This window comes from Lontra canadensis, unplaced genomic scaffold (assembly GCF_010015895.1).
Source record: "Lontra canadensis isolate GAN:19392208 unplaced genomic scaffold, GSC_riverotter_1.0 scaffold47, whole genome shotgun sequence".
Classification (NCBI taxonomy): domain Eukaryota; kingdom Metazoa; phylum Chordata; class Mammalia; order Carnivora; family Mustelidae; genus Lontra; species Lontra canadensis.
In genome coordinates this window covers 7,312,086-7,527,923 of record NW_022631041.1, presented here as the reverse complement: position 1 = coordinate 7,527,923, position 215,838 = coordinate 7,312,086, and the positions used below count along the sequence as shown (strand labels likewise).

The window sequence follows — 215,838 nt, the reverse complement described above, 5'->3', positions numbered from 1 at the left end:
AATTTTTGAGACTCTCCATGTATCTCTGTTATATTGTGAACCCCACAAGAATGTTATCACATTAAGTGTTGAATATGAACCACTTAAAAGCCTTCCTTTAGAGGAGGAGTTTGCAGGTAATTGGTAATCTGAGGAGAATTCCAAGTCTTGTGATAGGTATGCAGTGTTGCTTCTGAATCTAGAACACTCAGTATCACAGAATATAGCACAAGAACTTAAGTCTTCCCTTGCCTTCAGCCAGCCTTTCAGGGACACACGTTCTTGTCTTTGAAGGTCCCACACCATCCCTCAGATTCTATTCCATTATTTAGTATCAGTGACTTAAGACTGATTTTGTTTGTTAAACGGACCGTCATAGTGAAACTGAATCCTTTGTGCTGCAGCTCATGTATGCAGCTCCTGTTTTTGCAAACTAGAAATAAAGTTTAGCCTCCTTTATCTGTATAATGATCCTTTGTGTAGGTGTCTATTGTTAGGAAATTGTTCAGTTAACTTTGTCTTTCTTCCTAGCAAATAACCCACCCCTTCAGTCTTAAGGGTCTTCCTCCAAAGCCCTTTGGTATCTTTGTGTCTCCTGGAAACCTGTTCTTATTTATACTCCACACCCCTGATACCAAGGACCGATTTTGTATGTGTGAGATCTTTTCAGATCTGTGATTTGTATCCCAGCACAATTATAATCAGTGACCCTTCCATTGCCTTATGGAGCAAATATATGTGCCCAAATTTCCTTAGAAATCCAGCTTCTCCTCCCTTTATTAACAGTTTATTTAGAGTATGTCTATGGAGATCACCTGTGTTTAGTTTCTTGGAAGACCATTTAGTTTGTATTTGCCACATCCCTAAGTCTGTACTCAGAACTAACAAAGGCATGTTATGCCCTTCTGTTTCCCAGCTTCCTATAATAAAGCAAGTGCTGCATCCAGTGATTTTTACCAGACTCTTCATAAAAATTTCCACTGACTAAGATGAGAGCATTATTACCTGTTGATTTTGTTGAAAATATTTCCCTTCGGCTGTCACAAAAAGATGTCTTTGGTAAATGCAAACCTGTGCTTAAGAAAACAATGTATTTTAGTGCCTGATCTGGCTTTATTGTATCAGAATGTTTATCAGTGGTTAGTTATTAAACTATTAAGCATCATTGTGGAATGTTGTATTTACTTAAAACTTCCTCAGTGCATCTCACTTTTTAAGTCTCTAATCGATAATCAGGTTATTGCTCTTACTCTGCAAGTGACCATTCTACCCTGCTTCCCACATAATTGCTTACCAGCATGATATGCTACAAATAAATACATAGCACTTCTGTCTTCCTATTAAGTTGCTAAGAACGACTCAGATAAGCAGACATCTAATTTACGCAGTAAGTTCTTTTAAAGGGATGATCATTTTTACTCACCATCTTTCTCTATGCATTTGGCAAAAGATGAGCAAGTTTCCTTCTTAAATGGTTTTAGTCTTTCAAGTATTAAGATGAAGATCTTTACTAAATAAACCACTTTACAATTCTTTTCTTTCTTCATTTCTTCCACCGGTCCTTCCTTCCTATCTCTTCTGTTTTCCCTCAGTTTTGAGACTGTATGTCTCTGTATCAGAAAAGTAGTTTATATATAAAAGGTACTTAGCATACCCCTACCTAAACACTCCTAACCTGGACTCAGCGGTCTCCTGAGGGCGTGGGGGGCGGGGAAGAGACGCCTCGGATGAGCTTTAGAGGGCAACCCCCCCTCTCCTAATTATACAGTCTGCAGCTCCCTAGAGAGTACACTGCCCCTTATCACAGCCCGAACTAATGACATGACCCATATAAACAAAAGCCCTAAGGCCCTCAATAATCTTGATGTATATGCAAAGCCATGAGATGAAAAAGTTGGAGAACAACTACAATAGCTTATTTTTGAAGTATCTTCAGTTAAATACTTGTTCATTAAGATCAAGGGAGGAGGGACGCCCGGGTGGCTCCGTGAGTCATGATCCCAGGATCCTGGGATCGAGCCCCACATCAGACTCTGCTCAGCGGGGAGCAGCCTGCCTCTCTGCCTACTTGTGATCTCTCTCTGTCAAATAAATTAAAAAAAAAAAAAAAAAAAAGATCAAGGGAGGAAATGGCAAAAATTTTCTAGCCATGCTTGTAAGTTTTCTATATGTACGTTTTTATTGATCACAGTCCAAAGTTTCTGGTAAAAAATCTACACAACAGCAGCAATATATACAAGTTTGGTGGATCTTGAATATAACGAGTTCCACTTAATTTTGCATCATGCACTGTTTAAAAAAAAAATGGTTGAGGTGCATATAGCAGCTGACTTTTTAAACCAAAAGCTCTCTCCATATGAATATAAAATGAAACTGATATTCATTCTGTGATTACTCTGTGACCGTGGAGATAATTAATTCTCATCTGTGATGTTGAGTTGTGTAAGTTACCTCTGTTAGACTACAGTCTTAGTCATTCTGTCAAATATTAATCTATGTGGTGTTGTGAAAGTGGTTGTGTGTGTGTGTGTGTGTGTGTGTGAAAGTGTTTTTTGGGTATGATTAAAATCCATAGTTAGCCAAGTTAAAGGAGATTATTCTAGATGACCTGAATGGACTTGATTCAATCAACAAAAAGGCATTAGGAGCAGAAGTGAAACTTCCAGAAGAAAGTCCACCTGTGGACAGCAGCTTCCACTCCTGCCTTCTTGAGAGTTCCTGCCTGCCCTATGACTTTGGACTTGCCAAACCAATCTCCACGATCACAAGCAATAAATCCTTTAATATAGCTCTCTTGCTGCTTTTGTGTCTCTGATCGAACCCTGATACATACACCACCCTTGGATGCCACTTTTAAATAGCATTGTAGTATTTCTTGGAAAATATATCCAAAAATGTTTAAACATGTCCTAACTGTTTATATGAATGAAGAATGAAGGTTGCGGGGGTAGGGGGAGAAAGCCTTTTAAAATGAGTACCACTGGCGTCCATCATGCCCTCTAGTGTGGCACTGACACATTCAAGGAACAGGCAAGGAGATCCATTAAGGTAAGGAAAGAACTTATATTGAATGGGAGGATTATTTATAAAAAGAGAAATTAAGCTTCCTTTTATTTAATACGCAGACCGTTAGTGACACCCTCATTCCCATCCACATATATGGCAGTCACATGTCACCTATGTAAGTGAAGATTGGAGCTCTCATACATCAGGCAAGGAAGGGTGAAGAGTTTCATTTCTGGATCAAGGTGGTAGGGAGAAGCTTTGCTACTAAATGCAGAGGAGAGATGTATGGCATCCAATATGATTTTGAAAGAAAGGAAGTTTAGAACACAAAATAGGTACTCGAAGGAGATAGTGAAATTGTTCCTGAAAGATTTTAAGAAAAGGCTAGGATTTTTATCTAACTACAAGTGAACTCTAAGGTTCTTTTAAGTCCTTTAGTTAAATAATTGTAGTATTTTCTATTTTAGGTTTTTATTTTCTCTCTCCCAAAGTGCATGGTGTTAAATTCCAGAATCTCTTTACCCAAGTGAATAATACCATTAAGGGGCACTGCTATTTCCTTTTCTAAAAAGTTAACAGAAAATGCAACTATTTTTTAAAATTTTATCAAGAATGCAATGATTTCAGTAGAAAAGGCATCACCTTCCATTGGGTGTGTGGTAAATAGGGGGCGGGATGTTGTTGAATTATAATTCATTGGAATAACTGATGAACATGGTTCACATCAGAGCAGAGTTGTGAGGGCTACTGAAACATTTGCAAAAATCCTGTTCACTAAGGAGACCTGGCTAATAGACCCTGAGAAATCATTTCACACTTCTCCTAACTATACTATTCCTGTGTGTTCCGTATTTGATAGTAAGTGCTGTTTGATTCTTATTCTTTGATTTTGATATCAGTAACTGTTACACAAACTAACTTTTATCTCTATGATTTATTTAATGTTGTGTTGAGCTGTTTGGGTTTCTTGGATTTGCCCTGAAGTCACAAGTCAACTACATCGTTTGAGCATCGCAGATACAAAGGGACAGAGGATCTGTTGAAGAGGCCACCTTCCAGCATAATCAAGTCTTATTGGGTTTCTTTCACACTAGTGTCAGGAAGCAAGAATTTCATGTTCCCTTCAAGGTCTTTCTAGACGGACTAAGAAACTGACATGAGACAAATGAACTGGAGAAAGTCAAATTTATTTATTCTTTTTAAGATTTTATTTATTTGAAAGAGAGAGTGTGCACAACGTTCAAGGAGGGAGAAGGAGAATCAGGCTCCCCACTGAGCAGGGAGCTCAAGGTGGGGTTAGATCCCAGGACCCTGAGACGTTGACCTGAGCCAAAGACAGACACTTAACCAACTGAGCCACCCAGCGCCCTGAGAAAGTCAAATTTAATTTTGAATGAATGGAGAATCCACCCAGACATGGAAATTTCAAGACAGTCAAAATGAGGTATACATGTCATTCTGAACTAAGGAGAGGGGGGCTGGGGTCCGGGATGTCACAGGGATGAAATGCAGTTCACAGGAAGATGAAAAAGTAAATGTTTGCTGGGCTACTGAGAAACAGTGGGACACAGAGGACTTTGACCAAACAGGCCTTAGCCAGTTCCTAGGATAATGTAGTTAGCTATGATGATCGCTCTCTCTTCAGCAGAGCCTCTATCCAAATTCTTTCAGACAGTAGTGAGGGGGAGGTAAAGAGCTCTTCCAGAATCTGCTGAAGTTTGATTACTGTTTAACTCAATAATCCTCATGCCAAAATGACCCATCTTAGGGCAGCCTGCCCTGGGCCCCTAAACTAGACAAAATCATGGATTGTTTTCCTCTCCAGTTGGAAGCAAACCTTAAAAAGCACTGATATTCAACAATAAAAAGGTAACCCGGTTTAAAAGTGGGCAAAGCATTTGCATGTTTTTAGTAGACACATTTTTATTTCAAAATGAAGACATTGAAAGCATAAGAAATCTAAAAGGTCTATAAAATTGCTTCAGAAATATCTGGAGTATTTTGTATTGCCACAATATAGCGACACTAAATGTGTGGCCTCAAAAATGATTATCAGGTAATCAGTACAAATAGTAGCATTTTAACTTTGCAGGGTTTTTTCCTCAGCTTTAGCAAGAGGAATAACTGACAAATATAATTGTATGTCTATTTAAAGAGTACAATTTGATGTACATACACACTGTGAAATGATTATGAAGATAAAAACACCCCACCACCTCACATATTAATCATCTTTTTGAGAGTGTAGTAAGAAAGCTTAAGATCTATTGTCAGCAAGTTAAAAGTATACAATACTGTATTGTTAACTGTACTCACCGTGCTGTGCTTCAGAGTCTCAGAACTTACTTACCTTGTAACTGAAAGTCTGTACCTGTATCTCCCTTCCTTGCAAACAAAGGTATATAAGTGTCAACAAGCACGTGAGAAGACAAGTCTGGAACCCAGTCCCACATCAGGCTCTTTGCTCAGCGGGGAACGTGCTTCTCCCTGTGCCTGCTGCTCCCCCTGCTTGTGCTCGTTCACTCTCTCTCTCTCTCTCTCTGACAAATAAATAGAAACAGAGATAGAAAGGAAGGAAGGAAGGAAGGAGGGAGGAAACAAGGAAAGAAGGAAGGAAGGAAATGAAAGAGAGGGAGAGAGAGAAAGAAAGAAAAAGAGAAAGAAAGAAAGAAAGAAAGGGAGAGAGAGAAAGAAAGAAAAAGAGAAAGAAAGAGAGGGAGAGAGAGAAAGAAAGAAAAAGAGAAAGAAAGAAGGAAAGAGGGAGAGAGAGAAAGAAAGAAAAAAAAAGAAAGAAAGAAAGAAAGAAAGAAAGAAAGAAAGAGAAAGAAAGAAAGAGAAAGAAAAAAGAAAGAAAGAAAAAGAAAGAAAAAGAAAAAAGATAACAGTATTAGGGTAAATGCAAATCAAAACCATAATGAGGAGTTGCAGGAGAGGAAGAGAGGGATGAATAAGCAAGGCACAGGATTTTTAGGGCAGTGAAACTATTCTGTATGATACTACGATGGTGGCTATGTTACTGTATATACATATACCCATAGAGAGCACACCGCCAAGAGTGAACCCTAAGTGAAATAAATCAGACTCAGAAAGATAAATATATTGAAGCAAGGCTGCCGAGAAGACCCCATGAAAAATTGCTTTATTCGCTCCCTTTCCTGCTTTCATTCTCCCCAAGACCTACGCTGTTGGCTTACCACACGCTTTACTGAACAGAGTATGTCTTCCTCGTAAAGATCAAGGATTTACTGATTTCTTTGGAGTCTTTCAGCACTATAGATAACATCTTTGGGGTCACCAGGGAGGGTCGTCAGGTTTTCCAAGACCACTGATTCACCAAGATCCCTGATCCGGAGCCTTCCTATACTGCTGGTGGGAATGAAAAATGGTACAGCCATTTTGGAAAATAGTTGGTTCATTCCTTTAAAAGTTAAACATTCACATACCAGCGATGCCACTCCTATATATTTACTTAAAAGGAAAGAAAACATATATCCATACAAGGACTCGTATGTGAATAGTCCGACGGTCCTGCAAGTTAAACACAGAGCTACCCTAAGACCCCGCAGTTCTGCTACCAGGCATACACCTCTGGTCCATTGCTACAGCTGCCAGAATAAAATACCAGAGACTGACGGGCTTCCGCAGAGAAATGTGTTTCTCACAGCTCTAGAGGCTGGAATTGGAAAGATCAGGGTGTTGGTAGATCCGATTTCTTCTGAGGGTTCCCTTTGGCATGCAGACAGATTCTTTTTCCCTTGCCCCTCAGGTGGTGTCTCTTCTGAGGGCCCGCACCCCTGATGTCTCTCTTCTTCTCAGGAAACCACTCATATTGGATTCCAGCCCCATCCTAAAACTTGTTGTCACCTACATTCTTTACAGTAGGCAAAGGTGGAAAAAATCCAAATGTCCATCAAATGACAGATGGATAGACAAAGCGTATACACTTATAATGGAATATTATTTGGACATTAAAAAAGATGAAGCACAGATACGTCCTACAAAAGAATGAATCTTTCTTTTTTTTTTAGATTTTATTTATTTATTTGACAGAGAGAGATCATGAGTAGGCAGAGAGGCAGTCAGAGAGAGAGGGGGAAGCAGGCTCTATCCCAGGACCCTGGGATCATGACCTGAGCTGAAGGCAGAGGCTCTAACCCACTGAGCCACCCAGGCGCCCCCAAAAGAATGAATCTTGAAAACATTATGTGAAGTGAAAGAACCAGTAATAAAATCGGGTATGCCTCTGTAGGAGATATTGAGAGTAGTCAAATCTATAGAGTCAGAAAGTACATTTGTGGTTGCCTAGGCCTAAGAGAGGGGCTGGGGTACGTGTAATAGTCACATGGAGTGACTATTAATGGGCATAAAATTTCTTTACAGGATGATGAAAATGTTCTAAACTTAGGTCTTAGAGATAGTTGCACAACTCTGAATATACTGAAGAAACACTGAATTCTATAAATTAAGGCTGGATTTTGTGGTATGTGAATTATATCCAAATAAATAAATATATATATATATATATATATATATATATACATATATATATATTCTTATGTCACTTGTCATTACTTTCTCATTTATTTCTCTTTTTTAACTAACAGATAAGGTATTATTTGCCCCAGGTGTACAGGTCTGTGAATCATCAGGCTTACACATTTCACAGCACTCACCATAGCACGTACCCTCCCCAATGTCCATCACCCAGCCACCCTATGCCTACTAAATAAAATATTTTAAAACATTTTTTAACATTGCAGAAAGGTTTGTTTTTTTTTTTCCTAAGTCACTTGGCATGCAAAAGCTTTGGCAGAGCCCATTCTAGATTAAAATAAAATAGACGTTCTTCAAAATATCACACCCACATTATAGAGAATATCGCGCCCTGGGCCTGTGTATCTCATTGATACCTGGAAGCTACAATTTAAATGTGGAAGCGTCTAGAATTACTGGTTGTAGTTGTCATTCGTCTGAATAAATAGCCATGGAAATGGAATGACCAAACAAGTGTAAATAGATCAGGTTCTTAGAAATAAAACAAAGGTGCCTATTATCTTTCAAAAATTCGCTAATTTTTGGGCACCTGGGTGGCTCAGTGGGTTAAAGCCTCCGCCTTCGGCTCAGGTCATGATCTCAGGGTCCTGGGATAGAGCCCCACATTGGGCTTTCTGCTCCACGGAGAGCTTGCTTCCCCCTCTCTCTCTGCCTTCCTCTCTACGTACTTGTGATCTCTGTCAAATAAATAAATAAAATCTTTAAAAAAAAATTCACTAACCTTGACAGTACTCTTGTGAAAAGCCTTCAGACTGGCACACTTGCCAGTTTCTAATAAGGAATCCTATGGCCTTTCAACTCAAGGAATGAAGAACCAATAATCATGTAAACTGAAAGTGATGTGTTTGTCCCATCCTAGAAATACATCATAGTCCCAATCTACCTTTTGCACTCAGATATTGACTTGAACAGTTGAACTGTGAGGCTCATTTAAAGGAATGGGATTGTGATATGAGCTGTAGAAGAAACTGTGAGCAGTGGCATGTATCAGGGATTCCTAACCTCAGCACTACTGACATCGTGGGCCAGATCACTCTTGTGGGGACTGTCCTGGGCATTAGTAAGATCTTTTAACAGTATCCCTCACCGCTGCCCCCTAGATGCCAGTAGCACATCCTAACCTCCAAGTTATGACAAACAAAAATGTTTCCAGACATTATCATATATTTCCTAGAGGGCAAAATTGAGAACCACTGCCGTAAGTCAAGGACCAAAAGAAAAAATTCATGTTTGATTTCTACTTTACTTGTATAAGCTCATTGATTTGAAATATCCAGAATATTGTATAAAAATCAGTTTCGTTGATCTTACTAAATTTAGGTGGCCATATTCTTTTCCAATTTTATTTGGAAGATTATCATATTATGATCTAAAATTTGAATCCAATGCTGAAATGCCAGCTTGGAGCCATAGAAGGAATGAATGTTTGTATTATAGCAAAAGACTGTCCTTGGACACTCATAAATGGAAACATTAAAAAAAAATCAGGAATGTAATTTTATGAGTTTTACTGTAAGGACCTATTTAGAAACGGTCCCTGCTCCCCTTCCGCCAGGGGCTTCTTGTATCTACAACATGCCAAGAGGCCCCCTCAGAGCCTTGAAGTGGCTTTTCCCTCTGCCTATAATGATCTTCCTCCAGATATTCGTATGACCCCCTGCCTCACTTCTTGTGAACCTCGGCTCCAAATGCCAGTTTATCGGTGAAGACTTCTCGAGCATTCTACACAAAATTGCACCTTTCCTATCCACACCATCATTCTATCCCCCTTATTCGTTTTCTCAAGCTCTTATCACCATCTGACATATATTCTTTTATCTATTTTTTTCTGTCTTCTCAATAGAAAATAAACTCCCTAAAAGCCGAAATTTTATTTTATTTACTGTTATAGCCCAGCACCGGATAAACAGTAGGAGCTCAATAGCTACTTGTTGGAAAAATGAATGAATAAGATCTTGTCTTACCATATTATAGATGGCGTTAGGATTAGTACTGTTATAAAGACTAACTCCCAGGGTCCTGGGATAGAGCCTGCTTCCCTAGATCCCAGGACCCTGAGATCATGACCCGAGCTGAAGGCAGCAGCTTAACCCACTGAGCCACCCAGGTGCCCCTATTAATAGCAGCTTTATTCATAATTGCCAAAACTTAGATGCAAACAAAGATGTCCTTTAGTATGTGAATGGATAAATAGAACTGCGGTATATCCAGACAGTGAAATATTAGTGCAAAAAAGAATGAGCAATAAAACTATGCAAACTTAGTAAGTGAAAGAAGTGAATCTGAAAACACTACGTGCTGTATGATCCCGACTCTACAATATTCTGGGAAAGGTAAAATTATGGAGACAGTAGAAAGATCACTGGTTACCAGGACTGGGGGGAGGAAGGGATGTATAGAGAGAGCATAAGGATTTCTAGGGCAGTGAAACTACTCTATGATACTATAATGGTAGAGCCATATCATCACAAGTTTGTCCAAACACATAGAATGTATGACTCCAAGAGGGACCCCTTGTGTCAATGTGGTCCATTGATTGCAACAAGTTACCTCTCTAGTGGGGGACATTGATATGGGAAAGGTTATACACACGTGGGGGCAAGATGTATATGTGAAATCTCTGGACCTTCTGTGTCCTAAAATTGCTCTAAAGATAAAGTTTATTAGGAAATAAAAATATTAAATCTATTTAAAAGCACAAATATAGATAATAGTTGATAGAGATAGTTGGTAGTTAGGTGATGATAGATAGATAGATAGATAGATAGATAGATAGATAGATAGATAGATAGATATCCTTACATACTTCAGAACCCAGCTCAAATGCCTTCCCATTTTTTTATACCCCTCCCCAAGCCACTGCTTCCCCAACCCAAGCAAAAATTATAGCTACCTTTATGTTTTTCCATGTTCTTTGATTTTTCCTTTTAGATGGAGCTATATGTTGAAACTCTTTAGCTGCTTCTCCCAAGAGATCATTATTTTTAATCCTCAAGGCAATAGCACTGACTTTTTACACAGTAAAAAAATTAGCACAATTCAATAATACTTACTATGGGTCTTACTGCAACATTTAACAGTTTGCTAATTTAATTTTGGGTTTTTTTGAATCTTCAGATGTTTGGTTAGGTAAAGAATAACACGTCACTTAACTGGCATCTGATCTCAAAGGCAGATATGAGGGTCTCTTTCAGTTTCTCCCGGTGGCAAAATTTGGAGATTTTTGAGGACTTTCTATAGTGCATCTTTCCCAGATTCCTGTTAAAGAATTTCTCTAAAAATACTCCCCTTACCAGATCATCTTCTCATTTCAAGTCCTTTATTTAAATTTGTTTCAGCTATAAAGCAACATAATTTTATCATCAACAGATTCCTATTCTAAGAAGAAATCAAGAAGGTAATCAAGAAGAATGTCAATGTCAATCATAGCTTCTCCCCCACCCCCTTTTGTTTTACCTATAATTGCATCAGGCCTAAGAGGGGCTTAATATCTTGATAAGTCTTATCTTTTGGATAGGAATGTATGGTGTCATTGGTTCTCAAACTATAGCAATGTAGCCTGCTTCAGAATCCTCTGGGGGGCTTGCTAGAACACAGATTGGGGGGCCTGCCCCCAGAGTTTCTAATGCAGGAGGTCTGAGTGAGGACTGATTATTTCTAACAAGTTCCCAGATAATGCTGATCTCCTGGTCCAGAGACCATACTCTGAGAAACTCCTCCTCTATGTATGCAGTACCTGCAGAGAAACGCTGTCATGGTGCATCTCCTTCATAACTGTGAAGACCATGGGTTGGTCGGAAATGCGATGTGTCAACATCCCAGTACTTTATGATGTTCTATGATATTGAAATAGACAAACAAGCCACAGGGTGCTTGAGTGGCTCTGTTGGTAGATGTCTGCCTTCACCACAGATCATGATCCTTGGGTCGTGGGATCGAGTGCCACATCGGGCTCCCTGCTCATTGGGGAGTGTGCTTCTTCCTCTCCCCCTACCCCTCCCTCTGCCCCTTCCTCTGCCTGCTTGGGCTAGCTCTTTTGCTCTCACTCACTCTCTCAAATAAATAAATAAAATCTTAAAAAAAGAAAAGAAAGAAAACAAGCTGCATTTATCTGCCATCCGCTTAAAAGGATCAATGCATTGCTCTGTCATCCTCACTAAATGAAATAAGTACAATTTACCAGTGTCCGAGGAACCAACTTTAAATAGTGTGTAAAAAGAAGAGTAAGACAACTGTTGTAAACTTCCAGGGCAAATGTTTGCACTTTAAGTGAAGGCATTCCCGGAGAAACAGAGTATGAATACGTATTAGTCCACATAGGTCAGAGAGCCCCCACACCAGTTCTTTCCCAGTTCAAGAAAAAGGAGGGTGAATTGAATCTCTAGACATGGAGGAAAGCTAGAAGAGAAGCTATGCCCTAATAATTTTGTATAAAGATTTCTCTTAAGATTAGCACACATTACTAGTAGGTTGTGTTTTGACCAACAACATCAAATCTCAGGCAGAAATCAGTGAAATCTTTTGTTCCAAAGATTTAATCATGTGGAAATCCAAGCAGTTTTGTTATCACTGTTTTGGTTTGTACCAAGAATTTCCAGCCTTATTAATATAGGTTTATTTCAAATACCTAAATGTAGGGTTTTTCCTCCTATAGATATTCTGGACTGGAAGGGCAATCTTTCTCTCCCCAGGTGGTAGAGGTTACCACTCTAACAGGTGGAAACAAGTCAGTCTCCGAAAGGTTCAAAGCTGTTATGGTCAACTAATTATACATACCATGAATTTTTAAAACTTCTTTCAAGTCAGCTAATGGCTTGGAAAGCAGATAATAGATACATTTACTGTCTATACATGAATCTATTCATCATTAGTCTTCTTGTTTGGAAGTTAGAACTAACCCCTGGAAAATAAAGAAAGTGAGGGGAACAGTTTATCCTCTTTTTGAGTACTTTTTGGGTGTTACAATTACCTGGAAGTCCTCTTTTCACATAATTAAACAACATTAAAAAGCTCAATTCTCTGGCTAGCAGTTCACGTGCGTTTGAAAGAGTCTGATCAGGATGCCTGGGTGGCTCAGTCGGTCAAGTGTCTGCTTTTGGCTCAGGTTATGATCCCAGGGTCCTGGGATTGAGTTTCACATCAGGCTCCTTGCTCAGTGGGGAGCCCCCTTCTCCCACTGACTGCTGCTGGCCCTGCTTGTGCTCTCTCTTTCTCTCTGACAAGTAAATAAATAAAAATGTTAAAAAAGGAAAGAAAAGAAAAGGAAAAAGAAAAAAAAAAAGAGTCTGATCATGTAATCATCTCTGTACCTCTTTGGAAATACCAGACTTGTCAAAGAATGACACTATATACCAACAATTGCTGTTGAAACACTGTCTGGAGGAAAAGATCGATTTTCTAGTTCTTTCATAACATTTAACATAAAATAATCATGTAACCAACAGAAAACACAAAGCTATTATGAAATTGGTGGTTAGAAGATACTTGAATTCTCTCTTCCAGAATGATACTTGTGATTGTATCCAGGGCCCACCAGGTTAATACAGATAATCTCCACTTGTTAAGCTCTTGTACTCAATCACTTTATAAAGACATGTTTCTCCATAAAATAATGGTTCCAGATCCCAGGGATAGGACATGCTATCTTCATGAGCTCTTGTGCAGCCTGTGACTGTATCTAAAAGGACATCTTCAGATTCTCCCTGGGTGAATGCAAGTTGCCTTCCTGGGAACCTCCAGTATTAGTAATGTTTCATAAGCAAGGGGTTCAGTGGACCTGTTAATTTTGAGGTCAGGGAGAAAGAGTGGGAAATGGAAGCTAAGAATGCCGGGACTGTTAAAAACTGGTACAGAACATTTCTGTAGGGACCTCCATTTTGAGCTTCAGCTTCCTATTCGGAAGTTTTATATGTCCTATTTTGGAACTGGAATAAGTTAAATTGAATGAAAAAAAAAAAAGTAGGATACAGAGCTAGCCAATAAGTGTTGGCAATCGTTAAGTATTTTGACAAATCTTTACATTCACTGTGGGATTTTGTATTCTGGAAGTCCTGCTCTGTATCCGCCCACCTCAGCCAGCGCAGCTAAAGACCAGGAGAGGTGGCAAGTAATTGTGTCTGGACCAGCTGTGTCTTAGACCAGCGGATGTTTCGGTGGAGAATGCACTTTTGACCTCTGAACCCCTAGTGGCAAAGGGCCCAGAAAGTCGCCTTTAACGCCTCTTCACTGGAATCGGAAACCATCATGTCCCCATTTGTCCAGCACGTGAGCGTTCTACCTCTGACTCTGGACACCACCTAAAGTGAATTCTGGCCACTTTCGAAATGAGATCAGAGGTTGCCGGCTCCTGCACTGCTGATCATGTCTGCTAAGAACAAAATACCTCCTATTAGTCTCGTATTTTACATTAAAAAGCACTTTGGTACAGATTCTCTTTCCCATATACTAGGAATGTAAAAGAAGATAACATACATTTTCAGCTCTTAAGTATTATTTCAACCTAGGTAATTATAATTCAGTGAATTCCAAAAACTCCGGAAGGAACATGAAGGAGGTATTATTATGCTCATCTCCAAACGAGGAAGTTGAGTTTTAAAAAGCTACTTGCCAAAAAAAAAAAAAAAAAAGTGACTTTCATACAGATTGAGAAAAATGGACGTTCACTAAAAATTTCGTTAAACTCATTTGATGAGAGAACCAGGCAGACAGTACAGCCGGTTCAAAAAAGAAGTCAAGGGGCACCTGGGTGACTCAGTCGGTTGGGCATCTGCCTTCAGCTCAAGTCATGATCCCAGGGTCCTGGGATCGAGCCCCTAGTGGGGCTCCCTGCTCAGCATGGGGGCCTGCTTCTCCCTCTCCCTCCGTGCTCCCCTGCTTGTGCGCTCTCTCTCTCTCTGTCAAATAAATAAATAAAATCATTTAAAAAAAAAGTCAGGAAGCACACATTTTATGGAATAAAGAAAGCTTGAAGTTAATTGTGAATGAAAGCAAAATTGTTGTCCATCCCACAAGAGGCAGAGGGAGACAGAGGTCAATAAAATTCGTACCAGAGAGGCCAGAATCTGTATGTCTGTTACTGATCATGTACAGGATTATAAAATAACTCCCATGGCATCAAAATCAAGGAACTTGAAGAAGGATGTGTAGGCAATACATAGGGTTTCCCAATTAGAAGGTGAGTGTGAATCTTAGACTCTCTAGCGCCAAACACAGAGTTCGTTCCACCACCCCACTCCCCCACATGGTCTCAGCTTTTGAGAAAGGGATTCCTTTGTCTCCTTCATTAGGTGGAATAAAGATGCCTCCAAATTTTGCAAGTAGGTCAAAGAGAGCATAAAAGATCAACTAGTTAGAGACTTCCTGTATCCACAGTCAGCCCTGCTGTGTCTTGAAATGCTTACTGAAGCAGCCAATAGACCAAGATGCCGTGAAACCCAGCTCTTGGGGGGACCACCCAGACCTCTCCTCCGACCAGAACAAACTCTTGAAAGGGGTCCAGCTTCGGAATTTGCTAAATGCATACAAACATCCCATGGCAGTTGGAATAGCAACTTGAATTGGAATGAAAAGTTACTGTCTGCTTCCTTCCAAATTCAGATGGAAATTGTCTAAGAGCAGTCAAAAGTGCCAATATGTTGAACGCAAACAGGTGCTTAAGTCAGAGACCTGGCTTGTTCACAGCTACAGGGAAGAAAATCTTCAGCCCAGAATAATAAAACTATAGCAGTTTATGGAAATGTGACAGCTTATTGTTCTGACTGTTCCATACTAGAAATAAATAGAAAAGCATCAGTCTCAAATTATGTGTTTGTATTTTAAATTGGTATCTAGTGCTTTACACTTATTGAGCTAAAAAAAGCTAGTAGTATTAATGACTTTGCCTACCACCAATGACCTAAAAAAAAAAAAATGTGGCAACTCAAAAAGAAACAAATAATCATTTCAGTGCAGACTGTCCCTGAAATCTAGGACATCAACTAAAGCTTGCGGTCCCTTTGGGCTTTTCACTTGGAAAGAATTGCTGTGCCTTTTTCTTTTTTTTTTTTCTTCTTGCCTTTATGCTTGAAACTTTAAAAATCTTGTTCGTAAGCTAAATGACTTAGAAACAAAAAAGGAACAAAAATCTTAACACCAATTAGCAAAACATTGCTTCTTTACAAGAAACATTATCATTCGTTCTGTTTTTTATTTTAATTTTCTTCTTGTTGTTGTTTTCACTTAAACATGTTTTATATTATTTTTTCAAGGATCTTTTTCAGCTTAAAGATATTTGGCATGAGTAAAATAGTAGGGGCTGCTCTGTAATAAATGTCCTTAAGGAATAATGTGAAGACTTCCAAATTAAAGTCCAAAGCAAGGAAATGTAAAAAGTGAAGAGAATAATGAAACAAGGAGATAAGACTTTCAGTGATAGCCTGTGGGATTTGTCTGAAATTAAAGCCACACCACAAGGAGAGGAGAAAGGATCTAATTTGTCCACAAGATGGGAGAATAAACCGCTGACATGAAGAAATGCTTTGAAGGTTCATGGAAACACCGCCAGACACTTTTGATACAAATTACATGGATAGGGACGCCTGGGTGGCTCAGTTGGTTAAGCGGCTGCCTTCGGCTCAGGTCATGATCCCGACGTCCTGGGATCGAGTCCCACATCGGGCTCCTTGCTCGGCGGGGAGCCTGCTTCTCCCTCTGCCTCTGTCTGCCTGCGCTCGCTCGCTCTCTCTCTCCCTCTGTCTCTGACAAATAAATAAATAAAATCTTAAAAAAAAAAAAAATTACATGGATAAAAAATAGGTAAAAAAGATGATCACAAAAGGTATTAACACAACCTGTTCAGTAATAATTTCCCAATGATACATCATGAATAAGGTAATTCTTCAATTACCTTGTATCCTACTGGGTGTAGGTCCTGACTCCTGACAGCCGGCCGCTGAAGGAGTCGCTAAAAGCAGCGGAAGCAGGAGCCAGAAGATGCTGCTTATCAAAGGTACGTTTTGAAAAATACTTCAATCATGTCGCTTCCCTTCTTAAAAATTTTACTGGCTCCTTATTGACATTGGAAGTGTCCCAAACTCTGGCATGGGGTACAGATTGTCCTCTACTAGTGGGCCAAGCCCTCCATGTCTAGTCCCTTCTCAGCCACTTCTATGAACTGCATTGTGTCCCCCCAGATTCACACTTTGGGCTCTATCCCCAAGAGTGATGGTATTTGGAGACGAAGCCTTTGAGACATAATTAGAGTTACAATAGGTCATGAGGTTGGGGCCCTCATGATGGGATTAATAGACTTATAAGAAGAGACACCAGAGCCCTTGCTCCCCCGTAAGCCTAAGCATGCACCTAGGAAAGGCCGTGTGAGGACACAGTGACAAGGCTGCTGTCGGCAAGCCAGAAACAGAGCCTTGACCAGAAAATGAACCAGCTGGCACCTTGATCTTGGACTTCCCAGACTCCGGAACTGGGAGAAATAAATTTCTGTTATTTAAACCTCCAGTCTATGGTACTATGTTAAGGCAGCTGAAGCAGATTAAAATAGCCACTGTTTCCGAACAATACTCTAATCCCACTAAACTCCCATCCCCTCCACACCTGAGTAGAGTGCCTTTTCATGTGGTATTTCTCTACCCAGAACGCTCTCCTTCTCTCTTCCCTGTGTTTTTAACAACAGAGGTTATGGCAAAACAGCGAACTGCTGCTGTCAGTTTCGTCCTTAAAGCATGTTGTTGCTTAAAATACTTGCTTCTTATTGAAGGAGCTATACAACTTCAACTTGAGAGACATTGCAACATACTTATCCATGCACTTATTCATGCATTTCTTTGGAAACTTGGTCTTACCTACATCTGCTTTTTTTTATGGCTAGTCTTGATTGTGTTAAACACATTATTGAGAAGAATTCTTGGTTAACTTTAATCAAAACTGCACTTTTTCTTATTTTCCTGTCCCAACACAAGTAGCACTTCTATGAAAAACTTCACCTCTGTCCCTGTGCCTCCATAGCTCTTCTTTCATACTTTACCTACGGTGCTTAGACCGTGGCATTATATTAGATGTGTTTGCCTATCTACCTACTTCAGACTAGGTGTGGCTGCTGTAGGCACCTGTGTCCTCAGCACTAAAGCAGAGACACATGCTTGTCACTCAACACCTGCTATTACTTAGGGTCAAATGCCAGTTTAATGAGATTTAACACTACATACAGCTCAGTCTCTTTCACTTATTCATTCATCCAACCAAAATTAACTGAACCCCTACTATGTGCCAGGTCCTTATAACATGCCAGATCCTGGGAATGCAGAGATTAATAAAACATGCTTCCTGCCTCGGGCTATAATCCAGGAAAAAAGGGAATAATCTCACTCTGTTTGCATATGAGAGAGGGTTTCCTAAGACATTCATGGAAATAGTTGGTTAGAAAAAACAGAAAAATAAAAGCAAAATGTTCTCTACTTCTTCATTACTCTTACACAGACAAAAACAGACTGTTTCAGGGAGAAATGCAGTGCCTTATACATTTGGGACACAGGGTTCAAGACTTGAAACACAAAAACAATTGTTCAACACACTCTCTGTGACCGGTAAACTCTGCGCTGGGGGCTGGGAATACAGAATACTTGTCCTCCATTAAGTAAACTTTTCATTCATCAATGATGAATGCCTGTTCGAGAAATAATTTTAACAGTGTAGGGGTATATTAACATACAATTTAAATTTAGGTTGTAAAAAGTCTAAATGTTGTTTAAAGATTAACAATAAATAGGGGTTCCCCGGGTGGCTCAGGTGGTTGAGTGGCTCTTGGTTTCCGCTCAAGTCATTGTTGTGAGATCAAGCCCACATGCGTCAGGCTCCAGGCTCAGCGTGGAGTCTGTTTGGGACACTCCCTTCCTCTCCCTTGGCTTCTCCATCACCCTGCGTGGTCTCTCTCTCTCTCAAGTAAATAAATCTTAAAAAAAAAAAAAAAAAGATTAACAATTGTTAAGCAAAAGTCTACCTTTGATACTGTTAATATACCTTCAATGTATGCTCATTTCTACTACTTAGAAAGAACAGAATCCAACTTAAGATTCAAAACCAGTTTCTCCTCCTCTTGCCTTTCCGACACCTGCTGCTGCATGTCCCCATGGTGGTATTCATAGCCAGCAAACTCGGCCATTGCCAACCAAACTTCCTCAATGTTTTATATTGCTTTGGACTCAGAATCATCACGTGAAAGCAAATTCTGTAACTGTATATTATCATATTCTCATTCTAACTGGAATCCTCCTTCTGGTTAAGCTGTGACCTTTACTATGGTTGACCTTTGGTTTCTTTGTTTCTTTTTTTTTTTTTTTGTATTGCAAATGTCTTCTACTATTTGAAACCAAAGGCACTCCAACATTGCCTTTTGGAACACAGACAATTTTGTTTCTAGATTGCTTTTACTATTGCCAACCATTGATTTGACTACATGATCATTTATTCTGAACATGGTGATTATAGATAATTTAAGATATAAGTAGACCCTATGTTCATAGCAAAGAATATTCCATTAAAAAAAAAAACACATTAAAGGGGCACCTGGGTGGCTCAGTGGGTTAAAGCCTCTGCCTTCAGCTCAGGTCATGATCCCAGGGTCCTGCGATGGAGCCCCGATTCAGCCTCTGTGCTCAGCGGGGAGCCTGCTTCCTCCTCTCTCTCTCTGCCTGCCTCTCTGCCTACTAGTGATCTCTGTCTGTCAAATAAATAAATAAAATTTAAAAAAAATTTCCCTCTCTCCATCTCTAAAAAGAAAAAAAAAAACACATTACATTGCAAGGTTGAAAATTTATTCTGATTTTTCCATAGATGCAATGTTATCATAGAGTCCCTAACCAAAGCCTTTGCCCAAATTCTGTAAATGATGCCACACACCATATTAAACAAACATGAGTTGTATATCTATCATTTGAACAGTGTAATACTTTCTAAAGTATACATAGATCAATTAGGAAAATACAATAACTAAACATCAGAAGAAAACTATTTAACATGACAGGCTGATTAGATGAGATCAGATTGTGAGTCCTTTGCTGAGCTCAAAGTTGGGATTCAATTCTTCAAAAGTGGTTGGACTTGCCCTTCATGTATGTCTGAACTTCAACTAGTACATATATGTACAAAAACCACCTAAGCAAAAGTTCTGTGTTGCTTTTTACACTTCTGAAGATGCCCACATTATATTTCTCATACTACCAAGAACATGTGGTCCATGATAATCACAAGCACACGTGTTAGTATTGGATTTACTTGCCATTATGCTATGAATTATATAGAAATACAGGCAAATGAGGAGAACAAGGTCAGGGCCACCACAAGCAAGTCTGTTTCTGTAAGCGCCTCATGAGGATGAGGAGATCCAAACTGCACAGCGCTGCATTCTCTGTGATGGTTGTAGGTGGGCTGGGTCACACTGTCACCCAGCACTAGCATTTTCAATCTTTAGACTATCTCTTAGAATATATGCTTTCCATCTATCCAAACAAAAATTCAGAGGGGGGATAAAGGTATTCTGGAATTGGTCCTTTAGCAGAACGGTTTATGATCTCTTTAAGCTTAGACTTAAGATCGTAAGAATAACCTTAAATTCATTTTCTAATGCAGAATGCTCTTGATTATTTTGTTTATTGTAGAAACAACTGAAACATTCCACTATTCAAAATGTCACTTTGTAACATAACTAAAACTCAATAAAATCAGACCATACTGTGAAAATTTAGATCATATTTGCTGATAAAGCATAATGCTTTGAACACATTACAACACTTATATAGCAAAATGAGATCTCTTCACTTATAAAAAATATCAGATATTGACCTAAACTTGTTGGAACTCCTCTTTTGAAAGCGACTTTAGAGATTAGTTTTGAAGCCACCATCAACACCAACTTCATAGTTTTATAGGCATTTCTTAGCACTTTTTGGAAAAAGTTGAAAACAGAGTTACTCACATTGACCACATACTAGCCCCAAATTACTCTTAGTTTATTTTTTAAAGTGAAATCATTTTTCAAAGAACAAATATAAATCATACTTATTCTTCCTGCTCTTGAGAAGCTGTATAAATACTGTCAGGTCACACAGTCTTGGGAATGATGAGCTAGAAGCAGTTTCCTTGATGACATAATGTCCCATGAGTTGATTGGATCAAGTGATGAAAGACAAAAGCCAAAGTAAGGGCTGGGGAAAGATCCCAGGACACCTGGATGCTAAACCTGCCTCCACCAAGTCTTGGAGGAGCCCTCTGGTCTCTCTGGGCCTCAGATTTTTCACCTGTATTGTGAGAAAGCAGGCGCCAAGGATGTTCAAGCTCTACTCCTATATTAGCAAAGCCATTTTCCTCTTCCATTGTATAAGAAGAGGTAAAAATAAGTATTTCCAAGGTGTAAAGTTGGAGCATAAAGGAAAACCCAATTGTTTTTTTCTTCCATATTCATACAGAAGGTTAATTTACAGAAAATTAACAGTCAAGTGCAAACAAAATGTGTTTAAGTCCTGCAAATATAGTTGGAGTTCCAGGAGAAAAAGGACAAAAAAAAAAATAGTGGAATTCTTTGGGCCATTTTCAATCTTATATCTACCCTTTAACACATCAGGTGCAAGGCCTTCCCCACAGGGGTCATTAAACCTTCTGAATCACAATGAAAACCTTCTTGGTTTCCCCATCTCTCCCCTAACACACTTTAAAAAATCTTTTCAATTAATTAACATATAGTATATTATTAGTTTCAGAGGTAGAGGTCAGTGATTCATTGGTCTTGTATAATGCTCAGTGCTCATTACATCAAGTGCCCTCCTTAATGTCCATCACCCAGTTACCCCATCCTCCCCTACCTCCTCTCCAGCAACCCTGTGTGTTTCCTATGATTAAGAGTCTCGAGGGGTACCTGGGTAGCTCAGTGGGTTGAGCTTCTGCTTTCAGCTTGGGTCATGATCTCAGGGTCCTGGGATCAAGCCCCGCACTGGGTTCTCTGCACAGCAGGGAGCCTGCTTCCCCTTATCTCTCTGCCTGCCTCTCTGCCTACTTGTGATCTCTCTCTCTCTCTGTGTCAAAGAACTAAATAAAAATCTTTAAAAAAAAATTTTTAAAGGAGTCTCGTGATTTGTCTCCCTCTCCGATTTCATCTTGTTTTATTTTTCCCTCCTTTCCCCTATGATCCTGTTTTGATTCTTAAATTCCACATGTGATGAGATCATATGATAATTCTTTCTCTAACTGACTTCTCTCAGCATAATACCCTCTAGTTCCATCCACATCATTGCAAATGGCAAGATTTCTCTTTTTAATGGTGAGTAATATTCCATTGTATATATACAACACATCTCCTTTATCCATTTATCTGTTGATGGACATCTGATCTCTTTCCATAGATTAAGAAAGTAAGATATGAACTGGAACCTGAAGGATGAATGGGGATTAGCCGGATTTGGGCAGGGGTTGGGGGAAAGAGAAAATTGCTGGGATAGAAGGAATAGTATTTACTTATATGTAAATAATTTCCATAGTTTGGCTATTGTGGGTATCGCTGCTATAAACATTGGTGTGAGGGGATCACCACATTTGTATCTTTAGGGTAAATACACAGTAATGCAATTGCAGTCTTGTAGGGTAGCTCTATTTTTGGTTTTCTGAGGGAGCTCAGTACTGTTTTCCAGAGTGGCTATATCAGCTTCCATTCCTACCAACAGTATAAGAGGGTTCCCTTTTCTCTGAATCCTCACCAACATTTGTCATTTCCTGACTTGTTCATTTGAGACATTTTGACAGGTATGAGGTGGTATCTCATTGTGGTTTTGATTTGTATTTCTCTGATGCCAAGTGATGTTGAATATTTTTTCATGTGTCTGTTGGCCCCCAACACACTTCCATGCACATGCTGATCAAATCATTTTAGTCCATTTGACTCAATAGAATTATTATCTTCTCAGACATTGTTTTAAACAGATAAAGTAGACACTTCCAGTTTTCAAGACCCTCTACAAAAATGTTCCCTTTCTAATCTAGAAAGACACATCCCTCACATAGTAAATATGGCATCTATTCATTTACATTCCTTATTTTCAAGTTAAATCGTTCATCTGGGTTCAGATCATTACACAAGAAAGAGTGGAGGTCACGGGACATCATTTATGAAAAACTCAACATTAAACTTTACAGGCCATATTCTTTCATTTATTTTAGTCATGCTTTAGACCTATAATTATCCAAATTGAAAATTGTTGAAGTAACTTTCACATATTACCAAGTTTGATATTTGCAAAACCTTGCTAGGGAAGATGACAAATACAAAAATGGTCAAGTACCATTAGTGCCCACGGTTTCTGGTCACGCCCCTTCAAAGAATGAAGAGGAAGACCAGACGAAGAGGGGTGGGCAGCACAGCAAAGTTTATGGAGCAACACTACAAAGCTCTCAGAGAGGGAGGGGACCCAAGAGGGTTGCCACTGGAGTTTCTAAGGTTAGAGCTTTTTATGCACTCCTTTGTGGGACTATCTTAAGCGATCAGAGTGTGCTCGTCATGCCCCTCAGGGCTTTGGTCACATATCTGCCTACCTACTAGGTTAATGTCATCAAGCTGATGGTCTTTTTTGCTGACATCTGGGTGTTTATGTCTTAACTGCCCCTTCCCTGTGAGAGTAACAGATGTTTTGTGGTTAAATGTCTTCTTTTAGGACATTTTGCAGAAGTCATTTCTGCAAAGGCTGCAAAGCAGAATGCTAGTGTGCTTATGTCTAAGATGCAAAACAGGATGTCAATGCTGTTCTGTCTTAGCTGTCCTGACTCCATATTTTCTCGTTGGGGACCCCAGCCTTGACTACTGAACCGTCCAACTCACTCCTAACAGTACCACATGATACAAGAAGCTCTGTAATCGAATACATAAAACCAGTTTGGGGAGATTAAGAAAGTAAGATATGAACTGGAACCTGAAGGATGAATGGGGATTAGCTGGATTTGGGCAGGGGTTGGGGGAAAGAGAAAATTGCTGGGATAGAAGGAATAGTATTTACTTATATGTAAAATTTAGACCAAAATACTGTGAAGGCATCAGCAACAATGACATCTTAATAACTAATAAAATGAGGCATACCAGAATCTACAATTTAATTTTTAAAAGAAGTCCCTTCAAATTGAGAAAATATGCAAAGATAATTTTTGGTTTGCTCCAGGATAGTGGAAGGTATCAGAATTTTTTGGAAGCCAGGCATCAGGGATGCTTGACATCCTGTGCTATTATGGAGAATACTGCATAATACTTATTGTCTCACGATCCTGAGATCACAACCCAAGCCAAAACCAAGAGTCAGACATTTAACCCACTTAAACACCCAGGTACCCCAGTAATGTCCATTTTTATTTTTGTTTTAATTTCTTAATACAAACTGAAACCCTTTCTTCCAAGTACTTATTTTTATCTTAGAAGACTCTGATTTCATATGTGTTTTCACTACAGTCCTGAAAATAGAGATATTAGTGTTCATTCTTGAGAGGAAATTGATGTGTCCAGTGAGCAAGACAGTATGTTCTAGGTTCAGAATTCTGAATGCTTGGCTTGGAATCCTAATTCCACCACTCATGTGCTCTAAAGTCTTAAGTGAACCACTGACCTTTCTAGATCCTCTTCCCTCATCTGTAAAACTGAAGGTTATATTAAGGAACATATCCTTTGGGTTGGTTGGAGCAGTAGAGGAAATAATGTATGTCACATATTTTACACTGTATCTACAACAAAGAGAGTACTTCATAAAAAAACAGAAGCAAGAGAGATCAGACAGATTTAGGATTAAGTATAGAGCTTGGAGGGATGAGAGCAGATAATAGTGAAAGGTAAGACGGGACAGGCAAGTAGGACCAGATAATGTATGAGCATGTTTGGTGAGCATTAATTTCTAAACACTGCCTACATTTATATATTGAATCTTCATTTATTATTCACAACAAACATGCTCAGAAAGTGAACTGTCCTGTCTGGGACAGCTGGCTGGCTCAGTCATTGGAGCTTGTGACTCTTGATCTCAGGGTTGTGCATTTGAGCCCCACGAGCCCCAATAGGAGATTATTTAAAAAAGAAAATCTTAGGGGCACACAGGTGGTTCAGTCAGTTAAGCGTCCAAATCCTGATTTCAGCTCAGGTCACGATCTCAGGATCATGAGCTCAAGCCCGGTGTATGTCAGGATCCCAGCTCAAGAGGGAGTTTGCTTAAGGTTCTCTCCCTCTTCCTCTTCCCCTCCCCACTCTCACTCACACTCTATAAATATATACATACCCACATACATAAAATCTTTTTTAAAAAAGAAAGTGAATTGTCATTTCTATAAAAGAGAAATTAAGGTTCAGAGAAGAGTGATTTGCTGGAATTTATTTAATAAATGTTCTATATTCATTCATGAGATTGTCCCCTTGATGCTAAAATATTAGGTGGTTGGGGGAGGAATTTTAATAGCAGGTGTTCTTTTGCTTTTCATTCCTAAGCCACAGCTTCCACACCCTTCTGCATAACCCATTAGGAGAGACATCCGTGACTCTTGCAGGAATTAACCTTAGGCTAATTCCCTAAGGGGTCTTTGGCAGAAATAAAAAGTGACTCATTGGACAGAATTAGGATCCTGAGATTCTTGCTTCTATTTTTAAAGGTATTTGGTCTGGAAAATTCAAGTTATAATGGCAAAACTACATGGGTAAGTTAACTGAGAAAGAATGACAAACCTAATTTTCCCAGGAGTGCAAGTTGCATAGTTACAACTACTTGGCAAGGTTAGGACCAAATCTTGTACAACAGCTGCGTAATGCGGTTACTTGGCTGTCCTCTCTGTACGAGGGACTAGCCACCAGGTGTGACATATAGAAAACTAAACCCAGATAAAAGAGGCTTTTAAGTTATAGAAAATTAACATGAACTCTGTTTGGTCTTTGCATTTATTGCTCCTTTATTCAAGGGTCCTTGAACAAAATGATGCCTAAGACACTATAAGTTAGTACGTGGCAACAGCAGGATTCCTGGTGTTTGATCAAGTATAATCCATGGCTTTATATCTTCTTAATTATCCCTAGGTGTTCTCAAGTTGGAAAGGACAAAACGCTATTGGAAATAATGAATTTAAAAAAAAAAAACCCTAGAAAATAAATCCAGATACCTAGGTTCATTGAAGTTTTTTTTTTTTCGAGGAAAGCAAAATTTTATTTGAAACACCTTTATAGAAAATATAGAAATTATTATATAAAAATATTGATTGGAGTTGAATCCTCCTCATTCTTTTTTTCTTTTTCTTTTTGTTTCTGTCTGGTTTATCTCAAACAACCTGCTTAACATCGTTGCAAGTCTCCTCAAAGTACAGTAATAGTTACAACCTTTCTAGTATATACAGAGCCATTTTTTCCTTTTTTTATTTTTATTTTTTTAAATAGTGATCTCTTTCTCCTCCATGTTATAGACCAAATATACCACAGCTCTGCTATTAGCAAACTGGTAAGCTTCCCATCCAGGAAAGGTTTGGGGTTGGAGATGTAAAAATAAATAAAAATCATATTCTGTCTTAGAACAAATATGATCATGTGACACTGCATTTCAATTAAAAAACAATGGGCACGTTGGAACTTTCTCAAAGTTAGGCTAGACATTGATCTTAAACCATGTTAAGGCAAAACAAAAAAAAAAAAGGAATAAAGTCTTAAATAACTGGACAGGTCATTGCAAGACAGCTGTGAACAGTGTCAGAAGACCACACTGGCAGGCTCTTTTCTCTCTTTTCTCTATCTTTGGCTGTTCTTTCCTCTATTGTCCCTGTTCTTAGGCTCTTTCTAAGTGCAGGAAAGATGGCCCCTGGCCACTCACGGCTCCATTAGCCCCATGGCTGCAGATCCCAGTAAAAAGGAGCACCTCTCTGCTTGACAGTTAGAATTGCAATCAATAAACTAGCTAGAATTACCTGTCATCCTGACATTTGGGGGACTGACTAAATTAACAGGCTAAGTGTCTATTTCTGACGCATATACATAGTGCTGTATGACCAAAACCCATTGCTGAAAATTCATAGGATCATTTGAAACTTTCTTTACATAAGGTACTTCGAATAAAATATTGACAAGTATTTATAATTGAAGAGGGAAAACCGTTTAATTTATAGATAGGTGTTTACTCAATCTACTGTTCTTTGTAGCCAACTTCAGGGGTGGAAGCAGGGGAGACACGGGGGTGGTGGGAAGGGTCGAAGGGCTGCAAAGACAGAGAAGAGTCAGTTTTTCGTGTTTGTTGTGAGAGAGGGTGTAAAGAGAAAGAAACATTGAAAGCAACCAAGAAAGAAAAGAGAAAGAAGGGAATTTGTGAAAGCTGGAACAGTATTAGACCATAAACAAAATGCCTTCCAGAACAGATTGTATAAAAGGCATTTCACAAGATAAACAATCCCTTAACTGTCAAGGGTGTGAAACAGACCAGAGACTCCGAAAAGAGGCTCTCTCTCCTTTCTGTATTGGTTCAAGCAGAAATTCCTCAGATCTTTCTTTGTTTTGTTTTCACTGCAAAGAGTATGAAAATAGATAGACATTTAAATTTAAATTAACTAAGTCCATTTGAATTTTTTTTTTATTTACAGCGGACTAGGAAAATTTATTTTTGTGACTTTAAACCTCTTTGTTGGTAGAATGGAGAGACGATCCTTTTTGCTTCTAAATAGCATTATAATGTGTTCTTCAAATACATGGAAGGTATTGTGAAAAATTATTTTCTAAAGACGCTTATAGATTTTAGCTGTTGATACCTGGCATCACTCCTTGAGGCTATTCTGATTTCACTGACCAAATAAGATAAAATGTCAAACCTGCTTCAGGTTTGACTGAGACTATCTTTAGTCTCAGTCAATATGGAAGATATAATCTTTCTAAAGGTCTACTGTATTTCCAGCACTAGAAATGGCCTTCCAACTCCCACTTACTGTATCTTGACACTGCACTGGGGCTTTACATGTGTTTTCTCTAACAGCTTTATGGGGTACATACTATTGATCTTCCCTAAGTTACCTAAGAGGGACTTGAGAGAACCCGGGGAACTGGGCCAAGTTGTAAACCTAAGACATGGAGCCAGGTCTCCCTGACCTAAAGTCCATCTTCTTTTCACTTTACCTACCCCAGAATGTACAATTCTGTTGATGTGATATAGAGACAGAAGTAAAACAATCTGGAAAATGCTAGTTATTATGTCCCTACATCTGTAGGAACCATTGTTTAAGTCCAAATTTTGACACAATCAGAAGAGCAAACAATTTTGAGTTTGAGTTTGCTGGAAGTACCTGCAATACTGGTATCTTGCAGAAGAAAACACAAATATTTTTTACACCAGATCTAGAAGAGGCATTGCTGAATTTCTTTTAAACAAAAATTAAAGGAAAAAGAAAAAAAGAAAAAGAAAAAGAAAGAAAAAAGTAGTAAAGAAAAGAAAATTATAGCCAGCTATACCCTTTGCAAAATGAAGATTAAGTCACATCTTTGTGCAAAGGTAGGCTGTGGGGCTTACTAGGATTAGGGCCAAAGCTTTTCTGTGCAATCAGGTTGGTGCTACAAACTCCACACAACAAAGCTTGGAAGCAACATATATCAGCAAGGACTCTTGCTTGAAAGTGAGAGAAATCCACTTTGAACCAACATAGAAAAAAAGAAAAAGAACTAGTTATCTTACAAAATGTAAAGAAGGCGTGAACATCCAAACCACATGAAAAGCAAAGATTCAGTTGGGTCTCAGGACAAGATAGAACCAGGAATCAGTTGGGTATCAGGAAAGGAGAGAACCAGGAATTTGAACGTTGCCAGCTCTCTCCTATCTCTCACTTATTTTCTCTTTCTCATGCTGTCTCTGCTTTGTGCAAATTTTTTCACACACCGAGCTAGGCTTTCTCTGGAAATGTGGAAGGCAGGAAATGTGATCACTCTCAGCACCCAAGTTTTCTCTCAATTCCATCATAGGACAGGTCTGCCTCTCCCGTAATACATCCCTGTCCCCAAGAAACAACTGAAAAGATGCCTGAGTAGAACGGTTTGGTGTAGTAGCCCATCCCTGGAATGCCCAACACTTTCTAGGAGGCATAGTTGGTCAGAGGACAGCATGATTGAGGTGGAAAGAGAAGCAGTTTCCAGAAGATAGAGTTGCTTTTTTCCAGAAGAAGGCAGTAGGTTTTTGGTAGAACAATAAGCAAGTAGACTCCACAAGATTGTTTTGTCTCAGTGGCTTTTAAAACCAGAGATTATGACTGTCAAATTCTCCTATACAATAAATTTAATCTTTAATGTAATTGATGGATTAAATATTTTATTTGCTGATACCCGATTTTATTGTAAAGGATATGTAAAGTATATAATAAACTAACAATTAAATATGCCAACAAATCATAAACCACAAATTATATGAGGATGAAAAAGGAAAAACAAATGGGGCAGAAAATAGAAGTAGAAATGAATTAATTGAAAAATGCAATCAGGGGCGCCTGGGTGGCTCAGTGTGTTAAGCCTCTGCCTTCGGCTCAGGTCATGGTCCCAGGGTCCTGGGATGGAGCCCCGCATTGGGCTCTCTGCTCAGCATGGAGCCCACGTCCCTTCCTCTCTCTCTCTGCCTGCCTCTCTGCCTACTTGTGATCTCTGTCTGTCAAATAAATAAATAAAATCTTTTTTAAAAAATGCAATCATGTGGCAATTTGAGCTACAGATTTTTCTTGATGGCAGGGAATTGGGAAAAGGGAACCTGACTGGTAACAGAATTCATGATATGCATAAAATAAAGCAAATCAAATTCTAAAGATGAACAAGACTATTTGTTATACTAGGAGCAGAAAAATAAATGTTCTAAGGTTTTTCATAAAGTAGAGAGTGTGTATACTGATAACATGAGTTCCACAGGAGGACTGATAGAGACATTCTCAGTATAATCCCAGAGCATCGTACAAAATACAATTGAGGAATAATTTTGGAGGGGATAAAACAATATATTCTGTTAGCAAATATTTTGAAATACCTACTATTTGTCTGACATAAATATTAGGAATACAGAGGGGACAAAATATAAAGGAATAAATGAAATGTGTATCTTTCCAAAATCATCCATGGACATTGTTTCTCTTAGTTGAGCTTTTAATAGATACTTGAGTAACAAAGAATTCAAGAAAGAATCTCTGGCAAGTAACTAGCAACTCTTCTCTGTTGCCAATTAAGGACACATTCATATGGCTCCTAAGGGAAAGAGCTAGGGTTAGAATGGATAACTTGGGAAAAACAAAGACCTTAATGACTTTTTCCTGAAGCCATTCCACTTCCTCTTGGAGGTGAAGAAGGGAATTTCCATAGGCCCAACCAAGATCATCCTTAGAAAATAAAGAATGTTAAAAAGCCCCAAATTTCTCTTCCAGATAACTTGACAGTTAGTTGACAAAAATTATAAATCAGTATATCTGAATGCTGATCCCAACATTGTAAGATTCCTAGGATACACTCAGGAACACCAAGTTTTGACCTAGGGTCCACACGAGATTACTTGTCAAATGTACATTTACATCAGTAGACAGGATGTCATGTTACATTGATTCCTAATAATAACTTAAAGACAGAGTTATCAACCAAAACTGACTTTGAGGTAGTTATCCTTTTTGTTGTTTTTTCTTTGAGGAGGCAATAGTTAATAAAACAAATTGTTAAATATCCTACGATATGTTTTACAAAATTGTATCATGTGTATCTATAAAAGTAGTTTCCAAAGACTATATGCAGGCCTGTGGAGTAGTTCCTTTTTAGCACACTGTATCCCAATGGGCCCACCTGGAACAGAAGTATCCCACAGTAGAAGTACCCCAGAGAACTCAGTGTGGTGCTAATGTGAAATTCATTCATCCCAATGGAGTTATGTAGCATCGACTGTACACCAAATGACAGTTTGGGTTTGGGTATCATTGATATTGATCAAAGGATATATTATTATTATTCATTTTACTGTCACCAGTCAAAAACTTAAGCTGATCTATGAAACCATTCCTGTAATTTATATAAGGATGTATCCATTATAATTTGCTTTGTCAGGAGAGCATGCATCTTATTAATATACCAGTTTATTAATTGCTCTGATTTACTGACTCCATTCAGGAATGAAATTAACCTATCAGTTCCTTTTAACTCTTATTTTTGTATGTAGTTTTGTGATAAGCTCTCTACATCCACATAGAAAACCTGCTATTTGTATCAAAATGATAACACTTTAACATTTAGGATGTCTATAGATCTCTGTTAAGTCAATAGATAATAATAAATCAGAAATGATGCAGAAATTCTTGGCTTATTTCTACCCTTTATTTTTCGTCAGATACATGAAAAAGAATATAGGAATGATCCATTAATTGATCAATTTTACCTAATGCTTGTCTACTCCTCATAAAGGAATAGCCATGGTCTGGTACATAGGATGCACTCAGTAAATGCCTGTTAAATGAACTCCAACAAGCAGATGACTCTATAATTTAAGAAGACAGAGGGTTTCCTTCTTGTAAATAGGTAGGCTATTTTTTCACTCTTTGTGCCAAAATTGAGGTGAGTTAATTCAGGTGATTTTGACTTTAAATTGAGAGTGTCTCCAATCATCTGTGTCAATGTAATTGATTAATCAGATGCCCTAAATGGTATTGTTAGTTCTGCTTAGAGAAAATTCTATTATAAATTTCCAGTTAAAATGTGACTCTCCAGAAACCTCTGTGAATTAAATATTCTAAAAAGTTAAGCAATAAAAGTCACTAAGTGTTATTCTTTTCAGCTTGAAAATCATTTGGCTGTGCTGTTTTGTTTTGTTTTAACCACATAAAACAGAAATTTTGATAAATACACATGTTCAAATCCTGACATGTCCACTTTTTCTTATGTGCTACAAAGTGTTATTATAAACACCAGTTACAACACTGTCCTCAGGACCGAGTAAAGTGTGCAGTCCCAAGACAGACTTTTTTTTTCCTGTCTGGAAAGTACTATCAACTGTAGGCACGATGTTCCATAGCAGATTTTTAGAGCTTATTCATCTTGTATACCTATAACTTTATACTGTTTGAATAGCAGCTCCCTCTCTCCCCCTCCCCTAGCCCCTGATGACCACTTTTAGGTATATGTACAAAAGAAAAGAAATCAGGATATTAAAATCATATCTACCTTTTCATGTTCATTACAGCATTTTTCATAATAGCCAAGGTATAGAAACAACCTAAATGTTCGCTGATGGATGAATAGATAAAGAAAATGTGGGTGCCTGGGTAGCTCAGTTGGTTGAGTCTGCTTCCACTAGGGTCATGATCCTGGGGTCCTGGGATTAAGCCCCACATTGGGGTCCCTGCTCAGCATGGAGCCTGCTTCTCCTTCTCCCTTTCCCTCTGCTTCTCCCCACCATTCTTGCTGTCTCTTGCTCTCTCTCTCTCTCTCAAATAAATAAATTAATTAACTTAAAAAATCTTTAAAAATGTGGCAGATACATACAATAGAATATTATTCAGCATTAAAAAAGAAAGAAATCCTGCCATTTGGAACAACAGGGAAGAACCTGGAGGGTGTGGTGCTAAATGAAAGAAACCAGTTGCAGGACAAATATTGCATGATTCCCCTTACATGAGATATCTAAGATAGTGAGACTTAAAAGAAATACAACAATTTAAAGAAAAAAAATTGAACGTCTCATTCTATGAAAAAATGAAAAAAAAAAGGCAGAAAAAAAAATCTTTGTCAGAGAAACCACGGCAAATATGGAAACTCAGCATGAGTTGCTTTTTAAATTCCCAGATGGTTCTGAGCACACTCGCTTACATCTTAATTGGAAATCCATCGTGTCTGGTATCCGTTCGTGTTTTCAGACACTTGCTTCATCGCTAAGCTAGTTCTAGCCTGATAGTCAGATATGAAGGTCTGAGCTTCTGGGCTATTATTAACACAGAATCACCACTTACACTATCCTTACACTAACCTTAAAAAGTTAACATGTGTGGTAGAAACCACAACCTCTGTCAGTTTCTGCCATTTATCTGTTATTAGAAATGCTCATTGCCTTCCAGGTTTAGAGTTTTTTTCTCTTCTATTTAGTATGACTATACCTACTGGGTTTTATTTCATGTACTCTTGCTTTAAACTCTGGGAAATGCAAATTTTCTTTCCTTTTTTTTTTTAAGATTTTATTTATTTATTTATTGATTGATTGATTTGATAGAGCAAGAACACAAAGAGGCCCTTTCTTTATTTGACAGAGAGAGAGAGAGAGAGAGAGGCAGAGTGGTAGACAGAAAGAGAGAGAGGAGCAGGCTCCCCACTGAGGAGGGAACACAACAGGGGCCTCCATCCCAGGATGCCAGGGTCATGACCTGAGCTGAAGGCAGGCGCTTAACTGACTGAGCCACCCAGGTGCCCCTGGAAAATGCAGATTTTCATAAGGGAAAATAGTAGATAGATATATAGGATCTTAGGACAGAACACTTAATAATTTTATGATACAGGGTTCTTTATGATGGAGTCACTTTTATTAATTTTAAAAAAGAAATCCTCCCAGTGTATACTTGTTAAAAAAAAAAAGCCTTCAGGCTTTTAGTATGCCTCTGCTTTTCATTCCCAAGAGAGTCAGGGAGGACAAGATGCTGAGAGAGACAGAGCCAGGGCCCCAGGCAGGGGGACACCACCATGCTAGTGGGCCAGGACCAGCCTGGCTCAAGGCAGAGCAGGAGGCAGCCAGCAGAAGCCACGCCAGAAAGAGCTGGCAAGGGAGCCTGGGGCATGCAGCCAGAGACAGCCAGGTCAGGGGAGGTCAAAGCAGGGGGCGGCCTATCAGAGTTCTCAGGACAGAAGGCTCGGCCCTGGCCCTGCCTTCCCTTGTGACCAGACATTCTGCAAGTGGTTGTACTTCAGGTGCTGATTCCAGTTACATTGCTTCCCCTCCCCCACCCCAGAGCTTCTGAATGACAGTAAATTCCTTAGTGTCTGACCCTTTAGAAGCTCATTCTGAGTCTCAAGTTGATACTAATCACATATTTAACCAATGTCAATCAGGGCAAATTGCAGAAACACAATCAATAAACCATTTTGGACTGACTTTTTAAGAGATTTCATTTATTTATTTATTTGACAGAACCTGTGAGAGCATGAGCATTGGTGGGGAGCAGAGGGAGAAGGAGGAGCAGGCTCCTTGCCGAGCAGGGAGCCAGACTTGGGACTCGATCCCAGGACCCCAGGATCACGACCTGAGCCAAAGGCACACACTGAACCAACTGAGCCACCCAGGCGCCCCTGGACTGACTGGCTTCTATGAGAGATGTGGTTTTTTTTTTTTTTCTTTCTTTTAGAGTTAAACACTTTATTTCCAAACATAATCTCAAGACTTTTTTCATGTATTCAAAAATAGTAAGTAACATTTCTTTCCTGTGTAGTTTATAGTAGAATCCTTTTATGGCATGCTTTATTATTTAAATGGACTTGTGAATGAAATGGGACACATAGTCATTCTGTTCTATGTCACACATACAGCAACATTTTACTACAATATAGATGACTCTGGGGTGCCTGGGTGGCTCAGTCAGCTAAATGTCTGCCTTCTACTCAGGTCGTGATCCCAGGGTCCTGGGATCGATGCCCGTGTCCGCTCCCTGCTCAGCAGGGAACCTGTTTCTCTCTCTGTCAAATAAATAAATAAAATCTTAAAAAAAAAAATCCCAACAACAGTATAGATGACTTTTTGAGATGCCTTGCAATCTAATGTTAGAAACAAACTATCTTTTTAATCCCTACTGCCCGTAGGATGGCTTCAGGATCTAGCTGCTACTATTTTCATCACCCAAATCCTCAATTATCTATCTCCTTTTCTCTTCTCTCCATGTACACAGACACTCAGTTTTAAACAATTTCCTTGCCACCCTCACAAGTTATGATTTCATGTGCAAGCAACAAAACTTGATCTTTCGTTAGCCTATATGTAATGTGTACCAACTGCAGAAATAGGGCACACTGGGCCACCTCATTTAGAATTGGTAATTGTGAGCAGCATGACTCCAGAAAACCAATACTTGGAAATACTCTGAAAAAGGAGGTATCAGTTCCCCCACAGCAGTGTTGCTCTTTTTGTATTTTTTTTTGTTTTGTTTTGTTTTTTAAGAGAGGGCTAGCGAGTGGTGAGTTGGTGGGGGTTGGGGGAGGACAGAGGGAGAAAGAATCCCAAGTAAGCTTCACACCCAGAGCAGAGCCTGACATGGGTCTCAAACTCATGACCCTGAGATTGTGACCTGAGCTGAAATCAAGAGTCAGACGCTCAACCAACTGAGCCAGGCAGGTGGTCCCAGGTTGCTCTTTTTAAAGCAAGGTGCTGCTCAAAGTAGTGTGGGTGCCAGACAGTAGGTTTACTGAGTCCACTTGTTCTGACTGCAATGATTAGCACTGGCCTTGCACAGCATTTAGTGTCTGCACTGATGTCTTTTTTTCTAAAATGATGGGTTAATTATCTCTAAGGTCTAATGTATTTGCTCATCTTGTTCCTGCAAGAGGGTGAACACAGAATCAGGGGATCTCAGCTCTACTCCCAGTCCTGTGTTGAAAGACCTGAAGGTAGAACTTGCTTAAATGTTCTTTGTTCCTGCTTCCCCAAATGCTAAGTAGGGATAACTTGAATAACACAAAAGTAATAGCAAAGTTACAATAATTGGATTATGATTTATTTAAAATATTTTAAAAAGGGATGCCTGGGGGTGCCTGGGTGGCTCAGTCGTTAAGCCTCTGCTTTCAGCTCAGGCCATGATCCCAGGGTACTGGGATCAAGTCCTGCATCAGGCTCCTTGCTTAGCCGGGAGCCTGCTTCTTCCTCTGCCTGCTTCTTCCTCTGCCTGCTTCTCTCTCTGCCTGCTGCTCCCCCCGCTTGTGCTCTCTGATAAATAAATAAGTAAAAATCTCTTAAAAAATTTAAAAAATAAAATAACTTAAAATGTATTATACAACTTTAAGGGGCTTTTCACCTAAAATTGGTTAGTTCAATTGTATTTATCAAGATGGATTTATCGGACTTTTGGAGCAGGAGAACTTGCCTTTGCTAATGAAAACAGCACAGCAGGACAATGGTGTCCAAGCCAGGACTTCAAGGGCTGAGGCAAGAACAGAGGGTCGAAAGGGAGAATATTTTTCGTGACCTGGTGTGTGGGCCAATCTCATCCATTCTGGCCCGGGGCACCTGCCTTTACTAAAGCGAAGTCTGACTGAGGCTGTAAGCTATTGTAGTAATCTAGACTCACATATGTCTCGGGGGCTCTTAGGGAATAAAGATGTCCTTGACCAGCTCCCCGTCTCAGGGATTCTTTTACTTACACCTCATCCCTGATCCTGAGATCTCTATGTTTTCAGACATCTTAGGTGAACTCAAGGATGATTTTCATTTGTTTGTTTGTTTGTTTTGTTTAAGGATGCTTTGATGCTGCTGTTCACATAATGCCAAGTCAGGGCCGTCTTAGCCATGAGTTTGTACAACCATTAGATGAAGTACTTTGATGTACTTCGCATTAAGGCCAGCCCCGAATGGTACTATTTTCCTTCTGTCTCTTTCCAAAGTCTGCTTTCTCGTATTTCATAAATGTTTATCTTCTTTAATAAACATTAAAAGCTTTTAACCAAATGTGGGAAGCAGCTGAGAGTTATTCTAGTGCTGAGGCATCCATCAGTTCTATTTCTCCAAAGAACATTGTTACGTGACTTCACTAAGGAAGGGAAGGAATAGAAGCGTATGTTGTTTATCATGTTTCTCTGCATGCGATAAGCAGAGAGAGTGTGGAGGAGCAGAATTAGGGTGTGGCCAGCTCTTTGGGCTCTGAAATGTCTGAGAGAGACTTGGGTACCTTTCTGATACCCAAAGAAGATGATGAGGTATTTGCGTTGTATTGACATTGGTTTTAATGAATGACCTATACAGGCTTGCATTGGATCCTTCCAAATCACATTGGAAATGAAATTAAGCATCTGATAAGTGACCTGTAAGTCAATTTAGAGTTAATTTAGTTTTTGTGTGAGTTGTGTTTGTTTTCCATGTATTCTTAATTAAATCACAGTGTGTGGGAGTCAGGTCCTAGACTTGGGCCCTGGCTCAGAAATTGATTTTACTGTTCTTCCTACTTACAAAATATGGGTGATATGAATAGTCAAAATGCCCTGGGGAACATAAAATGCCAGTGACACTAGCTCCAGGAATTCTGTGAGAAGGATATCAGGGGCAATTAACTTTGGTTCTTCCTTTGTGTCCAAGAAACTCAATAAAACATCTACACAGAACAAAATTTGCCCAGGAAGGTCCAGACAAATTTGGCATGCTGATGTCAGAATTGTATCCTATGCCAGTTCTGGTTATATCAGAATTAGTGTACAATTCACATGAAAAAAAAAAAAAAAGAAACAGATACAAATTTAGGGGGTTTGGGTGGAAGGTTTAGCTTCTGGCCCAAGTCCATAGGGGAACAGAGAGGAGGTGAAATTTCAGAGCTCAATTTGGAGGCCTCCATCTCCCCATTTGGTCCCTGTCACCATCTTTTGGCACAGAGAATCTCCCATTCCCACGCTTCAGATCCGCTGCTGCTGCCAAATGTCCATAATCCTTAATAAAGTACTGCCTAGCCCATGGTTATCGGTTTTTTATTAGGTTATTCTAGAAGACCTCATAATCATCAAAGGAACACATTGACAATTTTGTGTCCCACTCGACTTTCACATAGCTGGTTGTACACCTCAGACTTCCCAATCTTGAGGGAGAGGACAAGACACATACGTCTCAGGTTTTGTTTTCCTCAAGGGGGAGTCCGTCCAGGTATGAGCCAGTGGGCCCTTTGCCAGATATTAGCTTCAGCTTTCTATACTGATAGAAACGGAGACCACTTTTACCTTTCAATCATTTTTATACTGGAAAGAGAATTAAAAGGCCCATTTTTGCTTTCTAGGTCTTTCTGTTCTCTCCTCCATGCTCTAAAAGACATGTAATTCTTCTAATGAGAAAACTCCCCGAAGTTTTCATTTTTACTTTTGAGACTTAAATGATAGAGGTTTTCCTACTAGAGTGACTTAACCTGCCTTGAGTGATCATTAGTATCACCTCCTAATTATTGATTTGCTTACACACTTTTTTTCACCAGTCCCATCATCCACACTTTGAACACATCAATTGTTTCTATAACTAAAGAGAAATGAAAGTGATGTTGGTTAAGTTATTTATTAAGGAAATTTTCTATTCTAGCGAGATAAATTAACTTTGGCAAGCCTAAGATATTGACCTGGAGTGGAAAAGCAAACACCCTGAGGACCAGCTTGTCTTTGTTCCCAGAAATGTGTCTCACCTGTGGGCAGGTGAGGTTCTGAGCCAATATTATTACACATCCTCTTTCTTTCACTGTCAGTTATAAGGTCAGGCGAGAGAAAGTCTGTGAAAACTGTACTGTCATTTGAAAGTAGGAAGTAATAATAATTCATAAATATCGGAGTAATACCCGTGTCATTGAGCAAATACCTATTTAACATCACATATGTCATCCTCCCCTGGGTTGGGGATACGGGTATGCACAAGACAGACAACAGACCCTGCTTCTAGGCCACTTGGGGTTACCTGACTGAAACTATAAGACCTAATGGAAGGATTCAGCTACAAATCTTAATGGTAGGGCATACTGCCCTTCAGAGGCGTGTCTCATAGGCTGGTTTAGATGTTTCTGGGTTTTCCCAGGGGGGTTGTCCCATGCGCTCAAAAATAAATCCACTGATGATCTTCTGTGTGGGATCTTCCTCATTGGCCATTGGCTTGAGGGAAAGGCTGAGTCTCTGCTGTCTCTTCTGTGAGAGCTTGGCTCCCTGGCTTCCACAGGTAGGCCGACAACTCTGTTAGGCTCCGTGGCAAAGTTGCCCTTGGTGGTACACAAGTGGGAACAAATTTCCCTCTGCCCAACACTGTGTCAGAATTTGTCACTGGGGTTTGAAGCAGCACTGACACAGCTCTCTCAGCTTCTGTCCACTATACATTCCTTGCTCAGATGCCTGACGTCACGTCTAAGATCTGCCTGAGGAAAAGCAAACAACATTTCAGAGTGCTCATATGCACTGGGCACTGTTCTAAGTACTTTCCTTAGAATGGACGAACTCATTTAAGCTGCACAATAGCCTCTGTTGGGTGTGGGTGGGCAGTACTTTATCTTTTCCATTTTAGAGATGAGAAAGCTAAGGCATGGTATATTAGTTATCTATTGCTATACAACAAATGACCACAAATGTAGTGGCTTAAGACAACAAACACTATATCACATTTTCTATGGGTCAGAGCATAGCTTAATGGGGGCCTCTATTCAAGGTCTCTTACAAGAATGCAACCAAGGCATTGGCTAGGGCTCTGATCTCAGGCTGAAGGACTGACTGAGAAAGGATCTGTTTCCAATCTCATGCACATGGTTGTTGGCAAGATTCCCGTGGCACATTGAATTGAGGTTCTTGGTTGCTAGCTGGGTATTGTCCAGCAGATGCCCTCAGTTTCATGTCACGTGGGTCCCTCCAGCATGGTGACCTGTTTCATCAAAGCCAGTAAGAGGAGAGTCTGCCAGTGAGACAAAAGTCACAGTCTTTTGTAAGTGATAGCCCAATGCCTTTGAAATCTTCTACAGCTTAGAAGCAAGTCACAGTTCCTGCCGGCACTCAAGGTGTAGAAGATTACACAAAAATGTGCATACTAGGAGATAGGGGTTATTTGGGGCCATCTCAGAGTCTGTGTGTCACAGGAGAGGTTAACTAACTTACTTAGTCTTAACCCTTTTGGGCTACTGTAAAAAAATACCAGACTGAGTGACTTAGAAACAGTACATATTTTTTCCCCCCCTCACAGTTCTAGAGGCTGAGAAGAGCAAGATCTTGTCCCTGGCAGACTTAGTGTCTGGTGAGACTTCAATTCACAGTCATCTCACGTAGCAGAAGGGGCCCAGGAACCTTGCGGGGTCTATTTCATAAAAACACTAATCTCATTCTTGAGGCCTCTGCCCTCATGAGCTAATCACCTCCTAAAGGCCTCACTTCCTAATTCTATCCCCTTGGAGATTGGGCTGCAACGTATGAATTTTAGGCGGGGACACAAATTTTCAATCTATAACACTTGCCCCAGGATTAGCCACTAATAGACAAGCTAGCATTTGTGCACAAGAAGTCTAGCTCCAGAGGGAAGTAAGACAATTTGGAGACTGGCTGCCCACAGAAGTAAGTCTGTTTTTCTTTTGTGTCATCTTTTGTGTGAGTTAGGAAAACAAGAGTTGCTGATGATGCAGGTTCTTTTGCGGTTGGTCTTTTTCCCCCAGACAGGTTTTCAAAAAAATTTATAAACAACATGAGGTGGTTTTGACACAATTTATCTAAATTTCCAGGAACTTCTACAAAAATCATCCAAAGGTACCTGACGACCTCCTTCCATTTTCAGGCAACAGCAGCTCTGGGCTAGAACTAAGTAAGAACTTTGCAACAATGTGCTTCTCAGATTCCAACAACTCCCTTCAAACCCACTTCCTGTTCCTAGCATGCCATTGAGCTTCAGGCATGCAACTTTGCTACCTCTGCAATTGAACAGAGAAGACATTATCAGCACTGCATAGTGAGCTCATTTATTAGGTAAATTAAAAACGTTTTCTCCCAGATACCTTACCTACATAAAATTTCTTTGACTAATGTGAAATTTATACATAGAATTTAAATATTACCCCCAAATGTGCTGTTAGCTTAACAAAGTTACATTCACATTTGTAGAGAATTGATTAAGACTGCTTCTTTATTACCCCCACCTGACAGGCTACCTGCTTACCTGCTCCTACACGATCTAGTTCCCCCTAGTGGTAGCTACCTGAAATGTAAATACAACAACTTGGCGCTCAGGCTTTCTGAGGATAAAATTATTCATGTGTTCCTTTATGCAGTCAACGGGCATATATTCTGTAAGCTAGGAACTATAGTAATAAATCTAATTATAATAACTGAAATTATGAATGAAATTCACGTGATAAATAATTTCAACAATGTCTTAGAGGAGTCTGTGGTATACAAGAACAATACCTGGGTTTTCTACTTTTTTCAACATTCCATGCTTCCTTGGCTCAAATTCCCCTGATTATTTACATAAAACTGCAAGGTTGAGTTGGGGCTATGAATATGATCCTTGGCAGGTTCTTTCTAAATTACCATATAATTGTATGTTAATTGTCATATTCTGCATACTTCAAAGAAACTTGTATAGAAAATATAATTACAGCTATTAGATTCTAAACTCTGGCAATTAGGTGATCAAAGTGGCTCTTTCTCTCTTGTAATTCTTTATGAGCATATCACAAAAGAGGAATGGTATTTCCCACCGCAGTCCCAGCTGGGAATTCCGATTGTCCCATGATTTCACAGCTGCAAATCAGCCCCCACCCTCTCACACTTGTCTCTGGCCAATGATGCTTTCCTTAATTAGTACATGACTTATACTTCAGTCCAGACTTGGTCCCTGGGCCTTGGTCCCTGGGCTACCTGAGCGTTGGCTGGTCTACGCAGGAAAGAAAATCTTGTACATGGATGTTATTTGCCTGACATTTAACAAAGGGAAGATGAATTCGTTTGGCTGTTAAATTTGCTTTATCAACTGAATTTTCATTCTTTGGCAACTTTTCTCTCTACAGTCTAGTCTGGTGGTTAGGTTTTGTCTTTCTATTTGTGGTGTTATTATATTCTTATGGTTTTTATACCCTCCCCATCTTGAGAATGGCCTCTAGGAAAAAACAAAACAAAACAAAACAAAACAAAAACACTAGGAGCTATGCCTCATCTAAACCAGTGTGAGACAACCTGTATAGAGTGTTGTAAGGAGCTGTGAGGTCCTCCTTTTTTTTTTTTTTTTTAAGGCAGTAGTTAGGTCTACTCCTTATTGTGAAACTCATTTGTGAAACATTAAAATGCACACGATTGACAATTTCAACAATGTCCTATAGCAATCCCTTTTTTTTTTTTACTTTAAATTTCCAGGGTCCCTTTCACTCCTCTGGGTGATTAAGCCACACAGATGATAGCTTTGCTCTGGAAGTCGACTCCATGTATACTAGAGAAGAGAACATTTTTGAGGAAACCTGTGATTCCTGGCATTCTCTTTGCTGGCCACTGAAGTTTAAGATTTATTTCCTTGATAGGGAACTAAAAGAAGTCTATCTGAGGAGTTAGAACACAGGACAGAAAATGAAAATGGGGATAGGATGAAATGAGAGGAGTATACGTTTTGTTTATGAAGTAACAAGTATTCATTAAGTATCTATAATATCTAGTATCTATAATAGGATACTAGAGACTGAGAGGAGATACAAAACAATGCCAAACATGCTTCTAGGGGGTTGAGATCATCTTTAAGCTCACATATGTTTGAAAAACAGGTAATAGAGTCCTGGGCACAGGTCAAAGTGCTGAAAATAAATAGTATGAGCTAGAGAAACCTCTCACAAGAGGACATGGGGTTAGAGCTTAAGAGGGCAGAAGTTCAGGCACTAACTTACATGGGCACAGGTGACTTGGAATTGGAATGTGTGGTGCTGGGTGGAGAAAAAAAGGAAACTGATCAGGCCAGAATAAAAGATGTTCTCTGAGCAGCTGAAGGCAGGAGTTGAGACTTTACCCCTGGGCCCTAGTCATTATGGATATCTGAGTAAAAACATAACATTATGAAAAGGATGTCTTAGGAAGAACTATGTCAATAGTTCTTAGGAAGAACTATGACCGGTTTGAGGTGGGAAACACTGGAGGCAGAAAGACTGGTTAGGGACCAGCAGAAGCCCAAATGTGCCTATGATGGTAACTGGGAATGAATGGGAAAGACAGGAAGAAAGGATTTTTTGTTTTGTTTTTGTTTGTTTGTTTGTTTTTGGATTGCCTGGACAGGAAAATTACTAAGATGGAAGGGGCAAAGAAGACTCAAGTTTACAGCCTGAATGACTCAGCCTGAGGGGGTGACTTAGTATCAACCAGGTGATTTAGTAAAGGGGAAAGCCCCAGATTTCAATAAGTACAATCATGGAATCCTGAGGTTTTAAAGCTAGAGAGGGCTCTAGGGATCATTTATTCTAGCCACTTTATCTTGTAGGAGGACAACTGAGGTCAAGGGCAGACATGTGACTCAATCCAGGATAGGAAGCAGGGGAAGTCAAGGCTGTAGCAGCACCCACCTGTTTCACTAGCCTTTCTGCCTACTTCTGTCTCTCAAACTCTGGACCGAGGACCAGAGTCCATCCGGGGCCAAATTTGACAAAATAAGAAAAATAGATTGAATTTTTCAAAAAGCTAAATTTATTCATTTAAAGAACTGACCTTTATTCTGTGATTATGTCCTGGCTAATGGTATTAAAATCTCCTTTAATTTAGGAAAAGAAGCATTAATACAAGAGTGCAATTTTTACTACTTAGCACAGTAAGAAGCTAGTTAGTAATCTAAGTTTTTTCTTCAGTTTTTTGGTTTTTTATTTTGTTTTGCTTTATATATACTGGTCTTTAAAATCTAAAGGTCTAGGAGTCCACAGAAAAGATTACAAAACACTGTTTTCCTGTCTCTACCCCCACGCCCAAGGCCAGGATTAGAGCCATTTTCTTTGTCATAGTTCTCTTGCACTGGTACTGGAGAGGAGCCCAAGGGATGGACACTGGTGTATGGGTGAGCGGATGAGAGATACCCCTCACCGAAGATTCTGAATCTCTCTACCCCGCCTGGGCTCCAATAAAGCTTCGCGACGCTTGAATCCTGGTCGGAGCTCAGTCCCAGGTAGGTAGAACCCTACAAAGGATACTAAGCTACAGAGCTCTGGTGCATTGAGTTAGCAGGCAGGAATGCCTGCGGCAGCGATCTTCAAAGATCTTCAAAGAGAGCTGCCCTGCTTCCTCCTAAGTATGACCTAATGGGAAGAGCACCGGAGGACAATTAAGGGATTTGGCTGCTTATCCTACAATTTAGGGAGATAAACACGCCAGTCTGCAAGGACCCGTTTCCTCAATTCCAAAACTACGGGTCTAGGATTCCTTCCAGGGATACAAGATGCTGAAGTCCAACAAGATTTGGTAGCACTGTCAGGAAGGGCACGTGGGTCCCAGTGATATCCCCTCGCTGGACACGCGAAGCCCAGGACTCCCTAGACCCCACCCTCCTGCTTCTCTTCCAGCATCCGCGGGCGGTGTGCGCGTCCCCACCGAACTCAGCGTGCGCGTCCCCGCCGGGCCGACGTGCGCGTGTCCGCGGGGGCTGGCAGCCACCGCCGAGACCGGGCTGGGTCCGGTGGGCGGAGCCGGGCCGAGCTGGGCGGGGCCGAGCTGGGCGGGGAGGGGCGGGGCGCGCGAGGAGGGCGGCCGCCGGGGGAGGAGGCCGAAGAGCTGGACAGGAGGAGAAAAGGCGGCGGCCCGGCGCGGTGAGAGGCCAGTAGGAGGCGGACCGCAAGGGGGTGTGGGTCGCCGAGCAGCCGGGACCGCGCGGACCAGCCGAGCACGGCGTCCTCGGCAGCCAGGGCCTGGGCCGCGGTTCGGCCGCGCGGGGCGGTGAGTGTCGGGAGGCCGGCGGGGGAGGCCAGCGCGGCGCGGGCTGCGCCGAGGACAGAGGCGGCGGCCGGGCGGTGCTAGGCCTGCAGCCGGGGCGGCGGCAGCGGCGGTGGGTCCCGCGGGCCGGGCCTGGGCGGAGTAAATAAGCAGCGTCCGCGGCGGCGTGCGGGTCCCGGGCCGGCCGTCCTGGCGCGCGGAGAGGGCGTCCGCCGCGTGGGCGTCCGCGCGGGCCGTCCTGCCTGGCTCGCGGCGGAGGCGGCCGGCAAATGGCGACCCACAGCCGGGGACCGACCCCCGTGTCACCTGGCCTGCGTGTCTGTCTGTATTCAGGGGGGATGGGGAGGTTTGGTGGCTGAAGCGGGAGGTAAACTTGGAAAGCCCTGAGAACCTTGAAAACGCGGGTTCTGTTTCCTTTTGCCTTTTAAGAACTTGGGGGTGTTTGGGGACAGATGGGTTAAAGTCAGATTGGGAGGCATCATCCGCTGTCTTCCCGGGATGAGTGAAGTTAGTAACTTTTCCATTCATGGTAGTGAGCGGATCTTCGTCTTCGCCTCAGTCCTTATTAAAGAGAAACTTCCTGATTTTCTAGATCTGAGGGGTATGGCCATTTCCAAGTTATTTGTGTCCTGTCCCGTGGAACACTGCTTGGCAGGGGGCCATGGAGTGCACGTTGAATTCAAAGTAATCTCCTTTGAGTGTGTTTGTAACGTGTGTCTTCGTGAGACTAGAGAGAGACTGGCAGAGCAGTGTGTTGTTTACCATGGTTCTTGTACTCCATTCCCCTCTCTTGTTTTTCTTTCTGAGCCGTGTCGCAAGTCCCAGATAAAAGATGTTTGGGAAGGAATTGACCTTTTATTCCGTAATTACTCTGTTGACTCTGATCCAGCATGGAGCTATTTATGGGCACTCTGATATCAGTGTAGATGAACTTAAAAGTGTTTAAACATTTTAAACGTAAAACTTCCCAAACGTTTTGAACTTTAAAATTCTTTCTTTCTTTGACTGCATTTCAATACTGTGTTGTATCCTTTAGAGACACAAGCTATGGAAACAGATTTTGCATTTGCTCATATTTATTAAGGTTTTAGAAAGTACTCCAGTTTTCGGCTCAGGAAGGGGAAAAGAATAGCATAAAATGTACGTTTAGGATTTTTCTGAGGGTTCAGTTTTTCAATATGCAGTTTTGGCTGAATCACTGTTCTATATGCTTAGTCACTGTTTCTTACTCCAGAAGCTTAATTAGGGTTAACGTGGTGTTTTGGTAACTTTTAAGTTGCCATTTCGTTCTTATCTAGTACTTTAATGCAGTGACATAAGCTTTTTATGTGATTCTGGAAATGTAGGTGGGTGGAGTTTTTTGAGGGTTATCAGAGAACTGAAGTTTCTGATGTAGGCAAACTTTTATATATTCCAAGTGTGCTGGGTATTTAATTTCAACCCAATATTTTGCCATCTCTAGCATTGGAGACTTCTGAAAAATACAAAGTGTCCTAATAAAATATTTATTAAAGGGCAGTAATATTTTGAAATAATGTATATAGTTAGGTACTTTGAGGTCACCACATAGGTGTTGCTTAATCTGTGTTTACTATTTGATATACTATATTACTGAAATGTGACTTTTAATGGGATAAGCCCTATGCTATTTTTGTATGATTTTGGACACATCTTTTAACTAAGTTCCTATGATTGTTTCATTAAAAGGACATTGTAGAATTCTTTGACCAAAGTCCTCAATTAAAAGGCTATATAAAATATTTAATTTCAAATTCAGTTTGATGAAATACGTGAGATTGGCATTGGGCTAATGCTTTTTACAGTGTAGGTAGTTAGATAGTTAAATCAGAAAAGCATACCTCAATTAAAACCCAGTCTCTGAAAATCCTTAACAGAAAGGGTATGTCTGTCTATTTATTGAGTGGATACTTTTAATATAGGTTATTTCCTCATACAGTTGCTTCTTATAAGCTTTATAAGTCTAAATGACCTGCTAGAAAAAATAATTTTACATAAAGCTTTGGGTATGTTAACGTGGCTGATGTGTAAAGTGAAGTACATTCCTTTTCTGAGGAATACATTGTATTCCATTAGACACTATAAAATATAACCCAACCTTTGTAGAGTTCTAGGTTGTTTTCACAGTAGAGTAATTGCCTCAAGGTCACAAAGCTGAGATTCCTTGGAAGCCCATTCCCCAATGCCATGCTGCCCATTTTAATAAGTTGAGTACCACCATTTGGGTGGATTATTTTTATCTGAGAATCAGTGCAAACAGGTTCTGGTCTGAGTATTAAATATTTATATTATTTTAATTTCTTTTGTAAGTCTGTAATAATTTCATTTATTTAGTGGAGAACATTGCAAGTAGTTAGAACTTTCACTTTGGAATAAGTTACTCATTCATGACCATATTTAGACTTAGAAGATATATGTTTGGATTATATCATAGCGCAAAGGGTGAAAAATTTGACAAAATTTTCCATTTAATTAGGTCATCATTCTATAAAAAGTCAGAACTATAATTTAATAAAAAGAATATATACAGTGTAACCCATTTAGCCATTTTAGACTCATCAGGAGGGCATGTGCTTTGAGTGGAGTTTAATGATAGTGGATTTTAGATCTTGCCTAGTCACCATGATGCACCGCATCCACCACCCCCCGCCCCTTTTAAACCAGTTAAGATGTCCAGCTGAGGTTTATTATGGTCTTTAGAACTGATTGCGCTTGATAAGCAAATCAGCCAGGAGGTGTTTGTATTTAATATTAATTGTACAGTTAGTTGTATTACTCTGACTAGGACCTCCGACTATACAAAAAGGTTGAGACTTGCTTAGAGGAGCTTATAACTGATTGCTAAATGTAAAATTTCAGCCATGGACTTACTTGTGTTAACTAATGGAACAAGTCTGTCTATAGGTCCATTTCATCCTCACATTGAAGCAACATTTTATTGTTTAAGTGCAATTGCGTTTCATCTAGTATATATGAACTGCAGTATCAAGCAGTCGGCTGATACCACTTCCTTTTTTGAGCTTCTTTTCTTAGCCCAGTACCTACTCAGGCACGTGCACATGTGTGGACACCTTCACCTCTGCTTTTCTTTTTGAAGCTGATGCCTTCTATAGTCAAGTAACCAGTAACTAGAGCGCAGAGTTGATTAGGGAGTTAAAATAGTGGAGCAATATACTGGTAAATGTTTACTTCTGTGCCTTTTATGACTATTTTTTAAGATTTTAAAATAATGGAAGGTTGAAATTACCTGTCTCTGACTTCTTTTCCCTTTGACTTGCTTTTTTCATGGATGATTTATCTTAACTCTATATATAATGCTTGGAACATATAGATTTAGGTACTCAGCAAATGTTTGAACACTATTATTGACTTTTTATAGCTGGTACAATAAAGTAATTTTGACTCAGTCTGATTGTGTAATACTAGGTCTGTAAGGTTGTATTTTTATGAAGTGTGTAGTTTTCTATGAAATCAAAAACCTCGTTTTGTTTTGGAATCCATTTAGCTGTTTCTGGTAGTATATCTCTTTCATTTATTCATATTTCTAAAATAAGTGATGCTCCAGTTAGGCACAGTCTGAAATATAGGAAACACAGGAATGGATGGATGAGACAAGAGATGGCCCTGCCTCCTTCATGGAGCTTATAGTTTTCCTGTGGGGTTAGATACTAAAGGATAGTGATTTACTTAGAGTTGTGACTAGTATTACAAGGAAAAATCCAATGTGTAATGAGCACACAGTGTAATATGGGATCCACACCTTGCCTTTGGTATGTGTAAAGTAACATTGAAACTGAGGCTTAAGGATTCTAGGCAGCAGCTGCGGGGAGGGGGTGCTCGCGTGTGTGCTTGTGTCTTGCTAACAGAGGCACAGAGAGCAGCAAACTGTGTTGAGTGCTTTGGGTGACTTGACCTAGCATTTTTAAAATCATGCTAAGTTGCAGTGCTTCATTTATCTCCTTAATTATTTTAATGAATCTGGAAAAATAAAGAAGTGGTTTTTTGAAGGCATTATTTTTGTGTATAGAAATAACTTCAAATGACAAGGCCTCCTTTCACTGTATGGGAAAATGCCATGTCTTAAAACTATTTTTACAGGTTGCTTGTCACAGAGTATGAGTTGGCCAAGAATTTCTATTGGAGAAAATTGAAACTATTGTAAAACATTTAATCATTTACACATATTTTCTAGTCTAATGAGACTTTCCCCAGTCATTCAACTTAAATGTGAATTATAAAGATGTTATTTGGAATGTTAAGATTCTTTTTCAAGAGGGTTTAAGAAAACTTAATATTGAGGAGTTCTATAATTAAGTGTATCTTGAACTTGAAGCCTCAATTTTAGCAACATGTTTTCTAATGGGCCTGCTGTGTCACTGTTCAACTGATAAATCAGGGAAGATGTTTTTAAACCCGTTTCAGAGGATTTATGTGCAATTGCAAAATACCTAATGGAGGTATATTTAATCTGGTAATGATCTTGATTAAGAAAAGGATGGATCTGGAAGTTTTAAATTCTGAAGCTGAGGGTTCTATCCCCAGAATACTCTGGTTTTTATCTAGTGCTTTTTCTTAACTTCTTAATATATTTACTTGTAAAATGGAATTAAACTTGATTCCTGCTTTATATTGCCGTTTTGAGAATTGCTAAATTTATATTCTTCTGTAAGTTTATACTATTATAAATGCAAGTTATTTTAAAAATAGTTTTAAATACTGACATTCGAAGCAAAGTTATGTGCTATTGTAATTACAAAGGACCAAAAAGACTTTCTTGACCACAGCGGTGATTAAGTGTTGGAATAAACTACAAGCAAAGTTGTGTAACCTCCATTCCTCAAATAACATCTTAAAATTGGATCACCGGTTACTGAAGTGCTGCCTGTTTTCTTCAACTTTTATGAGTAAACATATCTTCTGTTGTCCATTGATCAGATATTGATTGAAGTCCCACCTCTGCCACTTAACTAGGGAGATGACCTTAGGGGAGTCCCTTAAGTCTGTCTGAACCTCAGTTTCCTAAGGGTTGTTAAAGAGGATTAAGGGACACTAAGTGAAATGGTGAATGTAAGGAGAAGATTGGTACATAATTAGTGTGCTTTTTTCCTTCCTAAGTCTACTTTAGTAAATAAATATCGTAGCTCATTGCTGTGAATGCTTTTATTTTTATTTTTTTAAAACATTTTTCTTATTCCAAGGGGAGTAGTATGGAACTATTTGAAGCTTGAGAGGCCTCTTTGTCTTCCTTTAAAAGTTGTTACTGTTTTGCATTTAACTTCGTTGTTTATAGCAGTTGATGTTTTAAACATTTTTGAGTTAAGTGATGTTTTTGAATGTGTTCTGCCTGGTATGGTCATGTGATGTGCACATAACATAAAGTGTTCCTGCAAGTTATGAGAGTAGTGGTTACTTCTTTGGAACTGCTTATATTTTTAGGTTCTCTCTTAGTAACAGTCAAGTTTATAACCCTCATCATGTGAGATGAACTCCCTCTATTTGTTGCAAAATAAGAAAGCTTCCAATGTTTTCACAATCTAAGCACTCAGTAAAATTTGTCTTAATTCTTACTAACATTGCTCTTTGAACATCTGCTTAATTTACAAATGTTTCCCATCATTAGTCTGTCGTTCCTCTATTATGACTCTTAGCATGTCTGTGTTTAACTTACAGGTTCTGTCTTAACCTATAAAATTAATGGGGTAAACATTCAGAAGTATTTAATTCATAATTTGTAATTTTTTAAATACAGTAAAAAATACAGTTTTTGTTAAATGCATGCCCTGTTCCCCCTGCCTCCTCCATGCCCCCTAGCATCAGTAAGTGCCATAATATCAACTCAGAACTTTTCTACTTAATCAGTAGAGATCTATCAGTATGAAGTAGGCTTTTTTGTTATTGTTTGAGGAAAATCATCCCTGGATAGGACAAAAATAGCAATTTTGGGAGTAATTAGCTTACTTTAGCCACCTGAAACCCAGATAGCATGTATGGAAAAATATGTCAGAGAGCTAGTAATCTTTTATGCACTGAAGTAAAGAAAATAGGCTAAGAACCTACTTCTTACCCAGAAAATTATTACCCATTACAATGTAATTTAATTTGGGAAGTGTTAAGATGAATTGCTTGTCCCATGTAGGGGTAGAGACGAATAAGTAATTGACTTATCAGTAGAGATCTGAAGTCTGGGAGAGGGATCTGGGCAAGAGGTAAGTTTTCAGCATATGGGTGATAATTGAAGCTTTTGAGAAATTGAGAGCACCCAGGGGGAATGAATAGAATGAGCAAGAAATGACATGATCCCTGGAGAAGAGGAATATTTTAGAAAATATTAAGGATTAGAAAAGATTAAGGAATAGCCAAAAATAAAAATAAATATTGTAGTCTCATTGCTGTGAATGCTTTAATTTTATTTTTTTTAAAACATTAAAAAAGGTAAAAAAAAAAAAAAAAGGTAGGGGGAAAACCAGGGAAATGTAACATCCTGAGGAAAGACAAGTAGTTCAAAAAGGAGGGCCTAGTCAACATAATGAGATAAAAGGCCAAGGAAGATGAAGTCTGGGGAAAAAACGCCCTTTGAATTTAGCACCAAGGATCTCAGAGCAGTTTTAATGACTGTTGGTCACAAGAAAGCCAGATTATAGGGCTGAAGAGTATATGGGAGGCATGAAGCCTATTTGTTGTTTTTTTGTTTTTTGTTTTTTAATTTTTTTTTTTTCCTGGAAGCTTGAAAATTTGGAAATTTCAAAATTTGGAAATTTTTTTTCTGGAAGCTTAAAGATTTGGAAATTTTAGGAAAAAAGAGTAGTAGTAAAAGGGAGATACTGTTTTATTATTTAGGTTTTTTAAAGATGAAATAGTTTAAGTTTTTACTGCTCATAGGGACGAGCCAATAAAGAAGTTGAAGATTTTAGACAAAGATACATCGATAGGATTAATAATTATAATTAAATCAGTATATTGTGCTGATGCTTTCTCTATTTTTTTTTATATTTTTTCATTTATTTATTTGACAGACAGAGACCACAAGTAGGCAGAGAGGCAGGCAGAGAGAGGAGGAAGCAGGCTCCCCGCTGAGCAGAGAGCCCGATGCAGTGCTCGATCCCAGGACCCCGGGATCATGACCCAAGCCGAAGGCAGAGGCCCTAACCCACTGAGCCACCCAGGCGCCCTGCTTTCTCTATTTTTGTATAAAATTTTTCTTGATAAAAGGAAGGACCATTAGGTATCTGTAAATCCCTCCTGTTATTTTATAGATACTATTTCTCTGCTCAAATCTTTAGTGAATTCCTGTTACTTAAAGTCTGAACTTGTAAGAGTAGTATATAATAGCACAGTCCTCATGATTTGATTTATTTCTATCATCCAGCCGCATTCTCAGAGCTACCTAGCATTTCACCTTGTGATTGATTCAGCAACACTAGGAAACTTGAGGTTCCCTGAACATGTTTTGCCACTTGTTTTTTTCCATTTACATGTGTTGTTACTTAGCACTGAATACTTCCTTTCCAATTCTTCCCTCCTATGCTTAAGATTTCCCATCTTTGAAGACTACTGTGAATTATTCTGTAGCCCCTCCCCATAGTGATGATTATCTTCTCTGTGTTACCATTGTACTTCTGCCAGATTGATCACATAATAATGAGACATGATTTTTACTGTTGTATCTCTGACCTGCTGTAGCTCCTTCAGAGGAAATACCATGTCTGACTAATCTTTATATTGCCACACCAAACATAGTGCCTGGTACATAGTAGTTAAACAATAAATAGGTGTTGAATGAGTAAACAGAAGGTGTAGCCCTCAGAAGTAAGTGATTTGCCCATAGCTATGAACCCATGAACTGGAGCTGGAACTTAGATTTTCTGGGTAAATTCCATGTATGTTTTAATTAACGCTTACTATGGTGATTTGTTGTAGAAGGTATTAAGGCGTATGTAGAAGGAATGATCAAGAGATGAAATCTTAAATGGATTCCTATATTTAGAGGGTATAAAAAGAAAACTTGTAATAGTTTTAGTTAAGTATATTCATGAAATTCAGATCATTCTCTCAGGAATATGATGATGTCAGTGTACTATGGGTGCTTCAGAGTCCGTTTAGTTGAAACTAAAAAAGTAAAAGCTAAAGCATTCTTTGAAATCTAAAAGTCAAATATGCATTAATTTGTAGTTAGCATCAATTTATATACTACATAGTATACTAGAATTTAAGCATTATATTTTGAAACATTTAGCCTCTTAGGCATATTATTATATGTAAAAAATGAACTTTTGCATTGTTATTTGAAATGAGTGCTTAAGTTGTTTCAAGATGAATTGATTATATATAAAATAAACTTGTTAAGTATGCTTATTTTACATATATTTCTTTATGACTTGATTTTTGTTATTCAGCAGTTTTAAAAATCAACCACTTTTTGCCTAACTTCTTATCTTTTTCCCATCTCAACAACTAGAGCTGGGCTGGCCACTATGGAGGAGGAGCCGCAGCACTCGCACTGTGTGAATTGTGTCAGTAGACGGTGTATGATCAGACCAGAGCCTGGGATTTCCTGTGACTTGATTGGTTGTCCGTTGGTGTGTGGAGCAGTTTTCCATTCTTGTAAAGCTGATGAACATCGACTTTTATGTCCATTCGAACGAGTGCCTTGCTTAAATAGTGACTTCGGATGTCCATTTACGATGGCTCGAAATAAAGTTGCTGAACATCTAGAAATGTGTCCTGCAAGTGTGGTGTGCTGTACTATGGAGTGGAACCGGTGGCCAGTTAGTTATGCAGATCGGAAATCGTATGAAAATCTAAGCAGAGATGTTGATGAAGTGGCACAATTAGATATGGCCTTGGCCCTTCAAGACCAAAGGATGCTCTTAGAATCTCTCAAAGTAGCCACCATGATGTCAAAAGCGACTGATAAAGGATCAGAATCTAGAGAACAAATCTCAGTTAAATCAAGTGTCCCAGAAATACCACATACTAATGGTTTGGTGTCTGTTGATGAAGAATCTTATGGTGCACTTTATCAAGCTACTGTAGAAACAACCAGAAGTTTGGCTGCTGCTTTAGATATCCTGAATACTGCCACAAGAGACATTGGCATGTTGAGTACAAGTCTTTGTGCTTCCGCAAATGACATGAGTGAAGAGCAAGATCCCAGAGGAAGCTTGCAGAATAGACACTTAAAAGACCAGGACCACTTTTATGAGGATGAGATAGGAGCAGTAGGTGGAATTGACCATAATGACACAAGTCTGAATGTCCAGTCTGAACAAAATGGTTCAAGTGATTTATTGTGTGACTCAAATAACAGTTCTTATGCCACTTCTGCTCTTTGTAATGGCTTTTCTTTGGAAAATATATGTACACAGGCCATAGACCAAAATCAGAAATTACATGGTGATTCAAAACAAAGTAACTTAACAAATGGAGAATGTATGGCATCAGATGGCACTTCACAACCTTCCGGTTCACTTTCCGTAGCAGCACAACTTAGGGAAGTAATACCATCTGGTGCTTTGCCTAATGGCACAGTTCAGCATATCCTCATGCCAGATGATGAGGATGAAGGAGCATTGTGTTGGAGAAAAGTAGACTTAGGGGACTTGAGGAATGTGGATGTCTTATCTTTCAGTCATCCTCCTTCATTCAAATTTCTTTCTAACTCATGTTGGTCTAAACCAAAAGAAGATAAAGCAGTAGATACATCAGATTTGGAAGTTGCAGAAGATCCAATGGGCCTCCAAGGAATAGATCTAATCACAGCAGCATTGCTGTTTTGTCTAGGAGATTCTCCAGGTGGGAGGGGTATATCTGATAGTCGCATGGTTGATGTTTATCACGTTGACTTTGGGACTCAGACTTTTTCGCTTCCATCTGCAATATTAGCTACAAATACAATGGTTGGGGAAATAGCTTCAGCATCAGCTTGTGATCATGCCAACCCACAGCTTTCAAATCCAAGTCCTTTTCAGACACTTGGCCTGGATTTAGTATTGGAATGTGTTGCTAGGTACCAACCCAAGCAGCGTTCAATGTTTACATTTGTTTGTGGACAGTTATTTAGAAGAAAAGAATTTTCTTCACATTTTAAGAACGTGCATGGTGACATTCATGCTGGACTCAATGGCTGGATGGAACAGAGGTGTCCTTTAGCATATTATGGTTGTACCTATTCTCAGCGTAGATTTTGTCCATCAACACAAGGAGCAAAGATTATACATGACCGCCACCTGAGGTCATTTGGAGTTCAGCCATGTGTATCTACAGTATTAGTAGAGCCTGCTAGAAACTGTGTGTTGGGATTGCATAGTGACCATCTAAGTAGTCTTCCTTTTGAGGTCCTACAACATATTGCAGGCTTTCTAGATGGCTTCAGTTTATGCCAGCTCTCATGTGTATCCAGGTTAATGAGGGATGTGTGTGGCAGCCTGCTTCAGTCTCGTGGAATGGTCATACTGCAGTGGGGAAAAAGGAAGTATCCGGAAGGAAATTCATCATGGCAAATAAAAGAAAAGGTTAGTTTAATCTTAACCATATCACCCCCATATTTGATATATAGTAGACACTTAATGTTGTAGAATCAGTAAAATTAAGACCTTGTTGCAAAATTGACCGCCCTTAAAACTTACACTTTAATCTGTCAGACGTTTTTTAAAATAATGATTAATGAAAAACTGGGTTAGAGTAGTTTGTCATAATCATGTATTTATTGCAACATCCTAATATTAGGTTCTAATCTAACATGGCCACAGCCACTTCTGTTTTTTTTTATACTGTTTTTCTGTACTCAGTTCTTCTGTAACAGTTCCTTTTGAGTACATGTTAACCATCTTCCAGTTTGAGCTCCATCTGAGATGTTTTCATCATAGGACAACGGAGGAAGCAAGGAGAAGGTTTTTTCCTTGCTTGGCAGTTTCTCTGCATTCCTAGCAACTTTCTTAGAACTTCGTTATTTCAGGGAGAAAGAAAAGTTGTAACTGCTGCTACTAGTAAGTGAGCAGTGGAGTATTTGGAGACTAGGAAACATGATGGATGTGGATATGTGTTAGGTTGAAGTGAGGAAAGAGTGGGATACTTGGATTTGATATTGTGGGGGAGGTCTAGGTTAGAATGGTACAAGAGTGTGTTGCATATTGGAGGCTTGAGGAGATTTAGGAGGCTTGGAGATTTAGGCAGATCTGGGAGCAAGTCTTGGGTCCACCATTTTCTTTTGTGAAAATCCACTTTTGCACTTAGTAGTAGTAGTAGTATCATATTTATAAATAATCTCTACACCCAGCATGGGGCTCAAACTCACAACCCTGAGATCAAAATTTGCATGCTCTGCTGACTGAGCCTGCCAGGCACCCCTGCTTTTGCCCACCTTATGTTTGAGGCACTGTCTAGTAGAAACTAGAAGGCACTATAAATGTCTTTTATTTCAGGAGTTTTTAATATTAGAACATTTATAATATGACATTTTGCATTTTATAAAGTAGAAAAAAATTGGTAAATTTCACCTTGATTGCACAAGGTTCATATTTCTGGATACTTTGTTCTTACCACCCTTAGGTTTTTTCTGACTTTTACTCACTACTCCCAATTCTTCAGAATTCTACATTTTCTGTGTTTTTCTGAAGCTTTCACTAACAAATGAATACCCTATTTATTTTATGATTTTTTTTTTTTTCCAAATAGGAATTTTGGTGGCAGAAAGTTTCATACTTGCTGTGTATATGTATGTATACACATACAGAGGACTTGGTGTCTTTCTTCATTTGGGATGGGATACCCCAAGCATAGTATTATTTTTGTCCTTGCCCACTAGTATTGACCTGTGGGGTGAAATATTTTCTGGGGATTCTATTTCTGCAGAAAATCTCATCTACTCTTGAAGTTTAAATTGCCATCATTTATACAGGTTACTTACACATCTATATCCTGGCCACTTTCTCCTGAACTCCAGGGGATTAAATATTAAGTATCTGCTCTTGGTTATCTCACAGCTTCATCAAACTGAGCATGTCCAACCCACTTCACATCTTTATCCCCCCCCCCCTTTTTCTTTTAAGATTTATTTTATTTTATTTATTTTATTTTAGAGAGCTTGCATGCACAGTGGAGAGGGGCAGAGGGAGAGAGAATCTCAGGTAGACACCTGGCTGGGTGCGGAGCCCGTTGTAGAGCTCAGTCTCACCACCTTGAGATCATGATCCGAGCCAAAATCAGAGCCAAAATCAGATGGTCAACTGACTGAGCCACCCAGGTGCCTCTCTATCCCTCTTTATCTCAGCAGGTGGTGGGGTGCCTGGGTGGCTCAGTCAGTTAAGGGTCTGCCTTTGGCTCAGGTCATGATCTCTGGATCCTGGGAGTAAGCCCTGCATCAGATGTCAGGCTTCCTGCTCAACGGGGAGTCCGATTCTCTCATTCTCTCTGTCTCTCCTCCTCTGCCACTACCCACTGCTCATTTCTCTCTCTCTCTCAAATAAACAAAATCTTAAAAAGAGAAAAAAAGCTGGGAAAAAGCTTGATTAAAAAAAAAACAAACTCGGCAAGTGGCATTATCTATCAACTTGCCTAAACTAGGAATTTGGGAATTAGGGTTGCTTCTTTTTTTTCCCCCTTTATTTTCATATCTAGGTAATCTTAATGTTCTCTTGAGTCTCCTTTCTTCATACCTCTCAGGTTTTCTTTACTGTTTCCACTGCCATTTACCTAACTCTCTCCCCTTCAGCTCTCTCTTGATTATCACAAGAGCCTAACTGGATTTCTGTTCCTAACTGGACCCTTCTCCAACATACTCTCTACATAAGGACTAGAGTGTTAAATATTTTCTTAAATACAGTTCTTACACTGTAGTGTTTAAAAACTAATGTTTGTTCATTGCGGCACTGGGACAGAGAAAGACTCCCTAATGAACCTTTAAGAATTTTTATAATCTTGTCCTTACTTACCTCCTTAGTTTCCTCTTGTCCCTTTATATTCCATCTGTGTTGATTTACTTAGTTTCCTGATGTTTTCTTTCTGACTTCTTGCCTTAAGGCCTTTGAATGTGCTGTCTCTAATATAGTAACTACATCTGAGCATTTGCAATATGCTGGACGTTGTGCTGATCAACGTTTTACTTCTGTTTACTCTACTGTCTCTATTTTATGGATGAAGAAACCAAAGTTTAAAGAGATGAAGTAACTTGTCCAACTAATTGATGGATTCACACCTAGGGAACCTGTCTCTGGAGCTTGTGATCTTCATCTTCTCACTACATATCCTGCTCACTCTACAGATCTTCAGGAAAGCCTTCTAGAACCCTACCCCGAAGCTTTTAGGGAGGTGTACAGCTCTGGTTCGTCTGGTGCCCCATTCTCTTCCCCTACTCTGTATACCCCTACTAGAGTACTCTCCAGGCTGTTCGTAATTCACTGATGAATTACCGGTTTCATTAGACTGTAAGTGCCTTGAAAAGTGAGACTCTCTGGGAACCAAAATATCCACTGCCTAGAAGAGCACTGCCATATAGTGGGCACTAAGTACCTGAGGAATACTTCTGAAAGAAAAATTGGCCCATTACTAAGAAGCCTTGCATCAGGAGATAGGAATCCTCCATTTTTTTTCTGAGTTTGTTTCACCAGACTCTTGTGGAAATTGGGAGGCTGTCTGTCACCATGGAATCGCTCATGAATTTGTTCTGCTGAGGCTTAACAGAACTCCTCATTCTTCCTATAGTTTCATAGGCATAGGGGATTGTAAGGGAGGCTAGCAATATTTGTAATCTGTTGGTAGCTACTCTCTAGACCTTCATGGACTCCTGAGAAAGAACTCCACAGGAGGCGTAATTGACGGATAACCCTAAGGAATATAGGGAGTAAGTATCCTTTGTGTGGAACAGTGGTGGTTTCTATCGCCCGCTGAAAAGTAAAAGTGTTCCCACGGAGTTGGAAGACATCTAGTCACCTTGGAAGGCATTGCCCTCCTTTCCTGAGAAGCTCTGAGTGCTGAGGGCTTTCCTCAAATTCACAGCCACTTTCTAGAGTATCTGCTGTTTACTGTGCATTTAGTGTGCTCTAACATTTCCTTGTTGATGAGCTTAGCTAGGATGCCTAAGCCTGATCTATCCCATTCATACTTGTTACTTGCATCTGTCCTCCATTCATGCTTATTTCCTGTGTTCAGATAGCTTTATATTTAGAATTGTAAAGATGAGAAGGGGCCACAGCTGTCATTGCTGAACTAATAAGATGACATTGTTTCAAGGCTTGGAGCTGCTGAGTGGGTAAAAGGGGAAGTAGCTCATATTTTTACCAACAGATACATGAATAGGGATAGCAGGTGAATTTTTGCCTAGAAATGCATTTTACAATGATTTCGAATTAAATAAGATTGATTTTACAAAAGTGTTTTATGTAAATTTTCAGAAACATTTTGAATAAATTGAGTACATGTATTCATGAATATTACTAAGTACTTTTGGTACTTATAAATGGTGGAATGATAAGGTACCTTGGTATAGTATTAGTGTATTTTTAAAAAAAGATTTTACTTGTTTGAGAGAGAGTGAGCCCTGGGGTGTGGGGGGGGGAGTGAGGGGGCCATGTGAGTAGGGGGAGGGGCAAAGGGAGAGGGAGAAGCAGAAACAGTCTATGCTGAGCAGGGAGCCTAATGCAGGGCTTGATCCCAGGACCCTGGAGATCATGTCCTGAGCCGAAGGCAGATGTTTAACTGACTGAGCCACCCAGGCATCCCTACAAGGTTATGATTTTTAAAGAATTGCTTAGGAGCAACTAGGTGGCTCATTTAGTTAAGTGTTTGACTTTGGCTCAGTTCTGGAATCGAGGTCTATATCGGGATCTGTGTGCTCAGCTGGGGAGTCTGCTTTAGAGAGTGTCTCTCCTTCTCCCTCTATTCACGTACTGTCTCTCTTTGTCTTCTCAAATAAATGATTAAATCTTTTTAAAAAATTGCTTAGTAAGCCAAGTTGGATGTAGTTTTTAATGTTGAGTTTTGCTTTTTATTTCTTTCTTTTTGGTTACTGCATTTATTGCAGTTATAATGTCATAGAAGTGATTATCCTGCAAGTGTTTGATAAATAGATCTGCCTCCAAATGGATTTACTCCTTTTCAGTTTTGTAGCTAACTGCTTGGAACTTTATGTTGGATATTTCTCAAACAGTAGAAATGTTTGCAGTTGGAGTAAGAAGTGTATTTTGATTCTCATAAATTGACTTGTTTAAATCTGAAGTAGAATTTTCTTTTAGGTATGGCGATTCAGTACTGCATTTTGTTCTGTTAATGAATGGAAATTTGCTGACATCCTAAGCATGGCTGACCACTTGAAGAAATGCAGTTACAATATTGTAGAGAAACGGGAGGAAGCAATCCCATTGCCGTGTATGTGTGTGACACGAGAACTCACTAAAGAGGGACGTTCACTTCGCTCAGTTTTAAAACCTGTACTTTAAAAACTGTAACTCCACTTGTGCATACATGCAAACACCTAGTATAATTTCTTTGTAATATGTGACACTTTATTAATGTATTAAAGATTACAACTAGCTAAATTTATTGCCACTATGTATATAATGTTTTGAAGTGACATATATTTTTATAAAGTACTGTTTAGTTGGAAACAAGTTGCCTTAATGTTTGAAACGTGTGAAATTTTTGGAACTTGCTGGACAGGGTGATTTTAATTTTTAGCTGCTTAATTTCCAGAATTAGTATTTTTAATGGTGTGCATATTTTGGTTTTTAAATCTTTTGTTTCTTAAACTAACAAGATCCTGACCAAACATTTGTCCCTCATGTTTTCTGTGGGTTATAACCCACGCATTCAGAAAGCAAAACTTAGATTCAAATTTTTTCAGCATAGATTTTTCAGATAAAGACATTCAATTGCTTAAGGACTGCCCTAAGATCATTATAAGATTTTTATTTTCTAGTGCTCCCCTTATATGATTGTGGATACCTACATGATCTTTAATATGTATTTATATAATATTTTAGATCATGATTAATGTTTGGTAGTACATTTATCATGTTTTAAAAATACCCACAGAAGTGTTTTCACCTTATGTATTTGCAACTCTCATACAGAGAGTGACCATGTGCAACTTCCTTTTTTGTTAGATACCATATCCAAAGACTCACAGCAGTGTGTTTCATGACAGGTTAAAGTGAAAACTGACAAAAAGCCTGTGAATTTATTATAATTTGCAACTGTTCATGTTATGATATATTTGCAAGGTTTTTGATATTTGGAAAGAAGAAAATATACCTCATTTAAAGTTCAGATTGGGCATATTGTGTGAATAAATTTCAAATATTTAGAATGCAAAGGGCTTTCTTTCCTAAGTATTTAGAATTTTTGCCTTTTTATGTCTATAAAAATCACAACTATATTGTTTTAAGATGTTTAAGAATGTGAAATTTGGTATCTTTGTTAGATGACAATCATGAAATGGAGAAACCTGTCTTGACTGACAATCTCCTTAAAACATTTCCAGGTTTATTTCCCATAGACTTCTCTACTAAGAGAGTAAGAATTGCATCTTTGTGTAAAGATCAAGATATAAGAGAAAAATATTCAAAGTCCTATTCTTGAAGTATTCTATTATAGTTTTCAAATTGATTTACACTATTATTAACCTGATGTGGTCAGTTAAAAAAATGAATATATCAGTTATTTAGAAATAAATCGCAAAGATGGGGAACACTTAAATAATTTGTTTAAGTAACTTCTGGTATTTGGTAGTCTGAAATGGTGACAAGTTACCTTGCTATACAATATCAAACTTCTAGTGTGTCTTCTCTTCCTACATTGGTCCCTGAGAATGCTTTTTGTTAACTAGGGTAACAATACTATGGCAGTCAGATTGGGCAGAGGTGTTCCTTGGGTAATAGAAGGGAACTCTGATCTGCTTTTGACTTATTTTGTTGGATCAAGCCCTTATTACAGTTGAAAATATAGCATTAAAAACTAATCAATTGTTTTGCCTCTCCTATCATTTCAGTTACTAGGATTATTATTTCTCAGTGCTTAAACTTCGAACTGTGAGGTTGAATTATATAAATAATCTATTTCTGAAAAAGTCAGAAATAAGATCAAATACTGTAAAATATAACTGCCTTTTAAAGTTTTGCTGAAGAATGTGTCTGGTTAGGATAGCACAAACATTAACTTTGTTCTATGGTCGTGCTTCTTTGGTTTTTAAGTTCAGGCTTCTTGTTTCTACACTGGATCATGAGTTATTTAACAGTTTTCCACCTTATATTTCTTTTACACATCTTTGGCTGTTTTCTTTTTTGTTTGTTGTGCCACCATACAATTTTGTTAATTGTGCAACATTTGTTCATATTCTAATAAAATTAATATTTTCCCTTTATGTGGCTCAGTAACTTTAAAGGAAAAACTTTCATATAAATAAAAATTTAATACTTGTTTGACAGATTCCACACACAGTGTTTCTAAGTAATTTTCTGCATGTAATTGGAGTTGTTTGTTCATTATCATTTCTCACCCATGTTTTACTGGTGAGCATTCCTTTTTTTTGTTTTTTTAATATGGAATACTCATTAGTTAACTTTCTGTGCCCCTTTAGTGTTTTCCTGAAACTAGTCCCGTTTAGGGGTATTGAAAGACTGACGAGTTTCTGGCAATATTGTTTTTCTAAAACTTGTAATGGGAACAATCTATCTAGCCTTTTTTTTTTTAAGATTTTATTTATTTGGCAGAGAGAGATCCCAAGTAGGCAGAGGGGCAGGCAGAGAGGGGGAGAGAGGGAGGCTCTCTGCTGAGCAGAGAGCCCGATGCAGGGCTCGATCCCAGGACCCTGAGATCATGACCTGAAGGCAGAGGCTTAACCCACTGAGCCACCCAGGGCCCCTCTATCTAGCCTTTTAAGTGTGAAAAGGTTTGTATGTCAATTAAGTTAATTGTCATTTGAGAGGTCTTTGTTGATTTGTTAGGTTTTTTTCGTTTTGTTTTAAGATTTTATTTATTCATTTGAGAGAGCACAGAGGGAGAGTGAGAAGGAGAAGCCTACTCCCTACTGAGCAGAGAGCCTTCTGCAGGGCTTGATCCCAAGACCCTGGCTCAGCAAACTGAGCCACCCAGGCGCCCTGTGATTTCTTAGTTTTTTCTAACCAGCAAGATAAAGGCAAGTATTAGGATGGAAGACAGTATCTGTATTCACTTTTATCTGCTGCCTCCTTTGCCAGAACTGCATGTCTTTCTCTCTTGAGAGTGGACTCTTGCTTGTTTGCTCTCTCCCTCTCCCTCTTTTTCTCTCTCTCTCCCTCTCTTTTCATTAATTTAATAACTACAGTCTCCAGTGTTGCCTTTTATAAAATTTTCTCTCTCCCCCTCTTCGTCTCTCTCTGCAATTGCCTTTTGAGACTCACAGATCCCTTACAGTAGAGGTTCCCAGAATGTGGTCCCTGAGCCAGTAGGGACCACATCACCAGTAGGGCCAGCATCACCCTGGAATTTGTTAGAAATGCAGATTCTTGTGTCTCTCTGTAGACTTAACCAGAAACTTTTGTGGAAAACAGCAATCTGTTTTAACAAAGGACTTCAGGGGATTCTGATGCACAGTGAAGTATGAGAACTTAGAGAAGAGCCTAAGACATGCCAGTCCTCCTGAATGATGTGGCATTGGGTGGCTATGTTTGTGTATATACACACATGTATATTACAAAATTAAGAGTAGTGGTAATTTATGAACGGTTATGATGTATGTGTCTCAGTCTTACAGCTATATGACAAAATACATTGGGTACCATGGTGGCTGGACATTTTTTTAAAAACTAGTATTTACTAGTATTTAAGATTTACTGTTATTACTAGTATTTCATTTGTATTTCTTCTGTTCAAAGTGAGTTTCAGTGCAACTTATAGTTCATTAGCATTAGGCTTTAGATTAGCCGTCGTTCTCACTCTTGTTGAATGGTTGTAGAGTCGTGTGAACATACTAGATTTCTAGGATAAAAAGAGTAGAAGTACACAAATACTGGGTTAAATCCTACAAAAATATTTGTAAGAATCCTTCCAACTCAACCTAAAGGTTGAGTTTCTGGCTTATCAGAAGTATATAAGTATATAATCTTTTTTGGTCTTTGACCCTGTGCTATATCCTATCAATATAGTTGCTATTATTAACTATCTCCTGACAACGGATATTGGGATCTTAGCAACTTTGAAGATAATGAAATTTTCAACAAAACATACATATCCCTTGAAAATATGGTAGCTCCTATTACTATATTGATAACATATTGTTAACCTCTAGCAATCTAAATGTAGTTTTTGGCATTTAGAAGCAAAATAGATTTCTTCATACATTGCATCTCAACCTAAAAAGACATAGGATTTATTAATTTAAAAATTTTCCCAAGGAATAGTTATACAAACATTAAAAAATGTGTTTCATGAATGTCACACTATATTAGAATGTGATGTGACCTAGGACCTCCAGAGGCGGATGTTCAGAATTGCAGTAAACAGTTGGCCCTCATTCTCTCAGTAGACTGGACGAAGTCTTTTGATGGAACGAATTTCACTGATAGGTGTCCGGCTGGTTGTCTACTGCTGTAAGTAGTTTTACTTAACACGCTTATGAGACCTAGAAAGTAAGAGAATGTTAGTTATCCCTTTAAAGAAAATCAACTCGTCAATGACTCATCCACTGTATTTAATGTAATTCAGTGATGGGTTTAGTTAGGCTTTGATCTAAATCTGAATTTCAAATAAGTTTTGAGGAATGTTAGTAAGGATAGACCAACTTTAGTTAACTTTGTTCTAAATAAAAGAAGAAGGATGGTTTCTTCCTAGTATCAACCTTTTATGTAATTATTTTCTTTGATTTAAAAGATCAAAGTTAGTTCAAAAGATAAAAGCTCCTATTTTAATGATGAAAAAACTGAGGCAATCAACACTGAGGTACTGATGACTGGGGGTATTTCAAAGAAATATTCACTTTTCTACTTTACTAATGAAAGAGAAGGGACAGTTAGATATAAGGAAATTACTTTGGAAAATATTGTTGCCTACAATACTTGATTCCTAATATGTATTTTGGAAAGAAATATTGGGTAATATCAAGAAGGAAAAAGGTAGAAATAAATTAAGTATGGGTGTTGTTCTGAAAATCCTTCGTAAAAACTGGGTCTTTTGCTGAGTTTTTACAAGTATTTTTTTGTATCTGTGATTGATAAAATTCTATAAATTTATTGTTTATTACATATATTTATTTGCATATATAATCTTCATATATTGGCTAAGTAGATTTTGATATATCTTGAGATATATTAATGGAGATACATCTTCAGGTGCTTTTTTTTGTATCTTAGAACATTTCAGAACTGACATTTTGTATTCAGAATGCTTGACACTCAAATGTGTTATTTGGGGAATGACTTTTCATTAATTTAATAACTACACAGAAATAGGTTATCAAGATGCTTCATGAATGTGCTCTGTAGAAACACAGTAAAGGTCATTGATATGAATCTCCTGTTTTTTTGTTTTTTGTTTGTTTTCTTTTTGACATGCTGGTCTGAGTATTGTTTACTATGAAGAAAAGCATTTCTGAAGCAAAACTAACAACATAAGTATGTTTCTTTTCACTAACACCAAAGATTTTAAGCATCCCCTAAATCATTTTTTTAATCTATTTGCATGCAAGTATTGTGACAGGAAATGGTTCTTCAATACATAGCTAGTTTAGTGGCGGTAATATTGTGTGTTTGAAAGTAATAAAACAGCATTTATGTTGAACTCTTTAAGACTGACCAACTCACCAAGTCAAATTATCCTTTCCCAGGAAAAGCAAATTCATCAGGTTTAATTTTTATGTTTTTCTAATATAAATTGCTAGAATTATTTTTTTCTCAGACAAGATCCTTTAACAGATAAATAGGTTGATGTATGGTTTGCTTCATTCTTTGGCGAAGGAACTGACTAGAGTTAGCTTTCCCAGCCCCTTTCAGTCAAAGAGTAGCATTGTTATATTATTATTCATTGATCTAAGATAAAAACAGTAGCAATAATGTGTTACTGTTCAAAAGATTGAAGTTGAAGATAGGAGATCCTACCCTTTGCTGCCTTCCTGGAATTTTATTTTCACTGAAATCCTCTTTTCCATGTTGATTGTCATTACTTCTTTTTTATGCTATGACTTCAATTTTCTGACCTGGTGATCAAAATAACCTAGATGACCTACACAGAGTTTTTAAAAATTTGTTCTAATCAGCTATGTTGAGTAGTTTTGGTCAGTAAGTTTAGATTTGATTAAATAACATATTCAGCTTCTTTTAAAGTCTCAGCTCACAAATTTGTAGTGTTAAAAAACTGAAGTATCAGCATTCAGGTTTAACTATTTGATTCAAAGAAATCAAGCTGTTGAAATGGAAACAATCATAAGTATAACATCTGTTCCAGAGTAGAATTACCCAGTGAATAATTATGTCAAGTGGGTGTCTTTTATATCGATTGATAACTTTAAAAACTGACTTAGAAAGATTTGAAGTAGAGAATGGTATTGATTCCCTACAATGTTCCAATAGCTTTGTGATTAAAAACTCGGACATAAAGAAATAAACTGCTTTGAATGTTAATAATTCAGTGGAAATGAATTCTTAAGATTCTTGTGCTGCATGTAAAATGTTAACATTATATTGTTCACTTGATCAGTGTTTAAGTACCAATCAATCCTAAAAACTTGAATGCATTCTGAAAGGTAATTGCACTGACTCATTCACTTACCTCGGATGTCATTTAGATTCCAGTATATCTGTTTTTCTCCTGATTTACATTAATAGTTGGTTTTTCATTAAATGCTAAGGGATATAGTATTTCTCAAAAAATATGCTAAGTGAAAGAAGCTAGATACAAAAGGCCACAAATTGTGATTCCATTTATGTAATATCCAGAATAGTTAAATCCATTGAGACAGGAATCAGATTAATGGTTGCTAGGGGCTGGTGGGGAGGGGTGGGGATTGTGGGAAGTGACTGCTTAATGGGTACTGGTTTTGTTTTAGTAATGAAAATATTCTAGAACAAGATAATGTTGATTATACAACATTGTGAATGTACTAAATGCCACTGAATTGATCACTTTAAAATGGTAAGTTTTATGTTATATGTATTTAACTACAATTGCAAAGTGGAAGTAATTTGCAGTTATTACAAAAGCCAAAAATTACCTTGTTCTCAAGGTTTGTGAAATGCTCAAGTATGGTTTAGAATTAATTTATAGCATTAGTAATGTGATGGATTTATTCAGGTAAAGGTCCTAATGAAATTCATGAATCCCATCACAGAAGTACGGCTAACAAAAGCAGAAATAAAGTTGTAATTCATCACAATTTCTTTATTTTAATACAGTTTGGACTGTGAGCAATTGGCTTCCATGTCATTGTTCATATTTTACTTTTTACCTTATGATTCCTTGGGGAACTTCTCAATCACATTTTTTAAAGGTCTGTTTTTAAAATCATGCTTTGAAAAAACAATTTGTATAATTTTAAGGATCATTTTTTTATAGTTTTATACTTTATGTTCCTTTTAAAGAGCAAATACAGTGATGTATTACATAAGACTAAATTAATAAATTGAATCATTGCATACATTTTGTATTCTTTTGTATTCTCTTATGGGAGAAACATTTGAATCTTGAGGTTGGTAGGTACTTTAATGATCATTTAGTGTCTCATTTTCTTTTTGGAGAAATCAAAGCTTGAGTTTGTCAGTACGTGTGTTCGTTCAACAGGCCTTTGTTGACCACTCACACCAGGTACAGCTGAGGCTTGATTCTGGAAGGTTGTGACGTGCCTAAGGCTACACAGGGAACTGCTAATTTCTTCCCTTCCCCTCATCATCTTTCTCCACCTGCCCTTCCAAATCCTAAAATCAGGTAACTATGCCAGATTATGGACAAATGGAGAAGTTCCAGAGAAGGAAATGCTTTAGGTAGAGATTCGCTTTAAATGGTTCTTCGCATAAATCTTCCCCAAACACTTTAAAGAGATGTTCTTTTGTGCAGTAAAATATACATGATCATGAAAAATCTATTACTTAAAAGGACACAATTATTAACAATTAAATTTACTTTCATGACTTTGGGAAGAAGTATTTTCATATTACTTTAAGCCACTTATTTTCCACTGTTTTCTAAGGAGCTGGCTTTAGAAAACTATTGATTGCATTCTTGGTTTACTTTGCAAATAACTGTGCTCTGATATGATTGGGGGCACATATGCCACTTAAGGTATGCATATGCTCCAAGTTAAATAAGTATAATAAAATTAACCAAATGAGGGGTGCCTGGGTGGGTTGGTTAAGTGTCAGACTCTTGATTTTGGCTCAGGTCATGATCTCCTGGGTCATGTAATCCTAGTCTAGTCAGGCTCCACACTCAGAAGGGAGTCTGCTTCTCTCCCTCTTCCTCTGCCCCTTTGCACACACACGCTGTCTCTCTCCTAAGTAAATAAATAAATCTTAAAAAAAACTTTACAAATTAACTGAATGAGGCTGATGGTGTGAACTAAGCTATCAGAATAAACAGTAGATGAGACTTGCATTCTAATAGCTTTACTCATTGCAACATGGTCTAAAGTCAGAATGGGAGGAAGTGAAATAAATGCAATAATTCATACTATAATAATTGTGATATTTGATGATTTCTCATTAACTTGATTTTATAATATTTCTATAATAGTTGGGATTTATTGCCAGATGCATTATCTGACACATATTTCCTTAATCGTCACTTCTTATTCCATCCCCTGGAGGCTACATTTCTGTACCATTTCCCAAACACATTATATACTTTCATGTCTCTCACCTTTACTTATCCCTCTCCTTTGTCTAGAATGCCCTCCCCCAATTTCTTTGTCTGGCAAAACTTTAGTTCATTGGTGAAGATCCAATTCTTATATCACCTCTTTCTTCCTAGACCATTCCAATCCACCGAGTCACTCTTGTCTATGACCTCCCTCCCCCTTTTTTTGCTTGTATCTCTTTTCAGTATTTATCACACTGCACTGCTATTACCTGTTTGCTGGTACCTGTATACTTATATTTTGTGGATCCCTCTAGGTAGAAACCACGTCTTAACTTGACTTTGGATCCCTGTGCTTGGCAGAGGGCCTTACACACACAGAGATGCCCATTGAACTAATCATGAACAATGATTAAATAATTTTTAATGCTGTTTCAGTTAGCTTTTGCTGCATAACATGCCACCCCAAAACTTCATGGCTTGAAGCATGTTTAATTAATTCATGATTAGTTGGTTGGGCTCTTCTTGTCTGGCTTGACTTGGCTTGGTTGGCTCACATATCCATGGTCAGTTGATGGGTCAGCTGGAGGTTAGATGATCTAACACAGCCTTACTGACATGTCTGGCCATTGGTAATCTTTGGCTGGGGTCATGGGGATGATGAGGCTACATGTCTCTCATCATCTATCAGGCTAGCCCCGGCTTATTTACATGAGAGTAGCAAGAACAGTAAGAGAGTAAGTCGCACTGCGCAAGCCTGCTCCAAATCGCTGCTTGCCATGTTTGTTGACGTCCCATTTTTCCAAAGCAGTTACGTGTCCAAGTCCACATTCAAGGGATGAAGAAATAGACTCTACCTCAATGGGAGGAGAAGCAAATTCATGTTGCAAATGAGTGTGTTTATGGGAATGGGGAGAATCATGTCCACTTTAGTCTACCACAAATGCTTAGGAAAGGTCCCAATTTGGTAGATTGTCCTTCCCTCTTTAGATTTTTCTTATAAAAACCCTTGAATATTTAAAACTAGGGACAATTAAAAATCAAAAGTATCCTCTGCTTTTTCTTTCTTTTTTGCACACTGGAGAGAGTAAAAAAAGTACTGAATTTTGTTCTTCAGAGAAACTTCAGAATTTCTCGAGGGCAATGGAGTCAGAATAAAAGAATGACATTCTTGAAAGTCCTCTATGTTTCACTCCTCTGGGCTCAAGGGAGGATCAGGAAGTTACCAGATCTTATAGTTTCCCCATACTGGTCCACCGTGATGCAGAAATAGTAGCAAGATTTTCTCTTAATGATGTTAGAGTAGTATGGGGTAAACATGCAAGGCATAGAGAAAAAATACCAGAGCTGGAGAGTGGAGAAAAGTTTGGGAAACTTTGGGGTCCAGAGTATCAGAATGGTAGTAGAGATCTGGGGAAGAGAAGAAAGGTTGTTCTGAGAAATGTTAACGTTGCTTATGTTGTGGAATTTGTTGATGTTCTTTGGCAGAGAAAAATAAAGCTTGTATTCTTATTCTGAAAACTCATGGACTCATGAATCATGCTTCCTTGAATGTAACTCAGTGTAATGACAGCCACCTAGAACACCGATTACGTTCAGTTTACAAAATTAGAATAATAGCCTTGGAGATATAACATTGATAAATTAGTAGGCGTCAGATGTATGTTATGAATTGGGGAATTTATGACCAAAATTCATGAATGAGACTAATTCTGAGTAGCAATGCATTTGGGGCTGGAAGGAACCTCATTCCTGAGGGCTGTCTTAGCAGCTGCAAACGGTAGGAGATGATGTGTTGTGGGACCTGCGACTCCTGAGCAGAGGAGCTAGCAGCAGGGGGAGCATTGTGTTAGGAAAAGGACTCATTATACTTGTGTTTACAGGATCTACAGTCATGGTCCATCTTTCATGGCTGATATTAGTCATTTGTGTATCCTTTTTTTGTTTTTCTTTACCACTTTTGTTAGGGGATTATGAATTTATTAATTTTTTCAAAGAACCAATTTTGTCTTTATTAATTTTATCCCTTGTTCGTTAAATGACACTGACTTTTGCCTCTTCTCCTTATTATTTCCTTCGTTTCTACCTTGTGTTTAATTTGCTGTTTTTTAAAAAAAAAAGGTTTATTTATTTATTTATTTGAGAGAGAGAGAGAGAGAGCACATGTGTGCACAGGCAAGTGGGGGAGGGAGCAGAAGGAAAGAATCTGAGCAGACTCCCTGCTGAATGGGAGCTTGATGTGGGACTTGCCAGATCCCACAACCCTGAGATCATGACATGAGCCAAAAGCAAGAATGGGATGCTGAACCAACTAAGCCACCCAGGTGCCTCTGATTTGCTCTTTTCCCAGCTTCTTACTGTGGAGACTTAGATCATTGATTTTAAACCTTTTTTCTTTTGTAATGTAGGCATCGAAAGATGGAAAATTCCCTCAAATCACTGCTTCAGTGGCATCCCACAAATTTTGATGTTATTTCATTATTACTTAGTTCAAAATACTTTTTCACTTCTCCTAGGATTCCTTCTTTTATTTATTTAGAAGTATGTTATTAAATTTCCAAATTGGGGGAATTTTATAGATAATAGTTGCCCCTGGTTTCTGATTCCATTGTGCTCAAACTTAAAACTTTTTGAAATTTATTGTGACTTTTATTTTAAGGCCCAGCATGTGGCCAGTGTTGATGGTGATCCGTGTGCACTTGGACAGAATGTGTGTTCTGCAGTTTGGGCTGTAGCAGTGAGTAAGTGTCATGCAGATGTTTTATCTTCTTACTGATTTCTTTTAGCACTTGCTCTGTTAGTGATTAAGAGAGGGGTGTTTTCTTCTCCAACTGTGATTGTGGATTTATTTCTGTTTTCGGTTCTATCCGTTTTTACTTCAGGTATTTTGAAGTTCATCATAGGTGTACACTTTATTATTATGTCTTCTGATGAACTGACCCTTTTACTTTTACGAAATGTTTTGCTTGATCTCTGGTAAAATATAGGCTATGAAAAGGAAACTCTATGGAAAATAAATAAAAACAGGAGAAAAGAATCAGGAAGGAGGGGATGAGAGGCACTTCGCAATTAAAAAAAAAATGATTGAAGTAAGCCTCCTTAAGAAGACACCATTTGAGCAAAGACTTGAAGAAGTTAGCAGAGTGGCTATCTAGGGGAAGAGTGCAGGTAGTGGCAAGTACAGATGCCCCCAGTGTGTTAAATAGCTTCAAGGAAGGACAAGAAAGCCAGTGTGGCTGGGGCAGAGTGAGTGGTGTGGAAAATAGCAGGAGAGACAAAGAGTGAGGTAATGGCGAGTAAGGAAGGGGTTAAGGTACAGGCAGAGAGAGGTAGGGGGCCCCTAACTAGGCTCTGAATCTATTCCTGGCAGACAGAAGCACCGGAAGAGAGTGAAACAGAGATAAGCAATAGACCCCCCGGCCCCAGATGTGAGGGACTGTTTTTCTTTGGGGGCTACAGTATGATCACAGAAAATGATCAGACCTCAAAGAAGTAAGTTATTAAGGATGTTACCATAGTCCTTGCTCAAACCAAGATGGCCCAAGATCTCGAGGCCTCAAGCTTCCTGGTCAAGTTTTCAATAAATGACAGCCACTAAAAGCCCATTTGGGACCCCTCTCACTCTAGACAACTTTTTCTTTCCTTTCTGCTCTCACCTTCACCTAATAAGCTTTCACTTCACTTCACCCTTTTGTGTCCATGAGATTCATTCTTCCACTCCGTGAGACAAGAACCTTACAGTCCTGCAGCACTGGGAGACCAGATCAAGCGCCTTGATGGTTTTTGTGAGACTTTGGCTTTTCGAGAAGTGGGGAGTCAGTTCATGGCTCTGAGTCCGACTTACTCCATGCCCTAATGTCCTTTTAAAGGGATCTTTCTGGCTGCTCTATTGAGTCTAGGTTATAGTGGAGCAAGGAATAGAAACAAGATGAACACAGGGAGAAAAAAAAAGAGAGGAGCAAACCAGAAAACAGTCTTTTAACTATAGACAACACACTGGGGTTTGCTGACGGGGAGTTGGGCTGGGTGATGGGCTAAATGGGTGATCGGTGTCAAGGAGGGCACTTGTGATGAGCACTAAATTCTGCTCCTGAAACTAGTATTATACTGTTGGTTAACTTACTGAAATTTAAATAAAACCTTGGAAAAAAAATAGCTGTTGTGATGGTTGTGTCTGTGGCTCTCAGTAAAGGACACTGCATCTTTGGTCGAATGTGATAGAGGCACTGAGGGGAATTTTTTTTTTTTAAGTTTTTTATTTATTTATTCATTTGAGAGAGTGAGAGAGCAAGCGGTGGGGGGGTGGGGAGATGGGCAAAGGGAGAGGGACAAACAAGCCCCCGGCTGAGCAGAGATGCAAGGCTGGATCCCAGGACCCTGAGATCATGATCTGAGCTGAAGGCAGACACTTAACTGACTGAGCCACACAGGCACCCCATAAATTAAGTGAATTCTTTAGCTAGTAACAAAGATGTCTGATAATATTTGTAAGATCGCCTTAAAATCCATGCAGATTATACTACCAAAAGGATAATGGGATTTATAAAGCATCAGTCTCCCTCATGTGGTTCAGAGAAAATACATCATGCATAATGTAGGTATATTCGTGGGAAGTTTTGGAAATGAACACGTGTTACTAAAATACGTGTTGTTAATGTGAGATCGTGAGATAAACCTGCCATTCTAACAAGTAAATGTTTTAAAATATTAAAAAGTGGTACATGTTAAGTCTAGGAAAATAGATAATATAGATAAAAATGAGAAATATTAACATCAAATTTCTATCACCCAATAGTAATCATACTTAACATTTTCATTTTTATATTTCTAGATTTTTCCTAACCATATTTTTTACCCACATGATACTATACTGTAAATATTATTTTGTGAGTTACTTCTCCCAATTAATGATTTCTATTTTCTATTTCAGTAAATTTTTGTCCCACCTATACCCAGGCCATATTCAATAGTACCCAATTCTGCAAAATGTTCTTCATAGTTGGTTTGTCCCATGCAGTATCTAATCTAAGCCCACATAGTACATCTGGTTATTACATATTGTAAGTGTCTTTTTAAACTAGCACTATCCTTTTTTATGATACTGACTTACTGAAAAATCCCCACCAGATTTCTGTGAAAATCATCTGCTGCCTTTGTCTGATTACTTCCTCATTTAGCTTTTTCCTGCATCCCTTGTATTACCTGAAAATTGAAAGTTAGATTGAGTTAACCATTTCTGACTAGACTATATCTTAGCAGATATTATATTTATGATGCCTCTAATACTTTTAAAACATATGATGACAATTATCATGAAAAATTACACAAAAAAGATAATTCAAATCTCTCATTTAGTCATCAGACTCAATTCTATCTCCATGAAATTCTTTACCAAAGCAACCCGGGAAAAGTGAAAGATCAACTTGAATTTTATATCCTTTGCTCTTCTTTTCTTTCTTTCTAATGGATGCATGTGAACAATGAAATTGTACAACTGAAGAGCATCAGGAAGGAAAGAAGGAAAGCAAGGGATCTTTTCATTTACAGACTATGTAATATATGCTGTTAGATCATAAATTTATTTCATTATTTAAGATTTCAAAACATGAGAGTGACAATATTGAGAATATTAGAGTAAGGACCTCAAATATCCTCTTCTCCGTAAGAATAATGAAAATACTGGCAATATAGTCAAAATTACCTTTTTTTCCCCGAAATCAGGAAATTAACCAAAGACTTGCAACAATCCAGGTAATATGTATTCAAGAAAAATGGCTGAATCTCAGTAAGAACAGCAAGCTTGTGACATCGTCCTCTCTTAAGCTCCATGGAAATCTTGAAAACCAAGAGCTTATAATTATGGTGCAAACCAGCAGCTAGCAGCAACGGGAGGAGGCAGAATGGGTTTGGAGGTATTTCAAAGTCCCTTTCTCAGAGAAATGTAATTATTTAACTTATCTGCAGTTCCCTGGCAAATTCCACATGCAATGCATATCTTTATTTGATCTGAATGAGATCCCTCACTGTGAACAACCTTTATCCAAGGGCATTTATTGGAAATAACCAGTGATAGTTTAACTTTGTAGCTTTGTGAGGCTGTGATAATAGCTGGGGCAAACAATAATCTAATGAAAATATTTAAAAGGAAAGGCTGAGAAATGCTATGTCCATGGAGGGTTTTGCAAAGCTCTGATATATTATTGGGAATCTGTAAGGTCGGTTCAACTAAAATTATTTCATGTGATACACGATATTAATAGAATAAAGGACAAAACTCACATGATTAACTCAATAGCCATAGAAAAAGCATTTGACAAAATCCAACACTCTTTCATGATAAAACTACCCATTAAGGGGCACCTGAGTGGCTCAGTCATTAAGCATCTGCCTTCAACTCAGGTCATGTCTCAGGGTCCTGAGATCGAGCCCCCAATCAGGCTCCCTGCTCAGCGGGAAGCCTGCTTTTCCCCCTCCCACTCCCCCTGCTTGTGTTCCCTCTCTCTGTCTCTCTCTCTGTCAAATAAATCAATAAAATCTTAAAACAAAACAAAACAAAACAAAACTCATCAAACAAATAATTGAAAGGAATTTTCTCACCTTAAAGGGTGCATACAGGAAATCCATGTCTACTGTTAAACTTAATGGCAAAGACTAAAAGTTTTTCTCCTAAGTTCAGGGACAAGACAAGAATGACTCTTCTCACCATTTCTATTCAACATTGTATTAGAGGACTTACCAGAACAATTAGGGAAAAAAAATTAAAAAGTTAAAAAATAAGTTTTAAAAAAGAATTTGAAAGGAGTAAGTAGAATTCTCTATTTGCAGACTGATAGATCTAGTATATAAAAAATTCTAAGGAGTGTACTACAGAACTATTAGAATGAATGAATGAGTTCACCAGGTTTGCAGAATAAATTATCAATTCACTTCAATTAAGTAAATTGAATAAAAATTTTAAAAATCAATTGTATTTCTATAAGTGGCAACAATCTGAAAATAAAATTAAGAAATCAGTTTAATTTATAGTAGCATTAAAATAAAAAAATACTTAAGAGTAAACTTAACCAAAGAAACTCAGACTACACGCTAAAAGCTACAAAATATTCTTAAAAGAAATTGAAGAACATCTAAATAAACAGAAAAACATCCCATGAAGACTTAATATTGTTAAGATGGCCGTAGTCCCCGGATTAATCTATATAATCAATATAATTCCTATCAAACCTCCAAAATGTGTTTTTTACAGAAATGGACAAGCTGATCCTAACATTCATTTGTTATATTCATTTCAGTATAGCTGAAACAGTCTGGAAAAAGAACAAAGTTTTTTCTCACCTTTTCCACTTTTCAAGCTTACTCTAAATCTAAATTAATCAAGACACTATGGTACCGACATAAAGATAGACATATAAATCAGTACAACTGAGAGTCCAGAAACCAACTTTTACATGTATAAATTCTCAACAAGCATGCCAAGACAACTCAGTGGGGTAACAATAGTTTTTTCAGTAAATGGTTTTGGTACAATTGGATATTCACATAGTAGAGAAGGATGTTAGACACCTTCCTTATACTACACACAAAAATTCACTCAAATTGGACCAATAATCTAAATATAAGAGCTAAACTATAAAACTTTAAGAAGAAAAAAATAACATAGACATAAATATTTGTGATTTTGGATTAGGCAATGCTTTCTTATATATGACATCAAAAACTCAAGGCACAAAATTAAAAACAGATAAATTTGACTTCATCAAAATTAAAAATTTTTTTATCTCTTATCTTGACATTCTAGAAACCAAACATTTTAAAATTATTAAACCATCCTTTGCTAGCACTAAATTTTCCAGCTTTAGATTCTTCAATTTACTTTTACTTAACCTTGTCATATATTGATTTTGCTTTTTCTCAAGTCATGTCAGAGCCTATAAGTAAGCCTTTCTTTTCTTTTTATTTTTAAGTAGGTTCCACACCCATGAAAAAAATTTCATGTCAAAGTATACTTTCAAGAGAGAGAAAAGATAATCTACAGAATGAAAGAAAATATTTGCATATTATATATCTGATACCTGCAGTATCAAGAATATATAAAGAACTCAAAACTCAGCTCTAAAAAGACAACCTGAACAAAAAACGGGGAACGGATTTCAACAGACAGTTTTCCAAAGATGATACACTAACGGCCAGTAGCACATAGAAAGCTGCTCAAAATTCTTAGTCATGGGGCACGTGGGTGGCTCAGTCGTTAAGCATCTGCCTTCAGCTCAGGTCATGAGCCCAGAGTCCTGGGATCGAGACCCACCTTGGGCTCCCTGCTTGGTGGGAGGCCTGCTTCACCCTCTCCCACTCTCCCTGCTTGTGTTCCCTCTCTGTTGTGTCTCTATCAGATAAATAAGTAAACTCTTAAAAAAAATCCTTAGTCATTAGGGATATGCAAATCAAAAACACAATGAGATAGCTCTTCACACATACTAGGATAGCTATAATTAAAAGTAGAAAAGTAACGAGCATTGGCTCTTTCCAAGAAATGGGAACACTCATACATTGCTGATGTGAATGGAAAATGCTGCAGGCACTCCCAACTGGTAAAACTCTGTCTTAATTTTAATTTTTTAAAAGATTTTCATTTTTAAAAGTTAAAAAGTAGAGCTACTATACCACCTAGTAATTCCACTCCTAAGCATTTATACCTGAGAGCATTGTGAACATGTGGTTACACAAAAACTTGCACACAGATGTTCATGGGAGCTTTATTTGTATTTGCCAAAAAAGGAGAAACAACACAAATATCTGTCAATGAGAGAGGGAGAGGCAGAATATGGTATATCCATACAGTGAAATGTTATTTGGCGATAAAAAGGGATGAATTACTAATACATACTAAGACTTGGTTGCACCTTGAAACATTGTGTTACGTGAGAGAAGCCATTCATAGGGCCACCTACTGCATTAGTCCATTTACACGAAATGTCTGGAATAGGCAAATGCGTACAGAAGGAAAGTTTATTAGTTGTTTCTAAGGACTGAGGTAAAAAAAGGGTGGGGGGAGTTACTATTTATGGGTATTGGGTTTGGGGGATAGTGAATATATTTTGTGAATACACTATAAAGCAGTGAATTTTACATTTAAAAAGAATGAATTCTACGGTACACCCCACCTACAAATACGTCTCAATTTAAATGCTCCAATATGGGGTACCTGGGTGGCTCAGTCAGTTAAGCATCGGACTCTTGATTTCAGCTCAGGTCATGATCTCAGGGTCATGAGTTTGAGCCCCATGTCTGGCTTCCTGCTGGGCATGGATCTGTTTGGGATTCTCTCTCTCCCTCTGCCTCCCTTCCCACACTTTCTCTCTCTCAAAAGTAAAAAACTAAAATATCCAGTATGTAAAATTCACAGAATTTAATATTCTTAATTTAAAGAGAGTTTTGAAAATTTCACCTGGACCTTGTTTTGTCTGCTTTTCATTTGATCATCGACACTGTGTGTTGTTACAAATAGAAATGTTCAGAGCATGCATCTCATTTGTGTGAGGCAAGGTTGATCTACCACTCATAATTTCCTCATTTATCCTTGCCTTTATCTGCATTAAAAATTTACCCACGTGCAAAATTAAAAATAAAACCGATTGCAACATCACAACGCATAAGCACTTTCAATAACTCATTAATCCTGCAAAGGCAAGGGTTCAGCAGCCATTGTCACCCATTAATGAGCGTGGCACAGAAATGGACTTGGGCTATTTACCATTCCCTTCATGTTAACTCTAACATCCTCTCCATTCTTGCTCACTCAACCAAACATTTCTGCAAAGCCAGTGAGGGGGAGTGATGTTTGTACAGGGATGAACTTTAAGCAGTGTGTTCCTGTCAAACTTCGGATCTTTGACACTAATAGAAATTATTATAAGAGACACTGGAGGGACGCCTGGGTGGCTCAGTGGGTTGGGGCCTCTGCCTTCGGCTCGGGTCATGATCCCGGGGTCCTGGGATCGAGCCCCATATTGGACTTTCTGCTCCACGGGAGGCCTGCTTCCTCCTCTCCCTCTGCCTGCCTCTCTGCCTACTTGTGATCTGTCAAGTAAATGAATAAAATCTTTAAAAAAAAAAAAAAAGAGACACTGGAGTTGAGAGCTTGAGAACAATGCAAGTCATGGGTTACTGAATATTAGCCTCCTAACATAGCCTCCTAAAATTAGTATCTCTTTTTTGGATGTATTTGTATTGCCACGCTACCATGATTCAGCTCTCTGTGACCTTCACTCAATGCTTTCTTGAAGTTGCAGTTGCCACCTTAGGGAGTTAAAAGTTGGCCTTAGGAAGTCCTGATATCAAAGGTTGTATGGGGACTTAGAGCGCATTGTTCTCATTGCCTGCCATCAGGGTGCTGATAAAACTGAATGCCAAAAAAGTGGTTTTTAGACAAAACATTGAAAGGAATGCAGAGCCACCCAGCCACTCTGCAGTTGTGATCCCCTTAGTGGGAATGTGCTCCATTGAACAGCACTCGGTGCTCTGTACATTCAAATTCTATCTCCATACTGACTTTCCCTCAGTGTGGAAATATGATTATCTTCTCCATCTAATGTTAAAGCAGAAACCCCCACCTGTGCTTCACTGCCCTCCTCACTTCCATCTATCCCATCCTATCTCTCAACTCTTTATGTTGAGTCTCTTGAAAGAGTGGTTGGTTCTCACTCTGTCCTAGCTCAGGTCTTATTCATTAAGTACCTTGAACAATTTGATTTCCCTTCAACATGGGCAAATAAATCACGTTCAGCAAAAACCTTTTGGATTATCAATTCCATTAGGATATTTTCATGTTCTTATCTTACTCCAACTTGACACTTGAAACTCTTGCTCCTATATCTTCCCTCTACTACACCCTCCTACTTTTCCTTGTATTTATTTTGGTTGCTCTTAGCTAGACTTCTTAAGTGCATGGACCACATCTTATTGGTCTTCCTATTAACAAGCTTAGTGTATCAGACAGAGCAAACACACAAATATTTGTCAAATAAGTGAATAAATGCTCCTTCTCCATCTCAAGGCTCTTTTCTAATACCAGTGGACACCAGAGCTTCGTCCTTGGTCATCTTCTTCACACACATTCTGCCCACATAAATGGATTATCCCGTTTACTTTTCACCTTCAGGTATACCAGATTTGGTAGCTCCTAAATTTAAACCTCTTCTAAACTCCAAGTGATTGACCCAGTTGTCTTCCAGTTAATGTCTCCTGGATGGCCTGCAAATATCAGAGTTCAACATGTACAAAGCCTTCCTCATCTGTCTTACGAAAAGCACGCCTTAATAAGAGAGTTGATCAGTTGTTAGCAGCAGAGATACTGAGACCTCTGTTCCCATTTAGTTGTTCCCTAGGTGGGAGTGCTTTGGTTCCTTTAGTTCTCAAAGAGAAACCTTCATGAGAGAAAATTTTTTCTTACCAATAGACTGCTTTTTTATAGTATAACCTGAATGGCTCTCTGAATCTTTTCTCTTTGCCAAAGCCTTAGATTCTCTCTTTGATTGTTCTAGTTTGGGATGGACTAGAGACTGAAGGAATTAGTGGGAAGCAACAGTGTGCACGCATGCACGCCTGTGTGTGTGTGTGTGTGTGTGTGTGTGTGTACAAGTCCCATTACATGAAAAAATTTGTTAAGAAAAAAAGACAGAAAAAATCCATTTTGCTACTTATGTAAAATAAATACCTTTAAAAATATTTTTATTTATCTGGAGATAGATATTGAGCATCAAAAAATTTAAAAGTCTTTCAAGCACAAATGTTATTACATTTTATACCTAAAATCCCATAACTAACTCCTGACAATTGACAGTTACTAAATAATTTCATTTTCTAAAACCGATTCAGTTGCATCTCAGTGACCTAACTGCTTGTCTAGAATTGCCTTAGATATTGATTATAAATAATGACTGGTCTAATACTAATATACTCAAAGTTTTTACCACTTACTTGTTTAATTGAAAGGTAAATTCGGCAGCAAGATGGGATCGGGAGGGAGGCAAACCATTAAGAGACTCTTAATCTCACAAAACAAACTGAGGGTTGCTGGTGGGGGGTGAGGGGGTTGGGAGAGGGTGGTTGGGTTATGGACATTGGGGAAGGTATATGCTATGGCAAGTGCTGGGAAGTGTAAGCCTGGCGATTTACAGACCTGAACCCCTGGGGCTAATAATACATTATATGCTAATCAAAAAATAAAATATATATATATAAAAAGAAGGTAAATTTGTTCAGGGTCATCTGGGTGGCTTAGGTAGGTAAGCTTCTGATTCTTGGTTTCAGCTCAGGTCATGATCTCATGGGTCCTGGAATTGAGCCCTCTATGGGGCTCTGTGCTCAGTGGGGAGTCTGCTTGAAAGATTCTCTCCCTCTGTCCCTCCCTCTGCTTTCTCTCTCTCTCACTCAAAAAAAACCAAACCAAAAACAATAAACCTTTTAAAAAAGTAAATTTGGGGGTGCCTGGGTGGCTCAGTGGGTTAAAGCCTCTGCCTTCGGCTCAGAACATGATCCCAGGGTCCTGGGATCGAGCCCCGCATCGGGTTCTCTGCTCAGTGGGGAGCCTGCTTCCTCCTCTTTCTCTCTGCCTGCCTCTCTGCCTACTTGTGATCTGTCTGTCAAATAAATAAATAAATAAATAAATAAATAAATAGAATCTTTTTAAAAAAAAGTAAATTTGTTCACAGTTTATAGATTTGTACAATGTATAGTTCAAATATGTCATTGGTCCTAGAATATTTTACTAGTTACGGCATTTTAATTTATCCAATGGCTTTTTGCTTTGATACTAAACCATCAAAATGTTAAAAATGAACAGATTAGTAATTATATGGCCACATTTATTTAATGTGAAATATACGTATAATAATGCAAAAGATGGTTATGTAATCAAGAAGTCAAGAGCAATGAAGAACACAATGAGTCTTATACTGGGATTCAGCATCTATTCATCTGCTGTGAGGTAGACAGTACAGGTACCATGTAACTGTCGTTGCCCCTATAGTAAAGATGATGCAGCTGAGTCAACATAACAGAAGCTGAGGATTCTGTAGGAGAATTCATGAGTAAGTAGTACTCCCCAAAGTACTTCAAAAGTATTCATCCAGGGCGCCTGGGTGGCTCAGTGGGTTAATCCTCTGCCTTTGGCTCAGGTCATGATCAGGTCAGGTCAGGTCCTGGGATTGAGCCCCGTATCGGGCTCTCTGTTCAGCAGGGAGCCTGCTTCCCCACCCCACCCTGCCTCTCTGCCTATTTGTGATCTCTGTCTGTCAAATAAATAAATAAAATCTTTCAAAAAAAAAGTATTCATCCATTCTCTGGCTTCCATTTTTGCTATGAGGAAACAGCTGTCAGTCTAGTTATCTTTTCTTTGTATATTACCTTTTTTTTTTTCCCCCTCTGCCTGCTTTTAAGATAAATTCTTGGTCACTGGTATTCTTTGTTCTCATTATGATAGATCCAGCTATGCATTATTTATTTGTTCCATTTGGGATTCATCATCATTCTGGAATCTGAAGATTTATATTTCTCAAGAAGACGTACTGTAAGTCATTTCAAAGAAATGTGAACAGTAATAGAAGGAAATAGAGAAAGAGAGGTTTAGTTGGTTTGTTTCAAGATGAGAGAAATAGTAATATAAGTGTTACTGATGTATCTGATCCAGGAAAGAAAGAGAAATTGGTGGCACAGTGGGGAAGGGCTATTGTCATGCCCTTGAGTAGCTGAGAGGAATTGAGATCATGCAAAGTTGGAGTTAGCCTTAGCCAGGAGGACTGACATGTACTGTGAGAGAGGGAAGGCAGAGTGTATGAATCCACATATATTTTATTGGGTAGAAAAGGGAGAAGCAACAGCATCTAGTCCTTTTCCTTTATTTGTATACTTTCAATCAAAATTTCTTCAAATTGGCTTTTTTTATCTGTTGCTATGTAAGTCGACATGAAAGAGCAATTTGTGTCAGAAACTTGTAGGGCGTTTAGAAAAATGACACTTGTCTTGAGTCCTTGTTCTCAATCATGGGTGGTATGACACCCTGGGGGACATCTGGTGACATCTGGAGACATTTTGGTTGACACAACTGCAGATGTGCTACTGGCATCTAGGGGGTAGAAGCCACAGATGCTGCTAAACTTCCTACAATGCACAGAAAAGCCCCACAAAATAAAGAATTACGTGGCCATAGAGGTCAGTAATGCTGAGGCAGAGAATAGCGCTGGTGTAGAGCAGTGGTGAACAAGCTTTTCTGGAAAGCGTAAGGTAGTAAACATTTCAGGCTTGGAGGCACATTGGTTTCTGCTGCATGTCCTCAACAATGCCAGGTTAGTGTGAAAGTAGATGAGGACAATATGCAAATGGGTGAACCTTCCTGCGTTCAAACAAACATCATTTTCAAAAGCAGGTGAGTGTCCCATTGACTATTTTACTAACCAATGATCTAGTAGAAGCTTTTATTTCTGCTGCAAACACCTAAAACATAGAAGCAGAGTTTATACTAATCTTCATCGGCAACAGCAATGAAAAGCTCTGCATTCCTGATGAATGTTGGTGCTGTGATAAGTTGGCCATGTGCCTAGTTGGTGCTTAGTGAATGTTTTCAAATCCAGACAAACAATTATAAGTTGGTAAGTCACCTGTTTATTTTAGACATTAAATATCTTCCTATCACTATTTTTTCTCCTGAGATGATCTCCTAGTAGCCACTGGTCCTATCCACATCCTTGTGATTTGGGGCTTCTCGTGTCTGCTTTTATCCATGACTAGAGGGATCTCTCTCCTCTATCCCCAGACACATTAGTATCTCTCTCTCTCTCTCTCTCTCTCTCTCACACACACACACACACACACACACACACAGCCGAACTACATTGAAAGGTGTTTATTATTGACCTCATTACTCATCTAATGGTTTATTTTTCTTCTGATATTATTAATCAGCACATGCATACATATTAAACAGATACAGTTTTTCATTTTATTGAAAAAGACTCACTCTTCCTTTTAGGATTTGCCAATCCCAAGCATTATGATATTATAGTTTAACCGAATCTTTAAGTCATTCAGAATCAAATCTTCACTGATCAGGCATTGAAATGATATTCTTTATAGAACTATAAAACTAAATTTACTTAATTATTTTACAATTTTCAAAAATCAAGAAAAATGCTACCTTTCATCTTTTTTCAAAGTTGTATAAGTTTCATAGAAATCTATCATTCTTGATTTTGAGACACTAAGTTAGAATTATTGTCCGGAGTTTTCTTCCTATGTTATATTTAGCTTAGCTAGCAATAAAAGAATCACATCTAAATAGCGAGTAGAAAAGTTATCTTGACATTTTTAATATTTTCCACTGAAGATGTGGCTTGTATTGTTTGGGAACTTATATGTAATTCAACAGTTGAAAACTTTTTCCCTCATACCACAGTGATTAGCTTTGTATTTGTTCTCAGCAAGACTAAAGTTCTTAATACATATAGATCTTTAAAGTATGACCTTTTTTTCTAATAAAGGATCACTTTTAATGTACTGTGAAGGAAGAAATGCAGCTAACATGGTTCAGACATTTCAAAAGAATTCGCCGGAAGTTAAAAACTAAGATAATAAAAGAAGGTAGGTCAGAGAGTGAGAAGATTAGAGGAAAATAATGATTAACTTATGGAAATTAGATGGAAGAGTAAAATAGAAAACAAAAGAATTCCTATGCATGATGGGCAATGAGAACCATGACAAAGAATGTTTCTTAAAGCTTCTACTTTCAGTATATCTTTTTTTTAAATTAAAAAAAATATTTTATTAACATATAAAGCATTATTAGCCCCAGGGGTACAGGTCTGTGAATCACCAGGTTTACACACTTCACAGCACTCACCATAGCACATACCCTCCCCAATGTCCTTAACCCCACCACCCTCCCCCTACCCACCTCCCCCAGCAACCCTCAGTTTGTTTTGTGAGATTAAGAGTCTCTTATGGTTTGTCTCCCTCCCGATCCCATCTTGTTTCATTTATTCTTTTCCTACCCCCAAACCCCCCACATTGCATCTCCACTTCCTCATATCAGGGAGCTCATATGATAGTTGTCTTTCTCCGATTGACTTATTTCACTAAGCATAATACCCTCTAGTTCCATCCACGTCATCACAAATGGCAAGATTTCATTTCTTTTGGTGGCTGCATAGTATTCCATTGTATATATACACCACATCTTCTTTACCCATTCATCTGTTGATGGACATCAAGGTTCTTTGCATAGTTTGGCTATTGTAGACATTGCTGCTGTAAACATTTGGGTGCACGTGCCCCTTCGGATCACTACGTTTGTATCTTTAGGGTAAATACCCTAAAGCAGCAGTGCAATTGCTGGGTCATAGGGTAGCTCTATTTTCAACTTTTTGAGGATACTTTCAGTATATCTTGAAAAGGTTAGGTTACACAGGAGCATTACTCCAAAGATTTCAAGTTTTCTGCTTCAGAATAATACCAAACTCACTATAAGATGGTTTAAAAATTTCTCTACCAAGGTGTACTTTTTTCAGAGCAAAACTTGGATAGACTTGAGAGGCAAACAGAAAATATCTTACCTCCGTGAATTTGGGGGTTGAAGTCCTCCTAGTTGATTATCTACATTATCGTACTGATTAATACCTACTTTCCCCCTAAATTGACATTGCTTAAGTTGATTCCCAAAATGTGAAATTCAACATTCAAAAAATAGTATTTTTATACTTCTTAGATTAAGTCAACCTCTTTAGTGTTTAACTATTAATATTACTTTTTTTTAGTTTAGAAATACATTTTCAATGTAGGTATAGCTTCTATTTTTTAAAGTGGGCCCCCAAATCTCTACTCACATCATTTTGAATTGTTTTGATAACATAATATCCTCACATCTCTGTACTATAATTGTGGTGTCAATTAATTTAATATCACTTGAACTGTAGCATTTTTTATGAGGTAGCAATAAAATTAAAACCTCCAAATATTTTATAAAAAGTATAAGGCCTTTGGAGTCAAAAAGCTTTGGATTTAATACCAACTCAGCCACTTGCTAGCTTGTAACAGAGAAAAATTTAAGTAACCAGTTAAGTTTCAGTGTCTTAACCAGCAAAATGGAATCCTAATTTCTACTTATGAGAATTTTATTAGATAATAAAACCAAAGTCTGAAGCTCAGTGGCTGCAACAATGTAGTTCCCATTAAATGATCACTTCTATTATGACCAAACTATTTGAGAATATCCAAGTATTTTGAAGCAATTAGACTGTTTCCTAAATATTTTGCATTTTTATTCTGATGTTTTGCTTATCTAAACAATGAGATGCATTATAGACTGTTCTGTATAAACAAATACTAACCCTGTGAAATTTCTTATGCCTAAAATAGTTATGTTTTGTATATTTCTGCTTGTAGAAAAATATCACACTTTCAGTTTTCCAAGTACAAGTTGTCAAACAGGTCCTATCTAAACAAGAGCTGTTTTCTGAAGCTAGTAAATACAAGGGAATTTAGTAAACTTTTCCCAATTTTACCATTTTTCCATGTTACTTAGCAACCAGCTAATACTTCAGAAAAATCTCCTTTTTGTACTAAATTGCCATTGAGATTTGTGTCTGTTGCCAAACTGAAGATCAAATAGGCAATCACAATTTCCCTAAAGGACATAGCTGAAACCTAGCTGATGTTACCTCATCGCCGCTAAGAGCCCAGTGTTTTCTACCCTTTCTATTTAGAAATACCATTATGTATTGTTACTTGTGCATAATAAATTCATAATAAATCCTCTGAGACTGGGGCTATAAATGGAAACGCGTCATGTAGCCAACCATGCCTCCTTAATACTTAATATGTGCCCGTCCTCCAGAAACATTCTTTATTTGCTTTGAGAGCACATTAAATAAAGTATAATATGAGTAAGGTAAGTAAGTAAGTAAGTAAGTAAGTGAGATAAGGTAAGGTACATTCTGTTTTGCCTGGCATGAATCTAGTTTACATCTACTGTAAATCAATTAACATTGTTAATTATTTTAACACCTCTTTTCATTCTCAAAATTTATCAGCTTAGGACAATAAGTTACATGGTCACCCTGGATCTGAAAAATTTGGAGGCAGTTCAGAAGAGAGCAATGGAAATAACTAGAGAAACAACCCAAGGAGTTGGATTTATTTATTGGTTGAAGAAAAGGGTAAACATAAGGAGATTACACTCTTCAAGGAGAAAATCCAGAAGAAGTTTATTCCGAGAGGAATCGAAAGCCTCAGCCTGCTTTCCAACTCAGGTCTGCATAGAATTAAAACTTTTACATTGAAGATATGCTGTGTAGAAAGTAGCAAAACAGAAGGTGTACATACTAGATTACACCCAGTAAAGGTTATTGTTCCCTATTTTTAATATTATTTAAAGAACAAATAGAATATGAACATACTTTATGGTTTAGCAATTCTACTTTTATAGAACTACTTATATAGTGATAGGTCCTAGCAAAATTAGTGCAAATGTACAACATGAAGTACATACTAGGCTGTTGATAGCTTTATGTTTATAATAGGGCCATTCTGAAAATAATTCACCTATCTATTAACAATAAAATTTATAAAGCATAGGATATTCAGGCAGTGAAATATGCTGTACATGAACAAAAATAATTAAGTTATACTTACATGCCACAATGTATGTGTTTCAAAACCATAGTGTTGACAAAAAGACTGCAGTTACAAAAGAAAACATGCAATATGGTTTCATTTTTACGAAATTCAAAAAAAATAAGTGAAACTTTGTTTGTATGCATGCCCTAGAAGGAAATCCTCAATCAAGGATTCTGGTTCAGGGATTAATTTGAAACTTATGAAACTACTGATAATCAATCATTTGTGACCTACCCAAATGCCAATTATGGTTCCATGAAATAGTTTAGTCAGGAAGAAGAGCAGTAGAGGTGGGGAAATAGACAAGGACAGAAGCAGATCATATAGGGACTTTTTCCAAGGCAGTTACCATTGTGGATGACTAAAGCTTAATCCCCTTAGGGAAACTCAAGGGAGCCAGAATTCTGGACATACCAGAATTAACTTATTTTAGGCACAAAGAGGTTAAGATATTTATACATCATTTTCTGTTAATTTTTGTGGGGGGACATGCAGTGAGTACTATGTAGGGCAGATAATTCAGTCAACCCAAGAAGGACACGTGATATGAGTAAGACATAAATGCTGGTGGTTTTAAGTCACGGATATTTTGAGGACTTTTATTATCAAAGCATCACCTAATCCTGACTGAACACCTAGTGCTTCAGCCTTTTCCAAAAGGCCCACTTGAAGGGAATGTAGAGAAAGGCAAAACAATGGGGAATATCTCATAGACTGGAAATGGGGAGGAGAGAGTCAAGTCAAGGGGGTGTTGCAAGTGGTCCTCCAGCTGGGGAGATAAGGAACAGCAAGATCAATCCCCATTTTCTCTGAGGTCCTTGGGAGTGATGGTGTTGTTCACCTGGAAGGTGAAGTAACATATAATGAGAATGATATACCTCCAGCTCCTGAGTATACAGATCAATGCATTATTTTATTGCAAAGTGTCAAGGACACTCTTCCTTTTTTGGACTGGTTAATTTGAAGGTAGTGCAATAAATTTCTCTACTCTAAAAAACATTAAGATTGGTCTTGAACATAACCCAGGACAATATAGCTTCCTGGAAAATCTCAAGGGAGGGAGTAGGTTTAAAATGCTGGTGATGGATGGAACTATTACATTTAAAGACTAATTGAAGATATTATAAAGAAGTTCTATAATCATGTTGTTCACAAAACCAAAATATCACTAATATTTATTTTCTTGAGGAAAATCACTTTTCTCAATCATGGATCATATATGTTCTGGTGGCTGTATCATTGACACTTGAGGTGACCACATGGAGTGGAGAGGAAGGACATGGAAACAAAAGGAAGTGTGTGTCTCTGATAAACATTCATGTTTTAGAAAATTAGATGTATGGATGAAAACAGTTAAATGAGAAACTTAAAACATGTTTTTATAAGCATCCCAGTTTCCTCATATATCAAACAAAGGAACATGGAGCTCCTTCTGGTTCTTAGAACTCTGCTGTTCCAAGCACAATTGTTCTTTCTTTGAATTTTATAACTCTGAGCAATGTGGGAAACCAACTATATTAAACTGATTGACTACTAAAGGCATTAATCTGGTGAAATAAATTATATTCTCATTTATTCTTTGGAAGAATTTCTAAATTGATCATGGAATCAATTGCTCCTCCACCTGGGACATACAAACTTAATTAAACCACAGTATTTTTTTTTTTCCAGGTGAATTTACTGGCCTTGCAATGACTATGTCATAGCCGGACACTTATTGGAAATTAAAGATTCTGAAAAATCAATCCTTTCTTTAAAGTGATAATAAATCACACTTTCTAAAAAGAATGTTACTGCACCCAAAGATATTTACTTAAAAAATGCAATCTCATGTACCTAACATCATACTTCAGGAAGTTTGATAGCTAAATGAGATTGTTAAATATATATTAGCCTTGCCATGATTAATACTGTTTGCCTGGTAAGCTTGCAGGTGGTGTACTCACATACTCACTGCCAAAGGTAATAGCAAATAGATTAGAACAATTTACAGTATACTAATTTTTGCTATTATAAAATAGCATAATGAACTCATGTCTTCATACTGAACTAAAGTGTATGAAATCGTTCACCTCTTGATTTTAATAAGTTTGATATTCTCTCTTTGGACAGTAAACACCCAAGACATTTTCTTTTCTCTATTTCCCATTTCTTCATTATAGAACTACCATAATATGCTTGTTTCTCTATTATTATTATTTTTAAAAAAGACTTTATTTATTTGACACAGAGAGAGAGAGAGAGAGAGAGAGAGATCACAAGTAGGCAGAGGCAGGCAGAGAGAGAGGGTGAAGCAGGCTTCTTGCTGAGCAGAAAACCTGATGTGGGGCTCTATCCCAGGACCCTGAGATCATGACCTGAGCCGAAGGCTAGAGGCTTAACCCACTGAGCCACCCAGGTGCCCCTCTTTGTTATTTTTTTCCCCTTCTTTGTTATTTTTAATAGAAATTGCGAAACATATAAGTAAGAATGCAGAACTAGTCTAACATGCAATTGATTAGTGCAGAATATGTCATATAGTTATCTGAGAAAAAACAATTTCTGGAATCTGTATCTTTTGTTAGTCCAACATTACATTAAACATGCTTTGAGATTTTTTGTGTCTCTGCTTTTGTTACTGTGGTTACCGGTGTACCGGAATACCAGCGTCCCTTCATCCCCACCTCTTTCTTGTCTTCTGTCCATTCCAAACTCTGGTTGCAAGTCCTTCATGACCTGATACCAGACCCAACCTGTCCGGGTCCTCGCTGCTTTAGTCCTTCTGCGACCTTTATGATGCCTGTCGCTAGTTGTTTGTAGCTGCTTGGTGACAAGTAATTTAGTATTGTTAAATTTGAAAACAATACTTTTTTGTGTGGTAACAGTTTTCATGTGTATTTCTTTCCAGCAACTATACTGATGAACTCTATGAGAACAAGAATCACGTTTTATATTTGTTGGTGCGTTCCAAGTCACCTACCCAATGCTGTATACTTCAAAAGTATTTGTATACTGGGGTGCCTGGGTGGTACAGTTGGTTGAAGAGACCAACTCTTGGTTTCAACTCAGGTCGTGACCTCAGGGTCGTGAGACCATCCCCATGTCGGGCTCTGTATCTGGGTTGGAGTCTGCTTAAGACTCTCGTTCTCTCTCTGCCCCTTGCCCCTATGCTTGAATTCTCTTTCTCTCTCAAATGAATAAATCTTCAAAAGTATTTGTATATAGATTGTCTCTTGTGAAATGGTTATTACTTTTGGAAGAAGTTGAAAAAATAAAAAGGTTATTCTTCTATGTACCATCGTAAATCAGTACCTCAGTGTATGCTGGAGGAAGCACATCCTCCTCTTGCAGATTCTTAGGAATCAGGTTTATGTGTATTTTCCTTTGAAAAACCGGGGTTCCAGATACCTGGGTGGCTCAGTCGTTAAGCATCTGCCTTCAGCTCAGGTCATGATCCCAGGGTCCTGGGATCGACCCTTGTATTGGACTCCCTGCTCAGGAGGTGAATCTGTATTTTCCCTCTCTCTCTCTGCCCCTGCTCATGGGCTCTCTCTTTCTCTCTCTCACTCATTCTTTCTCTCAAAGAAATAAATAAAATCTAAAACAAACAAACAAACCAACCAAAAAACCAGGGGTTCAAAACCCAAATGACTTCAAGAGGCCCACAGCTGGTCTAATAGTTGACTTGCTGGTTTTGGAACAGTTTTATTGAGATATTATTCATACAAGTCATCTATTTAAAGTGTACAATTCAATGGTTTTTAGTATATTCACAGACTTGTGCAACCATCACTACAATCACTTTTAGAATATTTTTAACACTTCCTCTCCCAAACCCTATGTACCGTTATCAGTCACTCCTCATTCCCTTCCCTATAGGTTCTGACCTGAGACAACCACAACCTTTCCGTATCCGTAGACTTGCCTATTCAGGACATTTCATATAATTGGAATCACACAGTATGTGCTCTTTTGCGACTGGCCTTTTGACTCAGCATAACATTTTCAAAATCAGGCCATGTTATAACATACATCAGTACTTTATTTCTTTTTATGGCCAAATATAGCCCATTTTGTTGATTTAGTCATCAGGTGATAGAAATTTGAGTTGTTTTCAATTTTGGGCTATTAGGAATAATGTTTCTATGTGCGTTCACTTGCAGAGTTCTGAATGGACATTGTTTTCCATATCTTGTGAAGGAGTGGGATTGCTAGGTCATATGGTAACACTATGCTTTACCTTTGGAGGAACTGTCAAATTGTTTTCCAAAGTGGCTGCACTATTTTGCATTTTCATCAACCTAAATAAAGGTTCCAGTATCTTCACATCGTCACTACTTCCTTTTTAATGCTGTCATGAAAACTAACAAACAAAAACTCTTGGAGTATCAGGATAAACAGCAACTTGGCCCCAATTTCAGGGAGACAATGTGGGCATGGTGGAAACTGGAGTGTTGGGAGTTCAAGCCCATCCAAAGGGGGAGACAGTCCCTTCTCAGCTCTGCCCATTGTGTCTTGGAAGCTGTGGCCCCTTCTTGCCAAATCTGTTTTTTCCAAGAGAAGACAAAAATTTGGATATTCCTGTGAAATTTTCCAATATTTATATATTGGCTAGGAATTAAATAGAAGCCCATGTATGTCTGTCGATTGTGGTCTGCTGTTTTGTGGTCTCTGCTACAGAAAGTACCAGTGGTTTCTAAGATCACAGACCAGTGATGTTGCAGCCACTATGTTACTTCCCACAGAGGGAACAACTGTTGCTCTTATAATTTCTCCATCTAAAGGAACTCCTCCCTACTCTTACCCCCTACCCTGACATTATAAATTCTACAAGCTCTTTTTTTGTGTAGAGGTACAGAGATATTAACACCTCACTCTGGTCACATTTCTACCTGAAACCGAAGGGAAATGTGCTAACTCAGATTAAGAAAACTTGTTTCTCTCATAATAGCGGTTTCTGGCCTCCTTCCCAGGAAGGAAGCTTTAGAATTTTGGTTTCCTGTTTCGTTCATCTCTTGGAGTTCCCTGCACTACAGAAGGGCTGTGGAGTTTCTGGTGAAGTTCGTGCATAACAAAATCATAGCAGATAGTGCAGTCTCCCACAGGGCAGACCCCAAAGGCAGATGATATGGTCATAGTGAATGTATATAAAGTCTTGGGTACTGTTCTAAATCTAGTTAGATTCATCTGTGTTTGTCCAGACTGCTGCATATAATCTGTTTACAGCTATAATTTTACTGAGGTTTGCCAACTGGATCTAAACAATTGTAATTTTTTTTTTTTTTTACACTTTTAGAGTAGGGCTTTAGCTTATATATGCCTTTTTGAGAATTGGAAAAATTCCCTGCTAGGAGAAGGAAATAGTGAAATGTGTTAGGCCTGAGAGATGGCAGCCCCCAAGGCTCTATATGTAGATATGCCTCATGGCACTAGACTTACCCTGGAGCAGACAGTTTATGGGAGGAGAACTGCACCCAGAACAAAAGGCTGTGCAAGTGGAGCATGGATTGCATTTTAGCAACCCCCCCCCCACCCCCTAGCCCTTCAGCCTAGTGTTTCTGTGCACAACCATGTGCTGAGTCCTTGTCTGGAGAGGCTACTGAGTCAGGCATTCCTGTCTTCGTCATTTATTAGCTGTATGGCCTTAGGCAAATCAGTTAATGCTCAAACAATTTGTGGCTTTTTCTGGATAATGGAGATCACAGTTACATCATGGAAATGTGGACAGAATTAGATAAGAGGTGTTTGACACCCAGCACAGTGCCAAGCCCATTGTAGATAAGAGCTCAATAATTTGCATGTTATTATTGTTATTTTTATACACTGTACAGAAAAAATATCCAAAACCTAGAATTGAGATATAGGGGTGACTGCCTGTCTTGCGTGTTGGAGCAGTACCCTCAGTACCCTCCGAGTTATTTCATCCTCTACAAGACTATTTGTGCCTGATTTATATTACTGTTTACTATTGGTTAGGGCCCTCCCTCCAAAAGCTATTTATTCAATATGTCTAATATGTTTATCTGTCTAAAATGCAAGTGATTTCTGGGTGGTAGGATAGATAAATCCAAAGTTTACAGTTTTATTGCCCAGTAGAAAATTAATCAGTTTTGTATCTAATCTAGTAATCTACCAGTCTTTCCAAGTCTATACATATTAGGTCTGGAATTCTTTTTGAACCATTTTTACCATTCTGCTGGTTCCTTCATTAATATATGTGAGAATCATTTTGGAAAATTATATTTTCTTTAACAATGTCCATAGTGCATGCTTGGATGAGTATATAGTTTTGAATAAGTGGTTACTTCCTTTAATTAAACATGAGTACAATTTCTCCCCAACTATTCTGCATTTCCGGGAATCCTTGAGTTCCTAGTATGAACTAGAGATTAGCGGGGGAAGCCCATGGTCTTTACGCAGTTCCTGCTTTACCCTTTCTTTCCTATCGAAGGTCAATGGGGTTTCATTTCAGGCTTCTCCTTTCCAGCTATCACCAATCCTTGCTTTCCTTCTGGTATCCTCACCTTTGTCCAGCTGATGTTGAAGTAAACCAATGTTTCCAAACCAACCTTCCGTTTGTCCTCCTTTCCCCACGCCAGACAAAAGCATCCTAAACAGTGTCACGTTTAAAATACCTTTAGGCTTGATATAAACACCTACAATGATTAGGAAAAATGAGCACAGGGTGAATTACAGAGTGTTCAAATTCCTGAAAACGACTTGTCAGGCTTGCCTCCTGCCCCTCCCCCGCCCCGGGCTGCCCTCCTTCCCCACCTCAGTCTCTGTCTCAGTTCTTCACTTAAGTATAAAGGAGCCTGCTCTGCTTTCAGCTAACTCTTTCCCTTTTCTCAAACTCCTTGAAAGTTCCCGTTGGAGTTTCAAATCATCCCTTCTAGCCACTACTCTTTTATTCCTAAGGGATGAGTTATTGAGCCTTCTACCCTTTTTGAGAGAGGTGTTAATTAACCTGCCATTCAAATTACCCCAGACCTAGGAGGATCTTTTTCAATCTGAAGAAAGCTCTGAACTGGTGTCTCTGAACTCAAGTCCAGCTAACTGGCCTGGCCCTGTACTTTCGCTAGGAAGAGCCAGTTGGGGTCATTGCTTGACAGAATCCAGGCTCAGCCGACTTGTTGAGAAGAGGCATTCAGTTCAGAAGTGCGGAGAGGTGTGGGTTTTACAAAGCGGACAGCAGCCGGGGTGTGTGTGTGGATGTGTGTGTGTACACATGCGTGCCAGGGAAGGAGCAGGTCAATATCTTTTGAAAAGGTGTATGCTTCACTGTAATTTTATACTTGGACCATTTAAAAAAATCAATATTTCTGGGACACCTGGGTGACTCAGTTGGTTGACTGTCTTTGGCTCTGGTCAATTTTAAAAAAATCAATATTTCTATAGCATAAATTGCATAAAAATGCGTGACTAAACTGACTGTTGGTGATGTACTAAAAATGCAGTTCTTGTCTGTATGGTGGGATGCGGTGGGAGGTGGAATTATTGGAATCTCCTGCAGATAGGAGATTTTTATATGTATCAGAAAGGGGCATGGATTTTTTAAATAGTTGAGAAATTGTGGAATTTTTGGACAAAGCCTGGGTGTAGGTCAAATCTGTCTATTGCTTCAGATCTTTGAAGGGATTTCAAGTAGCTTAACCTATAATTTTCCAACCCAGAAAAAAGTAAGCTGCAATATGCAAATTTTCTAAGCTATAATTAAATTCTTTCAGGAAGGTTTTTTTTTTTTTTTGTTTTGTTTTGTTTTTTTTTTAAACCACAGAATTGGAAATAGTCTATGTGGCACATTTAACTCTTAGTGTGTTCTGACAAGTAATAAACTAATGCTTATAACAGTCCCTGAACTATTTGGATGAAATATGGTTTGCATTAGTGAGTGTGTGTATACATATACAATGTTATAAAGGAAGATTTATGATAACTCACTGACTAGTGAAAGATTTCTTCAGAAAACATAAATTACCATGGTTCTAAATAATAGCTTTCTCTGAGGGAGCCTTGAAAGAATTTACATTTGAATTGGATCCTGAAACTCTAAATGTGAATTTATCACCCATTCTTCAAGAAATATTGTAGTTTTATAAAAGATAGCACTATAGAAATGAAATTCAATGACAACAAATTAGTTTGGTCTTTTAAAAATTATTATCAAAATTATGTTTCTTTACTGAGCCGATTCTTGCTCTAAATTCAACTTGTCTTCATATAGCATCAAGAATCTAACCTCAAACGGATTCCATAAATAATCACTTCTATTAAATACCACAATTTTTTGAACTGTAAGAAGAAATCTCAGATGGAGAACTCAACCAGGAAAAAAAAGCTTTTTTTTTTTTTTTTTTTAAAGATTTTATTTATTTATTCAAGAGAGAGAGCACACAAGAGCACAACTAGGGTCAGGGAGGGAAATGGAGACGCGGACTCCCTGCTGAGCAGGGAGCCAGACACAGGGCTCAATCCAGGAACCTGAGATCATGACCTGAGCCAAAGGTAGATGCTTAACCAACTGAGCCATCCAGGCACCCTTTTACCTTGACTTTCCAAATCTGTATTTCCATTGTCAACAAGATAGGTGTATAAAGGCATAACAATGACCATTTTCTGGGGTCTGAGGTCAAATCCATTCTAAGTATAAAATATTTAGTATAAAGTATAAAATATTTATGTCCTTATAGACTTGTCTATTAGTTTAGATTTATCTGTTTCGTCATTCCTAACGATGAAATTGGTTACAGGAAATAATTATAGGAAGTTAATTTTTCATTAAGAGCTAGTGGAGAATAACTCATTTAAATATGCTGGGATTTAAAGGTAGTCTGTAAGTGATTTTCCTAGAAATCAAATTTTTCATAATGTATATTATATATGTCTTTAACTGTAAGCTGAATGGATGACTTTTAGCACCAGCTCCGTCCCTTCCTTGCTATGGGCTGCTTACTGAAACTTTCTGCACATTTTTCTCACATACAAAAATGGAGATACCATACTAGTTACTTCTTAGGATTGGTAAGAGAATTAAATTAGACAATATGAGTTTGAAAACCACATGCTTAGTTCATAATAAGGGTTCAATGGCTATAATAATTTTTATGGTTAATAAGTTCAAATGATTGATGAAGTATGATTGAGGCTTTGGAATATGTCCTTTTGGTCTTGTTCTTCTTTCCAATTGCATTTTACTTAGTGTACAATGTAGCTATCGCATTTCTACTATATTTCAATCTATGCTGTAAAATACTACATATTTGGTTTGGGGATTAATGGGATACTTCTGACTGTTAAAATTACTCAACTCCTTTATGATAGAAAAGGAAAGGAAATAATGCCTCTTGATCAAATATATTGCCCCTTTTGTCTCTTTCTCCTTCATTCTTTCTTTTCTTCCTCCCACCCTCCTTCCTTCCTTTTCTCCCCCTCCTCCTTTTCTCCTCGTTTTATCTACGGAATGGACAATACTCACCCTGGAAGAGCTGGTGGGAATAATGCCGTTTGGAAAGCGTACATACAGGCTGCATAGAACAACAGAAGAAATCCTGAACTGTCAGTTCCCAGGGTCCTTGCACGGCCAAACGACTCTTAATTTCCTAAAATTAGTCTAAGAATATTTTGTTAACATCAATCTGAATAAGCTGACTCACATGCCACCATGATTTAATGTCTGCTTTGCTACTGAATCAGCCATGTTTGGCTAGCCTTGCTGTCTTCATTTTTCTTTGTGTTTATCCTTAAGCTTAGCAACCAACCAAACACTGAATGGAATATCAATATTTAAGAGTAAAGCATATTAGTTTACTAACTGTTCCACTGACAGACTCAGTTTGCATGGCTTACATTTTGTATTTCTTTTTGTTTTACTTATGATATATATATATATTTTTTAAGATTTTATTTATTTATTTGACAGAGATCACAAGTAGGCAGAGAGGCAGGCAGAAAGAGAGAGGGAAGCAGGCTCCCCGCTGAGCAGAGAGCCAGATGCGGGGCTCAATCCCAGGACCCCAGGATCATGACCTGAGCGGAAGGCAGAGGCCTCAACCCACTGAGCCACCCAGGAGCCCCTTACTTATGATATTCTTAATGCATGAAATTTTGACTCCCCCGCCCTATTTTTCACAAGCTTTCAAATACTGGTAAAAACATGAACTAGAGATATTTTATGTGTCTCTGGTTCGCATAAGAGATTGTTGTTAAGTGGTGAATATACAAATGTAAGAACAGGAGAACAATTTTATTAAAGAATCAAAAAATAACAAATATGTAAACAGAAAGGATGGTTATCTTAAACCAGTAACAAAAATTAAAGCCCTCTCCCCACCCATGTAAATAGGTTTTTCCTTTTGACCAAACAGCTATAAATCTGTATTTCTTGACACAGAAGTATTTGGTTTACTGAAAGCAAATTTTAAACATTTTTTATTTTTATGCCATTAAAAAAATTATATCACACATTTGTAATCATAGAATTATGGCCCTTATTGTTTTACCTCGAAAAGGACTCGAAAGTATTTACTCCAAACGCATTTTACATATACTAAAAACAGAACATTTTTTGAAAAAATGAAAGCGATCCTGTGTCATTTCAGGCATCGAATTGGACTAGACAAGGGAAAAGTAACCAGTGTTTTTCTGCATCAGCTCTGGGCTCGGAATGGCATCTCTTCCACCAATCAGAGAAACCTTCGGAGTTAGCAGGGTCTTTCAAGATGGTTATTTTATACCCTCACGTTACAGATAAAGAAACCGGAGGCCCAGCGTAAGGGACCTGTTTAAGGGCCGGAGCTCTCCAGACACCGCGGCCGGGATCTTCCCCCAACTTCACTATTAATGTCACGCCACTTTTCTTTACGACCCATATACACATAATTTCGAGTCTTTGGGAAAGATGACAGTAAAATCGCAGGGTTTCTGGGCTGTTTTCCTCCCTTTCCTAACCCGTTTAGACTCCCTTTTGTCGCCTCCGCCGCGTCCCCAGCCGCCCCGAAGAGCCGCGCTGCGGAAAGAGGCCACCGGCCCGGGCAAGCGTCCTTCTCCGCGAGAGGACACTTGTCCCGCGCCCGCTTCCCGTCGCCACAGGCCCCGAGCTGGACCAGGCCCGGCTCCTAGGCCGCGTGATGCAGCCCAAAAAAGGTGCAGCCTCGCACGTGTCCCCGCCGGCGCCCCGGCCCCTGGCGACCAGGCCTCCCGCGCCGCCGCCCAATCGCCGCGGCCGCTTCGCGCTCGGGCCACGTCCGCCGGCCGCCAGGCACCGACACCCGGAGCTGCGCCGCCCGCCGCCATGCGGTTCCGGTTCGGGGTGGTGGTGCCGCCCGCGGTGGCCGGGGCCGGGCCGGAGCTGCTGGTCGTGGGGTCGCGGCCCGAGCTGGGGCGTTGGGAGCCGCGCGGGGCCGTGCGCCTGAGGCCTGCGGGCACGGCGGCGGGCGCGGGGGCGCTGGCGCTGCAGGAGCCCGGCCTGTGGCTCGGGGAGGTGGAGCTGGCGCCCGAGGAGGCGGCGCAGGACGGGGCGGAGCCGGGCCGCGTGGACACGTTCTGGTACAAGTTCCTGAAGCGGGAACCCGGAGGAGAGCTCTCCTGGGAAGGTACTGGAGCTGGCGTCCCCACCCGAGCGCGCCGCGGGGACTACGGCCTCGGCCTCGGCCTGGGCGCCCGCCGGTGCCCGCTGCGCGCTCCCCGCGCGCTCTGCCCGTCTCCCCGGCTTCGAAAGCTGCCCCCGAACTCCCTGGCCGCCCCGGCGGGCCAAACAGTGGCAGCCCGCCGCGCCTCGGGCCCGGGACGCGACCCTAGATCCCTGCCGGGCTCCTGCGCGCCGGCCCGCCCCTTCGCTCCCTGACCTTCCGCCCTATTTCCCACACGCCCAGTTCCCGGGGTGTTTTCTGGCGTGTCGGCTTCGCGGCCCGGTTTCCTAAATGACCCCCGCCCCGGGGCACCTGTCCTCCCCGCGCGAGTCCCTGGCCGCCTGGCCCGCCCTGGGGCTCACGGGTTCTCTCCTGAGCTCTGCCCTAGTGTTTCGGCGTCCCCGTTTACCCCCTCGTCCCCTAAGAAAAGACCCAACCGGTGAAGCTGCCCTGTTCCCTCATCCACGTGCTTGTGTATGGGGTTTTCTTTCCTTAGATCTGAGAGCGAACCAATGCAAAGACATTGAGTCTTTCTCCTTTTGGATTTTTTAATTTATTGAGATATACTCTGATTTCCTAAGATATAATAACAATATATGCTAGTTGTAAAAAAAAAATCAAATTTCAAGGTAAAAACTTCTTCCCTCCACTGCCTTCTGCCCAGTACGTGTCTGTCTCTACCTATCATGTATCTATCTCACGCACAGACTGTATAATATATGATTCTGTATCTTGCTTTTTCTTGATTAACGATATGTTGCCAATACTTTTTAGCGTCACTCCATATAGATGCATTTTATTTTTTAAAAGGCAACGAAATATTCTGCGTCTGACTAGTGCGCATTCGGATGGTTTTCGTTTTCCTCTGTTCTAAACAGTAGTAGCTTCACTGAAAGTCGGTGTATGGAGTTACCTTTGAGTATTTGGCAGTGTTGCTGTATGGTAGATTCTGAGAGGTGAACTAGTTAGGTCAGCGTGTGGCCATATTTTACATTTCAATAAGGACTGCGAAATTATACCCTCAAAAGGCTATACCAGTGTAGACTCCGTCCCCAAACCACCCCCCTCCCCACCTCCCCCAGCGAGGTGTGAATTTAGACAACTCTTTCTTTAAATGTGGTGTGCAAGGTAGAGGATTGGAGTAGGTGTGATCCACAGTTGTCTAAAGCTGATGAAATGAATGTCTCTTTAGAAGTTTATGTGACAAAAATGGGCCATTTAGTCCCTAACGGTGTGGAAACAAAGAATCAGTAAAGAACATGAGTATTCTGTAATGCGTTTGTGTATTATCCTTGTTCTGCTTGGTTTTATGAACGGGTGGCATTTATTCTCATTTTGTATTTACCGTGCCTGAATGGAGGGGTATGCTCACCAGTTTATGCCCTTCTTTACAGGATACAACTTTTATTAATAGTATTACATAATATTTTTAACAATAAAATATCTGCTAATTTTAATAAAAATTATGGACTTTCCCCTCCCTAGTTCTCCTCCTTTTCTGTTTTTAGCTTTTCTGATATTCCTCCCAAAGTTCTAATTAATTTGCTTCTATTGCTATTTCTTAATGTATTACGTGTAACTTTTCTGTTCTTAGATTTTGAGTTTCTATATAAATTAGATATAACATTTTAAAATTAAAGTTAGACAATATATATTGACAGCAGCTATGTATCCATAAATTTAACCATCATACTTGCTGTGAAATGTGAGGAATTAAAATTCATTATCTCTCTGCTCCCTGCTGGTTTTTATATTATTATTTTATATAAAAGTTATCTATGTATAATTGTTGACTTGCTATTATATAGAAAGTTCTGTGTTATAATAATTGTACTGTGCAGAAAGTTACCCCTGTATAAGAAGGTAAGAAAAATAGCTGACACACATTCTTTTCCCTCTCCTTACTTTGGTTATTTTCTCTTTATTGGTAAGTTTTACATAATTTATATTGTGTTTTAAAATTGTTACTATTCCTTCTTGTTTTGGATTGATAAGTTGATTCTAAAAACTAGTAAGTTAAAGAGCATTATGAGAAGCATCATGGTCAGCGTTTAAGAGTAAGGATTCTGGAGCCAGAATGCCTGTGTTCATCAATCCATGTGCGACGTTCGGCAAGTTACTTAACTTTACTGTGCTGTCTTTGTTTATTTTTTTATTTTTTAAAGATTTTACTTATTTATTTGACAGAGATCACAGTTGGCAGAGAGGCAGGCAGAGAGAGAAAGGGAAGCAGGCTTCCCGCTGAGCAGAGAGCCAGAAGGGGGCTTCTTTACCAGGACCTCGGGATCATGACCAGAGCAGAAGGCAGAGGCTTTAACCCACTGAGCCACCCAGGCAGCCCTACTGTGCTGTCTTTGAAAGAACTAAGCTGGCTAATAAATCTAAAAGAATTAGTAGAGGACTTACATTAAGTGTCAAATAAGTGTTAGTGATCGTTATCTTTACTGTTACAATTAGGAAATAATTATTGCAGAACCAAGTAGTGCAATTAGGCTCATAAAAAAGGAAATGTAATTCTGTGACATGGAACACAGGGAAGGGATTCTTTTCCCTTAACGCTGTAAGTGTCAAGATACCCGGGTTTGTTTTACTTCATATTTGGGTGGTAATGTTCTACTACAACTTGTGTAAAATTTCTAGGTAATTTTTTTTTTTTTTTTAACACCAGAAGCAGCACATTGATCATCAGAATTTCCTAGCTTGACTGCAGTATTTGATGAATGCAAACTTCTCATTTTTTGGAAAAATTTTTGCCTTGAAAAATTGGGATTCTTTTTCTAATTTTCATTGATGTAGTGCGTTCAGAGCACAACTCTCTGGGACTTTTTTGTTTTTAATTGAACTCCTGGGTTAGTTACATTGTTTTGGATGCCATGTCTTCCTCTTTTTTAAATATCTTACTCATTTTGTTGAGTTGTATCCTAAAATAATTTTGAAGAAACAGTAAATGGGAGATAAAATATCTGAATTCTCAGTTTCTTGAAAATGTCTGTATTTTGCCTTCACACTTGACTGATCCTTTGGTATTTTAGTCTCAAATTAATTTTCCCTTTGAAACCTTTGCCTCAGTACCTTGTAGTACCCATTGTAATGGATAACTGTGATGCCAAACTGAGCCCATTCCTCTATAGGCAATCTGTTTTTTTCTTCCCTCTTTTGAAGACAACCTTTCCTTAAATTATTTTACCAGGATGTATCTGATTCTCTCTTGTTTATATCACTTGACAATGGGTTGGATCTTTCAATTTCAGTAATCGTTTCTTTTAACTCAGGGAGATATTTTATTATTTCATTTCCTCCCTTGTTTTCTCTGTTCTTTCCTCTGAAATGGCTATTAGCCATATAATCTACCTTCTGCATACATGTGAGTATCTCTTTTCTCTTATATTTTCCATGGTTTGTGTTTGGATGAATTTTCCTGACAATGTTTCCCAGATCACTGCTTGATTTTTAATACTAGCTATTCCATCATTTAGTCCTTACACTGGATTTTTTTTACTTTTGGCAATCATATTTTTAATCTTTTGCATTTTTCTGTTATTCTCTGATTTCTTTTCTTTTTTTCATAGCTGCTTGTTCTTCCTGTATGGATACAATTAATACCTGAATCTTTCCGATGACATTAGATAGAATTCATTAAAAGTTGTTTCTGTCTTGCATTAACTTTTTTTTCTCTATGAGCATTTTTTTTTATGCTGTAAGTTTTCCCTAAATATTGGACAATCCTTGGATGACTGTTCATTTTTATAAATAAAGTATATGTTGATTAGTATAGGCAGCTGTGCTGGTTTCTTATTTAAGTTATCTTTACCCAAAATTCCCCTCTAAGTGGGGGGACATGCATGGGATACTGTGTAGTTTGGCAGATTTCCTTCTTTAGGGTGTGAGGCTGGGGAGCCAGTGAGCTCCAGGTCCTTACCATTAGCAAAGTAAAAACAAGCAAATGAAACTTTACTATGGGGAAATATATTTTAGCAGATTTTATTCCTAAATGGAGTTACCTTTCTTTCTTTCCTTCTTTTTTTTTTCTCCTTTTCCTTCTCCTCCTCCTCCTCCTCCTCCTCCTTCTTCTTCTTCTCCTCCTCCTTCTCCTCCTCCTTCTCCTCCTTCTTCTCCTCCTTCTCCTCCTCCTCCTCCTCCTTCTCCTCCTCCTCCTCCTCCTCCTCCTCCTCCTCCTCCTCCTCTTCCTCCTCCTCCTCCTCCTTCTTCACCTTCACCTTCACCTTCACCTCTACTGGTAGATCCACAGACATCTCAAGATCTATTCACCTAGTTCTCTAGCTCATATGCCCTGGGGCCCTTTCCAGGAAAACCCTTCCCTCCTATGTTTAGAGCACACTGAATTCATGTTGAGGATACGGTGGGCCAGAAGGAGGCATGTGGGAAACTTTTCCTTGCAATCTCTTCCAGATTGGCATCCGTGTGCTTGTTAGGGGTCTTCTTACCTGTTGCTTTTTTAGTAGTCTTCCCTAACTCACCCCTTAATCTTTCTCATAGTGCTCTTCCTTGCTTCATACCTCATCTCACAGTTTGAAAGCACGTTAGTTATATTGGCCTAGGCTCTTTGATTGCAAGTAATAGAAATGGAGTGTGAACCAATCTAAAAAAGAGAAATTATTATTAACTCATAGAAACAAACTAAAAGAAACATGGAGTTTAACCTCTCTGCTCTTGCTTGCTCTCCAGCTGTCTCTCTTCCCTGTGGGTTTGCTTTACTCTGGTACTGACCTCATTCCCTCAAGCAGACTCTACCAAGGTAGACTTCCCAACAGGGAGCTCCAGGCTTACATACTCAAACCCAGAGAAGGAAAAAAAAAAAAATTCTTCCCTGACAGCTCTAGTTAGAAAAATGTGTGGGAGAAATGGGAATTTACCTTCCTGAAACCCAGTCATTCTTGACAGGGAGGTATTTCCAACAGCAAACACTTTTTGAAGTAGGGGAGGAACACTTTCCTCCCAAAAGTGACTGTTTCAGGGGCAGTTTAGAATATGGTGGGCTGTAAGTTCACAGAAAACACAACAAACAGTTGTTTAAACAAATAAAGGTTAATCTCTGCTATAAAAAGTACATAGAGAGATGGTGATGGTAATGGCCCACAGCCCATGGATGTCTGGAGAGGTGTCATTGCATTTTCTTGGCTTTTTCCTCAAGACAACAGTCTAGTCATCACATCTGCATCCAGTGTGGAGAGAGAATATTGGCAGTATCACCCGTGGGTGTCCTGTGTATCTGGAAAGCTGTAACCTCAGCAGATTACTCCTCCCCACAACACACATACTTCCTTTCAGTTGGTGATTATGAATAAAGCTACTACAGTGATGGGCAAGTTTTTATGTAAACTTAAAGTTTTCAAATCAGTTGGGTAAATACCTAGGAATGGGTTTGCCAGAGCATATGAAACTGTATTGAGCTTTTTAAGAAACTTGTCAAACCATCTTCTGAAGTGGCCATAGCGTTTTTCATTCCCACCAGCAATGAATGAGGGTTCCTGTTGCTACACATTCTCATCAGCTATTGATTTTGCTCAGATTTTGGGTTTTAAGTATTCTTACAGTTGGGTGGTTGGTATCTGATTTTTTAAATTTGTGAAAATACATGATGTTGAGCGTCTTTTTATCTGTATATCTGTGTATCTTTTTTTAATTGGCTGCTCAGATCTTTCTTCCACTTTTTAGTTAGATTGTTTTCTTATTGCTGATTTTTAAGAGTTCTTTGAATATTTGGATACAAGATCTAAAGAGATATGTGATTTGCAAATATTTCCTCACTGTTTGAGACTTGTCTTTTCATTCTCTTAACAGTGTTATTTACAATGTAAAACTTTTAGTTTTAATGCAGTCCATTTTATCATTTTTTTTCTTTAATGGATTATGCCTTTTGTTTTGAATCAAAAATCTCATTTCTAAACTCAAGGTCATCTATTTTTTCTCCTATGTTATCTTCTAGAAGCTTTTTATAATTTTATGTGTTACATATAGGTCTATAATCCATTTTGTATTAATTTTTATCTATGATACAAAGTCTGTGTCTAGATTCTTTTTTTTCTTTTTTTCTTTTTTTTATGAGTATCTAATTGTTCCAGGACCACTTGTTGAAAATTCTTTCCTTCCTTTTCTGATAGGCCTTTATTAAAATTTAGATATTTGCACTGATCTATGTGCTCATTCTTTTACCCATGTCACACAGTGTGTTGATTACTGTAGCTTTATGCTAATCTTGAAATAGTAGTAGTATGAGTCCTCCATCTTTGTTTTCTTCAGTATTGTGTTGGGTCTTTTTGGTGTTTACATTTACATTGTAGAATCAGTTTGTTGATATTACAAAATAATGTGATTTGATTGGGATTGCATTGAATATATATATATACATATATATATATATATCAAGTTCAGAAAAATTGACATCTTAACCATATCAAGTCTTTCAATCTATGAACCTGGAGTACATCTCCATTTAATTAGATCTTTGATTTCTTTCATTAGTGTTTTGTAGTTCTCCACATATAGATCCTGTACATGTTCTGTTAAATTTATACATTTTTTGGGGGGGGAGGGTGCTAGCTTAAATGGCATATTTAAAACCTTTTTGATTGTAGATTTCAATTGTTTATCACTGATACATAGAAAAGAAATTGACTTTCATATCTATTCATTTTTGTTTGGATGTTGGATATTGTAGTTTTTCATTTTAGAGTTGAAATCTTTTTTCTGGCAGTTATTTGTGGATAACTTTGTTACTTTTGAAGTTTATCTTGAAGGTTTATAAGGACACATCTATGGTAGCTTTTACTGTAGGACTAATTAAGCTCTACTACTAAGGAATGACCCTCTGTGTTCTCTTTTAAATGCCCCATGTATTAAATAAGATCTCCTCATTCTGATGGAAATGCAAATGTTTCCCAGTTCTGTGTGAACTCTGCCAATTCTTTGGCATACAATATTCAGAAATTTATTCTGTTTGTTTTTTGTATGGCTTGCTATTTGTTCTTTGTATGGCTCTATCAAATTTCATCTTATGCATCCACAGATTGGTATGAAGCTAAAGAATCTAAGAGACATTTATGCAAGTTCATGGAGCTTTCTCTTCAGGGCTTTTTCATTTCTGAAATTTGGCCCTACAAATTCCAATTCACCCTATTCTCCCCAAACTTGGATTTCTATTTCCTCAGTTACTGAGACCACTGACTTCTCTTTGAATCTTGTTCCTGCATCATGGTTCAGAAATTCTCTACAGGCAGAAATCCGTGGCATTCATATTGTTCACCTTGTTTCTTTTTCTTCTCTCAGAGATTATAGTCCTATGCTGCTTTTTGTTCAACATTTAAAGACAATTGTATCATACATTGTGCCATTTTTTTAGTTATTACTTTTATAGGCAGGAGAAGAAGTCTTGGACTAATTTTTAAAAGTTTGCAGGTAGGTATTTTTCCAGCATATTTTTATAATTTTGCAAAAGAATTCCTGATTTTATTATTTATTTATAATATATTTATATATATATGTGTGTGTATATATATGTACATATATTCATACACAGACACATGCACACACATACACAGTCTAATCTATATCTTTCTTGTTAAAATTAGGTTGTTTTCCTTGGGTGTATCTTCTAAAAGGGATGATTAATAACCACACTATGGTTGTTATGAGGACTAGTTTATAAAGTGCCTAGAACAAAGTAGTAGCTCTGACTTTAAGATAGCCAACAATTGATTAAATTTATTGATCTTAAAGGTAGTTTATGTTCCTAGAAGCAGCAGCAGTTTTATATAATATTGGACTAATTCATACACTGACCCCAAACTATACCAGCATTGCCAGTATACTCTAGATTTTGCTGCAATCTCCCAATAATTATTTGCTTTACCCATTTCTACTTCAGCTGCCCTGTACCTTGGTGAAGAGTGGGTTTGAGTGGAGGATAGAAGGACATGTACCGCATAAGGGATGTCATCCACATTGCAGCTGAATTTTGTGGATAGAGTGCATGTAACTTGTTTCTTTGTTTAATTGCAAAATTCTTTTATATTTTTAATCCTTTTAAAATTTAAATTCAATTTAATTAACATATTCTGTATTACTAGTTTCAGAAGTAGAATTTATTGATTCATCAGTTGTGTACAACTCCCAGTGCTCATCGCTTCAAGTGCCTCCTTAAGGCCTATCACCCAATTACGCCATTCCCCCACTCACCTCCCCTCTAACAACCCTCAGTTTGTTTCTTATAGTTAAGAGATGTGTGCTCAATATTAATTGGATAATCTTTGACTAGAAGAAAGATCTCCTAAATACAAACTTAGTCCTTTGTTTTATCCATTATGAGGTGAGAGTCTTTCAAGAACATAGCTATGCTTACTACACTCAAAGGAATCATTAAAAAGGCAGTATAAAGAGAGGGACCTAATCGAGAGTTACAAGAGGATAACTTAATGAGCTATGAATGACAAGTATAAAGAACTTTAAAGAGTGACATTTGACATGGTCAAGAAAGAAAGATTTATTTTGGTAATAGTTTATTACTGTTGAATGAAAAATTCTGACTGAAAATTGTGATAAATGAAATTTAACTGTTCTTGGTCAGCTGAAATTACTGTATGATGATTTCATTTTGTGATGGGGAAAGTGGGTCCAAGAGAGGTTTAGCAAATATCCTAAGTCCACACACTGTTAACCTGTGGGAAACACTGGCTGTGGGAAACACCTTTAGGCAGGTGTCATGATTTGGCACTTAGGCAGGCATGGCAATTTGGTGAGTGAATTTTCATATTCCATACACAAACTCTAAATCAAAGACTTCATAGATGAGAAGGAGTTCACTGGCTGCATAAGATCCAGGATATCTCTGTATCATCAGTGAGAAGGGAATTGACAGAGAATGAGAAAAAATGGAGAGGTGAATGGAGACTGTTTACTCCAAAGGATCCTTCTCTTGGTATTCTCTCTTCCCTCCTCTCCACTCCTCTCTTCAGAGCATTCATTGAATGTGTTACATCAGCCCAAATGACCTGAAGTTTTAACAACATCAAGAAGGATATTCAAACCAAAATGAAAAGCATGTTTTACCTCTCTTGGATCAAAACCAATTGTATCAGGCAGAGGAAAATAATCCAGGCCTAGATATTACTGCAGTTTCTTATTCCATCTCCCCCCATACCTGATCCTCCTTCATTTGCTAGAGAGTTAATGGGAGCGGAAATGAAAGTGCTTGCTGTTTTTAGATGATCTGTTCATGTCTCCTAGAAGCAGAATGAGGTTCTAATTTTAGGAAAATTTAAAGAAAATATTGTTGCATGCTCACATAGTGGGGAAGGAGAAAAATTAGGAACATTTTTTTTTTTTTCAAAAGGTGGTAAAGCAACTGCGAACTTAGCAATGTTATTTGGTGCTCCTGTGGAGACAAAATAATCAGTTGGATAAGGCATTAAACAAGTATAGTGTGTTTTATGGTGTTTAATTGAAAGATAAAATGCATACAGTGGAGATTTTATACTTCATTAAATATGTTTCTTTGTGTAAAGATAATGCTCATGAGGATTTGGGATGTGAGTGTGAATGAGGGAAAGATTTACAAATTGGATTTGTAGAAAGCCAGAGAATGGATGGATAGCTTAATGAGATGAGACAAGTCTGAGGAGATTTCAACTTTCTGTGAACGAGATGGGCTCAGCTGGCTGGTCAGGTCTGACTCGCTGAGCTCCCGCTAGGTGCGAGAGATGGCTCTGTGTCTTTGGGCCGGCACTGGTGCCAGGGCTTCCAAACAGGCAAACTCATTAAAATGTTTTATTATTCCAAGATCATCCTCAACTTTAAATACTGTTACCTGGCAGTGTTCTGTTTTCTGCTCCGATGGTGGATCCTGGGCTCTGTCCATCTAGCTCAGGTCTGTATTACAGCCAATATACACTGAAAGAGAAGCTTGACATTTTCAGTTCTATGACCTTCATGTTTTTAAATGTTAAATCATAATGTCACATTAACATAACACAGAGCTTGATCCTGAATTTTTGCTAATTAAACCATAGAGAATTAGAGGAATGGTTACTCTCAAATAATTTTCTTTTCAGTTTAGTTGTAAAAGGCTCTATATTATGGCTGTGAGCAAAGAAAGATTTTATCAACATTTCACCCATGATGGCCAACATTTCTGGATGTCATATTTATAGATTTTATGAACTATTAGTACCTTTGGCAAAAGTTAATATGACCTTTAAATTCATGTCTTTTGTCATAAATTATCAATTTATTACCTTCTTTATTGATTGAAATCTCTAAAAATTTATCTGTTTGATGAGTATGACAACAATTACCCAGAATAATTCCAGAGCTGGAGAAATTTTGAACTCCCATATACAGAAAACTATATTTGGGGGTTACACTACTATTTCCATGATCTTAGATTCAGAACTATTCTAAATATCACCTATTGATTTCTGAGGTTGTATAAATTCTGAGTGTGGGATACAAGAAGACATTGGTTTAAAGTGTTGCTTTAACATTTACTAGTTCAGAATAATTATGAGGAAGCATTGAGCCAATACACGTGAACATTCTTTGTAAATGAGAGTAATGATTATTTTGTACTAGAAATATTGACAAGATTTTGTCCTTGGCTTATTTTGTTTATCCTTTTCTGGTAGTACTTCACATTTATTTGCAAAGAAGGAGTATCCCATAAAAATTTTTTTAGAAAAGCACTTTACCCCTGAGCTATGTATACATTTTTGCAAAGGCTTCAGTTTTCACTTACTTAATCTGTTTAGAAAATTGAATCTGCAATTTTCACTTGATGATGTCTTTTTTTTTTTTTTAAGATTTTATTTATTTATTTGATAGAGATCACAAGTAGGCAGAGAGGCAGGCAGAGAGAGAGGAAGGGACGCAGGCTCCCTGCTGAGCAGAGAGCCGGATGCGGGGCTCGATCCCAGGACCCTGAGATCATGACCTGAGCCGAAGGCAGAGGCTTTAACCCACTGAGCCACGCAGGCGCCCCTTGATGATGTCTTTTAATTGAAGTTCAAGAGGTTTTACTATTTTTCAGAGAGATTCGCTTAGAATTCATTAGTGAATCAGTCTAATCAGGTGTGAGGAATATGGAGAGATATAACCCAAATCAAACTTTAAAAAAGGGAACTCTTAGGAACTCTGCTATTACAAAGGTGAACAAAATGCCATGAAAATAAAAATGTATTAATAAGCTCATTAAACCTCACATTTTACTATTACTTAAAACCTTATTTTGTTGTTAGCCATTGAGAAAGGATGTCTATAACTTTCTATTCCTCATTTAGGCACCCTAACAAATCAGAATACGTATTTGATTCATCTGATCAACTCATTTTATACACAATTATGAGATTCAGTTATCCACCTGAGGTTGTGATAAGTGCTGGGAAACACTGATGAAGAATTCACAGCTCTTGAGTGTAAGAGATTTGTATTCTAGATGAGAAAAAAAGACTTTTTATCAAGGAAGGATTGTAACAGCAATCTGAAATTCTGTATACAGTGGAGTGGCAAAAGTTTATCCGGTAATTAGGAATGGGAGACGGGTTGAGGAAGTCTTTATGGAGGGGATAGTATTTTAAACTTGGTATTTAAAGAAAAACAGGACCTTCCCTTGTTATTTTTTTCTGTAATTATGAAAATAAAAGCAACACATTTATTCCTTTTTAAAAAAATTAGCATATAATGTACTATTTGTTTCAGGGGTACAGGTCTGTCAATCATCAGTCTTACACAATTCACAGCACTCACCATAGCACATACCCTCCCCAGTGTTCATCACCCAGCCACCCCATCCCTCCCATCCCCTCCCCTCCAGAAACCTTCAGTTTGTTTCCTGAGATTGAGTCTCTTATGGTTTGTCTCCCTTGCTGGTTTCTGAAGCAACACAATTATTCCTAAGGATTTGTCTGATGTGAATCTAAGAGGAAATTGGTGCTCTGACTTGATCTTCTATGAATGAGAATCCTTGTTTTATTAAAGTGACCAGGGAAAAGCCAGAGTCTGGGGATTCAAAGGCATTTAAGTGTTTAATTCTTTTGTGGTAGGACTCCTCTGGAGTCCTGTGATGGGTGGCTGAGCTGTAGGGTTTTGGGGAAAGGAGTGCTGAGGGAGAGTGCTGTCAGGCACCTGGTTGAGGAAGGTGGGGATGGGAGGAAGGTGGGGAAGGGAACTACAGGAGACGGTGGGGGTGGGGGTTATGCTTATGGGGTGGTGCGTAGGACCTTCTTTCTTGAGTCCTCTCTCACTACTTTGTTCATTTGGACCACTGCTGTTGGCATCTTTTCTTTTTCTTCAAATGTAACTCAGGTAACTCTCTAGCGAATTTTCTAGATATGCCAGTGATTCCCTAACCTGATTGAGCATTAGGATCACCTAATTGGGAGTCACTAGCATATCTTTAAAAACATACAGATTCTTGGGTCAGTCACAGACTTACAGAATCTCCAAAAATGGAGGCTGGAAATAAGTACTTTCAAAAAGAGTTTTATTGAGATATAATTCACATATCATAAAAATCAGCCCCTTAAAGCATAAAACTGAGCGGTTTTTAGTATATTCACAAAGTCAAGATGAATTACCCAACGTTTTCACCACTCCAAAAGGAAATTTTGTACTTGTTACTAATCAGTCCCCATTTCTCCCTTCCCTGCCCTCTGGCAAGTGTAATAATGTACTTTCAGTCTCTATGAATTTGTCCGTTCTGAGTGTTTCATATAAATGAAACCATATAACATGTGACTCCTTGTAACGGACTATACATGCTTCATTCATACTTTTATTGCTGAGTAATAATTCATTGTATGGCTATACCACATTCCATTTATTTGTTCATCAGTTGGTGGACATATGGGTTGTTTTCACTTTTTGAATAATGCTGCTATGAACTTTTGCATAGACATGTTTTTACATCTTTTTATTTCTTTGTTTGTTTTCACTTCTTTTGGGCATATATCCAGAAGTGGAATTGCTGAGTCATGATAACTCTTTGGTTTTATCATTTGACAAATTGTCACACTGTTTTCCAAAGTGACTATCATTTTATATTCCCACCAACATTGCATAAGAGTTTCAGTTTCTCCATATCCTTTACAACATATGTTATTGTCTGCATTTTTAATTTTAGCCATTGCAGGGGTGTGAATTATCTCATTACGGTCTTGATTCGCATTTCTCTAATAACTGATAATGTTGAACATCTTTTCCAGTGCTTATTGGTCATATGTCAACCAGAGGATACCCATTTGTGAGTGTATCTTCTTGGAGAAATATCTATTTGTATCTCTGTCCATCTTTAATTGGGTTATTTGACTTTCAGTTGCTGCATTTTAAGAGTCCATGTGTTTTAAAACTCTCCTCTGGTGGCTATATAGATAATACTTGGATGGGCCATAGGAAACTAGGGTAGGCAGCTGACATACCTAACTTGGGTTGAACATCGAAGCCTTTACCTTGAAATGCATGAATTGGTTTTGTATAGTACTTTACTTTGTTGTAAATAAGTAAGGCAATATGGTTTAATGGTGATTTAATGGAGTTATCTGTTAAACGCATTTATCTTCCTTGGCCAACCCTACTACCAAGTTCATCTTTTTGTGCACTACCATTAAGTATAGGGGCTCTTTGAGCCTCTTCCCTAAATCACCTCTTATCTCAAGCTACATTCTTCCTTTGAAGGATTGTCTCCAATCTTGTGATGTTCGAGCCCTAACTCTAATCTCTCTTCTGGACTGATGCATTCTATTGTCTATACGACTTTTCCATCTGGGTGTCCTGTTAGTACTGTAAGCTGAATATATCAAAACCTCAACTACTGATAAACCTTCACAAAGCTTTTTTTTTTCTGTGTTCCTGATGTAAAGACACTAGCTCAGTCACTCAAGTGTGTGGAAGCATAACTTCTTCGGCTGGGCTGATTGCATGATGAATCCCTGAGGTATGCCAAGCATTTCCTAGTCCACATCTTAAGAGATTTGGATTTAATAGTTCTGGGATTGGCCAGGGAATAAGAATTTTACAGTTTCCCCAGGTGCTTTTGATAACCAGCTGATTTGGGAGGTCTCTGTAAGATTCTGTAAGCTGAACTATTTCAGTTCTCCCCCAACCTACCCCCAACTACCTCTTTTTATTTTCATCCTGCTGCCTCGGTTATGGTTTGTTTCCTTGGCATTTCAGTGGCCTTTTACATGATCTAACTCCTTTGTGTCCTTTCTCTATTCAGTCCTTCTTCCTCCTTGCTACCAGAATTTTCTTTTTAAAATACAGATTGGATAATGTCAATTATGAATTAAGAATTCTTTGTCGAGTTCTTATTTCCTATAAATTAATTAAGAATTCTTTGTCGAGTTCTTATTTCCTATAAAATAAATCTAAACTTCTTATTATGGCCTTTCAGGCTCCTCACAATTACCTACTTTTGTCTGCACTTCTGCCATTTCCTGAAAACAGTCTAAGTTTCAGCCACCCAGACTCTTATTTTTCCCCACTGTTTCATGCAGCTCTTTGATAGTGCTATGCCCCTTCTTCAATATCTGTAACAACTGTGGCAATCTTACATCTGCAATGAACCATCTACATTATTCCATTGGCTTTGGTGGAACAACATGAAAACAAATCAGAGGTAGCTTCTTCAAATAATTTGTATTTATTATACAATTTTTAAGTACGACAATTGATTCTATAATGTAAAGTTATTGGATCTATGTAAACCAAACCAAACCAAATTAATGCAAAACACTCACACATGCACATACCTATTTCTTTGGATTAGGGATATACAGGGGATTAGTATCTTAATCTCCATGGGTGTCTGTCATGGTCCATTAGTGGCATTGTAGGAAAGATCCCTTTCTTTTTGTTGAGCAGCTGCTGAGGCCATCAGTGTTGATTGGATTCAGTATGAAGGCTTTCGTTAGAACCTGTGGTCAGAGATTTAACCTTCCAGCATTAGCAGAGGGAAGGAATAGTATTCGCCCTTCCAGATGGAGTATATCCTACTAAGCTATGAAAACAACCCAGAGTTTAATGAACTAATATAATTTGGTCATATATATGACTAGTGCATATGCTGCCTCTATCGCCGCCCCCCCCCCAACTGGTGGTGAGTTTTATGTAGATTTAAGTTAGGCAACTAATATGTTGATCCTAGATGTAATTTGTGTACATTTGGCTGTGAGGCCCTCAACTCCATCATTTTATTTATATGTACATCATATAATGTACATATTTATATGTGCATCATTTATATTTATATGTGAATCAAGCAACCCTGACCTGTTGCTTCTGATCAGATGTGGTATCCTTCATTGGACACAGGCAACTTTCCTGAGTTTTTATTGATAAAAATGTTATGTCAGTACTGGGATTTAGAGCCGTAAGTCAAAGTTACAAACATTCTGAATACCTTTCTGTCTACTTGTTTAATTCATACTCATGTAGATCTCACATGTCTGATGCCTACACATTCCAAGTCCTCTAGCCTTCTATAATAACCCTTTCTTTTATTGTTTAAGTAAAATTGCTTGAGTTCCCATCTGGCATATGGAGAGATCTTACTTCTTTTCTCCACATTACCCAGAATCACCTTTCCTTAGCATATTTGGAAAAGTTGGGGTGTGACATGCTCTTAGTTACCAGTGTCCCCATCTTCTCCCTGTGGGTGGATTATTCTTCTTTGCTCTGTTGAAGAAGAATATCTTTGTCATATGGCTTATTTTGGTCAATAATATGTAAGAGGAAATGATGTACGTCACTTCCTGTTGATTTGTTGCACTCTTTTCTCTCTGCCAAGAGATTACTATTGATATTCCAAGTAGTGACTGCTCTGACTTATGGTCGCAGCTTGAAGATGTTGAAAATGTGAGGAATGACCCTTACTTAGCCAGTCTGCAGTGAACTCTAGTGTGGGCAAGAAGAAAACCTTTGCTCTTCTGTGCCACCTGATAACTCAGTTGTTTATTATCATAACATGTCCTATGATCTAAAACAATGCCTAACATTTGGCAGGTGTTTATTAAATACTTGATGAATGAATGAACTTGAGAAAGGCACTTTACAGGTGTCTCAAATTGGTATACTCATACCCTCTGTGTTCCCATCTTCAATGTGGTTCTGGACTTGTGAGTTTGTAGACCAGGATAGAAATGCACCATTGTCTTAAAGCAACATTTTTTTCTAAAAGACATTTGAGGAAAAAAAAAAAACAAACCCATTACTTCAGATTGAAGGAGACATGCGTATGATACAGAATAGAACACAAACCTCACAGGAATTTTTATTTTTTTAGATTTTATTTACTTATTTGACAGAGAGAGAGAGAGAGCACAGGCTGGGGAAGTGGCAGACAGAGGAAGAGGGAGAAGCAGGCTCCCCACTGAGCAGGGAGCCCGAAGCAGGGCTTGATCCCAGAACCCGGGAATCATGACCTGAGCTGAAGGCAGATGCTTAATGATTGAGCCACCAAGGCGTCCCCTCACAGGAATTTTTAAAGGAAAAATACAAGTCTTCAAAGAATTTTTGTGACAGTAGGGTACTGCATCAAGCTATGTTCCCGAGACCCCTTGGAAATGTTGGAGAAGCCTTGATAATCTTTGAGTCTCAGTGTTCTCTTCTCTGAAATACAGTGTTTAGATGAGAGTAGTCAAAGGCTTTTTAGGAGGGGCTACCTGGTGTAAGCAGCGGTGAACTGGGAGCCAGCAGTCTTGGGCTCCAGTGCTTGCTTTGCTGCTAAATACACGTAAGATTCTGTCAAGTCATTTAATTGACTAGAACCTCAGACTCTGTAAAAGATGTAACTCACACCTCTCCCATCTGTACCCCTGCATTTTATTTTTGATGAATAGTATATTTGAAAGTACTTTGAACATTATTAAGCTCTTTCATTCCAATTGAAAATTGATAGGAAATTCTCATATCTTTCCAAATTTGAAGATTTTATTTATGTTATAATTCCACTGGGTGGCAGTATTTCACTTGTATTCTACTCTAATTCTGTAGTTTGTATACAATTTCAAAGAAAAGGGTTTAAATCACAATCTCATTCTTTCCCAACCTTATCTCTCCACTTTCTCATCCTGTGCGCTCCCTATTTCCCAAAACAATTCTGAAAAAGTTACCATCCGTTTAAAAAAGATTTAATGACATAAATGTGAGGATAATCACTCTAAGACAGCAAGCAGTTTATCCAGAACTTCTGCTTCATTTGGAAGACGTGTTAGATAGCTTAATTTTGCTCAGAGATAAGCAAATTACTTTAAGGTAGGTAATTAAAACCAGTTAAAAATCACCTACAAAAATCTTGCCATTGGCTTTTTTGGTGAATGCTTTCACAATTATTTTTTCCAATAAACTCATGTAGACATTTTTGACTGATAATACCATGGATGCTTATTTTATCCTATGTATCATAAGATCATAAAATAGTTGTGCTGATTCTTTTTTTAAAATTATTTTATTTTTTAATTTTTTAATAAACATATAGTGTATTTTTAGCCCCAGAGGTACAGCTCTGTGAATCGCCAGGTTTACACACAGCACTCACCACAGCACACACCCCACCCCCCCGCCATGTCCATAACCCCACCACCCTTTCCCTCCCCCCCTCCCAGCAACCCTCAGTTTGTTCTGCGAGATTAAGAGTCTCTTATGGTTTGTCTCCCTCCCGATCCCATCTTGTTTCATTTATTCTTTTCCTACCCCCCAAATCCCCCACGTTGCATCTCCATTTCCTCATATCAGGGAAATTATATGATAGTTGTCTTTCTCTGATTGACTTATTTCGCTAAGCATAATACCCTCTAGTTCCGTCCACGTCATTGCAAATGGCAAGATTTCATTTCTTTTGATGGCTGCATAGTATTCCATTGTATATATATATACCACATCTTCTTTATCCATTCATCTGTTGATGGACATCTAGGTTCTTTCCATAGTTTGGCTATTGTGGACATTGCTGCTATAAACATTCGGGTGCACAGGCCCCTTCGGATCACTGCGTTTGTATCTTTAGGGTAAATACCCAGTAGTGCAATTGCTGGGTCATAAGGTAGCTCTATTTTCAACTTTTTGAGGAACCTCCATGCTGTTTTCCAGAGTGGTTGCACCAGCTTGCATTCCCACCGACAGTGTAGGAGGGTTCCCCTTTCTCCACATCCTGGCCAGCATCTGTCATTTCCTGACTCGTTAATTTTAGCCATTCTGGCTGGTGTGAGGTGATATCTCATTGTGGTTTTGATTTGTATTTCCCTGATGCCAAGTGATGTGGAGCACTTTTTCATGTGTCTGTTGGCCATGTGGATGTCTTCTTTGCAGAAATGTCTGTTCATGTCCTCTGCCCATTTCTTGACTGGATTATTTGTTCTTTGGGTGTTGAGTTTGCTAAGCTCTTTATAGGTTTTGGATACTAGCCCTTTATCTGATATGTCGTTTGCAAATATCTTCTCCCATTCTGTCAGTTGTCCTTTGGTTTTGTTGACTCTTTCCTTGGCTGTGCAAAAGCTTTTGATATTGATGAAGTCCCAAGAGTTCATTTTTGCCCTTCTCTTGCCTTTGATGATGTTCCTAGGAAGATGTTGCTGCGGCTGAGGTCGAAGAGGTTGCTGCCTGTGTTATCCTCAAGGATTTTGATGGATTCCTTTCTCACATTGAGGTCCTTCATCTATTTTGAGTCTATTTTCGTGTGTGGTGTAACGAAATGGTCCAATTTCATTTTTCTGCATGTGGCTGTCCAATTTTCCCAACACCATTTTTTGAAGAGGCTGTCTTTTTCGCATTGGTTATTCTTTCTTGCCTTGTCAAAGATTAGTTGACCATAGAGTTGAGGGTCTATTTCTGGGCTCTCCATTCTGTTCCATTGATCTATGTGTCTGTTTTTGTGCCAGTACCATACTGTCTTGATGATGACAGCTTTGTAATAGAGCTTGAAGTCCAGAATTGTGATGCCACCAACTTAGGCTTTCTTTTTCAAAATTCCTTTGGCTATTCGAGGTCTTTTCTGGCGCCATATAAATTTTAGGATTATTTGTTCCATTTCTTTGAAAAAAATGGATGGGATTTTGATAGGGATTGCATTAAATGTGTAGATTGCTTTAGGTAGCAAAGACATTTTCACAATATTTGTTCTTCCAATCTAGGAGCAGGGAACATTTTTCCATTTCTTTGTGTCTTCCTCAATTTCTTTAATGAGTACTTTATAGTTTTCTGAGTGTAGATTCTTTGCCCCTTTGGTTAGGTTTATTCCTAGGTATCTTATGGTTTTGGGTGCAATTGTAAATGGGACTGACTCCTTAATTTCTCTTTCTTCTGTCTTGTTGTTGTAAAGAAATGCAACTGATTTCTGTGCATTGATTTTATATCTTGATACTTTCCTGAATTCCTGTACCAGTTCTAGCAGTTTTGGAGTGGAGTCTTTTGGATTTTCCACATACAGTATCATATCATCTGCAAAGAATTATAGTTTGACTTCTTTGCCGATTTGGATGCCTTTAATTTCTTTTTGTTGTCTGATTGCTGAGGCTAGGACTTCTAGTACTATGTTGAATAACAGTGGTGATAATGGCCGTCCCTGCCATGTTCCTGACCTTAGTGGAAAAGCTTTCAGTTTTTCTCCATTGAGAATGATATTTGCGGTGGGTTTTTTCATAGATGGCTTTGATAATATTGAGATATGTGCCCTCTATCCCTACACTTTGAAGAGTTTTGATCAGGAAGGGATGCTGTACTTTGTCAAATGCTTTTTCAGCATCTATTGAGTATCATATGGTTCTTGTTCTTTCTTTTATTAATGTATTGTATCACACTGATTATTTGCAGATGTTGAACCAACCTTGCAGCCCTGGAATAAATCCCACTTGGTCATGGTGAATAATCTTTTTAATGTACTGTTGGATCCTATTGGCTAGTATTTTGGTGAGAATTTTTGCATCTGTGTTCATCAAGGATATTGGTCTGTAGTTCTCTTTTTTGATGGGATCCTTGTCTGGTTTTGGGATCAAGGTGATGCTGGGCCTCATAAAATGAGTTTGGAAGTTTTCCTTCCATTTCTATTTTTTGGAACAGTTTCAGGAGAATAGGAATTAATTCTTCTTTAAATGTTTGGTAGAATTCCCCTGGGAAGCTGTCTGGCCGTGGGCTCTTGTTTGTTGGGAGATTTTTGATGACTCTTTCAATCTCCTTACTGGTTATGGGTCTGTTCAGGTTTTCTATTTCTTCCTGGTTCAGTTGTGGTAGTTTATATGTCTCTAGGAATGCATCCATTTCTTCCAGATTGTCAAATTTGTTGGCGTAGAGTTTCTCATAGTATGTTCTTATAATTGTATTTCTTTGGTGTTGGTTGTGATCTCTCCTCTTTCATTCATGATTTTATTTATTTGGGCCCTTTCTCTTTTCTTTTTGATAAGTCTGGCCAGGGGCTTATCAATCTTATTAATTCTTTCAAAGAACCAGCTCCTTGTTTTGTTGATTTGTTCTGTTGTTTTTTTTTAGTTTCTATTTCATTGATTTCTGCTCTGATCTTTATGATTTCTCTTCTCCTGCTGGGTTTAGGGTTTCTTTCTTTTTCTTTCTCCAGCTCCTTTAGGTGTAGGGTTAGGTTGTGTACCTGAGACCTTTCTTGTTTCCTGAGAAAGGCTTGTACCGCTATATATTTTCCTCTCAGGACTGCCTTTGCTGTGTCCCACAGATTTTGAACCGTTGTGTTTTCATTATCATTTGTTTCCATGAATTTCTTCAATTCTTCTTTAATTTTCTGGTTGACCCATTCATTCTTTAGAAGGATGCTGTTTAGTCTCCAGGTATTTGGGTTCTTTCAAATTTCCTCTTGTGATTGAGTTCTAGCTTCAGAGCATTGTGGTCTGAAAATATGCAGGGAATGATCTCAATCTTTTGATACCGGTTGAGACCTGATTTGTGACCCAGGATGTGATCTGTTCTGGAGAATGTTCCATGTGCACTAGAGAAGAATGTGTATTCTGTTGCTTTGGGATGGAATGTTCTGAATATATCTGTGATGTGCATCTGGTCCAGCGTGTCATTGAAGGCCTTTATTTCCTTGTTGATCTTTTGCTTGGATGATCTGTCCATTTCAGTGAGGGGAGTGTTAAAGTCCCCTACTATTATTGTATGATTGTTGATGTGTTTCTTTGATTTTGTTATTAATTGGTTTATATAGTTGGCTGCTCCCATATTACGGGCATAGGTATTTAAAATTATTAGAGCTTCTTGTTGGACAGACCCTTTGAGTATGATATAGTGTCCTTCCCCATCTCTCATTACAGTCCTTGGCTTAAAATATAATTGATCTGATATAAGGATTGCCACTCCTGCTTTCTTCTGATGTCCATTAGCATGGTATATTGTTTTCCACACCCTCACTTTAAATCTGGAGGTGTCTTCAGGTCTAAAATGAGTTTCTTGTAGGCAGCATATTGATGGGTTTTGTTTTTTATCCATTCTGATGTCCTGTGTCTTTTGATTGGGGCATTTAGCCCATTTACATTCAGGGTGACTATTGAGAGATATAAATTTAGTGCCATTGTATTGCCTGTAAGGGGACTATTACTGTATATTGTCTCTGTTCCTTTCTGATCTACTACTTTTAGGCTCTCTCTTTGCTTAGAGGACCCCTTTCAATATTTCCTGTAGAGCTGGTTTGGTGTTTGCTAATTCTTTCAGTTTTTGTTTGTCCTGGAAGCTTTTTATCTTTCCTTCTATTTTCAGTGATAGCCTAACTGGATATAGTATTCTTGGCTGCATGTTTTTCTCATTTAGTGCTCTGAATATATCATGCCAGTTCTTTCTGGCCTGCCAGGTCTCTGTGGATAAGTCTGCTGCCAATCTAATATTTTTACCATTGTATGTTACAGACTTCTTTTCCTGGGCTGCTTTCAGGGTTTTCTCTTTGTCGCTAAGACTTGTAAATTTTACTATTAGGTGATGGGGTGTGGACCTATTCTTATTGATTTTGAGGGGAGTTCTCTGCACCTCCTGGATTTTGGTGCTTGTTCCCTTTGCCATATTAGGGAAATTCTCTACAATAATTTTCTCTAATACACCTTCTGCTCCCCTCTCTCTTTCTTCTTCTTCTGGAATCCCAATTATTCTAATGTTGTTTCGTATTATGGTGTCACTTATCTCTCGAATTCTCCCCTCATGGTCCAGTATTTGTTTGTCTCTCTTTTGCTCAGCTTCTTTATTCTCTGTCATTTGGTTTTCTATATCACTGATTCTTTCTTCTGCATCATTTATCCTAGCAGTAAGAGCCTTCATTTTTGATTGCATCTCATTAATAGCTTTTTGGATTTCAACTTGGTTAGATTTTAGTTCTTTTATTTCTCCAGAAAGGGCTTTTATCTCTCTGGAGAGGGTTTCTCTAATATCTTCCATGCCTTTTTCGAGTCTGGCTAGAACCTTGAGAATCCTCATTCTGTACTCTAGATCTGACATATTACCGATGTCCATATTGATTAGGTCCCTAGTCTTCAGTACTGCCTCTTGTTCTTTTTTATGTGGTGAGTTTTTCTGCCTTGTCATTTTGTCCAGGTAAGAATATACGAAGCAGCAAATAAAATACTAAAAGGGTGGCAAAGACCCCAGGAAAATGTGCTTTAACCAAATCAGAAGAGACCCCAAATCAGCAGGGGTGGGGGGGTAAGGGGGTAAAAAGAAGCTCAGGAAAAAAAAAATAAAAAAAGAAAACAAATAAAGAAAAAAATATAAAAAAGAAAAAAATATATATATATTAGACTGGTGACTAGAATAGGGTCACCCACTTAATTTTGGGAGTACTTTGGTCTCTTAGAAGAAAGTACCTCCCAAAATTTTAAAGAATGAAAAACATATATAAGAGTAAACACAATGAAGGGATGGAATATGCCTATAAAGATGAAAAAAAAATTTTTTTTAAAAATTTCTAAAAAAGGAGTTCATAAAGTAAGTTGGTTGGGAGAGAGAATAAAGAAAAAGAAAGTGTAGAGAATTTGCTCGGGCTGGAGACTAGAACAAGCCCGGAGCTAGATTTAGGGTACATTTTGATCTATTAGAAGAAGTTGTACCCTGAATTTTTTAGAAGAAAAAGCCCTATGTGTATACAAAAAGTTAGATACATGAAGGATAAAATATGACTATAATAATGAAGGTGCAAAAAAGAAAGGTATTGTTAAGATAAACTAGTTAAAAATGTTAAAAGAGGAAAGGGTAAAAGTTAAAAAAAAATTTAGCAGAAGAAAAAAATAATATTAAAAAAAATTAATTAACTGCAAGACTGAAGAATCATGGGGAGAAAGCCATGAATTTCATGCTTTGCTTTCTCTTCCTCTGGAATTCCGGTGTTCTCCTTGATCAGTGAACTTGGTCTTGGCTGGGTTTCTTGTTGATCTTCTGGGGGAGGGGCCTGTTGTAGTGATTCTCAAGTGTCTTTGCCTGAGGTGGAATTGCACAGCCCTTACCAGGGGCCAGGCTAAGTAATCCGCTCCAGTTCGCTTTTGGGAGCTTTTATTCCCTGAACGTTTTCTGTAGGGTTCCGGAGGACAGGAATGAAAATGGTGGCTTCCTAATCTCTGGCCCGGAGGAGCCGAGAGCTCGGGGCCCCACTCCTCAGTGCACCCTCAGAGAAAAGTGCTCAATCACTCCCATCTCCCTGGCCTCCAGCCGTGCTCCGAGCTCACCAGCCTGTGACCAAGCATCTCTGTCTCTGGCACACAGCTCCACCTGAAGTCTCTGAATCCCGCAGATCCCTGAGCTCTTCCAGCGGGTGTCTCTCTGTAACTTGTGGGGACCCCACTCACAGAGCAGTGGCCTGTGCCACAGATTATGGTTCAAGGTAACCCCGAGTTGAGAGCTCACTCCTCGGCTCTGTCTCTGTATCCGGTTTCCCTGCTCTAATACCTGCGAGCTCTGCGACACTCAGACACCCCTGATCCTTCTGTGACCCCGCGGGACCTGGGGCCACGCTGACCCCGCGTGGGCTTCACCCCGGTTAAGCCTCTGGAGCGATGTCTCTCAGTGGAGCAGACTTTTAAAAGACCTGATTTTGTGGCCCGTTGTTCCGTGGCTTGCTGGGAGCCACCCCCCCCGTGGTCTATGCTGATTCTTTTGATGTCTGTGATATGTTTGAGGACCACTTTGTCATGGTTCCATATCAGTAAAATGTGCCAGAGTTTTTTAGAGAATTAATTCTACAAGATGAGTTAAATAAGACAAGTTACCCTTATAAAGCTTGGTAAGTGATTCCTTGCTGATTTCTGTTGATATTGAGGCTTCAATGTAAGTGGTAGCTTAGGTCTACCAGAGTCATCTTGTCCTGTAGCCTTAAAAAAATAAAATTTTTTTTAGCAACATAATGGAATCCTAGTTTTCAGTTGTAAGGAGACCATTGATGTGATTTTTAGGTGGCCGAAATTACTACATTCTATATAAGAGAAAGTAGCTGCTTTGGAAAAATTAGGCTGTTTATAAGACTTGATGTAGATAGAGAAGTCTTCATTTTTAAATGGTGACATTTGATAGGAAATTCTAATTTTGTGCCAAGTAAGTCTTTGCTGTTTTCAGGGAGCAAAAAAGAATAAGTTTAAAACAAAAAGATGGTTGTCTAAACTTGAATTGATATGTTAATGAAAATTTCATCTCTTTCTCTGGCGGCCATAATTAAAAAGCACAATTCCTTTTTTTCTGGTATACATAATAATGATAAGCTATATGCACTGTGTGCGTGAGCATTTTTTTTTTTTTTAAAGATTTTATTTATTTGAGAGAGAGAGAGCATGAGTGGAATGAGGGGCAGAGGGAGAGGCAGACTTCCCACTGAGCAGAGAGCCTGATGTTGGGCTCAATCCCAGGACTCTGGGACCGTGACCCAAGCCAAAGAGAGACACCCAATCCAGTGAGCCACCCAGGTGCATGAGCATTTAAACTATTTTTTTTTTTGAGGAAGAGTATCTATAGCCTTGCACTGATTCTCAAAGGGACTTATGATCCACAAAAAGTAAAAAAGAACCCTAATATTTCACCATCATTACATATTTTTAAGAAGCTGTAAATTTGCTTTAGAAGTCTTAACCTCATCAAATAACAATACTGATTTGGATAAGAGGAAAAACGGAGGAATAATGCATCTTGATTTCAGTAAAGAATTTTAGAAAATCTCCCAATGTGTTTGTCTACAAATTAGAAAGTGACGTCTGGCTGATAGATTAGTTAGGTGGATGCATGCAGGTTGAACAACTGAGCCTAATGTGCCCAGATTGATGAACCGGTAGAACATGAGGGTGAGGGCCAGTGGCTTTTTACAAGTCACTTTATTCTAGATCATTTCCTGCTAAATCTTTTTATCAGTAATTTAGGAAGCATGCTTATCAAATTTCCTGATAAGAGATAACTGGGAGAGGGCACCTTGGTGGCTCAGCAGGTTAAGCCTCTGCCTTCAGCCCAGGTCATGATCTCAGGGTCCTGGGATCGAGCCCCGCATCAGGCTCTCTGCTCAGCGGGGAGCCTGCTTCCTCCTCTCTCTCCACCTGCCTTTCTGCCTACTTGTAATCTCTCTCTGTCAAATAAATAAATAAAATCTTTAAAAAAATAGATAACTGGGAGAGATAGTGGCAGTTGTGTCTGAGAGAAGCAGTATTCGAAATATGAGGGCCCCGAAGTAGGAATAAACCAAAAAGAAAATAAAAATCCGGTATTACATTTGTGTCGATAAGGCATTATATAAAAATGGAGAACTAGAAAAATTTGCCTTGAGAACAATTCAAAGTGAAAAGATTTGGGAGCTTCAATTAGTTTTGGTTTTAGGGAGAAGCTGGTATGGTTTGAGCAGAAATTGGTCAGAATTTTTTAAGTAGGGAAGTTGCCAGAAAAATCAGGGACCTTGTCTTTGGAACATGAGCCCATGTGGAGTTACTGTTATTGTAGTCTTGTCTTGAAACATACAGGTCTGAATAAAGCTGTTATTGAAACAATTTGAGCTCATTTTGGGATATACCTGTCCTGTAAGTCAGTGTACAGTTTGCAAACAGACAGGAAGGACAGGGAGAGAGATAAGAGAGGAATAATAGTAGTTAAGAGCTCTTATTGAACACCAGCTGTGGTAGGTCCTCCGTTAAATCCTTTAAATGGATTATCTAATAGACTTCCCTCACTACAACCCTGTGAAGTAGATAGTACCAGGATTCCTTTTTGAAATGAGACAGTGGAGGCACACATTGCTTAAATGAATTAATCATTACTTTTTATAGTAAGTAGTAGAGCTTGGAATGGACTCCCAGTCTGGATCATGAGCCCCTGCGTTTAATGGCTCTACTAGACTGCCTTCTGGAAGGGGAGTAATATGAAGCCAACAGGGGAAAGATTTAACAGAGAGTGGCCACAATCTTTAAATGCCACAGGCAGGTAAAGAAAGATGAAAAATGAATCTGACAGGAGGTGACTTCATTTCAAGTTTTTTTTGTGGGAATGTTGAGGGCAGATGTCAAATTGTAGTGCCCTGAAGAATAAATATTGAAGGAAGGATATATTTGGTGAGGACAGGTCTGGTCAGGGGAAAGATAAGGTTATAAGACTGCAGGGGAGTCCACAGGAAAACTGAAAGTAGAGGCACGGGGGAGGTTTATGGCTAGAAATGGAAGGAGGAGATTTTCTGTACAGTAAAGAGGTTCTACAAACCAAACATAACAGAAACTAGATGAATAATCTGTTCTCTCTCTGCCTTTTCAGCAATTTTCAAGAGTGTGAAGTTCATTAAAATGCTTTTAGTTTTGGGGCACCTGGGTGGCTCAGTTGATTAAGCATCTGACTCTTGGGTTTTGGCTATGCTCATGATCTCAGGGTCAAGAGATCAAGCCTGAGTTGGGCTCTGTGCTCAGGGGAGTCCCTTGGGTTTCTCAATCTTTCCCACTGCCCCTCCCCACACCTGCGCGCGCACTCGCTCTCTCTCTCTCAAATAAATAAATACGTGTCTTAAAAAAATGCTTTTAGGGGCACCTGGATGGCTCAGTTGGTTAAGGTCTGCCTTCATCTCAGGTCATGATCCCAGGGTCCTGGGATCAAGTCCTGCATCTGACTCTTTTCTCAGCAGGGAGCCTGCTTCTCCCTCTGCTGCCACCCCCCCGCCCCTTGTTTTTGTTTTTTTTTTCCTCTCTCTCTGTAAATAAATAAATAAATAAAAATTTTTTAAAAATGCTTTTTGTTTTATTGTTGATTTATTTAAAAGTACTTTACAGTTCCCATTTAGTGCATTGAAAACTTTTGAATGAAATCAAGTAGAGCCTTGATACCTAAAGCATATGGTTTTTCCTCTGAAATGGTTTGCTGGAGAAAGAGGACATGCTCAGACCCATCATAACCACCTTCAGTGGCCTAATTAGCATTTATTTCCCCCTCACTTTCCTTGTCTAACAGAATCCTGATTTGTTGTGGTAGCACTGGAGATGGATCATTATTGCTTGAATCTGTGTGATGCTCTATTCCCCCAGGCTAGCGCTTGGTCTAAGGATAGCTGTGTCACCTAGTTCTGGCTAATGAGATGTAAGAAGTCCTCTAGGTGAGGTTCCCAGGAAAGCTGCCACTTTTCTCATGAAGAGGAACAGAGATTCTTTGTCCTTTTTCATGTCTAGGAAGTGGAGTGTCCAAATATGATGCCTAGAGTCACCCTTTGAACAGGAGAGGACAAGTGTGACAACAAGGTCAATGTGTGAAGGATGGCAAAGCGGACACTGGGAAAGCACTTGGTATTACATCAGTTCTGGGCTGCCTGGCTTTACACTTCTGGTTATGTGACAGATAGACCTGTATTTGTTGAACTCACTGTTGGTCAGGTTTTGTGTTGCTTGCATCAGAAAAAGTCCTGAGACAAGCAAAATCCTGCTTCAGCTTTTTCTTGTACAGATGTAGTTTATGGCTTTGGTAACCTATAAGATAATCTTTCTGATTGAGCCTCTTTTATTTTTTTTCAGCCTATAGTGTCTCATTAAAAGGGTTGAAAACAATATGGCTTTTCAGTTTCAGAAACAATTTAGTCTTTAAAAATGATATCTGACTACTCTGTTCTCTATTTCAATTAGCTATGCATTTCTAGTATTTTCCCCAATAACTAGAGTAGGGCCTGTATGATGTTTGCATCAACTCTATCATATCATAAAATATTTGTGCTGTGGAAGAAACCGAGTCATAAAGCCATTAGAGATGGTTTTCACTTTAGGACTAGGTCAGTTCAAGGGAATGTTTTATTAAACCATTTGTTTCACATTCTAGAAAATCTTTTTTTTAATTTTAATTTTTATTTTTTTTTAAATATTTGACAGACAGAGATCACAAGTAGGCAGAGGCAGGCAGAGAGAGAAAGAAGGGAAAGCAGGCTCCCCGCTGAGCAGAGAGCCCGATGCGGGGCTCGATCCCAGGACCCTGGGATCATGACCTGAGCCGAAGGCAGAGGCTTTAAGCCACTGAGCCACCCAGGCGCCCCACACATTCTACAAAATCTTAATCGAAGAGATTTTATGCCAAAATATTTGTTTACTATGAAACTGCCGAAATGTGTGTCTTTCTGGTTAGGAAGGGATTAAAAGGCAAATAATCCTCAACCTTCTTCAGAGTTCCTGGGATGAATAGGATTATTTTGTGTTCTCTGCATTTAAATGTTCACACTCTTGCGATATGGCAGCTAGGGAAATTTATCACCTGCCTCTGCATTGTTTGGCTTAAAGTATGCAAAGATGGGTGACATGGGAGCTTTTGTAGTGGGTGTGAAGGTATGAAAAATGAAGTAGTGAAATCTGATTGGAAGCATTTTCTTCATATAGTGAGTCTACTATTAATATAGATGCCTTATCTATTTTTAGAGTGTGACTTGGATTTGTGTTCAGATGATGAAACACAGTGAAATTTCTAGTCGATTTGGAGAGTGCTGTGGAGAGAAAAATTGACCGGCCCATATAAAACAACAAAAGTCTAGACACTACCATAAATATTGTTTAAATGACAGTGGGAAAATCAACATTAAAAATTATTAGAGCAATTAAACAAAAATTTATTAAACACATGAATAAACATCTCTGCATGTGACATAGAAAGGAAATGCAGTATCCAGCAAATACATCCAATTATGCAGAGATGAAGCATCTTAATATGCCGATCTTCTTGTTTAATCCCTTGAGTCATGGCATAGTTAGCTACAAAAAAAGATTTGATCCCTTCAAATCAGGTGGTTAGATCTTTTGGCTTTGCTGTTGACTATCATTATATTGAATGAATTTTTAATAATTAAGTCTTGGTGCTTTGAGTCAAGCCTAATAAGAACAATTTGAGTTTCAGATTTTCTCTAAAAATTGTATAAGGAGAGCTCTGTTATTGTATTTAATTGTATTTACGTATTTTTGAAGATTTTATTTATTTATTTGACAGAGAGAGAGTGAGCGAGCATGCCCGGGGCCGGGGGTGGGGGGGAGTGGCAGGCATACGGAGAGGGAGAAACAGGCTCCTTGCAGAGCCTGCGAAGCCTGATGTGGGACTTGATTATAGGACTCCAGGATCATGATCTGAGCCGAAAGCAGTCCCTTAACCAACTGAGCCACCCTGGTGCCCTGTATTTAATTTTAAATGGAAGTATAATTTCCTGGTTATGCCATTGTTTGGGATCCTTTTCAAGTAAAGCTTCAATCCCTGAGATACCTCTCATTTTGAGCCGTGGGTATCATCATGAATCACTAGTTAATATGAATCTTCCACATTAAAAAAAAAATCTGACTTCTTAAATAATGGCTAAAGAATTAGTAACTCTGTTCTCTGGTTTTGCAAGTCAGTTGTTTTACGGTGCTTGCTTTAGAATTTGGTAAGTAGTATGAACCCACAATGACTCCGTATTAGGTTGTCAGTCTACCTACCGGAACAGACAGATTTGTTGCTATTATCTATTTCCTGCTTTAAATCATACTCATTCATACGTTGCTGTGCCCTCTGTTATGTATGTATTAGCATACCCTGTTGTCAGTCGCACCTCGAGAGCCGTCACCTCCGTCACAGATCCTGTCTTGGAAACTATGGCTCACACTCATCCTGCCATCCTTGGTTTTCAGTCTTCTACATCCATGGACACATTATAAATCTATCATAGTTTTCATTCCTAGTGAGCCAATTGCTCCTTACAGTACATTTCAACATAATATCAGTCACCATATGTTGAAAATGACATCGGAAAGTAAGCCTATTTGCCATTCTTGAATATTCTGTTTATGTGTTAGTATTTTATCGTATGGTTTTACAGTTATTTTCATCATTTAAAGCAGGTTTATTCATTCACTGATTGCTTTATGTAACCTTTGTCTCATGAAAACGGGTTCATTCATGGTGGGAATCGTGTTTTAAATTTCATTCGTCAGCCTCCCTCTACCACGGCACTGGTACATAAGTTCTCAGTAATACTTGAATGTGAACTGAATTAAACTGTAGAATATTTCATGTATATATGAGCACATTAGTCTGCTTGGGCTGCTACAGCAAAATATTATAGACTGGTGACATATGACAAACATTTATTTTCGCACAGTTCTGGAAGTAGGACGTCCCAGATCAGAGAGCCATCAGCTTTGTTTTCTGGTGAGAAATCTTTCAGGCTTGCCGATGGCTGCCTTCTCACTGTGTCCTCATGCGGTTTTTCATCCTGGCCTGCATGGAGAGACAGCTCTGGTGTCCCTTCGCCTTTTTATAGACACCAGTCCTATTGGATTAGGGCCTTGCCATTCTGATTTTACCTCCCTAAAGGCCCTATTTCTAGGTATAATCCACATTGGGGTTTAGAGCTTCAATGTATAAATTTGGGGGAAACATAATTTAGTTCATAACGGTGAAGATATTACATATTAGTAAATCTTTTAAGAAAAGAACTATTGAATTTTTCTTTTTCTGTAAGTTCTTTTTTCCCCCCTCTTATATGTTTTCAACCTAACTTAATATAAGCTTCTATTTCACCCATATCTTTTCTGTAATCATGGAAATTTCCCCTAATTTCCACTTCTAATATTCTCTGTATGGTTGACAGAGATCAACAATATGGTTGATTTTTTTTTTTTCCTCTTAAAATTCTTAGCTGGACCGATCAAGATTATTCTAGGAGTTTTACTTAAAAGATCTCCTCTGGAGGCTTGGCCGAGAGTGGGGCCAAGGTTAAGCTTTATTAATCATTCTGCTGCACACAACAAGCTCACCTTTGAGAAGACCAACACATCATACCTACCTACCAAACAACTGTCTCAAGGACTTTTGTTGATCATCTCATAGAATTTGAATGGTCTTAAGTCTGGTTATTAATGAGAGCAAAAGAGGCCAGGCCTATTATGTACAAAGGTATGAGCCTGCTGACTTGGAATTCCATCAAGTAATTGTCTTAGGCTGAGTGGCTCATTTTTGACTAAAAGAGTTAGATAAGTTTCTATGTGCAGATGTACTGAAAGGATGAGGTTTATGTGTCCCACACTTCAACTTATTTGCCATAAAAATAGCAATCACCATTTATCAATAAGTCTACTTGGAAAGACAGTCACACAGATGCACACGCATATATATATATATACAAGTGCATACACATGCACTTGCACATATAGACACATACTCACACCTGAGCCAAGTGTTTGGTTCATTACCGTAATCACCTTGTCACGTTTGATGATTTCTCTCTAGATGCTCCAAACTCTCTCCTCCTTCACAAGTAATATTTTCATATCTACCATAGAAAATCCTTGTTATCTTGAAGTCTAATTCCTGTTTTTGTCATTGCTAAGTGGGCCACCTATTTGTTTGTAGTTACTATTATTTTTACCAAATCCCTCAGAGCTCTTCTCAAATTTGTTGGGTTACTTTGTACTGGATTTTTCTTAGGAGTTATTTCAGCTCTAACTGTAGCCATGGCACTCTTAACTATATAAACCTATCTTAGTGCAATACTGTTACATAGGAATGGGGCTTTGTCCACCTGTCTGAGTTAGTATAGAATTTCCTTCACATCCTCGCGTGGTCAGTGATTCCCTAGTTTTCATTAGCCAAATGGCATTGTTTTTACCATTAGCAGGAAGTGTTGTCTACTTACATTTTTCAATTAAGATTTGTGCATTTCTTTAATGAAATAAGATAAAAATCTTATAAATGAAAATGTTCTATGTAAATCTTGCATTGGTTATTTTCTTATTAGAGCTCATTGTTTTATTTCTTAACACTTCATTCTGTTGTGTGTGTGTGTATAGAATATATATGTATTCATATGTATGTATTCATATATATATTCTCTTTATTCTACTATATGTATGTAATTAGTCTCTATTCCTGTAGATTTGGGAGATTGGAACCTCTCTAAGATGCCTGTGTAAGCAACGAAGGTTTACATCCTCATGGTCGTCCTTGACTTTGCTTTCTTGCTTCTGCTCTGCTTGTTCTTTTTTTTTTTTTTAATTCTTTTTTTTTTTTAAAGATTTTATTTATTCATTTGACAGAGAGAGATCACAAGTAGGCAGAGAGGCAGGCAGAGAGAGAGGGGAAAGCAGGCTCCCTGCGGAGCAGAGAGCCCAATGCGGGGCTCGATCCCAGGACCCTGGGAATCATGACCTGAGCCGAAGGCAGAGGCTTTAACCCACTAAGCCACCCAGGCGCCCCGGCTCTGCTTGTTCTACATCAAGTCAACATAGGCAGGGAATCTGGTTTTTAAATAAATTTTTATTAGTGGACTGTCTTCTCTCTCTCCATACAAGAAATTTGTGTGAGTGTAGTGGGTTATATTGGCAGTTGGGGAAGAGGAGGAGAGAGGAAATAACAGAAGGACAGACAACGTCAAATTAAATATTGAAATGTTTGCCTTTACCTGCTCTTTGTTGTTCTCCTGACCAGCTTGTTTTGATTATCTGCTTCACCTTTGTAGTTTATTGCTACCTGAATCCTCTCTTCTCTTTCCTCTTTCTCCATCTTACCTTTCCTTCTTCTGAATCTCAACATCCTTTTCCCCCATCCTCTCCTTCCTAGATTGCATCTGAGTCCCCTAGTCTACAAAACAGCTCAGCTGTCTCCCGTCCCCAGCCCCAAACCCAGCTTTTTTCTACCATTGCATATTGCAATTTATCAAAGTGCTCAACTCGAACAGGATCCACTCTTTTAGAAAGGCAGGTGGTTGAGCAAAAAGAATTTTTCTGTTTTATTTTATTTTATTTTTTTAAGATTTTATTTATTTATTTGACAGACATAGATCACAAGTAGGCAGAGAGGCAGGCAGAGAGGCAGGCAGAGAGAGAGGAAGGGAAGCAGGCTCCCCGCTGAGCAGAGAGCCCGATGTGGGGCTCAATCCCAGGACCCTGGGATCATGACTCAAGCCGAAGGCAGAGGCTTTAACCCAGTGAGCCACCCATGTGCCCCTTATTTTGCTTTTTGCCACTGGAACAGAATATCAAAATGCCAAAGAGTTGGTAATGATTATACCATGTTTGTACAACTTAGTGCACCAGTAGCTTCTGAGGTAGTAATAGATGGGGCATGAGAAATTTGATTTGGGTGAATTACTAGCTAAAATTAGAGATTAATGTGTTAGGTTCAGCTTTTATGTTCATGTGCTAGAAATAAAAACTTCAAACTAATTAAACTTCAAAGAGGATTGATTCAAATAAAATATCATGAATAATAATTAGAATTTTAATTTTAAGTGGACTGCACTATCCAATAGATTTTGCTTATGCAATATGGCTTGAAAACTTCTGAGAAACAAACTGAGGGCTTTGGAGGGGAGAGGGGTTGGGGGGGTAGGGTGAGTCTGATGGTGGGTATTAAAGAGGGCATAAATTACATAGAGCACTGGGTGTGGTGCATAAACAATGAATTTTGGAAAAATGAAATAAAATAAAATAAAATTTAAAAAAAACCTTCTGATTTTGTAAAAAATATACTTGTTTTAACCTGAACTTTCAAACTTGTAGAACTATTTGAAATAATGTGTTGGTTAAGATTTTAAATTCTGAGGCTTTTTACTTCTATGTTTGTTTTTTTTTTTTTTTGGAGTGTCAGGAAACAGGCCTCTTATTCCTTGACATTTATACACTTTATTTTAACTTACCTATATTGCCTTGATGAACAAATAACATGATGGCCAAATTTGCTCTATGGAAAGAGGTGTTTATTGTTAGTTAAAATCAATCCATTTCCACTTTTCTGCCATTAACAGATTAGTTTGTTCTACCTTAGTGATTTGTTTATTTATTTTAAATTAATGCTAATGAATAATTGGCAATGGCCAGCTCCAATCTGGACAGATAATTCACTTCCACCTCCTCTCCTCCCCCACCTATTCCCCTGCCACAAAGTTACTCCTTTAACCTTCTTTTTAAAATTATTTAACTTTTTTTTTTTCGGTGTTCCAAAATTCATTGTTTATGCACCACACCCAGTGCTCCATGCAATGCGTGCCCTCCATAATACCCACCACTAGGCTCACCCAACCCCCCACCCCCTCCCCTCCAAAACCCTCAGTTTGTTTCTCAGAGTCCACAGTCTCTCATGGTTCATCTCCCCCTCCTATTTGCCACAATTCACTTTTCCTTTCCTTCTCCTAATGTCCTCCAGGTTATTCCTTATGCTTCACAAGTAAGTGAAACCATAAGATAATTGACACTCTCTGTTTGACTTATTTCACTCAGCGTAATCTCCTCCAGTCCCATCCGTGTTGATACAAAAGTTGGGTATTTATCCTTTCTGATGGAGGCATAATACTCCATTGTATATACGGACCATATCTTCTCTATCCATTTGTCGTTGAAGGGCATCTTGGTTCTTTCCACTGTTTGGCGACTATGGCCATTGCTGCTATGAACATTGGGGTATAGATGGCTCTTCTTTTCACTACATCTGTATCTTTGGGGTAAATACCCAGTAGTGTAATTACAGGGTCACAGCGTAGCTCTATTTTTAATTTCTTAAGGAATCTTTACACTGTTTTCCAAAGAGGCTCCACCAACTTGCATTCCCACCAACAGTGTAAGAGGGTTTCCCTTTCTCCACATCTTCTCCAACACTTGTTGTTTCCTGTATTGTTAATTTTGGCCATTCTAACTGGTGGAAGGTACTATCTCAATGTGGTTTTGATTTGAGTCTCCCTGATGGCTAATGATGATGAACATTTTTTCTTGTGTCTGTTAGCTATTTGTATGTCTTCATTGGAGAAGTGTCTGTTCATGTCTTCTGCCCATTTTTTGACGTGGTTATCTATTTTGTGTGTGTTGAGTTTGAGGAGTTCTTTTTTTTTTTTTAAGATTTTATTTATTTCTTTGACAGAGATCACCAGTAGGCAGAGAGTCAGTCAGAGAGAGAGAGGGGGAAGCAGGCTCCCAGGTGAACAGAGAGCCCGATGCGGGGCTCGATTACAGGACTCTGGTATCATAACCTGAGCTGAAGGCAGAGGCTTAACCCATTGAGCCACCCAGGTGCCCCAAGTTTGTGGAGTTCTTTATAGATCTTGGATATCAGCCCTTTGTCTCTAGTGTTGTTTGCATATATCTTCTCCCATTCTGTGTGTTGCCTCCTTGTTCTGTTGACTGTTTCCTTTGCTGTGCAGAAACTTTTGATCTTGATGAAGTCCCAAAAGTTCATTTTCACTTTTGTTTCCTTTGCCTTTGGAGACATATCTTGAAAGAAGTTGCTGTGGCTGGTATCGAAGAGGTTACTGTCTGTGTTCTCCTCTGTGATTCTGATGGATTCCTGTCTCACGTTGAGGTCTTTTATCCATTTTGAGTTTTTCTTTGTGTATGGTGTAAGAGAATGGTTGAGTTTCATTCTTCTACACATAGCTGTCCAATTTTCCCAGCACCATTTATTGAAGAGACTGTCTTTTTTCCCACTGTATATTTTTTTCCTGCTTTTTTGAAGATTATTTGACCATAGAGTTGAAGGTCCATATCTGGGCTTCTCACAGCATAGCCAGCTGGCCGTTTTATAAGGTAGATGAGACCTGGAAATATTAACTGAGCTTCTGGGCATAACTGATCACTGTGGTATTAAATAATGTGTTATATATATTGTACTCTTAGGCCAGTCTTATGGAATAGAAAGTGAATTAGAAACTTAAAATATTTCCAGTCTATTTGGAAAAAGCAAAACATAACAAGCACCCAAGTTTTATTTGTTTATTAAACTTATTATTTTGAGGTAATTGTATATTCACATGGAGTTTTTAGAAGTAATATGGAAAGCTACACAGGATCTTTCCATATTACTCCTAACAACTGCCTTTTCTCTCTTTTCTTTGCCAGTCTTGTTAGAGGTTTGCCAGTTTTAATGATCTTTTAAAAAAACCAGCTCTTTGTTTCTTGATTTTCTCTAATGTTTTTCTGTTTTTAATTTCATTTATTTTCATTCTTTATTCCTTCTTTTTGCCTTGGATTTATTTTGCTTTCCTTTTTCTAATTTCTTGAAGTGGAGCTTAGATTGATTTGAAACTTTCCTATTTTTACTGTATGTATTTAATACTATAAATTTCCCTCACAAAACTGCTTTAGCTGTGTCCCACATATTTTGATACATATTATTTTGATTTTCATTCATTGCAGTTTATTTTTAATAACTTTGAGACTTCCTTTTTGACCCATAGATTATTTAGTAGTATGTATATTAGTTTCCAAGTGTTTGAAAATTTTCCTATTATCTGTTACTGATTTCTAGTTTGATTCCATTGAGGTTAGAGAAAACACTTCCTGTGATTTAATTTTCAAGTTTTGATAGTCTTATAGTCCAGGATATGATTTAGCTTGGTATATGTTCTGTACACACTTTGAAAATGTGCATTCGGCTATTGTTGGGTAATATGTTCTGTAATTGTCAACTGGATTCCATTGGTTGATGGGGATGTTGAGTTATTTTATTCTTTGCTGATTTTTTGTCTAGTTGTTCTATCAGTTTTTGAGAAAGAGGTGTTTAAATTTCCAACTATGATTCTAGACTTGTCTTTTCTCCATTCAGTTGTCTTAGTTTTTAGTTTTATATATTTGCAGCTCAATTTTTTGTTATGTACACATTTAGAATTCTTACAGCTTCTTGATAGATTAATACTTTAAACATCATATAATTTCCCTTTCTATTTCTAGTAATCTTTGCTCTGAAGGTTCTACCTTATATGATATTAACATAACCACCTGTTCTTTCTTTTGATTAATGTTTGCATGGTATATCTTTTTCTACACTTTTACTTTCCACCTGCCTATAATTTGAAGTAAGTTTCTTCCAGACATCATACACTTGGTTCCTTTTTTTTTTTTTAATATCTTTTTCAGATAATTCTAACATCTCTGTCATCTTAATGTTGGCATCTTGTAAGCATTTTTAATTTTCATTCAGTTTGAGATCTTTGTGATTTTTGATATAAGGATTTGAAACCTGGACATGTTGAGTATTATATAATGTGACCCTGGGTCTTACTCAAATCTTCTGATTTAACTGGATTCCCCTAGCACTGCTCCAGTAGGAGGGTGGGGGTACCTCATTACCCAGGTTCCCCACCCATTGACAACTGAAGGGATTGACTTTATTACTACTGAGTGGAGTGGGAGTTCCAGTTCTCCATTTGGCCTCCACTGACACTTCCCTGGCTGAAAGAAATGGAAGTATTTTGTTATTTCTCCTAAAACATGTATGTGTAAAAATGAGTAATTCAAAAAACTAATTCTAGGAATGAAGAATTCTTAGGAAGTTGATGTTATGTAAATAATTTTTCTTGAACATTGTCATTTATGTATATTTGAACTCCTCAGTAATTGTATATATTGAAGTTGTAACATTTAAATTGTCATAAGTCTTAGGGCACCTGGGTGGCTCAGTCCGTTAAGTGTCCAATTTTTGGTTTTGTCTCAGGTCATGATCTCAGGGTTGTGAGATCAACCCCCTTCCCTCCCCCCACCTCCCCATCAGGCTCTGTGCTCAGTGGAGTCTACTTAGGTTTCTCTCTCTCTCCCCCTCATTCTCTGCTTCTCTTCTTGCTTGCACTCCCTGTCTCTTGCATGCTATGTGTTCTTTGTAAGCTCGTCCTTCTTTATTCAGGTATCAAATGTTGGGATGCTTTCAGACTTCGTTCTAGAAACCTTTTCTTCACTATCACTATTGTTTTTCTTTGTGACTCATCTATATAGCTTTGCCTCAATTGCCATTTATACTTAGATGACTCATAAATTTATTTTTCTACTTCAGATCTCTGGTCTGAGTGTCAAACTGATAATGCCGACTCTGTACTTAATATCTCTTTTTGTATCTAAACGGCACTTCAAGTCCAAGAACTGGACTGGTGATCTTCCCATCCAATGTATTACAGATTTCACATTTTAGTGAATGATACCACCATATATTGAGTTATATTTGCCAGAAGCCTAGAGTCATTGTTGCCTCCCTTTCTCCTTCACCTCCCATATCCAGTTAATCACCATGTCCTGTGGTTTTTCCACTCTTTTCCACTTCTGCCTCCAGGCTTTCATCATCTCCTGCCTGGGCTAGAGCAGTAGTTTCTTAAATGGACTTTTTGCTTTAATCTCATTGCATTTGAATTAAATTTTTACTCTGTAACCAGAGAGATACTTTTAAAATAAAAATTTGGTCATGTTACCTGCCTACTTAAAATATTTCATTTTTTTGTTGTTCCTATGGAAAATACCAAAATCCTTAACATGACTTAGAACGGTGTAGATCATGTAGTTGACATTTAATAAGTATTTGTGGAAAAATGAATAGATGAACTTATATAGTTTAGTGTGTGTGCTATTAAAAGAGTATTATTCACACATGCATCTCTATGTATCTCTTTTATCCTTGTTATATTTCTGTTTGATATGTTTCTAGAAGTGGGGTTGCTAGTACAGTTTGGTTTTCATCATCATTGATATTTAATATATCAAGGGTAAAGGACCACTTGGTGTAGTGCCTTGTAGCCATCAAGAGAAAAAGAGAAGTCTGATCTAGGAGGATCAGTGATGATTTATTAAGGGAACCATCTTGTACCTCCTACCTGATGCAAGGGAGTTATATCCTGAAGAATGGCCCAATGACTTAAAGATTTTTTTTTTTTGTTTTTGAGATTTTATGCCAAATAACTTTAGGTAAAATATTCTATAAGATAGATCAAGGAACATATGAGTCTGATTTTTATATTTGTAACAAATGTGACTTATTCCTATTTTTATTTTGCTTATACTTTTTTTGTTTTGAAGACAGTATATGAAAATTAGGTAGTTTAAGGAAAGGAATGATTTGAAATGAGGTGGTCACATAAGAAGGGCAAATAGAAATAATGTATGAATTATAATTTCATAGAAGTAAAGGATCTTTTTACTAGTATAGTGGATACTGGGCAGAATGTGATATAGGCAAATAGTGTTTTCAGAGACATATTCTTCCATCTCTGTCTCTTTTGGTTCACTCCATGGAGGGAGGATGGTGTGTGCTGGTGGTTGTGAAGCAGGCAGAAAACAACATGAAGGTATCAGGTGCCCAAAAGATGGGGTTCTAGGGGTATCAGTTTGCTACTAGCTTGGCACTTACTATTTTTCTGACCTTGGGCAACATAGCTCATCTTTGTGATAATTTCCCATCTGAAAATAGTACTAACCACTGATTTACATGCAGACCAGTTTGGATGTGATCATTTGTTTTATTATTTATTAATGCATTTATTTTAAAAATTCATTTGTTGTTTGAGCTGATACTAAAACACTTTATTACTGATTCTTTTTTATTATTGATTTTAGTTATGAATTTGCATACCAAAAAGATAAAAAGGCTGCAAAATGACTCACAATGGGTAGTTAGGGCACTGAGAGGTACCATTAAATTCTGGGAGTTAGTATGCTCTTGGTAATACGCATGTATTCAAAGGGAGCACAGAACTCTATGAAATTCGTATGTAATTACAAATTTCTTCTGTTTTTCCCCTCTAGTCTATTTTTGTTTATACTGAAATGTGTGGATTAAGCAGCTTTGTATTTATTTTCTTCTTATTATTAATTTTGCATCAGCTACTCTGTGGCTGTTTAAGCAAAACATTGATTTAATTGCTCTGTTTGTCATTTCTTCTTGTTCCAGGCAATGGACCTCACCATGACCGTTGCTGTACCTATAATGAAAACAACTTGGTGGATGGTGTTTATTGTCTCCCAATAGGACACTGGATTGAGGCCACTGGGCACACCAATGAGATGAAGCACACCACAGACTTCTATTTTAATATTGCAGGCCACCAAGCCATGCATTATTCAAGGTAAAAATAGTGCCATGTTTATAAGCATAGAAATAGGACACGAGGTAGTATTAGGACAATGGAAGTGTTAACTGTTGAAAACAGCAGTATCTCCCTTTGGAGGGGCATATAGGCCTGCAGTACTTTAAGGAGATGAATTATAGTGAATCACTGTGTGAGCTTTTCTGGATCTAAATGTGAAGGATACTTTGTATCAAATTCTTTTACTAATTATACTCTCTGGCATCCACATATTTTGACCAGATTGTATTTAGCCAGTCTTTGTACTTTCATAGTGGTTCCTAGGTCACCGTTTATCTCTTATACTACTGAACAACACTGAAGCAAAAACTGGTGTCTCTTTATAAATTTTTATGGAGGTAAATGTGTGAAAATGTAGACATAAAACTAGCTTAGATGTGATCATTTGCTCTGTTATTTAGTAATATATTTATTTTTATTTGTTTATATTATTGCTATGCCAGCAATATGTGCCATAATAAAAATTCAAATGCTGACGAGGATGCTAACTGAAAAGTAAGGGTCAGTACACTCACCTTCATTACCACTCGTCGGAAGTAATTATTTCCAATGATTTTATGGTTAGTTTTTCTGGAGTTTAATTCCAAGTCTTAAATAATATCCATACACTTTATTTGTTAATGTATCAATTTAAAAATCGCTATTGTTTCCCATCTGTAGCATGAGAGATATTAATTTCACTTAGACTTGTCTTCTTTCTCCGCTCCCACTTCCTGCCAGCTCATTAAAAAATTCTTTTTTTATTTAACTTCCTAAAAATTCTATTTCTTGACCTATTCATTTTTGACAGTGTTTTTTGATTTCTACTAAGTCAGATATTTATTGTCCTCATATTTTCCTCCACATCTTTTTCTACCTGTTACCGCCTGTTTTGCATTACTTTCACATTTTCAAGGTTTATAGAATTTACAATTAATTTAGTAAATTAAGTTTTTTATAGTTTGATAATTTGAGAATGGAAACCAATATTCAACATTTGAAATAGCATGTGAATATCATTTACGGTAGAATGTGCAGTGTTTATGCCATGGACAAAGAGAGGCATTCTCATGTTCTTAAAAACTGCATTGCTTTGAATGAGAGATGTTATTAGTACAAACAGGGTAGTGAATGGTAGGAGAGAGGATGCAACTCCATTATAGTGTTAGGGAATTCATGTTCTTCTTAGACATACCATTCTTGTAAATCCATGCTAGATGTTGACCTTGCTGATGGATTGGAGGTAGAACATGAGGAAGAGAGGAGTTCAGCATTAGCTGTGATTTTGTAGCCTGAGCAACTGGATTAATGGTGTTCTCTTTTTTGAGACAGGAAGATAAGGAGATGAGCAGTTTGGAGTGTGGATTGAGATGATATTCTATTGTAGATGTAATTTATTTGAAATGTAGGTTAGATTGCAGAAAGGAAATCAATTTGATGTCTGGAGTTTTGTGGAGAGATGGTGAATGGAAAGATAAAATTGGAGCTATCAATATATGGATGACATTCAAAGTAATGAGTCCATTATTTATTTATTTTTAAAGTTTTTTTTTTTTTTTTTTTTTTTTTTAAGAGAGAGAGTGCACAAGTGGAGTGAGGGGCAGAGGGAAAGAGAAAGAATCCTCCAACAGACTCTCTGCTGAGTGTGGAACCTGACAGGGGGCTCGATATCATGATCCTGAGCAGAAACTGAGTCAGATGCTTTCTGACTGAGCCAACCAAGCACTCTCCAAAATGATGAGTTTAGATGAGATCATTTAGTGAATGAGTGAAATATAGCAGAGACAAAGGAAAGAAGTGAAAATAATAAGCCCTCATGTCCATACAATTTAGAGATCAAAGAGAAGAGGATCCAGAGAAAAGAATTGAAAAGAAGCACCCATTGAGATGTGCTGATCTTTAGTGAGGTCCTGTTTCTGAGTTATTTTTCATTTTTGGTGAACCACATTTGTTGAAGGGTCCTGTTTTAGGCTCTAGGGATTTTCTTCTACTATTTGATTATTTCTCTTCTGTTCTTTTTTTTAAAGATTTATTTATTTATTTATTTATTTATTTGACAGTGATCACAAGTAGGCAGAGAGGCAGGCAGAGAGGGGGGCAGAGAGGAGGGCGTGGGGGAAGCAGGCTCTCCACTGAGCAGAGTCTGATGTGGGTCTTGATCCCAGGACCCTGAGATCATGACTCAAGCTGAAGGCAGAGGCTTTAACCCACTGAGCCACCCAGGTGTTCTTTGTTCTGTTGTTAAAGATCCTCCTTAGATGGATGTTGGACCTTCTGGATTTATGTCTTATTCTTGACTTTAAAAAAAATATTTTCATCTCTAGGTTTTATTGCTTTACATTTGGGGAGACTTCTTTTTTTTTCTTCCAACTCAACTAATTTTTTCCCTTAATTTTCCTTTTAATTTTTCCCTTAATTTTGATAACTGTATCCTTATTTTTTCTGGATTCTTATTTTGTTATTCCCTTTTTGTATATTAGCTTATTCTGCTTTGTAAATGGATATATTCTTAAGTCTTTCTTATAATATTAATGAGAATGATTTTGAAGTCCTCTTCTTTTACCGAAATTATTTGTTCTCTCCAGAATCAGTTGTCCTCTACTCATTTTGGCCTTTTTCTTTTTTGTTGTTGGTTTTAAATGTAACTGGAAATTCTCAGTTGTTCACATTTATTATTGTAAGGAGGAGGTTGATTATTAAAGTCCGTGAGCATGAGTTTCCTCTGCCATTATTAGCTTCTGTGCCTCTAATAGCATTGGCACAATTGTGTGCATGTGGGCAGATCATGTCTCCCTGACAAGAGAAGAAACAGTCAGCTTGGGTACTACTACCCCACCCTGAACTGAAAGATGAGGAGGACCTGTGTAGGGCACATTTCTCACTCTGAGAGCCTTTGTTCCCTACATAGGTTCCAATATTTATTTATTTAATTATTTATTTTTTAAAAGATTTTATTTATTTAGTTGACAGAGGGAGAGTGAGCACAAGCAGGGTGAGCAGCTGGCAGAGGGAGAGGGAGAAGCAGAGAGCTTCTGAGCAGGGAGCTCAGAAGTGGGGCTCAATCCCAGGACCCTGAGATCATGACCTGAGCCAAAGGCAGATGCTTAACAACTGAGCCATCCAGGCACCCCTAGGTTTCAATTTTTAAAGAAGGCATTTCTTTAGCTTCATATATAGTATCATAGCTGTATGTGGGGTGAATATGAAACCATGTACTCATAGTTCTTTCACAGTCATGCAAAGACAGCTAAATTAAAAAATTTTCCTTAAGCAACTTAGTTTTACATCTAAGTCTTTATTCTACTGGATTTGCAGATAATTCAACCTGTTATTATCCTTCTAAGATATATATGTGATATTTTGTGTGTGTGTGTATCTGTATATGTGTACATGTATATATTATTTATGTCTTTGAGTTTTTATATGTATGTGTGTATATATATTATGCCCATTTTTTGAGAGTTATTATCATAAATGGATGTTGAATTTAGTCATGCCTTTTCATTTTTATTATATACATATAATATGAATATATACATATACACACACACAAATATACATATTTATACCTGAGGATAATAATAGGTTGAAATGATGTATAATGTATATGAAAAGATACAATATCTAAGTAATACTTACAATATATAATAAATATATGGTTATACCTGAGGTATTATATATATATATAAAATAAAAATGCATACCTATATACTTGAGATATATTTATAATGGGATAAAATCTCAGGTTTATCAGTTTTGGACTTAATAGTAGTATCCTTTGTTCCTCTATTTATCTCTATAACATAGATTACTGGGAACTTGGTAATAAATAATAATTGTTTATAGTGGACCTGGAGCCATATGTTTACTTTTAAGGTGCCCTATTAACTTCCAAGATTTCTCACAGTTCAGTCCCAAAGTCATCTGCTTGAAAATCAGTTGGGTGGTGTGATTTTTTAAAAAAAATTTTGAATTGAGGCATAATTGACATATAACATTATATTACTTTCAGGTATATGACAATAATTCAGTATTGGTATACCCTGTGAAATGATCACCACAGTAAGTCTAGTTTCCCTTGTCACTCTATAAAGTTACATAATATACATATGGTATTATTGACTATAATCATCAAGCTGTACATTACATCTCTATGATTTGTGTATTTATGACTGTAAGTTTGCACCCTTTAACCCTTTTCTCCCCCACATACTCCACCTCTTATCCCTTTCCTATCTGGCAACCATCAATCTGTTCTCTTCATCTTTCAGTTTTGTTTTGTTTTTTTAGATTCCACATATAAGTGAAATCATATGGTGTTTGTCTTTTTCTCTTAGTTGTTTCACTCAGTATACTCTCAAATTCTATCCATGTTGTTGCAAATGAAGATTTTATTTTGTTTTTTATTTTTAATTTTTTAATTTTTTTATTTTTAAAGATTTTATTTATTTATTTGACAGATAGAGATAGGCTGAGAGGCAGGCAGAGAGAGAGAGAGGAGGAAGCAGGCTCCCCTCTGAGCGGAGAGCCCGACGCGGGGCTCGATCCCAGGATTCTGGGATCATGACCTGAGCCGAAGGCAGAGGCTTTAACCCACTGAGCCACCCAGGCGCCCCGAAGATTTGATTTGTAATGGATGAATAGTATTCCTGTGTGTGTGTGTGTGTGTGTGTGTGTGTGTGTGTGTGAGAGAGAGAGAGAGAGAGAGAGAGACAGAGAGAGAGAGAGACAGAGAGAGAGAGAGATTATGTCTTCATCCATTCATCCATCAACAGACACTGGTTGTTTCCATCTCTTGGTTATTGTGAATAATACTACAATGAACGTAGGGATGCGTGTATGTTTTTGAATTAGTGTTTTCATTTTTCTTTAGATAAATAACCAGAAGTAGAATTGCTGGATCATGTGGTGGTTTTTTGAGTAATTTCCATACTGTTTTCCACAGTGACCACACAAATTCACATTCCCACCAATAGTGAATGAGGGTTCCCTTTTCTCTATATCCTTACCAATACTTGTTATTTCTTGTCTTTTTGATAGCAACCATTCTGATAGATGTTAGCATGATAACTCATTGTGATTTTGATTTGCATTTCCCTGATGTTAGTGATGTCAAGCATCTTTTCAGGTACCTCTTTGCCATTTGTATGGAGAAATGTTTATTCAGATCCTCTGCTCATTTTTTAATTGGATTGTATGAGTTCTTTATATATTTTGGATAGTAACTCCTTGTAAGATAATATGATTTGCAAATATTTTCTTCCATTCAGTAGGTTGCCCTTTTATTTTGTTGATGGTTTCCTCTGTTGTGGCAGAGGTTTTAGTTTGATGTAAGCACATTTTTGTTTATTATTGCTTTTGTTGACATTACCTTAGAGTCAGATCCAAAAAAATTTTTTTGCGAAGAGCAATGACAAGGAGATAATTGCCTGTTTTTTCTTGTAGGAATTTTATGGTTTCAGGTCTTAATACAAGTCTTCTAATCCATTTTGAGTTAATCTTTGTATAGTGTAGGATAGTGGTCCAGTTTTATTCTTTTGCATAAGGCAGTCCAGTTCTCCCAATACTGTACTGAAGACTCTCCTATCTCCATTATATATTCTTTACTCCTTTGTCATATATAAATTGGCCATACATGCAAAAGTTTATTTTTGGACTTTCTGTTTTGTCCTATTGATCTATGTGTCTATCTTTATGCCAATACCATACTATTTTGGTTACTGTAGCTTTGTAATATAGTTTGAAATCAAGGAGTATGATTTTGCTTTGTTCTTCTTTCTCAAGATTTCTTTGGCTATTTGGGTTCTTTTGTGGTTCCATAGAAATTTTAGGATTGTTCTATATTTTTGAAAAATGCCATTGGGATTTTGAATAGATTTCATTGACTCTATAGATTGCTTTGGATAATATGGACCTTTTAATAATATTAATTTTTAAATCCATGAGCACAGAATATTTTTCCACTTATTTGTGTATTCTTCAATTTCTTTCATTAGTGTCTTATAGGTTTTTAGTGTACAGGTCTTTCACGTTCTTGATTAAACTTATTCCTAGGTATTTTATTCTTTTCGAGGCAACTGTAAATGGGATTGTTTTCTTAACTTCTGTGATAGTTTGTTGTTAGTGTATAAAATCTACAGATATTTGTATGTTGATTTTGTATCCTGTAACTTTACTGAATTTGTGTTCTTACAGGGTTTTGTGTGTGTGTGTGTGTGTGTTTATGTGTGTGGAGTCTTTATAGAGTCTTCTCTATGTAAAATCATGTTGTTTGCAAATAGTTTCAGTTTTACTTTTTCCTTTCCAATTTGGATACTTTAAATTTCTTTTTCTTGTGTAATTGTCCTGGCTAGGATTTTCTATACTGTGTTGAATAAAAGTGACAAAAGTTGGAAATCCTTGTCCTGTTCTTGATCTTAGAGAAAAAATTTTTAGCTTTTCACTGTTCAGTATGTTAGATGTAAGCTTGTCATATATGATCTTTATTATGTTGAGGTACATTCCCTTTATACCCACTTTGTTGAGAGTTTTTATCATAAATAGGTGTTGAATTTAGTCACGTTCTTTTCACATGTCTACTGTGATGTCATATGATTTTTATCTTTTGTTAACGTGGTATAAATCATGTTGACTGATTTGCAGATACTGAGCTGTCCTTTCATGCCTGAAACAAATCCCACTTGACCATGGTGTATGATCTTCTTACTGTGGTGTTGAATTTGGGCTGCTAATATATACACCCCCCACACACATATATGTGTATGTATGTGTGTGTATATATATATATACATATATATGTATATATATGTGTATATATATATATATATTCCATTTTTATTTGAGAGAGAGAGCAAGGGTGAGAGAGAGAACAAGTGAGATGAGGGGTAGGGGAAGAAGCAGGCTCTTCACAGAGCCAGATGTGGGGCTTGATCTTGTCACTCTGGGATCGTGACCTGAGCTGAAGGCAGACGCTTAACCATCCGAGCCACCCAGATGCTCCTGGGCTGCTGGTATTTTATTGAGGATTTTTGCATTTGTGTTCATCAGAGGTATTGGCCTGTAATTCTCTTTTTTGTGGTGTTCTTGTTTGATTTTGGTACCAGGTTCATGCTGGCCTTGTAAAATGCTTTTGGAAGCATTTTTATATATTCAACTTTTTTTGTAAGAGTTTGAGGAGGATAGATATTGAAACTTCTTTGTGGGTCACCTGGATGGCTCAGTCAGTTAAGAATCTGCCTTCAGCATAAGTCATGATCCCAGGGTCCTGGGATTGAGCCCCATGTTGGGCTCCCTGCTTAGCGGGTAGTCTGCTGCTGGTTCTCCCTCTGCCCTCCCATCCTCCCTGTGCTCTGTCTCTCTCTCTTTGTCTCTCTCAAATAAATAAATAAAATCTTAAGAAAAAGAAAATTTCTTTGAATATTTGGTAGAATTCAAAGTGAAGCTGATGAAGCCTCTGGTCCTGGAATTTGTTGGGAGGTTTTTGATTACTGATTCATCTCCTTGCTAGTAATTGGTCTATTCAGATTTTCTATTTCTTCATGATTCAGTCTTAAAATATTCTGTTTCTAGGAATTTACCTATTTTTTTGGTTGTTCAATTTGTTGGCATATAATTTTTCATAATAGTCCTTTGTGACTTTTTTGGTATTTCTTTAGTATCAGTTGTAACTTACCCTCTTTAATTTCTGATGTTATTTATTTGAGCCTTCTCTCTCTTTTTTAAGGTGAGTCTAGTTAAATATTTATCAATTAAATTTTTTTTCAAAGGACCAGTTCTTCGTTTCTTTATTTTTTCTATTGTCTTTTTAGTCTTTATTTCATTGATTTTTGTTCTGAGCTTTATTTCCTTCCATGTACTAACTGAGGCATCATTTTTTTCCCCTCTTTTTCTAGCTATTTAGGTGTAATGTTTGATTATTTGAGGTTTTTCCTTGTCTCTTGAGGGTTGCCTAACTTACTATGAATTTTCCTCCGAGAACTACTTTTGTTATACCCCATAGGTTTTGGTATATTGTATTATAATCTTCATGTGTCTCAAGGTATTTTTTTATATCTCCTTTGATTTCTTTGTTGAGTCATTTGTTCAGTAGCATGTTGGTTCTCCATATATTTGTGACTTTTTTCAGGTTTCTTTTTGTGTTTAATTTCTAGTTTTATGTCATTGTGGTCTGAAAAAACATTTTATATGACTTCATCTTCTTACATTTATTGAGTCTTGTTTTGCAGCTAAATTATGATCTATCCTAGAGAATACTCATATGTACTTGAGAAGAATGTGTCTTTTGTTGCTTTTAAATGGAATATTCTGTGTATAGTGGAGTATTAAATTCCCCTCTCATTATTGTCTTCAATTTCTCCCATAGGTCTGTTAATATTTGCTTTACATATTTAGGTGCTCCTATGTTGAGCATATACATATTTATAAATGTTATATATTCTTGCCAGATTTATCCCGTTATCTTATGTAATGCCCTTTCTTTTCTTTTATTTCATTCTTTGTTTTAAAGTTTATTTGTCTGCTATAAGCAGAGCTAGCCCAGGTTTCTTTTGGTTTCCATTTGCATAAAATACCCTTTTCTTTTCTTTTCTTTTAGTTTCAGTATGTGTATGTCCTTATATCTGAGGCTAGTCACTTGTAGGCAGAAAATAGAAGGGTCTTTTTTTTTTTGTTTGTTTGTTTGTTTGTTTGTAATCCATTCAGCCACTCTGTCTTTTTGTTAGAGAATTTATGTTAATTATAGGTAGATATGTACTTGTTGTCTTTGTTAATTGATTTCTGGCTGTTTTATAGTTTCTTTCTGTTCCTTTCTTCTTTTCTTGCTCTCCTCCCTTGTGGTTTGATGACTTTCCATAGTGTTATATTTAGATTCCCTTCTTATTATCTTTTTTTTTTAACATCTTAATTTTCTTTTATTTTTTTCAGTGTTCCAAGATTCATTGTTTATGTACCACACCCAGTGCTCCATGCAATACATGCCCTCTTTAATTCCCACCACCAGGCTCACCCATTCCCCCACCACTTTACCTCAAAACACTCAGTTTGTTTATTATCTTTTGTGTATTAGCTATTGGTTTTTGCTTTGTGGCTGCAATGAGGCTTACACATATCAATCTATCTGTATCTATACCAGTCTATTTTAAGTTGATAGCCAAATAAGTTTGAATGCATTCTAAAACTCTATAGTTTTACTACTACATTTTTACATACTTACTACTACTACATTACAGGCTACATATGTTTTATGTTTTTGATGTCACACTTGACATTTTTACTTATTTCTTTATTTTAAAGATTTACTTATTTCTTTAATGTTTAAATTAAATTAAATTAAATTTTTAAAAATTAAATTAATTTTGTGTGTGTGTGTTCCAAAATTCATTGTTTATGTACCACACCCAGTACTCCATGCATTACGTGCCCTCCTTAATATCTACCACCAGGCTCACAAACCTCCATCCCCTACCCTCCAAAACCCTCAGTTTGTTTCTCAGAGTCCACAGTCTCTCAGGGTTCATCTCCCCCTCCTACTTGCCACAATTCACTTTTCCTTTCCTTCTCCTAATGTCCTCCAGGTTATTCCTTATGCTTCACAAGTAAGTGAAACCCTATGATAATTGACTCTCTGCTTGACTTATTTCACTCAGCATAATCTCTTCCAGTCCCATTAATGTTCATACAAAAGTTGGGTATTCATCCTTTCTGATGGAGGCATAATACTCCATTGTATATATGAACCATATCTTCTTTATGCGTTCATCTGTTGAAGGACATCTTGGTTCTTTCCACTGTTTGGCGACTATGGCCATTGCTGCTATGAAAATTGGGGTACAGATGGCTCTTCTTTTCACTACACCTGTATCTTTGGGGTAAATACCCAGTAGTGTAATTACAGGGTCACAGCGTAGCTCTATTTTTAATTTCTTAAGGAATCTCCATGCTGTTTTCCAAAGTGGCTGCGCCAACTTGCATTCTCACCAACAGTGTAAGAGGGTTTCCCTTTCTCCACATCCTCTCCAACACTTGTTGTTTCCTGTCTTGTCAATTTTGGTCATTCTAACTGGTGTAAGGTAGTATCTCTATGTGGGTTTTGATTTGAATCTCCCTGATGGCTAATGATGATGAACATTTTTTCATGTGTCTGTTAGCCATTTGTATGTCTTCATTGGAGAAGTGTCTGTTCATGTCTTCTGCCCATTTTTTGACATGATTATCTGTTTTTTGAGTGTTGCGTTTGAGGAGTTTTTTGTAGATCTTGGATATCAGCCGTTTGCATTGTCATTTGCGAATATCATCTTTGCATGTGTGTGGTTTCCCTTATATGTGACAAGTTATTTTTCTCTTGCTGCTTCTAGGATTCTCTTTTTGTCTTTTACTTTTATTTCATTAAAATTAATTAACATTTTAATTATAATGTGTCTTGGTATGGATCTCTTCAGGTTCCTCGTAGTTATATATTTCTGAACTTCCTGGATCTGGATGTTTGTTTCCTTCACTAGGATAAGGAAGTTTTCAGCCTCTATTTCTTCAGATAGGTTTTCTTTCCCTTTCTTTTCCTTCCAGGACCACTATGAGAAGAATGTTGTTCCATTTGATGTCCTGTAGGTTCCATAAGCTGTTTTTACCTTTTCAAATTCTTTTTTCTTTTTGCTGCTCTCCTTGGGTGAGTACTACCGCCCTGTTTTCCATGTCAGTGGTCCTTCCTTCTGCTTCATCTGGTTTGCTCTTGACCCACTCTTGTGTATTTTTGACTCCAGTTATTGTATTCCGCAGCTCTGCAACTTTTGTTTGGCACTTTCTTCTGTTTTCCATCACTTACTTGAAGTTCTCTGTGTTCATCCATTCTTCTTCCAAGATTGGTAAGCATCTTTATGACCTCTTAATCAGGTACTTTACTTGTCTTGGTTTCTGTAAGGTTTTTTCCTGGGGTTTTATCTTGTTCTTTTGTTTGAAACGCACTCCTATGTTTCTTCAGTTTGCTTAACTCTGTTTCCTTTTTTAAAAAGATTTTATTTATTTTAGAGAGAGAGAGAAAGTGTGTGAGCAGGGGTAGGGTCAGAGAGGGAGAGAAAGAGAATGTCAAGCTGAGCACAGAGCCCAATGCAGGGCTTGATCCCAGACACTGAGATCATGACCTGAGGTGAAATCAAGAGTTGGCCACTTAATGGACAACCATCTAGGAGCCTTGACCCTTTTTAATTTTTATGTATTAGGTGAAACATATCTTTTTCAGTCTTGAAGGAATGGTCACAGGAAGACTGGTATGTTTCAGTATGCTGTCTGTACAGTTACCTCTAGGAGATAGCCTGCCAAGAACTATCTCTGATGTTTCATCTCTGTGGGGCCCAGAAGCATAAGACCCACTGGCCACAAGTTCCAGGCATTCAAGGGGAATCCTCTGTGTGGTCTGGATGCCATTGCTGGCTTTGGCAGGACTGTGGGGGTAGCACTGGGTTGGGGTTACCCACCTGCCAGGTTTAGCAGGGCATAATTGTGGGGAAACATTGGCCAGGACAAGCCTGCCAATCAGGTTTAGCAGGGCAGGGTCACAGGAGAGTGTAGGGGGCTGGCAAGTAGTGCTAATGAGGTAGAGAGAGATTAGAAGGTACAAAAATGGTGACTGCCAGGGCCAGCACTATTGAGGTTGAAGGAGAATGCACAAATCATACTTCTAGCACCTCTGTCCCCAGAGAGAGTTCCAATAGACCACTGCCCCTTTGGCAGATGCTTTAAGATTAGCCAATGAATCTCCTTCACTTATGGTCTAGATGTGTTTCAACCCGATGCTTTTGCACTAGGATCCCAGGGTGAGTGAGTCTGTGTATGACCCCTTCAAGAGTTTCATCCGCCCTCCTTTTTTTTCTTTTAAAGATTTTATTTATTTATTTGTTAGAGAGAGAGAACACAAGCAGAGGGAGTGGCACGCATAGGGAGAAGCAGGTTCCCTGCTGAGCATGGCGCCCAATGCAGGGCTCAATCCCAGGACCCTGAGATCATGACCTGAGCCAAAGGCAGACGCTTAACTTACTGAGACACCCAGGCATCCCAAGAATTTCATTGGGTATCCTGGATGTAGTACTTGGTTTCAAAGCGGATGTTTGGCAGGCTCCTCTCTCAAGTGAAGATCCCAAGGGCTGGGATAACTGAGGTGGGGCTTGAACCCATTACTTCAGGGATGTGTGAGGTGTTTGTGAGATCCCATCTGCTTGTGGCCTGCTGTTTAGGGGTGTGGTTCCTGCAAGACTATGTCTCTGCCTCTCTTACCCATATCAGTTTGGCTTTTTTATCCTTTGTTGTGGAAGATCTGTTCAGCTAGTTTTCAGGTCTTTTTCAGAGTTGTTGTATATGTAGCTGTAGATTTGGTGTGTCTATAGGAAGAAGTGAGTTCAGGGTCTCCCTACACTGCCATCCTGAACCTGCCTCATGACTTTTTAAAATACAGTTTTGTGGGTCCCATTGAGTCCTGGGAACTTTTTTTTCCAACGTCTCCATATGATTCTTATGGGCATAAAACTTTGAGAATATGTGTGATTAGTCCAATAAAGATAGTAACTTAGAATTTAAAAAAGGACTGTTTTATGTATTATCTTCAGTCATTTTAGCTCAACTCTCCTTATGAATTAATTCATTCTCATGTGAAACTGGGCAAGGTAAAAATGTGAGTTCAGTTTATAGGGAAAGATTTGTAAAGACATTCATACATTTCATTATTAACTTGAAAACATCTAATTATTTGCTTGTTATATTCATCTGACTATAATGCTAAAATAATTTGTGAATTTATTCACAATAGCTGTTGAAATAGACATGCAATATGTTATGTTTGAACTTAAGTAATAGTAGAGATATTCAAACTCATCTTACAATTTTGTAATCTCAAATTATCATTCTGTAGTTTGAACATGGGAGTGGAATTATGCCTGCACTTTTTTTTTTTTTTAAATGGTTGGGTTCAATCTTATCAGAGCTGAATTGTCACTATCCTTCATAATGATAGGACTTTCAAGAATACAATATCTAACAATTAGGTTTTATATAATGTGGCAAATTCATTCACTCAGTGAGAATTGTGTGGGTTCCTGTTTGTAACTCCTATCTTCAGTGCTGGACAGTTGAAGACAGAGAGCCAATGATCTCTGCTAGCAGGAACTCATGTTCTTGCAAAAATGTAAACAGCTGCAATATAGTGAGAATCTTGTTACACTGAAGTTGTATATGTGGTGCAATGAGGGATGGGAGGAGAAGTCTGTAGTTCAAGGAAATATTGATGAATAACACTTGAATGGAAATGTGATGGAGCACATTTAGGGAGGGAAGTCAAGTGAGGACAATAGCAGGTGCAAATATACAGAGGTGTGAGAGTAATATTCAGCTGACCAAATAATTTTGTCTATTTGGGATAATTTTGAGAGTAAAAAGAGGTAATTTTAATAATCACCCTGCACAACACATTAAAATAGGACTGTTCTGGACATACCAAAACATAGGACGACCTAAAGAACATGTCAACCAGAAGAGAACCTTCTAGTACCTCATTCAGATCCAGAGAGTTATACTGATAAACACTCTGGGACTCTGGAAATTCTTTTGTAGAAATCCACACCCATTTTGTCATGTAACTATGTTTAGGGGGTGTATGTGGTACATTTTGGTTTGAAAATTTAACCAAGTTATACAAGTATTTAAAAATTGCAGTAGGACTACAAGGTTTATTATGAAAATAAAAGTCTGCCTATATACCTGTGTCTCCCCCAATTTGGTCTTTACACAGGCAACCATTTTCACATTGTTAAGCTGATTATTTGCTAATTACCTTCAGGTAAATGATAAATAATGTCATTATATTGCCACTTCTTGGTTTTAGTTTTAGGTATTACCTGTTAATCTCACACCACAAAATATGAAGATTTGGCTCTTTTGTTTTTGTCCCTTTCCCCTACAAACCTCAGTGACTTCCTTTCTATTGTTCAATTTTCCCAGTATAGTTATACAGTAATTTTGATGAAATCATTATTTTACATATTTATGTGTAAGCCTGTATAAATGCTATTTAACACCCCCAACTCTTCACAGATGTCTACATTTACTTTGAAGAATGTATAGCTTTCAGGGTTGCTATTGAGAAATAAAGGCATTATGGCTCTTGATCCTTTCTGTTTTAATTGCTTCCCCTGCTCCCAGAAGTGTATAGAATCTTTTCATCTCCAATATTATGAAATTTCTTGATGGTATATCTTGATGTAGGGCTATTTTTATCTATTTTGCTGAGCTCTCAGTAGTAGACTTTTTTAATTCTGCAAACTCAGGTACTTCTTTGAAAGTAAATTTCTTTTTGTTTATTAAAGATTTTATTTATTTATTTGACAGACAGAGATCACAAGTAGGCAGAGAGACAGAGGCAGAGAGAGAGGAAGGGAAGCAGGCTCCCCGCTGAGCAGAAAGCCTGATGTGGGGCTCGATCCCAGGACCCTGAGATCGTGATCTGAGCCGAAGGCAGAGGCTTTAACCCACTGAGCCACCCAGGCGCCCCAGAAAGTAAATTTCTTGAATTATTTCTTTGATGATTTCTTTTCCTTTCTTTTTGGAACTCCTGTGATTCAGATATTGGAACCTTGGCCTGAGTCATTTTTGTTTTGGGTATCTTTGTCTTTTTTTTTTTTTTTCTTCTAACATATTTTTTTCAATATTCTATCCTATCATATTCTTCTGGCCCAGGTAAGATGCTACCTGCTAGAATAAGATTTTAAAAATCAGCCACATTCAGGCTATACTTGGTACCAAGCTACATCTCCCTCTTCAGGACTTATTTTTTAATGCAAAAGAATGAATAGTTGCATTAAAGATACAGGTAACTAATTTAGTGAAGCTTTTGTGGAAAGAGATTGTAATTTCTGTATCTTGAAAAGACTTATTGCCAAATAAACACATTTCGCAAGACATAAATTAGACTTTATGTAAATCATTTGACATGCTTTTAAAAAGAAAAATGTTCAGAAAATGTATTATGAAAACATGCTTTTACTTTGTAGCTTCTGTGGCTTATAAAGAAAAGATATACCATAATTTTCAAAACTCAAAATTATTTTAAACACTGTAGAACAATAGTTTTGCACATTATGCTGTTGTATCTAGCACTTTTTCTGGAATGAATGAAATTAATTACTTTGGTGAGAGAGTGAGGAACTTGGGTGCCATCCAGTTCTTTCATTTTTCCCTGGATAACCTTAGGACAATCCTATAACAATTGTGGATTTCAGTTTCCTAATTTGCAAAGTGAACTGGTTGAACTCGATGACTGTTAAAGGCAATTTTGCAAATAAGCAGGGATTAAAAAATAATTTAAAAAAGCTAAGGTTTACGCAACATTTTGCCAATATGTTACACTGGCCTATGACTACATTCCATACAAGCTTTTCTGGTTTCGGATCCAGGGACCAAATGCCAGCAACAGTGTTTGCCTCTACGTGGTACTTTCTTTCATTTTTGTAGCCCAGGATGTACATTCAGTTCAACTCCCGAAGCTATTTTTAGAAATACATACGTTTTATAGCCTGTATACAAATAATCATTAAATATGTATATACTTAGAACATTTTTACATTGCTTATATTTGTAATCAAATTTTGACACGAAATCTCTTTTTTGGAGTCAATAAAGAATAACCACAAAATTTGGTGTGCAATAGGAACCAATCTCATTGTCCTTCTGTGGTTCATTATCAAGACATTATTGGTTAAACGAAGAATCTAATTTCAATTGGCATTTACATCTGATTGAATGATTTGAGATTTTTCTAAACATTGAAGCCAGGATTGTAATTGTTCATCCTAGTAAGAGTAGAAAACAGCATAATTCTCTTTCCTGTTTAATTCTTCTGATCAGGCAATTATTTTTATTGAGTATTAGCTGAATGTGTGAGCTTGCATGAAGAAATCCTTTTTCCTATAAAAATAAAGTTCATATTTTATAAGGACAAATTAATTCATGGATATCTTCTTTTTCTTATGCTTAAATATATTTAATATGAAACATATTTAATATTTAAATAAAGTAGATATTTTATATATATGCTTATATTGGGATGATTTATTTTCAACATTGTATTAAAAAATATTGGTGAGAGATAATAGCATTCTAATGGTAGTATGGACAAATGCAAACATACCCCTCAAATTTTGTTTCTTAGTAGTCACCTAAAACATATCTGCTAAAATTTGTGGAGAAAAACATTTTTCTGGTGTGCTGTTGTGGAATCATACAAGTATAAAAATAGTTGCTGGATTCTGTGCTGCCTTGAATATTATTGTGTTGTTATTTAACTTATGACTGAAATGTCTTGGGCACTGCCAAATGAGAGAGAAGCTTGGTTGAAGAAAGAAACTTGATTATCAGATCTCAGCTTGTGTCTGAATGGTAGGAATCATAGTAAGAAAGAGGGAATATTCTATCATATAAATTAAGCAAATTGGATTCCTAAGTCATTATGTAGGCAAAATGTGAAAACTTTCCTCTAAAAATATGGATTTTTTATTACCAAAGAGAACAGAGAAATGAGCATATATAGGATACTGGAAAGTAGTTTATTTTATTTTTTAAAAGATTTTATTTATTTATTAGAGAGAAAGAGAGTGAACAGGGGGAGGAGCAGAGGGAGATGGACAGACTGACTCCATGCTGAGCACAGAGCCTGATGCCAGGCTTGATCTCACAACCCTGAGATCATGACCTAAGCTGAAATCAAGAGTTGGACGCTTAACCGATTGAGCCACCCAGGTGCCTCAGGGGAAGGTAATTTCTTAGATGGGTGGTACTGCAGAATGTTTTAATGTTAAAGAGTATCCCATAGATGTTTGAGAAAAATTAATGATTAAGAAAAAGGAGAGATGGGGCACCTGGGTGGCTTAGTTGTTAAGCATCAGCCTTCGGCTCCAGTCATGATCCCAGGATGATCCCAGGGTCCTGGGAATGAGTCCCCATGGGGCTCCCTGCTCTGCAGAAAGCCTGCTTCTCCATTTCCCACTCTCCATGCTTGTGTTCCCTCTCTCATTCTCTCTCTTTCTCTGTCAAATAAATAAATAAAATCTTTAAAAAAAAGAAAAAAGAAAAAAAAAAGAAATAGGACAGTTGTAGGCACAAAAATCTTTGGGTAAGCAGGAGTGACCTCTATCCAGAACAGACAGTTCATCCATGGTCATGGGAGGAAGGCTGAGTATTTGGGCATTGATGCAGGTAGGTCAGTTTGATAGTGAGAACGTGTGGAAGTTCAGTTTTTCATTGCTTCTGTTTTCTTAGTAAAATAGGAAGCGAGGTCATCAGATGACAATGACAAGAGAGAGTAATTTTGGCTTTGAATGAGATATATACACCAGGTAACTAATGGAATGTAAATGTACTGACTCTTGAATTTTAATTTGTATAAGACTCTCCCAATTCCAATATTGTAGAGGCCATGACAACCCCAAAAGAGTCATTCTCTCCTAATAAATGAATACAGAAGACAGAATATTTTTGACAAGCTGAGATAGAAAGGCTTTTTCTATGGTTTTCTGTGTGACTCTAACCTGATCAGAAAGGAGTCTAAGTAACACATTAAAATGGAGTCTCGGTAGGATGGGATTATATTCCATGTTTTTCAAAGCTAGAATTAAATTGATTATGCTTAGCCATTATGGAAGGTCTACTTCAGGAAGACCAGTGAATTTATTTATATTAGAATCAGTGAATACATGAGGAAATTGTCTTGTTTTCAGAGGGTTGGATACTTAGATCCCATTGTCAATCATTGATTATGACCATATCTGACTAGTTTCTCAGATCACAACCTCATCTTTGCTGAACAGAATAGAAGTGTTATCAAACCCATGGAGGAGGGATTAATTAAGAAATAATAGTCAAAATGCATGTTACTATATATGAGAATCAGTTTTGCTGTTAGTTATTTTCATATCCTAGAGACTCTATCATGACTTTCTCTGCACAGACTTTTTTTTTGAAAAATGAGATCTTTATTTTCATGCTGTGATCAATTATAAAATGCCACCCTCATCCTTCTTTTCCTAAGTCTTTTAAAATTTTTTCTTTAAATGTCATGTAGATTTATTGTTCTTGATACATGAATCAATAGCAATAAACATATTAACTTAATTCATTTGAATGTGTAAATATTACTCTGAAAAAATACAGTGTATCACACATGCACACACATATACACACAATATGTACTTGTAAAAGCTCTTCACAAGGATTGTATTAGGCAAGTAAAACCATCATAATGTTTTATAATCCTTGGCTACTTCTCAGTATGAGAGAACAGGAACCTTGCATGGCATCTTTTCATGTTACAGAGGAGCTTAATGGGAACCAAAGCTGTGTAACAGCTGACTCATTCCCAGATTCTCCTTTAGGCACCTATTTTCTCGTCATAGGCACCTATTTTCTCGTCATAAGACGGGGCCTCCATTTTCTTGTTCCAGAGCATTTTGCTGTGAATCAAAACGCATTTCTGAATGCAAACAAATGACCAAAAACCCACTTATTTTTGCTAATCAAATTTTATTTTATTTTTCTGAAATCTTTTATTTATTTATTTGAGAAAGAGAGAGAGACAGAGAGAGCGCACATGCGAATGGTGGTGGTGGGGGGCACAGGGAGAGGGAGAGGGAGAGAATCTCAAGCATATTCCTTGCTCACTATGGAGCCCAACCCGGGGCTCAGTCCCACACTTCTGAGATCATGGCCTGAGCCAAATCCAAGAGTCAGATGCTTAACCAACTGAGCTGCCCATGGCTAATCAAATTTTAAAATTTATAAAGTCCACATAAGTCTAGGTAAGTTAATTATAAGAAAAACCTGAAACCTTTTCCTTTCTCTCATCACCTTCATGCCATTTTTTGAAAAGAAATATTTATTCAGCTCTTTGCCTTGTAGTTTAACTCATTTGCTTATCCCTTCCCACCTTATGATCTTGAAGAATTGTGCCAGTTGCTTGTCTGGCTTCTTCTTTTCCTAGATTGCAGATCCTGTCCCAGCACCCCTTTCTTCTTCAAGATTCCTTTGCTTGGCTTCTTTTGTTTTTCTCTGACAATTATTAATCTTCTCAAATTAGTCTCTGGCTTTCCCATAGCTACATCCATTATCCAGAATGTTTATTGCACTTGCTGTTATGATTAGGGTGTATCAGTTTTAGAGGGAGACATTTTATGAAAAGATAGTCCAGTATAGACAATGTCACATTGTTTTTCTACTGCTACTCCAGCTTCATTGTGGAGGTCTGATTCCTCATGTGCATTTTTATGGGGGCTGATTATATAAAGTCCCAACACTCAAAGGGACGTATTTGCATTCAGTAGGCAGTCACCAGAAAATTTATTTAAATGGTGACCTCCCCAAGGATTTAAGAGGAAGAGAATCCTAAATCCAAAATTAATGGTCAATCAGGAGTGAAACTGAACTCACAAATGGCAAATCAATAAGAAGGGGATCAAGTTGTTATAAAAATAATAGGTTCACACACATGAGGAGCCATTTTGTTGTACAAAGTGAAGTGTATCTGTATCTGTAAAGCTACTTGTATGTTTAGTTATATCATAGAAAAAGTAGAAAAGAAAAAATAAGGAAGGACAGAGAAGATAGCAGGAAGGAAGAAGGCATATAGACTTTTTTGGCAGGGGAGGGTGTCTTGGCTACTTTCCATTACATTTTTCTGGGATAGCAGGTGGTAACGTGGATTATTTTTTCAATCCCATTTCCTTCTGAAGCATGCTCTATCCCTTGAAAGTTCTTTCTGAATAGTCTGTTGTTTCTGGTATTACCAGAGGTTTGGGCTTCGGGTTTCTAATATGTCTCACTGATTACAGCCATGATGATGAGGGTTTTTTTGTTTTTTTTTTTAATTACTTCAGGTCTTTTCAAAGAAAACAAAGCCCAGGGATGCAGTGAAAGAAAAAAGCATTTTCAGAGAGATCTGCGTTGATCAATGGTCCTCAGCCAGAATAATCACTATTTACAGTTGCTGGGGTTTTGAGAGCTGTTCTTTAATTTGGGATATTCAAGACAGATATTGTTAATTGAGTCAAGGCAGAGTCGATAAAAATGGTATTACAAAAGCTGGAAATACATGTGGTTAATTGAACATCAGAACACCACATTTCAAAATACCTTCTTTTTTATTTTTTTTAATTTTATTTTTTATAAACATATATTTTTTTTCCCCAGGGGTACAGGTCTGTCAATCGCCAGGTTTACACACTTCACCGCACTCACCATAGCACATACCCTCCCCAATGTCCATAATAACCCCACCCCCCTCCCAACCCCCCTCCCCCCAGCAACCCTCAGTTTGTTTTGTGAGATTAAGAGTCACTTATGGTTTATCTTCAAAATACCTTCTTTTATGAACTTGTTTAGCATTATCCCATACTTGAAAAGAAGTGTCATTTTGATTCTTTACCATGTACCCTATATTGTGTTCTGTACTGTTAAACATTTTCTGCTTAAATAATAATGACGTTATATGGCATTTATTTATATCACAGAAGCATTCTTCACTTTGTGAAAAGATTTCCTTACATTTAGATGAGTAAACATTCCCAGGATAGAGCAGAAGGGAACAATACTCCCTGTCCTGAATTTTTTTTTTTAAAGATTGTATTTATTTACCTGACAGACTGAGATCCCAAGTAGGCGGAGAGGCAGGCAGAGAGAGGGAGAAGCAGGCTCCCTGCTGAGCAGACAGCCAGATGCGGGGGGGGGGGGGGGGGGGGGGCTCAACCCCAGGACCCTGGGATCATGACCTGAGCCGAAGGCAGAGGCTTTAACCCACTGAGCCACCCCAGGCGCCCCCCCGGCCTGAATTTTAAGCACCTGAGGAATGTTTGAGTCCTGGTCACTGTCACTATGACTAGGGAAATTAAGAAAGAAAAAAAAATTTTTTTTTCAAAACTGTAAAAAGTAATTAGCGAGCTCATTCACATTTCAAAGATGAGTAAGGAGATTAAGCTGAAATGCAGGCCCAGGTGAACTGCAGATGGCGGGATGGCGTTTATAAAACTTTACATCCGAACCTACCTTTGTCTATCGGGTTTTGCCCTTATTCTCTGCCACCTCTTCTATTTCTCTTCCATCTTGTGTATTTCCAGTCTGTTTTTCTCCTGTTTCCAACCTACTTTGCCTTCCACTGTCTTGTCTCTTCTGCTGTGCCTCTGTTTCCCTGTTTGTCTCTTATCCTTCCTCACTTTTCCCCTATCTAACATCCTTCCTGTTTTTTTTTTTTTTTTTAAGATTTTATTTATTTGACAGAGAGAGAAATCACAAGTAGGCAGAGAGGGAAGGGGAAGCAGGCTCCCTGCTGAGCAGAGAGCCTTATGCAGGGCTTGATCCCAGGACCCTGAGATCATGACCTGAGCTGAAGGCAGAGGCTTAACCCACTGAGCTACCCAGGCGCCCCTTCCTGTTTTCTTTATTTTCTTCTTGATACTTTATTAACTGGCCACACACAACATGGGATCGAAGTCCATCTTTGTTTGTTTATTATTTTTAGGGGGAGGGACAGAGGGCGAAGAAGAGAGAGAATCTTTTTTTTTTTTAATATTTTATTTATTTATTCTACACAGATATCACAAGTAGGCAGAGAGGCAGGCAGAGAGAGAAAGAGGGAAGCAGGCTCCCTGGTGAGCAGAGAGCCCGATGTGGGGCTCGATTCCAGGAACCTGGGATCATGACCTGAGCTGAAGGCAGAGGCTTAACCCACTGAGCCACCCAGGCGCCCCGAAGAGAGAGAATCTTAAACAGACTCCATTCCCAGTGTGGAGCCCAACATGGGGCTCAGTCTCACAACCCTGAGATCATGGCCTGAGCTGAAATCAAGAGTCAGATGCTTAACCAGCTGAGCCAGCAGGTGCCCCTAAACACATATTTGAAACATTTTCTACATCCTGTTTTTCATATGGTAATCAGGTAACTTTGGTTTGTTTTTGTTCCATTCATGCATTCAACTGTTTTTCAGTGCCTTGTTTTGCCAGAAGCTAAATACTAGGGGAGCAAAGTTAAACATGACCTTATGTCTCTCCTTCAGAAGCTAATAGTTCCATGATAGAGACAAAATAAGTATTACCAGGAAAATATTAATCCAATTAACTTATTTTTACTTCTCTGTGATTTAACTTATTTTCTTTAAGTATCTTTGAGTAACATAATATCTTGAATTCCTGTTAAAATCTCTCTGTATTTAAAATGAGGTTTTGTGGGGCGCCTGCGTGGCTCAGTTGTTAAGCATCTGCCTTCTGCTCAGGTCATGATCCCAGTGTCCTGGGATTGAGCCCCATGTTGGTCTCCCTGCTCAGTGGGAAGCCTTCTTCTTCCTCTCCCACTCCCCCTGCTTGTGTTCCCTCTCTTCCTGTGTCTCTCTATGTCAAATAAATAAATAAAATCTTTTAAATGTTGCTTTGCTTACAAAATCTTAATTTTTTTTTAATAAAGGAAGGAGTCTGTGGTATTTAACATTTTATAAATTAAGGAAATTAGTAGCAGTTTTATTTACCTCACATTCTTATTTTCTTATCGTGATAAGATCTTTTCAATAATTACACTGATGAGTTACAGGAAAGACCTTCTGGGTAAAGCATAACACTGTCTTAAAATTGTGCTTTTGATTTTTATTATTATTAAAAAATAAAACTTCATAGAGGGTTGGGTAGAAGACCATTGCCTTGCACAACTACGGAGCATGTGATTCGTATCGTAGTGTCTGTGACAGCCCTTTCCCACCCCACTTGCTCTGTGCAGTGTGAAGGCTACTTTGCTATATGTGAAGGGCTTGGTTGGGTAATAATTTTAAACACCATATAAAAATCTAGTTGGTGGGCCTTATCAATCTTTTGGGTTGATATGTACTTTAAATTTCTGTAGTAGATTTGGGGCCCAAGATATAATAAGTTCTAAGAAGTTACCTGTATTAATCTTTTTATAGTTTGTTAGTCAAGTGACTGATACTCCACTGTATCTCCTTTGGGACTCTGCTTGAGCTAATGCCTCTTATGTTATTTAATCTTTAGGCACATCCAACTTCACATTGCTGAGGTTTAGAACATCCTATCCCCAAATATGGCACCTTGGGATACTGAATATTTTAAGCTGACAGAATTTGAGAGACAGCATGTACAGAAAGGACTTTCTGATCTTCCTCCCAAGTCGATCAGAAGACCCTTGTGTGAGAGGTGCCTTCCTTTCACCTGGAGGAAGGGAACATCTGTATCTCTGAAGACTGAGAGGACTCCAGATGCACAGGCCTTGCTAAGTTTCTCCCAGTTTACTACCTCTAATTCATATCCCTTTGCCCTGTCACATTTTCCTACAACTTTTCACTCTTCATCAAACCGAGTATAAAAATGATCAGGTTTAACTTCTTCTTTAGGTCCTCATTTCCTTTTGAAGGCTTCCATGTCATGAAAACCATATTAAATATTATATTAAATATATAACATTATATGTTAGTATAAATATATTTGTATGCTTTTCTCTTGTGACTCTGCCTTTTGTCAGCCTAATTTAAAGAGCCCCAGCCAGAGAACTTAGAAGGGTAGTAGGAAAAATAATTTTTTCCTCTGCGATAAAGTCTGAAAAATCTTTCTGGAGCTTATATAGAGAGAAGTATCAAAACCTAGAAATGTCTAGAAAATATTTCTAAATATAGTAGTAAAGTTGAGATTAAAAAATTATATTAGGGCCTCAAGCTACTGATAAGATTAATAGTTAGCATTAATTTCATAAAAAATCACAACTACTTCTGGATTTTGAATTTAGAAAGCTGTTATGACTTTTCCCTGCTTTAAAAAGCAAAGTAGATTTTTCTACATATTTAGGTTTTTGAAATAGCCTTATAATGCATGTGTCATCCTGGAGTAAATTTTTTATTGCTTAGTTATGAATTGACTTTTAGTGGAAATATCTTAAGTTTTGTTTGGAATTCAGTGAACTGTGCCATTACAGAATAAGACTGAAATAAGATCTTTTAGTTGTATTTTAAGTGAAAAGAATAGTGAAGGCATCTGCTGAGATTTCTGCTTTTAAAAATAAAAGTAAGAAACAACTAACTCTGACTGAAACTATTTCAGAGTTCTATAATTGTAATAAGGACAAATAATGAGTTTAGGAGCAAAAGTCATCTTTTTTTTGTGGTAAATAGTGAATCCAAACTACAGATCTTCATGAAAAATAATAAGGCTGTAAAATTTTAAAATGCTATAGAGTGAAGAACAGGTCAGTCCCTTAATGGAAATATCTATAAATAAAATACAAAATAAAGAGAGGGGTAAAATATGACCGCATGCTTGGATAGATGCAGACAGCATTTACTATTGAACTTCAGCTTGAAGTATTTTATCTAAGTTGACTAATTTCTTCAACTTATTTAAAGATGTTTGTTTTGGGCTGCTTTCTTGCTAATGAAAATAGACTTGTTTTTGGAAAATCAAAATAGTAAAGACAGAGTGTACATAAAGGTAGCTAGGGTACTGAGAAAAATTAAGGTAATGAAGCAAAGAGTTGAGGAAACAAACAGTTTTAAGACATACTAAGCCAGTGGGAATTTGGCATTACAATTTTGGAGAAAGTTGAAGGGCAGTCCAATGAAGTGTGTCACCTGTGTGCCTATATGTCTGAGTTCAGACACTGGGCACAGAGATTATAAATCTTCAGATGTTTTTAGAGTGGAATGACAGTCTTTTAATATGAGCATGACATTGGTCTCTTTTTTTTAAAGTCTGCTTCATATTTTTCAACTTCTAATAAATACCTGCTCCATAATAACATCAGGATCCAACTGACCAAATAAGTTCTTAACAAAAACACCACTTATGTTGGAACTCCGATCCCTGGTTATGGATCAAGTGTTTTTTTTTTTTTTTTCTTTTTTTAAAGATTTTATTTATTTATTTGACAGACAGAGATCACAAGTAGGCAGAGAGGCAGGCAGAGAGAGAGAGGAGGAAGCAGGCTCCCTGCGGAGCAGAGAGCCCAATGTGGGGCTCGATCCCAGGACCCCGATCCCAGGACCCCGGGATCATGGCCTGAGCCAAAGGCAGAGGCTTTAATCCACTGAGCCACCCAGGCGCCCCGTGGATCAAGTGTTTAAGAGAAGCTAGCATAGAGAGGGAAAGAGCACATGGGAGAAAAGGAAGAGAGAAGAATGTAAATGAGAAAAAGCAAAGGTCAGAAAGAAAAACTAAATATATTCTAATGATGAGAATAAATCCTGTCAACATGGGAAGTGTAGCTTCCATAAAACAAAGAAACAAACAGCAAAAAAACCCTACAACACATGCCTGGAAAAATAGACTCAGAAGAATTCAATTTCTTGAATCAAAAAAAAATGGAGCATATTCTTTTGTTTATTGTAGTTTATCACTCATCAGATTTTATTGTTGATTCTAAACCTATTCCATTGTCTAAAATGAATCCTACCTTATTTGATTAGTAGACACAGAATACATTTCTAGCATTTCCTAGTAATAAACCTAAGACCTATGCAAATTTTTGTCCCATCAGTGAAATATTGAATAGTGTCCATTTTTATCTACAAAACAGGGCAAAATTCATGCTGCCAGGCTATGAAGGGAATGTTGAAAAGCCTTGTAGAGCAGGGAATTTTTTTTTTTTTTTAAGATATCAAATACTGTGCATAGTATTTTGTGAATAAGAACATAAGCAGTCACACTGGATCAGGAAACTGCCCCATCCAGCTTCATGTGGCTCCTTTGATAACCTTTGACAACCATGTCAACTCTTTTCCATCATGTCAACATTATGTCATCATACTGACATATGCTGGTATTGGCCAGGTCCTTTCTCTGATGCCACCTCCCAAAATCCTTCTCTGGTAACGACTGTAGAAACCTTGACTATTTCATCCACTATTATATTTCCGGCCTTGCTTGTATTCTCTGCCCTTTGGTTATGTGTGCTTATTGATCACTTCTTATCTTAAGGGAGAGTTACTTAAAAATGTCTCCTAAGAAGACCTATACTCCGTCAGTGTAGGGTATGTCTGAATTCAGCTTCACATTTATTTACTGCTTTTAACACAATGCCTTGCACATAACTGATGGTTACATGTTTACATTGAATGATGAACTTTAATGGGTCATTATTATTTTCCATCTAGGAACTTACCCAAACTTTGGAAACTCATCATTAGGTCTTGTGTGGTGCCATAGGGTCAGGTAGAGGGGAAAATAATTGAATTGCTATAAAGTTATAGCTTGGCTACCATCAGGCACAATGCCTTCTTCTTTCTTTGATTCTCCAGAGGGCCAGAGAGTCTGCCCTTGTGTTGTTAGTAATTCAGAGGGGATCTTTTTCAGAAGTAACTGAATTATGATAAGTACAAATTTCAGTGGATAGAGTAGGCTGATGGGCATAGAGAAAGGTGAAGAAATTGAAATTATAAGAAAATTATAAATAAAGAGTTGTAGAATGTTATGGGGCAATGTTACAGGGTCATAGAGGGGAAACTCAGATCACGGTGTTAAGTGTTTCATGTTCACTGCAGAGTAGGCCTGAGATTGCCTGTTCTTAGAAAAGCCTGTTTGCAAGGTTGGCCCTTCTAGTGTTCTCTGGAAATTTGGCAGTAATGGTACCCTGGACTGGTGGAAAACTTTCCCTAAATGAAAGTGGTAGCTCACTGTGCCTAAAATATGCAAAGAATGTGCTTATGCTTAATTCCTGCCTGCCTTTTGGGAGTCCAGAATTCTGGTACATGCTTTGCAGGGAGTGCCTACAGAGCGGTAAATACCATTGGCAGTGTCTCTAATGAGCTCCCCTGTCAGATAATACTTCTTATTTATTGTCACAACTTGTTGCTAGAGGAATTAAGCACACCCTGGGAGGGGACTCTTGGAATGTGGCACCTGGTTTGATCCAAACTTCTTCCATGCACTTTTCCCCTTTGCTGATTTTGCTTTGTATCCTTTCATTGCAATAAATCTCAGCTGTGAACACAACTATATGCCGAGTCCTATGAGATCTTCTAGCAAATCATAGAAACTGGGGTGGTCCTGAGTGGCATACCCACTCTGTAGGACCCAGTCCAGCTAATGTCTTGAGCTGATGATGCTGGCCAGGACCGCAGGCTATCAGAAGTCTCATCACCACCAATCAGCAGGGCTGCAGGTAGCCTTTTTGCCTTAGACAAATATCTGGTCAGCTGGTAGGAATCCAAGGAACAAGTGTGCCTATAATGTGTGGCTTTTTCCACTATTTTTTTTAAAGTTAATTCCTGCTTATATAATGTGGTCTTTAAAAGCGTGTGCTCTCAGTTGGGCTGCCACAGTTTGAATTCCAGCTCTGCCACTTCCCGGCAGTAGGTCGTTAGGTACCTTACTTAACTGTTGTGCATCATCTGTAAGATAATGATAATAACAAAACTTACTTTGATAGACTCTTGACAGGCTTACATGAGATAAAGAAATGTGCCGATTCTTTTGACTTGGTTCAGTGGTTTTACATTTTGACCATTTCCTAAGGTTAGTAGTACAAGGTTGGGCTCTTCTCTTCGTTGAAGACCTGGTGATATATTCTTCACCCTGTTCACTTTGGGTTGGTTGTGTTTTAGGAGGAAGGTTTTGCAAGGCTGTGACCATGCTGCCATTTTTCGTGGGAATAAATTTACTTTTAAGTGTTCAAAATTGATGCTGTAAATGGAACGACAAGATGCTGAGATTTAGCCTTTTTTTTTCAGAGAAGATTTTTTATTTTACTTATTTATTAATTATGTTCAATTAGCCAGCATATAGTAGCACATCATTAGTTTTTGATGTAGTGTTCAAAGATTCATTAGTTGCATATAACACCCAGTGCTCATCACATTGCTTATGTATTTTTCTTAGTTCATGAGTAGCAGGAAAACACTTGAAAACATAGAAAACACCAACATTGCAAGTAAGTAAGTAAATAAAATTTTACAGAGCACCTACTACCTACTATTATATTGGTAACTACTTGCACTAATTCATCTTACTCTTCCAACACTTAATAAAATGGGTGTTAATATCCACATTTTAATGATGAGGACCTTAAACCATGGAGAAGTTAAATCCATTAACCCATAAATGTAGCCACTAAGTTGTAGGACTGGGATTCAAACACAAGACTTTTGGTTTTAAGGACTACTGTCCAAGTATTATGCTGTCTTATTAAAAACATAGTGAAAGTAAATACTAATGATCAGAAATGAAAATTAGGGAATGAGGAAGAAGACTCCTATGTTTGCTATATATGCTTCTTTAAAAGCATATTTGGCCACATGAACATGGCCAAATTAGTCATACTTTTTGATATTTCTGTAGCAGAATTTATTGTGGTTTCTGTGGCTTCATTTTTTATCATCATAGACTTTTGAAATCTAACACCTTAACTGATAACTTCCCTACCCTTTCGCATATTAGACTTCTTCTTTTGCTCTGAATATTTCCTTTTCAATTACTGCAGGAAAAATAGATCTTAGCTGTATACTCAGACAGCATTTTTGGGTCAAAACCTAAACATAACCAGCAGTAGCAACTCTTTTTAAAAAATATTTCATTTTATTTTTTCACTGTACCAAGATTCATTGTTTATGCACCATACCCAGTGCTCCATTCAATATGTGCCCTCCTTAATACCCACCACCAGGCTCACCCATCCCCCCCCCAAAACCCTCAGTTTGTTTCTCAGAGTCCACAGTCTCTCATGGTTTGTGTCTCCCTCCGATTTCACCCAATTCACTTCTCCTCTCCATCTCCTAATGTCCTCTGTGTTGTTCCTTATGCTACACAAGTAAGTGAAACCGTATGATAACTGACTCTCTCTGCATTATCTCCTGCAGTCCCTTCCATGCTGATGCAAAAGTTGGGTATTCATCCTTTCTGATGGAGGCATAATACTTCATTGTATATATGGACCATATTTTCTTTATCCATTCATCTGTTGAAGGGCATCTTGGTTCTTTCCACTGTTTGGCGACTATGGCCATTACTGCTATGAACGTTGGGGTACAGATAGCTCTTCTTTTCACTACATCTGTATCTTTGGGGTAAATACCTAGTAGTGAAATTGCAGGGTCACAGCGTAGCTCTATTTTTAAGTTCTTAGGGAATCTCCATGCTGTTTTCCAAAATGGCTGCACCAACTTGCATTCCCACCAACAGTGTAAGAGGGTTTCTCTTTCTCCACATCCTCTCCAACACTTGTTGTTTCTTGTCTTGTTAATTTTGGCCATTCTAACTGGTGGAAGGTGGTATCTCAATGTGGCTTTGATCTGAGTCTCCCTGATGGCTAATGATGATGAACATTTTTTCATGTGTCTGTTAGCCATTTGTATGTCTTCATTGGAGAAGTGTCTGTTCATGTCTTCTGCCCATTTTTTTGACGTGATTATCTGTTTTTTTGAGTGTTGGTTTTGAGGAGATCTTTATAGATCTTGGATATCAGCCGTTTGTCTGTATTGTCATTTGCAAATATCTTCTCCCATTCTGTGGGTTGCGTCTTTGTTTTGTTGACTGTTTCCTTTGCTGTGCAGAAACTTTGGATCTTGATGAAGTCCCAAAAGTTCATTTTTGCTTTTGTTTCCTTTGCCTTTGGAGACATATCTTGAGAGAAGTTGCTGTGGCTAATGTCGAAGAGGTTACTGCCTATGTTCTCCTCTAGGATTTTGATAGATTCCTGTCTCATGCTGAGGTTTTTTATCCATTTTGAGTTTATCTTTCTGTATAAGAAAGAGAATGATCAAATTTCATTCTTCTATAGATAGCTGTCCAATTTTCCCAGCACCATTTATTGAAGAGATTCTCTTTTTTCTACTGTATATTTTTTCCTGCTTTGTTGAAGATTTTTTGACCATAGAGTTGCAGGTCCATATCTGGACTCTGTACTCTGTTCCACTGGTCAATATGTCTGTTTGTGCCAGTACCACAGCAGTAGCAACTCTTAAAAACATCTTCCCAACACTAAGGAGTAAGCTGGTTTTCTGCTTTGTGATATAATTAATTTTAATGATATACATTTATGTATTTATAATTTAACTTAGAAAACATTTTTTGAATTAGTCAATGTCAATGTTCTGTTTTCTTTTCTCTTTTTTAAAAGTAGTGTTTTTGTTTCATCAGAACCATTTCAATAGACCTACCAACAAAAAGATTTTTACCTATGCCAATACCTGAAGAAATTCTCTTTTAAAGATTTAAGGAGATCTAAAGCCTGATAAGCAACATTTTGTCAAGTAGCATATTTCTTGCAAATTTGGATCCTTCCGATTTCAAGTAATTATTATTTTAAAAATAATTTTGTTTTGTAAACTTGAAAATAAGTTAAGATTTCCTCCTCTCATATATTATTTTAGAGGACTGGTGTCACTATTTTGAGAGTGTTTTCATGTTAAGAACTGTATCTTATTTACATCTATATTCTTACAACTTATTTCAATGATTGGGTGCTGAGTACATAGTCTGAAATACTAAACAGTTCCTTGGATTGTTTTTTTCCTCGATCATTGTAGCTATACCTGAGTAGCTTTTATTTAATAACTATTTTCCACTTCTCTAGCTACTTTGGACAATTTATGTATGTACAATAATAGATGTTTAAGTGTTTAAACACATATGATATGATAGAATATATGGTAATAAACCATTGGGAGGGCCAGTCATGTTTTTACTTCACAGTGAAACATGTGAAACATGTGAAATATGTGAAACAGTGAAACATGAAACAGTAAAACATTGCTGTCTGGAATACCAGGTTTTGGGGACTTCCAAAAGTCCAGATTTGCTTTAGTGTGAATGTAGCATGCATGTGTGTTTGTGTGCACAAACATGCACATACCCACAGATGCACACAACCTAACCAAATAAACCAAACAATACATCCAATCTTGGGCAATAGTGAAGTAATTCGCAAAAGTAAGAATGTTACCTTCCAGGAACTGACAGTCTAGAGGGGGAAATATACTTATAAACAGGTCCAATCATTGGTGGTAAAGTCTAACATTATACAAGTAACGTAAGGGATTCTGGAAACAGGAAGATTTCGCAAAACTTTAGGAACTTTAGAAAACAATTTTATTGAATATGAGACTCAAACTAAGCAGAAGTTGGTTTTAATATTAACAACTCAGTAGCTAATTAACAAATTATAAGCCAAATCCTCTGCTTCACTTTATTCTTAAACAGTCAGTAACCAGCAAGTGATATCAGTGGGAAGAGATCACTCATCCCTTCCAATGCTGGGGAAATAAAGAAGTGAGTTGGAATCTAGGTCAAGTGGTAATAAACTTGATAGACTTTGTAAAGCTCTTAAGGCAACCTGTAATTTCTGGTGAACTCTGAGTATGGCAGATGAAAACCTTTTCTGTATTTCCGCAATCCCAAAATTTTCAGTAACATAGAAAGTTAAATATTTCTTGGTTTCTGCTTCCTGGTCCTGAAATAATTTTCTGCTTGTCTGTGCTTTTATGCATATTAGAATTATAGAGCCTGTGCAGAAAATGGTAAAATTCACACTTTAAAAATACACCATTTGATCAAGAAATACAGTGAATTCTGAGAACAGGACAGTGGAGGACCAAAGAAATGTAGGAAAAGCTCCCTGCTTCTTGGAGCTTATTGCCCATTTAGAATGGTAAAACATTAAATGCTTGAACATTTTAGTAACAATATATAAATTAAACAAGTTAAGAGAACAATAGACTTGTTCCTAGAGGCAGCATGTGATACAATTCCATGATTATTAGTCTTATGTATCAGCTAGGTTAAGTCACAATACCCAGACATTTGATCAAATATTATTCTAGATGTTTTTGTGAAGATACTTCTCAGATGAGATTAACATTTAAATCAGTAGACTATGAGTAAAGTATATTACCTTCCACAATGTAGGTGGGCCTTATCCAATCAGGTGAAGGCTAAATAGAAAAAGACTGACCTTCCCAGAAGAGGGCATTCTGCCAGCAGGTGATCTTTTCTGGGTCTCCATCCTGCTCGCCTACACTGCACACTTTGGACTTACTAGGCTTTAGTTGCTTGAGCCAATTCCGTAGAATAAATCTTTATCTCTCCCTACATGCATATACAGTTTCTTGTATTTTGCTTCTTTGTAGAATGGTGACTAGAACAGTACCAATAACAGTTCAGTGCTGTGATTTGAGTGGAAAAAAATTAGCTGAAAAACTGAGTATCATATATGTTTTACTTCTTTTTTCTACATTTAATCTTTCTTCCTAAATGATGAACTCCTAGAGGTCAGTGCAAATAATATCAAAGGGCTAGTTTGGATAAAGACATTGAGGGAGAATAACCTTTAATTCTTAGGTTTAAGGCAGTCAGAAATTAGTAAAAAAGCTCCACTTCCCTTAAGGATTTTACTCTTGACTGGTTATTAGGAGGCTTTTAGAGACAATAGGCAGTCCTGTGGAAAACATTAGGTGAGAAGTGTGGACTTCACTCTCTGAGAGCTGCATGGCATTATACAAATTGCCCTATGTCACCATGCCTCTGTGTCTGCTTATAGATGATGCAAGATAATAGAAGTTCATGAACCCACAAAAGAGGCAAAACTAATCTATGTGTCAAGTGTCCAAATAGTGGCTATGCTTAATTTTTTTTTTAAGTTTAATTCCAGTGTAGTTAACATATAGTGTTACATTAGTTTCAGGTGTACACCATAGTGATTCCACAATTCCAACATATTACTGAGTGATTATCAAGATAAGTGTGCTTTTAATCCTCTTCCCCTATTTCACCCATCCCCCCACCTACCTCCCCTCTGTTCTCTTTAAGAGTCTGTGTTTTGATTTGTGTCTCTTTTTTTCCTTCGTTCATTTGTTTTGTTTCTTAAATTCCACATATGAGTGGAATCATATGGTATTTTTCTTTCCTTGGCTTATTTTGCTTAGCATTATATTCTCTAGATCCATTCATCTTGTTGCAAATGCAAGATTCATTTATTAATGTACACTTAGGCTGCTTCTAATCTGGCTATTGTATATATGTATTTTTAAAGATTTTATTTATTTATCTGAGAGAAAGAGAGAGAGACAGCAAAAGCAGATAGAGGGGCAGAGGGAAAGGGAGAAGCAGACTCCCTGATGAGCAGAAAGCCTTATATGGGGCTCGATCCCAGGACCCTGAGAGCCAGAGGCAGACACTTAAGTGACTGCACAACCTAGGCACCCTTTTTTTTTTTTTTTTAAGATTTTATTTTTAAGTAATCTCTATACATGACATGTGGTTCGAACTCATAACTCCCAAGATCAAGAGTCTCACTCTTTACCGACTGAGCCAGCCAGGCGCCCCTAATTTGGCTATTGTAAGTAATGCTGCAGTGACCATAGAGGTGCATATAATTATTGAATTGGTGTTTTCATTTTCTTAGCATAAACACTTAGTAGTGCAATTACTGGATCATAGGGTAGCTCTATTTGTAACTTTTTGAGGAAACTCCATACTGTCTTTCACGGTGACTGCACCAGTTTGCATTCACACCAACAGTGCATGGGGGTCTTTTCCCCACATCCTTGCCAACACTTGTTGTTGTTTTTTTTTTTTAATTTTTTATTTTAGCCATTCTTACAGGTGTGAGATGATATCTCACTGTGGTTTTCATTTGCATTTCCCTGATGATGGGTGATGCTGAGCCTCTTTCCATGTGTCTATTGGCCATCTGTATATTTTCTTTGAAGAAATGTCTGTTCATGTCTTCTGCCCATTTTTAAATTGGATTGTTTGTTTTTTTTGGTGTTGAGTTGTATAAGTATTTTGTTGTTGTTGTTGTTTTTTAGAGAGAGAGAGAGAGAGAGAGGGAGAGAGAGAAAGGGATCATGAGCAGGGGGAGGAGCCGAAGGAGAAGGGAAGAGAGAGGAATGTTGAGCAGGCTACACTCTCAGCACAGAGCCTGACGCTGGGCTTAATCTCAGGACACTGAGATCTTGACCTGAGCCAAAATTAACAGTCAGACGCTTAACTAACTGAACCACTAAGGTGCCCCTGTATAAGTTCTTTATATAATTTGGATAATAACCCGTTATTGAATATGTCATTTGCAGATATCTTCTCCCATTTAGTAGGTTGTCTTTCAGTTTTGTTGGTGGCTTCCTTTGCTGCGCAGAAAACTTTTTATTTTGATGTAGTCCAAATAGTTTTTTTTTTTTTTTGCTTTTGTTTCCCTTGCCTCAGGAGACATATCTAGAAAGATACTATGGCCAGTGTCAGTGAAGTTACTGCCTGTGCTGTCTTCTAGGATTTTTATGGTTTTAGGTTTACATTTAGGTCTTTAATCCATCTTGAGGGTTTTTTTTTTTTAAATTTTTATTTATTTTTTTAATTTCTTTTCAGTGTTCCAGAATTCATTGTTTATGCACCACACCCAGTGCTCCATGCAATACATGCCCTCCATAATACCCACGGCCAGGCTCACCCAACCTCCCACCCCCCACTCCTCCAAAACCCTCAGTTTTTCAGGGTCCACAGTCTATCATGGTTTGTCTTCCCCTCCAATTTCCCCCAACTCCCTTCTCCTCTCCATCTCCCCATGTCCTCCGTGTTATTTCTTATGCTTCACAAGTAAGTGAAACCATATGATAATTGACTTTCTCTGCTTGACTTATTTCACTCAGCATAATCTCTTCCAGTCCTGTCCATGTTGATACAAAAGTTGGGTATTCGTCCTTTCTGATGGAGGCATAATGCTCCATAGTATATATAGACAACATCTTCGTTATCCATTCTTCCATTGAAAGGCATCCTGGTTCTTTCTACAGTTTGGCAACAGTGGCCGTTGCCGCTATGAATATCGGGGTACAGATGGCCCTTCTTTTCACTACATCTGTATCTTTGGGGTAAATACCTAGTAGTGAAATTGCGGGGTCACAGCGTAGCTCTATTTTTAAGATCTTAGGGAATCTCCACACTGTTTTCCAAAGTGGCTGCACCAACTTGCATTCCCACCAACAGTGTAAGAGGGTTTCTCTTTCTCCACATCCTCTCCAACACTTGTTGTTTCTTGTCTTGTTAATTTTGGCCATTCTAACTGGTGTAAGATGGTATCTCAATGTGGTTTTGATCTGAGTCTCCCTGATGGCTAATGATGATGAACATTTTTTCTTGTGTCTGTTAGCCATTTGTATGTCTTCATTGGAGAAGTGTCTGTTCATGTCTTCTGCCCATTTTTTGACGTGATTATCTTTTTTTTTTGAGTGTTGGTTTTGAGGAGTTCTTTATAGATCTTGGATATCAGCTGTTTGTCTGTGTTGTTATTTGCAAACATCTTCTCCCATTCTGTGGGTTGCGTCTTTGTTTTGTTGACTGTTTCCTTTGCTGTGCAGAAACCTTGGATCTTGATGAAGTCCCAAAAGTTCATTTTTGCTTTTGTTTCCTTTGCCTTTGGAGACATATCTTGAGAGAAGTTGCTGTGGCTGATATCAAAGAAGTTATTGCCTCTGTTCTCCTCTAGGATTCTGATGGATTCCTGCCTCATATTGAGTTTATTTTTGTGTGTGGTGTAAGAAAGTGGTCCAGTTTCATTCTTTTGCATGTAGCTTTTCTTCAACAGTGTTTTCCCACCACTTTGTTGGAGAGACTGTCTTTTTCCTACTGCCTCTCCTTGTCTCCTTTGTAGAAGATTAATTGACCATATAATTATAGGTTATTTCTGGGCTTTCTAGTCTGTTCTATTGATCTGTGTGTCTGTTATTGTGCTAATACCATACTGTCTTGATTACTACAGCTTTGTAATATAATTTGCAGTCCAGAATTGTGATACCTCCAGCTTTGTTTTTCTTTTTTGAGATAACATTGGCTATTCAGGATCTTTTGTGGTTCCATACAAATTTTAGGTTTGTTTGTTCAAGCTCTGTGAAAAATGCTGTTGGTGTATTGATAGGGATTGCATTAAATGTGTAGATTGCTTTGGGTAGTATAGGCATTTTAACAATATCTGTACTTTCAACTCATAAGCATGGAATGCCTCTCTGTTTCTTTGAGTCATCTTCAATTTCTTTCATCAGTGTTTTATAGTTTTCAGAGTACAGGTCTTTTACCTCTTTGGTTAAGTTATTCCTAGGCTGCTTGCTTCGGCAGCACATATACTAAAATTGGAAAATTTATTCCTAGGAATCTTATTATTTTTGGTGTAATTGTGAATGGGACTGTTTTCTTAATTTCTCTTTCTGCTACTTCATTATTGGTGTATAGAAAGGCAGTGGATTCCTGTTCATTGAATTTTGTATCCTGCAACCTTACTGAAATCATTTTTATCAGTTCTAGTAGTTTTTTCGTGGAGTCTAGTGTTTTCTCTGTATATAGTATCATGTCACCTACAAATAGTGAAATTTTTACTTCTTTCTTACTAATCTGGGTACATTTTATTCCTTTCTCTTGTCTGATTGCTGAGTCTAGGACTTCCAATACTATGTTGAATAAAAGTGCTAAGAGGGGACATCCTTATCTTCTTGTTCCTGACCTTAGGGGAAAAGCTCTCAGTTTTTCACCATTGAGTATGATGTTAGTTGTAGGTTTTCCATATAAGGACTTTATTATGTTGAGGTATATTCCCTTTAAACCTACTTTGTTGAGGGTTTTTATTATGGATGGATGTTGTGCCTTGTCAAATGCTTTCTCTGTATGTATTGAAATGATCGTGTGTGTGTGTGTGTGTGTGTGTGTGTGTGTGTGTGTTTAAAGATAGCATACTTGGTTTTACTTTTTTTTTTAAGATTTTATTTATTTATTTGACAGACACAGAGAGAGAGAGATCACAAACAGGCAGAGGCAGGCAGAGAGAGAGGGGAAAGCAGACTTCCTGCCAAGCAGAGAGCCCGATTCGGGGTGCGATCCCAGGACCCTGACATCATGACCTGAGCCTAAGACAGATGCTTAACCATCTGAGCCACCCAGGCACCCCAATCATGTGGTTTTTTAAAAAAATTATTTAAATTCAATTCAGTTAACATTTTCTGTATTATTAATTTAAGAGGTAGAATCCATTGATTCATCAGTTGCATACAACACACAGTGCTCATTACTTCAAGCGCCCTTTATAATGCCCTTCACCCTGTTACCCCATCCTCCCACCCACCACCCCTCCAGCAACCCTCAGTTTGTTCCATATAGTCAAGATTCTCTTATTGTTTATCTGCCTCCCTGTTTTCTTCTTGTTTTATTTTTCCTTCCCTTCTCCTATGTTCATCTGTTTTTTCTTTCTTAAATTCCTTATGAGTGAAATAATATGGTATTTATCTTTCTCTACTGACTTATTTAATCTAGCATAATACCCCCTAGTTCCACCTATGTCATTATAAATAACAAGATTTCATTCTTTTTGATTGCTTATTAGTATTCCATTTTATGTATATGTGTGTGTGTGTATATATATATATATACACATACACCACATCTTTTTATTTATTTATTTATTTGATAGAGAGAGAGATCACAAGTAGGCAGAGAGGCAGGCAGAGAGGTGGGGGGAAGCAGGTTCCCTGCTGAGCAGGGCTCGGATGCAGGGCTTGATCCCAGGACCCTGAGATCATGACCCGAGCCAAAGGTAGAGGCTTGAACCACTGAGCCACCCAGGTGCCCCATATACCACATCTTCTTTATCCCTTCATCTGTCTATGTCAATGGACATTTGGGCTCTTTCCATATTTTCGCAATTGTGGCCATTGCTGCTATAAACATTGGGTTGCAGGTGCCCTTTTGTATCACTTGATCATATCTTTTTTATCCTTTCTCTTATTGATATAATGTATCATTTTGATTGATTTGTGAATATGGAATTACCCTTGTATTCCAAGAATAAATCCTACTTGATCATGGTGAATGACTTTTTAAATTTATTGTTAGATTTGGTTTTCTAATGTTTTGTGGAGGATTTTTGCATCTGTGTTCATCAGAGATATTGGCCTGTATTGTTCTTTTTTTTGTTGTTGTGTTTCTGTCTGGTTTTGGAATCAGGGTAATGCTGGCCTCATAGAATGAATTTGGAAGTTTGCCTTCCTCTTCTACTTTTTGGAAAAGTTTGGTAGAATTTGCCTATGAAGCCATCTGGTCCTGGACTTTGGTTTGTTGCGAGTTTTTTGATCACCAGTTCAGTTCATTGCTGGTGATCAGTCTGTTCACATTTTTTATTTCTTAGATTTTTTATTTCAGTTTGGTAAGTTACATGTTTCTAGGAATTTATCCATTTCTACTAGGTTGTCCAATTTATTGGCATATAATTTTTCATAATCTCTTAACAATCCTTTGTGTATCTGTGGTTTTGGTTGTTATTTCTCCCCTTTCATCTGTGATTTTGTTTGATTCCTCTCTCTTTCTTTTATCTTTTATTTGATGCATGTGGCTAGAGGTTTATTAATTTTGTTGATCTTTTAAAAGAACCAGATGTTGGTTTCATTGATATGTTCTGTTGTTTATTTTTGGGTTTCCATATAATTTATTTCTTCTCTAATCTTTATTATTTCCTTTCTTCTGCTGGTTTTGGGTTTTCTGTGCATTTTTCCTTTTCTAACTCCTTAGCTTTAAAATTAGATTGTGTGAGATTTTTTTTCCTTCTGTGGTAGACCTATATTGCTTTAAACTTTCCTCTTAGAACTGCTTTGGCTGCATCTCAAATATTTTGGACTGTTGTGTTTTCATTTTTGTTTGTTTACATGGATTTTTAATTTCCTCTTTGATTTCTTATTTGACCCATTCATTGTCTAGTAGCATGTTATCTAATCTCCAAGTATTTATGCTCTTTCCAGATTTCTTATTGTGGCTGATATTTAGTTTTAAAGCATTGTGGTCAGAAAAGATGCATGGTAGATTTTGATCTTTTTGAATGTGTTGAGGCTTGTTTTGTGGCCTAATATATGATCTATTTTTGAGGATGTTCTATGTGTACTTGTAAAGAATGTGTAGTCTGCTTTTTTAGGGTGGAATGTTCTGAATTTGTCTTTTAATCCATCTGGTCCAGTGTGTCATTCAAAGCTACCATTTTCTTGTTGACTTTCTGTTTGGATAGTCTGTCCACTGATGTAAGTGGGGTATGTAAGGGGGGGATGTAAAGTCCCCTACTATTATGTATTGTATTTTATTGTATTACTATCCATTAGTTCCTTTATGTTTGTCATTAACTTTTATGTATTTGGGTGCTCCAGTGTTGGGTGCATAAATATTTACAATTGTTAAATCTTCTTGTTGGATTGTCCCCTTTATTATTACATAGCATTCTTCTTTGTCTCTTGTTACACTGTTTGTTTTTAGGTCTATTTTATTTAATGTAAGTATTGCTACTCCAGCTTTCTTTGATATCCATTTGCATGATTATTGTTTCTCCATTCCCTCACTTTCAATCTGCATATATCTTTAGGTCTGAAATTAATCTCTTGTAGGTAGCATATAGGTGGGTCTTGGTTTTGTTTGTTTGTTTGTTTGTTTGTTTTTTATCCCTTGTATCACCATGTGTCTTTTGATTGGGACGTTTAGTCCATTTATATTATTTTGAATGGACTAAATGTCATTTACATTCAGAGTAATTATTGATATTTATTGCCATTTCCTTACTTGTTTTGTGGTTGTTTTTGTAGTTCTTCTCTGATCCTTTCTTCTTTTGCTCTTTTCTCTGATAGTTTGTGGTTTTTCTTTAGTGATATTCTTGCATATCTTTCTCTTTATTTTTCGAGTGTCTATTACTGGTTTTTTGATTTGTGGTTACTATTAGATTTGTATATGACATCTTCTGTCTATATTAAGTTGGTGGTCACTTTAGTTTGAACCTATTCTTTACTCCTCTCCTCTCTGCATTTTAGGTATATGGTGTCTTTACATCCTTTTATTTTGTGAGTTCTTTGATTGATTTTTATAGATATTTTTTTCTGCTTGCTGTTGTGCTTCCTACTTTTCTTACTTTTACTTATGGTCTTTCCTTTCCACTCAAAGAGTCCCCTTTAATATTTCTTGTAGGGCTGGTTTAGTGGTCATGAACTCCTTTAGCTTTTATTTGTCTGGTAAGCTCTATCTCTCTTATTCTGAAAGATAGGACTTTGTAGTCCTATCTTTGTAGAAGTTCTGTTTCTGGATTTGGGTGCTGACTATATGTTTATATTCAGTTTGTAAAAAGATTTGAGCAGTCCACTTATGTATATTTTTAATGTATATAATTTTCAATTGAAAGTTCTTAAAAGTTCATGTACTCAGTCTTGCAAATACTTAAAAAATTGGTAGAGTGAAACAAATCCTAATGTGTTACAAAGATAAACAACCAAAATGACTTATTGCAACTTTTCTCTTCAGTAGTTTCCATCAGAAAGTTAGGTTCTCATTCAAAGCAAGTAATTAGAGATGGTAAAATAAAAGGCAGAGAAAAACAATTTATTTTGAAGTCCATTAACTGATTTTCAGTAGATCCACTTAAATTGTGTTTTAGATTTCTGGTACTGTACTTATTTAACTTGTTGATGTTTATCTCAAGAATGGGATAGGCCAAATGGTTGTATTTGTGAAAGTGCTTTCTGATGTTGCTAAAGCACACTGGAAAAGCCAACCTAATAGCACTATAGCTTTTTGATAGATCATAAAAGAAACAAAGAAAGCCTCTTAAAAATATATTTGAAGCTTCATGGGTCCTAGTCAGGAGATGGAATTATTTAGTGTTTCAGTAAAGCCAGGGGACCATCCTCCTTTTATGTACCAAAGTATCATGCCAGCTGCCTACTTTCAATACCAACAAGAAGAGGATGGATGGAATTTTCACACCTGAAATTTGCGTTGGAAGCAATAAAGCAGACATGAACATTTTCTACATATCCCTTTGATCTATATAATAAAATAACAGAATCTCAAATTATGAAAAATTTTAAGAAAAGATCTTGAGTAGCTGCAGGGCATACTGTGGCAGGTGTGTTGTTCAATAAGGTGGACATCAGTATTAGGGCTATCAATCACTGCCAAGCTCCCTCTTCTGTTGTGGTTATTTTATATTCATGACCATTCTTCTTCCTTTCCTTATGTAAATATAAAAAAATCCACCACTTAATTCCTGATTCTGTTTGCTGGATAGAGAAGGCAATTCATTAATATATCACTCACTATTTCTTGCTGTAGACATGCTATGCATTGCTAGGCAGAGGTAAGGGCTCTCAGAAAAGCTTCCTTTACATTGATAGAAACAGGTGTTCTCTTTTAGTTGTCAAGTCAGCTCTCTTCTGAGAATCCTGGATAAGTGGTCCAAATTACATCTAAGAGGAAAATCCGCCCAAGCATAATTACTTTTCATCAGGGTGCCACAAATAACTAAAAGAACAGAACACTGAAAGTATATTGTAGTCTACTTAATCACCATCATTTTAAAAAGCTGATATTGAATTCCTTACTTCAAGGCAAATTGTATAGCTTTGGTGGAAAATTAGGCGTATTTTCTAAACACTAAATTATGTTTCTTCTAATTCACATTTGGCGAGAAAAGCTGGCTAGTCTTTGTAGCAAGGGAATATAAGAGATAAGGTTTGCAGCTGCCATTTCAAACAGTGCATTTTTTTGTCTGTTCTTTAATAGCTTCCTGTGTTGTTATTCGTATTGAATGAATCTCCTTCTTTATCTTTCCTGGTAGGATAAATTTCATCAGGGCTGCTATCTATGCAGGATGTAGGCAGATGCCTTATATCACCTTGCTTCTCCATCTCCTATTGTCCCTCACCCCCACCCAAGAGGGGAACTTGTGGAGAGCAAGAGATTATTAATATGGGTAGAAATAATAAAGCTTTTCCCAATGATAAACGATTATTGAGCACTGTGCCTAAGAAATCCTGGTCATCAGAATTTTAGATAGCATCTCTCTACACTTAAAGGAAGTTCTAGAATTGAAAATCTTTGGTTGAGCATGATAGAAAATCTGAGACTAAAAAACCTGGTGTGTGACTACAAGCTCAAGCATTCATTAGATATGGGGAAGTTACTTAAAGTTTTCATGACTTGGTTTATTCATCTATAAAATTAGGATAATATCCTATAAGAATCAAAGAGCCTAAAAAAATGCCCCCCCCCAGGATTATACTTGATTAATAGTAGTCATTATAAACAAAAGCTAACATTTTGGGGAGGGTGTGCAGACTTTTGGAGAGATAGTGGGAGAGAGTGCCCATCCTACGTTAGTACCTTCAACCAGGGTGAGGGTGATTTAGGTGCTGAGAGAGAAATGAGAGATAGAGATAAAGATCTGCCTATCCCATCTTTAAATTTTTTTTAAAGATTTATTTATTTATTTATTTGACAGGCAGAGATCACAAGTAGGCAGAGAGGCAGGCAGAGAGATGCGGAAGTAGGGTCCCTGCTGAGCAGAGAACCCGATGCGATGCGGGGCTCCATCCCAGGATCCTGGGATTACTACCTGAGCCGAAGGCAGAAGCTTTAACCCACTGAGCCACCCAGGTGCCGCTACCCCATTTTATTTCTGAGTCTTAGAAATGCTGATTTGGAGCCTGAGAGACAAGTAAGAGATAGAAGTAAAGATCTGCTTATCCCATTTTTTTAAAGTGAAAATAGTTCCACCTTTTAAAAATCAAATATTTACCCCACTGAAATGGAACTGGCTAGAAAAACCTGAATTGGAAAAAGGAAATTAGAAGTGATTACTCCCAAATGGGTTGATAGACTAAAAATGCTCATTCAGAAAATCAGATTTGTCTTAGTGATTAAGTTACTCTGGGCAGAGCTATAGACTCCCCAATACATTACATACGTAAGGCAAGATTCTTAAGCTTTTCTGTAGAGTGTTGGGCAGTGTGTATTTTAGGCTTGATGGGTCATATGGTTTCTGTTGCATGTAGTCAGCTCTTTTGTTGTAATGTGAAAGTAGATATAGACAATATGTCATCAAATGAGCATGGCAGTGTTCCACTGAAACTGTATTTACAAAAACAGATGGTGAACTGGGTTTGGTCCATGGGCCATAGTTTTCTGCATCTCCAAGACACAGAGATGAATCACACGGTACCAAGTATAAGGGACACAACAGTCATGTAGTACAGCTTTCCTGAAAATGTGCTCTATAGAGCATCAAACGTCAACTGGTCAAATATGTTTTTGAAATGCTGCATGATTTTTCCTCTTCTTAGAGGGTCACCAATGCATTAATACACTAAAGCCCTAATATTTTTTCAGGGGTATAATATTAGTAATAAGAATGATAACTAATGCTTAAACAGTGCTTACTCTGTACCTGGAACTGTTCTAAGTGCTCTGACGTATTATTTCATCTACTCTCCCTGTGAGTATTGTTAATGCCATTTTATAGTTGATGAAACTTGGGACACTGGCAGGTTATCTGTCTAAGGTATAACAGAATGAGTGGAGCTGGGGTTCAGAGATAGGCAGCCTGTCTCCAGAGTCTATGCCCTTGGCTGCCTTCACCTCCATGTAACATCGGGTCATTGATGCGCAGTCAGTACTGTGTGAGCTGGGAAGGTGCTTCTTTACTCCAATTCTCTCAGTTTACACATTACGAAGATGAGACACCAGTGACTTTGTAAGGGTCACAAGCATAATTAATAACTGAGGTAAGTCTACAAATCAATTAAATCACTGATTGTCACTTGAAGAAATGCTTAAATTAATCCTTTATAAAGACAGAACATCCTTTTAAAAATAAGTAACCACCTCTAATTTCCTTTTTCCGATTCAGGTTTTTCTAGCCAGTTCCATTTCAGTGGGGTAAATATTTGATTTTTAAAAGTTGGAATTATTTTCACTTTAAAAACATGGGATAGGCAGATCTTTATTTCTATCTCTTACTTGTCTCTCAGGCTCCAAATCAGCATTTCTAAGACTCAGAGCACATCAGAATCAGTTGGGGTCCTTGGAAAAAATGATGCTGAGCCCCACCCCACCACCTTAGAGATTTTTTTTTTTTAAAGATTTATTTATTTATTTGAGAGAGAGAAAGAGCTTTGGGGAGGGTGGAAGGGAGGGACAGAGGGAGAGAATCTTCCAGCAGACTCCCTGCTGAGTGCAGAACCCAACATGGGACTTGACCCATTACCCTGAGATCATGACCTGAGGCGAAGGCAACCGTTTAACTGATTGAGCCACCTGGGTGCCCCAAAATTCTGTTTAATAGAGGATCTGGCTTAAGTATTTCTTTTATTTTTTTTTCTTTTATTTTTTATTGTATTTAAGATGTCTCCAAGAGATTCTAATATGAGTCTAGTGTTGTGAATCACTGCTCTAGAATCACATTTGTTATGGTCTCCTAAATTTGTCTGCTGACCTTAACAGCTAACATTTAAAATACTACACAGAATGAAACAAAACTTATGTGGGCCATGGGTTATAATTAGTAAAAATGTTACCACATTCCAGACATGAATGGAACTTTATTATTGCAGACAAATTGTCCTGGTGGCTCTAATATTCAATCAGTTTTATGTGAGTGGGACCTTTAGATTGACAAGTGTAACTGCAGAACCAGACTAACTCAAAACTCAAGGATTCGGGTAGGTTGCTACAAGTCTGTATGTCTCAAATAGAGGCTGTTCTCTACCTTTTACCTGTCTGTTTAATGCCTGGGACTTATGGTGGAAGAAACAAGTATTTTGGATGATTAGGTTCTGCCACCATTCTTCAACTACTTAAAAATGTAATCATTTATGATAGAAGACTTTAGAAAAGAAATGATGTATAGTAGAGGAGTTTAGCATAAAAACAGACCACCTATGAGACCAAATGGGATTGAAATTATCAGGACTTGAGATGGTCTAACTACTCCTATGAAACACTAAATTTGTCTTTAAGTTTTCTGGCAGTGAAGGCAAAAAAGGTAACATGTTAAGGGACATAGTTTTATATTTTGGCTAAAAACAGCTTCCACATTTGCAGAGAGAATATTACTTTTGAACAAATTTCAACCAATAATTTAATACACATATCTTTGGGGTAACACAGTTAAAATATCTTTACCACAGTTTTGCAAAAAGTCATTGAAATGCTGATCAGTTGGTGACAGTTGATGAATCCTCATATAGTTGAATGAACCAAATATCATAAGTAAAGACATTTCTATAGTTGGTCATTTATTCATTCATTTATTTGTTCAGTGATGACAATATACTGTTAACTTCTGGGAATATGGTGTTCAATAAGATCATTCTTGTGATCAAGGAGCTCACAGTATAGAGGAGGAAATGCTCAGCACAACCAACATTTCAGAGTGAGAGAGTCCAGAGCTGGAGATAAAGGTGTATGGTCATTTATTTATGTTATGGGGACACAAAGAAGGAAGACCTAAGTGAGACTATGGGCAATCAGAGAAGACTGAATGGGCTTAATCAGATAGATGAGCACTAAAAATGCATTTCAAAAGGAAGAACATCAGGTTAGGCAGCAGGGAAAGAATACGGGGTATTCAGGAGAATTAAAAATCTCTCTCATAAATTGGAGGGTGGGGTTCACATGGAGATGTGGAATCAGGGATGTATGTGGGGGTCAGATTCCAAAGATCAGACCAAAGACTTACAGACTTTATTGAGGGTTGCTGGAGGCTGGGGGATAGTGTGGCTGGGTGATGGACATTGGGGAGTATGTGCTGTGGTGAGTGCTGTGAATTGTGTAAGACTGATGATTCACAGACCTGTACCCCTGAAACAAATAATACATTATATGTTAATTTAAAAAAAGACTTATAGACTTTATATGAAAGTGATGGGTGTGCCCCTGACTATTTTAGGTAGAGGAGTCACATGTTCAGATTTCTGTTTTAGAAAGTTTACTCTAGCTACAATGTGGCAGGGAGACAGACTGGGAGGTCACTTAGGAGGCTGTTGGTGTAATTCACTTCTTAAGTGTTGAAGATCTGAAGGGAAGCAATGATAATGTAGACCAGGAGATAATGTAGACTAGATAATGTAGATAGCTATTTAGGAGATTGACTTATATGGGTTAATGACTGTAAGAAGGGGAAGAGAGAAAAATTAAGTTTCCTGCCTTAGATGGGCAGCTGTGGGATAATTTACAGAAATCAAGAACACCAGAGGAAAATTAAGTTTTTGGGTAGGGAGCAAAGAGTGGAAGATGGTGAAGATGAGTTCAGTTGCTACTTACAGCACATTCAGTGGAGAATTCCAGTAGAGCATTGAGGTCTGAGCTGGAGGCAATAGCTTTGGAATTTATCAGGATGTGGATGACAGTTATAGATGGCGGTGTGTGTTTGGCAGATGACTTACAGTCTGGAACTCTGAGAAACACTCACACTTACAAGGTTTATAGAGGACTCAGGGTTTATGAAGGAGACAGAAGTGTAAAAATAAACTGGGTGTATGTGTGGTAATGGAAGTGATCAAGAGGATATATGCTACCACCTAGGGATATAATCTGGAACAGAAATAGAACTGAGGAATACCTTAAACTGTGTGTGAGTATCAGTTGTGCTAGATGGGACTTGATAGGTGTTGGATCTCTGACACTAACTGAATTCTCTTAGTGGGAGCCTATGGGTGGTTCATACTGTTTAAGGGACATGTGCTTTAGATATCAAATATGTTTCAAAACTTTGAGATCCTAACATTTCTCCATACACTTAAACCCAATTGTGAATGCAGAGTAAATATCTTCAAAAGTCTTGAAAAAAATCGAAGCACTTGCAAGGTGGAGATGACAATGTCCTGGGCTATGAAACATGGAAGAGGCAATTTTAGCTTAAAAAATTAAGGCCAATTTCTACCAATTAAGCACTTCAATGAGTGCTCAGTGGAGTGGATGATCTTAAATAAAGCTGTATTGTCAGGGTCTTGCCAGAACAAATTAGCTGCCAATAAAAGCACCATGTAACTGAGCGCACCCTCTCCATGACTAGGGTTGCTTAAGATTACAATTTAAATAAAACAGTTTTGGTTGGGGTATGATTGGGACTTAGCCTGTTTGTGAATTGTATGAGACTGCATGTCTGACTGTTTAGCACCTTTCCTAGTTAGGGATAACATAAGGAGATGAAATATCACTAATTCCTGGCCTCTTTTCCCATAGTGGTGGAACTTCAGGATCTCTGGGTAACTTAAAACAGAGGCTTTTCCAATTTGCATATCCTTAGGAGGGTTTACTGGCTCTCGTGACTTCTCTCTATACATTGTGAAATATACTGCATATGCCTTGACTTCAAGCTGAATGAAAGAAGCAAAACGTGTCAGGGATTTTGCATGTCATGGTATTAGAATATTTGTGGTTTAACTTCTCTCCCGTTCTCACCATCCTAACTACTAACATCTCACAGGGGAGGAGTAGGTGTTTTTTGTTTGTCCTTCTGGAACCTTACCTAATTTCTAACACCCCGACACTGCTAATGGCATCTGAGTTTTCACCCATTTAATTCCTTTCGGGCCCCATAAATTTCAAGTCTTATGTGAATTTTCCCCTGATTTTCAGCATCTACATGTAAAAAATCTCCAACTACATTTTAAAAAGATAACACAAAAGGAAATTTTAGGTCTCTATCATGAAGCTGATGAGCACTCCAACAAAGGAGAAAAGAGGAATGTTTTAGAGCCAAGGAAGGTTGTTTTGTAAGATTGTCATTTTGCTTGTTGCAGGACCTTCACTGGAAAATCAAGAAAGAGGGCTAAAGAGATTTTAAAACGTTCTGTAATTAGAATTAAAAAAAAAAAACAACATTCTCTCTGCATGGTTAATATTAGGCCTCTGATATTAGCATCAATAGCAGAGATACAGTGCTTGTCTCTCTGTTTGCTCTTGCTGGAGGACCTTCTTTTACTCGTCAGTGTGCCTAACTACTGAAGTACTGAGTACTGAGTTGTAGTGAATTGTTGTGATACATAATAAAATAATGATAGTATTTAGATTGAATACCATTAGTAGAGTACTCTTTTTTTTTTTTTTAAAGATTTTGTTTATTTATTTGACAGACAGAGATCACAAGTAGGCAGAGAGGCAGGCAGAGAGAGAGAGAGAGAGAGAGAGAGAGAGAGGTGGAAGCAGGCTCCCTGCTGAGCAGAGAGCCCGATGTGGGGCTTGATCCCAGGAGTCTGAGATCATGATCCAAGCCAAAGGCAGAGCTTAACCCACTGAGCCACCCAAGCGCCCATAGTAGAGTACTCTTTGCTACTGGGGCCAACAGCCTTGGTCCTACAAGGAAGCTTGTGAAAATGCAGGATCTTAGGCTCCATCCCAGACTTACCAATTCACCATCTGCATCTTAAGATGATTCTCAGATGCTGCATCTCCACGTTAATATTTGAGGAGCTCTGGTCTAGATGAACAATAACCATACAACTATCTCACACTTTTTTTTGGTCAAGAAAATTACAGTGTGAACATCTATTGTGTTCAAAGTACTGAATATAATTTTTTTTTCACGCTAGAAATTCCTTATATTTTAATTAAGCAGATGATTGGTTGGTATGGAAGAATTAGTATAAAAAAGAAAAATGAGTTTTTTTCTTTTGCTGTCATGTGTTTTAAATTCCTTTTTTTTTAAATTCTAAAGCTGAAATGAAGACTCACAGGTATAAAAAATAAATTTTAATAATATCTCTTTAGTGAATTGATTAAATAAATCAGTTTCCTGTGTACCACTTTGTCTACAGTGGATATTTCCTTGATATGAGATAAATCTAGTTGATGATCAACTTATTCTGCGTGCAAAGTTCTTACATCAATAAAAACCCTATGTTATTAATATTTTTTTTAATAATTTTATTTTTTATAAACATATATATATATTTTTCCCCCAGGGGTACAGGTCTGTGAATCTCCACTGTTATTAATATTTTAATAATGGATATAATGATTTGAGTGGAAAAGTGAAAGGAAGTTTGAATAGTTTGGTATCATCAAGCCTTTAAGCATGTGGAAGCCATGAGCATGGTGGCTGGTATATAAAATGTTGGTTAATCTGAAACTTGTAAAAACACATAGTAAACAATTTCAGGGAACCATAGGTTTCACTGAAGGCAGACCTGGTTAAGAAACTGTAGATTATAATATCACATTAGTAAACTTGGGAGTCATTTTTGAATTTTCACTTTCTCTCCACTCTTTTATCTTATTAATGTGCATATCCTGCTGGTTCTACCACTAAAGTGCATTTTGAGCTAATTCATTTTTCTTTATCTGCACCAGTACCTGTATTCCAAGCCGTCACTATCCCAGAGTTCTTCCCTTTTCCTCCATAGTTTCCTGTTCTATCTTCTGCCCAATTTATTTTCTACTAACAGCTAGAGTCACCCTTTAAAAATGCTAAAACAAGTCCATGTAACTCCTCTACTTAAAAATCTGTCACTGTTTTTTCATTGCATTTGTAGTGTTAAACAAATTCCCTTGCATGTCAGTAAGGCCTGGTATGGTCTTCTCAACCTAACTCATGCCCTACTCCTTTCTTGCCCACCTCACTCCATGTCTTTAGGCTTCTCTCAGTTCCTAAAGTCTACCTCGCTCTTTCTCACCATAGGAATGTTGAATGTCTCACTCCTTTTCCTTTTAATATCACCTTTTCAGGGAGGCCCTTCCTCACTGTCTTATCTGAAGTCTAGCTTTCCTGTGATTCTCTATTTTAACTCCCTGTTCATGTCCACAGTAGCACATTACAAATAAATTTCATACATTTTGCATATTTACTTGCTCACTGCCTGCCTTCTTCAAAGAATGTAGGCTTACAGGAGGGAATACCTTGACTCTTTCTCTCACCATTGATTGTCGAGTGCCTGCAAAAAGCAGGCATCATTACCTATTTGTTAAATAGATGGAATGACTTTAAAAAAATTACAGAAAAAACCCCTTACATTTAATTTTTAATTACTTCCTTGATCTTCAGTGGTTCCTAGTTCATTATGCAAGTGATTAATTTTAAAGGAATCTTTTCAAGTTCATTATGTGAGAAAGTATTAAACGTGACATTTTACTCTTTCAAGGAGTGCTCAGCTTTGGAAACAAAATTAACATGCCAAGAGGCTATTTTAATAGAACATTTTGTTGAAATTTGTATCACAGTAACCAACTGAGGCAGCTTAGCCTGGTTATTTGCCTCAGTCTTTGTGTTACCTTGACTGACTTTAAGAAAGTGAAGTGTGCCAGTTGCCTTATTTATTGCTATAATCTGTCAGTGTGGCATATAAGCCAAATTTCAGGACAACAAAGGCTCAAAACCAAGAAAGCCAAACTCTCCTAGACACAGAATTTTTTTTTTCTTTCACATTTTATTTATTAGAGAGCATGAGCACAAGCAGGGAGAGAGGTAGAGAGAGAGAGAGAAAGGGAGAAGTAGACTCTTTACTGAGCAGAGAACCTAATGTGGGGCTTGATCCCAGGATCTTGGGATCATGACCTGAGTTGAAGGCAGATGCTTAACGGAGTGAGCCACCCAGGCATCCCTTGGACTCATAATCTTAAGAAGTTGTGAGTCCGAAGAGTGTGCTCTTATACATTTCAGGTGATTATCCTTTGAGATCCATTCTCTGAAAGCCAAGCAAAGAGACTCAAGACTGTATTGTATTTATCAAAACTAGGTATCTAGTTCTAAAATTTAGAACTTTGGAACTGAGTTATTAGATTAAGAAGGAAGCCCAAATAGCACAACCAGGGGCCTGCTGATCTTGTCTGCCATGCTGGAAACGCTCAAGTGCTGGACTGAAGGACAGGGGTCAAGGAATGAGAGTGGCTAGTCCTACTGTGTAAGAGGACAACTGGGATGGCACAATGAAAAGTTAACTGTAGAACTTCAGAGATCAGGATGAAAGGTGAAAAATATCTATGAAAATGTTTTACTTTAAGTATACCTGATGTATGGATATTTGAAGAATCTGGATGATTGCATGTATATATTTTATGTCTGGATGTTTAGACTTTGTATTAGTTTTCTGGGGCTGCTCTCACAAAGTGCCACGAATTGGGGCAGTTTTTATTTTTTAAAGATTAAAAAAAAAAGATTTTATTTATTTGACACAGAGAGAGGAGATCACAAGTAGGCAGAAGGGCAGGCAGAGAGAAAGGGGGAAGCAGGCTCCCTGCTGAGCAGAGAGCCTGATGCAGGCTCCATCCCAGGACCTTGAGATCATCACCTGAGCAGAAGACAGAGGCTTAACCCATCGAGCCACCCAGGCGCCCCTGGGGAGGTTTTTAACCAACAGAAAAGTATTTGTCTCAGTTCCAGAGGCTAAAAGTTTGGGATCAATGTGTCTACAGGGTGGATTCATTCTGAAGGCTTTGAGAAAAGGATCTATTCCAAGGCTTTCTCCTTGCCTTGTAGACGGCTGTCTTCTTTTATCTTCACATCGTCTTCTCTGTATGTGTCCGTGTCCATATTTCCCCTTATAAGAATAACAGGCATACTGGGTCAGAGCGTACCCTAATGGTTTCATTTTCACTTGATCACCTCTGTAGAGACCCTGTCTCCAAGTGAGGAGGTATCAAGGTGCTGGGAGTTAGGACTTCAATTTGGAAATTTTGGGGAAACTCAATTCAATGCATTTCAGACCTTAATAATTATTATATGGCATTTTTAATATAGAAAATAAAAACATATGTGGCTATAAACTTCATAGCACATCCAAAAAAAATCTAAGAAACTAAGTGTACCTGTGGAAATTAGCATGTGCTCTCTGTATACTACAGTGTATAGCTTATAAGCAAACCGTAATAAAACTGTATTTTAAATAAGGAAATTAGAATGACTCTCTAAATTGAGATTTGTCTTTGTGTAGTCATTCAGCATTAACTGGAGTCTTTGGGGTAGAAGTTTGGTATTAATAACAACATTTAACACTAGAGGACAGATTTTTAGCAGGAGTTATATGTGCTAATGAAGCTTGGAGCTTACTGGAGGTTGATTTTAACGTTTCTCTTGCTTTCCCACTAATGAGATCTAAATGATAGGACTAATAGACTTTTTTTCTTTTCCCATTATTTAAAAGCCAGATCACATTTAATTTCACATTGAATTGCCTATAAAATATTAAATAAGGTAAATGCAACAAAATTATCCAACTTAGAAAATGTGCTAATCAGTTATTATTATTATTATTTTTTTTTTTTGCTCTTGAATCATTAGCTGGGTTTTATAAGGAACCTCAGCAAAATCCATTTTCTCCCTCTTTGAAATGGTGCTGTGTTTTTATGGCTGGGAAGAAGGCACTGCCTTCAACAGCTGTGGTCTCCTGGGGTGATAAGAAATAAACAAATCCTATGTTCATACATTGATCCCATCATCCCTTGTTTCCCGACATTTTTTTTTTCCTTATGGAAAGAATATAATGCTAATTTTCACCTTCAGGAAAAGGTTATTCTGCCATTTTTCAAGGCCATTAGTGATGGAACTGAGATGTGGAGTCCATACTACTGGCTTATTTGCTGATATCTTCTGTTTCCCCCCATGCTCCTCCCTTCTGTCAATACCTATGGTATTTTTTGCAAAGTGTTTGGATGCTCATGATGTACACATTATTGCCAGGAAGGCCTCCTTTGACTGACAGCAGAGGTGGAACAAGTGGGCTCTGATTCATACGCTTCACTTGCTGTTGTAACAGGGGCCCTGGCCTGACAGGTGAAGTGAACAGTGTAGTATTGTGATGTAATTACCTGGGCCCACAAATCCAGATTCACCCAAATGAGTGAAATTGATTTTGATTTGCCGCCCAACAAAGTAAGGTTCCAGAATGTCAGCCATCCACCCACCCTCTGCACCCCCGACCCCTGGTCTTAAGCTAAGCTGTAATCTTATCAGGATGGATTTTATTTAAACATCTTTTTGTTGAATCATGATAGCAATAGTCAATACTCAAATGAATAAAACTTTCATCTGCAAAAGTACGTTCTTTTTTTTTTTTTTGCCAAAGTACATTCTTAATGAATATTGCTATATTAAATATTTGTCATGACTCAGAAGTAGATGTAGTTTTGACTTTTTAGAAGATGCTACTCATTAAACACATAGACACACATCCTCATAGCTGCTCTTTCCTAACAGTTTCCCATTCCCCACTCTCTGTTTGGGAATCATTTTTAGTCTTGAAAGTATTTTTGGAGAATGGGAAGGACTTAACTCTTCTGTGCATGGGTAGGGCTGAGCAATCCATGCCCTTTCATTGCCATATTTTTTGCTGCTATTAAAAGGTATTGAGGTCTCTGTACTAACTTTCTACATGTTTATTGGGATTGGCCAGGCTAGTGGTTTTGGAATCTGGCTGCATAGGGAATATATATATATATATATATATATATATATATATATATATACACACACACATACATACATACCTGGTTAATTTCCTGAAAAAAAAAAATCCACAGAATCATAGATCTCACTGCACAGCCACTTAATAACTACCTCTGGACTAGATGTTGGCAATATATGTTTTTATAAAAACTGATGTGGCTTGAATGCAAAGTCAGGTTTGGGAACATTTGGGTTGACTGAGTGTCCATACCCATTAGGTGCAGTGATTTCTTCTGACCTTTCCAGATAATCTATAGTTGAGCTGCCAGAAATCTGATGTAACTCATGATCAAGAGTGAGCTATTCATAAAGTAATTCTCTGCAAGTTTTATAGTGTAATTTATAATATAACTTTGAACTATATATTTTTTATTTCATTATTTTATCTTTGAAGTTTTGTATGTCTTGCCTCGAAACTACCTTTACAGAGGATTTTTATTCCCCAAATCCCATATTTCAACAAGCTTCTTTTCACCTTAAAAAGAAATCTGGAATTTTAAAATGGCTTAAAGTGTCATTGATGCTGAAAGAAGATTAAAAGTAAGATGAGATGAGTAAAAATTGATTTTTAATGGTGTCAAATCATTCTCTTTTGAATGGATAAGTAACAGTGTAATTACTGTTTAGAAAGTACACCATGCATCTTATTACCTCCAGCGTATCATGTAACTAGAAATATATCACCTGTTATTAGAGACAGCAAGCTAAGATAGGATGCATCGAAGGGCACTTAGGCTGTCTGAGGAAGCAGGATCCATTGATTTGTGTGTTTCCAACAAACTCCATCCTCTGGCTCCATCTCTAATATAACAGTTCAGTACCGTTTACTTTATAACTTTAGTTCTCTATTCTTCAACATAGCACTTGTTTTCAGAATTTATCTTTAGTGATCTATCTCCTAGGTTCAGCACTTACTGCTTAAAAAATCAGGAATTTAAGAATTTATACTTATTTCTTCAATATGGACTCTGACTTGTGGCACTTCTAGAGGAAGAATTGTTACCAAAAAGTTAGAAATCCCTGATTGAAAAGCTAGGGTTGACATGTGTGTGGGAATGTATGTAAGTACGTCTTTCAAGGGCTTATTTCCATTAGAAACTTGATGTGGGAAAGGTACCAACTTTGGGCCCATTTACCTTTGAGCTGTTCTGAATTTCCTGAGGTCCCCAGTTGAAGACCAGGTCTGAATGAGATGGCAGAATAATACCTTCTCTTTTGTTGTTTTCGTTCCCAGTAACAGAGTATGATTCTATATACTGACGCTCGTTTGGCATTCTGATTTCTTATTTTGTCTGATTTGCTTTGTAGATCTCTGTGAGCTATTATTTTCTCTTTATTCAAATCTTGCTGCCAGACACTTTTGGCATTTATTCTCTAGGTACATACTAAGGGCTACGGACTCAGAGAGCACCGTATTCAGGAGAACTCTGGGTAACATTTGGAATTTAGCATGCCTGTCATGAATTTCATTCATTTTAATATTTTACCAGTCCACTTCAAAATTTTACCAGTAAAAATGCATGGTTGTTCAAAAGGTTATATTTCTTGGTTATACCTCTGGGGTTTCTATTGCCTTCTTTTCCAGCTTTGGATACTTTAGTGTGCTCCGTTAGATCCCACAGCATAGTCTGACAACCCACCGCTGCTGTCCACTGGGCATCCAGCAGGGAACTGGAGGAGAAATCTTTAAGGGACAATGGAAGGGGGTGTGGAGCGTTTAGATAGAGCTGGTCCCTGCTCTCACTCAGCAGCCAGAGGGAGGGGCCGATGACCCAGGGTGTGCATCCTTTCCATTCCTGTGAAGACTGAACACTCAGCTAACAATGTCCTGGTCAAGCGAATCCCTTAAGCACTCTCAACGTGTTCCTGCTAATGACTTTTCTGTCAGCCCACTGGCCCAGTGGAGTGTTGGAGAATGCTTTAGGGTCGAGAATAAACAGAAAGGCCTTTGAATCCCATCCTCATCTTCACAACACCATTATGTCTTTTCTGTGTTTCTGAATATTCTCTTTATTTTAAATTTTGTTGCCTTTATTTTTTCCATAATCATCTTCAGTAGCCCATAAGAAATGCCTAATAAGCTATTAGACTTAAAGCCCAAGCAGCAATAAAAAATCAGTTTATCTTCTGGAGGGCAAGTAGGATTCAAGTTGTAGGTGAAGCTGGATCTTTTTTTTTTTTTTTTCAATTTTATAAAGTTTTTTTTTTAATTTTTTATTTCTTTTCAGCGTAACAGTATTCATTGTTTTTGCACCACACCCAGTGCTCCATGCAATCCTTGCCCTCTCTAATACCCACCACCTGGTTCCCCCAACCTCCTACCCCACGCCCCTTCAAAACCCTCAGATTGTTTTTCAGAGTCCATAATCTCTCATGGTTCACCTCCCCTTCCAATTTCCCTCAACTCCCTTCTCCCATATACACTATGGAGTATTATGCCTCCATCAGAAAGGATGAATACCCAACTTTTATAGCAACATGGATGGGACTGGAAGAGATTATGCTGAGTGAAATAAGTCAAGCAGAGAGAGTCAATTATCATATGGTTTCACTTATTTGTGGAGCATAACAAATAACATGGAGGACATGGGGAGATGGAGAGGAGAAGCTGGATCTTGAGAGGTATTTTCATTGTGGATGGGGAATACCCACGTTTGAAGATTAGTCCCTTGGCTTCTTACGTTAGCATGAACAATGACAGCAACAGCCAAAAGGGGACAAAAAAAAAAAGAACCAAAACACAAAGCAAGCTAGATTTCATTTAAGAAAATAGGATGAGGGGCACCTGGGTGGTTCAGTGGGTTAAAGCCTGTGCCTTCAGCTCAGGTCATGATCCCAGGGTCCTGGAATCGAGCCCTGCATCGGGCTCTCTGCTCAGCAGGGAGCCTGCTTTCTCCTCTTTCTCTGCCTGCCTCTTTTCCTGCTTGTGATCTTTGTCTGTCAAATAAATAAATAAAATCTTAAAAAAAAATAGGATGAGTATTCTAAACTCTGTGGTGTTCTAATGAAGGATACACAGAACAATGGAAAACAATCTGGATAGTCAGTACAATACAAAATAAATTACTAAAGTAAGTAAATTATAACAGATAGACATAAACTCCACTTGCATTCATTGTACATCCACTAGAATCAGTCCTATTCAAAATACCTTATTTAATTGTATTCACTTTCTGTGAATTAATTATTTTTAGACCCATTTTAGAGAGAAGCCCACCACAGGCTTAGAGATGATAACTAACTTGGCCTAATAATGGTTATTACCGAGTGCTTTAAAATTATCATGTTATGGTTGGCATTTTTTTCTTGCTTGTGTTTAGTGCCCTTTCCATTACACACCACTTAAAATGTTGTCGTGGTGTTCAGCTATGTTATATTAGACTTTTGCTTCACCCTCTAGGTCTGGCTTTCTATACATACATAAATATCTTAAAATATGATATAGGATACCATATTTTCATACGAATGACATCACCAATGAGCCGCAAACTGTGTCAGATATGTTGGTCTCATTCCTGCCTCGTATTCCCTTTCTTCCTACATGCAATAAGGAGTTCTATTCCACTTTTATTGTCTTAATAAACAAGGCTTCTGAATCACAGCATTATTGACATTTTGGCCTCGATAATTCTTTGTTGTGGGAGCTGTCCTGTGCATTGTAGGATGATTAGCAACATCCCTGGTCTCCGTCTACCAGGGGCCATCAACACCACCCAGAGTCACCATCTAAAATGCCTCCATAATCATTGCCAGATATCCCTTGGGAAACAAAATTGTCCCCAGCTCAGAAGGACTCCTTTAAGCTCAATATGAAAATAACTGAATAAAAGTGTAGGCCCTCTGCTCAACTTCTTTTCTGGCATTAGGGATTTTAAGGAATTAATTATGTAGATATTGTATTAAAACCGGTCAGATTACCCTGTGGGAACAAACAGCTGCTTAATACAATGAGTCATCGGCTCTCCAGGGCAGCTGGCCTCCAGAGGTAGCTCACCATTCTAAGCTACTTCAGTCTTCTAGCAGCTCAGCATCCACATGTGTTTTTGTGATCATCGTGGCAGGGAGAGACAGAGCATAAAGCATTGTGCGCGAGGTCTTAAATCTGTCCCTCTGGAAGGGACATGTGTCTATTGACGTAAGTCAGAGAGCTTTTTCAGGCAGAGAAGTAGTTTAGTCCTTCATGCTGGGAATACTGGAGAGGATCAAGTGATGTTTACCATCATCATCATTTCTGAATGCTTTATATTGAGCCTAGTAAAGTTCTAGATGACATGATTGAAATAAAATTGAAACAGAGTATTACTTCTGGAGGAACCCATTAGTTCTGGAGAGGATGTACACATGTGAAGTAGTGAGCAAGACAGTATATACCACACGTAACAAGTTGTAATGTGCATTACATTTATATGTTATTTGGAAAATATTTACATTTTTGTGATGTTTGTGTGGTATGTCTCTTGGGTTCCGGGCCCCAATTTCAACATGTGTGGGGTGAGGGTATTTCCTCATTCATCCAACTAATTTTTTGGACACCAACAGTTCAGATTAATTCTGACACTATCCACCTGGAGATAACATTAGCTTCTGCAAGGTAAGAATTCAGTCCTATAGGTCCTATAGTCCTATAGGATGCTCCTCCACTCTTCACTTCAGATGCCATGTGCAAACAAAGTTGTTACCGTGCTTCTGATGGACCAGCTATAAATCAGAGGTACTATGACCCTTTCCTATTTTGGGTTTGATTAATTTGCTAGAGCAGTTCATAGAGCTCAGGAAACATTTTATTTGATTACTGGCTTATTTTAAGAAGGTATAATTCAAGAACAGCCAGATGGCATAGATGCACTGGGCAAGGAATGGCGGGGATTGTATAGAGCTTTTATACCCTCTCAGGGAACCCCACTCTTCCTGTATCGCCAACCTGGAAGCTCTTGGAATCCTGACCTTTTGGGTTTTATGGAAGCTTCATTACATAGGGATGATTGATTAAATCATTGGCCATCAGTGATTGGTTCAACCTCCAGCTCTCTTTCCTCCTGGAAGCCAAGGGGTGGGACTGAAAGTTCTGTCCTCTAGTCACAAAGTTGGTTCCCCTGGCAACCAGCCCATCAGATAGGTACCATCCAAATTACTCATGAATGTGTAACAAAAGACACCTTTAAGCCTCTTATCACTCAGGAAACTGTGCTGGAAATGGAGATGAAGACCAAATACATATTTCTTATTATAAATCATCACAGTATGTCTATTTTTTTTCTTAATGTCCATTAAAATTTTTATAAATCTTTCTGGTTAAATGTATTCCTAGATGTTCTATAATTTTGTTTTTATATTTGAATTAGAGTCACCTCCACTTCTCCATTTGTACCTAGTTATTGCGAATACAGAGAAAAGCTGTTTGATTTTTGTATATTTTCCCTCATCCAGGTATCTTAATACTTTTAATACTTTGTATAGCTTTTGTAATCAAATCTTTTAGGGAGTGGTTCTCAGGTCCTCAGGGTGCACTGAACTAGCAGCATCAGTATTGCCTAAGAACTTGTTAGAAATCTAAATTCCTGGACTTTCTACACAGATCTACTGACTCAGAAATTTTGATGGTGGGGTCCAGCCTTTGGGATATTAGATACAGAAATATACTTGAAAAAATATCGACATTTTCTTTCTTTTTTTTTTTTTTTTCAGACAGTTCTATTTCTTAACTTGGAGCATTAGATGAAATATATAGGACAGTGTTGGGCACTAATGTATTAAGCTTAACTTTGATTTTGTTTAAAAGGAGATTGTTAGCTTCTGGTGTTTAAAAGTTCTCCTACTTTTGAAATTTGAAATGTAGAGTTTGAAATTTTTATGTAGAGTTTCAAACAGGAATAATGGCCTGTTTTTGCAAATGTTTTCCAGAATTTACTGATCTAATCACTGGAGTTTTGCCTTTAACTTGTTAGTGTTTGAAATATGTTGATAAGTTTCCTAATGTTGAACCACATATACATTCAAGGAATAAATACATCTTAGTGGGCTTATTTTAATATGTTACAAGATTTAGCTTGCTAATGCTTATTTCCTAGCATTTTGGTTAATAAGATTATTTATTTCCCTAAAAATGACAGCCCCAGTATTTTTTCTTTCAATAATATTGTTATTATATCAATAATATTGTTACACCATCTAATATTATTACTGCAGCTTTTCCTGTGCCAGATTTAAAGGTTAATTGCATTTTATTACTAAATTTTATTACATTTTCTGCAGCTTCTCATATCTCAAGCCATGACAGTAACAATAATAATAGTTGCTTCTATATATTCTCATTAGAATTCTACCAAATATCTGGCTGGGTAGCTGCCCTCGTCAAGTGGAGCATATAACCATCAAACTGAAGCATGAATTGGGGATTACAGCTGTGATGAATTTCCAGACTGAATGGGATATTATACAGAATTCCTCAGGCTGTAACCGCTACCCAGAACCCATGACACCAGACACCATGATTAAGCTCTATAGGGAAGAAGGCTTGGTCTACATCTGGATGCCGACACCAGATATGAGCACTGAAGGTAAGCATGGGAAGAATCTTTCTGGCTTCTTGCTGACTGTGTTTCAGAGACGCCCTTGCTGTCTGTCCACCTGTCTCCCTATCTACTTACCTACATACCTTTCTGTGTATGATTGAATGACTTAATCATGAATGGTGGAAATGGAATCAATATAAGGTTTTAATTTAACATATTTAATGTATTTTGGCACCTTGGCTAAGATTCTGTTTAACATGGCTCCTTTGATTCATTTATTGAACATGTATTTATTGTGTATTTAAGGTATGTGTGGCATTATGCTGGCAGCTAGGAATACAGTGCTGAGGCAAAGCAGGTATAGCTCTTGTCCCCATGGAGCTTCTAGTCATAAAGAGAAGACATGCATCATCAAATGACCATAAATAGAGATTTACAACTATGATGACATTTTTGTCAGGAAGATACTGCTATGAGAGCATGTACAGGCAAGTAAGATGTAGGAAGAGAGTCAGGGAAGGTTTGCTTGGGTATGTTTGAGCTAAGTCTGAAGGCTAGTGAGGGTGAGGTGGGAGAGAGGATCCCAGCAAGAGGGCCACCAGCTTGGGACATCTCTGTGGCAGGAGAACGTAGAGTGTCACAGGAGGTAAAAGTTGGCACTGTGGACGAGGGATGGGAAATGGGCCCAGTGTGGATCTGGGGACCCCCGTTAGGGGATCACTATAGTGGTTGAAGTGGGAGATCATGAGCGATGACCCAGCTGGGGGCTGGGTGGCAATAGCAAGGCTGTAGTTCCAGCACAAGTACTGGTGGAGTGAGCATGTCTTTGTGAAGATAGGTTATGACATGGGTGCTACTGGGGAAACAGGAGATGAATAAGGCAGAGTTTTGATCTCATAGCAATAGGTGGTAGGAGAAGATCAAAACTAATTACAATACAGAGAAGAATGTGATGTGAGGAAGGAGTCAGGTGCTCCTGGTGGCTTATGGGGTGTCGGGGGGCAGCACAGGGAGGCTGTATCTGTGTCATGGCATTTGAAGTGGCCTGGTTTTGACAGGTCAATGGGGAGGGAGGAAGAGTATGCCAGATGGAGGAAACAGCATCAGTGTAGCCCCAAGGCATGGGGTTTTACAGGAATACTCTGTGTTTCAGCTTGGTGGTGGAGTAGGGTGCTTGAGGGGATTGGGGGGAGATGGAGGAGGTATCCGACGCGGAGAACCGTTACATTACCAGTCACTACCAGTATCAACAAGATGTCAGCAGGGGGCAGCAGAGAGCTGTGGGAATGGCACAGGCCGCGGGAGTTTGGGGAATTGCTGTTCTGCGGGAAAGGGGGAAAGCAGTTGTGCCTAGTCAGAAACGACTCTACCATCTCCTGCCCCCAAAGTACATAATGTATCAGACACTCTCTTAAGCGATTTCATGCATTGCCTCATTTAATTCTGACAAGACTCCAGGCAGACGCAGTTATCTCCATTTTGCAGAGGAAAAGACAGGTACAAAAATGTGAAGTAATGTGGCCATAGGAAAAGAGACACAGCCTGGATTTCAACACAGGCAGTTAGACTCAGACCACGGCTGCAGACACCGTGCGGTGACTCCTGTCCCCGCATGCCCCCTTGGGCTCTGCATGCACATTCCACAGACCAGCGCCCTTGCAGTCCTTGGTAGTCATGATCACCTGGACTTAGACAAGTTGTGAGTGGGCAGGGAGGTGGCTTGTCTCCCCGGAGTCAACAGTCCAGGATGTGGGTGGGGACAGAAGAAAGATCTCAAGGATCCTAGGGAGCTGGACGTAGGCCACCTTGACTATGAATCTCAAGTGGTTCCCAGGCTGGACTGAACCATCACTAGGGAAGAGGTATAATTTTTACTTTTATTTTAATTTTTTTTCCTGAGAGAAGAAATACTCCTCTTGGTAACAGTGGTCCAAAGAAACTTGATGTAGCTGTAAGAGCTGTGCTCGTTTTCAAGGAAAAAAAAAAAAACTTCACTTGCACAGAAGATCATTGGTTGAATCTAGGCCCACTATAGTTGTGTTATGGTCTTTTTGGGGTCCCACTGCAGCATAACCGTGGAGCACCTTCCACACTGAGGCAGTTTGGCAGCACTCGTGGCAGTGGAAGGAGAGTTCCCGAGTAGCTGTGTGATATCCAGCGACTAGTTCCTGCATTTGGAAAATGGGGTAATCATTTCTGCCTTATGGGATCAAAACAATAGAGAAAGATGATTGATATGAAAGCGCTTTGTTTCTCTGGTTTCAAAACAGAAGATTGTTAGGTTCACCTGCCTGTAGCTTCCAGAGAGTGTTCTGATTCTTGCTTCCTTACTTCAGGTTTTATAGCATCGTTGCCCATTGGAGTATAAGGTGAGACAAAGCTTAGTGTAGCTCACCTGCATCCCATCCCATCCCTGCACTGATTATCTGGGGGCCCTGGTGACCACTAGGTATTTGCCTGCTAGTTTGGGGTATGCAAAAACCTGAGGGAAAATCCTGTCCCCAAAGGTACACCTTAGTTTGTTAAAACCCAGGGTCACCAGGTCCCATCCCAGTCACAACAGCAGAGCACCTCCCACACGGAGGTCCTCTGGCAACAACCAGGACAGCAGAAGGAGCGTTCCTAGCTGCAAAAGGCCAAACGCTAAGGCTAAATGAAGGCTTTCTTTGGTTCGGCGTGACCTGGGGAGTAATCAAAGGGTTAACGACCATTCCCGAGGCTCCAGGGAAGTTCTGACCACTGGATTAATCTGGGTGGCTGACAATATTAGCACAATGAACATATAGATTAATTCAGCTATTTTTGGAACGCTAGAGAAAAATCCATCTGGAAGTGTTTTGAGCTGTAACATAATGCTGTCAGATAAAGTCTGAGAAAGAAGACAGTGTGTTAGGCCTGACTGTCACCACCAGTTGTCACAGACCCGTTACAATCAATTGTACTATCCATCCTTACTCTGGTACATTTTTTCACATGCCGAGGAGTTAGTTTTTTTTCTTTCCTTTTTTTTTTTTTTTTAAATTTTGGTTTGTACCTTTCACCTGAGACAAATCGGGCACTCACCTGAAAAAAAAAACAAATGTGTTCATTAAAATTCCATTTTCCTTCATAGGAAGCACTCAGACTGTGTTTCAACCTCTGTCGGGGCAGTGCTGGTGATAACATAGGGTCTGCCCTTGCCTCCCAAGTGAGGGCATGTGCTTCTCAGAGTCCTCGGCTACCCCTCTGCTGTCACCCTCCATTCTCTGACTCAACACCGTGTGCAGCTCTGCCGTGATGCCAACACTGACCTTGGAGCCACGGCATGTGGGCTTGAGACTCGGCGTGTGGGCTTGAGCCTGGATGCCACCACCTAGCTGTGTGATAGCGAGAAGGCTATTTCCTGCACTTGGAAAATGGGGTAATCATTTCTGCCTTGCAGGATTATAACAATAGAATAAGATGATTGATATGTAAGGGCTTTGAAAATCACCAAGTTGGGACTATATTTTTAGTCCCAACTTCTTAAGTTTCTACTGAAGGTTGTACTAGATAATATGGATTTTATCTATATTACATTGCAAAGGTGGAAAAGAAGATATGCTCAAATAAAATAATAATACATTCGGCCATAAATCTGCCTGGAGTGAAAAAAGAAGGGTGTGCGTGCATGTGTGTGTGTGTGTGTGTGTGTGTGTGACACACACACACACACACACACACATGCACACATGTTAATCTTGGAAAGGCTGAAAGTCACTCCAGAAATAATGCCTTTCAAGGTCAACCTTAGGTAAAGGGCATCTTCAGCGCCTTTTCCACTCCTCTCCATGATTTCAGGCCCTAATGCCACAGGCTGTCCCCAGCATGTCCATGTCCCTCTTCTCCCAACCTTTGTTTGCTCAGTACATGCTTTCAGGAAGCTTTTAATCATTCCAGAGTTGGATTAGCCTGGAGAAGGTGTGGGCCACAAGTTAGATTAGAGGAGTCCCGTAGTGTCTCTGATCTAATGAGTATTATTGGATTTTATTTCATTTTATTTTTTATTCATGCATTTAATGAATGCTTATTGAACATCTACTGAGAGCCAAGGCCTGTTTTATATTCCAAAATAAGAATCACAAACAGTGAAATGTGTTGTTATACCTGGACAGGGTTTAAAATTTTCAACTTAGCTGACAACAGTTAGAATTTGGAATATTTTATATAAAAATTCTGGATTTCTCTCTTGCCTTTAGGTATTATCATTTTTAGGAATGGAAACTTTTTGTCTAATTAAGGTCTGGATGGAGCCTAAATATATGAAATATAAAAAATTAGGGGCTCGGGGCACCTGGGTGGCTCAGTGGGCTGGGGCCTCTGCCTTCGGCTCAGGTCATGATCTCGGGGTCCTGGGATCGAGCCCCACATCGGGCTCTCTGCTTGGCAGGGAGCCTGCTTCCCCCTCTCTCTCTGCCTGCCTCTCTGCCTACTTGTGATCTGTCAAATAAATAAATAAAATCTTAAAAAAAATTAGGGGCTCTTGTGCAAGCTCTGGTTCTGGGCACCCTCTATTTATTCCTTGGTGGGTTGTGTGTTAGCTCAGCCTCCCTAGAATGGGTTTTCTAGCAGAGGCACATGACCTGTTGGGCACAGGGAGCCCCTCTAGGGTAGGGGAGAGGAACTAACACCCAGGAAGTTGTTGCTCTCACCTGGGCTAACAGCAACCGTGTGACAGGGTAGGTAGGGGATAGAGACTGACTAAGAACTCAGACTGAGAGCATGGCGGCCTGCAAGTGCCCCTGGCCAGGCAGGTCAGGGAAGAGCACTAGTGCAGTGGTTAAGACCAGAAGCTTTGGAGTTGTACCTGCTGGGTTTCATTGGCCACTGGGGAATAAGCTTGGGGAGGTCTCCTTGCCTCAGTTCCCTCAGATATAAACTGAGGATAAAAATAGTACCAACCTCATAGTTGTTAAAAGGTGATTGCCAATGAACTATTGCCTGCATGGTGCTCAGAACAGCACTTGGCAGGTATAAAGGGCTTAGTAAATGTGAGCTGTCATCAATTAACACAGAGTGATTTGTAGTCCCTAAAAATCAAAATAAGCAAGAGCTCCAGTGGAGGCCAGGCTAAGACAGGTGGGCATCCTGGCCCACATCCTTGTCTGGCATCCTTTTTATGTTATTTAAATATTTGTTTGACAGTTCTTAAGTGTAGCGGCTAAGTGATTCTAGGAGAAGATCACCGTGGGGTGAAACCTGTGTTTAAACCGGGAGCCTTCTGGAGCTTCCCAGTGGCAGCTGTCACTTACCTTCTAGGACTGCATGGCTGAGGTCATAGAATTCCAAGCTCACACATATCCCTTTTCAACTTCTAAACTATGTGCATGCCTCTTGAAGAATCTTTTACAGATAAAAAGGAAAGGGAGAGATAGTGCATTGTTTGGGCCATTTGATGCAGATCCTTTCTCAGTGAATCTCTGGCCAGAGAGCAGGTGGGGGAAGGGATCCTGACAGGTTCATGTGAACCCCAGTTTGGGCAGGTCCCATGACACTGAGGCTGCAGAAACTGAGCCTGGGGGCTGGGACTCTGCTTCTAGAAGCTCCTACCTCACTTGGCCACTGTGGTCTGTTTGTATACTGGGCATTTAATGAAAACCCATGTTAAAAATACTTCTTGGGGATAAAAAGTACAGCACAGGGAATAGAGTCAATAACCTTGTAATAATGTCGTATGGTGACAGTTGGTGACTATACTTACTGTGTTGAGCATAGTGTATGGGATAGAATTGTTGGATCACTGTGTTATACACCTGACACTGACATTGTGTGTCCATCATATTTCAATAAAAATTTTTTTTCTGCTCATCTCCTGGCAATGTACATGGTAGCTGGAGAGGTATCTGTAACAGGAAACGTGGCCAGTGATGCCAGCCATGGCAGGAAGAACCCAACTTCCCAGTTTGATGAGCTGTCATTCCCTTCCCAGCTGGTATTAGTGGGGCTACACCCCTCACACCCCTTCAGTAGAACAAAAAGCCTTGCCTATGGGCAGACTCACCCATATTGGTAAGGTTGCTCAAACATACTTTGGAAGTTTTGCCTCCTTTGATCTCCCAGCTCAAATGGTGTATCAACTACATGGTAGTCTCCCTGAGACAGACAGTGAGACGTCACTCTGGTACGTAGGACCTTCTACACTTTGTTCCATTTCTGGTGACGTTTTATTGCCTCTGGGGCAGTGCCATGAGCAACTGACTATGTGGCATGCCCATCTAGCTCTAACCTCAGAATACCCCGAAACCTAGTGAGGAAGTGCCCATCAATGACAGTTTATGGCTGAGTTTGGGCTCTGAGGAATCAAGCAGCACAGAGGAGCTGGCGGGGCTCCCCTTAGATGCCCTCAGAGATCAGGCAGGGAATATGGACACAGGGTGATAGAGAGCAGGGAGAGATGGAGCCTGAGGGATTGCTAAGTGTGCGCTGACCAAAGGCATTCCAGTTACAAATGTCTCTACACTGCTGTGTGGGACCTGTGGCTTGAGGTGCTTTGGTGAGACAGAGGGATAGAGAACCAGCAGCAAAATTAGAATATTATCTTGGCTTCAGTGTAGATTTTCTGCTCCTAACTCAGAACAGGATGAGCCTGAAGCTAAGGTAGACCCACCTGGGATGGAGTGGTAACTGAGAGGGCCTTCAAACCATGATGGGGTCTTATAACCTCTGTCCTTCTAAGGCACTGATGCCTGATTGACATTTGTTGTATTGGTCCTTAAGAGGCACTTGCATTTTGGAAGAGGACATCTAAAGAGGGAAGTCTAAATTTACTTGAGTGATTCTCATGACCTCCCGCTCTATTCCACCATGGAATTCTAGGCCTCAGGATCTGCAATGAAACCACTGGAGGGGGGAGTTTTTCCCCCCTCTCCCATCATCCAGTGGGATGGCAGTGCGAAGCGCCATCGTGCGCCTGTGTGGTTGAGAGCACAGAGTAACTAGTGAATGTCAAGGCACGGGCTCATAATCCAGGACTCTCTACAGTTCCCCCTTTCATCCCCTTTCAAAGTCGTCCACTTCGTCGTGTGACCGTTGTCCACACCCCCACCAAACCCACTATCTTTGCTCTGAGAACCTGTGTGCAGAAGAAACTCCAGGCATCTAGAAGCTTGATGGCTTTAGAGTGATCTCTGCCTCACGAGACAAGAGAGTCTAGCAGGCATGAGCAGAGCATTGTGTATCCTCTCAGTGTGTTAAAGGAGAAGACATATGATCACCTAATAATCAAAATAATAGTCATGAAGTAATGGTAACTATAATCACAATTGCCCAGTAAAGGGCAATTGAAATCATTTGAACACTCTCTGTATCATGGAGGAATCAAATGGAATCATTTGAAATACTCTCTGTATCATGAGGGAATAAAAGAATGATCGGTTATTGCATGTGTGTCAGTTAATGTTTGCCATCCCATTGGCCAAATGAAAATTGGCATATGGTGAGTGAATAAGATTGGCTCCTTTAACCAATATGGATTAATTCTCTGTTTTGCATTGATCAGGAAGATCCATTTGGATTAAAGAAAGTCCGGGTGAAATTTCTCTAAATCTCTGCCCCATCTGTATAAGCCCTTCTGAGGGATACAAAAATTCATTCTTCTGACCATAGGCAATGGTTAAGTTTTCTTTGAAAGGAAATTTGCACCGATGCAGGAGTCACTCAGAGCAAAAACCAGGGAAAGTTCAGAGCTGACCCACTGCCTCTGGAGTATTCTTTTTACTTTATTATTAGTAGGTTTTGACATTGTCTCACCCTTTCCCTCACAACAAAGGAATGGTGCAAGCTCGCATTCCCCTGCCCCTCCCTGCATGGCAGTCATCTCACCAGGCACTGGAGGAGCTCTCATTAGTGGCGATATTGGGGTTTCATTATTCATGTGTCTGTGCTGTGCTTTCTCAATCCCAGGCCGAGTACAGATGCTGCCCCAGGCGGTCTGTCTCCTGCACGCGCTGCTCGAGAATGGACACACCGTGTACGTTCACTGCAACGCCGGGGTCGGCCGGTCCACAGCGGCCGTGTGCGGCTGGCTCCAGTACGTGATGGGCTGGAATCTGAGGAAGGTGCAGTACTTCCTCATGGCCAGAAGGCCGGCTGTGTACATTGACGAAGACGCACTGGCCCGGGCAGAAGAAGACTTTTTTCAAAAATTTGGGAAGGTTCGTTCTTCCATCTGTGGTGTGTAGGTGGCCTGTCTGCTTCCCCACCCTCCCATTTTCCTTAGGGACCCAGTTTCCTTAGGTGATGTTGGTAGAATGACCTAGAAACAAAGATTCCACCAGAACTGAAAAGATTGGTCACTTGGCTTTGCCCGCGGTCTGCCCCCTTTCGTCTGGGGTTGACATTCTGTCATGCTTTGATTGGGCTATATTTTCTTTGAAATTCTTCACCGTGGAAGCTGTGACTAACTGACACAGGACAAAAAGCCACAAACAATTGGACTGCACAGTGTTTTAGCATTGGACAGAAAAGTAGTGCATGCATCTGTTGTATTACAGCTTAATCACTACACCTTCTCATGGCACTGTAATGTGACCCGCAGAACAAAAGATGGGGGATCCATAGATGGGACTACTTGCACATTGATGCATGCACATGTGCACAGCTTTTCTGCTCAACTGAAATGAAAGGATACAACGAGAGCTGGTCAGTTGCCAAAGAAGGGAATGTGGATAGAAGCATGGACTAAGACAGAGGAGGAGCTCTCATGACTGAAAGTTGATGGCTTTCGAAGCTTGGTGTTGACATCCTGCTTCCCAGTTGTTCCAGTCGGTTCCAGGCACCACCTTCTCTACGCACAACCCTGTGTGACAACCACAGGACAGTTATTGTCTCTCTCTTTGGTGTAGTTGAGTCTCAACAAGCGTAGACAGCTTGCCACAGGTCTCATGGCTGGTCTGGGACCAGCTGGTGTTTAAAGCCCACGTTTATGTGTCTCAGTGCTTTCAACACAACTTGTTGGTTTTCCAGCACAATGTAGTGGATTCTGTGTCTTTTTCTTAGAATAAGGCCAGTTTTTCTGCAGCAGTTTTTACAGTGAGAAATGGAACAGCATTCTGATTAGTTGCCAAGGAATTTAGGAAAGTAGTTCTATTTTGTGCCACCTGACTTAAAACATGGTGGGCTGTCCCAGCACCCGAGAGGCCTGAGCCATAGCTCACGAGAGGAGCCGTCCTCCCAGAAGAGCCCGAGTCTGTAAATGATTGTTGCACAGCTCAGGAGCGGTCCTGTTTCATCCCTCAGTTTAAACCAGTACAGAGTTACTGTGCCCCCAGAATGTGAGGCTCACTACCCAGGGTTCTGTCGGAAATACAAAGATGAACAAGACCCTGCCTTCAAAAAGCTCACAGCCCAGAAACAGCCCGGTGTTCAACCAGCCATCCCGCAGGATTGATGTATGATGATATGCCGGAGTCGGGGAAGGAGAAGTAGCTTTTGTCAGGTGCCTTGTATGTGCCAGGTGCTTTTCAATTTTAATTGAACCTTCACGGTACCCTATGAGGGCAGTTCATTACCTCCGATATAGAGCCGAAAAGACGAAGGATCAGATAGTTCAGTCAGCTGCCCGGCATCCATGGTGAAGAAATGGGTGAAATGAGAAAGCTAGGTTTGTTTAATTCAACACCCTTTTTCTATGACACTGCAATGCCTGCTTATTTTCCTCCTCCTTTTTTTCCTTCTGTAATTATTTATTGATAGATACGAGAGACTCTGAATTAGGAAGTATGGGGGATAAGAAGGACACAAGGTAAGTTCCACTGGAGTTCAGAGGAGGCAGGGACATCGTTACTGTGGGGCTCAGAGGCGATGGCTTTTGATTTGGCAGAGAATGCTAGACATCTCACGTTTCTCCTGCAGGTTTACCAAGTTAAATTTATAAGGCAGGATTGAATATTATGAAATCTTGCTCCCTTGTTAAAAATAACTAGAGATAACTATTATATCTAAGTAACCCATTTATGATCATAATGTGTTGTGTAAAACTTAACCCTAAAAGTGGAATATTTCTAACCAGTTGTGTGTGTGTGTGTGTGTGTGTGTGAATTTTTTTAATGCCTAAGAAGCTCGGCTATGTAACCTCCACTATAGAAAGACCTTTCCAGGTGGATTTTCCTTTTTCCTCTGATAGGAAAAATCAGTTTAGGGCTATTAAAGAATGTTTTGGAATAACCTCTCTTGTCCTCAATAAATGGATGTCCAATGTATTTCAAAATTACCTGGAATTTTGCTGAATAAAAGCATTAAAATGACCTCTGATTATAGGATTAAAACTTTTTTTATTAACTTAGTCTGAAATTTAAAAAACAGTTTCCTTGAAGAAGCAGTCAGCTGAGCTAAATTGTTTTTCCTTGCACTCTTATTTTCTCAATTGCTGATGAAAATTGGCAGTTACAGGGCAAAAGGAAGACAAAGGTGAGGGCCCTGCAAAGAAGTGAGGATGAAAACCTCAAAAATGTGTCACAGAAAATCAAAGCAGGAATGATGTCATTAGCTACTTGTCCCTGGCATTAACAAAACTTTCTGGTTACAGATTTCTTAAAGAAAATCATGAAATCTCACTCATGGTTAAGAAATGCCCAAATAGGTTTATTTCTTCAAACATGAATCATGGTCCCTGAAATACTTTGTGTGCAACATTAGGAAATATTTAGAAAAATAAACACATTCTTCTGACCAACTTACGGTATGGGTGAAAGCCACTTGGCTTTGCCTAAGAAATAATGATGAAAAAATGAGCTGGGGGCCTTGGTAATAAGAGTGTAATGAAAGGCAGGCTCTGAAGACAAGTTACATAGATGGGAGAACTCGCCATACAGGAAAAACACTGAGTCAGTTTGTCCAAAAGTTACAACTGAGGATCTTTGCATTTAACCTGGGTATTTCCCTTATTTTTCAGAGGAGCAAACTGAGCCCCAGGGACACCAAGCCACAATTCATGTAGCAGGAGTTTTAGTTGAGGCCCAGAGGGAAAGGAGCAGTGAGAAAGGGGATTTATTCAGATTTACTGAGGGGTCACAGCAGAATTCATGAGCGAGAACAGCCAGTACTGAGAGTGGGGAAGAATTGGTATGAGGATTAATGAAAATTGGAGTAAGCAGAAGAAAAATGGCTATAATGAGAAAAAAGCAAAGGGCAGTGAAATGTCCAAAGGGAGAAAAGGCAGGGGTTTCCTTTCACAAAGATAGTCTTGGGAGATTGAGAAGGCAGGTGTGACCATAGGAACAGAGGTGACTCAAGGTTATTTTCCCAAGAGAGAAGGGCATGCTCTGTAGCCACTGACTTCCCTTTGGGACTAGATTACAGCAGGAAAAAGGAGCAGCTGTAAATAAGGAAAAGTTAAAAAAAGGTGGCTGGTGCCTGGGGGGTTTAGTTGGTTAAGCATCAAACTTTGGTTCAGGTCATGATCTCAGGGTCCTGGGATTGAGCTCTGTGTTGGGCTCTACACTCAGCAGGGAGTCTGCTTTTCCCCCTGCTTGTCATGCTCTCTCTCTAATAAATGAAATCTTAAAAAAAGAAGAAGAAGAGGAGGAGGAGAAGGAGGAAGAATAAGGAGAAGAAGAAAAAGGAGCAGCTGAGCAGAATGCGCTGACTCCAAAGTGACTTGTTACCTGTAAGGAAAAGAAGTTCCCACAGAAGATGGAATTGAGAATAAACAGGAAAGGGTAGATTAAGCTACCTCTCACTTTAATAATAATAATAATGGCAGTAATAGTAACAGGGAGAGGAGGGACAACTGTAACAAAAATTCTAGCAAAAAATTCATTCATTCTAATAATAACAACAGCAATCATAGTAACAGGAAGAGGAAGGACAGTATTAGCAACTACTTCATTCATTCTAACAATAATAAAGGCAAAATACTACAGATAAGGCAGGACACTGGTAATAACTTCATTCTCTTCTTCCCTAACCCATTGCTCCAAAAGGCTTTCCTGATTAATGGAAGCATACATCCTCTGGCTTGGATTTGAACCTCAGAGTCATTCTTAACTCCTCTTTCATTCAGAAATTACATTCAGTCCATTGGAGAAACATGTTACTTCTCTTGTCAAAGCACATAAAGCCTAATTATGTTTTAATCCCTCCACTGACTGGACTCCAGAAACAGTGTTGTAACTTGGTTTCTCTGTTCTTTTCTTCTTCATATCTACTCTTACTTCATGGCCAGTGTGAGCCTATAAAAATGCCTGGTCACATCATGTCATTCTTTTTTTTTTTTTTTTAAGATTTTATTTATTTATTTGACAGACAGAGATCACAAGTAGGCAGAGAGGCAGGCAGAGAGAGGAGGAAGCAGGCTCCCTGCTGAGCAGAGAGCCCGATGCGGGGCTCGATCCCAGGATCCTGAGATCATGACCTGAGCCGAAGGCAGAGGCTTTAACCCACTGAGCCACCCAGGCGCCCCACATCATGTCATTCTTTGCTCAAAACCTCCACTGACTTGCCATGTCATTCAGGGTGCAAGCCTAAGCCTTCCCAGGACATATCTACCTGCCCCCATTACATCTCTGACCTCCTCTCCCATCACCTCCCACCTCATTCTGCTATAGCCACACTGGCCTTCCTGCCCTGTGAATATACAGGTTGGCTCCTACCACAGGCCACTTGCACTTGCTCTTCTGTCTGCCTGGTGTGCATCAGCTTGGTGTCTGCCCTCCTCCACAATGCTTCTCTGGACCAGCCTATCAGCAACTGCCACCCCAACACCAGCCCTCCCCCTCCTCCTTCTCTGATTCATTTCTTTTCATGGAGCTTAGTCCTGGCCAGTATGTTACATAATTTCCTTATCTGTCTTATTGTCTGCATCCTTTCACTACAGTGTAAACCTCGGAAAGGCCAAAATTTACATCTGTTTGGTTTGGTGAGGCACCTAGAGTGCCTGGCATATAGTCCAGTGAGTGCAGGACTAGACCAGCTAATAACTATGAGAGCAGATGTGTTCCATGTAGTGTGCTCTTATGCTTTCCATCAATCAGCTTACGTCATCTTCCCAACAATGCTATGATAAATATCATTATTACCCCTATTTTTCAGATAATGGAAGAGGCATAGGGAAGACACTAACTTGTTCTCAGGCAAGTAAGACAGTTTCACCCCTGGTTTGGGGAGTAAGCTCCTAATGACCTTCCTGTATAAACTCTGGTCATCATGCAATGCATGTGCTGGTTTGCTAGGACAGCCTTAACGTACTGGGTGATTCAAATAGCAGAAATTTACTGCTTCAGTCTAGGAGGCAACAGGTGTGAGGTCAAGGAATCAGCAGGGCTGGTTCCCTCTGAGGAACGTGAGGGAGGGTCTGTTCCAGGCCCTCTCTGCTAGTTTTCTGGCAACCTTTGGCTTTCCTTGGTTGGGTAGAAGCTTCACCCCTACCTCTGCCTTCATCCTCACAGGGTGTTGTCCCTGTGTGTATGTATGTGTGCAAATTCCCCCTCTTTGTAAGGATACAAGTCACTTTGGATTAAGGGTCCACTCAACTCCAGTATGACATCTTAACTAGGTACATCCACAAAGACCTTCTTTCTGAATAAGGTCTCATTCTGAGGTACTGGAAGTTAGGCCTTCAGCATATGAGTTTGGAGGCAGGGGCATAATTCAAACCGCAAAACTAAATATCCATCTGAATCCATCTGAAGTCTGTGGAGGGGGAAAACCCCAAGAAGGTTGGAGGAGAGTGGAAATTTGGAGGAAGGGACCAGAGTGGCTTGAGTTTCTTTTCTCCCCCCACAGGGTTAGCCTGACGTCAGGCCACATTTACAGTGCTGCTAAGGTAGCAAAACAACACTGACAGAAAACCTTCTCATTTTTGGTTCAGGAACCCAAACTTGAGCAAAAAATAAGCCTTTCCTTGGTGACAGAGATTGGTTGTAGAAAAAACATGTGTTCTTTTCCAAGCCCCTGAGATAATGGATGAATTTCTGAGGGCTTCTGGATAAAGTTTTCTCACTCTGGAGGAAGAACTACAGGAAGAGATGCTCTTCCTTCCTTTGGTGGTGATTGGAGAGAGATGGGGAGGAGATGGAGGCTCTTGAATGATGATCCGCAAATTTGAATTTTGTGACAGAGAAAAGTAATTTGTAGTGAATCTGTTAGACTTCAGAACCTGTATATGTTTGTGATTTCTTGTTATTGTCCTTTAAGCAGTGGTTCTTATCTAGCTAGCCAAAAGCTAACCCCAAATGGAAGTTACCGAGAAAACTCTCCATTTTTTCTTGGCAGTAAACAAAAACACTCCACAGAATTACACCTTCAGGTAATCTCCAAGCCTTATATGACACAGGTAATCTTAACATCTAGCCAAGCAGCTAACGAAAAATAAAATGGATGGGGAGGGCTTGGCGTTTATGACTTCTTTTCCCTACCTTTAGACAGAAATTATACTGAGTATAAAGAATTTTTTTTTAAGAAGTAGAAAAAGAAAAAGAAAAAGGTAAACTGCAGAGGAAGAAACAGTAAAAATAATAGACTTTTCAGAAATGGAGTATTATCCCCTGAGCATATGAATTGGTTTTTCACATTTAAAAAGTAGAATTCTCAAGTAGAAATTTAAATGAGAGAAACTTAAGATGATTGCTATGACAATGTTCAGTGTTTCCAGTTGTACACTTACATTATAAACTCAGAACAAGTTCTTACCTGATGAAACATATTTAAAAATCCACTACAATTCACATTCAGAATACTCGGTTGTTGAATAATTAGCTGTTTTTTTTCTCATGTAAGGTCATTTAGAATGTGGTAAAAATGTATTTGTATGTTTTATATCATTGATCGTGTACTGAGGAGCTCTTTTATCACCTTTAAATGATGTCCTCAATCATTTTTGTTTATCTTTGATTCTTTAATATTAATTTGGTGTTTACATGAAATATGTGTTTCATATACATTATAGTAGGAATGGAGTAGTTACACAGACATTGGGTTACTGTAGCTAGAGGATATGATAGGATTTCCAGGAATCTGTCTGTGGGAGAAAGACTTTAAGCTGAATACAATCTGGACGTTATCATTAGACCAAAGGACAGAAACCCAAGAATAAGTTGTAGGTAGCTGAAAGAGTACTTCAAGGCAGATAGAAAATGTGGGGCCATTCGAATAAAAGGATGAATTCCTGTACTGTGATTATATCAAGCATTATACCAGTATTACTACAGGAAATAATGCTTGGTATTCAGTGAATAGGATTGCTGTCATTTAAAACCTGAACTGTAAACAGTGAGTATTAAATGATCTGGCATAGCATCAGAACATGGTACGGATTACAAAGGAGAAATGCAGAAGAAAATGGATGGCGAAAGAATAGATAACTGGACCTTGAACAGAATAGAGTAGATAATTGTCATTGTCACACCTATCAAGGCTTTTCTCAGTTCTTAGTGAGAGAAAACTCAGAATTCACTGAATGCAATTTAGTTTGCTTTATATGGTTGTTGAATAAAATGAAATATATTTTCATTCAATAGAGATCCTATTGTTGCCTTCTTAACGTTAAATGACAAATCCAAAAGTAGATTTATGGTCCAGACAATTTCAGTGAATATTTTGGACCCATTGTGGGACAAACAAGGTAAGCATCCCCTATTTCTAACAGAATGGTATTCAGACAAAGCTTATGTCTGCCCAGCACCTCCCAGGTTCCAGGGACTTAAGCTATTTCTGTTTTTTTGTGGTTATTTGAGCTCATTTCTGTTTGTTTAGTTTTTATTTAAAATTTGTTTTTGCTTTTTCTCTTTTCTCCTGTCTTGTTTTTATTTCTGATTTTAATTATTTCTTCTCCCTTACAAGGAAAGAACTTCGACATTGACTTATATCCACTTGTCTTTACCCTCCTTTATGTTGACATTATTACAGTGATAATTACGGGATGTTTTTGATATACTTTCTCTTTTCTACTGTTAGCTTTAAAAAAGAATCTGTTAGGGATGACAAAAAAAATGTTTGTGAGGACCTACTCTTCATTGCCAGACTTACAATTACAACACCATCCCATTTTTGATTTCTTCCATCTCCCAACTTCCATTATAATTGAGAACTTTAAGCCCAGTCACTCTGAGCATATTATTATCCACCTCCCCCGGGTTCTGTGTCTCCTCATTAGCCACAGCTTTCTTTCCTTTAGTTACTTTCTCCATCCGTCAGCACACTTCCAAAAGCATTCTTTCATGCTGAAATATCTTATTTGCTGGGTAATCCTTCTACCTTTCTCTTCATTGTTGCAGGTTGATTTCTGTCTTCAAATTTTACATTGTAATTTCCATTTAGATGTCAGGAGGAATAGTGTGTTTGCCATTTTAAATCAGAATTTTCTCAATCATCATCTATCGCAGTGACACCCAAATCCCAGTCTCAATTCTAAAGCTTTCTTCCTTTCTTTTTTTTCTAAAGCTCTTTCTTGAGGTCTAGGACTATATATCAAAATTTTTTTATGAACATTTTTATTTGGACATCTCCCAGTCAGTACGCCACAAACTGAAGTTTTCTTTTTTTTGCCAAATCTCTCATATTTTTGTTGTTGTTGTTGGGCAGACTATGGCAGCACTTTCTCCCCAGTTGCTCAAGTCAGGAAACCAAATGTCATGTCTGCCATCTCCTTCCCTTACCCTCCTTCTAATCACTCAACATGTTCTCTCAATTATACCTCCTACGCACCTCTGAAGTGTGTTCATTCCTAACTATAAACTCTGACAGTTTACTAAAGGATCCTGGCTTATCTTTCTGTTGCTATTCTTCCCCCTTTCTGGGCACCAGAGAAACCATTCTAAAGGTCAGCTGTGATACTCTTCCTTGTTCATCACTTCTCAATGGCTCCTGATTGTTCTTCGGAAAAAGTGTAAGAGTTCTTATTGGGACATATAAGGCACCTTATGATCTAGACCACACTTTCCAGTCTCTCTTGTCATTCCTAAATCCCCCATGAGTACTCTTCAGTGATAGCTACTTACTGAAATGCTCTATGACCTTTGTATCCTCTGGTTTTTACGTATATTCTTTTCTCTGCCCGGAGTCCTCTTTCCTCCCATCTGTGGCTGGCCGGCATTTCAACTCCTCCTACAGGTCTCCAAGGTGACCTTCTCTGAGATATCTTCAGGAGTCTTCAAGTTTGCTCCTCCCAGGCTTTTTCATAGGACCCCATGTTGGCTGCTCTTGAAGCACTTAACACACTGCACTGTAGCCTCTTTAGGGAGGACTTGTAAATAGTGCTTAAGCAACGTAGGCTTTTGCACACTCTTATATATTGAAGCCGAATACTTCTTTGGATCCTGTGCCGAGATCTAATTTATGTTTTATCTAAGAGAAATGTGGGGAATGCATTTCATGAAAACTTTTTAAAAATATAAGTTAATGATTGGGATAATTCATTAATGAAAATACTATCAAAGGCTTGCTTTGTTCTTTTTTGTGTTAAGCATTTTAATAACTATTTCTCTATATACTATTAGTATTTAATGGTATTGAATCCCAACAAATATCACATATCAGAAAGCCATGATCCCATAAAATTTCCTTTTGCACTTTCAACCCAATCTCTTGCTGACAATTGCGTGTATTCAATTCCCCTCTGGTTTGCCATCATAGTCAATACCAATGGCCTTGCAAAAAGAACATTCTTAGGAAATCCATTACTATATGCACTAAGAGTATTGTTGATTGTATTACATTGCACAGTATTCTCCCAGTGAGTGATCTCATGGAAGAAATTCCTTCTGGCCAAAGATT

The 215,838-nt window shown here is 38.4% G+C and overlaps 2 protein-coding genes across 4 annotated transcripts; both read left to right on the top strand.

The window, feature by feature from the left end:
* The first annotated feature begins 44,002 nt into the window (after nucleotides 1-44,002).
* Nucleotides 44,003-61,424, top strand: FBXO30 (F-box protein 30). Its single transcript, XM_032873114.1, has 3 exons — nucleotides 44,003-44,110; nucleotides 52,581-54,636; nucleotides 59,353-61,424. The coding sequence occupies exons 2-3, from the start codon at nucleotides 52,597-52,599 to the stop codon at nucleotides 59,554-59,556; spliced, it is 2,244 nt and encodes a 747-aa protein (XP_032729005.1). The 5' UTR covers nucleotides 44,003-44,110; nucleotides 52,581-52,596; the 3' UTR covers nucleotides 59,557-61,424.
* EPM2A (EPM2A glucan phosphatase, laforin) lies at nucleotides 44,013-208,380 on the top strand. 3 transcript variants are annotated; one of them, XM_032873116.1, is made up of 4 exons: nucleotides 44,013-44,110; nucleotides 138,217-138,391; nucleotides 197,915-198,156; nucleotides 206,032-208,374. In XM_032873116.1, exons 2-4 carry the CDS (start codon nucleotides 138,330-138,332, stop codon nucleotides 206,307-206,309), a joined length of 582 nt encoding a protein of 193 aa, XP_032729007.1. In that variant the 5' UTR covers nucleotides 44,013-44,110; nucleotides 138,217-138,329; the 3' UTR covers nucleotides 206,310-208,374. The 3 variants fall into 3 exon arrangements, with proteins under 3 accessions (XP_032729007.1, XP_032729008.1, XP_032729006.1); XM_032873115.1 differs by lacking the exon at nucleotides 44,013-44,110 and adding an exon at nucleotides 97,746-98,112 and having other exon boundaries at nucleotides 206,032-208,380; XM_032873117.1 differs by lacking the exons at nucleotides 44,013-44,110; nucleotides 197,915-198,156 and adding an exon at nucleotides 97,727-98,112 and having other exon boundaries at nucleotides 206,032-206,230.
* The last annotated feature ends 7,458 nt before the right edge of the window (nucleotides 208,381-215,838 follow it).

Excerpts from the sequence above, each read along its gene's own strand:
- FBXO30 (XM_032873114.1), top strand. The coding sequence starts at position 52,597 with ATGGAGGAGGAGCCGCAGCACTCGCACTGTGTGAATTGTGTCAGTAGA. Across the intron at positions 54,637-59,352 it reads CATGGCAAATAAAAGAAAAG|GTATGGCGATTCAGTACTGC; the intron begins GTTAGTTTAATC and ends ATTTTCTTTTAG.
- EPM2A (XM_032873115.1), top strand. The coding sequence starts at position 97,812 with ATGCGGTTCCGGTTCGGGGTGGTGGTGCCGCCCGCGGTGGCCGGGGCC. Across the intron at positions 138,392-197,914 it reads CAAGCCATGCATTATTCAAG|AATTCTACCAAATATCTGGC; the intron begins GTAAAAATAGTG and ends TATTCTCATTAG. Across the intron at positions 198,157-206,031 it reads ACCAGATATGAGCACTGAAG|GCCGAGTACAGATGCTGCCC; the intron begins GTAAGCATGGGA and ends TCTCAATCCCAG.